The 213746-nt window shown below is 42.5% G+C and overlaps 3 protein-coding genes, 1 long non-coding RNA gene and 1 pseudogene across 4 annotated transcripts; 3 read left to right on the top strand and 2 right to left on the bottom strand.

Annotated features, from left to right (window-relative positions):
* Nucleotides 1-25249: 25249 nt before the first annotated feature.
* Nucleotides 25250-26627, bottom strand: LOC113199907 (uncharacterized). Its single transcript, XR_013344134.1, has 4 exons — nt 26549-26627; nt 26205-26371; nt 25913-26049; nt 25250-25662 (listed from the first exon to the last, which is right to left on the bottom strand). It is a non-coding gene; the product is annotated as an uncharacterized LOC113199907 (long non-coding RNA).
* On the top strand, nt 25640-72271 carry Jade2 (jade family PHD finger 2). Its single transcript, XM_077801647.1, has 13 exons — nt 25640-25721; nt 28879-29002; nt 33908-33965; nt 36182-36276; nt 46573-46730; nt 51510-51670; nt 52258-52469; nt 53938-54105; nt 55498-55614; nt 56738-57202; nt 67494-67611; nt 70205-70336; nt 71310-72271. The coding sequence occupies exons 3-13, from the start codon at nt 33908-33910 to the stop codon at nt 72116-72118; spliced, it is 2493 nt and encodes an 830-aa protein (XP_077657773.1). The 5' UTR covers nt 25640-25721; nt 28879-29002; the 3' UTR covers nt 72119-72271.
* Nucleotides 72272-88800: 16529 nt separating this feature from the next.
* On the bottom strand, nt 88801-119496 carry Sar1b (secretion associated Ras related GTPase 1B). Its single transcript, XM_026413072.2, has 7 exons — nt 118999-119496; nt 107890-107965; nt 104574-104693; nt 97889-97954; nt 96012-96115; nt 94847-94978; nt 88801-94036 (listed from the first exon to the last, which is right to left on the bottom strand). Exons 2-7 carry the CDS (start codon nt 107945-107947, stop codon nt 93920-93922), a joined length of 597 nt encoding a protein of 198 aa, XP_026268857.1. The 5' UTR covers nt 107948-107965; nt 118999-119496; the 3' UTR covers nt 88801-93919.
* An 8127-nt stretch (nt 119497-127623) lies between these two features.
* On the top strand, nt 127624-209348 carry Sec24a (SEC24 homolog A, COPII component). Its single transcript, XM_077801625.1, has 24 exons — nt 127624-127823; nt 128124-128288; nt 139997-140464; nt 149240-149407; nt 154249-154326; nt 154812-154972; nt 155252-155424; nt 156854-156956; nt 158897-159023; nt 160609-160718; nt 162492-162604; nt 163960-164078; nt 167053-167108; nt 168343-168549; nt 170199-170319; nt 171688-171846; nt 175593-175766; nt 178556-178666; nt 183914-184089; nt 187796-187933; nt 190460-190564; nt 190906-190998; nt 193268-193371; nt 206186-209348. Exons 2-24 carry the CDS (start codon nt 128192-128194, stop codon nt 206298-206300), a joined length of 3276 nt encoding a protein of 1091 aa, XP_077657751.1. The 5' UTR covers nt 127624-127823; nt 128124-128191; the 3' UTR covers nt 206301-209348.
* On the top strand, nt 180760-182428 carry LOC144255918 (RNA-splicing ligase RtcB homolog pseudogene; annotated as a pseudogene).
* Nucleotides 209349-213746: the final 4398 nt, after the last annotated feature.

Here is a 213746-nt window from a genome sequence, read left to right as displayed (position 1 = left end):
TCGAAGGTTGCCCCTTCCCTCTGTCTTCTGCTGATGGGTGCTCCCCTCCAAGGATCTGTTCTCATCTTAGTCTACTCTCCTCCCTTCATAATCTCCTCCAGGGACCTGGCTTTAAGCACCATTCTGTTGCGGATGACTTCCAAATTTATATCCCTGGCCTGAACCTTCTTCTGGATTCCATCTCCTATTGTTTCTAGGCAATCTCCTGAAGCTGAATCATGGCCACCCACTTCCAACCAAGCTCAGCTTGCCAATTCTCCCCAGTGCACAACTGGCCTGCTTTCCTGTAGATGCTTGAGTTTTGACTCTCAATCTAGAGGACGAAGTCAAGGAGCAGCAGTATAGACCTGTAATCTCAGCCTCTCAGGAGGCTAAGGCAGGAGGATCTAAAGTTTGAGGCCAGCTTGGGTAACTTGACAATATCCTGTCTCAAAATAAAAAATAAAAAATACTGAGGATGGGGCTGGGGATAGAGCTCAGTTGGTAGAATGCTTGCCTCGCATGCACGAGGCCCTGGGTTCAATTCCCAGCACTACACACACACACACAGGAAAAAAAAGTATTGTGGATGTAACTCAGTGGTCAAGTGCCTCTTGGTTTAATCCCCAGAGTATGAAAATTGAGACCTTTCCTCTGGGTGCCCCCTGGAGCAGAGGCAGTGGTTCAGTGAACGTGGTGGGCTGGTTGATGGCGCTCTCTGCCTTAGGCTGCCTCACGTGCAGCACTCCTGGCCAAGCTCCAGGGCCACTGTGACTGCATCTCCACAACTCACAGGTGTACAAGTGCCTGCCCCTTGACCTTGCATTCTTTGCTTGTTATATTTCCTTCCTGCTTTTCTCCCCAGGTACTGGGGCATAATGACACATTCCAGGAGGACACTGCTGATGTAAAACCCCAAGGACTTTGCCCATCTATGTTGTGGCTTCCATGCCTTGCTGGGATCATCTCCTTTGGACTTTGCAACCCTCTGGAACCCTACAGGAGAAGGGCCAAGTGGGGAGCTTTGTATGGCTGACCTCTCTGGCTCCTCTTCTGGAGGGAATCCATCTTGCTTTTTCAAGGTGGATTGTGTCCCCTACGTCCTGGGCCCCACAGATGTGAGCCCCAGAGTGCTGCTTGCCACACAGAAGGAGGTATCTATCCTCCAAGAAGCCTCCTGAGTGGGCTTCGCAGCAGTGGATGGCAACTGGGCTGTCTTCCTCTCCTGAAACCACTCAAAGCTGCAATTTGACAAACCAAGAATTAAAGCCTGGAATACTGAATGCCCTGCGGTCTCCCAAAGTGGGAGGATCCTAATGTTGGATCTGCTTCCCTCAGAAGTCAGGCACATTGGCAGGAGGTACCTGGGTACATGAGCAATCTTGGGGCAATGCTAATCTGCTTTTTCCTCATCTTCAGATTATCTGGCAGTGTCTAAATTGAATTATTAATCTAGTCCTGTGTGCCCGTGTCACTTTCCCAGACAACTAGTTTATTCATGACTTGCACACTATCAATTTCAACATGCAATTTGCAATGAAAGTTGACTGATCAGCAATACCATAATTAGTTGCAAATGTCTGTGCTTGTATTTGTTTGGTGTAGGGGCTTTTTCATTAAAGTGACGGAGGCCAATAAATGCCATGACTTTGCCCTGGGACAAAGCACTAGTAGCAGTTGAGTCATGGACCAGGGACAAGCCTGTTGGTAAAGAGACTGTGGGGACTAGAGATTGCAGCACCAGGAGCTGTGTTCATCTTAACATACTGTGTTTTCACAAGAGTAAATCCAGGTTGGGTGAAAGATCCATGAAGGGGAAGAAACCTGGAGTTGCTCTGCATGGCCTCCCTGCTGAAGTCCCCCAGATCTGATGACGTGCCGCCAGTAGGAAGGGAGCTTGTTACCTGATGGAGCATCTCTACTTCTGAGATTGTTCTTTCTTTTGGGGCTCCCACCTTCCAGTTGTGGGTCATCCTGAGTTCTGGTCTCAACTCAAAACCTATTACATTGCATAAACAAGGACAGGTCTCTAAGCCTCAATCTATCCAACTGAAAAAAAAAGGGAGGTATTATCCAATTGTCCTGCCTCAAGAATTATCACAGTCAGGGTTCCTAATTGCAAGTAAAAGAAAATGATTCATTCATTCGTTTTCTCTCTCTGTCTCCCCACCTCTCTCTCTCTCTCTCTCTCTCTCTCTCTCTCTCTCTCTCTCTCTCAGTGCTGGAACCCAGGGCCTCATGCATGCTAAGCAAGTTCTCTACCACTGACCTATATCCCCAGCCCTGAAAATGACTCTTAAGTAATAAATTGGCTACATTGGATTAAGCAGGAAAATAATAAGATGATTAGGCAGCTCAGAAGATCTCTGGACAGAGTAGCTTTCCCAGAGGCTAGGCAGCCAGAATCAAGGCCCCAAATCACACACTACAGAACTAACATAGTCAAGGCCTTACTGCCATAATCGTCAAAGCCACCACCATGCGGACTCTGCAGCCAAGGCAGTGGGCATCCCTCCCACATCCTCCAGTGCTGCCATCTCCATCACCCTGAGAGTGCCAGTCTGCTGCACCCATAGTACAGAGAATTCTGTGGTCCTTGCTTTTTGGTGGTCAGACTGGAGCCTCCATGTTTGCTGTCAGAGCCTAGATCAGGTGCCCTTGCCCAGCCACTGGGAGGGTAGGAAAAGCCACAGGCTTCTGTGGTGGGAAGTGGGCTCCGCCTCATAATGAGGGGAACTTCCCATCACAGGAAGAGGGCTCAGGTCCTGGGTAGCCAAGAGGGAAAACAGAATCAAGTAAGATATGAATGTTAGCCAGGAGCTGTGGCACTCGGAATCCCAGGAATTTCAAAAGCTGAGGCAGGAGGATTTCAAGGTCAAGGCCAGCCTAGGCAATTTAATAAATGCCTGTTTCCAAATAAAAACATTTAAAAAATGGCTGGGGAAATAGCTCAGGGGTAGAGTACCCCTGGGTTCAATCCCTAGTACCCTCTCCAAAAAATTCTGTCCAATTGTCAAAACACATGTTCTGATTTGAGTTCTGATATTAGAGGCTCCACTGATGCCTGAAGAGGGATAATAGAAGGCTGAAGGTCCAGTAGTGCATGTGCTCTGTAGGCCCCAAGCACCCCCAACTAGCCTGAGCTCAGCAGAGCTGTTGAGCAGGGTAAGGATGGGATTCCACCAGAGGCTGCAGGGTTTAGCATTTCCAAACCACTTTTGGTAGTTTGCCTAGCAAGTATTTGCAGCATGAGAAATGAGGTTGTGATATTGCCTTTCCCCACCAATATAGGGAATTCTAGAAATATCACCAGAAATTTCAGACCATGTTTTTTAAAAAAAAATATTAACCCCAGGTAAAATCATTTGAAAACTGCTCAGTCATAACCTCTAAAGCTAAACATAGGCATGTCCTATGGCTCCACAATTCCACTTTTAAATATGCATTCCCAGCAGAGAGGCACACATGCATATCCCAAAAGACATGTACAAGTTGTAATAGCCAAAGCTGGAAGCAACCCAAATTTCCATCACCAGTGGAATGAATAAATAAATTGTGGTATAGTCATAAAATGGAATATAGCAATGAGACCGAGCAAAGTATTTTATCCTCAACAACATGAGTGAATTTCATTCAGCAAGAGAAGCCAGGCATAAAAATAGTCCATACTATAAGATTCCATTGACATAAGGTTCAAAAAACAGGCAAAACTAATCTATAGTGTCAGAGGCATGATGTTGGTTACTCCTAAGACAGTGACTTGGAGAGGGTACAGAGGACTTTGGGGGCTGGGGATGCTCTGTTTCTGGTCACACAAGTGTGATCAAAGGAATGTACATTTAGGATTTGTGCACTTTTCTGCATATATATATGATACTTCAGTGAAAAGTTTACTTAAAAAATAGGGACTGGGGGCTCAGAGATAGAGCATTTCCTAGCATGCACAAAGTCCTGAGTTGTATCCCCAGCACCACCAAAATAAATAAATAAGTCTGCACTGGGCATGCAGCACATGCATGTAATCTTAGCTACTCAGGAGGCTGAGGCAAGAGGATCACAAGTTCAAGGCCAGGCTGGGCAATTTAGCAAGATCCTGTCTCAAAATTAAAAATTTTAAAAAATGACTGGTGGTATAGCTCAGTGATAGAGAACTTGCTAGTTATGTGCAAGGTACAGGGTTCAATCTCCAGAAATAAAGATAGATAAATAGATAGACAAAACAACCCCCAGCACAGAGCTAGGGATGTAGCTCACTGGTAGAGCGCTTGCCTAACATGCACAAGGCCCTGGGTTCAATACCCAGTATGGAAAAAAAGAAAAGAAAAACAAGTTATCCCTCTGACCTAACCTACCCCATGCAGGAACTCCAGGGAGAGCCAGGAAATGGGCCACCTCTTTCAGTGGTGAGTTCTGCTGTTCCTTAGTTACTTGGGTTCTCCAAAGTTCTCACATCTAATGCCAGCAACCAGAGCTGTGGAGACACAGGAAAAGAGGGAGGTGGCCTAGTGAGTGACTGTTCCCAGGAGGGAGTTGAGGATGTCAGAGGGCAGAAAGGAGGCCTGCAGAAGGCTGGCCCCGTCCTTGCCTGAGCAGACCGTTCAGACCACTGTCAAGGCCAAGTTGAGGTCAGTTCCCCACAGGCCTTCCAAGAATTGTGCTGCTCAGATAAACCCCTTCCTAAGCCCTCTGGAAGACAAAGGAGAGTGTATTTTATTGTAGGACTAGGGCAGGGGTGGGCAGAGGCGCTGAGCCCACTTCAGAGCTGGCATTGACAGTTCTCCATCGCTTGAAGCCTCCCAGATTGCCAAGTCCCTGCTGGCTCAGCACGACTCAGGGCAAGGCTGAGCATTTGGCCAGCTTCCAGTGATGTTCACCTAAGTGGGGGAGGGGGGGCCGAGTAATGTGCCCTGCCCCCGGCACCTTCTCTCAGGGACAAGCTCCCCACCCCATGTGTCTAGAGGAAAAGGCCTAAGAGTGCCTTGCACATAGTAGGCACTTCTGGGTCATTATTAAAAGTCTGCATGGGATGGAGTTTCCAGTGCTGGGGGAAGGATCTGGGTCTACCTTAATGCCACAGAAGTATCCACTGTGTGGACTGGAGACACCTCAGGTTGGGCCCAGAGAGGGCAGGACCTGCCCTAGGTCACACAGTAGTCTCTGGTGTGCAACCAAGTATTGGAGAAGAGGATGATCTCATCTTAGAAGACAAGGCAGTGGACCAAAGAAAAGAAGTGCCTCCCTACCACCCTTTACCCCATTGACCAGACAGGCAAACTGAGTCTTAGAAGGAAGAGGTTGGAGTTGGTCCCTGCCTCACAGGTAATGTGCTGAACCTTGACTCAGTGCTGTGCTGTCACGCCCACTCCTCTGATCTCTGCCTCCTTCTCCCGTTCTGAGTTTCCTCAGAAGAGCATCACTGCCCACTCACACTCATCCTCTGCCTGCTTCTAGCACAGGAGTTCACAAACTGTTTCTGTAAAAGGCTAGTTAGTAAACCTTGTTGGCTTTCAGTCAAGAGGTGCCTGAGGTCTGTGTCACAGGCACCCGGCTCTGCCCTGGAGCCTGGAAGCAGCCAGAGACAGTATGTAAATGCACGGGCATGGCCGTGTGCCTTTCTGTATGCATGCTGGAATTTGCATTCCATGTAATTTTTACATGTCATGAAGTATTATTCTTCTTTAGGTTTGTTTTCAACCATTAAAAATGTAAAATCTATTCTTAGCTCATGGGCTGTACAAAAACAGGCAACAGGCCAGATCTGGCCTTTGGGCCACAGTTTGCCAATTCCCTCTTCTAGAAATGGGCTGTCCTGGGGCTGGGACTCCCCAGAATCACTGAGGCAGAAAGTCATGTCCTATCACACAGGTGGTAATAGAGTGGCCAACATTTCTGGTTTGCCCGATTAAGGGTTTCCTAGGATTCAGGACTTGGGGTGCTAAAAACGGGACAGTCCCAAGTAAACCAGGGTAGTTGGTCACCTTCCATGGTTATGGTGACCCCAGAAAGAGACAGGATTCAGGAAGCAGCCAGCCAGGGCCTTCGTGTGGCCCCTAGGGTCTGCTTAGTCCTTGCCAGTCGCCTTAGGGCCTTGTGCCACTGTGGCCAGCCCTCCACAGGGAGGTGGCCCATCCTCCAATCCTCTAAGAAAAAAAAAAAAAAAAATCTGTGGTCTGGGCGCTCTCAAAAGGCAGGAAGTTGAATCATCAACGCCAGTAACGACTCAGGCAGCCTGTGGGTCTGCCTGGGGAGCTCAGGGCTCCAGACCCACAGGGCTGGCTGCTCACTTTGTTGCTCCCTCTCTGAACAGGAAAGCTCCAGAGTAAGGCTACTTAAGAAATGAGAGCTGTTGAGTGAGGTGGGAGGATGGCAGGTTGATCTGGACTTCCACCCAGCTTTGGTCTCTACTCACTGTGTGGCTTTCAGTGACTCCCTTGCCTCTCTGTTTCCTGGCTTTGAGAGATGCTGATTCTTGAAATCCCCTAGAATTAAGAGCGTAAGTGGTGACCAAAGTGAGAGTGCTGTGGGTTCTGGAGGACTCAGCTTTAGCAGGCACAGGAGGTGCTCAGATGCACACTCCATCTCCTGCTTGCCTGGGAACAGGATCTGACCAACTACCCAAGTGCAGACTGAGAAGGCTAGATTTAGGGGAATGCAGAAGAGGGACAGAAAAGAAGGACCAGATAAAAGAGGGTTACCCACAGATATCAATAATAATCATGTCTCCTGTGTTTATTAATCACTTCCTAGGTGCCTAGCCCCTGGGTGGTCTTACTTGATCTTTTTTTGAGGGGGTGGTACCAGGGATTGAACTCAGGGGCACTCGCCCACTGAGCCACATCCCCAGCCCTATTTTGTATTTTATTTTGAGACAGGGTCTCACTGAGTGGCTCAGTGGTAGAGTGACCCTGGGTTCAATCCCAAGACCAACAAATAAATAAATAAGCAAGCAGGCAAGCAGACAAATAAATGGATTATCATTATTTCTATATTATAATTAAGAGGAGTCCCAGAGAGGTTAAGTATGTTGTCCAAGGGCGCACAGCTACCCAGTAGTGCAGTTCGAATCAATCCCTATGTTAGGTTGCATCTTTGAGAGGTAGGGACCCAGAAAGCCCACAGGTATCAGGAGGAGGATGAGTTTCCTAGAGAATTCAAGTGTAGGATGTAGTTGCACAAGACAACTAAGAACAGTAAGAAATCTGGGATCTGCTGGACTTGGTGTCTGTGCCCCCAGACAAGCAGGATCATGTTCAGCAGACTCTCGGATGACCTCTCAGGGCCTGATGAGGAATTGGGACACCCATCAGAATTCTGCTGCAAAGAATAACTGAACATTTCCTTTCTGAGCAAAAGTGCTGGCCCTGCTTCTCCAAGGGTGCACCATGGATAGGCGTGGATAAGTCCCTCTCCACTCAGTATGGGTGCCATGCTCAGGCTCAGACCGTGGACCCACAAGCCCCACGCTGCACACTCTGTGGTCTCCCTCTTCCCCTGTGAGTTAGGAGACAATGAGGGCTCATGAGGGTTTGACCAGCCTGAGCAGAGGACCAAGCCCCATTGGACCAGAGCCGATAGGGCCACTGGCAGGGTCTGTTTCAGTGGGCTTCTAGGCATGGGGACAAGCCCCAGCTTGCTGTCTTCAGGAACAGAGCTGGCAGACCATTCCAGGGAAAGAGGCCAATCTAGGTGCCCCAGGCCAGGAACTGGATCCCAGCATGAGATCAGTCCAGACCTAGAGGTGTCTTCTCCCCTGGGAGCAGTAGATTCAAAGGTGGTGCATTCCCTACCCTCTCCGGGGCACCATAAAATCCCCCCAAGAAGCCCTTAATCTAAGAAGCCTTTTGTTTCTGTCTGCTTCATGGGCACTGACTAGTATTGATAAGGATGGGGCTCCAGGGGCTTCATTAGCTTGAGGACCTACTAGGGGCATTCCTGGACAATGCCTTGGGATGGAGAAGGGGGGCCTGGAATTTGGGAGCGGGGACTAAGGCTAGCCTCCTGACTCTCCCCCCCACCCCCCCACCCCCGACTGTCCTGAACTGCTAGGCCTCTGGAGCCAAATCATCTCGCAGACATTTGGCTTCCATTATCTGGCTATTTTGGGCAGCCCTGGGCTAGACTTGATTATTGCAAACCCGAAATAGTTCTTTATTAGACATGGCTGGCTTGCCCTCCTAAATCAGTCTTTTCGAGCCCCTGGGGTCTGGCGGGGAGCACATCTCCCCATGCGCCCTCCAGGCCCTCTGGCAGGAAAGAAGGAGCCAACCAGGGCTTTGGCCCAGAGTACACACTCATGGGCACAGGAGGACAAGTGGAGGAACCGGGCCTGCGGGCAGGTCTGGGCCCTGCCCTCTTCCCTGCCCCCTGGCTTCAGCTGGCCCAGCCCCCAGCTCCTCCCCTAGGAGAGAGGGCAGAACAGGACTGGCTGGTTGAGGACCCTGCAGGACTGTGCCCGCCTGTCTACTGGGGCGTGCCAGCCTGGGTGTGGGGCCTCCACAGTCCAAAGGCCACCAACAGCCCAGCCACTGGGAGTGTGTGAAGGGGTGGTTCTCAGCCAGGGAGGTGCAGGACACTCGGGAGCAGGAGGGAGAGAGGAAGAGGCTGAGCGCAGAGCCTGGGAACCTCTCTGCCTACTGGCTGGACTGCCTCAGCCTCCCCTCCCCTCACAGCCTGCTACCTCTGGATACAGCTCCCCAGAACAGCTGTTCCTGCATCTGGGGGACAAATCTCCTGTAGGATTTGAGTGAGATGTCATCAGGCTACTGCTGGCCTGAAGCAAGTCTCTGCCCTGCTACTTTCCTCCCCCAAGGGCATTCATTTGTCCTTATCAGATGCTGTCAGACTTGCTAATCATGGAGTTTCTGGCACCTGACAGGTGGGTTAAGGAGAGGGTTGGGTCGAATTTATTTGCAGGTCCCCCACGTGGCCTCAGGTGAGTTGCATTTCGTGGCATCCCTGGTTACAGGTGGGGCCACAGGGTTCCCAGTGGCAGAAGAGAGCTCCGGCAGGATTCAGCGTGACTGGGCCGGAGCAGGATTGTGCAACAGTCAGGGCTGTTTATGTCTAATGGCTGTGCCTTTAAGGTGCAGTGGATCCTGTCATGAGGACATCCAGGCACAGGTGAGAAGCCTGGCAGGGCTGGTACATGTGGAATTAGTTGACTACCAGAATCTGGAAGAGGCCAGGAAGGATCCTCTCTCAACCCTTTGCAGGGAGCATTTCCAAATTTATTTTCTTATGTATCCCAATTTCAGACCTTCAATCATCAGAACTGGAGAAGAAAATTCTGAAGTTTTAAATCATCCTGTTGGTGGGACTTTATTAACAGCATTCCTGGGACACTGACACACCTGGGCTGGTTCTGCTGCCTGGAATGACCACACCCCTTGAGCTCATGCTCTAGTCTCTTACTTTCCATCACCTGTTCCATGCACCCACCTCTGTGTGCCCCAACTCTGAGCCCCTCCTTCTGCAGTAGATCTGTAAGGTTTGCTGCCAGCCTGTCTCCAGACTAGATTGCAGGCTCCTTGAAGGTAAGGCCTGAGCTGTAGCGTGACGCCTGACACATAGTAGGTGCTCCTTAAATATGAGATGGATGAAGGCTCTCCCCAGGAGTGATGAGCCCCTGTGAGCCTGACCTAGCTTCGGCTGGGGACTTGGCAGTCCTCAGAGACCACAGCATCATCCATACGGGCCACTGCCAGCTCCTCCACTCTCCAGATCCCTCCTGGCTCCTTGTGATTCTAAAGAACTTGGGGAAATTCCTAACCTTTCCTTTCAATCGGGCCATTGGCCCCTGGAGTCAGCCACAACATAACTGCTCAGGTCCCTCCAACAAGGGGACTGTGTCTGTGGCCCAGATGACTCATGCACACTGCTCCATCCTGCAACCTTGGGCGGGACTTGTGCTGGGGATGGTGCCAGCCAGCTCAGCCAGGAGCCTGGACATCCTGTTGCCCCAACCCAGTCCCTAGGAACAGAGTGTACTCAAGGCTTCAGGACAAAAATCTGGATTATGGGGAGGCCACGCTCGTTTGAAACTGAGATCTGAGTGATAAAAGGGACCAGAGAGGAGAAACAGCAAGTACCAAGTCCCTGAGGTAGGAATGAGCTTGACATGATTGAGAACTAAAAAGAACACAGGGGAGCCTGGAGCAGAGTGAAAGAGAGAGGTCAGTGATAAGACCTGAGATTCGATGGGGCCCACCTGGATCATCCAGGAGACACTCTCTCCATCGAGATCCTTAGCTTAATCATATCTGCAAAAGTAACTTTTGCCATGTAAAGTAACATACTCACAGGTCCCAGGGAACGGAACAGACATCCCAAGGGCAGGCCATATTCTGCCTACCATTGTATCTCTCTCTCATCCTCTTATCTGTCTCTCCTGTTCTCCATTTCTGTTTATCTATCTACCCACCTACCTACCTACCTAACTATTTGGAACTGAATGTGTATCTATTGACCTGTCACCAGACCACAATATATATCTCTCTTCCTGTCCCTTTATCAAATATTAACAGGTTATTTATCAATCATTCCTCCATGCTTTGATCATTCTATCTGAGAACTGCATTATCACCCTTCAGCCATCTACCTAGTAGCGTGTGTGTGTGTGTGTGTGTGTGTGTGTGTGTGTGTGTGTTACTGGGGATGGAACCCAGGCTTCACGCAGGCTAGGCAACAGCTGTACCATTGAGCTACATCCCCAGCCCTCGATAAGCTGAGTTTTAAATCCAACTTATCATTTAGTTGTCTTCTGTCCATGATGAATTACCAATCATCTAAGTCGTATCTGCTCACTTGTCACAGACGTGGACTTTCTTTCCCAACAAATAAAGTCAGTAAATATTCACTGAGGGCTTGCTATGTTCTCTGTGGATGCAATAAGAGGCAGACACCCCAGTAGCCATACAGGGTCCTTTTCCATTATATCTTTGTCACTGTCATGCCACCATCATCAATCCATGCACACTGTCCATTTTTGTCATCCACACAGGGCTCATCTTCTGTGGACTCCCACTAACCTAGGTGGCTGTCCTCTGCCTTGCGCTCGCTAGCCATACTGTGCATGCATAAATAATGCAGACTCATTTTACTTGATGTTGATCTTAGATAAAATGTGGGTAGAAAAGTGTATCTGCTGGGCAAGCATCTTGTACATCAAATAACAAGTCCTAAAGTTAAGTGGGAACTATTTTTAGGTTGTCTGGACAAATAGTGCAGGAGATGGGGACTCCAGAGATGTGGCCTCAGGCATGTGCGGGCACACGCAGGCACACGCAGGCACACAACACGCCCACGCGGCTACACACAAATACACACGAATGTGCCTCCTCTCTTTCTCCAGCCACCACACCAGCAGTTCCTTCCTGGCTTTCTTCTCCCCTCCGCTCACACAAAGGGGCCTGAGCAGACACTTCAGCGCCAGCTCATGTCCTGCTTCATCTGGTTCCCAGTCTAAGAATGTCTCCTCCCCCTTGGGCTGCCAGGTCTTCCAGGGCAAGGTTAGAGCCTGCTTCTTCTTTATTCTTATTTTTATTGTTGTAATACTGGGAATTGAACCAGGGGCACTCTACAACCGAGCTACATCCCCAGGCTTTTTTTTTTTTTTTTAAGTATTTATTTTCTAGTTGTAGTTGTCAATATCTTTATTTTTTTTTAATTTTTTTTTATGTGGTGCTGAAGATCGAACCCAGGGCCTCGCACGCCCTAGGCGAGGGCTCTACCGCTGAGCCACAACCCCAGCCCCTCCCAGCCTTTTTATTATTTCTTAAATTTGGAGACAGGGTCCCACTGAGTTACCTAGGCTGGCCTTGAACTGTCAGTCCTCCAGTCTCAGCCTCCCAAGTAGCTGGAATTACAGGTACGACAAGCCTGCTTCTCTGAACACATGCCCTCCAGGCCTGGCTGGTCTGAGGACTGGACACTCAGGAACATCTGGACTTTTCTTGAACTCAGGAGAAATAGAGGACTACAGATGCTCTCCAGGCCATCTCCCATAACCCAACACAGTCCTCTCTACCTCACCCTGGAACCGGTCTGCCCAGCCCAGATGCCAGGGTTCTTCTTTCTGTGGAACTTGCCTGGAGGAACTGTGTCAGCCAGATAATCTGCCTGGAGCTGGCCTCACAGGGATCTGCTCAACAAGAATTCCCTTGTTTCTAAGCATATTTGTGGCACTGGCATTGAGTGCCAGCTCCTGTCCAGGGATCTCCCCTGGCCCGCCGCTGGAGAGCAATCACATTTGGAGGGACTCACCATCTGCTAGGCTGCAAGTCCTGGACATCCGGTAGTCATAGTGCCCAGGGCCATCCCAGCTTCATAAGTCACTTTCTCCAAGGCCCTTGGGGGGAACAACTTCCTTACTCAAGGCTGAAGGAGGATCCCAAGGCTGCCACCTTGCTCCCTGGAGCACTTCGCACAGTGGAAGGATATCAAGGCCAAGACACCATTAATGAAGGCTTGACTGGGGGAGGCACATCAGGGCCAGCAGGTCCTACAGTCCCTGGCCCCGTGCTGAACCTTGATTCTCAGCCACATGCTTGACCGTGTTCAAACCCAGGGTCTGCCCTTCTGGAATCCTGTGGTTTCCTCCCGCAGGGACCTCATTTAACATATCTCTGAAGCCTGAAGCCAGCCAGGGGTTGGGCCCAGAGCAGCACAGATACGAATCAATGAAATCCTAGAGCCCAAGCCCTGGCTTCATGCAATCTTTCTTTCCCTTACAGCCAGCCCACAAAACCCACTTAGGGGTTCTCATTAACCACTTGGGGTCCACCAGGTAATGAATTATCCCTACCTTTGCAGCCTCAGGAGCAGTCTGGGCCAGGTACTTTCAAGCTAAATGTGTTGGGAAGAAACGGAACTCTACCTGACAAAGAAGGGATCTCCTTCTGGAGGCCATGCTGCTCAAAACCCTCTTTCCTGCTCAGTTCATATTAGCTAAGCTATGGAACCAACCTAGGTGACCTTCAACAGATGAATGGATAAAGAAAATATAGTGTATATACACAGTGGAATATTTCTAGGCCATAAAGAAGAATGGAATTATGGCATTTGCCATAATGGACAGAACTGGAGACTATCATGCCAAATGAAATAAGCCAATCTCAAAAAACCAAAGGCTGAATGTTCTCTCTGATATGCAAATGTTAATACGCAATGTGGGGAGGGGGAATAAAGGTTTATTGGATTAGACAAAGGGGAATGAAGGGACGGGAGATAGAATGGGAATAGGAAAGACAGTAGAATGAATCAGACATAACTTTCCTATGTTCATATATGACTACATGACCACTGTAACTCCACATCATGTACAACCACAAGAATGGGAAGTTACACTCTATGTATGTATAACATCAAAACATTCTACTGTCATATATATATAAACGTTTTCCTCTTTCTACACAGGTTCCCAGCCCCAGCCCAGTCTACCCAAGTCCCATCAGGTCAAAGGGAAGTACGGATTTTCTATGCACTTGCTGGAGCTCAAGTTCATGAGAAGGCTCTGGAATGTAGTTAGAGTCTGAGCCTAGTCCAACTGGAACAACTCAGAGAACCCTAACCCTGGAGCCAACAGGCCCTGGGCTACACAAGGGACAGCACTAGTACTAGCCCCAAGACAGCTTTCCAAGAGCATGGTGCCTCCCAACAATGCTTCTGTCCCTGGAAGATTTTAAGCATCTGTAGGGCAACCAGAAGCACCCAAAAGCAGAGGGCTTCTTGGGTGTCCTGCAACAACCACAGGATCGCCTCCTCTCTCACCCTTTACATTCCAATACAAGCAACAAGCATCATTTTGATGTGTCTTTTTGCAGATTCTTTCCCCGCACCAAGACCAAATTACACATATGTATGTGTTTCTGCAGGTCTTCAGATAAAAATGCACACTTCGGGGCTGGGGCAGGTGTGGCTCAGTAACAGAGGGCCTGCTTAGGAGTTTTATCCACGGAACCAAAAGTGGGGGGGGGGGCTTTCATTTTGTAGGGGTTTTTGTTGAGATTGGTTTTGTTGTTGTTGTTTATTGCAAATGACACCACATGGTACCTAGTACCTTGCAACCTGCTTGTCATTTATGCTTTCCTTGGGGCTCTTTACACATATTGTGTGTGTCCACATATTGCCACTCCCTCCTCTGCATCCTTGTCCTGTTTGCATTGTGCTTTATTTAGTTAGTCCTCTAGTGGTGGACACTCAGCTGCTTCCAGGGTCTCACTGTTCTAAAGAGTGCTATCATACCATTTTTAAACAGGGGTCTCTTTGTGCCCACATTAGAGGGTCTCCTGGGAGGAGGTTGCTGGAAGTTGACTTGCACAGTCTCATCTCTTCCTTGCAACTTGGGGCACCTACAGGCATCCTTCAGGTTACCTTCACCTCAGGCAGCTCCTAGTAGATTTTCCTGGACAGAGGGAAGTTCCCTCCTGCGGAGAAGCTCCAGGGTTGGCATCCTACTCTGTATCCAACTGCACTGAGGTGAACCAGGAAGATACCATCCCTCTCTCTGGAACATCCTTCACCATCCCTGTCTCATCTAAATCACCACCTGCTATCATTCGGATGTGTCTTGTTCCCTATGGATTCATGAGTTGGAGGTATGATTCCTAGTGAATGGAACCTTCCTAGGTGATGGAACCTTCAAGGGCTGAGGCATTGCTGGGCGCTGGTGGCACACGCCTGTAATCCCAGCAGCTTGGGAAGCTGAGGCAGGAGGATTGCAAGTTCAATGCCAGCCTCAGCAATCTAGTGAGGTGCTAAGCAACTCAGTGAGACCCTGTCTCTAAATAAAATACAAAACAGGGCTGGGGATGTGGCCCCTCAGTTATTGGGTATCCATGAGTTCAATCCCCTGTACCAAAAAAAAAAAAAAAAAGAGCTGGGGCATAGGACTGGGGTGTGGAGAGTGTTTGCCTCGTCTATGCAAGGCTCTGGGCTTGATTCCTAGTACTGAGGGAAAAAATAAAGAAAACAAATAGAAAAAGAAATAGAGAGGCAGGGCCTGGTGGAAAGTCCTCAGGCCACTCTGGGTCTTGTCCTCTGAAGAGAATGCTGGTGCCCTGAAGAAAGTTCTGGAAAGGGCATTGTCATTAAAAACTGATCCTGATCTCCCATTCTGGCTTCTTGTCTCATTTAGTTTATTTTTTGCAGTACTGAGAATCAAACCCAGGACCTCACACAGGCTAGGCAAGCACTCTCAGCCTCCTGCGTAGCTAGGATTACAGGTGTGTGCCACCATGCCCACTTGGCTTCCTGTCTTAAGATGTGATCTCTTCCTCTTGTGTGCTCTCCTGTCAACGAGATGCCATCCACCATTTGGTGCTCACCAGAACGGAAATAATTCTGGTGCCATGCCCTTAAAGTTTCAGAACTGTGAGCTAAATAAACATCTTTTCTTTATAAAGTTTCCCAGCATCAGATATTTTGTTATAGTAATGAAAAATGAACTAATAATACTCATCTTCATGCAGGTCCATCTCCACAGCTTGCCTCAAAAAAAATCTTTTACCTATTTCAACCACCAGGCTCCTAAGACAACTTGTTTTATTTTAGTAACCCTGTATATACTTAAGGACCTATCTTCCTAAATGGGCTTACATCTCATAAAGGCAGAATTTGAACCTGAAAATCTGTCCTGGCATATAGATGCTTTGTTTCTGTAGGTTGTTTGTATATGTGCTATTTGAAAAGCCAAGGTACCCCAAGTATGACTGTAAGTTCACCAGTAAATACATGGGAAGAATCTTTTTAAGACTGTCAGATGGGGAGAAGATTTGCTTTGTAGTCTTTTTTTGGCAGTAATGGGAGTTAAACCTAGTGCCTCACACATGCAGGGTGAATGCTCTACCCACTGAGATATATTCCCAGCACTAGATTTACTTTGATTTTTCATAAACCCTGGGAAAGGTGAAAGGGTTTTGTTTACATTGCTCAACTTGACTTAGAGCCAGTGCCTTTGGTTCTTGGTGGCTCTTGGATTGGGCTGGGCCCCTCAGCTCTGAGTGGGGTGTGTCACACTTGACTTGGTTGGGCAGGCCCCTGACTTGGCTGGACTTACTGGCTGCTGCCAGTTTTGGAGGAGGCGTTTGCAGGCCCCAGGGATCTTCATTGCCTTCTGCCATCTGTGGCCAACAGGCTAAGTCTGAGAGTCTAAGAAGGGACAGGTGGCCTGGCTGGCACATTCTGCAGACATCTCCTGGGACTGGTCAGTACCATCTCTGAACTGGAAGGCTAGTGCTCTGAGGGGCACCTCTCCCAGGCATGCAGTATCGTACATCCCAGGTAGAGCCAAGTCTGGATCCTGCCAGGCCAACGTCTTCAGCCACAGACAGCTCTGGGTGGCTTGTCCCTCTCTCCCAAGCCCCAGCTGCATGCAGTTTCTTCCTGGAGCCCAAGAGGCAAGAGCCGCTGGGTTTTGTCCTCTCGTCAATGCCAAATTATGTGTTTTGTACAGGTCTTGGCACAGAGTAAGCACTCGGGAAATATTTACTGAACAACCAATGGAATGAATGTTCACTCTTCTTCAGAGGAGGCCACGTAAAGGCACTGACTACAGGTGGGAGGGGGAAAGAGTGGACTTTAGAAACAGAGGACCCAGAAGGAAGGGTGAACAAAATTTGCCTGCATCTGATCAATCAGCAAGTCTTCCCAGACTCAATTCCTTCAGGTTCCCAGGAATTCTCTAGAAACCATAAGGTTAGGGCAGGTGTTTCCTAACCTGTGAACTCATGCTACTTCATGTGTGACCTGTGGATCAGCGGCATCAGCAGCATCTGGGAGCTTTTGAGAAAGGCAGACTCTCAAGCTCCACCCCAGACTTCATGAATCAGAATCTGCACTTGAACGAGATCCCTGGTGATCTGCATGCATCATGTCATCATTGGACAAGCAATGCCTCCAGCAGCATGTGAATGAACATCGATCTGGAACCCAAATGAGGACTTCTCACCTGGCACAGAGGCAAGCTGTTGGGGAGTGTGGATAACTACATCTGGGACTTCTGCCTACCTCCATGACTCAGACAGATTATTGAGTCAGATATTTTCTCTCTCCAGTTCTTGAACACTGCCTGGAACATAGCAGGCACTCAATAAATATTCAACAAATGAATGTTGAACAAGTCTTAGGCTATTTTGAATTTTTATTTTTTTATTTTAAATTTGTTCTAATTAGTTATCCATGACACTAGAATAAGGTGATGTGATTTTTATTTTTTTATTTTTATTTTTTAAAGAGAGAGAAAATTTTTTTAATATTTATTTTTTTAGTTTTCGGTGGACACAACGTCTTTATTTTTATGTGGTGCTGAGGATCAAACCCAGTGCCGCGCGCATGCCAGGCAAGTGTGCTACCGCTTGAGCCACATCCTCAGCCCCGGTGATGTGATTTTTAAATTTTATTGATTTATTTTAATTAGGTACATATGACAGCAGAATGCATTTTGATTCATTGTACACAACTGCAGCACAACTTTTCATTTCTCTGTACATGATCACACCATATGTGCAGTCACACATGTACCTAGGGTAATAGTGCCCATCTCATTCTGCCATCTTTCCTGCCCCCATCCCCTTTCCCTTCCCTCCCTCCCCTCTGCCCAATCAAAGTTCCTCCATTTTCCCCATCACCCCCCCATTATGGATCAGCATCCACTTATCAAAGAAAATATTCAGCCTTTGGTTTTTTGGGGGTTGGCTTACTTTGCTTAGCATAATAGTCTCCAACTCCATCCATTTACCTGCAAATGCCATAATTTTATTCTCTTTTAATGCTGAGTAGTATTCCATTGTGTGTGTGTGTGTGTGTGTGTGTGTTTGTGTATACCAAAATCTTATGCTTTTTTTCAATTAAAGTTCTTATGCTATTTTTTTCCATTAAAGTTCTTAAGGTATGCTGGACCTTCTGCTTCTGGATATAAATTGCAAGTTATTTTTAAAAGGATGTTTGTTCCCACTAAGGACTCCTGGAAGAACAGCTATTGTCTAATAAGCAATTATTGAGTACCAGGCCAGTACTTGAAATCATGTGGTCATGTTGTGTGTGTTTCACAAACTGTGGTTCCTGGGTAAGGGCATCAAGAATGACCAGCTGCTTGTTAAAAATGCAGATGCCTGGGACAGGTCTCGGAGACCTGCCCACTGGGAACCTTTGGGGATAAGGTCTAGAAGTCTACATTTTTACTGAGTATCACCATTCCCCAGCACACCGAAGTTTGGAAATGACTCATCCCCAGTTAACAGAGAAGGAAAATGAGGCACAGACAGGATAACTGATCTATGCAAAGTCATAAAGCTGTTGAATGGTCAAGGAAGGATGCAAACCCAGGACTGTCTAACTCTGGAATGCATAGTTTTCATCATATTGTCTGTTACACTGGCAAAACTAATAGTCAGGCTGATATGTGTATTTAGCCAGATATATGGTTTTGTGTACATTTTGTTTGTCAACAAAATTTTATAGACTTGGAAGGCAGTCAAGTGTGCTTTATTTCTCTCAGGATTCGTTACATCCCTTACCATGCTTAAGGAACAGAAAGATCCTCACTAAAAGTTGTCTAAGTTGAATTTCTACAGCTAAGTGGTTATACTGTTCTATACATATTCACAAACATACAAAGGGTGTCTTATTTCTTTAATATATATATATATATATATATATATATATATATATATATATATATATATATATATATTAGTTATAGATAGACATAATAAATACCTCTATTTTATTTATTTATTTTTATGCAGTACTGAGGATTGAATCCAGTGCCTCATACATGGTAGGCAAGTGCTCCACCACTGAGCTACAACCCCAGCCCTGGCTATCTTATTTTTAGTAGCATACTGGAACACATGATAGCAACTGTAAATGTTGCCACTCTTTCTTGAACCCAGTCCAATCAAGGTTTTGCTTGAACCACTCCATTGACATGGCTCTTATCAAGGTCACCATTGACCTCCATGTTTCTGAACCTAATGATTGATTCTCTGCAGATTTGGACGTAGGGCTTTCTTTCCTCCTGTAACTCTTGCTTCCCTTGGCTTCCAGGGCATTCTATCTCTTTGGATGCTTTTTATTTATTTATTTTTAGTTGTAGGTGGACACAATACCTTTATTTTGTATATATTCACATGTAGTGCTGAGGATCGAACCCAGCGCCTCACATGTGCTAGGCAGGTGCTCTACTGCTGAGCCACAACCCCAGTCCCTAGATGCTTCTTTTTTGATGACATCTTTGCTGATTCCTCTTTGTCTTCCAGCCATCTTTGAGTCCCTTCTCTTTCTACACTTGGATCATCTCCTGTAGCTTTAAATACCATCCATCTGCTGATAATTCTTAAATAATATCTTCAGCCAAGACCTTGCCCCAAATTAAGGCTGCCATGTTGAGCTGCCTGTGGGATGGCTGCACTTGATGTCAAACAGGCATCTCAAGCTCAATGTCTAACAATGAGCTCCTTATCCTCCTCCAAAACCTATTCCTTCCAGTTTCCCCTGCCTTAGCCAATGGCAATCCATCCTTCCATGGGCTTAAGGTCAAACTCTTGTAGTCATCCTTAGTGTCTTTCTCTCACATTCCATAAGCAAATTCTCCAAAATATACACAGAATTTGGCCACTTCTCACCATTTCCACCGCTGCCACTCTGGTCCAAGGTAACATCTTCCCTCACTTGGTGGGTCAATCAACAACATGTCTTCCCATATATCCTTCGGCTTCAGCCTTCCCCCCTTTGGTCTGCTCTCTGTATGAAAGCTGAGTGACCTGTAAAATCCAGTGTCAGATCATGTCATTCATGATACCAATGACAACCCCCTCATATCACTCCAGTCAAATCCAAGTTCCTTACAGTGTCCTGGGTGACCTCTTCCTTTGACATTGTAAACATGCTTCTGCTTCGAGCCCTTGCACCTGCTGTTTTGTGTAGGGATGGACAGGGGTTCTTGACCTTTTTTGTATGGTGGACTCTTTCTGAGTATAAGATCTTTTTATTTTTTAGATGTTTGTTTTTTTTTTTTAAGAGAGAGTGAGGGGGGAGAGAGAGAGAGAGAGAGAGAGAGAATTTTTTAATATTTATTATTTTTTAGTTCTCGGCGGACACAACATCTTTGTTGGTATGTGGTGCTGAGGATCGAACCCGGGCCGCACGCATGCCAGGCGAGCGCGCTACCGCTTGAGCCACATCCCCAGCCCTATTTTTTAGATGTTGATAGACCTTTAGTTTTTTTTTATTTCCACGTGGTGCTGAAAATCGAACCCAGTGCCCCACACATGCTAGGCAAGTGTGCTACTGCTGAGCCCCAGCCCCAGCTCCTCTAAGATCTTTAAATTCAGTTTTAAAAAAAGTTCCATAAATTATAAAGAAAACCAATTTTATTGAAATACTACTCTCAAAAATATTTTTAAATGTATAATATAGTAATATATGTGCTTTATTAATTCATTAAATTGCAGCATAATGTTGAGGTAGTGATGAATGTAATATTTTAAGGTATTTTCAACAACTGTAATGTGATATGAAAATATCTGTGATTTTTACTAGCAGCAGTGTCACAGGTGCTGCTAATATCACTGATTTGTTATCTGCATTCATAATTGAAGAACTGCTATGTTTTAATTAGTGAAAATAAAGATGCAATTCTTTTTCTCATCAAAGGTGCTGACCCCCTGAGAACTACCCATTGACCTTTGGAAGGGAGGGTTCGTGGGGTCCAGGTTAAGAAGCCTGGGCTTAGAATGCTCTTATGCCCTCAATGTACCCTTATGCACATATACTGTCCCACACAACTCACTCCTCCTTTTGCTTAAGAATCACATTTCTGGTGAGGTCTTCCCTGACCATTCTACTTAAAATTATACCCTTACTCTCTCCATTCCCCTTTTCTGCTTAATTCTTCCCTACATCACTTAATTATTTTCAAACATATAGATTTTTAATTTATTTATTGCTATTTCCACTAGAAACAGACACTAGGCACTTGTCAAATGGTGACACATTCTAGTATGGTGTCTGGCATACAGAAGTCACTCAATAAGTACTTGTTGAAAATAAGTAATGATTAAATCTGTATGACTTGTGTCTTCTCATTTTTTTTCCTGCAAAAAGTTAATGAATGATTGGTGAGACTTTTAATAAAGATTAAGGAGTTATAATTATCTTCATCACTATAATTTTATTAACTTCCAATATTAACCTTAAACAGTGGCACAGAGCTGCAGGTTTCTTAGCATTCTGAATAGGCTTCCAGTCCTGTTTTCCAACAGGATGTTTTGGGGGCCTGGGTTTCACCCCATGTCAGGAACTATCTCTGATGCAAAGTGTCACTCATAAAGCTCTTTCTTGCCAAGGTAGCTAGCAGACTCCCCCAACTCCAGTCAAATAAATAATAGTAAGAATACTTTTTATTTCTGGCAACCCTATAAGTCAGCTACCACTTACTAGCTATGTAATTGTTGGTAAGTTACTAAACCTTTCTGAAGAGGTAAGTTTTTTTTTTTTTTTTTTTTTTTGGTACTGGAGATTGAACTCAAAAACTAAGCCACATCCCCAGCCCTATTTTGTATTTTATTTAGAGACAGGGTCTCATTGAGTTGCTAGTGCTCCGCCATTGCTGAGGCTGGCTTTGAACTCACGATCCTGCCTCAGCCTCCAGAGCTGCTGGAATTACATGCATGTGCCATCGCGCCGGGCAAGATGGGATTTTTGTGGGGATAAAATGGAATGGCCCCCACAGGGTGTAGTATAGAGCAGGTGCTCTTTAAATGATCATCCACAACCTCTTCCACCTCAGCAGGTCACTTTATAACTGCTTGCCAATGCATTTTCCCATTCAAGTTCAGCTCCTGATGGCTAGGAGAAGGGCCGTGTCCTGTCTTCCAAGGCATGTTAACCTCCTACAATTTGATCCAACCAGAGCAGCCCCCTTTAGGACTGCCTCTATAAATTGATGCCTCCACTCTGATCCCGGACCTCCAACATGTGACTGAGACTGTTATCTGGACCTTGACCGTGAAGCCCACCATTTATCACAGTTTCCTTTCCTGACCCTCCTTGTACCCACACTGGGAGTTCCTGTACCCGTCCTCATAGAGGGAAAGACAGAAATCATCATCCTGCTGTTTTCAGGTGTGTAGTGCTTTCAAAGAGGGCTTTCACCCTTCCCCAAAATATGTAGGTGCCGCACTGCGGCATGTAGGCACAAGGTAAGAGAGGAGAGGGTATGTGTGACAGCTCAGTGGTAGAGCATATGCTTAGCATGTGCAAGGCTCTTGGTTTAATTCAAGCACCAAATACCAACAAACAAAAAGGGGGAAGGGTCAAAGTACTCCCATGCACCATGCATTTGAGTCTGATTCTGCTTTACCCACACAGCATGTATACATGCATATTTACATATATGTATATATGCACACATGGCCTCAGGAATCTTCCACCACTTCATTATAGGAAGAGGTAAAACAGACCCAGAGAGATGAATCCACTGACCCAGATCACACAGCTTCTCAACTGCAAAGTCAGGAACTGAACCCTCCTAGCCTCCAACACCTGTTTCCAGGCGTTTACCCTGGCCTGGGAAAATCCTACCAACCGACCACTGTGAGCCAGAGCCAGGTCTAACTTTGAGGTGGCACCCAGTCCCCTCTTCTTGCCAGATAAGCTGCCTCATACTTTGTGAATGAAGGCCACAGAAGAGAAATGTTGCAGTGACTCCCTTTGAGCTCATATTTCTTTCTTGTTGCAAAAAGTGCTTATTTCAGCACTCATCATCTCCCTCTTTGTTGTGTAGACAATCCGCCCTGTTGGATTTGAGCTGTTATTATGAGTTTGTTTATTATTAGATTTATTTCTCCTATAAGCAAATGTGTTCACAACAGTCCATGGGGGAATCTTCTTAATTGTCACATAAATGTCATCTTATGTAAATTGAATATTTATGTTTTCATGGAAGTCGGTGGAGGGAAAAGGAAGAATAAACAACCTTCAGTCTTGGAGAGGGAAAGGGATTCACAACTCACCCACATGCCTTCAAAACCAAAAGGTGAGTTGCAAAAATCATTGGATCATCTTGGAGGGGCAGCCAAGAGAGCGGGGGTGGGGTGGGGTGGAGAAAAAGCTGGCAACTATGCCATGGGAATATTGGGCTAGCCTCCCGGATCTCCCCAAAACCTCCAGCCAGGACCAGACTACTTCGCTGGTTGAGGCATTTCGAGGAGGCTGAAGGTTGCCCCCAACCCTCCCCATCCAAGAGACAAGCCCTTCTCCTTCCTAGAGAGAAGGTGAGCGTGGCGGGCGCAGCGGGTTAGGTGGGTGTGGTCCGCAGCTCTGGGAACCGACCCAAGGCCCCGCCACCGCCGGCTAGCCGCCCGACAGCCCGCCCGCCTGGCGAGCGCAGGCTCTTCTTCCAGAAACTGCGAGGATCCAAGCGCACTGTTTGTGCACCACAAGGTCAAGTCGGGAAGTGGAGCCGGCGGAGGAGGGGCGATGAGGCGAAGGGTGGGGAGGGGGGAGCCCCGCTTCTTAGCCAAGTGCCAGCCCTTGGAAGTTGCCCCTCTGTTGTTAACCCTTTAAGGGGAATGGGCGGGACGAGCAAAAGGGAAGGGGTTGCCCCGAGGCAAACTCCTTCTGGACCCAGGACGTGCAATCACCCAACCACCCATCACCGCGTTCTTCACCCTCCGGAAATAGGGGGCAGCTCCGGGCGCCTGGAGGCACCCGAGAGGGGGGAGGGGGCGACGAGCCCTAGAGGGACCCTCTCTACGGACCGCCCCTCTTTCCGTGAGGTCGCCTACAATTTCAAGTTTCCCCTGCCCGGGATGTTAGTTTCCATTTGGTGTGGGTGGGCGACGAAGGCTGCGCCCCCTCCCCCAGACTAGTACGCGCCCCTCCCCTCCGCTCCTGCCAGCACTTTCTGCTCACTTCTGGCGCTGTAAAACGCCACGCGATTTATTTGATTCACATTTTAAAACCAGCGATTCGGAAACGGGGCCAAGGGTGAGGGTCTCCCAGCCCTGGAGTCCCGGGGGGCGGGGTGCTCAGTGCAAACCTCGTTTCCTCCGCGAGTGTCGCCTCCAGGCTGTTATTTGCAAAGAAACGTCTTTTTGACGCAGGGAGAAATGGCAAATTTTAAGTACGTCATTAATATGGCGCCAAAAGATTTTTTTTAAGTATAAGCTTGCTATTTTTTTTTTTAAGGTTGCGGGGGGCGCCGCCCGGGTCTGGGGCGCGAAGGAGGCGGGGTGTGAGCAGAAAGTGTGAGTGAGAGAGTGGAGGGGCGGGGTATGTGTGTGAGTGTGTGAAGTGTGAGCAGACCTGATGGGACTTGCACGGGCGCAGCCGCCGCTCGGGCCCGGCCCTGGGGACAGGGCGGGCTGGGGGCGCCCCAGAGTGCTTGAGTCGGGGCCCCGCTGCAGGCAGGCGGGGGCCGGGCAGGGCACCCTCCCCCCCCCCCCCGGGGGCCCGCAACACTACCTGGAACCGCCGCGGGAGCCAAACAACTGGGCGAGGGGGGGGCGGTGACGGGGGGTGTCGGGAGCGGAGATCCGAGTGAATAAGAAAAAAGTGGCTACTCCCCCTCCCTCGCTCCTCCTGCCCGCCCCCACCCCACCCCCACCCCAACACATTTTTTTTTTCTAAAGAGATCACAAGGAAGTCTTGGTTTAAAAAGAAACAGAAACATACACAGGGGGTTGGTGAATGGTGCCGACCGCGGCCATCGCAGTTGGAGGCTATTTTTTTGGGGGGTGAGTAGCGTCCATGGAGTTACTTTGCTCCCACTCCTAGCGGCACCAGCTCGAGTCTGGCGGGCTAACCGTCCCCAGCAGGAGCGCGGGGCTGGGGACGCCGCGGGCACGGCCGCCTCCCTCGCCACGACCCCGGATGGATGCGCGCCCCCCGCCCTCCCGCGCCGGCCCCAGGAGCTCCTGGTTTCGGGAGCATCCTTCCCGCGCCGGCCCCCGCCGCGGCGCGTAGCCGAGGGCAGCGCCCCTCGGGAGGGCACCGCGGAGCAAGGTAAGATCCAGCCCCCGGTGGCTGGGCCCTGCGCATCTCCACGGCATTATTTTGTGTTTTTGCAACAGATCTGCTAGCGCTCCTCGCTCTCTCTCTTGCTCGCTCGCTCCCTCTCTCTCTTGCTGGCTGCCTGTTCTAGGAAGCCAGCGCGGGGGGTGGGGGGGATGCACAGCACTGGGGAGAGAGATTGCGCATGTTGGTCAGTCGTTTAAAGAGTACGGTGCGGGGAGGCTGAGAGGGGCGCATGCAACAACTTTTGGAAGGGTGAGCCTGGCGACCTTCTTTATTAATGACTGCGGCAAAGCGCCCCTGGGCCGGCGAGGGGGCGCGGGAGGGCGGGGGCGCGCGGAGGTTGCAACTTGCCCCGCGGGCTCCGGCCGGTTGGAGGGGCTGCGGCGGGAGAGGGGTGCGGGGGGAGGCCGAGCGTCCGGGGTTGGGGATTCGGAGAACCTGGAGCTATCTGCCCTCCTGAGTTTCATTTTGTTGATACGCAGCACGTCCAGCCGCCGAACCGGGCTGAGCTGGTGCACATGACCCGGCGCTGGGCTCACGTGCAGCCGGTCCGGTCCCAGACACCTTCCGGGGGCCACCGCCTCCGCCCGGCGCCCCCTCTCCGGGCTGGGTGCACGCGGGCGCTGCACGCGGGGGCAGCATGCTCGGCTCCTGGGCTCAGAGGCTCTGCACAAATTAGACAGTTTTTTTTTTTTTTTTGGAGGGTCTGGGGACACCCTTTACAGGTGAGTGTGGAGGGTGCGCAGCCTTGGCGCCTGGGGCTCGGGCTGGGGTCGGGGACAGGCCCCCCCACCCCCAGGGCTGCGCGGGAGTCCGGCGGGGGAGAAGCGCTGGGAGAGTGGAAATGTACCGGCGGCGGCCGGAGCGGCGGGTGCGCGCCCGCGGGGCGACGGCAGGGGGCGTGGCCCTTGTTTACCTTCTCCCAACTCTGCCGGTTCGCGTCCCGCTCCAGGGACAGCTCCGCAGTCCCCTGCCCTCCGCCTTCGCCCTTAGGCCCTGGGTGATATGGGGAAGGTGCTGACTGGCAGCCGACCCTGGCTGGGATGCACACACCTGACCCCCAAATGAGCGACATTGCAGCCCCCGCCCCCACCGAGCACTGCTGCAGTCCCTCCGCCGGATCCCCGGCCCCGCCCCGCCCCCGGCAGTGGCATCTTCCCGGCCTCACCTCCTTCCTCCCTCTCCCTCCCTCCTTCCCACCCACTCGCCTGCGCCTGCGGAGCAGCTCCCTCCCGCCTTCTCCCCGCCTGGGTGCAGACTTGTGGCTCCCCGTGGTCCCTTCCCGCCCATCCCTGGGTCTTGAGGCACCCCTTCTCAGGCCAAGGGATGAGAAGGGGTCAGCTTGGCCATTCGGAGCTGTTCCGCCGGAGGATGTCTGTGAGACAGGCAGGAAGCCTTCACTCTAGCTTCCAGAGGCCCAGCCCCCCCAACCCTGTCCCCTACTACACACCGCTGCCCCGCTCTCCCTCCCCAACCCCCACCTCTGGGTCTCCAGTGCCCTTCCCGGAGTCTTCTAGACCCCTCCCCCGCCAGGGGCGACAAGCCCACCCACCTCCCGGCGCCGCCCCGGGTCCGAACCGCCTCTTGCCCTTCCTTCGCCTGGGCTGGAGCACCCCGCAGCTACCTCCGGCTCCTCCTCCAGGCTCCCGCGGTCGGAATCACGCCGGCGCGCCTCCAGCCTGCGGTCCCGCGTACTGCCTCCAGGGGCGGGCTGGAGGCGCGCACAAGCCCCCTTCTAATCCCCTTAGCCACTGCCGCCGGGCCGGGGCACTTTTTTTTAAGGGCTTGGCCGCCAACCTCGTGCTGGGGGCTGGGGAGGGGGAGGGGCGCCAGCTTTCTTTTGCCAAAGGCAGTTTGCAACCCGCATCCTTGGTCTCTGCAGATTTCTAAACCACACCCCTGCATCTAGCACCCCCGGCTGGTCTTTTACGGTTCCAAGGCACAAAGTTTTATCCAGAGGCAGTTTGTAGGGGGTCATCCAGAGGGGTCATGTTTGTATCCAGAGCAGTGCCAAAGGATCTAGAAGGGTCTGAGCCCCTTCATTGAAAGAAAGAGGACCCCTGAGCCCAGATAAACTGGATAATCCCTAAACTTTTATGTTTGCAAATCTAGTCCCTGGCCTTGGGAGGTGGTAGGATCTCCTGGCCCCTCCTTCCAGAGTGGCACTGACTCCCTTTTTCACTGGTAAAATTCCCAGTAGGACATTTGGCAAAAGGGCCAGGCAGAGATCTGCCAACCGGGCCTGGCCCTGTTTCCTGGGTTCCCAGGGTGCTGGGTTCTCCGGTACCCTGACTTCCTTTCTCACCTTAGGGCCCCAAACGAATGCACTATCCCTCCTGTCTTCTTCAGGCGGGTTGGGACTCGCAGGGAGATCTACCAAGCAGAGGAGGAAAATAACAACAGAATAACTGTAAGGGGGGAAGGAATGAGTAATAAAGCTGACCCAGGCAGGGAGGAGGGCTTTCATGTTTAAGCGATGCTATTTGCTTTTTAGGTCACAGGCTGCAAAAACAGGCTTTGATCCGAAGTGGGCGAATAATTTATTGAGAAAGTTAGCATGGTAGGGGGAAAAAAAAAGGAAAGCTTGTTTGATCTGGAGCCTTCTCAGTTGTCCCAAGTGCTGCTGGCTGTTGTTTTGAGTGGAAAAGCATTTAGTTCCCCAGCAAATGCCTCTCAGAGGGAACTCCTCACCTCAAGCAGAGAATGTTGGTTTTGCAACTGTTTGACCAAGGGTCTTCCCAGCACTTTTGGAGATGAAGTGTTTAAGGACTGAGTTGTTTGGGCTCTGGATGAAGCAGATGTTTCCAGAATGTTTTCCTATCCAACATGCTTTTCCTTTCCTTAAATTGCCTGGTTAGATGGCCAGTAACATACATGGAAGAGACTGTGGGAAATCCCATCCACTTAGCTCTCATTGACAGGTGATGGAGGGACTGCTGCTTCTCAGGTCCCACATGCACTTTGGAGTCTTGAAGTTAGGCTTCTGACACTGACTGCTACATCTTTGAGGTTGTGGGCAGGGTGTTCTGGTTATAACCATTGTTTCTGTTAATAGGGAGGGTTGTTTTTATGCTCATGACCCGGTCAGAGACTTCCTTGCAGTAGGTTGCTTGGGAACCTGACAGTTTTTTTAATAGGTTAGAATTGAGGAGAGGATACCCTGCCTTACCATGTCCCCCCTCTTAGCCCCCCACCCATGTGGCTCAAAAGCTTACAACTGCAGGTCCCAACTAAAAACTTAGGACCCCAGGGAGGTTGGTCCTGGGGCTCTAGATCGTCCTCCTCTCAGTACTAGAGAATAACCCTACCCAAACTCTGCAAATTGGAGATCTATATATTCACATTAACCTTTTGGGGATGGATTATCCCCTCTGGAGTTACACAGCCTAGATTTGAACCCTGGCTGTCTGATCATCTGCTTTGATAATGGTTCTGGGCCTCAGTTTCTTCATCTGCCAATGGGATTGAAACACTTGAGGATCCCGAAAAGATTTAAGATGCACAGGCCTATAATCCCATCAACTCAGCTACTCCCAAGGCTGAGCCACAAGGAGACCAGCCTGGACATTTAGTATGACCCTCAGCAATTTAGTGAGACCCTATCTCAAAATTAAAAAGAGTTGGAGATGTAGCTCAGTGACAAAGCACTCCTGGGTTCACTCCCCAGTACTAAAAAGAAAAAAGAGGGTGGGGGAGGACTCAGCCCAGAACTGGTAAAGTGCTTGCCTAGCATGTGCAAGGCCCCAACACTGGGGAAAAAAAGTCTAAAACGCAAAGCTAGGCATGTGGTAAGCACTTGATTAGCATTAGCCATTCTTACTGTTATTACTAATGACCTGGGCAGGGTCTCAATGCAGCTTTGACCTGTTCTCTCACCTTTAGGCTAGGCCAGAGAGCCAGCTCCCTTCTCTAAAGAAGAGGTCTGAAGGATCCTGCAGATGCCACTGGGCAACCAGATCCTGGAGCAAAGGGATGGAGCTTTGTCCTTTCTGAGGTGAAGAATAGGGTGAGGAAGTACTAAAAGCAAAGTCCCTTTCATTCTTTGGAGGGTGGGTGTAGGCAGCACATTTTAGGGAAGCTGGGTCTCTCTAGGACACTTGGAATTGCAGGTGGGCAGCGATGGTGTTAGAAGGTTTGAGCTTCCCTCGCCTTGGAGAAGCAGGGTTGAGGATTGCAGGCAGCAGCTCTCTACCTCGTGTGCACAAAATCATTTTTGTAACTGCAATTTACTGTCCCCTAGAAGGCATTAAAGTTAATGAGAGATAGGAAAGAGTGGGGCTCTGACCCCCATTTTAAGCAGTTTTAAAAGTGTGCAGCTCTTGTTTTCTGAATGTCTGGCCTTCCCGACACAAGGAGGCTCTGAGGACAGGTTTTCCAGCCGAAATATCATTAAATTGTATTAGCATCTTATTACACACACGCCTTAGCGGTCTGCCTCAGACAGGGAGAGTTTTTGTTTCTCTTTGAAAGATTGTGTCTGGAATGGTAAATTGCCTGCTTGAAAGCCCTTTCCCCCTTTTTTAGGGAGGAGGACGAAATCCTGCTGTGTGTGGTGGCGGGCAGGGCAGGCCTGGTGGCCCCTGGAGAGGAGAGGCCGGAGGCCAGATTGGGGTGTTTTAACTGCCCAGGGAGGATTGCAGTAGCAGACCTGAAAGGCCCACTGTTCCCAGGGTCAGCTGGAAGGGCGTTAATGGAGGCCCAGGGTGTTTATTTGAGTTTATTTGCGGAGAAGTCTTTAAAGGGGGCTGGCATTGGGTGGTGGTGTTCCAAGGCCAGACCTGAGGCCCCCACTAAGACCAATAGCTAGGGCTGCCAAGAAAACATCTGCCACCAAATTGCTGCTCTATTACTGAGTTGACATTGATCATTAGCCAGGAGCCCAACCAAATAAAGCCCCGTGGAAAATGTGTGAGGTCAAGACAGGGAAGGCAGGCTGTGAAAATAGGACGGAATCTTGGGCTGGGGTGTTTGTTCCTGCAAGACACAGGCAGGCCAGCTGGGCTGTGTAGTCCCGACACTTCCGAAGGGGACAAGAGCACACTCAGCACTCCCTATTATGAACTGGTTACCTTGTGATGGGGTTGCTGGGGCTCCTGCAGGGATCTAGACAGACATGCTCCTTACACACTCACAAGGAGGACAGCCAACAAGTAGCTCAGCCAACACGACTGTGATGGTTGCCCTGGAGACCTTGAGTGACTACATGGTCAAGTTCTTTAGATAGGGTGACACAGGTGATGTTTAAACCCAAACCTGGAGAGTAAAGAGTCAGACATGCGTAGACCATATGAAACATTCCAGACAGAGGGTACAGCTTGTGCCAGGTCTCGAAGCCTGGAATCTTTGGCTTGTTCGAGGAAATGAAAAGAGGCCCATGTGGCTATAAAGTGGTGAGGAAGGGGATCATGGTCAGTGTGAACTTGTCAAAGTGGGCAGGAGCCAGATTGTGTAGGCTCTTGTGGTCAGGAGCTTGCAAATGGTCCTTTGATCAGGAGGAAGCCTTTGAAAGATTTTCAGTAGGGGCATGCTGTGATCTGATTCGTGCTTTTTAAAGATCACTCTGGCTGCTGTGTGGAGTCCTGGATTATGGGGGGACAGTGGTGAAAGCTAGGGAATGAGCAAGAGGTCCAGGCAAGACTCGAGATGGGTTTAGATGGGAGTGGTAATAATAGAGGTGGGAAAAAGTGTATTCTGGGGGCAAGCCCATGGTTCCTGCCAGGGTTTGACTGTGGGGTGGAAGATGCACAGAGAGACCGGGCCCCTTTGAAGGTGCTCTAGGGCACACACAGTCCTGAAGGAAAGCTTCCAGCCTGGGTCACTTTTGGGGATACTGTAGGAGTTGTGAATGGCAGGGAAAGGAGATGCTTCTTTTCTAGACTGTCCTTTATAGATTAGGTTTCATGTTTTGCCCCTAAAAAGTAAGAGCCTTGTGATATTGAGGTCATCTCCCAGAGCAGACTTTGCTCTTGGGAGAGGCTAGAGGGACCAATAGAAAGAGAAAATCAAAGGCCAAGGTGAAGTTCAGCACTTCCACATCCTACTTGCTTTTGCATCTTCAGGTCTGAGCTTTGAAAATGGAGTCCTCTCGGCCCCTTTTGTTGAGATAAAGGAGAGGGTGATTTGTGGGGCTGGCTCACAGGGGCCAGGACTCATTTGAGGCTTTGGTAGGCACTGTGACCGGGGGCTCACTTGAGGCAGGGAGGCCTTTGGCATGGACTTAGTTCAAAGGAAAGAAGCTTTACTCACAAAACAGGGAACTCTGAAGCCTAGTTATTATTCCAATTAAGCTACCACAAAATCTGTTCCCTAATAACTGCCTCCAGTGGGGCAGCCCCGACCAGGAGAATGATCCCTAGTTGCTCTTCGGATGTCCTTATGAAGGACAGGTTAGATGGGGAGGTGGCTTAGATGAGGTGTGGGTCTACCTGCCTGTTGGTCCTTGGGCAGTAGGACATAGCATTGTGAGACAGGTGTGGGCAATCAGAGAAGTCTGCCGGGGGCCCCTTCATAATATATAGTGTCATTGCTCTTTCTGTTCAAGGGGGTCCCAGGTGGTTACTGGCAGGATTCTCTACCCTAGTCTAAGGCTACCATGGTATTAATATCTAGCATCTGCATGGAGCTCCAGCCCCACTGTACCAAGGGCTGTACTTTGCTCTCATTTTGCCTCGCTAACTGATTCTGGCCCATGAATGTGTTCAGTTTGGCCCTCTCAAAGTGTTTTAAAAATTTAAAATGTTGCCAACATTTTAAATTCAGGAGATCTTTGTGAAAATCTAGATCCAGTTTACCTCCTAGAAATTATGGGTCTTTGCCAAAGTTCCTGGCCTGAGAAGTGATAGGGCTAGGATTTGAATTCAGCACCCCTGAATCCACAGTTCCTGCTCCCCACATCATGGGCCTAGGGATGGAGCCCAGGGTCTTAACACATGCTAAGCATAGGCTGTACCATCGAGCAATACCTTGAACCCCCACAGCTTTGGCTTTTTTTAATGCTGTAGGAGCCCCTGGTTTGGAGGTACTACTCTCTTTGCTAAAAACAAAAGAAATGGAATTCCTGCACAGGATTGCAGGAGGATACAGGTGGATGTATTTATAGCACCTTTCCCTCTTCTACCCCACCAGTGGCAGGGCTGGGCCTGACTGGACAAGATGTGGGCTAGCATCTGGGTTCTATCAAAGTCACCTTTACACTCTTGACACTGACCCTGGAGGACATGGAGGGTCGCAGCTGTGGTTGCTTGGCTGCTTGCTCTCTGCTGCATAGAGGCGAAGAAGTCTGAAGGTCACAATAGCATGGTCTCCTGTGTCAAATACAAGCACTGTCTTCTTGACCAAGTCACCCCATCTCTGTGCTTCAGTTTCCTCATCTGTAAAAGCAAGACAGTCATCTTATTCACCTGCAATTAAGGGCTCTTTGGAGTGCTCAGTGAGGGCCCACCAGAGTATCCTCTCCTGCCCCAAGAAGTGTTTAGCGGCCTTGTCATTGCTACCTCCTACATCCCTGCTGCTTGCACTACCAGCTATCCCTGGGTCCCTCACCTTCTGGAGAACACTTTGCACCTTTGGAGCTGAGCAGCAAGTAGCAATTTGAGCCTTCCTGCCATTCTGTTGAGGGACACCTCTCTCCACAGAGGTGGAGAGAAGCTCCTAGCTAAGGTCATGTATGAGGGAAAAGGGTCATCCTGGTCCAGAGATCTGGGTAGTCACCTACTAAGTAAATGGTCCCTGTCTTTGTAGGACTGCAGTAAGAAGGGGGCACCCCTGGGCTTAGTAGGATCACTAGGGTTAGGGCAGTGGGTCATCCGTCACAGGTAGGTCCCCAGGAAGGGGTAGAGAGGCTAATTGGCTTACAGATAGGCTGGGCCACAGGCCATGCTTCCTGAAGACAAAGACTCCCTCCCTGTCTTTGGCTGTGAGCAATGAGGCCATTTATAACTAACAGGAGTATGGCAGGGTGGAAAGTGAAGCTGGATCCTGCGCTTCATGTGAAGACTTGGGCCGCAGAGCATTAGTGACACCCTGAGCAGGTTATCAAGCCACCCAGGGCTCTGCGGGATTAAGAGGAAGAAGTGGATGAGAAAAGGTTTCCAATTAGCAGAATTGATGGTTTGCACATGGATAGCTCACGTGGCTCCAGGATCAGACCTGCATTCAAATCTCAGTTCAGCCAGTTACCAGCAGGCAAGACGCTGAGCCTCGCCTGCAAACAGAGCACAAGATATTGTAGATAAGGGCAACCCTGAGGCCTGTGTGCAAGAGCTGCCCTTGGTATCTTGAAGTTAGGTATTCCTATTAAGATAAAGTGAGTCTGTATTTTTAATCTGGGGAGGACAGTGAGGGATAGGAGAGTTGGGCAGTCCCACCCAGGGCCAGTCACGGTTGGTCTGTATCTCAGGGTCCTACCCCCATCCTGTTTCCTCATCCTGCTGGCCGCCACTCTCAGGATTGTGCCCTCAGTGCTGGCTTGTGCCTTGCTTAGATAGCTAGTGCTCATGAAAGAATCAGTCTTGCTTTCTCTCCTCTATCTCCTCACCCCCTGTGGGATTGCCCGGGACACTCAGAGGCCTCTGTGGTGTGCGTAGGTTTTCTGATGGGCCTGAGTTTCATTGAGTGGATGCTGGGACTGGACAGGTTATGGTCACTGTTCAGTTTGGAGCTGCTGATCCTATTAGTTCTCCCTCTGTCCTCTTTGGCCAGACTTCTGATCATCCCAGCTGCTGGGCCTCTACAGATGGGTAGGGACAGATTGAGGCTGGCTGAGAAAAACACTAGGAAGGGCTGAGCCTCATTCTCCTTCTTCTGCATGGAAGGGAGTGTGGGGAGGTAGAGAATGGGGTGGTTAACTAAAAGGTTGAGGATTTTCCAAACCTTGCATGAATATAATGGATCTGACTTCCTTTTGTTGCAGATGGAAGAGAAGAGGCGAAAATACTCCATCAGCAGCGACAACTCGGACACTAGTGACAGTAAGGCCTTCCAATTCGCAACTCCTATAGGGGAAGAATTTGAATGATGATCAGGCCCACAGGCCCGGGTGGAAGGAGTCCACCTCGTGGTCTCAGCTCAATCCAGGGCATGTTGATGAAAGCATAAATCAAGTCAGATCCCTTTGCTCCTGAGATAGTCCCTGCACCTTACTGTGGCCTCCAGGGCCCCCTGTCTCCTTCATGCTACCTGCCTCCACCTCAGGTCTTATCTTCATTTGTTTTGCTGTGGTTGGAGCAGATCAACTCCCTTTGAGGCCTTTGCATTTGCTACTTCTGACTGCTAGAAGAAAAAGTTCCTCTCTTTGCCCTTGCTGTGGAATCAGGGCCCTTTTGGGAAGTCCCTACCTCACAGATAGAAAACCTGTCACTCTCCATTATAATTATCAGATAAGTATCATTTTCTAACCAGAGATAAAAGGGCCTGTTTCTTGCTCAGTGCTGTATCCCCAATTCTAACTCCCCAGATTCTAATTCTGGCATATAGTAGGTGCTTAGTAAATATTGGCTAAAGAAATTAATGAAAAATAAAATACATTAAAAAAAAAGAAAGAAATTAATGAAAAAACCCAACTTTCATGGGATCTTGGCAGTAGAATTGCAGGCTTATGCTCAGGATGGGTGTCATTTGGGTGTCTTGGTGGGGCAGTCATGTTGTGAAGGAGATAATGGGGTTTAAGGAGCCTTCTCTGAAGTTTGGAGCAGAGAAGGGAAGGAGGTTCATGCCAGGGGAGAGCCGTTCTCCAGTCTGAGGTTATGGGCTGCTCCTCTCAGATAACCCAGGAAGCCAGGCCCTGCTCCCTGGAGTAAGGAGTTCCATCTACCACGGGTTGGAGGGATACACACACAAGAAGATCCCACCTAGCAGCTGTCACCTTGGTGGAGGCCCAGGCTAAGAAAGAGGCCATACTGGCAGGGCGGCCAGGCCTGATGCTCTTTGCCTCTAGACCTGATTTCTCATGCAAACCTTTGTGGTTAGCAAATAGATTAATGGGATCTCCTAGTTCCCAAAGCTCCACATCCCCCAAGAGCCCAAAGATAGATGCACTAGGATGGTCATTCAGGTTCCAGTCCCTTTCCAGTGTGCAGGGTCTCATTCACTGTCCTTTGGGCTTGACCCTTGTTTCAAGCTGGCCCATCCCCCTATGTAGCAGATTACAGCAGCTGCCCTTCTGTGGCTGCAACACACTACTGTGGCCTGGCTCAGTAGAACCAAGAACCATGTCCTCTGCTTCTACCTTTGGTGTAGGCAGAGGAACCCTTTGAGAGGGCCAGGCACCTGCAAGGGCAGGCATCTGGACAGCTGAGCCCTGTAGCTGCACCAGGGTTGGCCAGACCTGGGCTTAAATGCTTCCCCACCAGCTCCTGTGCCCACTGTGGTTGGCTGTTTCTGTTCAACCAAAGCATTGGGTTTCTCTGTGGCCCCTCTTGTTGCTCTTCTGACTCACAGGGGAGGAGACACAGTGCTATAGTTTAGCAAGGACCTTAGACCCGAATAGTAATTAGAGTCCCATGTTTATCACTGTGTGCCAGGGACTGTGCTAAGACTTCAAAGGCAAATCAGTCAACCCTGAAAGACAGTTCATCTCAGACCCCTGTGTTAGCTTCACCTCACTATTAGAAGTACTTGACATAATTAACTTCTGGAAGGAAAGGTTTATTTCGCTTACAGTTTTGGAGATTTCAGTCCAAGATTGATTGGCCCCAGTGACCTAAGACTCTCCCATGAGGCACCATCTAATAGTCCTAATAGTGCCATCCTGGGGACTAAATCATTTGCCCATGGAGATAAGCTATTAAGAGGCTATATCAGGTATTGAGCCTCATGGTCTCTGGGTCTGACCACTTCTGAGGATCACTGCTTCCTGCTGCCCTGCCCTACTCCGAAGACACCTAGGCATCTTCCCAGAGAAGCATCATGTTCTTAACCAGCCAGAGAGAGCACAAAAGGCTTGTTCCAAAGAGGCAGGGACTTATTTGGGGTCACAGGGTAAGCTAGCACAGAGCCCCTTATGGGAGGTGACTGGTGGAGGGCTTATGTCCCCATTCAACAGTGGAAAGGCTGAGGCCCAGAGCAGGGACAGAGGTCCCCGTCTGATAATTTAACCCAGAGCTTTCCTTGTGGGCTTCCTGTAAGGCAGGTGGTGTTCCTGGCCCTCCAGGGCTGGTCTCCCTCATGGGCTATTCTTTCTCTACAGGTCACGCTACATCTGCATCAGCATCAAGATGCTCCAAACTACCCAGCAGCACCAAGTCCGGCTGGCCCCGGCAAAACGAAAAGAAGCCCTCAGAGGTGGGTTGTGGCAAGCTTCAAGCTTCCCAGAGAACATGAAGCTGGGGTGGGGAGGTGACTGGAGACCTGTGGGGAGTGAGAGAGTGAACCATGCCTATGTGGCAGGGGAGGGGAGGGGGGCATTCCTGGCACAGGGCCCTGAGCATTCTGCAAAGGGAGGCCAGTGTGACTGGGTGGAATGAATGAGGGGGCCAGTTTACCTACGCCTCCTAGGTTGTTGTAAAGCTGTTCCTGTTGATCTGAGAGGGAAGCCTTTCAAGGATCATAAACAGGATTATAACATAGCCTGATGTTTTAATAAAAGGTCCCAGTGGCTGCTGTGAAAGGAAACCATTTGCAGTTGTTCAGGAGAGAAAGGAACACTGATGGCTTAGAGCTGGGTTGTGGCAGTGGAGTAAAAAGCAAGAGGATTTGGGACATTTTGGAGGTCAAGCCAAGGGACATAGGATTTGCTGGTGTGGAGCCGTCTACCTAGGATCATTTCATATGCACCTGCACTTGCCTTCCTGGCTCTGACCTGGGAAGTTTCCCATAGAAAGTTGAGGTATTTGGCTTCTGGAGCAGAGAAGAGCATTGGGGATTAAAAAATAAAAATGGATATCAGCACCTGCTCCTGTGGCTCCAGAAAAGTCACGTGGGCTCTTACTGCTCCTTAGGGGGTAATTGTCATTGCCACTGGGTACAGAAGAGGCCTTTAGCACACCTGGGGCCCCCCAAGAGCATTCAGCAGTGGGCATTTCAAACCTGGCACTGTTCTGCAGTCTGTAGAGGAGACTGGGGGTGTGGACACTACCTTTTTGTGGGGGTTTGTGGGAATTGGGACCAGGACGCTCTACTCACTTGAGCTACATCCTTAGCCCTTTTAGTTTATTTTGAGACAGGGTCCCTCTAAGTTGCCTCGGCTGGATTCCTGAGAATTCTATTTTAGATAAAGGAAAATAAGATTCCCCTGGTCACAGGGAGGAGACTTGAAAACTTCAGGGCTAACAGTACCAAGGGTGGGAAGGCCCAGAGTTCTGTCACTGTGCCCTTTGTTTGGTGTGGGGGAAGGTGTCTTTCCAAGCCATCCTTTCTCCTCTCCTTTCCCCTACTACGGGGCAATTCCGGCGCCACCGCCTTCAGCCAGCCCCTGGGGGGTCTCCCACAGAGGCTTCCCTTTGAAAAAGGACTCCACCTACCGGAACTGCCCTACCCTAGGGTTCTTCCCTTGGGCTGTGGGGTCCGAATACTTTGAAACCTTTTCCCCAGCCACCCCAACCTGGTGGCCTTCCATGGCCCTGTGGGTGTTGGGGTGGAGATGGACAGAGATATCTCTGGGAATGCTGTTTAGGAGGGGGAAAGTTCTGGGGTTTATGCAGGATGGGAGGTTGGAATGTGCCTACGTGCAGCCAGGGGAGCCAAAGGCAGGTGGGGCCTTGGGAGGGTCCTGCCTCCTGGGGTTGTAGGAGATCTTCCCCCACTCTCAAGATCCACTGTGGCTCCCCAGTTGCTAAGGAAGAATTAGCAAAATAGTGGCCATCTCTATGTGCCTTCTTGATTCTGGGAGGCAGGAAACGTCATGCCCGTTTTGGACCGGAGAACTTGCTTTTTCTGATAATCCTCTTAGTTACTGTTCTTAATAGCCCAGGTCGAAGTGGGGTGGGGGACCCCTGGGGCGGGCTCATTCCCTTGATTCCTGGATAAGCTCCAGCCAGTCTCCTCCCTTGCCCCGCCCCCTCCAGGCACTGGTGGGTGGAGGAGCTGCCTCCCTGTGGCAGGCCTGCCACCTACACCAGGATCAGGCATGGCTGGGAGGAAACAGGTGTTACTGAAGGCTGAGAATAAAGAACAATTTGCATGGGGCAGAAAATTCCCCTGCCTCTTGGGTTTTCCAGTCTAGAATCTTTGTATCTAAAAATAGAGTAGAACCATGATAAGGGCCCTGCTAGGGACTGGCTACACATAGGCCCACGTCCCAGACCAGGAGCCTCTGTAGGTGGCCTGGATTTCTGCTGGGATGCACCTCCCCCTTTCAAGCCCTGGGCTCCTGGAGGGCTGAGGAGTCCTCCTGGCCTTGAACTGTGGCCAAGGACAAGCTTTCCCTCTCCACAGAAGGCTGGAGAGCAGCCTTTGAGGTTTTCCTTGTCTCTAAGTGAGAAGGTTGAGTTGTGCCCAGCATAAATTCTGCAAGACAGAGAAGGAACCATCAATGAAAGCTTCCAGATTATTTGGCTCATGAGAAGGCAGAGAGGAAAGCAGGACTTGGCTGCAGAGTATTTGCACTAAATTTGCTCACTGGGCTGCTTCTTTCTCTTAATGGGCTGCAAGGGGAAGGCCTCTATGGTCTGCCCAGCCTGCAGGGTGTTTGGGGAACCCCAACTACCCAATGCCTATGGGGCAGCTGTCAAGCTGGTCACACTGTGTGATCACAGTTAGGCTTAAGTTCCTATTGGGAACACTTGCAAAGCCACAAGTGTGGTATAGAAACTGGTTGCAAAGCTGTGGAAGTCTCCATTCACTTGGTCTCTTAAATCTGGACAGTGATGGGGGGATTTGAGAACTCCAGTCTTAGTATTGCACTAGTTGTAGGTACATAGTAAACTCAGCTGCTGGGAAGTGCTGAGATTGGGTTTAGATGAGACAGGATGCTCTGTGATGATATCAGAGGCTGCTCTTTCCATTGCTCCCACTACCACCACCAGGGGTACAGGTCCTCCTAACACCCAGCAAGGTGCCCCAGGACTGAAGAAAGTGCTGACCAGGAGTCAGGACCCTGGACAGGGCTGAGGCCTTGAGGCCCAGCTTCTCATCTGGCCCTTACCCAATGGGTGGCCTCTCCCTCAGCTGGAAGGAAAGGGGAATGCAGACCTTGGTAAGGATGCCTGAATGAAAGGGCCCTGCGCTACCTGAGAAGTTGGGTTAGGATTATTGGTGGAAGCTCACAAAGTCTGAAGTCTGCCCCAGGACCCCTTGTGCTTTGAAAAAAAAGGGTGTGTGTGTGCTGAACCAGAAGGTTCAGCCTGCAGCTTGCTCTGTTTTGCCTGTCTGTGGAATCCCATCATAACAGAGATCTGGACCTTGGCCCTTGGCCCTTAAATCCTGAAGGAGGGAAAGGGATTGACCTGGCCTAGGGTCTGGTTTTATTGTGTAAATTCTGCTAAAACCTTGGGTTTCTGGCCAGGCCTGTCTCACCAAATAAGGTAGTCATTGTTGGTGCCTAATCCTTTGTGGGATGCAGCATCTCAAGGAATTGCATATTATTCTTTTTTACATTAATTCTCAATATATACAAAAGTCTTTTTTTTTTTTATTAGTTGCTCAAGACAATACAATGATCTTGACATATCATACATAAACACCAAAACCAGACCTCCGTCCAACTTTTTGCCTAGGTAATTCTAATTTAAATAGTCTGGGGTGGGGCCCCTGGTACCCATGCTTTTGTTTAAAAACAAAAAAACCCTGCTGTGAGCCACTGTGAGCACTCCAATCTTAAACTTTCCCCTCATTTGCCTAAGACAGGAGTTCCTGGCTTCTTCCCAAGAAGCTTCTGGGGGCAGGGGCTGAAAGCCCCCCCCCCTTTTTTTCCACAGGTGCTAGGGGGATTGACTGGTTTCTGCCCTGCCTGAGGCGAGCCAGGACTGTGAAGGACAGTTCTTGAAGAGAACTGGAGGCCAGCCCTGTGGTTTATGTCTTCCCCAGGCCTTGGGCGGAGAAGCAGGCAGAAGGGCAAGCCAGACAGTGGGGATTTCCCCTCCTGAGGTAGAAAACTGTGTGTTCAGGAAACCAGTGTCCCCAGAAAGTCATCTGGTGGGCAGAGACATGGAACTGGGAACTGCCGATGCTCAGACCAGCAAGTTCGGGAGTGCCTAAGAGGCCTAGCTCAGTCCGCGGCCCTGTGCCAGAGACACAGAAAGCACAGCTCCTGTCCCTGGGGAGCTTGTCCCCTGGCTGCCGGCAGGATGCAGGTGCTGTACAGGAAAGTGTCCGTTAGAGGTGGTGCAGCTGGCCTTGCCAAAGGCTCCTGCTTGGCCACTGGGGAACACTGTGACCCTTGTCAAGTGACTGTCTCTAGCCTGAGGATTGGTGTTTGTAGATCTAGGAGTCTAACAAACCTGTCCTGCCATGGAATTTCTGTTGTGCTGATATGACTGTCTTTTCTGGGACCCATGGAGCCTGGGAGCAGGGGAGGTCCCAGAGGTGAGTGGGAGCCAGGGGTTGGAGGTGTAAGGTGAAGTAAGGCCTGGGGTCCAACTGTCAGCTCTTTTGTAGGCCCTGGTGACAAATTAGTATGTCCCTGGAGGAGGGAACAAGTGGGATCTTTACCTGTTCCACAGTGGCCCTTCTCTGATGCCCAGCTCCTTGTCCTCAGGGACAGGGACTGGGAGAGAGATGAAACAACTAAAGGGGTGTCCCCGAGACCTATGTCCTCCAAAGCTCCTATATAAGAACATCCCTCCAAAATATGTGGTCTCATGGCTTGACTCATTCTTTTAAAGATAAGACTTACCCCAGGAGAGGGGTGAAGGTGGGGGTGGCTAGATTGTCTTGGGGCTCAGAAGCACAGGAATAAATAAGAAGCATTCTTAGAGGAACAGAGATGTTACCCAGATGTTTGTATTAAAGCACGGATGGCCTGTGTTGTAGTTATATGCAGAATGTCCACAGACTTGAGAGAGAAAACAAGAGAATTCCCCAAAAGCCCCTGTGGCCGTGAGTCACATTTTAGTCCACCAGCTGCTGCTCCTTTGTGACCCTGACCTTGCGGGATAGGCAGCTCTTTCTGCTGGGCCAAGCGCTTGCTTTCTGAGTTTCAGCTCTGGAGTGGGGGAGCAGAATCCACTTCTAGTGTAGTCGGGAACATTGTTTGCTCCCGCCAGCTGGAAAGGCCTCCTGGCCTCTGGGATTTGTCTTGCAAAAGAAATGTGCGTAATAAATTCTCTTTAAGAGCAGGAAGTGCTGTTATCCTCATGAAAATAAGAGAATGAGATGTTGAGTGGGTTTTTTTTTTTTTCTTTTTTTTTTAAATGCATCTGACTGACTTAGCCTAGTGGTAGCTTGAAACATGACTGGACAAAGGGTGACTATTCCCAGAACTTTCCTGTGGTATTTCATACCTAATTTTAAGTGTAGGTTTACTCTTGACTGAGATACCCTTTATCAGGTACCAGCCCCAAATAGATTATTTAAAGATAAACTCTCTGGCTGGCTTATAGGCAGTAAGTACTGCTGTAGTTAAAGGACAGCGGCGACCTCAAACAAGTGGTTTAACCTCTCTTGGGTCTCAGGCTTCATGTCTGTAAAATGGGGGTGATGTGAATTAGGCTAGGTAACAGCACAATACTTGACATGGCTTAACTATTAGCTATAATTTCTGGTAAGTTGGGTGCTCAGGAAACAATGGCTATTTGAGGGAGACCCTTAAACATTTTTTTACGGGATGAAAGGTTGCCCCTCCTGATGTGGACAGGTCAAAGATAGGCAGTCCTGGCCAAAGTCATTTCCATTGGCTTTGGACAGTAACTAGGCCTAGTTTCTGAGTTCTGTCTGGAAGATTCCTTCAGGGCCAATTTCCTACCTCCACCCTCAGAAACAGGAAATTGTAACCTTTAGCCATTGTTCAGGCTACTCCTGGGACTCATTCATTCCTTTACTCATTCCATAAGCATTTCTGTTTTCTTTTTATGCTATATTAGGACTGAACCCAGGGGCACTCTTCCACTGAGCTACGACCCCAACCCTTTTTCTTTTTTATTTTGAAGCAGGGTCTCACTAAGTTGCCAAGGTTGTCCTCAAACTTGCCATCCTTCTGCCTCAGCCTCCTGAGTGGCTGGGATTACAGGCATGTGTCACTGTGCCCAACTCACAAGCAATTTTTTTTTTTTTTTTTTTGTGGTACTAGAGATTGAACCCAGGGCCTTGTGCATGCTAAGCAAGTACTTTATCAACTGAGCTATATCCCCAGCCCTCACAAGCACAGCACCACAAACGGGCACAGTAAAGGCAATAGAGACACTGGACACATGCAGTGTATTTTTCTGCTGTTTGGTTATCAAAGGAGATTGATATTGAACAAATAATTCCAAGATAATTTTATTTCATAGTTGTGGTAAATGCTAGAGCTTTTTCTCAAATAATCCAACTTTTCTGCCAGGGGCAGTGGTGCTGCCCATAATGCCAGCAACTCAAGAGGCTGAGGCAGGAGGATCATGAGTTCAAAGTCAGCCTCAGCAACTTAGTGAAGCCCTAAGTAACTTAGCTAGACCCTGCCTCAAAATAAAAAATAAAAAGGGCTGGGGATGTGGGGATATGGTTAAGTGCCCCTGGGTTCAATCCCTGTTACCAAAAAAATCCAACTTTCTTTGGCACCTCTTAGTCCAAAGGACTCTGACACGGTAATTCAGCCCATGCGGAAAGGAAGCAAAAAACTAAGGTTCCAGGATGAATTCTTCAAATAGCAGCCACAGAACCAACCATCATGTTCTAAAACTTCACCTGTGCCATCCGAGTGTCACTGCACATTGGAAGTTGCCTGTTGTTTGCTTTAGATCACAGACACCACTGAGCTCCACTGGGCTTTCTTTCTTTCTTTCTTTTTTTTTTGTTGTTGTTTGTTTTTGTTTTGTTTTCCTACTGGGACACTTAACCACATCCCCAGCCCTTTTTACTTTCTCTTTGGAGATAGGGTCTTTGTAAGTTGCTTGGGGCCTTGATAAATGGCTGAGGCTGACCTTGAACTTGCAGTCCTCCTATCTCAGCCTCCCAAGCTGCTGGGATTACAGGCGTTCACCACTGTGCCCAGCTGCACTGATCATTTTTATGTGACCTGCTTTCAGTTCTTCCTAGGGAAATAAGTGTAGAAAGGTAGATTTGTGGGGGTTGTAGTCTTCAGTTTCAGGAAAAGTAACCACAGAGCAGGGTCACGTGATGTGTTCCTGGGGCGACATCCCTACATCTGGACAGAGCAGGGTCTTTGGCCTCCTGTATGGCTGCATTGGCACCCCTGGCACCCAGGTTGGTTATTAAATTAGAGTTTGTGCCTTTTAAACATCCTCCATACTGTTCAAAGAAGTTACAATTAGTATTTCCCAAGTAGCTCAGCAGAACTTGGTTGCTAGGCAGCAGACCTTTAAAGACAATTTGTTGATTTCTGCCAAAAGACAGAAGAGTAGTAAACATTCACGTTCTAAGAAAATTGCTTGTTTTCTAGCTTCCAACTTCCGTGCCACAGCATGAATTCCATTCATCAATATGTGCATCAGTGTCCATTTTATTCTTTACTCGGTTTACATAAATTATTCAGAGTTGTTATTCTTTTCCAAGCCTAATCCCTGGCTTATCAAAATAATAAGATGTTTTAGGTTAGAAACCGGCTGCCATATTTGTGGTCAGGTAATGTACAGAGGCTACTACGGAAGGTAACAGAGTACCCAGCTGCCCAGCTATAGCCTGGGGCAGCACCCAAGGAAGAGGTGGCTGATCCATGGAATAATCTCCAGTTTTTCAACATTTGTTTGCACCTAGCATGTGCCAAGCCCCATGTGCACTGTGGTCTAGCCAGACTTCCATACTTTCATTTCTTAGTAGGGAAGTCATGGCGGGAAACCAGAAGCTTCCAATACAGGTGCTGTGAGAATTCCAACAACATCCAGAACCCAGCCTCACATTGGGCAGGGCTTCCCAGAGTGGATATGTGCTGAACTGGAGACCTTCAAGATGAAGCATGCCAGGCCCACTTTAGTGTGGGAGAAGAGTGATTCAGAAGGAGGCTCCCATGTAAAAAGCCCTTGGGAGATTTACAGTGCTGGATGCCTTTGACCACTATAGACTTGCACTTCAGCCTGAGGGCTATGGGCTTGGAACTTACAAAGGACACCATCAGATTTGCATATTCCCCTTGGGGAATCCACCTGATTTGGCTGAAGGTTGATTCTAGAACTTTGGACTATAGCTTGGGGGGTGGTGTGGCTGGAGACCTTGGGGGAGGAAGTACAGTCTGGCTCCGGAGTTGTGTTGGCCTGGCCTTTTGCCACTTTCAAGAGGTAAACCTTGAGTAGGTTAACTCTCCAAGTTTCTCAAGTCCAAAATACCTACCTCTTAAACTTGGTCTAGGAACTACTACTGAGTCAGAATTACAAGCAGCTGTCTGTCACCTGGCACACAGCCATGTCTCTGCTTGATAGCTGACAGTCATAGAGCTGACCTCCTTATGGAAACCCATTTAGTTTTTTCCCATTAGTCCTGTCTGAAAGGGCCAGTAATGTCCAGTCACCTGAGTGCTATATTCCCAGGCTGAGGCAGGAGGATTGCAAGTTCAAATTCAGCCCCAGCAACTTGGTGAGGCCCTAATAAGGAATTTGACAAGACCCTATCTCAAAATAATAAACATAAAAAGGGCTGAGAATGTGGCTCAGGGGTGGTACGGTGCCCCAGGTTTCAATCCCTGGTACCAAAAACAAGAACTTAAAAACTTGGAACTTTGTTAGAACCAGGCTTGTCTCTCTGAATTTGAGTCACCTTGAGGTCAGCTCACTCTAGGTCCTATATGGGGGCTGGAGGTGAGGGGAGTTGGGGAGTTGAATTATTTATTCAGCTCTAGCCCTCTGGGCCTCCAAGGGTCCCCAGAGGCCTCCGTGGAGTAAGCCTTCCATTCCTGAAGAGGTGCTGCTGAAAGGAGCCCCCAAAGCACTCAGCGCCTGAGTGTGTGCTCTTATATTAGCTGTCTTGCTGCTTGCTAATAAGATATGCAAATTATCAGGGCTGTGAGATCTTAGCCACATTCCATCTTCTGTTTAATTAGCATTTAATCGTAATCTGATTTTAATTTTTTCACACTGGCACCCTAATTAAATGTTAGGGTGTTAGTCTTAACAATTAAATTATATTGGCAAATAGAGTCTTCAGGAAACTTGACCTTTTTCAAGCCAGGGCCCTCTCTAGCTAGATGCAGATGTTAATTAGATTCTGCAAGATGCTGCTTCCAGACCCATCCGTGCACCCATTTAGTTTTTTCCTTGTGGTAATGGCTCTGGATTCCAGTGGGGCTCATATAGCTGATGAGTGCACCCCCAGCAGGCAGAGGTTAGCACTGAATTGGTTTGTCAGGAGCCTGGAGCCTGGTGAAAGCCAAGTGAGCTGACTTTGCTCCAGGCATAATGATAGACATGACGGGTTTGGAGGTTGAATTGAGGACTGGAATACTCCTTGAAGTGGTTGCTCTTGTCTCATGGATGTAAGTTCTTCTTTAACTTGTGATTCTCAAGTGATGATTACCAGGGAAGTTGGTACCTGAGCAAGTCATATGGTATCTAGAGGCACCACCATCTTCCACAGCAGTGCTTTGTCGGGGGGACCACAGTGGGATTAGGCAATGGAGTCTGGAGGCATTGCCAGAGCCAGCTGGGAATGTGTTTGGAGATGGTTTTGGGGTGGAGGTGGAGGACAACAAATAGAATAATGGGGACAGCCAGTTTCCCTCTGAGTGAGCTGTAGATAGGTGCTCAAGAAATCCAAAAGCATTTTGAGGTAGCCTCATGGGCTGGCTGGCACTGAGGGAATGAGGACAGATTGAAGAGAAAAGACAACTGTCCTCTTCTACCCCATCACACACTGAGGGTGGTAGTAAAGAACACCACTGAAGCGGGAGACAGTGTCCTTGTTCTTGTGGGACCTTGGAGGTCCTGACTCATAACATGGTTACTCTCCAGGCTGCTCCAAGTTCCATCCTCTCCCTGCACTATGGCCTTTTATTTTCCTGCGGTTGGGCTAGGGATGTGTCTAGAGATAGAGTACTTGACTCACACACATAGATCTCCAGGACAAGGGTAGGGTGGGATGAGGGGTATTTTCCTGGGGTTGCTATTTAGTGCTGTTTCATATCTCTCCTTGTGCCTGTGGGTACAAATCTACAGCATAATTTTAAACTTCTAATGACAATTCTCTTTGTATCACATTCACAGATGCCTTTCTGCCCTCTGAGGTTTTTTTTTCTTTTGTTCGTGTTTATTTTTTGTTTTTGCCCTTTCTCTGCAATTCTTTTTCTCCCCTTTTAGGAAGGAAAAAATCCTATTGGTCATTCAAATTCTGTCCTTTTTTAACAGGTTAGAACCGTGTGAATTCAGTTCCTCGTGTTTATGGAACATGTACTATGGGAAGGGCATATGCTGGTTCAGAGAAGGTGTTGTTCCTACTGCTTTGGTTTATTTCTAAGTGAACAGGCAGAAAGTCCGCTTCGGTTGCATTTATATGCCTCTTGCCATAGCCTATGGTCCAGACCACCCCAAGGTGATCTGAAATCCCCTTCTCTCACCCTGCCAGGTTTTCCGGACAGACTTGATCACAGCCATGAAGATTCCAGATTCATACCAGCTGAGCCCGGATGACTACTATATCCTGGCGGACCCGTGGCGACAGGAATGGGAGAAAGGTGTGCAGGTGCCCGCCGGGGCAGAGGCCATTCCAGAGCCGGTGGTGAGGTGAGACAGGCAGTGCCCAGGAGGAAAGGGAGGCTGCTCTCCCGAAAGGGACCTATCAGTCCTCGAGTTCCTTTCTAGTTTGTCTATTTCGTGTTCAGTTCTCTTATCTGATAAATCATTAAAATATTCTAGAAATACTCTAGAAACACTTTTCAGGCTTTGGACCTTGGTTTGGGCTCAGCTCTGGAGCTAGACTGCTTGGATCCAAATTGTCACTCACATTCATTGTGACCTTGGGTCAGAATCCGGATCTCTCTGGGCCTCCATTTCCTTGTCTTAGAAATGGGATGTCACTCTTAGAATGATGTCACTCCGGACTCGATTAGAAACATCTCTAGACTTTTTTTTTGGTAACAGGGATTAAAGCCAGGGCCTTGTGCATGCAAGGCAAGCACTCTACCAACTGAGATATATCCCCATGCCCCTTTTTATATTTTGAATAGGGTCTTTCTGAGTTGCTTAGAGCCTCAGTAATTTGTTGAGGTTAATTTTGAACTTTTGATTCTCCTGCTTCAGCCTGCTGAGACTCTGGGATTACAGGCATGTGTCACTATACCTGGCTCCTGGCCTTATTTTTTATTTTGAGACAGGGTCTTGCTAAGTTGCCATGCTCGTAACTTCTTTCCCTTCTTTTCTTTTGCAGTACTGGGAATTGAACCCAGGGCCTTACATATGCTAGGCAAGCAAGTGCTTTACCACTGAGGTACATCCCTAGCCCTTTTTGTTGATTTACCTATTTATTTGGAGACAAGGTTTTGCTAAATGGCTCCGGTTGGCCTTGAACTTGTGATCCCTCTGCCTCGGCTTCCCAAATCACTGGGGTTACAGGTGTTATGCCTGGCTCTTATCTTCTTTTAAAAGGCCCTTTAAAGGAGTTCTTAGAGAGGGTCTGAGTCAGAGAGAAGTCTTAACTGGGCTTTGGAGCCTTCCAGTTTCATGGAGTACTGAGACCCCTGGGTGCTCTTGCAGGATGTAGCCACATTGCCATAGGTTGTGCCTCCAACTAGAGCTCAGTCAGGTGCTTCTTTCTGCACCCTGAGGAACCCTCAAGGCAGGAGGGCCTGGTGTTTTGTCCTCGCCACCCACCCGCCTGCCTGAGCAGGTTAGCTCGGGTTATTGGCAGCCCCTTTCTGGCCTTGGCAGCCTTGGCTCTTGCTAGAGCTCATGTAGACCAAGCTTGGGGCAAAGATCACAGCTGTTCCCTCCCTTGACATTGGCACCATCGCTTCCTGGCAACCACACTTTTGACTGGCTCATAGACATTGAGAACCTTAGTGCCAGCCTTGTGCTGGGCACAGGATCATAAGGGAAGCAGATTCAACCCTGTCGGGTGCTCTGTGGGGATTGGCTATTGAGGAGGGCCTTTCCTCGTCCAATAACTTCTGAGGGCTGAGTGCCACCAACTCTTGGCTGGGACTTTCTGAGAATAAGGGAAGGTCTGAACTTCTCTAATGGCCCCCTTGGGAGTATATGCTGCATCAGTGAATGAATTGGACAATAGAGATTGTTCTCCACATCATTTTCTAGGGCCAGCAACATGGCTGAAGCTCCTAGCCAGTTTTGTGCCCTCACCTAGGCAGACTGGAAAACTCTGGCTTGACCTCTTTGAGCCAGTTTCTTCCTCTGTGAAATGGGGATAACACCAGAACCTGCCTGATGGTGTGGTGGTGAGAATACACATGCCAAGTTGTCACCACATGTGCCAGGGCCCAGGGTAAGGAGAAGGGGCAGGCCACTTTACTGGGCAGAAAAAAGCCAGTCCTGATCGGGCCTGCCCCAGCAGTCTGTCCTTTGTACTTGATGTCAATGTCAGGTGGTTCCGGAAACATCCACAGACCTAGGTAATTAATTGCAGATGCTGCCACACCAGTAGCTTAGTTTCAGTGTGCCTGTAGGGTACTTTATCTGTTGACATCAAGAGGAGAGCACATGTTCGGGCTGCCTTGGCTTCATGACGTGCATTCCCAGCATATGCACAGCTGCACCAGGATGACAGGAGCCAGGCGCTCCCTGCCTGTCCATGGTTTGGAAGGGATAAGACGGGTGTTCTCTTGGCGAGCTCTCCATGCCTCCATCTGTGTCTTCCCCAGCCCAGCCCAGCCCATCCATCTCCCTGGATGCCTCCTACTGCACAACCCTTGTCTGATTATCTGCGTGGCGGCCATCATGGCCAGAATTGCCAGAGCTGCTCTGAGCCTGATGATTTGCTGTACTGAGCCTGGGATGTTCATTTTCTCATTTAATGATCTTACTTGCCTTGTAAAGTACAGAGTACTGTCCCCATTTTATAGATGAGGAAGTTGGGAAATTCTGGGGACTTTCCTGCAGGGTTGCTGGGGCCTAGTGGGCTGGGCCAGGAAATCATAGGCCCCACGAGCAAGCCTTGGGTTATCTGTGTGGGGCCCAGAGCAAGAGCCTTATGCCTGCTGGCTCGAACTGTTCTCCCCAGTTACTGTCCCAGCCCCTCTATCCCTCCCTCCCTGGCCTTTTGGGCATATCTGCCCGCCTCACCCTCTAAATCTGAGTGAGGGCCTGTACCACCCCCTTAGTATAGCCAGAAAGCCCAGGGCCCAGCCAGCCTCTGGAGAATGTCTCTTAATGGGATAGAGACTCTTTTCTCTCCTATAGGTCTCTACCCAGTGGTCCTCCAGCTGACCTCCATGCCATGTCCATTGGGCAGGTCAGTCCATGCCTGGGAGGAGATCTTCCTTGATAGCTAGAGCAAGAAGGGGACAAACAGGTGAAGATGGGAGTCCCAGGAAATGCATTTTTCTGGTGTGAGTCCTTCAGCCCTGGCTCCCCAGAGAGAAGACACTGATCTTGTTCCCTAGAGGTCTGGCCAGGTAACAGCTGACAGGGCAAGCAGGGTTAGGTAGTGTTGTGCCAGCAGCTGGGCATTTGGATGAGAGCTGCCCCAAACCCTTGACTAAGCATATGTTTAGGGCACAAACAAAGCCAGATCGTGACCAAATGACAGGCTGCGCTTAAAAGGAAGCATTAGTTCAAATGGCTGTTTCACCGGGAAAGGCAGCATTTTGTTGGACTCGGGTCTTGGTGTAGCTCTGATTGGAACCCCCCAGGGTGATGGTGGGGTGCCACCGACATCATTAAGGTGGTGCCAGCCCTTTCCCTTTCTCTTTGCCCCTCAGCCTTTTCTAGGCCTCCCTTCTGGCCTGGAGGCCTGTCTTCCTGCTTGGGCCTCTGCCTCCCTGTCCCCTGCCACCTTCCTGCCTCTCTTGCTGACACCTGGGGCATTTCCTGGAGCCCAGGCGCCCTCCCCACAGCTCAGCCATGTCTCTGCCATCTCAGGCCCTGCCCTCCTCTCCACAGTGTGCGCTGAGTCACAGCCCCTGGCAGCCCTGCCTCCGACCCTAGGAGGCCTCCCAGGCAAGTGAGGGGCCTCTCAGGCCTGGCAGTGCTGTCCAGATGGAGGCCAGGCTCCCAGGCAATAACCATGGCAACCAGTGGGGGGTGGGAAGAGCTGGTATTTTGGTGTTCTGTTCTTTTTTTTTTTTTTTTTTTTTTTTTTTTTGGTACTGGGGATTGAACCTGGGCCTCCTATGTGCTAGGTGAGTGCTCTGTGACTAATCTACATCCCCAGCCCTTCTTAAAATTTTTATTTTACTTTGAGGCAACATCTTGCCAAGTTGCTCAGTGTAGCCTCGAACTTGTGATCCTCCTGCCTCAGCCTCCTGAGTAGCCACTGCACCTGGCTAAGCGTTGGCATTTTGAACTGGCATTAGGATCTGAGAGACCGCATAGGGCTGAGCTGAGGGGACACTGACCTCCTCACAAGGCAAAATTTCCCCTTAACTATGTATGTGTGCCAGGCACTTTTCTAAGAACTTTATACACATTAATCCTTACAATTCTCTCACTAACTGTATAAGGTAGGTACTAATGTCATTAGCCCATTTTGGGGATGAGAACATTCAATGGGGGAGCTGTGATGTAATCTATACATGTAGCCATGGCCTTTCCAAGCTGCATCAGAGACAGAGCTGTGTCCCCAAGGGAGAGCTGAGCTGGGATGTGATCCTGGGACCATGGTGGGTGCAATTTTGTATGCGGGAGACTTTGCTTCCGTCCTGGGCAGTGTTGGTGGGGAGACAAGTAACCTAAGATATTTGCTGCTTATGTACAGGATCTGGGGAAGGACAGGTGTTGGGCATTGCTGTATCTGGGGCTGTAGCACTGGAACCTGGCTGGGCCCCCTCACACCCCCGAGGAGAACTGGCCACAGTTCTACTTAAGACCAGGGCATTTTCTGGCTGTTGGTGAAGGAGGGACCAGGGCTTGTGAAAGTGGGTAGCTAATCAATCCCTGGCCCCTCCCCACCTGGAGGAGTATGTTAAAGGACTGAAATCCGAACTGGCTCTATCCTACTTGTTCCCAAGTGACTGGCACAGGGCATTGCTTAGGATGTCACTTGGGACACCTCCTACAGGCCCAGGCTAATCAGGAGGCTTCAGTTTAGGCCCAGCCACCCTGGTGGGGGGACTGTGGAGATGGGCTCTGGCTGGTCATGGATGTTTATGAAGTGAGCTGGGGCTTCTCCATAGCCCTTTAGGTCTTATATTTCCTGTGTACCCATAGTCATCCGAGTGTTGGCAGGGTGGGCAGATGGTGGAGGAAGAAATAGGAGGAGGGGATATACAGGGCATCAAAAGTCAGACCTCACACTTGGCCACCAGCTCCTCACTGACCAGCTCATTGGAGCCCCCCGAGCCTGGCGGCTGAGGGTCCTTCCCTTCATGACAACCCCTCTTGATTTCCTAGGATCCTCCCACCGCTGGAAGGCCCCCCTGCACAGGGATCCCCAGACAACTCTGCACTTGGTGAGGGCTCCCAGCCTGATTGGCCAGAGGGCAGCCGCTATGACCTGGACGAGATTGACGCCTACTGGCTGGAGCTTATCAACTCCGAGCTCAAGGAGATGGGTAGGTGACCCTCTGTGCTAGGAATGGAATCAGGACAGGGAGGGAGGGTTTCCTTCCCAGTCGCAGCATCCTCACCTCTAGAAAGACAGTGGCTGAGACTGGGGAATAGTGACTTCTGCGTTATTGATAGGTATAGTTATTTAGTATCCTGTGCATCCTGAAGATTTTGCAGCCGTCAGGTGGCTGCAATAATAGCATGATTCACAGGGTTCTTGGGACTATTGCAGCAGACATGAATGTTGTAGGAGTAAGTAAACATACAAGCAGGGCCCAGGCATTGGGTATTACCATCCTGGCTAAAGCCCACTGATGTGTCAAGGAAGGACCAGGTCTGCCCTGTTCAGCCACGTTTGGAAATGCCTGCTGCACACAGCATTCCATGCTTTCTATACATACATGTGTAGTCTCAGGCCAGCTGTCTACAATGAGAACACCATACAGGTCAGGAGCCTTTGTGATAGGATGGTCCAGCCTGTTCCATCGTTAGAGGGTGGAGCTGAGTCCCAGAGCACATGGTGGCCAAGCAAAAAATCTTCCATACGTCTGCCCAGAATTCCTGATACCACCCACTACTGTTCTCCCCACAGAGAGGCCCAAGCTGGACGAGCTGACGTTAGAACGTGTGCTGGAGGAGCTGGAGACTTTGTGCCACCAGAATATGGCCCGGGCCATTGAGACGCAGGAGGGGCTGGGCATTGAGTATGATGAGGATGTGGTCTGTGACGTGTGCCGCTCCCCTGAGGGTGAGGATGGCAATGAGATGGTCTTCTGTGACAAGTGCAACGTCTGTGTGCACCAGGTGGGCAGCCCTCTCCTCCCTGACCTGGTGATGAATGTACCTGCTGCCTGGGTGGACCCCTGTCGGGGCTGGTCGATCTGGCTGCAGGCGCTCAGGGATACTGTGAGCTACCTCCCTTAGCAGGGAGGGAGGGAGGCAATGCCATGGATGCCCTGAGCTTCTAGGGATACCAGGGCCCTTGACTCAGCCCCACAGCCAGACTTGAGCAAATGCCCATTGGGTTGCCTTTCTGTCTTCTCCCATCTACCTCAGACACCCCCGTGGATCATCCTACCCTACTCTACTCTCCCTTCACTTCTCATGTCCTGAACTTTAAAAGAAGTAGCAGCACAGTGTAGTGATTGAGAGCCAAGCATGGAGCCAGCCTGACTGGTTTCAAAACATGGTTGGGTCCTTCACAAGTTGTGTGACCCTAGATAATGTTTCAGGAGTAAGTGAACACACAAGCAGGGTCTGGGCCTCTTTTTCCCTCAACTATCAATAAAAGTGAGTTATTGGTGCTAGGGATGTAACTCAGTGATATAGACATGCCTAGCATGTCTGAGGCCCTGGGCTCTATCCCAGCCCTGAGAAGAAGAAAAAAAAAAAAAAAAAAAGACTTGTCAAATCTTTAAATTAGCCCTGGTGATGCATGACTGTAATCCCAGCAGCTGGTGGGGAGGGTGGCTGAGGCAGGAGGATCGTAGGTTCGAAGCCAGTCTCAGCAATTTAGCAATTCTGTAAGCAAAATAAAATTATGGGGGATGTGGCTCAGGGATTAAACACTCTTGGGTACCAAAAGTGGGGGACGTTTGAATTGTTTATTATGAGTTATTTGCTTAGTATAGTAGAGTAAGTACTGTGAGTACTTACTACCATTCCTGGTATTATAAACTAGATATAGTCTGGATAGTCCCCTCCCCACCCCCAATTGATCTTGGGCCCTCAGGCTCCAGGTCTTGGGTATCTCTGGGCCTTGTTTCTGAACAACTGACTGGTACCCAGTGGACCCACTCTGACCCTGACTTTGAGGCCATCTGTACCCACTGCTGCTGAACTAGACCCTGGGGAGTTCAGGAGGGACTGCAGGTGGGGTGATCAGTGTGACCCTCATACATCCATGTCCCTTCCACCCAGCAGCTCTTAGGTCCAGTATCTCTGTTAAGCTCTAGACATGACCAGGAGGAACCCTGTTCAGATTCCTAAGAAACAGATGAAAACTGTGGGCCTTGGTTCTAGGAAATAGATAACCAGTTTTTTATTCAACTTGTGAGGGGATCGTGGACCCTCCCAAGTTCGTCCTGATTAGGAACTGCTAGCTAACGTGAGCCTCCTCCAGCAGAGGGCAGGCCTGAGCCCTTTCCTGGAGGACTGAAATACGCAGGCAGAGAGCTTTCTAGGAGCCCTCATCAACCCTGAGGAGCTGACTGCTGTCCAGGCACAGACTGGCTAGTGCCTTTGACTCGTGACCACCCTGCTCTCTCCCCAGGCTTGCTATGGGATCCTGAAGGTGCCTACAGGCAGCTGGCTATGCCGGACGTGTGCCCTGGGAGTCCAGCCAAAGTGCCTGCTCTGCCCCAAGCGAGGAGGAGCCCTGAAGCCCACCCGAAGTGGGACCAAGTGGGTGCACGTCAGCTGCGCCCTGTGGATTCCTGAGGTGAGTGGGTGTGGGGGTGTGGCAGCTCAGGGATCAGCACCTGGGGAAGTAGGTTTGCATGGAACTGAGAACTTGGGGATGAACCCATGGGACAGCACAGGGGTCTTTAAGTGACAGGTTGGGAAGAACTGGGGCAGCGGTCCATCGGGTTGGGCACAGTTCAGGTAGGCAAGTGGGATGGTGGACTGCTGGGCATTTCAGGAGGTAGATCTAAAGTCTGGGCAGAAGTCAGTTAGCTGCGTGTAGGGGACAGGCTGTGGTAGCTATCAAAATGTGGGTAGTGGTTCCAACCTCAGTTAGTCTGCAGGTTTAAACCACAAATAATCCCTCTGACCTGAAAGAAAACCAGCATCAAGCCTAATGAAAAGTTGGACAGCAGGCCTGTCGCTCTGGCTGTGGTTGGGAAGGAGGGGTCTGCCTGTGGCTGAGGCCAGGTGGGAAGGCCACAGGCTACAGGCTGGGTCCACACGTCAGCAGAGGCCCCCAGTCTCCTAGAATACCATTCATTTTCTTTAAAATGTGAAATGCTGAAATTCACTAGAGTTTCAGCCCCAGCCCTACGGTGTGCTGTGCGGATTGAGACCCCATTCCTATGCTGCCTGTGTCCAGAAATGAGCCAGGTAACCCTTCCTGGGTTCATAGACCAGGGAGGCCCACATTGCAGACTTTTCTGTGATGGTGGTCATTTGTGTCAGCAGAAGCCACTGGCTTTCAGAGCAGCATCTTAAAGGCTGGGACTACCTCTCAGTGTTGCCTGGCCTGGACACAGCAGAGACAGAACCAACAAGGACCCCACCTTTAGAGAGGGGCCCTTATTCTATTCTCAGACATGGCCAGATGAATGTGTATTGCCTCCTGGGGCCGATGCCCTATAGAGGTCTTATATGCAGACCTGTCCCCCTAGGCAGGGCTAAGTAAAGGTACATCCCTCTTGGCCGCAAGCGGCCTGAAGACCCCAAAGTGGAGATTTCCATAAGGCCTGTTCTTGGTGTCTAGGAAAAATGATGAAATTAAAATAAGTTATAGATGCTAACGAGATGCAGAAGGAAAAGGGACCTCGCACATTCTCCCCCCTCTCTCTCACATGCACACACACACAGAAGCACTTCTGTGGGAGGCCAGCACAGTCATCCTGTCAACTGTACATGATGCTCATGTGCATTGTCCCTCAGTCACAGTCCAGGATTAGTCACAGATGAGCACACAACTTGCCCAGCAGATAGCTTGGGACGGTGAGGAGGGACTCAGACCTGTTTGGGGTCAGGAATTGGGATTCAGAGGCTCAGCCATTGTTCTTTCTGCCTACCACCTGGTTTCTGTGGGCAGCCCCCATGTGACAGGGTTCCCTGGAGGCAGACTGGGGATTGACACAGTTCCCTATGTCCTGCTCAGGTCAGCATTGGCTGTCCAGAGAAGATGGAGCCCATCACCAAGATCTCACATATTCCAGCCAGCCGCTGGGCTCTGTCCTGCAGCCTCTGCAAGGAGTGCACAGGCACCTGCATCCAGGTACGAAGCCCATTTCACCCCCTGGAGTCTCCTGGAAAACAGACTGCAGTCTCTATCCTCTCCCTGCCCTCACCCCACCCTGCCCCTATGCTACTGCGGTGGGACCACAGATGGGCCCAGGAGGTGTGGGACTGGGTCCAGACTCAAGATTACTCCTGGGAGGAGGTGAGCATTCCTTTTTATCCTCAGGTCCTCCAGAGACAGGGTGGCTCACCACCCCATTGGAGCGCTGAGAACTTGGCTTTCCCTGAGAGTGTTTTTAGGCTTAATAAAGACATTTACCTTGCTTTAGACATCAGGCTTGACTTGGGAGGAATGGGAATCAAATTTCCCCTCCAGCTGAGCTAATGGGCTCTCCTGCCACAGGACTGCACTAGTCTGCCTTGGTTCCCAGAATCTAGTGTGCATCAGATCCGGGAGGGCTTATTGAACACACATTGCTGGGCCTCCTTCCCAGAGGTTCTGATTTAGTAGGTCTAGAACTGAGAATTGGCACGCTGTCAAGGTCCCATGTGATTCTGATATCTCTGGGGGTGGGGGGCATCTTTTTCTGTCTCATCTCTTCAGGAACGGAATTGTTTGCAAACACTACCTGAGCCTTCACCCATTTATAAGACCTTCAGAAGGGTTTCTGAGTGCAGCATTGCTGGTTCCTAATATTTGAGGGTATTGCTGCTGAAACAAGGCTGGAAGGGAGGGTCAGGCCTCAGCTGCCTTGGGCAAGACTTCAGCCCCTCCTCCCAGATTGGCAATGAGGATCCCCGCCTTAGATGATGTCGCAGTAGTAGAGGAGGCGTGGCCCGTCATCAGCCTTTCTTTTGATGCCTTCTGCTCTCAGAGTCATTTTGCCCACACAGAAATGCAGCTTGTCCCCAGAGGTCACAGAATCATTTTCTGATTGCTGACTCCCCAGGGGTGTGTTGTGCCAATCTGTTACCTTTCCAGGTGTCCCAGGGCTCCTCTGTCCTGTGACTCCTTCCATCCCAGGCAGGGCATTGGGAGCCCATGCCATTTTATGTAGGACTCGCAGGCATTCAGCATTGTTAGTGGAGCTCTGTGGCAAGTCCCATATCCTTTTCCTTCCCACCAGGGCTGCTTTCATGCTGCCTTTCTCTCCCTCCAGTGTTCAATGCCTTCCTGTGTCACTGCATTCCATGTCACGTGCGCCTTTGACCATGGCCTAGAAATGCGGACTATATTAGCAGACAACGATGAGGTCAAGTTCAAGTCGTTCTGCCAGGAGCACAGTGATGGGGGCCCACGGTGCGAGCCTACATCCGAGCCCACAGAGCCCAGCCAGGCCATTGAGGACATGGAAAAGGTGACTCTGCGCAAACAGAGGCTGCAGCAGCTGGAAGAAGACTTCTACGAGCTGGTGGAGCCGGCTGAGGTGGCCGAGCGGCTGGACCTGGCTGAGGCGCTGGTTGACTTCATCTACCAGTACTGGAAGCTGAAGAGGAAAGCCAATGCCAACCAGCCGCTGCTGACGCCCAAGACCGATGAGGTGGACAACTTGGCCCAGCAGGAGCAGGACGTCCTCTACCGCCGCCTGAAGCTCTTCACACACCTGAGGCAGGACCTGGAGAGGGTGAGTAGCCCTGGTAGGCCACCTCAGGAGGCCTTTCTGCTCTGGCTCACTGCCCTGGGACAGCCAGCCAGGACTCACCTGGCCGCTGTGGACCCTAGCCAAGTGCCCTGCTCTGAGATCAGCTAAGGGGCTGAGGGCTTCCAAGTCGTGGACAGTACGGGGGGCGGGGGGGACTGATACTTTACAGAACACAGAAGGATCCAGCTCTTGCTTCTTTGAATATCTTTGGTCCTAGAGCTTTCTTGGCCTCTGGTGAAGGTAACCTTACCAAGGAAGGGAGGCTGGGGAGCGTCAGAGTTGAGGCAGAGGTCCAGGTGCCTGGCTCCTAATCACTTCTGCCCCACTTCTGGCCTCCACGGCACTACCTGGTCCTAACATGTGAGCTTTAGAATCAGGCAGGAGAGGGACTGGAGCTTCCCAAGCTGCCCCACTGACCTATGCTGTGCGGGTCTGGGTACACAGGTGTGAATATGGCTCCCAGTGGGTACCTCGCAGACAGAACTGAGGCACAAAGCATGGGTGCAGGCATTGAGGGTCTACAGCCCGCGTGGAGTGGAGGGATAAGCCTGGAGTGGCCAGTAGATCCTGTGAGGCTGGGCTGGTGGACCACAATGTCTGCAAGCTGCACAGGCGAGATTTAAATAGAGATGGTCTCGCCGCATGCCTATAATCCCAGTGGCTTGGGAGGCTGAGACAGGAGGATCATGAGTTCAAAACCAGCCTCAGCAAAAGCAAGGCACTAAGCAACTTGATGAGACCTTATCTCTAAATAAAATATAAAATAAGGCTGGGGTCGAGTGCCCCTGAGCTTAATCCCCAGCACTAAAATAAATAAATAAATAGGGATGGTCTCACTGCACCTGGGATTTCCAATCCTCCCCAGGGAGGAGGAGTCGCAGGACTGCCGTGAATGAGTTGGCATGCTCCAGGAAACAGCCCTGGGTGGAAGCATCAGGGAAGCTTTTGTGTAATCTGAGGCATCTACTTTTATTACCCACAACTTGGTGAGCAATCTGTAAAATGGGTCAAGCATCTCAGCAAGTGTTTTGCTGTGCAGAGGTAGCTGGACCCAATTTCCCCATTCCTCTTCCCCCATTTATCTGCCTTGGGGCCTGGACAAAAGGGGAAGTGACCTTAGTGGCCTGAGAGAGGACTTACTGCTTGGCAGTTCCCAGCCTACAACCAGGTCAAAAGGAAGAGGAGGGGGTGGGAGGGGTCACATGTTTCTTGCTGTAGCCAGGGCAGAGGGCAAGGCCACCTGCCTTGGAGTCACCACCTCCTGGGCAGCCTGGCCTTCTGTCACACAGGGTAAGGGCATGATACTAGCCCTCTGAGACCAAGACATTTCCAGAGTTGTCCTGAGGCCACCCCCAAGTTCCCATTCCCAGGGTCTCTTGTATAAACAGCTGCTTTGCTCCTGCTGTTCCCAAGTGACCCATCAAATCTAACCTCCCTGGTCATGCTGAGCAGCAGCCCTCCAGCCTAGCCCTGACCCTGGCTAGGCTGTATGTGAAGGTTCAGGAATCATCTCACTTCTGTAATCATCATCCTGGAAAAGAAGATTATCCTCCCAGCTGTACTGAGCAAGGAAGAAACTGGGGCTCAGAGAGATGAGGTGACAGGAAGCCTTAGAGGAGCTTGTTTTCTAGAGACTTCAGAGCTGAGCTGCGGGAGGGCTTGAGTCAGGAAATGCAACGTTGGCTCATTCTCTATTCTGTAAATTTCCCAGGCAAAAGCATCCCTATATCAGTGCCCTAACCTCCCAACCCCTGTGTCGGCGGGTACAGGTGGAGCCAGGGTTTGAGGCTAAGTTGCCAGCAAACCTGCTGAGCAGGCTCCCGGGGACCCAGGGCAAGCAGGACTTCGACAGACCCCCTCCAAGGCAGGTGTCCTCTCCAGAAAGAGGAGTCAGGGCAATTTTTGATGTCTGTGCAGCTCTTGTGGCTCATGTGGGTCTTGTCTTGTGGCTTCCACAGCAGCCACAGGGCTAGGATGGTGGGCACCAGCTGGGAGCAGGGCAAGGGGAGGCCAGCCTTGGCAGGCTGAGGAGGAAGACCATCAGAGATAGTAGTGAGCCAGGGCACCCCCTCAGTGCTCCTGCACCAAGGCCTCTCATGGCCACGCATAGAACTCTGCTGCTGCGGAGGCTTTCTGCAAAGTCCCATGGTGGTGGTGGCCTGGCCAGTGGACCCAGCCTCTTACCATGGCCCAGTGCCAAGAGCCAAGAGTATCCAGCCTATGACTGGGCACTGGGCCACCTTGGCCTGGATCCATCGGGGAGGTGTAGGGCAGGGCTTGAGATCGAAGCCCAGGGTGGCCTGTGTCTTGTCCAGTACTTCCCAGCTCTGCACCTTCTTTGTTTCAGTTTCCATGTTATCTGAGTTTTGGTTTCTTTGTCTATAAAATGGGAATAAAAATCAAACTGATCTTGGTTACCGTGAAGACCGGGGACAGAGGTTAAACACAGTGCCCTCCGGTGCTGGCTGCGATTCTTGTCAATGCTCTAACCCCGTACAGTGTTCAGCTCTTAGAAGGGAAGCCAAGCCTAGGGCTGCAAGGGTGAGCTCCACAAACAACTGAAGAGGCAGGCCTGGTGCCGGGGGTGGGAAGCAGCCTTCCTGATTGATTTGTCCCTCTACGGTCAGGCAGGGGGTTGCTGAGAGAAGCAGAATCTGGGACTGCCATAGCATGAAATCCCTTATTTATGGTCATCCCAGAAGATGCACTTTCCTAAACATTTCAGCCGTAGGCCTTGGCCCTGGTGGGCAGCTCAGGAAAATAACACCAGCACCGCCTCCCGGAGTTATTCACGGCTGACAGAAAAATTGCAGCACTGAACATCAGCCTTACAAACACCAGCTAGTGTCCCCTAGCAACCACGCTGGTGGTCAGGCTCTGTGTTGCTCCCTATGGCTGTGGATCTCACTACCAGGAGTTTATTTGAGGACCCGACCTGGGGAAGAGGCCGGGAGGGTAGAGGTACCTATTAGACACACATCTGCCCTGAAGATGGACACCACTGCCCCTCTCACAGCCTCATTACTGCTGCCCCTCCCAGGGAGAGAAGGGCTGAGTATGAAATGGGTCCTGCCCTTTCCTGACATTTGCCACCTTCCTCCTTGTCATTTAATCACTCTGTTTACGGTCTTCACTCCTACATTATAGTCCCCTCGTCTCTACTTCCCACTACCAAAGCCTACCTTATCCAGATCTTTGGGTCCTCAGCCTCCAGGACTTCTTCAACACCTACTGCCCCTGTCCCTCCCCCCAAACCTAGTCACTACCTCCAACTGCTCCCAGGTCAGTGACACAGAACTCCCCAAACTCCTACCCCTGGCTCTGGTATTAGCTGGGTGCCTGTACCCTTGCCCCTGTGCTGGGGCCACACCCCTGGAAGAGCCTCATGCAGCGCAAGATACTCTCTGCCCACAGCAGTGAGCAAAGGATTCCCGAGACACCTGCCAGCAGCCTTGTCCAGCAGTGTGGTGGATTTTCCCAACCCTGCCACCTCCCCTATGGCTCTCCCTGTCCATTACCAGACAGCTCATCTCTTCCTCAGACCAGAGACCTCCACTTCCTGCCAGTGAGCCCCTGGACCCCATCTCTGTCCTTGCTGCCTTCCTTCCTCCCCTCAAAGAACCTCTATCCAGTTTATACCTGCAGGGAACCAACTCTGCCCTTTATTATCCCCTCCTCAGGACCTTTTCCACCAGCACTAGAACCAATCAGTCCTGCCTCCCACCTCCCTGGGGTCGTGGGATACTCCACTGCCCTCCTCATTTCTCCTTTCCTGTCATCCCTCATGGGATTTGCTTCCTGTGGCCAGGCTCTTCACCACTACTGCATCTAAGAGCCTTCTGTGTTGGTCACCAGCAGCCTCCACCTCCCACTGTCCATCCTCATCCCTCGCCCGAAGCATTGGTTGTCAGTGCTTTCAAGCTTGACCTTGGCCTTAATCTTTTCATCATGGATGCTCTGACCAGGTCAGCCTTAAGGTCCTGCTTCCCTGGCTCCTCTGTCTGAAGTATCTATTCCACAGCTTTTCCTGTAACAGAGAACTGGCTTCAACCCATATCTCCCTCCTGAACTCCAGCTCTGTACGTCCCCTTCAAACATCGCACACTAAAGATGCCTGCTCCTCCCTGGCCTCCACTTCTCTGGGAGCACCCCAACACTGGTCCATTCTAACTCAACATCCAGCTTTGAGTCCTCCCTGCTCCTCAGCCCCACACCCAGGCTCTCTCTAAAACTCATTGATTAACGGTACAACTTCATCAAGATATAAAACCTGGGGGCTGGGGTCTAAGTTCAGTGGTAGAGCACTTGCCTAGCATGTGTGAGGCACTGGGTTCAATCCTCAGCACCCCATATATATAAACAAATAAATAAAGGTATTGTGCCATCTACAACTAAAAGTATTTAATTTATATTAAATATAATAATATATAGAAATTAATATATATAAAATAAATAAACCTGGCCAAGTGCAACAGTGTGAGCTTTAATCCAAGCTATTTAATCCAAGGCTGAGGCAGAAGGATGGCAAGTTCAGCTCTCTTTCCAGAGGGCTCTGGAGAGAGCCCCCATGAGATTTATTCCTTGCTTTAGCCCAGCAGTTCCCTTCCTTGAGATTTCTCCCATTCTCTCTTGAATCTGTATCTACTTTCTTAAATAAATCTGTCTGTACCTTTGAAGGAGTGAAAAATTGGGGGCGTCGGGGGTATGCAAGTTCTAGGCCAGCCTGGGCAACTAGGACCCTGTCTCAAAAAAAAAAAAAAAAGTTTTTTTTTTTTTTTTTTTTTTTTTTTTTTTTTTTTTTTTTAATGTAAAACCTGGGGACTGAGCCCAACGCAGTGGAACACACCTGGAATTCCAGCAGCTCAGCAGGCTGAGGCAGGAGGATCACCAATTCAAGGCCAGGCTAGGCAGTTGATCAAGACCTTGTTCCAAAATAAAACAGAGCTGGAGATGTTGCTCAGCAAGTTCAAAGCCAGCCTCAGTAATTTAGCACCCTAAGTAACTCAGAGTTCCTATCTCTAAGTAAACTATAAAAAAGGCTGGGGATGTGGCTCTGGGATTAAGTGCTCCCTGGGTTCAATCCCTGCTACCAAAACAAAACATAAACAACAAAAAAGCCACCTGGGGCTTGTATGTGCTTTGCACTGGGTTCCACACCCAGTACCAAAACCAAAACAAAAAAACAGTAAAACTGTGGGACACAACTTAACAAGGCCCAAAGCGGCTGGGGCTGGGGCTCAGTGGGGAGGGTGGGGGTGTAGCTTAGTATTTAAGCGCTCCTCAATTCAATCCCTAGTAGCAAAAAAAAAAAAAACAATAAAACTTGTGTTTATTACCACTCCCTGCCCTAGTTATGGGAACTTTCCTAGTTTTCTTCTTGATTCATTTTTGCACTGCTATCTTTAAAATGAGAATGTTTTAACTTTATAGTAAGAAAAAAAAATGACAGTGTAAGGAGCCTATGGGTCTATGCGAGCTTCTAAAGTGAGATAATACTTCGTCTCCCAGAAGCCATAGGATAAAGGAATTCAGTATTTACATGCAGTAAAATGTTGTCATGTTACTGAGATTATTGTGTTACTAAGAAATTAGAAAACTAGGGGCTGGGGTTGTGGCTCAGTGGTAGAGCGCTTGCCTAGCATGTGTGAGGCACTGGGTTCAATTCTCAGCACCACATAAAAATAAAGGGCCACCAACAACTGATAAAATGTCTTTTAAAAAAAGAAATTAGAAAACTAATAGGTAATTTCAGGGTGAAGTAGATGTTAAAGGATCCATCTCTGTAAGCCCCCTTCAACTAGTGGATCTGGTGGTCAAAGTGTGACCAAAGTACCAATCAAAGAACATCGGGATTCTACAGAAGGAAGCATTCTTGTCTCTGGAGTTGAATCCCCAGGCAGTTTGGTCTTTATCAGTAAAAGAGTTTGAGCTGATACTGCAGGATGTGTATTTTAAGTATCTCATTCTTCGCTACCACTGCGTATTATAGAATAAACGTAACCAGACTTTTTAATAGGTTCCAAAAATAATAATAAAACACCAGCAGAAGTTCTGCTATCTTTTCTCCCATGCCACAGTGCATTGTTTAACTCGTTTCCTATGCACTTCACTATAGATGGGCCCTGACCTGAGGCAAGTAGTTCTCTGAGTCTGCAGTTCTGTCTAAAATGTGTATTTAAGGCTTCACCCCTAGAGTTAGGTGTCCCCTAAGCCTAAGAATCCACTACCCACTGCAGTGACTTTGATGCCAGGGATTCATTCGGGCTTGTCTTTTTTTCTTTAAGAGAGAGTGAGAGATAATATTTATTTTTTAGTTTTTGGCGGACATAACATCTTTGTTTGTATGTGGTGCTGAGGATCGAACCCGGGCCGCATGCATGCCAGGCGAGTGCGCTACCGCTCGAGCCATATCCCCAGCCCCCTGGGCTTGTCTTGAGAAGCCTTGCTTTTATAGAGTTTCAGAAGGGAATGTGGCTGTGGTTGAGTGGTTGAGCATTTGCTTAGCATGCGTGAGGCCCTGAGTTCAATTCCCTGTACTGCTGATATCAATAATAAATAAATAAATGAATGAATAAATAGATAAATAAATAAAAAGAGTTTCAGATCAGAGACAAACTATATCTACATCTTACAAGGAAATCAAGTATAGCCCTCAGTGATTTGGGGGGGGGGGAATTGCAACATAGGACCTTACTTCATCTGGTTCCTCACCTTTGGATGTTAGGTCTAAGGGTGGATTAAACTCCAGGGTGGCATGTTCTAGAAATGTTTTGAAAGTTAGACCTTGATGAATTTCTCTTTAGATTAGATATGACTGGCTTATATTTTAAGTTCCAAAATAGCCCTGATTGGGCTGGGAACAACAAAATAACCATGATCCATTTCCCTTTCCAAGTCTACCCCCTCACCTCCGAGTCCATATGGCTATTAGAGAGGAATGGGCCAGGCTGTGAGAAGGAGAATAATATTGGGTTGCTTAGATGCTCGAGCCAGGGATGACCTTCTGGAGGTGAATTTGAGCCCAAAGCTAAAGGACAGGGGCCAGCCATGAGCAGGTGGATGATGAGCCTCCCAGGCCAAGGGTGAATGTGTACCAGGGTCCCAGAGTGCAAGTGGGCAGGACAGGGAGAGAAGAGACCTGCTAGGCTGTGGGACATAAGCCATGAGATGAGACATGAGGGAAGTTCTGTTTGTATCCTAGGTTTGTCCATCGAGGTAGCATCAGCTAGATGACTTTAAAGCAACAGAAATTTGTCCTCACGGTTCTGGAGGCTGGAAGTCCAAAGTCAAAGTGTCAGTGGGCTGGTTCCTCCTGCAGGCTCCAGGGAGAGTCTGTTCCACTCTCCCCTCCTAGCTTCTGGAGGTCCTGGGAAGCCTTGGAATTGCTGGACTCCTGGGTGCATCACTGCAGTCTGTGCCTCTACTCTCATGCCATAGTCTCCCTGACTGTCTCTATGTCCCTGTATTGCCACATGGTCTTTTATAAGGGCATCAGTCAGATTAAGGGCCCATCTTAATTCAGTGTGGCCTCATCTTAACCAATGACAACCACAGAGACCCAGTTTCAGAGAAAGCCCATTCTGAGGTTCCCGGCAGACATGAATTTGGGGGGACACCATTCCACCTGGTATAGAAGCCCTGGGAGGTTGTAAGGGAAAGAGGAAGTGGTCTGATTTTGTTTCAAGATTTCTATGGGATAGCAGATGAGTCTGATGGCTTCTTATCCACATGATAGGTGATGAGGGAGGATTAGGAGCTATAGGGACTTAGGGTCACAAGGAAAGACGATGGATATAACTGATGGGGGGTGATGGGTGCAGATGAAGAGAGCAGGTCATCCAGGATGACTCTGAGGTTTCAGCTCACCCCTCTGCAGAATCCCTCCACAGCCTCCCTTGGCCTGGCTCAGTCAGAGCTCAGAGCCTGCCCTTCCCCCTTCTGGTCTTGCCTGTCCTCAATGCTCCCTTGATGCTGGGCCTGGCCATGCCCCTTCACTGATTGGCCTTACTGTGGATCCCTTGTCTCCAGGATGTATGTGATCAACTTCTGCTAGGCCTAGCTGTCCCTTTTTCCAGGAAGCCTGGCTCCTCTCCCCAGCTCTGGGTCAGGGCTCTCTGACACTTGGTCAGCATTTATCTGCCCTCCTGGGTGGCAGGCCCTAGGAAGAAAGGGACTCCCCATGGCATTGCTAACTACAAAGCCCAGGGCCCCACACAAGAAAGAAGAGCTTTAGCTGGTACTTAGGGCTATGGGGAGGATTTTGGCTAGAATGCGGTCCTGAGGAAGCTCAGGATTTGAAGAAGGCAGGCCATGCCAGGACTCCAGAGAGAAGAACTTACAGGCTATTCCTAAGTAGTTGCAGCCCCAGGCTGTCCCTTAAGGAGGTGGTGGCCATGTGAATAGTAGACCTGGGGCTCCACTCCACAAGATCTGGTATTCATGGTGTAGGCTGGGGATGGACACACCACCTTATAATGCCATGGAAAGTCCTTACAGAGCCCGTCCTGCAGAGGCTTGGAACTAGTGCAAGCCTTGTTCTAGGATCTCCTTCATGACTAGGCTCAGGAGGGAAAGAGGGATGCTTAGACCCCACAGAGAAGTCTGATCACAGCTACCCTCAGGCCCCAGAGAAGTGGTGGTCATGCCAAACAAACAGGGGTTCAGAATCAGATTGACCTCTGCCTTGAAGAGGACAAACCCAGCTAGGACCCAGGACTTAGCTGAGCAGCTTTGCCACTGCCATTGCTCCTTGGAGACTCCATTCTGAGCAGAAGGTGATGGCAGACCATGGAAGGGTCTCATGGGGGTGGAACCCAAATCTGTGCCCCAGGAAGTTGTGAGAGAGCAGCTAGTGAGTGACGGTGGCAAGCTGGGTAAGGTGCCAAGAGGGCAAGTGTGATGTGGTCCATCTTTCATGTGCTTCCAGACCACCTGAAGGATGTGTCCATGTCCCATGGGCTAATAAGTAGGATGCCTTCAAAGCCCCTTAGGGACTCTTCCCAGCTGGCCTAAGGAAGTCAGAGAGACCACTGCAACTTTCTGCTACGGAAGTCTGCCACATGGCTGAGTGACTATGGCCATGTGGGTGTGGGAGCCTTGGTCAGAGTAGCACAGACCTGGCTCGGGTCCCAGTGCAGCAGGTAGATGTGGGGCAGCTGCAAGCTGGGCACAGGTGGGTTAGGACTGCCTGTCTGCTTTCAAAGCCATTCTGCCTAATCTCTAGCTCCAAATTTATAGGGCCATGTGTGCCTCAGGACAAGTATTGGTGTCTGCCACAGTCCTTGTGTCTGAGGAGTTTCTTTGCTGGGAAAGGCAGGCCTTGGACCGGAGGTGAAGGATAAACTTGACTTACCTGGAGAGGCCCTGATGAGCCTTGGGTCACTGTGGACTTAAAGGAGAACAACCATGTTGGAAGGGCCTTGGGAGACAGAATGGCTGGCTCAGCCTAGAAGTTAATTTCTTTTTTTTTTTTTTAATCTTTTAAAAAAATTTTTTAATATATTTTTCTTTTAGTTGTAGTTGGACACAATATCTTAATTTTATTTATTTTTATGTAGCACTGAGGATGGAACCCAGGGCCTCACACATGCTAGGCAAGTGCTCTACCACTGAGCCACAACCCCAGCCCAAGAAGTTCATTTCTTTTTTTTTTTTTTTTTAAAGAGAGAGTGAGAGAGGAGAGAGAGAGAGAGAATTTTCAATATTTATTTTTTAGTTCTCGGCAGACACAACATCTTTGTTGGTATGTGGTGCTGAGGATTGAACCCGGGCCGCACGCATGCCAGGCGAGCGCACTACCGTTTGAGCCACATCCCCAGCCCCATGAAGTTCATTTCTTTATGTGTTTTGTTGTTGTTGTTATTGTTGTTGTTGTTGTTGGTGGTGGTTTTTTTGCATTGCTAGGGATAGAACCCAGCCCTTGCACATGCTAGGCAAGTGCTCTAGCACTAAACCACATCCCAAGCCCTAGGCCTGAAGGTTAAGACCAGGGGAGGAAGGTACAGTTGCTGGGCTGAGCTAACCAGGCAGCCCCTGCTGGCTCTGGCTCAGCCAGGGCCCTAGGGCCTAGGCTCCTCTTGACTCCATATTCTGGATCACATGGCCGGGGATGCACTCACTGGATGGGAATTGATTTCCAGATGTCCTGTGCAGGGTAGGCAGCAGCAGTAACCTCTATCCCAGGTGCTTCCTTATTCAGCAGTGACCCCCAGATGTGAGAGATCTGGGGTGGTTGCTATGAGTAAAGTGGGAGATCTCTCTTGTGTTTCCTCAGGTTAGAAATCTGTGCTACATGGTGACAAGGCGCGAGAGAACAAAACACGCCATCTGCAAGCTCCAGGAGCAGATATTCCACCTGCAGATGAAACTTATTGAACAGGATCTGTGTCGAGGTAGGAGCCTCTCTATTGGCCACCCGCCACCTCTGTGTGCACTCGGGTACAGGGCTGGATCCCAAGGAGGGTGTGTTTGGGGGGCATGTGTGTAAAGCCAGGGGTATCAGCCCCTCTCTTTCCAGCATCCAGTTACTAGGCCCAGAGAGGTCCTTGCCAAGGTCCAGCTTGTAGTGGTGGGCAAGGAGCCAGAGTTTAAAATGTGGGCACAAGACCTGCCCCCTGGGGGCTTTACTGTTTCACTGAGTCACCTCAGCTTAGCAGCAGGTACAAACCCAAAGTCCTAGGAGCTCTCTGCTGAAGTGAGGCAGGACAAGCAGGAAACTTGTGAGCTTCTTTGAACCCCCATGTTCCTGGGAGTCAGTACAAGAAAGGCAGCTGAGCTGGGTCAGAGCCCTTGTATTCCTTCTTTCTGACGCCATGAGACCAGATTCAGGCCCTGTGTTAGTTAGCAGCATTTTCCCTGTTGCCTTCTTATTCTGTATTCTGTTGCATGTATCAAACAGCTCTGGAAAGCAGAGAAGCTTTGACCTTGATCTTATGGGTTAATTGTGGATATTGCCAAACGTGGGGCCCTTCTTGGAGTGTGGACGTGTTAAGAAGGGCAGGGCTTAACCTAAAGCAGTTGTGCCCTAACGTTGAACTCGCACACAGCAGAAATAGCTGAGTGGAGAGAGATTTTTGAGCCAGCCACCGGCTGCCACTGCCAGCTCAGCCTTAAGGTCAGGCTGGGCCCAGAGTGAAGAGGAGGGAGGGGAGCTGCTAGGCTACCCTCTGAGCAGGCGACTGAGCACTGGTCCTCCCCACATCCTTGCCAAAAGCTGAGTTGCCTCCGTGTGCTTTGGGATCGCCACCCACTCTGGCTTAAGAAACTGCCATCGACAGCTCCAGGTGCTGGGTCAGGGCGGGTCATGCCATGCTGAGCTCACTGTGAACAAAGGCTGGCTGGTAGCCTCCTTCCAGGCTCCTTGTCTTCTCTTTAATCATTCAGAAGCCCAGGGTTCCTGTCCCCATAGGCCTTACCATCTGGAGAAAAGATAACGGTATCCCAAAGCTATAGTCAGTGGCAGTATAGGGACAGAGGTATCAGTGGTGACACTGATACTCCCTAGCACTTGACTGTGGCCACACATCTGGCTGCAAAGACACCCACACAAGACTCCCACAGCCAAAGAAGCTGAGGTTGGCAAGGCAGGGACAGTGCCCTGGGGCATAGGATCCTAGAAACTGGAGGGTCTGGCCAGGATACAAACCTGTAATCCCAGTTACTCAGGAGACTGAGGCAAGAGGATTATAAGTTTGAGATCAGCCTAATGAGACCCTATCTCAAAAAAAAGTAAAAATTCAAAAAGGGGTGGGGATGTAGTTCACTGGTAAAGTGTCCCGGGTTCAACCCCCACTACCAAAAAGAAAAGAAAAGAAAGAAAACAAGAAACTGGAGAGTTTGCATCCCTCCTTGGGTCCTTGGGTCTGGGGACATTTATAACAGCTCCTTCTCCTGATAATAGGCAGCTTTGTTCAAGGCAGGACATTTGGACAGAAGACTGGTTTGCCCCTGCCTGAAGTTGATACCCATACTAGTGTGACATTTGTGACCCATGACCTCCAGAGTGGGACATAAGTTGCTGAGTCCTATCTGTCCCTGTAGGCTGGGAGGGCCTCCCAGTGGAGGCCTGGATCTGAACTGGGTGAAGGACAAGACAAGTAAGTAGCATATTTGGAGACTGAGGCCAGAACCTGTGTTGGTAGAGAACCTGGAATGACTCTGACGTGACTGCAGATTGGGGAAAGGAGGTACCTCAGACGAGGCTGTGGGCTAGCCAGAGTGAGATAGGCAGGTCTTGTGGTCTAGGGGAAGGAGTCTCAACTGTCCAAGGGCAGTGGAGAGCCTCCTGCAAAGTGTCAGGCATGGGGTCCATGTTACAGGTGAGGAGACTGAGGCCTGAGGTTGCTCTGGGAACCAGCAGAAGAGTTGGGGCCACATCCCTCCACTTTCTCTGAACCTTGGGCAGCAATCCATCCTGCCTGTGGCCAAGAAGCTAGGAGGATTCAGGGCAGTTCCGCCCTTCCTCCATGTTCTTCCCCTAGACTTGCAAGGTGATCATGGACTGAAAAGATAAAGAGAGCCAGGTGTGCAGCCTGAATCTCCCATCTGCTGCCTGACCTCAGATGCAGACCAGGGATCAAGGCAGGAGACTTGCTCAAGGGGGCTGACCGGATTGTTAGGACTGGAATCCAAGCCTCTTGCCCCTCACATGATGTTCTTTCCACCCTTGTGTCCAGCCGTCCTTCCCACTGTCCAGGACTCTCCCAAGGTTTAAGTTGTTCAGATCAGACTGAAGTTAACATTCTGCAAGAGCCTTTCCTCTTGGCTTCGTGCCCTCCTCAAGACCCCAAATGGCAGCAGTGTTCAGTTAGCCCTTGGTCCCACACCAGCTTTCCCCTGACAGTGCTCACAAGCCCCTGGCTTTGACCTGGGTGCAGTGGAGGCTGTGCATGGGCTGATGATTCTTAAGCTACCACTCAGTGATGGTGGTCCAGACCAAGGCTACCTGGTGTAATCATCTCCTTCCTCTCACTTTTCCTGACACAGAGCGGTCTGGGAGGAGAGCAAAGGGCAAGAAGAGCGACTCAAAGAAGAAAGGTCACGAAGGCCCTAAGGGCAGTAGCCCTGAGAAGAAAGAGAAAGTGAAGGCTGGGCCAGACTCCGTGCTGGGGCAGCTGGGTGAGTGAGGGGCCACACTGACCCCACAGACACAAGCTCACACTGTCACCTGCTTGCAGCCATACTCCCACATAAGGCCAGGTGCTTACAACTTCTAGCCACAAAGGAGATGATGGGTCTCAGGGCCCCACCTGACATCCTGAGAAATTCCCCTTCTGTAGATGTGGATGGAGGCTGTGGAACTCAGGTCCAGGGTGCTAGATTGTCACAGAGGGCCATAGGCCAGCACCAGGCTAAGCAGGGAGAATTGCCGGAAATCCTCGCCCCCTTCTCTTCCTGCCTATCCCTTAAATGGTCTCATCCTTCAACTCCAGCAAACCTTAATGGAACCTTAATGGAACCCAGAGAGATCCAGAGGAGTGGCAGTCTGCCTTTATGTCACAGGCCTTCTTCCTGCCCCATTGGGCGGAGCAGCCCTCACGGGCTCTGACTCTGGGATGTCACACACTTAAGAGTTCTTCTCAGACAGCAGGGTAGAGATCCCTTCCAGACCTCACCTCAGCACAGAAGCCCCAGGTCATCTTTTATGTCCCTGCACATCAAGATGGGGACACTTGAGTGATCTCTAAAGGGAGGCCCTGATACCTTCCTACCCTGATTGTGCTGGGTGTTTTGCTGCTAGCGCTCGGAGAGAACCCACATGGTGAGGCAGCGCCCCCTGGTGGCTAGAGGTCGTTTTTCTCCGTTCTTCCTTCCCTGAAAACCTGATTAAACAGGGCCGCTGTCATTGGTTTATTCTTTGCTTTTGCCACCTTGAGATTCTTAGCGATTTGGGCAAGTACCATTTCTACTCCAAAATTTATAAAGCCAACTCTGGGAGTAGGCTGTCTTTCTCGGGAGAAAGTGGTGGCGAGGGATGGGCCCAATGGGATAGCTCACCTGGGTCAGTCGTGAAGGAGGGTGGGCAAGGGCTCCTGAAAGGGCAGGACATGCCCTCGCTTCATCTCACCTTCCCTCTCTCTCCCTTGGTCAGGGCTGTCCACCTCATTCCCCATCGACGGCACCTTCTTCAACAGCTGGCTGGCACAGTCAGTGCAGATCACAGCAGAGGACATGGCCATGAGTGAGTGGTCACTGAACAACGGGCACCGTGAGGACCCCGTTCCGGGGCTGCTGTCAGAAGAGCTGCTGCAGGACGAGGAGACGCTGCTCAGCTTCATGCGAGACCCCTCCCTGCGACCTGGCGACCCTGCCAGGAAAGCCCGGGCCCGCACCCGCCTGCCTGCCAAGAAGAAACCACCACCGCTGCAGGATGGTTCGCGGACAACTCCAGACAAAGCCCCCAAGAAGCCCTGGGGCCAGGAGGCAGGCAGTGGCAAGGGTGGGCAGGGGCCACCTGCCAGGAAACCACCACGGCGGACGTCTTCTCACTTGCCGTCCAGCCCTACAGCTGGGGACTGTCCCATCCCAGCGGCCCCCAAAAGCCCCCCTCCACTGGCTCCTGAGACCCCAGACGAGGCAGTCCCAATGGCTGCTGACTCGAATGTGCAAGTGCCTGGCCCTACGGTGAGCCCCAAGCCCTTGGGTCGGCTCCGGCCACCCCGTGAGAGCAAAGCCACCCGGAGATCACTGGGTGCCAGGCCTGATGCTGGGACAGGACCGCCTTCTGCTGTGGCCGAGAGGCCAAAGGTCAGCCTACACTTTGACACTGAGACTGATGGCTACTTCTCTGATGGGGAGATGAGCGACTCGGATGTAGAGGCCGACGACAGCGGGGTACAGCGGGGTTCCCGAGAGGCAGGGGCTGAGGAGGTGGTCCGCATGGGTGTACTGGCCTCCTAATTCACCCTACCCCTGTCCCAGGTCCTGCCCTGGTCCCTATAAGGCCTCAGCCCAGTCACAACTGCCATTTCCAATCTCTGCTGAGTGTCCCAGACCCTTGAGGCTGCCACTCTGTTGTGGTTTTATTTTTAATATAGAGAGTTTTGAATTCCACACTGTTGTCTTTCCTCTGTGCTGGCCTAGGACATTAGGATTCCTTCCATATCTCTGGCCACAAGGACCATACCAGGTCCTGTGTGCCACCTCTGTCCCGGCCCACGCAGCATTGCTGGGCTTCTGGTTAGATGTAGGCAAGGTGAAGAAGCGCTCAGGACTCAAGCCCGCTGCCACTGGGTGACAGACTGTCGTTTGGGCATTATTTCATGGCAGATGGGCCAGCCCAGGGCCTTCCCCACCTTGCCCCCAGATCACACTGGGGCCCATAAGGGGGGGGGTCCTGCTGCACTCCACTGATCCCCAAGGAAGTATAATAAATGATAACCCAGCCAGAGTCTACTCACTGTCACAAGCACAACGAGTTTATAAGAGAAAGCACTGAGGGGGCGCAGGGGGCCCACTGGTTCCTGACCAACCCACATCATCTGAGGCCTGCCCGCCTACCCCACCACCCTCCCCTCCCTTGCTGCTCTGCCCCTGCCAGTGCCCAGCCCAGCAGCTCTGGGAAGGGGTTCCCAGAATCCTTCCTGAGCTGTTCATTTACTCAGGGGACTCCCAAACAGCCAGCCACCAGTGCCGGTGGAGGGCTCCAAGGGAGGGCCAGTGCCCAGCCAGGGGCGTGGGGCTCAGACCAGCCCACTGCAGAGAATCACTCTGGGGCTCCAACTTCCTTCCTTCGGGGCCAGTCTCGGCTAAAGTCTGGTCACTCCCACGTGGAGCTGGCCAGACCAGACCGTTTGCCTTTTCAAGTTTCTTAGTCCTGCTAAAGATGAGCTTCTTCCTCGGTTTCCTTTTGGAAACACCTCCTTCCAACAAGCAGTGGGATCCCGGGGCCAGAGCAGGCCAGTGTCGGCCTGCTGGGGCTGGTTGAAGTCTTGCTGGATGTTCTCCTGTACCTGTGTCCCTTGGCGCCTTAATCCTGTTCCTTGTACCCCCATCCCACCCCACCCTGCCTCACCCCACCTTTCCTGACCTCTAGGTCCCAGATAGTTGCTCTGAAGAGTTTTCCGTGGAGTGGCCCCAGGGTGATAGCTCAGGGAACAAACATAAAAGGAATTCCGTGAAAACTTTTTTTTTTTTTTTTTCCTCTTAACGAATTACTCCTGGGTCACTTCCACCACTGGTAAAGCCAGAACTTCTCCAACAAGAACCTTGCAAAAGTCCAGTGAATCAGTCGAATCATTCTATGGATGCCAAAGAATATTTTGACCATAATACAGCACAGTCTGAACCTGACAACTTGTCACTGGGACTTTTTTTTAAATGGAGTTCTTTAGCAACAAAGTACAGAAACACGTTCATTGCGCACACCCACGGAGAGCCCAAGGTCCTTGGAGCAGGATGCTTTGCTGCTGCTGCTGCTGCTGCTGCTGCTACTGCTACTGCTGCTGCTCTGTACCTGGGTGTTGGATTTCAGACCCTGGGCTGGGCCACTGTGAGCATTCCTAAACTCTGAGACTCCCAGGGGAAATCCTGACTGTGAAACCAGCGTGGAAACCGTCTTTACCATGTGGACCCTCCCACCACCCCCCCCGCACGAATACACAAAGAGCAAACAAGCAGGATGGGGAACAACTTAACCTTCACCCCTCCCCTGACTCCAAACTTAACAAGGTACGACAGTGGCATTGTCATCAACACTCAATCTCGTGAATTTTAGCAAAACCGGAAACAAAGAATGACTTCAGTTCAGAGGATCGGGCAAATTTGTCCAGTCCGAGTGGACTCTTGAGGGAGTGGGTGGGCTCCAAGGTTCCTGGGCGTTGGGATGGCATGAGCTACCACGTAGACTTAGTCTGCCTGCCCGCCTTGGTAGTAGTGACAGTGCAGTGTTAGCATGGGCATCCCAACCCCAGTCTCTGTTTACTGCCTTTGAACAGACCTTCCTTCCCTGTGCTTCGGGTCACTTCGGGTCGCATCCTTCTCTGTGGCGGACTGCCTGGTCTGGCCCTGGGGCGAACAAAGGGGTGAGCTTAAAGAACAACCAAACTCTGCCAGGGGTGGAGCACCAGTCAGGCTCAGGGTTCAGCAGTCTTGACACTTGCCCCGACCCGTTCACTCCATCTCGGGGCAGGGTCTGGACTCTGAATGGAGAATCAAGGGGTGAGTGAATTTTAGAAACATCTAGCCTCTTGCCCTGGGGCTGGCCTTGCTTCTAAGCCAGGGCCTAGGCTGGGCATGCAGATAGGGTGGCTGGCATTTCTTCAGGAAGCCTCTGCTAGTGATGGCCTCTGGATTCTGGCCCCTCTTCTCTGTTGGCTTTTGCTTTGGACTAGACTGTTCCTGGAGTCTGTGTCCTGGAAAGCCCAGAGTCTCTGGGCCAGTCGCTCCCAGGCCAGGCCCTAGAGCAGTCTTTACCAGGCAGCTGACTCCACCTCCAGGATGTCCACCAGGCTCCAGGGAGGACAAAGATGCCAGTCTCTCCTCCCTCCTACTCCCAGTGGCTCCCAGTTTTCCCCATTAGCCACAGCCCCTTCATTCATTCTTTCTAACCCACTATCCACAATGGACAGGGCTGTGTTGCCCTCTGAGACCAAGAAGGTTCCTTTTCCAGACCAGAGGCAGATCTTTTTCTTGACCACGTCTGCCCACATTCATAGCTCCTCCTCAGGGAGGCAGAAGCTGCTCCGTAAACTCATTCTGGCTATATAGTCCCCCATTCTCACAGTCCCGCTGCCTTCCACCTCCTTCCCTCTCATTATGTGACAAAGGATAATGTGCAAGGAAAGTATTTTTATGTATTATAAATGTATTTTGAAACAAATAAGGAGAAGAAAGGTAGAATGCTCATTTACTTTCTTAAATGAGCTCTGATTTTGTGACGGTATATGAGTATTTGCAATGTAAGGGACTCAGCTTCTTTGGAGAAGTCACCCAGGTTTCCAGACGTGGGCATTGGACCTTAGTGGTGTGCATGTGTGCCAGAGCATGTCTTGTGTCTCCGTACATGCACATCTGGGTGCATTGCAGAGAGTCGCACCATGGGACTTGCTGGGGCAATTCCTAGAGATTCAACTGCCCGATGCTAACAAACCCTGGCAGCAGCTGGATTTGGCATTTCCTTGCTCACTGCCAGATGTGGCCAACCTCTGGCCATACTCAAAATTCTGCAGAATGATCTGGATTCCTGTAGCAAGGCCCTTGGGGAGGCCACTCTCCAATGTCCCTGGCCCTGCTGGCCACATTGGCCAAAGAGCCAGGGCTGGAGTCTGGGACCTTTGGTTGTTCTTTAAGGCACTTCCTTCCGCTTTCTCCCTCAGATGCACACTGTGTGCTCCAAATCGTTTGGGGGGTGGCGGTGGGGGGGGTGATATGAATGTCACAGGAGGAGACACCTTCTGTCTTTGTTTCAAAGAAAGTGATGTGCCATTTGTTAATATACAAGAGAAATATTGAAAATATATTGAAAAGAGCAATTTTAAATTATTTTTGGCTTATGTTGCAATATTTATTTTCTTGTATTAGAAAAGATTCCTTTGTAGAGAAAAAAATGTATTTTTCATTACCGCAAAGACCTATTTCTCCTTTTTGTACATTGTCCATGTTCGCAACCCTTAATGAGCAATAGAATGTATGGTCACCTCGGTGTGGCCAATGCCCGCTGTGCCCTGCATGATTCTGTGTTGCCGCTGCTGCATAGCTCCCAACCCCATCCTGCCCTGCTCACTCATGGGGGTTCCAGACCCCGGCCCCTACCAGGGCCTGTGTCTTACGGAGCCCTCTGCACTCCTCATGTGTTGGCAAACGCAGTTAATAAAGCAATGTTTTCTGTGCTGGCTGGTGTGAGGCTCCATTGCGTTGGGTGGGTAGGGGACCTGAGGCCCTTACACTGCACTCACCCAACAGTGGTCTTAGCAAGAGTTCCCTGGGTCCCAAGAGACCTACTGCAAACTCCTAATGAACCATGTGGCGCCATGTAGTGGTGCACGCCTGTAATCCCAGGAGGCTGAGGCAGGAGGATCGTGAGTTCAAAGCCAGCCTCAGCAAAAGCGAGGTGCTAAGCCAGTGAGACCCTGTCTCTAAATAAAAAATACAAAATGGGGCTCGGGACGTGACTCAGTGGTCAAGTGCCCCCGGGTTCAATCCCCGGTACCAAAAAAACCCAAGAACCATGAGAGTGGTTTAACCAGTGAGTGTATTTAACCAGTGGATGTTAAATACACACCAGGGCCAGAGTCTAAGGGCAACGTTCCGACTGATCTTCACAGTACAGTCCCTGGAAATCAGAGAGGTTACAGAATATGCCCAAAGTCACACCTCTGTTAAGAGACAGTTCTACATCAAAGGCAGGACTGCTGCATGATTTCACCACCTCCAGACACCTGCCTGGTACAGCGGGAGAGTTTGGGAGGCTTCTCTGTCCAGTTTGCCTGGGTTTGTTTTGGAAAGAGTGAGGAATGTAGCTGCCCTCCCTGCTCTGGGTCAGCTCACAGTTCAGAGGAAATGACACTGTTCCTTTGTTCATTCAGCAATTGGTCTATTGACCATACATCCGCCTCACTGCCAGCATGCTGGCTTATGTGATTGTGCCCACAGCCTCCAGGCAATGGAGACCACAGGGATCAATAATTGCTAACCCACGGGATTCTGCAGAGCTGGTGAAGGGGCATTCCCAAAAGAGCTCAGCAGAGGTCTTGGAGTGCGGGCCCAGGGGAAGGCTGTGCAGAAAAGAGATTGAATCGGTGAATCCAGAATTAGACAGGCAGCCAGTATAGGTAGGTAAATCGAGTCAGGTTGGATCAATTTTGAATGAGTCCGGGAAGTTGGAGGCTGCCCCCTGAGGGATTGAAATGTTAATTCCTTCGGAGCCCTTCCTCCACCCTTATCAAGAACCTGCCCCTGATGTGATGGTCATCATTATACAAAATACATTTATGACGATTTAAAAAAAAAATAAGAATCTGCCCTGCTCAACCTGTTACTAAGGTAACCTGTCCCAGGAATTGCCCTCCACTACAGGGAGCTAAAAGGTTGTTAATTAATGCATCCTGAGCTGCTCCATCCTGGTCTTCTTTCCCCTTCAGCCCACCTGTGTCCCACCTTTTGGCCATCCATGAGCATTCCTAGGCCTAGTCATGTATGCAGGAAGGAGAGAGATAAGGGGAAGAGGGCAGAAGAACAAAGGAATCCTAGGACATACAAAAAGGGCAGAACACCTTGCTTCTTGGGATACCAGGATTCCAGCTATGGAATATGCTTGCCTCTGCGTGCTTCTCTAATGCTCAAACTTCATCATGTGAGGAAGCAGAACTCGTCACCGATAACCGGCGGTAACATTGGGACTCCAAGAATCTAGCTTCTAAAGCCACTGACCTAGTCACTTGTCACAGAGAAAGCCCCCTTTCCTCACCACAATGGGCAGCAGGTCCCTAGGGTGCCTCCAGAGCCCAGATCCTGGGTGTCTGCAACACTGAAGGCATTGGAAGTAAGCCTGGGATGGACTATGAATGTGCCCTGAAGGCCTGTGGAGGGCTCATTTCTGCTGGAGAGTTCTCAGGGCACCAAACCCCGGGACCCAGCAGCTTAGCTGGGAGTGGGAAGGGCATAGGGGTCTTAACACTGGTGTTGGGGCTAAGAGGGATCCTGGGTGGACAGCCCACCTAACAGGATAAGGAGCTGTGAGTACCTTGGCCTCTCTGTCCTCTAACAGACTCCCTTAAACGAGGCCCACTGTGGGACCACTTGACCACAGCAGTCCAGAAGAACAACACCTGCGCACCTGCCCCAGCTGATGAATGTGGGGCAGCAGAGCCAAAGGCACCAGAGGGTCAAGGCAACACTGTTCAATAGGAATACAGTCAGCCACACAATGTTATTCTAGTAGTCACATTTTATTAATTTATTCATTTTGGTACTTGGGATTGAACCCAGGGACATTTAACCACTAAGCCACATCCCCAGCCCTCTTTATTTTTTATACAAATAAATAAACAAAGTGAGAGGTAGGATCTCACTAAGTTGCTTAGGGGCCCCAATAAATGGCTGAGGCTGACTTCAAATTAGTGATCCTCCTGCCTCAGCTTCTCAAGCCTCAGGGATTACAAGGATGAGCCACTGTGCCCAGCTTTATTTTTTATTTTAAGACAGGGTCTAAATTGTAAGATTGAGACAGGGTTCCATTAAGTTGCTTAGGGTCTCTCTGATTTGTTGAGACTGGCTTTGAACTTGGATCCTCCTGCCTCAGCCTCCCACATTGCTAGGATTATAGGCATGCACAATGCACCTGGCTTAGAAGCCACATTTTTATTTTATTTATTTGTTTATTTGGGGGTACCAGGAATCGAACTCAGAGGCACTCGACCACTGAGCCACATCCCCAGCCTTATTTTGTAATTTACTTAGAGACAGGGCCTCACTGAGTTGCTGAGCACCTTACTTCTGCTGAGGCTGGCTTTGAACTCCTGATCCTCCTGACTCAACCTTCTGAGCCACTGGGATTACAGGTGTATGCCACTGTGCCCAGCTCACATTTTTATTTTTATTTATTTATTTTGGTACCAGGGATTGAACACAGGAGTGCTTAACCACTGAGCCACATCCCCAGCCCTTTTTTGTATTTTCTTTAGAGACAGGGTCTCGATGAGTTGCTCAGGGCCTCACTAAATTGCTGAGGCTGGCTTTGAACTCACAATCCTCTTGTCTTAGCCTCCAAACTGCTGGGATTACAGATGTGTGCACCACCATACCCAGCAGTAGCCACATTTTTTTTTTAATTTATTTTTTAAGTTCTCGGCGGACACAACATCTTTGTTGGTATGTGGTGCTGAGGATCGAACCCGGGCCGCACGCATGCCAGGCGAGCGTGCTACCGCTTGAGCCACATCCCCAGCCCAGTAGCCACATTTTTAAAAAGTAAAAAGCTAGTAAAAGGAATTTTAATAATTTATTTAACCCATTTTATCTAAAACATGATTATTTAAACATAATAAAAACTTTTTTATGTGTGGTGATAGAAATCAAACCCAGGGCCTTGCACATGCTAACAAGGGCTCTACCGCTTCGCTACATTCCCAGCCCTTTTTATTTTTTATTTTTTTTCATTTTGGGTCAGGGTGTTGGTCTCATTAACTAGCTCAGACTAGTCTCAAACTTGAGACCTTCCTGCCTCAGCCTGCCAAGTAGCAGGGATTATAAGTGTGTGCTACCACACCCGGCTAGAATAACTTGTTTTGTTTAGTACTGGAGATTGAACCCAGGGGTACTTTATCACTGAGCCACATCCCCAGCCCTTTTTATTTTTTATTTTGAGACAGGGTTAAAGTCTCTTAGAACCTTAATAAATTGCTGAAGCTAGCCTTGAACTTGTGATCCTCCTGCCTCAGCCTCCTGAGCCACTAGGATTATAGGAATATACTATCATGCCCTTAGATAACTCTCTTTTATTGGTACAAGGGATTGAACCCAGGGGCACTTAACCACATTCCCAGACCTTTTTATGTTTTTTGTTTGTTTGTTTTGTTTTGTTTTAATTTTGAGGCAGGTTCTTGCCAAGTTGTTCAGGGCCTTGCTAAATTGCTGAAGCTGGCTTTGAACTCACGATCCTCCTGCCTCAGGCTCCCAAGTCACGGGGACTACAGGCAAGTGCCACCATGCCCAGATTTAGAATAACTCTTTTTTTTTAATATTTATTTTTTAGTTATAGGTGGACACAATATCTTTATTTTATTTTTATGTGGGGCTGAGGATCGAACCTAGTGCCTCATGCAGGCTAGGCAAGCACTCTACCTCTGAGCCACAACTCCAGCCCAAGAATAACACATGACTCACTTCCATAAAGACCTCTAGCTCTGCGCCCTTGAGTCCCCAGTCAGGCAGAATCCTTAAGACAAGCATCACATCTGACCTGTGCTCCTAGGCCTCCCCTGTGGTTATCTGTGCTGTCCCTGTTTCCTGAGAAGGGACCCCTAGGACAAAAGAGCACAAGTGTGAGGCTGACCTGGTGGTGGCATCTCTTCATGGTGAGTCATTTCCTTCCAGCCTGTTCTCACAGCTGGAAGACACAGGGGTCTGAGAGGAGGCAGGGTTGGGGGGAAATCTGGATGTCACTCATCCACTCTTCATTCGGTATGCACTGACTGAGCACCTGCTGCAGGGCTCTAGGACATGGTAGTGACCATATGCTCCTTCCTGAGAGACCAGGCCAGTGTGGGAGACATGTCCATGAGACAACGGCAAACCAGTGCAGTTACATACTGAGACTGTGCTGATGGAGAGCATCAACATGACACAGCCCATCCCTGATTCTCTCTTTTTTTTTGGGGGGGGGGGGACTGGGATTGAACTCAGGGGCACTCAACCACTGAGCCACATTCCCAGCTCTACTTTGTATTTTATTTATAGACAGGGTCTCACTGAGTTGCTTAGCGTCTTGCTGTTGCTGAGGCTGGCTTTGAACTCACAATTCTCCTGTCTCCACCTCCCAAGCTGCTGAGATTATAGGCATGTTCCTCTGCACCTGGCCCGAATTTCCCTTATTTCTCTAAATTCCTGGAGTATAATGGGGTGCCACTTGCCAATCACCTGGACCCAGCCCAGATGCTCAGCTGCAGGTCCCAAGGACACAGGGCCAGGACACATTCCCAGTTGCAGAGCTGCAGTCTCCTGCCTCCTTTGTCCTTCCTAAGGGTCCTGCTCACCACAGCCCTTCTCCACTGCCCTTTGCCAGCAGGGCCAGAAAAGGATCTCCTCCATCCATCTATAGGAACAGGCTGTTAAGGAATGAGAGGCCTTGGGAGAAAAAGGGATTGGTTGAGGTCTGCTGGGTGCCCAGCCCTGGGTAGTGTGAGGAGGCCAAAGAGACTCGTCATTGCCAAGGCAGGGGATCAACAGTGAGTTAAACAGGAAGCCTTCAGCCTGGGCGCTGTCCCTTTTGTTGTAGCTCTCGGTGTCTAGAGCAACCAGAGGAGGCAGCAAAGTTCCCTTTTCTTGGAGACCAGGTTTCAGGACTTGCAGAGGTGCTCCTTACCCACGGTGGGAAATGCAAGCTGCTCAAAAGTGGTCTCCTCATTGTCTATCCCTTCACAGAAACCCCCCATATTTTGGCCTCACATGGCCAGGTTTTTGTTGTTGTTATTGGTGTTGTTTTTTTTGCAGTACTAGGGATTGAACCAAAAAGTGTTCTGCCTGTGAGTTTACCTCCAGCACTTACTTATTTATTTTTAAAATTTTGAGACAGTGTCTCACTAAGTTGCCCAAGCAGGTGGCCAGGCTTCTGAGGGCATGTGCCAGGGCCAACTGCTCTGCCCTGTGAAGACCCAGCTGAAAGGAAAGTGAGGCAGACATAGACACGAGAGTTTATTTGTTAGAGCTGACAAAGAAAGGCCATCTCTCCTTGGACAGAGAGAGGCAATACAGGTTTGGGGCAGGCTGAGGGATTAGAGCTGGGTGGTTAAGGGTGGGGTGTGTATGAGGGAGTGGTGAGCCTTTCTCAGAAATGCTCTGGGGTGGGACAAGTGAAATTTTTCTTAAAATGGCAGCTGTCACTTAAGATGGCCATCCAGATGCTAAGCAAGGATCTTACAACCAGCCCCCAGCTACCCCTGTGTGTGTCTGACCCCACAAGAGACTCAGGCAAAGGGACATGAGGTATCATGACCACCATTTAGGGTTTGCCTGATAAAAGAAGAGTCAATCATGAAATATGGATTTTAGAGGTTCAGGAAGACTCCCTGCTACGAGTCAAGGGAAGAAGGAAAGGAAGTTTGCCAACGGCCCCTCTCACCTGACCTTGTCCTGAGCCCACCCTGCTTTGGTTTCTCCACTTCCAAAAAGGAGGAGCCATGCTGTCCTGTTTCTGTTTCCTCTCCAAGTTCATCAGCCCTTTGTTACTGTCCCTGCACAGCACACACTACAGCATCGTGATTTCATGGCTCTGGGCCGACAGGCACTCCTGGGGTCCTCAGTCAGCCACCCCCACACTCCTGCTGGCCACAGTGGCTTCCTCCTGGGACCCCTCTGGGAACCTGTAGAACAAGCTTACTGTAGCAGTGGGGCACTGGACATCAGTGATCCAAGTCAAGCCAGGCTTGAATTCAGAAGCATCCCCGCCACCCTTTCTGCAGGAACCTGAGTAATGACACAGGTCCTGGTTACTAGCTAGAGAGGAAGACCAGGTGGATAGGAAGGAGGGCTTCCAGATTTAACAAATAAAAACACAGGACATACTCTAATTAAAAAAAAAATACAGTACATACAGTTAAATTAGAATTTCAAACAAACAATGAATAGTTCTTTAATGTCAGTATGATCTGAATATTATACCCTGCATCTCACCTGCAATCCTAGTAGGAAGTTTTATGTCTTTTGCTACATGGTGTCCCAGGCAGGGGGCTGATGCAGGTGAATGATGTCTCACAGTTTTATAAACTGGAACAGATCTGCTGACACACTCAGCCTATAGTGTGCGAGGAGCCATGTGAAGGGGCTGCAGCCCAGGACACAGGGAACCCAGTTGTGCCCACTTTGGCTGCAGCATGACTTCCAATGCCTCTCACATCCCAACCCAAGACAGAATCGAAACTCTGAAGTGTCCTGAAGGGAGCCTGTTCCCCAGAACCCAGTGAATTTGCCATCTCAGCTCAACATATAAAGAGTTTGCATTGGCTACAACACTATTTTCTCTCCCTCTCTCTCTCTCTCTCTCTCTCTCTCTCTCTCTCTCTCTCTCTTTGCGCTGGGGATTGAATCCAGGGCCTTGTGCAATTGAGGCAAATACTCTACCAACTGAGCTATATCCCCAGCTATTCTCAAGCAACCAAAATTCCACTGAGAGATGAATGGATGAAGAAGTTGTGGTATAATAGTTCCCCCTTATCTTCAGATAAGTGTGTTCCAAGACCCCCAGTGGATACCTGAAACTGCAAATAATACCACACCCTATGATAAAGTTTATGTTTATTTAGGTACTGGGGATTGAACCCAGATGTGCTTTGCCCACTGAGCTATATCCACAATTTTTTTTTTTTTTTTTTGATACTGGGGATTGAACTCAGGGGCACTCCACTGAGCCACATCCCCAGCCCTATTTTGCATTTTATTTAAAGACAGGGTCTCAGTGAGTTGCTCAGTGCCTTGCTGTTACTGAGGCTGGCTTTGAACTCACAATCCCTCTGCCTCAGCCTCCTGAGTCCCTGGTAAAATTTAATATACAGGACTGGGGCTGTAGCTCAGTGGTAGAGCACTTATCTAGCATGTGTGAGGCACTGGATTCAATCCTTAGCTCTGCATGATAAAATAAAATAAAAGTATTAGGTCCATCTATAACTAAAAAAAAAAAAATTTAAGTGTAATTTACAGATTAGGATGAGTAAGAGATTAATGACAATAACCAAGATGAAAATGAACAGTTCTGTTATGGCTTGGATCTTGGATCTGAAATATCCCCTAAAAGCTCATGTGTTGAAGGCTTGGTTCTCAGTGTACCAGTGTTCGGTCACCAGGTGAGGGGACTATTAGGAGCACAGAATCAGTATGGATGTGGTCATGGAATTAAATGCCAAGTCTGGAAGACTGGGGATGTAGCTCAGTCCCCATGTTTAGCCTGTGTAAGGATTGAAAAAAAAAAAAAAATAGCCCGGTCTGGCTAGGGCAGTGACAGGGTGGAGCACAGAGCAGGACCCAGAGGTGCTAGACGAGAAGGTGAGACATCTGTTTCTAGGTTTAAGCATGTGCCCTGTGCTCTGAGTAACAAAATTCCAGAGGCTTGTATTCAGTGAATGATCCCCTTTGTCCTTCCCTTCTTCTTTGGTTAATTTTAAGCAGTACATGGCCATTCAGGTCTGGAGTATCCATCCATACATGAACGTGCCACAAAGGAATAAGTGACTAGAAATGAAATTTTGTGGGTCTTGGGGTCACAGTGAATTGGGGACCTGCATTCTGGTCCTTTCTGGGCCTCAGTTTCTTCATTTGTGAAATAGGGATGTGAGCCCCTGCTGGGTGATCATGCAGGGGAGCTGAGGGGTCAGCATGGATGCCAGTGTGAAGGTGTTAGAGGAGGGCAGGACACAGTGGTTTAGGTAGAGTCCTAAGAGTCTGGAGGGCTGACCAGAGGCAAGGTAGCCAGAAGGATTTGTTTACTAACTTGTACTTCCTGGAATCTGAGCAGGTCAGCCCTGTTTGTTTCTAAGTTCTCGTGGGCCTGCCTAAGCTCAAGTAGGATAAATGTGGTCTGGGGTCAGGGCAGGGACTAGCCATGGGCAGCTCCCTTATAAAAAACAGTTGTTGGGCTGGGGTTGTGGCTCAGTGGTAGAGCGCTCACCTTGCACGTGCGAGACCCTGGGTTCGATCTTCAGCATCACATAAAAATAAATAAGTGAAATAAAGGTATTATGTCCAACTACAACTAAAAAGTAAATATTAAAAAAAAAAGAATGGTTGTAAACAGCTAGTGGTCATCAGGGAAGCCAGTGATGTGTGTGACAGTCAGTGCCTAGGCCAAGAAACACCCAGCTGCATTTTGAGCTCCTAGGGCCCCTCCTCAGCTGTGGTTACCCCACACCTGAAACCTTGTAACCCAAGAAGTAGTTGAATAGGTCATCTTCCTCCCCCACACCTTCCTTTTGCACTGAAGGAATATTCCATTGCATCAGATTGAATGTTGTGATCAACATGAGACTCAGAGGAGCTGCCAAGGGCTTGCAAGAGGAAGCCAAGAGAGAAAAGAGACTCAGCAAAATAAAGCTTCACCTGTGGATATTTTGAACTGCTATTTTGAGGCTCTGGGAGACTGACTATCTGGTTCTGGTGTCAGGTGCTTCGTCTGCTGGGCGCTGATATTATGGCTCCCTGCATCCAGCTGTAATATTTGTGCCCATTTCTTTCTGCAGCAGAGACCTGCCAGGCCTGGTCTCTACCACATCTATGTAAGAGGCATAAGTGGGCCAATGTTGGAGGAGGGTGACGTGCCCCTGTGGAGGCATCAGGAATCAGAGAGGACCTCAGAAAGAAGTAAATCTTAGGGAGTCCCCCAGTCAAGAAAGGGTATGTGGGGCTGGGGTTATAGCTCAGTTAGTAAAGCACTTGCCTAGCACGAGGGAGGCACTGGGTTCAATCCTCAGCATCACATAAAAATAAAGGTGTTGTGTCCATCTACTATTAAAAAAAAAAAAAAAAAAAAGGAACAAAAAGGGTATGTGCTGCCAGGCACAGTGGAACAGGCCTGTAATCTCAGCAATTCAGAAAGCTGAGGTGGGAGGATCACAAGTTCAAGGCCAGCCTGGGCTACTTAGGACCCCATCTCAAAATTTCAAGAATGAAGTTCTGGGTTTGATTCCCAAAACCACAATAAATAAATAACAATGAAAAAGAGTGGGGATGTGACTCAGTAGTAGAGCACCTGATTCAATCTCAATCTCCAGTACCACACACACAAAAGAGAGAGAGAGAGAGAGAGAGAGAGAGAGAGAGAGAAGAAAGGGTATAGCTAACTAGAGACTAGAGACTATGGAGGCTGAGACAGTAGGCTTGTAAATTCAAGGCCAGCCTCAGCAACTTAGAACCTGTCTCAAAAATCTTAAAAAATTTAAAAAGGGCTTTCAAAGGACAGGTTCTTTGTCACTGGAAATCAAGCAGAGACTCTCATAGAGTAAGGGAGCCATGGAGAATGATGAATGAACAAGCCAGACTCTCAGAGATCCAAGTATAAACTAAGTTGACAATGCAAGTCTGTGCATTCTGCTTACAGCCTCACTAAATTGCTAGGGCTGGCCTTAAATTAGCAACCCTCGTTTCTCAGTCTCTCAAGTCACTTGGATTACAGGCGTGTTGGCCACCAAGCCCAGTACACTGTGCAGTCTTGCCTCCATGTAATACACTCTACCTGGTCCATCTTTAGGCAATGAGCTCTACCAACCTCCAAATCACAGCATGATCTTTCTGCCTCTGTCTTTGCTGGTCCATTTGCCTGGAATGTCCTTTCACCACCTTCCACTTAATCACTTTGTAGTTCTCAAGATTTGGCTGCAGGGCTGGGGATATAGCTCAGTTGGTGCAGTACTTGCCTCACATGCACAAGGCCCTGGGTTCAATACCTGGCACCAGCAAAAAAAAAAAAAAAAAAAAAAAAATCTAGCTGCAGTGACCATTGTAGAAAAAGGCACCATGCTTTTAGAAAACCATCTCCTTTTTCCTTCCAAGGTACCTGGACAGATCTCCGCCCATTTTCCTTCATGCCATGCCAGCCCCCCACAGGCAGGTATTCAGGAAATGCCTGATGATTGACTGAGGGAAGGCAGCAGAAAGAAAGGCCAAGCACCAGAGTCAGAATCCAACACTCAAGAATGCTTGGTTAAGTGCCTGGTGAAAACTAAGGTTTTCCCTTAGGTAAGATTTTTTGTGTGAGAGAAAACGAGTAGGGAACCTGCTCCCTATTTTGCCCAGCTGAGCACATGAAACGTGCACATGAAATGATGCGCAAAAATTATGCCCTGTCCCCTGGTAATCAGAAAGGTTAAGGCAGTGCTTCTTCAAGGAGAAAGGCAGAGTGAGGCCCTGGCAAATCTAAGAGGGGCTCCATGGTCTCCTGTGTGCAAGAGGACTCAAGAGCCTAAGGATTCTGAGCATGGCCCCAAATAGAAGCTGGGGTGGAGAAAAAACTCAGACTGTTCTCTAAATAACTTCCTGCCCCTGCCATCTGCTGCCAGACAGGGAAGAATGCAGCCTGCATGGCTTCCTTTAAGAGCTATCAGAGCTATGTCCTGGTACAAGAGTCCTGAGACACAGAAGGTCCCACCCCTTTGCCTCTCTGGATCCCAGAATAGGGCTAGAGTTCTCCTGTTCAGCCCTTTTCCCACAAAGAGAACCTGATCTCAGTTTTCAAAACTGAAGGCCCTTAAAAAATATATAAATAAAAATAAAAAATAAATCACACATTTAAACTTTTTGAAGGCCCTAGAAGAGGCAAGACAACTTGTTTTTTTGTTCTTTTTGGTACCTTTCTCTTAAGTACCAGGGATTGAACCCAGAGGTGCTCTACCACTGTTACATCTCCTTTTTATCTTGAGACAGGCTCTCACTAAGTTCCTGAGGGTCTCGCTAAATTGCTGAAGCTGGCCTCAAATTTGCCTCCTGCCTCAGCCTCTGGAGTTGCTGGGATTATAGGTGTATTCCACCATGCCCAGCTCACAGGCAAAGTTTTTGGACTGGAGGAAATCTGTTACCTATTAACCTAAGACCCTATAATACAATCAAGCAAGACACCCCCCCCCCAAATAATGGGGATTAAATCCCTGGGTGCTTTATCATTGAGCTACATTTCTAGTCACCCACCTATTTTTAGGGGCGGTACAAGGATTGAAATCAGGGGCACTCGACCACTGAGCCACATCACCAGCTCTATTTTGTATTTTATTTAGAGACAGGGTTTCACTGAGTTGCTTAGTGCCTTGCTTTTGCGGGCTTTGAACTTGTGATTCCCCTACCTCAACTTTCAGAGCCCCTGGGATTACAGGAGTAGGCCACCGCACATGATTCCCTTTTGAGACAGGGTCTTGCTAAATTGCCCAGGCTGGCCTCAAATTCACAATCCTCTTGTATTAGCCTCCTATTAGCTGGGATTACAGGTATACTTACATACTTGACTTGGGATGTTTTTAATCAAGTTTATAGGCTGTTGTTCCCACATTTCAATTAGGAGGATGGTGGCCACTACCCAAAAGGTTCCATTTACATCATTTCCTAGGAACTTTCCCTATTTTCAACAAGGTACTCTTCACACTAGGCTGAATGTTATGACATCTGCATTAGTTGTGTATGCGTGGTACAAATGTCAGATTAGTTGAAGATTATGTAGCTAAATTTAGGAAAAATAGCTAAATAAATAAGACTTTCTTTTCTTAGCACTGGTTATTTTGGTGCACTGGGATTGAATTCAGGGGAAGCTTTACCATTGAGTTACATCTCCAATTCTTTTTTTTTTTTTTTTTTTAGAGAGGATCTTGCTGAGTTGTTTAGACAGGCCTCAAACTTGCAATGCTCCTGCCTCAGGGGGTTTAGTCGCTGGAGTACTGAATTGTTTTATCATGTTTCTCCTAAATAAAATATCCAGAATCCAGCATAAAAATCTTAAGAGATTCAGATTACTTATTCTGCCCTCAAGAAACCTATCTATTGAATCATAGTGTTTGGTGGGAATTTTTTTTTTTTTTAAGCTCCCTAGGAGTTTCTGTGCATACTAAAGTTAGAGAACCTTTAAATAGATAAAACCAACTGGTTGCCTTATTTTTCATATTTCTATTGAGCAGCATTGTGTAAGTTCTACTTCAATTTACCTCTAAGTTGTTTTCAGTCTTACAAAGCAAATAAGAATGTTTGCACAAAGGGAAAATTCTTTGCAATTTTCAAAGTCTTAGAAATTTCTAATGAGCAAAATGAAAATTAGAGTTGGATAATAAAAATGGAACTGGGGGAAGGAGTTCAGTGGTAGAGGCACTTGCCCAGCATTCACAAGGTCCTGGGTTTGATCTCTAGTGCTGCAAAAAACCAAAAAAGTTAAAACCAAAACACAACAGCAAAATGGAACCAAATACTGGAGTTATTTGACAACCAGGTTAGCATTTTATTTCTCTATTCCTGACACACTCAAATTCATAGGAAGTGAAAAGATAACAGAACAAAATCAAAATAACATACAAACACAATTCAAAAACATTTAACCATCTATTATAGTTGTTCTTTGTAAAATACACAAAAGTAAACAGAAACATCTTCATATAAATTATGCTTAACAATCTGTATATACTGTAAAACAATTGTTATAATTCACACTAAGATCCTAGTGCAAGCAGTGTTCTGTGAAAGTGCAAACAAAGTTAGTGATGAACAATTGATCACCGACTTACCACCTCAACATATTTTGCATTCAGTCAAATACTTTTTATGAATTTTAAAGTAACTTGACCACATTCACCTGAGTGCTCTTGCTTTAGTATGGCAACTGATTATGAGTTCAGGTTAGGAGCAGCACCAGGGAATACAGACACTCATGTGAAGTTGGCCATTCTGACATGAATCTTTATACTTGATAATGACAATTCTGGAAAACAAACAAACAAACAAACAAACAAACAAACAAAAAACCCTTTCTGTCAAAACTATAGAATTGTCACCCTCTTTTAACCCCCAAAATTAAATCTAATTCCCCATTTAAAATGCATGCTTAAGAATCCATGCACTCCAGTGCAATTTTTCCAAAAATAATTCAGCATGAAATCACTTTTCCATTTCTGTCCTAAGAACTGTTTGGGATAGGGACACACCTGAAACGAAAGTTTGCTTTGGATGACCTTGCTTACTTTCCTCTGATGACTTTGGATTCTATTTTAAAGTGGACAAAGTCCTGAAAAATCAATCAATCAATGGCATTGAATATATTAGCTATTTAGTGTTCTAAATTATGAGAACAAAAATCCATTGGTTCAGAACTGCATCTAAAATAGACTGTGGATTTCCTTCCTACTTAGGGATCTTTTAAATTCAAGTGTGTGCATGTGGGTGGTGGGGGTTGGCATATGAGAGGGATGGTTACAGGGCTCAGGAGTAGAAAGGTGGTTTTAACAAAAATCCCATTCACTTTATACACAGAGGCACGGTAATATATTCCAAGAGCTTTTTTGTTGTTGTTGCTGTTAAAAAGCACCAACTTGAATTTCAAAAGAACAACAATAATGGAAATGAGTAGAAGTATTATCATGCAGTTTTGATAATTCAGTCCTTAATTAGAGCATACCGGTTTTTCTGAACTCTTAAATTTATAGCAGAACCTGTTTTTTTAATAAGTTTTTATTACTCATTAATTTTGCATTAAGGAATTTATATTTACTGTCTAGTTTTTCATAAACCTTTATGTCAAAATATGTAAGATTTTTTTGAATACTCGAGGTTTGTTTTTTATTTGTGAAATATCACCAAATATGTCTAAAAATGACCCAAATAGTACATTCTAAATAAGATAACTAGGAAATTTTTAAGAAAATATAAGCCATTTTCATGTATTCTAGTCAAATTTTACTTGGCAATAAATCCTTGTGGGGCTTGGGGTATAGCTCAGTGGTAGAGTGCTTGCTAAGCATGCATTAAGCCCTGGGTTAAATCTCCAGTACTGCAAAAAATAAATAATAAAAATAAAAATAAAAAATAGTCCTTGTGAATTTCGGTCATGTAAGTGATTAACAAGATCAAAATACCACAATGAGTCACATACCAAATAAAGAGTTTCAGAAATGTAAACTTTTCCCTGAAATGATAACTAGAAGTATATTGTTTTTAATGATGAAATTTTTGAAAATAATTTTTTCTTTCTTTTTCTTTTTTCTTTGTGGTACTGGGCCTCATGCCTGTTAGGCAAGTGCTTTACCACTGATCCAGTCTAGATCCCCTAGCCCAGTGATGGGTTTTGAATGTGATTAATAAAATCATTTTCCAGAAGACAAGAAACACTATCATCATAGCTAACATCCTATTTTAATGGTTTACAAGTATTTTACATGCTGGAAAGTATCATGAAGAAGTGGAACCAGTGGAAAACAATGTTCTGCCTTTATGTTGTAAATCATAGTAAATCTGTATATGGAGGCAGGAAAACAAAATTAAAATTTAGATCTGTTGCAGGTAATATCTGAATTCAGACATCTTTGGCACTCATTCAAAAAGATATTGGTTCAACTAAGCCAATGGTGAACAGTATTTTTTTCATATACTTTAGGAGGGCTGGGGATATAGCTCAGTTAGTAGAGTACTTGTCTAGCATGTACAAGGTCCTGGGTTCAATCCCCAAAACCATAAAAAAAAATCATATATTTTAGAAAACATCTGTTACCAATTTAAAATGCGTCATTTCCATTCTAAAAATTCACTAAGCCAGGTGTGGTGACATATGCCTGTAATTCCAGCAGAGTTGCTAGGAGGCTGAGGCAGGAGAATTGCAAGCTACAGGCCAGTCTCAGCAACTTAGCAAGATCCTATCTCAAAATAATAAATAAAAAGGTAAATAAAAAGGGCAGGGGATGTAGCTCAGTGGTAGTGTGCCCCTGGTTTCAATTCCTAGTACCAAAAAAAAAAAAAAAAAAAGATTCACCAAGATAAACTAGATATTATCAACTTAACCACTTATGGTCCAAAAATATAATAAATAGCAGTCATTCAAACAGATGTGGACTTAAAACAACTTTAAGAATATAAAAGTGGGCTCAGACCTTACAATTGTAGAGTTTTGGACTTCAGATTTTAGAATGTTGTTTGCATGATGCCTGTTTGTATAAAATCCAGTCTTAACTTGTATACAACAGTGTTAATAACTATACTTTAATAGCTTTTAGTGTGGGGCACAGAATTAACCTCTTTTCCCTACATTTGCCTAGGAAACACTCCACAGGGGCACATTCATGTACAGAGTTGCCTTCTACATATGTTTCTCTCAATCTGCTTCCTGGAAGGGGAGCTGCGACCTGGTGAATGTGCTCTGGAGGGGTTCTCAGCTCTGGCTGGTTAAATCCTCTGACTGCGAGTGGAAAGAAAGCTGGTTGCAGCTGTTTGTGTAGCCAGCTCTACTTCTAGTGCCTTGGGACATAAGACTCTTACATTATTGGGAAAATATCCACCATTTAGTGACCTGTTTCTTTGATTCCAGTGTCAGAGCTAGAATGAAGGTTCTCGAACAAACTATTTTACCAAGAACCCGTTATTTTTTTTCTTTTTACCAATTTATGCCAAAATGATTAGAGTATTATAACAGTTCCTTTAAGAAATACATGCAGAAAAGTATGTCCCTGAAGGCAGTGAAGACAGAAACCCATGAACAAGATGCAGATGTTTTCTAATAGGGCTTAGCTCTGCATAGTCAGGATTTTAGGAGCGAATACTGTAAACCATCTGGCACATAAACCAACAGGCTGCAATGTCATTTTCTAATTTTCCCTTAGTGCTACTGATGTTTCTAGGCAGAGAAGAAATTCTTTCATTTTCACTTAGAAACAAGCTGAAAGTGAAATAGAATAGCCAAATTACTAAAACCAAGTGTTAAGAAATGATCTTGTTGGCTTACTAATTCCTTCCAGTCACATTCCTCAATCTGTATCTGCTTCATAGGTTACGTTATCAATGACAGAAAGAAATATACCAACTTTGCCTGGGGAAATGGCTAGAGAAAACACTAAGGTTGATATTCAAATTATTCTTGATGGAATTGCAACAATCTCTTCTCAGTGGAACTGGTTAAATATACTATAAAAACTTGCTTATAATCAGAAGAGAAATCTTATGATTCATTTTGGGCACTTACCTTTCATCTTATTTCACTCATGATGGGAATCTCAGACATATGAAAAGAACTCAACTTCTTAGGAAATTATAATGCTTTTAAAAACCAACTAAATTTTCATTAGTGAGTCTAACAGTGAGGCTGTGGACACTATCACATAGCAAGTTTTACATCTAAAAACGAGTCTTTGTGATTAAAAAGGAAGAGCTAGCTGATAGCAATTAAGGAAAAAAAAAAAAACAAAAACACATTCATTTTCTTCCTACCAGGAAGCAAAATATCCCAAAGAACGCAGAAGAGCTATAGGATAGAAGTAAAATCCCCACAGAACAAGCTGTTTCTTTGTCCTTAGATATGCAGGTCTACACAACGAAACTGTGCATAGGATCCTACCTGTTGCGTGCCCTGGGAAGTACCTATAAATGAGACTTGTGCCTGTCACTATTTTTGGCGAAGTACAGGTTACCAAACTAGACACCAGTTAGACTTGAGCACTTCAGCATTAGATAACTAGGATGGAACTACAAGGCCTACGAAATTGAGGCTCAACCTTGCATACTGTAGATGTGCTTTTCTTCAGAAGGTTGATCCCACAGGGACTGGAACATACAGTCCACCAGCACTGGCAATGACAGCATTACTGATAAAAATACACATGATTCCAAGAGAAATGTGGTATCAGGTGCAACCAACTACAACTGCTACATTGTAAATGCAAAAGCCTTTAGGGACTTAAACATTATTCTAAATATTCTAAAGGAATTTCCTTTCCCAAAACCCTCTCCTGTATATTAAATATTTTAAAATTTAAGAATATACTTAGTTAAATAAGACACATTCAAATGAAACATTTGCCCAACAAGGATACCAAACATTAGAGTTTGTTTTATTGCATGACGTTTGCATAAGAAAAAGTATTATTGAAAATTGTAAGGCATCATGCAATCATTGATAAGCTAATTATTAACTGTACACTCGAGAGGCAGACAAATGATCTAAAATTTAAAAACTAGTACCAGAAAAGTACATAAAAAATTTAACATGATGAGCTTTTAAATATGGTTTATATTTGTAGATTCACAATGTTAAAAAGTGCTTCAAATGTACTGCTGCAAAGTTGCTCTTTATAAATGGTGCTGGGGTAAACGTCAGATTATAAACTTTAAAAACTATTTGTATGGAATTAGAAAGCAAACATTGGGATATTCAAACTTACTTGAATCAGTTTTCAATTCTCACTCAAATTAAGTTGATATAATATTAATAATCTAAAAAACATCTATTTTAAATCCAACAAAAGTCTATTGAATTCAAGTTATGCATGTTGAGTGATCAAATCTCTGAGTAGGCCTGAATGTGAGACCTGGAGCAGAGGCGGGTTGATGTCGATGTTAATCAATGTACTGTGCCATCCAGCGGAATCCTTCTCCATAACCTTGTCTTTTGAGCACACTGCACATGAAAACTTCTAAAGGTCGGGCATTCAGTTCTTTCAGAGATACATTGCCCTGGAAGAAAAGAGAGACACGTTGGAGCTTTATGAAATAAAAGCTCTACTCCCCAGTAGATAGTAGGTTCTACTTTATGTTTTTAATATTTATCTTTTCATTGTAACTGGACACAATAACTTTATTTTATTTATTTATTTTTATGTGATGCTGAGGATCGAACCCAGGGTCTCACATGTGCTAGGTGAGCACTCTACCGCTGAGCCACAGCCCCAGCCCAAGAATAAAAATATTCTATCATAGAAAAAAATACAAAGTGGCTTCATAGATAATAGAGGCAAACATTCTGAGTAGGTTTATGACCAAACTAGATATTTTTAATGTAAAGCTGACTTATTAAAAAGAAGACAAATGGGTATGGTGGTGTATGACTATAATCCCAGCAATTTAGGTGGCTGAGGCAGGAGGATGGTGATTTCAAAGCCAGCCATAGCAATTTAGTGAGTCCCTAAGCAACTCAGTGAGATCCTGTCTGTAAATAAAATACAAAAAAAGGGTGGCGATGTGGCTCAGTGGTTAAGTGCCCCTGGGTTCAATCCCCAGTACCAAAAAAAGAAAAAAAAAAAAAAAAAGCTTGTATAATTTAAAGACACTTTTAAAATATATATATTTTCAATTGTAGATGGACACAATACCTTTATTTTATTTATTTAGTTTTACGTGGTGCTGGGGATCAAACCCAGGGCATCACACATGCTAGGCAAACACTCTACTTCTGAGCTACAACCCTAGCCCCTAATTTAAAGACACTTTTACTGCAGAATTAAATATTTACATCTGTCAAACTTTTTTTTTTTTTTTTTTTTTTACCTTTCCTGTTGTCTGACCATATAAACCAAACATTTCTCGTAACCTCTCTTCACTGATAGCTTCAGGTCTGTCAATCTTATTCCCAAGAATCAGTATAGGCACATTAGCAATGGTTTCATCTGTCATTAGTGACTAAAAAAAAAAGAGCAAAAAAATACAAAAACAATCAAGGACTCATTCTCTACATTACACAACATGATGATTTTTTTGGCAAACTTTTCCCACATCTTAAGGTAAATACAATGGAATCATAAATTTGATTCTTATGTCTCCCAAAAGCTCTTTCTGCAAATGTTCATTCTGCTCACTATGTAAATCAGTGAGGTAGAGTTGCTACAGCTAACCCCTTGGAGGTGGACAGACAGCGTTTCACTTCTGGTTCTGCTGCTTATGAGTTGCAACCATAGGCAAGTTAGCTTCACAGAAGCTCAGAGAGAATAGAGAATAGTAGCACCTACCTTATGGAATTGACGTGAGAATTAAATGAAGTAATAGTGCACGTCTACAATGCCTGGCACATAGAAGGAATCAGGAACTCCCAGACCATGTCCCATGACCACAGAATCCATTTGGACTATTCCATATAAAGGAGTATTTGTCTGCTCTGGGCAGAGGTATGATTTGCTTCAGTAAAAGCACAGAGCTACTTACCCTTTGGTCCCAGATCTATTTCTGGTCTTACCTGCTATTCCTGAGACCCTTTATAAAGCATCTGGCCTGGGAGGGGAAAGGAGAGGTAGCTAAACATGTACCTGCTCACTTTTGGAAGTGGTGACAAAGATGACATGTTATACTATTTCTAAATTCTAGCCAATTCCTGAAGAAATGGCATTCTAAGAAGGACTAGGGACTCAAGATAAACCCCACTCCAAGAATGCAGTACACATGAAATATACTAGGATGGGCACACTTTGTAGAGGGTGAACCCCTAGAAGAGTCTTTAAGAAGGTTGTCTATGTTCATGTTTCCTCAATAGCTACAATTACTGCAAGTAATTCCTGCATTCCGAGTAATCACTACTTAAAGCAATCACTAAGCTCAAAAAATTTTCAGGAGTTTCATCAGAGAGTACAGAAAGGCTGCATTCTGACACCATATTTCCAATTTATTTCTTCAGGTTTACCAGAGTGATTTTACTATGCTTAGTTTTAATTATTTAACTTACATCAAGTTCTTCTTTTGATTCTAACAGCCTTTCATGGTCTGCACAATCCACAAGAAATACAATGCCATTGATAGCAGGAAGGTAGTTTTTCCATACTCTTCGGGCTAACAAAAACAATCAGGAGTTAGAGAATTTATTTGCTGGTCAAACCTAGCAGATGGTTTGAATGAAGTGTCCAACAAGATAGTAAAGAATAGCCAGGTGTGGTGGTGCACACCTGTAATCCCAGCAGCTCAGGAGGCTGAGACAGGAGGATCGAAGGTTCAAAGCCAGACTTAGCAATGGCAAGGTGCCAGGCAACTTAGTGAGACCTTGTCTCTAAATAAAATACAGAACAGGACTAGGGATGTGGCTCAGTGGTTAAGTGCCTCTGAGGTTCCATCCTCAGTACCAAAAAAAAAAAAAAAAAAGATATTAAGAGTAGTTCTCCAAGGTGGGCACAGTGACACACACTTGTAATCCTAGCAACTTGGGAGGCTGAGGCAGGTGGCTTGCATGTTGGCCGCCAGTCTCTACAACTTAGCAAGACCCTATATCAAAATAAAAAATGAGCTACAGCCCCAGCCCTATTTTGTATTTTATTTAGAAACAGGGTCTCACAGAGTTGCTTAGCGCTCCTCGCCATTGCTGAGGCTGGCTTTGAACTCAAGAACTTCCTGTCTCAGCCTCCCAAGCTGCTGGGATTACAGGCATGGCACACTGCACCCAGCTAGATAATAATTCTTACTAATCTTCACATCCCCAAAATTAATTTATATATATATATATATAAACAATTATTTTATGTATCAAATGTGCTTACACTAGCCACAACCATTTAAAATCCTTTCAAATATACATAAGATCAGCTTTTTAGAATGCCCATTAACTCTGTAATATGCATTAGTTATGACTTACTATGTGCTGGACATTGTCAAGTACTTTTGGGGATAAAAAAACAAATTTAGATTTCTGTAGAATTTTAGTCCTACAATTTAATTTAGGAGATAAGATAGTCTCTCCCAAGCTTGCTGCAGACCTGTGCACAAACACTGTAAAGTCTAAGGAAGCTAAACTGAGAGTACTCTAAGCTGGGAGTGGCTTCCCCTGGAAGGCAGCAGAATGTACACTGGGCCCTGAACTAGTTACTTATATACACATGGGGATGGCATGAGCAAAAGCACAGAGATCATTAAGCTTTGGTTTGGATGGAATAAAGAGAATGGGACTGTGTGCAGTAGCTCACACTTAGGCAGGAACATTACCAATTTAAGGTTAGCCTGGGCAAATAGTGAGATCCTGTCTCATGATAAAAATTTTTAAAAGACTGGTTATGTAGCTCTGTGGTAGAGGGTTTGCTTACATGCTCAAGGCCCTGGTTTATGCTCAATCCCAGAATCACCAAAAGAAAATAATAATAATAGTAATAATAATAGAAATAAAATAAAATAAAGGGTGAGGGAGGGAGTGGAGAGAAGAATATCAGGGAAAAAAAGACAAGTCCATAGTACATACCAGAGATACTGAATGCCAGGTCAATAAATTTGGCCTTATTATTTTAAGTAATTAATTATCTACTGAAGGTGTTTTCAGAGCAGATACATATTCATAACATAATTACAACAACAGATGATAGGTAGAGTGAAGCAGAAAGAATAGAAGCTAAATTTCACTCATATTTTTAATCACCATAAGCAACTTACACTAAAACTGACCAGGAATATTATGAAAATTACCTCTTGCTTTTAAAGCATTTATCTGGGGGTAATAATAATCCCTAAACTTTAAGTCTACTCTGGCTTTGCTTAAATAGAATGAGATTTCATGCACTGGAACATAATGGCCTTTCAACCAAGTTAAAATAAAACAAAGTGACTGTAATAGTAACAGAATCTTACCTTGAACATGTCCACCCAGATCAAAAGTTGTAAAAGTCATACCAGCAATAGTTAATTCTTCTGAAGCTAAAAAAAATACAATATTTTTATGATATAAAAATTAGAAATTCATTCAGAGCATGCATTATAACTTAATATTTGATTTACTGTAATTACAAATAAGGACAATGAAACATTTAGGAACTAGTAAAAGAATATTTTGTTATGATTAGTTATAATCCAATTAACACAGATAATATAACACAAAAAATCATAATAGCCAATTCTGATATTCACTATCCATAATAAATCTAACATTTGTTTTTTCTTTTCTCATTTCTGCCGAAAATATTAACCTAGACAATTATGGTTCTGAATTCAAATGACTATTCCAATCTAAAACATTTTCATGTAATTCTTTATTTTGAAGGGGAGTACTGGGGATTGAACTTAGGGTCCTTCAGCCACTGAATCACATCCCCAACCCTATTTTGTACTTTATTTAGAGATAGAATCTCACTGAGTTGCTTAGCCCCTCATTTTTGCAGAGGCTGGCTTTGAACTCATGATCCTCCCACCTCAGCCTCCCAAGCCTCTGGGATTACAGGCATGCACCACTGTATCCGGCTCTTGTAATTCTTCTTAAATGATGCAGGTGAAATAATCTAATAATATTTTCTTATGGCCATCATAAAACATTCCTCCCCCACGACTGTTGGGGATTAAACCTAGTACCTCCAGGTATTCTACCATTGAGCAATATCCCCAGTCCCAAGACAGTCTAAAAGCAAACAGAATTTATAATAAAAAACTAGAAACATTACTTCTTCAAATTTTTTCTGCTCTCTCCTTTCTCCTTCTGGAATTTCACTTACAAGTCTCTTAGACTACCTGATATTGTCTTATAAGTTACTGAGGCTCTTTTTATTTTCCTTTCAGTCATTTTTCTCTCTGTGCTTCATTCTTTTGTTTTGCTTTTTTTTTTTTTTTTTTTTGTAAGCAGCAAAGAGGTGTTTATTGCGAGCTAGTTCGGTCCTCCACGCATACACAGCAACTGGTGACGCTGAGAGGCCTCTGTGCTTCATTTGCCTATCACTGGTCTTTCCTTCTGCAGTATTGGCACTGTCCAATTTGCTGTTAATCCTATCCAAAGAAATTTTCATTGTTAGAAGTTTCATTTGGGGGCTGGGGATGTGGCTCAAGTGGTAGGGCGCTCGCCTGGCATGTGTGCGGCCCGGGTTCGATCCTCAGCACCACATACAAAGATGTTGTGTCCGCCAAAAACTAAAAAATAAATATTAAAATTCTCTCTCTCTCACACTAAAAAAAAAAAAAAATTTTTTTTTAAAAGTTTCATTTGGGGCTGGGCATGATGGTGCAGGCCTAATCGCAGAGATTTGGGAGGCTGAAGCAGGAGAATCACAAATTTGGGCTGGGGATGTGGCTCAAGCGGTAGCGCGCTCGCCTGGCATGCGTGCGGCCCGGGTTCGATCCTCAGCACCACATACCAACAAAGATGTTGTGTCCGCCGAGAACTAAGAAATAAATATTAAAAATTCTCATTCTCTCTCTCTCTCTCTCTCTCTCTCTCTCTCTCTCTCTCTCTCTCCCCTCTCTCTCACTCTCTCTTAAAAAAAAAAAAAAAGAGAATCACAAATTCAAAAACAGCTTCAGTTACTTAGCAAGACTCTATCTCAAAACAAAAAATAAAAATGGCTGGGGATGTGGCTCAGTAATTAAGTGCCCCTGGGTTCAATCCTTGGTTAAAAAAAAAAAAAAAAGTTCCACTTGGTTCCATCCTCCATTTCTCTCCTCATTAAGTACATGTTTTCCTTTAAATCCTTGGGCATACAACAGCTTTTTTTTTTTTTGAGAGAAAGAGAGAATTTTTTAATATTTATTTTTTATATTTTTAATATTTATCTTTATTTTATTTTTATATGGTGCTGAGGATCAAACCCAGCGCCCTGCACATGCCAGGCGAGCGCCTTACTGCTTGAGCCACATCCCCAGCCCACAACAGCTGTCTTAATGACCTTATCTGTCTATTCCATCGTCTTCTATCACTTTTGGATTTGTTTCTTCTGATTGCATTTTCTCCTCACTTCTCTAGTTCTTTACATGTCTAGTAATTTTAACAATGGATGCTAAATTTTGTTGTATTTCTTTGGATTTTGCCTTGGAGGACTGTAAATTGCTTGTAGATTCATTTTTAAGTTCTGTTAGGAAAAAACAGCTTTTCTTTGGGGCTACTTTAGCCCCACTATTAAAGTATGATCCCTCTGGGTCCTCTATTCAATGCCTGTGTATCTGATCAAATATGCCCATTCTAGCTAGTAGGACTTGAATATTCACAGTCCTTTGTGAGCTTTAGTAATGATTTGGCTGATAGCTCCCTATAATTGTTCTTTCTCCAGAAATGACTCCTTGATTAATCTTGTGGAGTTTTTGTTCTATGCATGTACAGAATGGTGTTCAGCCATGCACATTTCTAGAGTTATTTCTCTCGAGCTCCCCCTTCCCTCCCAACAAACTCTCATTACTTTGGCCTCCCCAAAGTCTGTTTTCTTGTCTCCAACATAGCAAGACTAGAGGGCTATGTTTGGGTTTCCTTTCTTTGCACAATGGTCTGAAAATTACCTCCTATTAGAAAGTTAGAATAAAGAAGTTTTCCTTCTTTCAGGAATTATAATCTTGTACAATTGCCCAATCCTTGAAAACAGTTGTAGTCATATGATTTTCCTGTCTAGTTATCTAATCATTTATAATGAAAGAATAATTTCATACTGTTACTCTTCCTTCTAGACCAGAAACAGAAGTTCCCCCATAATTACAGTGGAAGTGCTAGTGTTAACTACTCTAGCTCAGAGTAGTTTATTTTATTAACAAACTATTGTTAGAGTAGCAAATGAATTAAATATTTATATAATCATTGTTCAAAATCACTAACCATAAGGAAAAGATAATGCTTGGATATGGCTGGCAAATCACTTCTATGGTCATAATCACCAATACACTCTTCATTCTGTTTTTTGTTTTTTTTTTTTTAAGTCCTGGTTTAATTAAGATACAGAACACTGTTAAAACATCCCAGAAAAGTCCCCTATTGTCTCCTCCCAGTTAATTACCAGCTCCACCCCCCAGAAACAAACATTAATCTAAATTCTATCACCATAGGTTAGTTTTGCCTGTTCTCAAATATGAGATAAATATACAGCAGGTAACTTTTGGTGATCAGCTTATTCTGTGTACTATAATATGACTGAATGTAGTTTATCCCCTTTCTTGCTGAGTTGTATCCCACTGCATATTCATTCTTTTTTAAATAGACATCTGAGGTGTTTCTAGTTTTTTGGCAACTACAAAATAAAGCTGGATTAAAGACTCCTGTATAAACTTTTTGGTAAATATGTTTTCATTTTTCCTGGATAAAACACCTAAAGTAGAATTGTTATATCACAGGTTATATGTATGTTACCTTTTTTTTTTTTTTTTTTTTTTTTTTTGTGGTGCTGGGGATTGAACCCAGGGCCTTGTGCATGCAAGGCAAGCACTCTACCAACTGAACTATATCCCCAACCCTCAGATATATTCTTATATATATATATACACACACACACACAATTTTTTAGTTGTAGTTGGATACAATACCTTTATTTTATTCATTTTTATGTGGTGCTGAGGATCAAACCCAGGGCCTTGCAGGTGCTAGGTGAGCACCCTACTGCTGAGCTCCAGCCCCTCACATATTCTTTTAATTAAAAAATGTGAGCTGTGGGCTGGGGATGTGGCTCAAGCGGTAGCGCGCTCGCCTGGCATGCGTGCGGCCCGGGTTCGATCCTCAGCACCACATACCAACAAAGATGTTGTGTCTGCCGAGAACTAAAAAAAATAAATAAATATTTAAAAAAAAAAAAAGAAAAAAAAATGTGAGCTGAAATTAATGTTAGCTGCAGCAAAGTGAAGACAGCATCTGTTTAGTGCCACTGCTGTATCCCTAGCATTTAGAAAAATGTTTGGTTTTGAAGTAAGCACTCAATATTTGGTGAATAAATGAAAGACAGCAACATCAAAAAGTAAGAAAGCAACTTACACCACTCTGTAGGTCTCTTCCAATTCTACTGTTTTTGCAATTTTATATATTAAATTTCACCATGATCATTTTCTCTAACAGTATTGTTCTTGTATCAGAATCTTATTTATCAAGCCCCCCCTCTTCTAATACAAAAAAGATTTATCAATTTTATGAAATGTTCCTTTTCTAACAATAGTTTTATGAAAAAAAATAGTTTTGTTCTGTTCTCCTTCCTTAGTCATTTTTCACCCCCACTACAGGGGATTGAACAAGGGCACTCTACCACTGAGCTACATTTCGAGTCTTTTTTATTTTGAGATAGATTCTCACTAGAGTTTGGCCTTAAACTTACTTCCTCAATCTCCAGAACAGCTGGGATTATAGGTGGGTGTTACCACACCTGCTCTCTGAACATTTACTGAACAACTATTATCTGCTTTTTGGTCTAGTTTTCAATTTCATACTCCTTATTAAAGCTACACTGGCTCTGATATGTGACTTCTAACAAACAATAAGGCAGGGAGAGAAGAGAAGTGCATTAGATTACACAAAAGAGAATGAAAGGAAAGAAGGAGGGATGAGAATAGGAAAGACAGTAGAATGAATTGGACATAACTTTCCTACATTCATATATGAATACATGACCAGTGTAACTCCACATCATGTACAACCATAAGAATGGGAAGTTACACTCTATGTATGTATAACATGACAGAAACAAACTGTCATGTATATCTAAAGAGAACAAATTTAAACACACACAAACACACACACACACACACACACACACACACATATACACAAAACAAAATTTTAAAAAAATAAATAAAGCTACACAAGGCTGGGATTACAGCTCAGTGTTAGAGCACTTGCCTAGTATGTGCAAGGACCTGGGTTCCATTGCTGGCACCACAATAAATAAATACACTCCTTAATCCATCATTAATCTTTTTTTTTTTCCCCAGGGCTGAGGACCAGACTCAGAGCCTTGCGTGTGCTAGGCAAGCGCTCTGCCACTGAGCTAAATCCCCCAACCCCACATCATTAATCTTGTATTATCTTTCTTTAAACATTGTACCTACCTGATTTATAATCTTTCACTAGCAAAAGTAAGGTCACAGGTATGTATAAATTCATTTTAGGCTGGGCATGGTGGCATACACCTATAATCTCAGTGGCTCAAGAGGCTAAGGCAGGAGGATCACAAGTTCAAAACTAGCCTCAGCAACTTAGCAAGGCCCTAAGCAATCCAGAAAGACCCCGTCTCCACATAAAAAAGGGCTGAGGATGTGGGTCAATGGTTAAATGTCCCTGGGTTCAATCCTGAGTATCCCTCTACCCCAAATCATTTTAACATTAACTTTACTTTCTAAAACATACTCATTATATAAACTTATATCAGGATGGTTGCATTAAGTAATTTACAGGATGATTACTAATGTCTTTCTAAAAGAAAATAGGAAAGTACTTTAAAAATTGCTTTACAATTTTCTTTTTTTTAAAAAAAAATATTTTTAGTTGTAGATGGACATAATAACTTTATTATTTATTTATTTATTTATTTTTAAAGAGAGAGTGAGAGAGGGGAGAGAGATAGAGAGAGAGAGAATTTTTTTTTTTTTAAAGAGAGAGTGAGAGAGGAGAGAGAGAGAGAGAGAGAGAATTTTTAATATTTATTTTTTAGTTCTCGGCGGACACAACATCTTTGTTGGTATGTGGTGCTGAGGATCGAACCCGGGCCGCACGCATGCCAGGCGAGCGCGCTACCGCTGAGCCACATCTCCAGCCCGAGAGAGAATTTTTAATATTTATATTTTAGTTCTTGGCGGACACAACATCTTTGTTGGTATGTGGTGCTGAGGATCGAACCTGGGTCGCACGCATGCCAGGCGAGCGCACTACCGCTTGAGCCACATTCCCAGCCCTTTATTATTTATTTTTATGTGGTGGTGAGGATTGAACTCAGTGCCTCATACATGCTAGGCAAGTGCTCTACCACCGAGCACAACCCCAGCCGCTGCTTTACAATTTTCTACATCAGTACATGCCCTGTTTTTTGGCATAATTCTATAGTGTTTATTTTTAAAATATTTATTTATATCGTGGCACCAGGGATTAAACTAGGGGCCTGGTGCATGCTAGCCATTTGCTGTACTTCTGAGCTACATCCTTAAGCATGGGTTTATATTAGATATTGTTGACATTTTCAGGAATAAAAAAATAACTGAGTAACAAGTTGAGCGTTACCAGCAATGTATAAAACCATAAACTATCTACTGAGCAAGTGATTAAAATAGTTTGGTTTTAAAATACATAAGAAATTCAGGTTATGTAAACAAGATAATCACGACTATATACTGATCATGTCATAATCTCTGAGAATTTTTTTAAGTTCTTTAGCTAGAAAAGGAAGTAGTAATAGATAAAATAGTATGAGTATTATTTGAAGACCTAAATATATTCCTTGGAAGCTAGGTAATTTATTATTTATTATACTATTTTAGGAACAGTTCACACAAACTGATCATAATATATCCATCAAAAACAAACAAAACAAATCCCTTTTGGTTAGTGCACATGACTCAGCATCACTTTAATCAAGTATTGTGTCAGATGGGGGAATATACTTACTGGGATGTAAGGTTGGGACATGTTGTCCAAGTCTGTCATCTTTTAGCATGTGTAGCAATGTTGTTTTTCCCGCATTATCCAGTCCAAGAAATACCAATTTACCGGTTTTCTTATATAATCCTGTAGATTAAAAGCTCTGATTAGTCAAAGTGATATTGACATAGATTATCCAAATGACTTTAAATTTTGCCTGAATAAGCATGAATTTCTAAATTTATTTTCAGTCTTAACAGAATTATTTTACATCTATTCATGATTTGGGACTTCAAATAATTAAAAAACTAAACTTGACAACAGTTGGTGAAATATTTGTATTTCCTAAACATATCTGCAATAGTAAAAAGCTGATACATTCACAATTTAGGGGTAAAATCTGTGTTCTCTATTAGAAAAACACTGAAAAAATACTTGATATCATATATTTATAAAGCTAGACTGAGGAAAAAAATGTTTGTTTTTGTTATTGGGGATTAAACCCAAAAGAACCCTAATACTGAGCTATATCCCCAGCCCTATTTATTTATTTATTTATTTATTTATTTATTTATTTATTAAGTTGTAGATGGATATGATCTTTATTTATTTATTTTTATGTGGTGCTGAGGATCAAACCCAGTGCCTCATGTGTGTGAGGCAGGCACTCTACCACGGAGCTACAACACCAGACCAGACCTTTTTATTTTTTATTTTGAGAGAGGGTCTTACTAAGTTGCTTAGGGCCTCACTAAATTGCTGAGGCTGGCCTTGAACTTGCAATTCTCCTGCCTCAGCCTCCCTAGTTGCTGGGATTATAGGTGTGTACCACCCTACCCAGCAAGGATAATTTTTTTTTTTTTTTTGCTGGTGCTGGGAATTGAACCCAGGGCCTTGTGCATGTCAGGCAAGCACTCTACTAACTGAGCTATATCCCCAGCCTGAAGGAAATTTTTTAATAAAGTTTTGTTTTGTTTAAAATTCTGGGATGGAGCATTCTATCTCTGAGCCATATCCCCAGCACTTTTAATATTTATTTATTTAAATTTATTACCAAGAATTAAACCCTGAGCCATGTCCCCAGCCCTTTTTTTAAATAATTTTTTTTGGTAGTTGTGTATGGACAGAATGCCTTTATTTTATTATTTATTTTTATGTGGTGCTAAGGATTGAACCGAGTGTCTCAATCTGCCACTGAGCTACAGCCCCAGCCCCCAACTCTTTTTATATATTTTTTATTTTGAGACAAGATCTGGCTACATTACTTAGGGCCTTGATAAGTTACTGAGGCTAGCTTTGAACTTGTGATCCTCCTCTCAGCCTCCGGGGCCACTGGAATTACAGGTCTGTGCCACCACGCCCAACCCAGTCCTTTAAAAAAAAAAAAAATTAATTTTTTTCATTTTGGGCCAAGGTCTTACTAAATTGCTGAAGTTGGACTTTAACATTTGATCTTGTCTCAGCATTTCAAGTCATTGGAATTACAGTCCTGTGTCACCATGCCTGATTAAAAAAAGATTTTTTTTTATGAATGAAAACAAGTATTTTTGGTGAAAAAATAACAGTGAGCATTCTTTCAGCTAAAAAGTTAAAAGGTTAAACGGTTGATCATAGGATTATATAAAACTAAGCTATAACAACAGAAACAAAAATCCCAAATATATAATCTTAGACATATCAATGAGGCAATGATAAATTTATAAATGCTGAAAATGCAGCATTGACCAATTTATAGTAGACTGGCATTTAAAAGCTAAATATTGAACTTCATTCCTTTTTTGCTAGTACTGGGGATCAAACCCAGAGCCTCACACATGCTAGGCAACCATTCCACCATTGAACAACATCTCCAGCTGTTTTATTTTGGAACAAGGTCTTGATAAACTGCCCAGCCTGGCCTTGAATTGGTGATCCTCCTGCTTGAACCTCTGAGCAGCTGGGATTACAGGTGTGTACCACCATGTCTGGCCTTAACTTTACTTTTTAAAATCAAATTTTGAGGCTAGGACTTAAACCCAGGGCCTCACACAGTCTAAGCATATACTTTACCACTAAGCTATACCCTCAACCTTCAACTTTCTTAGGTGCTTAGTTTTCTAACCCCATAGAAGTGCAAGAGAACACAGGACTTATCTTTACTCATGGCAGAAGCTCAAAAAAATATTTACTCAATTAATAAATGAGGTTTTTAGGATATTAAGCACTTACGGTTTTTCTTTCTTTTTTTTCTTATTCTGCTTTCCCCTTTAATTTTTTATAATATTTTTTATTTGGTCTAATTAGTTACACATGACAATAGAATGCATTTTGACACATCATACTCAAATGGAGGCTTATGATTTTTCTTGTGCATTTGTGTGTGTTATGTGTGTGGTACTGGGGACTGAGCCCAGGGTACACTACCACTGAGCTACATCCCCAGACCTTTTTATTTTTTTATTTTGAGAAAAAGTATCACTAAATTGCCAAGGCTGACCTCAAACTTACGATAGTCCTGCCTCAGCCTCTTGAGTAGCTAGATTACAGATGTGCAATCGACTACAAAATTTATTTCCTTTGTCAAGAAAATGTTCATGGAAGAAGAAATATTTATATAGGAGATATAATTCTGTAAGCACTGTGACCTGTCTGAAACTATGCCATGAAATCCAGTTCAAAAGATTGATGATTACAGAGAGACTAAATGCAGGGTAAAATTTGAAAATCAGGAGACTGGCAATATCTTCAAATGTTTGTTAATTATTCCAATAATAAAGCCATACACACACACACACACACACACACACACACACACACACGTATGTATATATTAACAGAAGTTAATTTGGCCAGGCACAGTGGTGCATACCTGTAATTCCAGCTATTAGGAGGCTAAGGCAGGAGAATTGCAAGTTTGAGACTAGCAGAGGCAACAAAAAATCTAAAGGGCTGGGGATGTAGCTCAGTGGTAAATTGTCTCTGGTTCTTGGTGGGGTGGGGTGGGGGAAGGGGTAAAAGGGATGAATAATTAATGTGATTGTTATGATTTTAAACCTTGCATTTTTGCTGGGCATTATATGCCTATAATCCCAGCTGCCTGGGCAGCTGAGGCAGGAGGATCACAAACTCAAGGCCAGCCTGAACAATTTAGCAATACCCTGTCTCAAAGATAAAAAGGGCTGGGGAGGTAGCTCTGTGGTAAAACATCACTGGATTCACCTACAGTACCACAAAAAATAAATAAGCAAAAAAGCTTGCATTCTTAACTACTGGCTTATATATAGAGGCTCTATGCAAATAAGCATACTTATAAATATAAACAGATTAAATGGGATAACTATAGAGAACAAAGGGCCGCCATTACCTAAAAACTGTAGTACACTGCTGAACCCACTGTAAATCCAATCGAATATGAAAGACATATCCAAATCTTACAGGGTCTGAAAAAGAGTTTTGAATTTAGTAGTCAACATTATATACCAACATTCATTAAACACTAACACCAACTCTGAATAAATAATACTACAACAATCTTACTATAAAGAGTTAAGCACTATTATCCAGGCCCCCATAACTTAATAGATACTGACACATAAAAAAGGAAAATGTCATTATAATACTAAGTAGAGAATGTTCTATGTCCATCTAAGTAGCAAAATGAAAGAGAATTACAACAATCTGAACTAAAAAGAAAGGGGCAAAAAGGCACACAGTTCATGGCAGTATAAAATAGTACCAATTTTTTCTTCTTTTTCTGGAGGAGAGGGGTGGTACTGAGGATTGAACCCAGGGTCAGTCTACAACTGAGTTACATAACCAATCTTCTTTTCTTTTCCTTCCTTCCTTCCTTCTTTTCTTTCTTGATAGGGTCTTGCTATATTGCCATGCTGGGGACTGAACCCAGGGTACTCTACCACTGAACTCTCATCCTCCTGCCTGGCCTTGGGTTGCTAGATTATAGGTGTGTGCCACAGTCCCTGGCTTAGTGTAAATCTTTTTCTTTTATTTTTCTTTCTAAAAAATTTTTTTCTTTTTTCTTTCGGTACTGGGGATTGAACCCAGGGGCGCTTTGACACTGAGCTACATTCCCAGCCCTTTATAATTTTTTATTTTGAAACAGGGTCTCACTAAGTTACTTAGGGCCTACCCAAGTTGCTGAGGCTGGTCTTGAACTTGCAATCCTCCTGTTTCAACCTCCTAAATTACTGGGATTATAAGAGTGTGCCATCGTGCCTGGTAGTACAAATCTTTTTCAAAACCAATTTGGCAATGTATCTGTTGATATAATTTGATCCAAGAATTCTTTATAAATTATCCTAAACGTAGAGAATCATTATGCATAAATATACTCTTCATTAGTGTTACTTAAGAAAAATTTTGGAGCCAGGTATGGTGATACATACCTATAATCTCAGCAACTTGTGAGGGTGAGACAGAAAGATCAAAAGTTCAAGGCCAGCCTCAGCAAATTAGCAAGGCCCTCAGCAACTTTGGTGAGACCCTATTTCAAAATAAAAAACATAAAGGACTGGGGATGTAGCTCAGTGGTAAAGCACCCCTGGGTTAAATCCCCAGTACAAAAAAAAAAAAAAAATTGGAGAAAATCTATGTTCAGTAAGTTAAATAAATTATAGTATATTGGGCTGGGGATGTGGCTCAAGCGGTAGCGCGCTCGCCTGGCATGCGTGCGGCCCGGGTTCAATCCTCAGCACCACATACCAACAAAGATGTTGTGCCGCCGAGAACTAAAAAAAAATAAATATTAAAAATTCTCTCTCTCTCTCTCTCTCTCTCTCTCTCTCTCTCTCTTTCTCTCTCTCCCCTCTCACTCTCTCTAAAAAAAATAAAATAAAATTATAGTATATACAGCCATGGGACATTTACTACATCCTTGTAGTGGGTATTGGAGGGAGAAAGGAGGAAGAGCAGAGAGAAAAGAAAGAGGATATTTTTGTTTGTTTGTTTTGTCCTGAAGCCTTTTTCTTTTCTTTTTTTCAATTGCTTTTATTTTTTTAAATACATGACAGTGGAATGCATCACAAGTCTTATTACACATATAAAACACAATTTTGTATATAAAGAATGTTCACATCAATTCCTGTCTTCATACATGCACTTTGGATAATGATGTCCATCACATTCCACAATCATTGCTTATCCTCTGCCCCCTCCCTTTCCTTCCCACCCCTCTGCCCTATCTAGAGTTCTATTCCTCCATACTCCCTCTCCCTACCCCACTATGAGTCAGTCACCTTATATCAGAGAAAATATTCGCCATTTGTTTTTTTGGGGATTGGCTAACTCCACTTAGCATTATCTTCTCCGATGCCAGCCATTTACCTGCAAATGCCATGACTTTATTTTCTTTTATTGCTAAGTAATATTCCACTGTGTATATACACATTTTTAATCCATTCATTTATTGAAGGGTATCTGGGTTGGTTCCACAGTTTAGCTATTGTGAATTGTGCTGCTATAAACATTGATATGGCTGTGTCCAAGAAAGAGGATATTTTTATAAGAAGGTTGTGGTAATGAAAAAAGAGTTTCCAAGTCTGATTATACCTGTGTGGAATAAAGACCCCCCCCTTTTTTTTTTAAATAGCAAGTGGTGCTAAGTGGTGAATTTCTTGTCTGTTATCTTTCTGTATTTTTCAAATTTTAATCATATTGCTCAATGCTAAAAATTTTTTAAATCATAGAAAATAAAATATAGTTTAGTTCATTATTTACTTAACAGATTTGATAAACTAATAGAGTAATATGGGAAATATGAGAAAAAGCCTCTTGAGAGAAGAAGGATCACACATATAAAAATATAAAAAAGGTCAACAAAGTTCATTTTTCAGATAGGAATAAAAGAACAGGCCTGAAACTTGGGTCAAGTTCAAAATTTTTCAAGGGTGTGCTGTCTTTATCATTCTTTAGACAAGTATGACATACACACACACTATTTAAAATGTTTTTTATATCTGTATATAAAAAAAGAGAGAAACCAATCTTGCTTTTTAAAAATATTTTTAGCTATAGATGGACACAATATCTTTATTTATATTTTTATGTGGTGCTGAGACTCTAACCCAGTGCCTCACATATGCTAGGCAAGTGTTCTACCACTAAGCTACAACCTCAGCCCCCAATCCTGCTTCTTAAAAAAGAGAAATCAATCCTGCTTCTTATGTTTCTACTCAAAGCTCTATGTCCACAATTCTACAGAGGGCAACAAAGTGCAGTTAAGGAAAGCCTTCTGGGATAATAGTTAGCCTGAGTCTTAAAGATTAAGTAGGAATTTGCTAGAAGGTTGTGAACTTACAGTGTACAGAGGTGTAAAACTGAATAGGTAAGGTCAAAGGTCAAGTATGGCTGGGTGACATGATTGTGATAGAATTGAACAGAGAGTAAAAATCAATGGGTACTAACTAGTGAGACAGGAGCCAGAGTAATAGGAACCACTGAGTCAAGAACTTTTTTGTCACCAGGTATGGTGGCATGCACCTGCAGTCTCAGCTTCTCAGAAGGTTTAGGTAGCAATGTCTGAGCCCAGGAGTTTAAGGCCAGCTTGAGAAACAGAGTGAGACTCTATCTCCTTAAAAAAAAAAAAAAAAAAAAAGTGGCAGGGTGGGGGTGATTGTAGTTCAGTGGTAGAGTACTTGACTAATATGCATAAGGTTTGGGGTTCTAGCCTAAGTACATCAAAAATAATCCTTAGGGAAACTTTGATATATACCACAATGGAACATTACTCAGTATTAAAAGAGAAGAAAATCATGGCATTTGCAGGTAAATGGATGGATTTGGAGAATATAATGCTAAGTAAGGCAAGCCAATCCCAAAAAACCAAAGGCCGAATGTTTTCTTTGAGGATGTTGACTCATAATGGCCATGGGGGGAGGATGGGAGGAATGGAGGAACTTTAGATAGGGCAAAGAGGAGGGAGTGGAAGGGAGGGGGCAAGCAGGTAGGAATGATGGTGGAATGAGTTAGACATCATTACCCTAAGTACATGTATGAAGACACGAATGGTGTGAAAATACTTTGTGTACAATCAGTGACTTGAAAAATTGTGTTCTATATGTGTATTATGAAATGAATTGCATTCTGCCATCATGTATAACAAATTGGAATAAATACATAATTTAAAAAAATAATCCTTATATAACATTCCTGACAACCATCTGTTTTTTGGGGAATGGCACCAGGGATTAAACCCAGGAGCACTTAACCACTAAGCAACATCCCCAGTCCTATTTTTTGTATTTTATTTAAAGACACAGTCTCACTGAGTTGCTGAGGCTGGCTTTGAACTCTCAATCTTCCTGCCTCACCTCCCGAGCCAAGCTGCTAGGATTATAGACATGCACACCCCAGCTCCTAGCCCATTTTTTATATTTTATTAGAGACAGGGTCTCGCTGAGTTGCTTAGGGCCTTGCTAAGTTGCTGAGGCTGGTTTTAAACTCACAATCCTTCTGTCTCAGCTTCTCACTTTAGCCTCCCAAGCTGCTCAGATTACAGGTATTCACCAACACAACCAGTTCTAACTACCACCTTCATCTCAAAATGTGTCTCTAGCCATCTTTTTTGAGGGGAAAAGTACTGAGGATTGAACTCAGGTACACTCAGCCACTGAGCCACATCCCTAGCCCTATTTTGTATTTTATTTAGAAACAGGGTCTCACTGAGTTGCTGTTGCTGAGGTTGGCTTTGAACTCGCAATCCTCCTGTCTCAGCCTCCACTATGATTATAGGCGAGTGCCACTGGCTCTATCCATCTGTACACTGCCTCCAGAATGGCTTTACCAAAATTTTATCTTGGACTTGACTTGTTGTCAGGGTGACCATAACTATCAGTCTGCTGAAGAGACTCTCAGCTCATACCTATTGTATCTCTGTAATTTTTAATAGTGCTTCCGTCACTCAGAAAGGCCCCTGTTTAGATGATAAATTATTTGGCCATCTAAATTATGCAGTGGATGAAGAGCCATCAATGGTGTTTTTTTTTTTTTTTTGGTGTGTGTGTGTGTGTGTATTAACCTTTTTTCTTTAAATCTATTTATGTATTTATTTATATGTGGTGCTGAGAATTAAACCTAGTGCCTCATAAATGCTAGGCAAGCACTCTACCACTGAGCTAAAACCACAGCCCCCACCACCAGTATTTTGATTTTTCTCCTGCTGGAGACCGAATTCAGGGGCACTTTATCACTGAGCAACTTCCTCAGCCATTTTTTTAAACAGATTTAAAAAAAAATATTTATTTACCTTTTTTTACTTATAGGTGGACACAATATCTTCATTTTATTTTATGTGGTGCTAAGGATCAAACCCAGTGCTCCACCTATGAGCCACAACCCTAGCCCTTCCTCAGCCATTTTAATTTTTATTTTGAGATAGGGTCTTGCTATATTTATAAAGGGCTTGCCAAATTGCTGAGGCTGGCCTGAACTTATGACCCTCCTGCCTCAGCCTCCCAAACTGGGGAGTACAGGTTTGTGTCACCTTGTTTGGTCCACTAGGGGTTTTTTATTTTTGTTTTTAAAATATTTTTAAAATTGTAGATGGACACAATACCTTTATTTTATTTATTTATTTTTATGTGGTGCTGAGGATCGAACCCAGTGCCTCACACGTGCCAGACAAGTGGCTACTACTAAGCTACAACCCCAACCCCCCATCAGGGGTTTTTAAAAGCTCATAATATTCAATCAAACTGCTAATCTAGTACTCCAGAAATTCTACTATTTGCCTTTTAGCTACTGATCCAAGCTTACCTTATATATGTCCCTTTTTGTGGCTTTCCCTAGATCAAAGTAAACTTCTTACCATTCACTGCAGGGGACTCAAACTTTGCAACATTAAAACCTCTGCCCATACTCCTTCTCAACATCAGAATGTTCTTCCACCATCTCTGCCTGTAATCCTTCTCCTTAAACACCAGACAAAATGCTATGGAAGAAATAAGGTCTCACTACAGATAGACTTTAAGGGACAGATGGGAGTGGAAGAACCAATGTAACCCAGAAAGACTGGAAGAATTAGAAAAGACAATGATGAAAATGGAGGAAGTGACCTTAAGTACAGCTGCAGAGAGGTCATAGCTGGCTTTGGTGAGGAGGAGCCAATTGTTGAGAGCATGAGCAGCCTGCAGTGGAACAGCGGTTTAGGATAACTTGTAGCTAGTACTTAAAGCAAAGCAAGGCTTATTTATGATGCATATACTTTATGTTCTTCAACAAGTTACAAGTTTCTTTCAAAATATCTCTCAAGGTATTGTAAAGATCAGATGAGACAATATGCACAAAATAAGCCTGGCTGCTGTTATTATTGAAAAGTAAATGAGAACTTCTCATTCACCTAACTGAAAAAGTTAATTGGAAGAGGCAGTGGGGGAGAGATTCCCTTTTCAAAAATTTGAATGGGGGGCTGGGGTTGTAGCTCAGTGGTAGAGCACTTGCCTAGCACATGCAAGGCCCCTGGGTTCCATCCTCAGCACCACATAAAAATTAAAAAATAAAGGTATTGTGTCCAACTACAACTAAAAAATAACATTAAAAAAAGTTTGAATGGAATGAATGAGATTTTCTCAAGGATGGGTGAGGCTTCAGAATGATGATAAGGGAAGGGAAGGAATTACTGGGAAAGGAGAGGTTAAGAGGGAAAAAATTAAACTAAAAGGAAGGGACAAAGTCTGAAGAGGAGCTTGAACTGAGAGGAAGAACACAAGGAAGAAATGCCAGGAAATCTGTGAAGGTGGCAGGAATCTGACTCCAAAAGGAAAGGGTGTAGAGAAATTTTGAACAGAGCAAGGATCAGAACACCCACTGTGAGGAATAAACAGATCAAGTTAAATGATTGCTAAAGAGCTTGGGATATAGTTCAGTGGTAGAGTGTGCATGTGTAAGGCACTGGGTTCTATTCCTGGCATGGTGTGGTGGTTGGTGGATATTGCTAAAGAGATCTAAGGGCTGGGGTGGACTTGAAAAGCAAACATTCAAACAGTGCCAATCAACACTAATTTTTGACCCTTGATTCCCCAACCAGCAATGCTTGGCTTTAGACACTGGAGATTAGGGACTTTCAGGATTGGGATGAAAAAGGACAAGATTTGAAAAGTACTGATCAAAGGTACTGAAGTGATCTGATCAGAAGTCCAGGCTGAGTGAATAAAGATGTATAGTCACTAGTATATAAGGGGGATGGTGGTGATGCTTCTCACAAAACAGAACCAGGAAACAGGGAGAAAGTCTGTAAGCCAAAACAAAGGTGTAGTTGAGATTGGATGAGAAGTGAAGGTTGGGCCACAAGTATACCAGTAAAATGAAGAATATGGGATTCAAGAATTCAAGAGAAGTTTAGGTCTGGGTGGTGGCAAGCTCCAAGGTCTGGCTCTGACTTGGACAGATAAAGAGAAGCCAGACTAGAGGGTACAATGTCCACAGTGACAGGCAGTGGAATCATCTAGAAGGGTAGAGGGCACTGCTATAGAAAGACAAAGTCCTCAAAGGAAATAATGGTTGGTAGGTGAAGAATGATTAAAAAAAAAAAAAAAAAAAAGGACTTTTTGCATAAGAATGGTATCAATTTGTTGTTGTAAAACTTGACCCACACAGAAATAACGTAATAACATAGAGAAACTCTACTTCCAAAGAGACGTTTATAATTCTTTTGTGATTTATAACAACCTTAAAACAAACTAAAAGTTATTAGAAATGGAATTAACTATTTTTGTTGTTGTTTAAATAGAAGTAAGAATATCCAACTAAGAATAAAAGTTACTTAGCTCCAGATACCTGAGCCCTGAGAACAGGTTATACAACACCATGAACACACTATTAAGACATGTGAAGAGCAAAGGTCAAGAACAAGGAAACATATACACGTCAGCAGATTTATTTATTCCATGAACACCAAACAGGAAAAGGCCCTAGGCAGATTAAAAAGTGATCTACTTAAGTAACATGAAAATCAGTGCAAAGGCTATAATGGAACAGAACTTCTCAGATTACAAAAAAACTTTGTTCCATTAAATGTTTATGGACAACTGCCTTTACATGGAATTTCTAAAACAGGCCAAACCTTAGACTAAGTAGATTAGTGGTTGTTAGTCTGGGAAATGGGAAAGTGGGGAGCCATTGCTAATGGGTTTCTTGAGGTAATTAAAATGTTTTGGAATTAGTGGTGATGTTTGTACAACACTAGACTATACTAACAACACTGAATACTTTAAAAGGGTAAACTTTATGGTATGACACTGTAGATCAATAAAGCCATTAAGTAAAAAAAAGCAAAAATTTTAAAATTTACATGAACATTTTATATTTATTACTCATTTATATGAATAATTAAGCAAAATCATTTTGATATTTTTTTTTCCTTTGTGGTGCTGTGGATCCAAGCCTCATGCATGCTAGGCAAGAGGTCTACCATTCAGCTATATTCCCAGTCTGGTATGAACTTTAATATGATTACAGAATCAATTCATTAATAATTTTGGGATGAAAATCACAGTAGAGTCAAAGTGAAATAAAGAGAATATCTGTCCTAGAATAAAAACTATTTGGATTTGGCCAGGTGTGGTGCCTACAATTCCAGCAATTTGGGATGCCGAAGTAGCAGGATCACCAGCCTCAGCAACTTAGCAAGGCCCTAAGCAACTTAGAGAGACCATGTCTCAAAAAATAAAAAGGGCTGGGATATGGCTCAGTGGTAAAGTGCCTCTGGGTTCAATCTGCAGTACCAAAAACAAAACAAAAACAAAACTATTTGGATTTAGAATGTCTCTTTCAAGGTCTTGGGGTGGTAAAACATGTGCCCACTATGTGTGACACCTTGGATTTTGTCTCCAGCACCACCAAAGAAGAAAAAGGAAAAAAGAAAAAAAAAAAAGGAGACAAAAAGAGATAAAATGCACCATTTTAATACTATTGTTTCATTCTAGGAAAGCCAATCAGTCTTCCTGAGCCCTTTGCCTTTAGTATATATATAATAGGAATATCACTTGCCTCACAATATTGTTAAGATTGATGAGATGTGATAATACACATGAAAATACTTTGATTATTATAGAGGCACAGATGGATTTAGCTCATTCAGACTTAATTAATTGCCGGGCACAGTGGTGCATGCCTGTAATCCTAGCAGCTTGGGAGGCTAAGGCAGGAAGATCTTGAGTTCAAAGCCAGCCTCAGGGGCTGGGGATATGGCTCAAGTGGTAACGCATGCGCCGGGCGCTGGGTTCAATCCTCAGCACCACATAAAAATAAAATAAAGATGTTGTGTCCACCGAAAACTAAAAAATAAATATTAAAAAATTCTCTCTTCAAAAAAAAAAAAAAAAAAACACCAACCAAACAAAAAAGCCAGCCTCAGCAACTAAGGTGCTAAGTAACTGTGTCTATTTTATTTAGACACAGAGTGAGACCCTATATCTAAATAAAATACAAAAAATAGGGCTGGGGATGTGGCTCAGTGGGTAAATGCCCCTGAGTTAATCCCTAGTACTCCCCACCCCCCCAAAAAAAGATACAATAAAGAGAAATCTTAGCCTGGTGCCATGGCACATGCCTATAATCTCAGAGACTTGGGAGGCTAAGGTAGGAGGATTTCAAGTACCATGCCATTGACAGCAACTTAGTGAGGCCCTGTCTTGGGGAGAAGAAAAAGCACGGGCAAAGCACCCATGGGTTTGATCTCCAGTAGAGAGGGAGAGAGAGGGAGAGAGGGAGAGAGGGAGAGAGGGAGAGAGGAGAGAGAGAGAGAGAGAGAGAGAGAGAGAGAGAGAGAGAGAGAGAACTTTCAACACTGTGATTATTTGCTTGGTAATATTCTGCTGAGAAATTAAATAATTTAAAGAGTTTTAGTCAATTGTGTACTTAAAGAAAGGGGTGGAGAAATGATGAATCATTACTATAGAATTCTAGTTTGTAAGCTTGAAATGATGTGGCTGTGATTTCAATTTGTGATAGACTAATCTTTCCTGTCAAGTTTTGCTTGAATTACTACACTAGCACAATAGTACAAGGCAAAAGAAGGTTAAAATGCACCATATTTAAACTGCTAACCTTCATAATTACACAGCTTCTCTAACATTTATGAAATGAAGACACTTTCCTTTTCTGCAAACTCAGAAACTGCCAATGAACATCTTAAATGTTTTTTCTTGAGATAGGGTTTTGCTATGATGCCAGGCTGGCCTCAAACTCCTAGGCTCAACTGATCCTCCCATCTCAGCTCCCTGAGTACCTAGTCATACAGGCCCAAGCCACTTAGCTTGGCTGCCTTTGAATTTTTAAAGTTCAAAATATCCTGGTGACAAACACAAATCTACTTAAAGATACAACAGTAAATACACATTGTTCTTCTATACTGTCACCACTAATTACTAACAAATTGTAAATCTTCCTTTATTCATTATCTGAAAAAGAGATGATACCACTACTTTCCTTGGCAGACTATTCCAGCCCCTTACACATAGTTGAAAGTAAATAAATGTTCTTTTTCCTTTTTCATCTGCTACAATGCCTCTTATATCCCTCATTTTCCCCCTCCCCACCCAAAGGGGACTGAACCTAGGCATATTTTACCCCTGAGCCATATCCCCAGTCCTTTTTTATTTTTTATTTTGAGACAAGGTCTTGCTAAATTGCTGAGGCTGGCCCATAATCCTCCTGTCTCAGTCTCCCAAGTAGTTGGTATTATAGGTTTCTGACACCACGTATGGTTCATTCAAGATGACTTGAAGGATTCTTAACCGACATTTTATCATTCAACGTAGTTCTTCAGAATAAGACAACATGATAACATAGAGCTTGAGGTAAGAACACGAAAACAAACAATAGTAGGCTTAATTTTTCAAGTTAAGTGGATTCCTCCACCTCATTTTGCCCAATATACCAAATAGCTTAAATTCCTGACAAATGTAGTTCTTTCGACTAACGATACCGGAGTTTTAGCTGTTTCAAAACAAACTTCTATCTCGTAGGAAAAAATGTTGAACACTTTGTAAATCTTTGGCTTTCTAAAGTGAATCTTTTTCCCACTCAGCTGGGACTTGGCTATGGCAAAATGTTAACTACTGCCAGGAAGCAAGCTCGATTTGCCTCCTCGACAAACTGGAAAAGCTAAAAACAACACGCCGTGTCACAGCCTCTCCAGCTGTCAATGATCCCCGCTGCCTTCGCCTTACCAGGGGAGGAAACTGGGGCCCACGAAGGGGCTCGCCTGCTGTCATCTCGCGCTTTCCTGAAATAACAGCGACGGAAAGCAGCCAGGTCCTGCCCAGAGGGACATCAGGGCGGCCCCGAAGAGCACTGTCCGGACTCATCGTCCCTCTAGACGCCTGATTCCGGGCGAAGAACTGGCGACTCTTCATTACAGGGCCACCAGCAGGAGCCCAGGGTGGACCTAAGCTTTAAAGTGCGCCTTCTTTCTGGGTACACAGCTGCTGCCCGCCGGTCCGCAGGGGCTGCCACTCACCTGAGACTGGAACGAACGTAATTCCCTCCTCCGCGTCGACCCTACACTTTCTGAGGCCGAATTGCAAAGCGCTATGGCTGCCGGACCCCAGATCAAGTCAGCTCCTTCCGGGCCAGAGGGTGCCTCACTAGCTAAGGTCCGCAGGGCCGCAGCACCGCACGCAATAAGTTCCGCCCTCTCAGGGTCTGGTAACCACTCCACATCTGCCACCCACTCTGGTAGCTTGAGCGTCCCTCCCCACACCAGCCCCAAGAGGATTTAGCGACCCACTGGCCTAGAAGAGAAAGGAATACTGATGCCTCACTGGAAAAAGTTATCCATCACATCGGTTTCTTAAAAGTACCCTTTTAGCCGGAGGCAGTGGCACATGCCAGTAATTTCAGTGACTTGGGAGGCTGAGACAGAAGGATTGCAAGTTCGAGGCCAGCCTCAGCAATTTAATGAGATTCTAAGCAATTTAGCGAGAGACTGTTCCCAAAAAATAAAGGGTTGGGGATGTAGCTCAGTGGAAAAACATCCCTGGGTTCAATCCAAAAAAAGGGGGGGAGGGAATAGGGATGTAACTCAGTGGTGAAGTGCCCCTGAGTTCAATCCTCGGCACCTAAATAAATATATAATAACATACAAAGGAATAGATATGGAAAAAGCATTAGGCAAATATTATGGTTCAACTGTATAGTATTGGCCTAAAACATTGGGGTCATTGCTTACCAAACTGAAGTCTTAAGGAGGTTTTGACCAGTATAAAACTATGGTGGGAATTTTGTAGTTGAAAATATGTGGGTTGTATTGAAATAACTCAAGATTGAAAGCTGAGATCATTTAAGTAATGAGATTGCTGCAATCGTGCAGATGAGAGGTAACAAGGAACTGGGTTGGGTCAATAGGAATGGAGAAATAATCATGTGTGAGAAACTAGAGGTTGAAATCTGCAAGAGTTCATGATTGATTGCATGTAGCTCAGCAGAGGTAAAAGCAAAGTCCAAAGTAGTTTTTTTTTTTTTCCCTGAGGATTGAATTTAGCACACCCTGCACACTAGGCAAGTGATCTATCACTGAGTTACAACACCAGCCCTTAAAGTGCAAAGTTTTAACTACACTTCTGTCCATCTCTACTACTACAATTTACTTAAGATCATCTTTGGTCACTTGTTATAGCAATAACTCCATTCTTTCCCCTCCAATCAATTGTCCTCACAGCATCTGAACAATTTTTCCTATAGTTCTGGTGATTGAACTCAGGGATGCTTAAGCACTGAGTCACATTCCTAGCCCTTTTTATTTTTTATTTTGAGACAGGGTCTTGCTAAGTTTCTTAGGGCCTTGCTAAGTTGCTGAGGCTGGCTTTACACTTGAGATCCTCCTGCATCAGCCTCCTGAGTCCCTGAGATTACAGGTGTATGCTACCACACCCAGCAGGATGGATTTTTTTTCTTTATGTGATTTATTTCGAAGCATGAATCATATCAAGTTGCTGCCATTTACAATTCTTGAATTGCTCTCTAAAGCCTCTAAACACTCTGCAAAGGCTTATAGGGCTCTCATTGCTCTGGCACCCTCTACTTGTCCAATCCTGTATCATACCACTCTGCTTTGCCTGCCACAGCAAGGTCATTCCTGCCTCTGGGCTTTTGTAAGTGCAGTTCATATGCTTTTTCTCTCCACTTTTTCTCTCCATCTTCTCTCTTTGTCTAGCTAGCTTTCTCATCATTTGGATAACAGCTTAACTGTCATCTCCTATCCTAACATACTATCCAAACCAGGATCTTGCTTGCTAGTCTCTGTCTTAGCACCAGTTCCTCAATAAACTTACTAATTTAGAAATGTTACAATATATATGTATTTATGTTTACATTTCGTTAACCTCCACAGAAGGCAGAGAGCTTGTCTGTCCTTTTCTCTTTTTACCTGGTTCCTGGTACAGTGCCTGGCATATGGACGGCCTTTAGTAAAATTTTTAAATTAATTGAGTGAATTAGTGACTGAAGGAGCTGGTGAGGTCATTCATCAGATAGTGTCATGAAGAAAAAATAAGTTCATAGAGTTGGGCACAGTGGTGCAGGCCTATGATCCCAGTGATTTAGGAGGTTAAAGCAAGAGGATTGCAAATTTGGAATCATCCTAGACAATTTATGGAGAACCTATTTCAAAATAAAAAAAATAAAAGGGTTGGGGATGTAGTTCAGCAGTAAAGTGCCCTTGAGTTCAGTCCCTACTACTGCAAAAAAAATAAGAATAAGTGCTGGGGTTGTGGCTCAGCGGTAGAGCGCTTGCCTAGTACGTGCGAGAGAGACCCTGGGTTCAATTCTCAGCACCACATAAAAATAAATAAGATAGGGCTGGGGATGTGGCTCAAGCGGTAGCGCGCTTGCCTGGCATGCCTGCAGCCCGGTTCGATCCTCAGCACCACATACAAACAAAGATGTTGTGTCTGCCGAAAACTAGAAAATAAATATTAAAAAAATTAAAAAAAGATGGAGCAGCAATGCTCTGTCTTCCCATTAAAAAAAAAAAAAAGATGTTGTGTCCGCCAAAAACTAAAAATAAATAAATAAATATAAAAATTCTCTCTCTCTCTCTCTCTCTCTCTCTCTCTCTATCTCTCTCAAAAAAAAAACATTAAAAAAAAAGAAACAGAGAGAAACAGTTTAGAAACAAGTACTAGTAATGTAGTTTAGGCCATAAGTGCAATAGGAACATATACTAGTGGATTAATGAAAACTGACAGTCAGAAGACTAAAAGAAATAACACTTTTTTTTTTTTTTTAATGCTGGGGATGGAAGCTGGGGCCTCATATATGCTAGGCAAGCTCTCTACCACTGAGCTCTAGTCCCAGCCCAAGAAATGATGCTGTAAATGTATTCATTCAAAATGGTTTTTCTGAGGATGAGGCTCAGTGGTAGAATGTTTGCCTAGTATGCCAGAGACCCTAGGTTCAGTCCCAGCACACCTCTCCAAAATGGTCTACTGAATGCCTGTTAAGTGTGAGCCCTAAGTGCTAAAAATACATAGGTGAATAAGACATAGTCCCCAGTCCTCACTTTCTGACAGTCTATTTCTTAGATATACATAATTACCTTAGAATTGATGTATAGACTTATATTTCATTGAAGAAAGATAAACACAGATATGTAACAAAGATGAGAAGAGCTAGGAAGAAACAGAAAAGGGTAAAAGGGAGAGATTGAACAGGATAAGTAGGTAATTGGACAGAATGTTCAGAGATGGCTTCTTTAATAAGGTGATATTTGTTGGCAAAGTTGTGAGAAAAAAGGTACACTCATACATTGCTGGTGGGACTGCAAATTGGTGCAACCACTATGGAAAGCAGTATGGAGATTCCTCAGAAAACTTGGAAGGGACTGTTTGACCCAGCTATCCCACTCCTCAGTTTATACTCAAAGGACTTAAAATCAGCATACTACAGTGATGCAGCCACATTAATGTTCATACCAGATCAATTCACAATAGCTAAACTATGGAACCAACCCAGATGTTCTTCAACAGATGAATGAATAAAGAAAATGTGATACATATATACAATGGAATATTACTCAGCCTTAAAGAAGAATGAAATTATGGCATTTTCAGGTAAATGGATGGAGCTAGAGAATATTATACTAAGGTAAATAAGCCACTCCCCCGAAAACAAAGGCCAAATATTTTCTCTGCTAAGCGGATGCTGATCCATAGTGGTGGTAGGGTAGGGTAGGGAAGAATGAAGGAATTTTGGATTGTGTGGGGGTGGGGGAGCAGTGCTGTGGGGATGGGAAAAACCATAGAATGAGACAAACATTATTACCCTATACACATGTATGATTACCCTCTGGTGTGACTGTACCATGTACAGCCAGACTGTACTATGTTCAGCCAGAATGTGCTCCATTCATGTACAATGTGTCAAAATGCATTCTACTGTTATGTATAATAAATTAGCACAATTTTTTAAAAGTTTTATTAAAGAAGGTAATATTTGAATAAATCTGGGAAGAGGTAAAATAATGAGCTCTCTGGATGTCTTGAGAAAGAGCTTCCAAGTAAGGAATAAAGGTAAAGATGGATTTATGCTTAGACAGATAAAATAGCATATGTGTCTGGAATGGACTGAGTGAAAGGGAGTATGGGAGAAGATGAAGTCATAGAAGTAGCAAAGCTGGATTCTCTAGGGCTTTGAAGGTTATGAATAGAATTTAGGTTTTACTCAGCATGAGAAAAGTCATGCTGAGTCAAGCATAATGGCTTATGCCTGTAATTTCAGTGGCTGAGAGGCTGAGGCAAGAGGATGGTATGTTCAAAACCAGCCTCAGCAACTTAGTGAGGCCCTACACAACTTAGAAGTCCTGTCTTAAAATAAAAAATAAAAAGGGCTGGGGATGTGACTCAGAGGTTAAGCACCTCTGGATTCAATCCCTGATACCAAAAGGAAAAAAAGAAAAGCCATGCTGAGGGATTGTTTTGGGGGGTACAGGGAGGAGTACTGGGGATTTAACTCAGCACCACTGAACTACACCTTTTTAAAATATTTATTTTTGAGAAAGGTCATCACTAAGTTGCTGAAGCTGGCCTTGAACTTGGAATCCTCCTGCCTCAGCATCCCAGGTCGCTGTGATTACAGGCATATGCCACTATGCCCAACTCATGCTGAGGAATTTTAACTTGATGGAGCAGGCAGGGGTAGGAGTTATAGATTTGAGGGTACAGGAAAATAAAAGTGCGATAAGTATTTTAGGAACTCAATTCAACATGTAGGATGGATTGGAGACAGGAATCCAGAAAAATGATTCCAGTAGTTCAAGTATAAGATGAAAACTAACCAGAATAGACAGTAAGAATAAGAAATACATAAACAGAAAAGTGTCCAAGACAGTAATAGGATTTACTGGTTTGGCATGTAATGAGTGTACTTGTGATGTAGCTTCAGAGCAGCTGACTTGATATACAAACAGATGTCCTGTCAGGCAAATGAGGCCAGAGGAACTGATCCTAAAATGGCACCACAAGAGTTTCAGTGAAGGAAACTGTACAAATTAGTTTGGAACTGAAACTGCTTTTTAGTTTGAAATAAACAGAACAATTTTTAAAAATTTGTTTTTAGTTGTAGACAGACACAATGCCTTTATTTATTTGTATGTGGTGCTGAGGATCGAACCCAGTGCCTCACACATGCTAGGCGAGCTCTCTACCACTGAGCTTCAACTCCAGCCAAACAGAACAATTTTTTAACAATTTATTTATTATTATGTGGTGCTGAGGATTGAACCCAGTGCCTCACATGTGCAAGGCAAGTGCCCCTACCACTGAGCCACAGCCCCAGCCCCCAAACAGAACAATTTTTAAGAAATAATTAAAGAGCCAAAGATAAACCACCTGCCTCTTCCTGAAAAGTGAAACAAACTGGATCCTGTTTATTAGTTGACAACGCAACAGTCATAGCAAGCAGGCAAAGGGGCCCTGTTATGCCTAAGTCCACTTCCTCATACGCAAAATTTTTGTTTGTTTTATTTGCAGTCCTGGGGATTGAACCCAGGGTCTTGTGCATGCTAGGCAAACTATGTACCAATGAGCTACACCCCCCAATCCTCTTTAAAACATTTTTTTGAGACAGGATCTTACTAAGTTGTTCAGGCTGGGCTCAAACTTTCAATCTTCCTGAGTAGTTGGGATTATTGTTGTTGTTGTTTTTTTTTTGTATCAGCAAATTTTATTATGAATGCTTGCATCCCATCCCTCTTTTGAGTATAAACTCAAATGTAATGAATATCCTTTGTAGTGCTTGCCTCCTTACTGAGATAGTTCCTTTGTGTGTGTGTGTGGGGGGGGTACTGGGGATTGAATCCAAGCCCTTTTTAAGACAGGGTCTCACTAAGTTGCACTGCCTATGCTGGCCTCAAATTGTGATTCTCCTACCTCAGCTTCCAGAGTTGTTGGATGTTTATAATCTTTAAACTAGGATTGAAGACTCTGCAAATAATTTATTTGGTACCAGGGATTGAACCCAAGGGCACTTAACCACTGAGCCACATCCCTAGCCCTTAAAAAAAAAAAAAAAAAAATATATATATATATATATATATATATATAGTTGTAGATGGACATAATGCTTTTATTTTATTTATGTGGTGCTGAGGATGGAACCCAGTGCCTCACATGTGCCAGTTGATTGCTCTACCACTGAACCACAACCCTAGCCCATCCGTAGCCCTTTTTATTCTTTATTTTGAGATAGGGTCTTACAAGGTTACTTAGAACTTTGTTAAATTGCTGAGGCTGGCCTGAAACTTGGGAACCTCTTCCCTCAGCTTCTTAAGCCACTGGGATTACAGGTGTGCACCAGCGCTGAAAATAATTTATAACAGACATATGAAGGGTTTCTGTTCTGGAAAGAAGTAGAATTTAAAAAAAATAGACTCTATGAATGACATTAATTAAGGGCAGGTGGAGTAGATATAGTTAATAGAAACAAAGAAATATCAGTAAGTTTAACAATTGGTAATAGCACTAATAATTTTCCGTGATATTTTAAGTGGTCATACTTTAAGAAGTCATATAGATTTGATATTATGTGGGTTCCTAATTCTTAATATGAAAATTATATTTTTGTATGTTGTTCCATGTTAATTCTTAAACTTATTTTACTACTATTCCTCAGTATTTTAAAGCTGACTACAATGAAAATGTTACAAACATTTGAAAGACTTAATCATAGTTTGGGGGAATAATAGCCACAGGGAAACTTAGAACAAATTTTAGAGAAAGTATTGTTTACCTATTAGCAAACTACTTCTAATTATTTAACAGATTTAATCAATGAGGTTATTTTCTTTCAAAAATCTCTGAACACAAAGGTATTGCTTAAACAGAACAAAGTTCAAAGAAAGCCTGATTTAACCAAATCAAATCTCTGCCAAGGTCAACAAACCAAGATAAAAAAAAAAAAAAATATATATATATATATATATATATATATATATATATATATATAGAGAGAGAGAGAGAGAGAGAGAGAGAGAGAGAGAGAGAGAGAATATTAAACTGATGTAAGTTTGAGACCAGGCCTATGTATTTCTCTCTTTGAGGAGTAACCCTGGTTTTCTGTCTGATTTCATGAAAGTCCAATTGTTTTCTGAGGTCTATTTATTCTTTAAAACATTAAGAAGCTTGTGATTTTTTTTTTGGTTCTGGGAATTGAACCTAGGGGTGCTTAACTACTGAGCCACATCCCCAGCCCTTTTTTGTATTTCATTTAAAGACAAGGTCTCACTGAGTTGCTTAGGACCTCAATAAGTTGCTAAGACTGGCTTCGAACTTTGAATACTCCTGCCTCAGTCTCCCAAGCCACTGAGGTTACAGGCATGTGCCACCATGCCCCGCTGTGTATTTTCTTAAGTGTTCTTGGATATGTGATTTGCGATTTTGTTACAGGAGTTCTAAGCTGAAAACAGTTTGGCCAAAAGCATTATCTTCATCCTAAAGAAGCCTTTACAGCTGACTCATGGGTGCATACCTGTAATCCCAGCAACTGGGGAAGCTGATGTAGGGGGATTGCAACTTAGAGGACAGCCTCCCGATTTAGTGAGACTCTGTCTCAAAATTAGAATAAGGTCTGGGATGTGGCTGGGTGGTAAAATGCTTCTGGGTTAAATGCCCAGTACCAAAAATAGAAAGAAAGGAAGAAAAGCTTTATACCTGCACCTTGTAAAAGAGAAGTTTTAATTGTTGAATTCCATTCACAGCAAATACACTAAGGTGCTGAGATAAATGATAATTAAAACAGGGTTATGGTAAAAGTTCATATTTAGTTATTTATTCTTACTGCTTGTTCTTCAGGACTGACACAGTGGTTTAGATCTTGCTCTTTTTCCAAGTAATGTAACATTTCATAGTAGACATTTGATATTAAATGAATTAGGTAAGATGTACTTCACCCTGAGGTTGTGAAACCTGCAGCATGACATTCTAATCAACAGTACAAATCTGTGAAGAAGGATTTTGTCATCGGCTTAGAGCAGGAAAAACCTAAGTAGAGTGAAGGTAGCTAAGATCATTACTGAAGTCATTAATTATGTTGTCCAATCACCCAGTTTCTACTTCCCTTTGGCCTCAAAAGTCAAAGTCTACTCTCAAAAACAAAACAAAAACCCCTACTTTCCCAGTAGGAAAGTTTGAATTCTTCACCTTACAGCCGATCCACAAACTCTTAAAGAGGAAATAAAACTGCCATTTAATGTAATGTTGGAGGATGGGGTGTATGGCTCAATAGAGTGCTCTCCTAGCTTGCGTATGGCCTGGGGTTAGATTCTCAGCACTAATTAAAAAAAAAAAAAAGTGCTGTTAATGAACTTCAGTGTGACTATGCTATGGATAATCGAGTTTAAAAATTAAAAGTACCTCTGAATCTCCAGTAAAAAAGCAAAGGCCTTCTTTACTTGATCACATTTTTAACATACATATTTAACTATCTCTTTAAAATAATTCCCTGGAATATGACAACAGAATGTGAAATAAAATAATGTGATGAACATTAACCGGTTCAGCTACTAGTGGTGGCATAATCCCAACAGAGGATGATGACGTTTGTAGTCTCAAGTAATCCTCAAAGACCGGGGAGAGGAACTGTTTGTCCCACTCCACGAAAGCAGCCACTGAAGTCTGCATTCATTGCCCGCGAGGTGACGTCCAAGACGCGGGGATTTCCGCAGCGGTGACACACGCCACTTCCGGCCGGCAGTCTGAGTCAGTGACGTGGCAGGCTAGTCCGGGCACCGTCCACGGGGCCGGGACGACGGGACAGTCAGGTGGCCTCGGGGCAGCCCCACGGGGAGAGGTGAGCGCTGGAGAAGCCGCGAGCCCGGAGCCGGAAGTGCCACGTGTCCTGATTGCGCCTGCGCGGCCAGCGGCTGACAGGCACTTCCGGTCGGGGCCTCCCTCCTCTCCGGTTTAGGCTGCCGCCTCCCAGCCCGGCATTCGCGGCCCCACTGGCCCTACTTCTAAGCTTCAGTTCCCAGGCCAGGCCGTGGATGCCGGCGGGGCTGGGGAGAGCGAAGCGCCATGCCTCGGGCTTGATGCTCCGCCCTCTCCTCCAGTCTTCAGTCCTAAGTCTTTGGCCCTCTCCCTCTGCTTTCAGCAGTCTCTCCGCTGGGCGCTGTTGTCGACTCAGACCAGTACCTTCCAACAAGGATAACTACGGTCGTCATGTCCCAGCCCGGGATACCGGCCTCCGGCGGCGCCCCAACAGGCCTCCAGGCCCAGAACGGGGCCTCTTCGACCTCGGGGTCTCCCTACACCAACGGTGAGTGCTGCACGGGGGCGAAGAGCAGGGCTCAGCGTGGGCCCGGGCTGGAACTCACCTTTGGATGCTGTTTACTCTTCAGGCGACCGAGGAAGAGAGGGTGACCTCTCGGCTGGGGTCTGGCGCGGGTGGTGGTGGGCGGCTGAGCCCCCGATGCCGCGGCGTTTGTGCACTCTCAGGCGCGGGCTCGTTTTTAGCGTTTCACACACACACACATTCAGTCAGCAAACAGTTAAAGAGCACCCGCTGTATGCAACGCCCTGGCAAACAAGGGTGGAAAAAAAAAAAAAAAAAAAGCAGATTCCGTCAATCCCTCAAAAAACGGTCCTAGTGGCTGTGCCTTCACCCTCCGCGCCACCTAGCTCCAGTCTCCAGGGGAGCAGAGTTTGGAGTCTGATTCGTCTCGAGCAGGTTGGGGTCGTATTTATTCTGAGTTTGCGGACATGAATGAATGAGTGACTTCTTGCGGAGACCCCTTTAGGATCTACTCATCTCTCCCAGGACTTTCCCAGAACTGTGCCTGGGCCACCTGTTCAGTTTTTCAGCCTTGAAAGAACCAAATAGATTTGTTGTCTGATTTCCTAAGGCCTTTACATCACTTGGAAAATGGTTGGACCTCTGAGAGGCATGTACATGTGGCACTGTAATTTGTAATTTGTGTGAGAATGTCTTAGTTTTATAACTCTTCTAGGATTCCTTGAATTGTCGTACGTGGTGATTTGCTAAACTTTTTTTTTAATTGTTGTAATCGAGAAAGATTTTCTGCCAACAGTCTGCCTACTTACCAGTTAACTTACACATCTTTGGTTTATGGAAATAATACCAGTAGAATAATACTAAAGTGCTTAAATTGCACACTGGAATCTAAGATTACTGTGAAGTTGGAGAAAATAGCCAGTGACTAAAATGGCCAATTTACATTGTTTTTAGAGAAGTCTACTGTTTTCTTTACAAAGAAGGCTCTTTTTAGGACTTTTAAAATATCTATGGGTAGGCAGCTATGTGGGCAGAAGCTAGAATAGGGAATAGGCACTGAAAATGCGTTAACTTGAATCACTTGTTCTTTCTCAAGTTTATAGTAACAGATTATGTAAAGTACATTCTATTCTATGGTATTTAGTAACATTTACCCGGAAGATGAAATCATTTTAAGACATTCACTTTAAGGTGAAAAATTAAACAAGATGTTACAGGGCCATGCATTTTTCATATAATTGCTAAATTGCAACCTTTTTTTAATTGTTAAATTTGTTTTAATTAGTTATACATGACAATAGAATGCATTTATGCACTTTGTTATATCATACATAGTTGGGATATAAATTCTCATTTTTCTGAGTGTACATGTTGGAGAATCATTGGTCATGTAGTCACATATATACATACAGTAATAATGTCTGTTTCATTCTCCCATCTTCTAAATTGCAATCTAAATAAACTTTTTAAAAAATATATTTTTAGTTGTAGATGGATACAATACCTTTATTTTGTTTATTTAGTTTTTTATGTTGTGCTAGGGATCAAACCTAGGGCCTCACACACACTAGGCAAGTGTTCCACTGCTGGGCTACAACCCAGCCCTTATATAAACTTTTGAAAGCAAATCTTGCAATGTACTTCTAAGTTTATATGTAAGTGTAGTTACTATAATTTTGAAGTGCTAAAGGAATCTAACTGTGATATGCTGTTTTTGAATTGTTATCACTATGTTGATTTGATTCAGGTCAATGGGCATTTGTTGCACCTTCTAAGGTCTGTCCTTGAAGACATAGAAGAGAATAAGAAAGCACTTCCTGTGCATAGGTTGCCCAGAGCCAGTTGGAAATTCAGCATTTTGACTAGTGATTGCATTTTAGGATGATTGCAGCTGAAAGAATGCAGCCAATTTGAGATGAGGAGTGAAATAACAGGAGTTTGCATATAAGCCTCTTTTAAGATATAATTTCAGTCTTTTTTTTTTTTTTTTTGGAGGGGAGCACTCTACCACTGAGGAACATCCCCAGCCTTTTTTTTTTTTTTATTTTGAGATGAGCTAAGTTGCTAAGTTGCCCGGGCTGTCCTTGAATTTGAATTCTTTCTGCCTAGCCTCCCAAGTAGTTAGTATTACAAGTGTGCACAACTGCCCCCTTGCTTCATATTCTTTTTTTTTTTTTTAACATTTTAGTTGTTGATGGGTAAAATACCTTTATTATATTTATTTATTTTCATGTGGTGCTGAGGATTGAACCCAGGGCCTCATACATGCTAGGCAAGCACTCTACCGTTAGGTCGCAACCCTAGTCTCCTTCATATTCTTATTTATAAGCTCCATTTCTAAAGTTTATTTTCAATAAATGGCCAATATCCTATGTTGGGTTTTGTTGTTGTTATTGATCCCAGTAGTAATACAGAGAGTAGGGATGTGGTGGTGAAATGAGCAGGATAGGGGTGGAGGGGATATTCCTCTAGAAGGTTGAAAAAAAAAAAAAAAGGTTCAGTGGGCATAATGGTGCATATCTGTAATCCCAGCGACTCTCAGCGACTCTGGAGGTTGAGGCAGGAGGATTGCAAGTTCCAGGCCAATCTCAGTAATTTAGTGAGGCCTTAAGCAACTTAGTGAGACCCTGTTTCAAAAGATAAAAAGAGCTGAGGATGTAGCTCAGTGGTAAAGCATCTGTGGGTTCAGTCTTCAGTACAAGAGAAAAATAAATTAAACAAATGAAAAAAAAAAGATTCAATGCTGGAATCTAGTTTTAGTTCATTCTTTCAAGGCAGTAATTGCTGCCTAAGTATTCTATTGAAAACTCAAGCTTTAAATTTAATGTAGCTTGCATAAATTTCATAGTATAGTTAGATGTTCAGACATTTTTAGATTATAATCAAAGGCCTATTAATAATGACCTTTTTCATTTTTTTATAACTTGCTTTTATATTGTGTGGTGTTATTATGTTACAGAATTTGCATTATGACCTAAAAGTTGTTTAGACAAGTTTTTCTAAATCTTTGTGTGGATTGTATATAACATATTTCTTTTGCAAAAAAATTGATAGTGAGACTCTATAGTGCTTAAACTAGCTGATCTTTTTTTTAACTAGCTGATCTTAATCTGATTAGCATGTAATAAGGCTAAAGTCAAATAATTAATCCCATTGAACCTTACCTCCTTTATCAACTATTTGAATCAATGTGCCAAGACAGAAATTGCAGTTTTATTGCTTTCATTTGTTTATAATAATTATGTAATATTCACTTTTTTACTATAGAATTAAGGGTGAGAAGGATATTCTCCACCTTTCTCCTTTATTCCTAATATATCGTAGCTTTATAATATTTGTTTAGCTTCCCTCTAGACTATAAGCCCTATGAAGAGAAGGATATCTCATTTTGCATATTATTCTTTCTCCAGCTCCCCACAGTGTGTAGCACATTTTAGGAGTAGCCAGTTTTGTTGAACAAAAGTGTTAGAATTGGGTATTTTGTAAGTCATTTCACTAAATATGTATTGATTTGTTAATAGTAAAATTGGAGCTCACTTCCAAATTCTTTTTTTCTTCTGGCTCTTTTTTGCACAATATCATCAGTCAAAACAATAGAATTTGTGAGCCCAGCATCATGGTGCACATATGTAATCCTGGCAACTCAGGAGGCTAAGGCTAGAGAATTCATCCTAGACAGCCTGTCTCAAAATGAAAGGGTGTGGGGATGTAGCTCAGTGGTAAAGTGTCCCTGGGTTCAATCCCCAGTACTAAAAAACAAACAAACAAACAAAAAACACCAACCCATCCAGAGTTGTTTTTTTTTTCCCCCCAGAGGGGGCATCAGGGGGCTAGGACTGTAGCTCAGTGGTGGAGCGCTTGCCTTGCATGTGTGAGGCACTGGGTTTGATCCTCAGCACCACATATAAATAAATAAAATAAAGGTTAAAAAGAAAAAAAAAAAACAACACTATTTTTAAAAAATGCTATTCATCTAATTTAGGAGTAACAAAAATGTCAATTTTCAAATTTCCCTCTAATGTAAATCATGCTTATGATTGTGTATTTAATATAAGAAGTCTTTAATTATGAAACAAACATGATCTAAATAAAAGTGGCATGTGGTCTGTAACACTGATTATTGTGTTTTCAGTAGTAGAGGCTGTAACTCTGGATTCCCACAATACCTTTTGCAGATCTCTTTTAGAATTTACCAGTTGGGTGCAGTAGCACACACCTGTAATCCCAGTGGCTCAGGAGCCTCACAAGTTCAAAACCAGCCTCAGCAATTTAGCAAGGCTCTAAGCAACTTAGTGAGACCTTGTCTCAAAATAAAAAATGAAAGAAGGGCTGGGGATGTGGCTTACTGGTTAAGCACCCCTGGTTCAATCCCTGGTACTGAAAAACAAACAAACAAAAAAACCTACCATATATTGCATGTAGTAACCATTGTGCTTCTTGTTTTATCTCCGCTAATAGACTGAGAGCTTCTTAAAGACAGAAACAGTGCTGGTTGCAGGGGTCACAGTGGCCTGTAATCCCAGCTACTCTGGAGGCTGATGTAGTAAGTTCAAAAGTTTAAAGCCAGCCTGGGCAACTTAGTGAGACTCAAAAAGGGCTGAGGATATAGCTCAGTGGTAGAGTGCTCCTGGGTTTTATGCCCAGTACCACAAAAAAATGGGTGGTAGGGGGGAGAGAAATAGTAACAAGAATTAGTATTTATTTTATTGTCACTTACTATGTGCCCAGGCCCTATGCTTTGTGGTTCTGTTATATGCATCATCTCATAGCATCTCATTTAATTCTTGCAATAGCCCTATGAGGTAAGGAGTGTTTTGTTTTTCAGATGTAGATGGACACAATAGCTATTTATTTTTAATGTGGTGTTGAGGATTGAACCTAGTGCCCCACACATGCAAGGCAAGCGCAAGCGCTCTAACACTGAACTACAACCCAGCCCTGCAAATAGATGTCTTTATTTTTTTAATTTTTTTTTTTGTTGATGGACCTTTATTTTATTTATTGTATGTGGTGCTGAGAATCGAAACCAGTGCATCACGCATGCTAGGCAAGTGCTCTACCACTGAGCCACAATCCCAGCCCACAGATAGATATCTTTCTATTAGACACCTCCACTTGGATTTCTTGGCACCTGAAAATTAGTATGTATAAAATCCTCTTTGGTCTTTTTCCCTTTATCATTTCCCACCTTCTCTAATCTTTTTTCATCTTTCTGTTCTAATGAATAGTGCTGTCCATTCACTGAATTGCTCAGGTCAGAAAGCTAGGAGTCATCCTTGATTCCTTCCTTTCTTCATTACCCCTATTATTTCTATATCCCATACTGTCTGTTCTGTTGAACTTGTAATTGTAATTCGGATGTTTTAAAATTAATGTATAGAAACTAAATATTTCTGTGACCCCAAATGTTAAATTCTTTTTGTTAAAAATACAAAATTCGGTATAAACTCCATATGTATATAGCTGTTGTATCATTATAAATTCAAAACATTGAAGTAAAAATATCTATAAAAGCAGTACAGTTCATCAACAGATACTTATAAAAAATAAATATAAATGGCCAACAAATATATGAAAAAAACATCTTTAGCAATCAGGGAAATGCAAATCAAAACTATACTGAGATTTCATCTCATTCCAGTTAGAATGGCTGCCATCAAGAATAGAAACAATACTAAATGCTGGAGAGGATATGATGGAGAGGAATACTTTTACACTGTTGGTGGTATTGTAAATTAGTAACACCACTATGGAAATCATTATGGAGGTTCCTCAAAAGATTGAGCATGGAAAGCTGGTCACAGTGACACATACCTGTAATCCCCATGGCTCAGGAGGCTGAGACAGGCTCAGTAAAAGCGAGGTACAAAACAACTCGGTGAGACCCTGTCTCTAAATGAAGTACAAAGAAGGATTGAGGGGCTGGGGATGTGGCTCAAGCGGTAGCGCGCTCGCCTGGCATGCGTGCGGCCCGGGTTCGATCCTCAGCACCACATACCAACAAAGATGTTGTGTCCGCCGAGAACTAAAAAAAAAAAATAAATATTAAAAAATTCTCTCTCTCTCTCTCTCTCTCTCTCTCTCTCTCTCTCTCTCCTCTCACTCTCTCTCCTCTCTCACTCTCTCTTAAAAAAAAAAAAAAAAAAAAAAAAGAAGGATTGAGGATGTGGCTCAGTAGTTAAGTGCCCCTGAGTTCAATCCCCGTACCCCACTCTCCTCCCCCGAAAAAAGAAAAAAAGAGATGGAGCTTGGAACCATCATATGATCTAGCTATATCACTCCTTGGTATTTATTCTAAACAAAGTCAGTATACTATATTGATACATGCATACCCATGTTTATGGCAGCCCAATTCACAATAGCCAAACTATGGAACCAGTCTAGCTGTTCATCAGTGGATGAATGGATAAAGAAAATGTGGTATATATACACAATGGAGTTTTATTCAGCCATAAAGAAGAATGAAATTATGTCACCAGCAGGAAAATGGATGGAACTTGAGAATGTTGTGTTAAGTGAAATAAGCCAAACTCAAAGTCAAGGGGTGTACGTTTTCTCTCATATGTGAAAGCTGGAGAGGAAAAAGAAAAAGAAAGGTAGGAGGGGGTGTCTCATGAAAATCAAAGGGAGACCAGTAAAGTCAAAGGAAACCAGGGGGAGAGAAAGGGAAATACTGAGGAATGATATTGGCCAAATTATATCGTTATATTGTGTGTATGTATGAATATGTATCAACCAGTCCCACCATTATGTATAATTATAATGCACCAATAAAAATATGGGAAAAATACAGTTGAATTTTAAGACACTCAATAATATGATAGTTTATCTGAAGCCAAAGTTGATTGGATTGTTTTAGTTTTATGATGGAGCTCTGGTTGGGTGCTATACTGGTCACTCACTATTTTTCTTTTTATTTACTTTTTTGGCTTGAACCCAGTCTTTGATATTCATTTTCCTAAGTCTTTTCTTTCTTTTTTTTTCCTTTCTTTCTGTACTGGGGATTGAACTTAGGGGCACTCAACCACTGAGCCACATCCCCAAGTCCTATTTTATATTTTATTTATAGACAGGGTCTCATTGGGTTGCTTAGTGCGTCAATTTTGCTGAGGCTGGCTTTGAACTCATGTTTCTCCTGCCTCAGCCTCTCAAACAGCTGTGTGCCACCATGCCTGACCAGCTCTTTTTCCTTAAGGCTTATTTGTTTGTTTGTTGCTGGGGATCAAACCCAGGGTCTAGCACATGCTAATCACCTACTCTACCACTCTAGCACATGTTCGGTAAGTGCTCTGCTTTTGGGCTATTCCCTCAGCTCTCTTTCACACTCATGGTAACACTGGATACATCCTGATAATCTTCCCATTTCAAGGTCATTTGATTAGAAACCGGAATTCTCCTTTGTCATGTAACCTGATTCCAGGAATTAGGACATGGACTTCCATGTGAATCATTTCTACTTAAAATACACATCAGCCCCATCATTCCCTGGTTATTTGTCTTCCTTTTAAAAAATGAATATTGTTTTCAGTTGCAGAGAGAAAAATTTTTTCCTATAACTTCTTAGGTTCAAGTATGTGCCACCATACTTGAACTTCTTTATCAAATCCATACTTCTTTAGTGTAGTCCTCAATTCCTGCTTCACTTCAGGCAAGTGTCTCAACAATTTGCTCTTGTCATACTGAACTTTTTTCAGAATGCCTTTCCACCATCACAAGCTGTTGTAAATATAAATTCCTTTACAGGAACACTTTTTTTTTTCTTTTCCTTTTTTTGGTACCAGAGATTGAATCCAGAGGCACTTTCCCACTGAGCCACATTCCCAGTCCTTTTTATTTTTATTTTTAAATTTTAAGATAGGGTTTCACTAATTTGCTTAGGGCCTTGCTAAATTGCTGAGGCTAGTTTTGACCTTGCAATCCTTCTGCCTCAGCCTCCCAAACCGCTGGGAATACAGGCATGTGTCACCATGCCTGGTTTACAGGAACACTTTTTTTTTTTTTTTAATAGTTTTTTAGTGCTAGGCAAGTGCTGTACCACTGAGCCACAACCCCAGCCTTATGGAAACACTTTTTTTTTTTTTTGGTAATATACTCTTTTTCCTGAGGCTATTCTTCATTTTTCGTGCTTGTTTGTTTTGTACTGGGGATGAAATACAGGGCCTAGCACATGCTATGCACATTCTGTATCACTGAACTACACCCCAGCCTTCTCAGGTTTTAGCTTAAAATTCCCTTCCTTGGGAAACCATCTTTGCTACCTTTCTGTCTTCAGTCTAGCCCAAGTGTTGCCTACTTTGGGGCTCTCAGTGTCATAGGGTTCCCCTATCATATCACTCTCTATTGGAGTGCCTGGTATTTGCCAATCTAGACTGAGCTATCGGAGGAGTACAGGGATGAAATGGACCTTATTCACCTTTGCGTCCTAAGAATGTTCTTAATTAATAGAGCTGTTCTTTAACAGATGACAGACAAGAAAAAAAGATTAGTTCAAATAATTTGCTTTACTAATATCAGATTTATAATTTTGCTGCAGTGTTCAGGACACAAATATATGGGTTTTTTTTTTTTTTTTTTGATAATGCCAGTAGAGAACATTTCAAGAATGCTAATTAGCCTTACTTAGTGACACATGCCTATAATCCCAGCAATTTGGAAGGCTGAGTAGGAAGACTGAAAATTCAAGGCGAGCCTGGGTAACTTGGTGAGACCCTATCTCAAAGTAAAAAATAAAAATGACTGGGGATGTAGATGTGGGGTAAAGTGCCCCTGGGTTTGATCTCTGATACTGAAAAAAAATTAATAATAAAAAGTGCTAACTATATGAAAAACACTGTTATAAATGTTTCACATAAATCTCATTCTCACATTTTATCAGTTACCTGTTACTGCTTTAACAAATTACCACAAATTTAGTGTCTTCAACCAACACAAAATTAAGTTTTAGAGGTCAGAAGTCTGACTTTGGTCTCACTGAGTTAATATCAAGGTGTTTTTAGGGCTGTAATCCTTTCCGTAGCTTCTGTGAGAGAATCTGTTTTCTTGCCTTTTTCTACCTTCTGGAGGCTGTGCTCCAACAGTCCTTGGCTGGTAGTCTTCTTCCATCTGCAAAGCCAACAGTGGGCTTGGTGAGTCTCACATAGCATCACTCTGACACTGACTGTCTCCCTCTTTCACCCTTGTGATTACATTAGATACATCCTGATATTAATCCCATTTTTTTTTAAGAAATGAACTTTATTTTTATTTTATTTTTTAAAAATATTTATTTATTTTTTTATTTTATCGGCGGACACAACATCTTTGTATGTGGTGCTGAGGATCGAACCCGGGCCGCACGCACGCCGGGCGAGTGCGCTACCACTTGAGCCACATCCCCAGCCCTTAATCCCATTTTTTAAATATTTATTTTTTAGTTGTAGTTGGCATAATGCTTATTTTTATTTATTTATTTTTATGTGGTGCTTAGGATTGAACCCAGGGCCTCACACCTGCTAGGCGAGCGCTCTACCGCTGAGCCACAATCTCAGCCCCAGTCATCCCATTTTATTTATTTATTTTTATGTGGTACTGAGGATCAAACCCAGCGCCTTGCACCTAACCCAGCGACTCGAACGTGCTAGGCAAGCACTCTACCGCTGAGCCACAACCCCAGCCAGCCCCAATTATCCCATTTTAAGGTCAGTTGATTAGCAACCTAAATTGCATTTTCAGCCTTATTCTCCTTTGTCATGTAACCTAATACAATTCCAGGGATTAGGAAATGGACTTCTATGTGAGTTGTTTCCACTTAAAATACACAATAAGTGTGATCCTATTACTATTCCCATTTTATAGATAAGGAAACTGAGGTACAGAGAAGTTAAATATCTAGGTGCTGGACATCAACCCAAAGCTCAAGCTTACAATTCTCTTTTTGTTGTTGTTGGTTTTGGTATGTTGTCCAGGCTGGACTCTAGATATCCTCTTCATAGCCCTCTGAGTACTGGAATTATTAATGTGTGACACTATACTCAGTACAAAAGGTAAAATATTTTGCTCAAGAATGAACACTTAACTAAAAGGATTTGTCTCAGATAGTTGTTATTTCAGACTGTGCTTTTTTTTTTTTAATATTGATGGCATCTATTTATACAGGAAATCTTGGTCATAGCAAGCCAAAGAATACCAAGATTTTAGGGTGGGATTATTTCTTAATCTATTGTAACTACCAGGAATTCAAGTCAGAAAACCAACTAGATGGTTATTCATATAATTCTGGATGAAGATGAAATTTCATCTGAAAGACTGTAGAATAAATCTATCATAATTTTCCTATGTACACATATTAAAATACCTAAGTGAATCCCACCATGGGATTCTGATTAGAATAAGATCTATCCCATGCTTGTATAATTTTATCGAAATGGATTCTACTTTCATATATAAGAAGAACCAATAAAATAAAATTAAAAAAAAAATTACCATTGAACTCAAGGTCACTCAACCATTGAGGCACATCCCCAGCCCTATTTCTTATGTTTTGTTTTTTGGGTTTTTTTGGTACTGGGGATTGAACTCAAAGGTACTCGACCACTGAGCCATATCCCCAGCCTGATTTTGTATTTTATTTAGAGACAGGGTCTCACTGAGTTGCTTAGTGCCTCGCTTTTGCTGAGGCTGCTTTGAACTCGAGATCCTCCTGTCTCAGCTTCCTGAGCCTTTGGGATTATAGGTATGTGCCACCACGCCTGGCTCTATTTTATGTATTTTTTTTTTAAGAGGGGGGGGGAGAGAGAATTTTAATATTTATTTTTTAGTTATCGGCGGACACAACATCTTTGTTTGTATGTGGTGCTGAGGATCGAACCTGGGCCGCACGCATGCCAGGCAAGCGCGATACTGCTTGAGCCATATCCCCAGCCCTGTATTTTTTAATATAAAGACATGGTGTCACTGAGTTTAGGCACTAAGCTTTTGCTGAGGCTGGCTTTGAACTAGTGATCTTCTTGCCTCAGCCTCCCGAGCTGCTGGGATTACAGGCATGTGTTATTGTGCTCCGGCTGTTTTTTTTCCCTTTTTGTTGGTCTGTTTTAAACATTCTAGATGATAGTGAGTGGTACCTTGTTGTCGTTTTGATTTGTGTTTATTTAATGACTGATGTTTGTATTTCTCTAATGATTAATAATGTTCAGTGTTTTTGCATGTGCTTATTAGCCATTTGTATATCTTCTTTGAATTATATGCCTATTTTGAAAATTTTTAATTATGTTTTTGCCATACTAGGGATTGAACCCAGGAGTGCCTCTACCATTCAGCTACATCCCTACCCCTATTTTTTTTTTTTTTTTTTTTTTTAATTTTGAGACAGGTTCTCACTGAATTGCTCAGGCTGGTCTCCAACTTGTGATCTTCCTGCCTCAGCCTTCAGAGCAACTGGGATTACAGCCAGGCACTACCACTCCTGGGACTACTTATTTTTTATTTTAATTTTAAGTTTTTGTACTGGGAATTGAACACATGGTCACTTAACCACTGAGCCACATCCCCAGCCCTTATTATTTTTTGAGACGGGATCTCGCTAAGTTGCTTAGACCTTGTTAAAGTTGCTGTGGCTGACCTTGAATTTGGCAATCCTCCTAGCTTTGCCTCCCAAGTTGCAGGTGTGCGATACTGGGCCTGGGGCTACTGTATTTTTTTAAAGTGTTGTTATATTCACTTGAAAGACTAATTTTTCCTTCTCTTCTTATTGGAAGGTCCTGTTCAAAATGCACTGATATCTTCACAATTGTCAGTGAGTCAAGGATATAATTTCCAGCTTCCAGGATCCTATCCTCATCTAATACCAGCAAAGACTTTGAATCCAGTCTCTGGACAGTCTAACTACGGTGGTTCTCAGGGATCTGGGCAAACTATTAATAGACCACCTGTAGCTTCTAATACAGTGACACCTTCACTCCATAGTGGTCCTGTTCCTCGAATGCCACTACCTGCTTCTCAGAATCCAGCTGCTGCACCGATGCCTTCTGGTAGCTTTCTTCCTGGAGCCAACATACCACCACATTCAAATTGGCAATATAACTATCCGCCCACAGGATCACAAACAAACCATGGTTCTCGTGCATCATCCCAACCGACTGCATTGGGGAGTACAAACTTAACAACAAATCATCAGTATGTTTCTTCTGGAGACCCTTCACTTCAAAACAGCTTCATAAAATCAGGTACTATTATTAGGAATGTTAAAAATGTAGAAATAAACAACTTTTGCTTGTTTAGAGATTTGAATGAATACTTAAAGCCTTAAAACCACATGGAAAATTGTTGGTTTAAAAAATTATTATAAATCTTTAAGTAAATTACTTGTAATATCTTTGAATTAACTCAGTAACTTAAATTAATGAATTATTTCTGCTTTGCTTCTTTCCTTTGAAGGTATTCTTTTTCTTTTTCCTTTCTTCCTTCCTTTCTTTCTTTCTTTCTTGTGATGGGGTCTTACTATGTTGCTCAGGCTGGCCTTGAACTCCTGAGCTCAAGCAATCCTTCCTCAGCCTCTGAATAGCTACAGGCTGTTTTTCTTTGAGTCACTTGTGATATTTCAGGGATTCAGGTATATTTGCAGAACCACTTCCTCAGGGACTGGCCACTACTTTTGGCTTTTTTTTTTTTTTTAATTTTTTTTAGTTATACACAACAGTAAAATGTGCTTTTTTTTTTTTTCTTTTTTGTTCTGATTAGTTATACATGACAGTAGAATGCATTTATGGAGTATAACTTCTTATTCTTCTGGTTGTACATGATATAGTTATACCAGTTATGTAATCATATATGCACATAGGGGAATAATGTTTGATTTATTCTACTATTCTTTCTACTCCCATACCCGCTCCCCTCTTTTCATTCCCCTCTATCTAATCCAAAGTACTTCTGTTCTTCCCTTGTGCCCCCTCCCCTTATTGTAAATTAGCATCCATGTATCAGAAAAAACATTTGGCCTTTGGTGTTTTGGGTTTGGCTTATTTCACTTAGCATAATATTCTCTAGCTCCATCCATTTAATTGCAAATGCCATAATTTTATTATTCTTTAAGGCTGAGTAATATTCTATAGTGTATGTATACCACATTTTCTTTATCCATTCATCTGTTGAAGGGCACTTAGGTTGGTTCCATAGTTTAGCTATTGTGAATTGAGCTGCTTTAAACATTGATGTGGCTGCATACTGTAGTATGCTGATTTTAAGTCCTTGGTTTATACCAAGGAGTGGGATAATTGGGTCAAATGGTGGTTCCATACCAAGTTTTGAGGAATCTCCATATGGCTTTCCATAATGGTTGTACCAATTTGCAGTCCCACCAGGAATGTGTGAGTGTACCTTTTTCCCCATGTTCTTGCCAACATTTATTGTTGCTTGTATTTTTTTTTTTTTTTTGTCCCGGGGATTGAACCAAAGGGCAGTTAACCACTGAGCCACATCCCCAGCCCTTTTAAAGTTTTATTTAGAGACAGGGTCTCACTGAGTTGCTTATGGCCTCCTTTATTGCCGAGGTTGGCTTTAATCTTGCCACTACTTTTTTTTTTTTTAATATTTTTTTAGTTGTAGATGGACACAATACCTTTATTTGTTTATTCACTTTTTTTATGTGGTGCTGAGGATCAAACCCAGGGCCTCACATGTGCTAGGCAAGTGCTCTCCCAACTGAGCCACAACCCCAGCCCCTCACTACTACTTTTATTAACTGGTTTCTACCTTACTGTCTAGGGATGCTGAATTGTTATGGTTTCTCTTTGATCCTAATCTGAGGCTTACATTATTTTTTGGCATGGCTGCAGGCAGTTTTTGACTTCAAATTTGCAGAACTGTGGAGTTGTGAAGGGTCAGGTCTAAAGACATAGTGCTTTTTTTTTGTGGGGGGAGTACTGGGCTTTGAACACAGGTACACTTTATCACTGAACTATATCTCCATCCCTTTATAATTTTTCTTTTGAGACAGGTTCTTACTAAATTGCATATAGCCTCCTGAGTCTCTGGAATTACAGGCATATGCCACCATGTCCAACTGAGACAATGCTTTTGGAGTGAGGAGTGTTACTGAGCACAGGTGTGGTTAGTGCTTAGTGCAATGGGTAGATATTTATATGTATGTTTTCTTCTGAAAGTTTTATAATTTCAGCTCTTATGTTTAGGTCTTTGGTTAATTTTAATTTTTGTGTATGTTGATAGGTAGGGGTTCAGTTTCATTGTTTTGCATGTGGCTATCTGTGCCTTTGTCTCAGCACTATCTAATGGAAATACTATTGTTAGTACCTTTGTTAAAATTCAATTAATCATAAGTTAAGGGTTTATTTCTGGAATCCCAATTTTATTTCATTGATCTGTATGTGTGTTTTTATTATATTACCAAATATATTTTTATTATATTTACCAAATATTTTTCCCCCGCATTTCTTACTTGAGTTACTTTCTTTGGTGTGTGTGTGTGTGCGTGTGTGTGTGTGTGTGTGTGTGTGTGTGTGTGTGTGTGTTAGTAGTACTGGGAATCAAACCCAGGCCCTTTTGTTTGCTAAGTAAATCCTTTATCATGAAGCCCCCCCCCCAATATATCTTTTTAAAAAATTTTTTTAATTGTTGATGGGCTTTTATTTTCACTTATTTGTATGTGGTGCTGAGAATCAAACCCAGTGCCTCATGCATGCTAGGCAAGCGTGCTACCGCTGAGCCACAACCCTAACCCCTCCCCTTTATATATCTTGATTGCTATTGGTTTTGTAGTAACTTTGAATTCATGAAGCTTTACTTCTCTAACTCTTGCTTTCAGGATTATTTTGGCTTTTCTGGTTTCCTTGTATTTTCTTAAGATTTTTAGAATCAGCTTGTTAAGTTTTGTAGAAAAGATACCTAGGGTTTTGTCTTTGATATTGAATTGAATCTGTATATCATTTTGGGAGAGAAAACCATATATTCTTGGGCTGGATGATCATTGTTTTTTTGGGGGGGGAGGGGGTGCTGGTTAATGAACTCAGGGCCTCCTACATGCAAGGCAAGCACTCTACCAACTGAGCCCCATCGTTGTATTTTTTTAAAAATATTTTTTAGTTGTCAATGGACCTTTATTTTATTTATTTATATGCGGTGCTGAGTATTGAACCCAGTGCCTCACACATGCCAGGCAAGTGATCTGCCACTGAGCCACTACTCCAGCCACCACCTCTCCCCATCATTGTATTTTGTAAACTACTTCTGGTTCAGAAGTAGCTTTAAAAACCATTTCACCTTTGCGTTTTTGCTGTTCAGATGATCAGAATCTTAGAAACTTATCAACATTAATAGTGTGACTTTGAAAAGTGTTTAAAATTCCATATTGGGATCTGCAGATTGATTTTGCACTTTTCTTTTTTTTTTAATAATATATTTATTTATTTATTTATTTAAGTTTTTCAGCGGACACAACATCTTTGTTTGTATGTGGTGCTGAGGATCGAACCTGGGCCGCACGCATGCCAGGCAAGCGCGCTACCACTTGAGCCACATCCCCAGCCCGATTTTGCACTTTTCAAGAAATGAACAAGTAACAAGTTCCAAGTGAAATAGTTAATATGAATAGTTAACCTTTTAAAAAAAATTCATGTATTTCTTATTTATGGTGTACACTCCATCAGTTTTGTAGCTTGTTAATGCTTTTTAAGCCTCTGACCAGCCATTGGCCCTAATGAATACATTTTGGCCTTGTAAAGATTTAAGTATAGTTTTTATTTAGAAAAAAAATTTTTTTTTCTAAATAAATGAACACAATACCTTTATTTTATTTATTTATTTTTTATGTGGTGCTGAGGATCAAACCCAGTGCCCCATACATGCTAGCTGGGCAAGTGCTCTACCATTGAGCTGTAACTCCAGCCCAAGATTAAGGAATCTTTTAGAAACTTCGTTTCTTGATATAAATTGGGTGGGCAGAGGATATTGGAGATTGAACCTTAACCTTCCCCTTGCTGAGCATATCCTCTGCCAGTGAACCCTCATCTCTCTGTGGAAATTTTCTGACTCACAACTGGTAGCCCAAAATTCATTAAATTACTTTTACTCTGGTTCAGTTGACACCATGTGTGAGCATCTATCTATTGAAATTAATGCATATTCTTTTGGGGAGGGCAATACCAGGGGTGCTTTATCCCACTGAGCTAAATTCCCAGTCTTTTCTATTTTTTATTTTGAGACAGGGTCTTGCTAAGTTGCTGAGGCTCACTTTGGAACTTGTGATCCTCCTGCTTTAGCCTCTGAATGGTTGGGATTAAAGGTGTGCATCACCGAATCCAGCATATTTGTTTTATTTTTAATAATGATAGGTAACATTTATTGAACATTTATAATATTGTCTAGCACTTTATCAAACTGTTATGCATTATCTTATTTAATCTTTTTGTTTTTTAGAATATATATTTTTTACTTGTTCTAATTAGTTATACATCTTATTTAATCTTCACCGTAGTCTCTTATAGCTAACAAATATGAAGTTTCAAAGTTTGTCCAAAGTCACAAGAAAATAGTTTGGGAAAACATACTATGTAAAAACTATTTTCCCCAGCTTCCTAGCTACTTGGGAGGCTGAGGAAGGAACATTGCTTCAACCCAGTAGTTTTGGGCCAGCCTTGGCAACGTAGTGAAATAGGACTCCATCTGGGGTGGGGTTGGGGGGATATATTTAAGGGTAGGTGTATCTCTTTTTTCTTTTGGTACCAAGGATTGAATCCAGGGGACTTAATCACTGAGCTACGTCCCCTGCCCTTTTTATTTTTTATTTAGAGATAGGGTCTCACTGAGTTTTTGGGGCTGGTTTAGAACTTGCAGTCCTCCTGCCTCAGCCTCCTGAGCATCTAGGATTATAGGCATGCATCATCACACTCAGCTGATGTATCTTTTAAAAAGGCATATGTATGATCAATAATCTGAAATTACTTTGGCTTTAACAGAAGCCCTCAGGTAGAGCATTTAGATTGCAGCATAGATGTAATGAGAGAGACATAAGTGCTGAAACTTATGAACATTTCCACATAAAAGAAGGGAAAAGAAAGATGTATAATCTTAAAATGAACCTAAATGTATGATTCCTCTTGCTTTTTTCCTATGAGATGTCTAAAAAAAAAAAAAAACAACGAAGAAAATCCATGCTTTTCACTTTTTTTTTTCCAACACATACTTGATAATAGGTACCTGATAGTCTGATACCAAAAACTGTTGAGTATCCTTGGGAGGCTGAAGCAGGAGGATTGTGAGTTCAAAGCCAGGCTCAGCAGAAGTGACGTGCTAATCAACTGTGTGAGACCCATACAAAATAGGGCAGGGGATGTGGCTCAGTGGTCAAATGCCCCTGATTTCAATCCCCAGTACAAAAACAAAACTGAGTATATAAGTTATGCTATTTTCTAATCCTCATACTAAAATTTCTGACTTTTCCTAATAGGCTGCCTTTTAGCATCTTTACATTAATTGGCCTGATTCTTAAACTCTACTGTTATAAATAAGAATTATTCAACTAGATGATTGCTTAGCATGTGTGAGGCCTGGGTTGAATCGCCAGCACTGCAGAAAAAGAAAAAAATTTTTCCAACTTCTACAAAAAGTCTATTATATGAAATGTAGCATGTCCCAAGTTCAAAATATTCTTCTAAAAGTTGTAAAAACTCTATAAGCTTACTTGTATTTTGTTAATCATTAGGTTGTTATATCTTTGTGGTCAGATGTATCATGCATTCTTGTTCATGCTGAGTTGGTAATGTACCTTGCCCCTTTGTGCCATAGATATATGTGGGTGCTTCTTAGATAAGGGAGTTACATTTCTGTAATCTTTGTTTTCACTTTTGCCAACAAAAAGCAGATCAGTCTTCTTGGGAGCTATAAGGTTTTTGAATAACAATGATTTTTCAATTTGGTCCTGGAGAATTTAACAGTGATGCTTTTTATTTTTATTTTTTGGTACTGGGGATTGAATTTAAGGGGTACTCTACCACATCCCCAGCCCTTTTAATTTTGAGAAAGGGCCTTGCTAAGTTCCCCAGACCTACCTCAAAATTTTGATCCTCTTACCTCAACCTGATTTGCCGGGATTACTTACAGGTGTGCGCCACTGCACCTGTGCATTTGGGTGCATTTATTCCTTTAATTGTATAAAATATAGAGTTAACTGTATACTATAAGTAAAATTTATTGCCTATTTACTTACAAACAAATTTTTTAAAAAGTCCTGGAATGAAAAATATACCAGTGGTGTTTCATCTACTTTGTAGACTTTGGCAATGAGAAGGGAGGTTGAAGTAATGTGGTTATCTTGAAAGAATAAATAGTTGTGGGTTTGAAACTTTGATGTCACATAGAATATCCTTAAAAAGTAACTCATCTAGTTTTTATAGAGTCAGGATTTATGTCCCAAATAGAAAATGATAAAATTAGGGCAGTGATATCCTGGTTGATACAAGGATAAATATTGTGTCATTCTTGGTTTGAGGGGTACTTTAAAACCTATTGGATATCAGTATTTTATAATGCTTGTGTATAAATTTAAATCATTTCCAAATTTTATTTACTTATTTAAGACAGGGTCTTGCTAATTTGCCCAGGCTCACCTCCAACTCCTGATCCTCCTGCCCTAGCCTCCTGAGTAACTGAGACTACAGGTGTGTATAGCACTGTAGCTGGTTAATTACCGGTTTTTAAGCCTAAGGAATGTTCCTAACAATATTTAAACCGTTACAGAAGGTAAGCTAGCTTTAAAATATTTATTTAATTAAAAAAAAAAAAGAGCCAGGTGCCATCATGGTACATGCTTTCAGTCCTAGCTATTTGACAGGTAAAGGCAGGAGGATAACTTGAGTGAGTCTAGGAGTTCAAGGCTAGCATGGGTAACATTATGAAATCTAGCTCAAAAAAACCCTTAAGCATGCACACACATTTTGGTACAGGGCATTGAACCTGGGGACACTTAACCATTGAGCCACATCCCCAGCGCTTTTTTATATTTTATTTAGAGACAGGGTCTTGCTTAGGGTTTTGCTAAGTTGCTGAAGCTGGCTTTGAACTTGTTATCCTCTTGCCACAGCTTCCTGAGCTGTGCAGGACGTTGTATCACTGTGCCCAGCTATCTTTCATTTTGAGATAGGGTCTCAGTTGCTGGGGGTCTTGTAAAGTTGTTGAGACTGATCTCAAACCTGTGATCCTGCCTCAGGCTCCTGAGTTGCTGGGATTATAGGCGTGTACCACTGTATTAGGCAAAACATCATATATTGAACCTAGGGGGTTGACTTTGAACTTGCAATCCTTCTGCCTCAGGCTCCTGAGTCATTTGATTACAGGCATCAGCCACTATGCCTGGTGAAATCTATATGTTTTTAACACATGATAAAATGCTTATGACCATATACATATGCGTGTGTGTGTGTGTGTGTGTGTGTGTGTTTGTAGTGCTATTGATCAAATTTAGGGCCTCATGCACACGCAAGTGCTATACCACACAACAACACTCCCAGCTATATCTATAAAGTATTTAAACCAATATAGAAAGTAAACTAACTTTATTATTTGGTAAACATTGAACAGTGCACAAATTTATAATCTCATCTTTAGTAGTTATATCCCAGCAAAACAAGGCAAAATTAGGCAGGATATAGTGTTACACACCTGTAATCCCAGCAATTTGGGATGTTGAGGCAGGAGGATTGAAAGTTTGAGGGAAGCCTTACAATTGAGAACCTGCCTTAAAATAAAAAAATAAAGCCAGGTGCAGTGGCAAACGCCTCTAATCCCAGCGGCTCAGGAGGCTGAGGCAGGAAGATTGTGAGTTCAAAGCCAGCATCAGCAACTTGATGAGGCCCTGAGCAACTCAGTGAGACCCTGTCTCTAAACAAAATATTAAAAAAAAGGACTGAGGATCTGGCTCAGTGGTTAAGTGCCTCTGAATTCAATCCCCCAGTACCAAAAATGAATGAATGAATGGATGGATGGATGGATGGATGGATGGATGGATAGATAGATAGATAGATAGATAGATAGATAGATAGATAGATAGATAGATAGATAGATAGAAAGAAAGAACGAACGAACTAGGGATGTAGCTCAGTAGTGGAGCACCCTGGGTTCACATCCCTAATACCACAGAAATTAAAAACCAAGCAAAATTAAATAAAACTTGGGAAATTGTTACAACTTAGTTTACAAATTTTTAATTTGTATTTTTAGAAAGCTGTCAACTTGTTGATATTAGTTGAGCAGATTATATTTGCAAACAAAATTAACAAAATATTTAGAAATTAATAAGAAAATTAATAGAATTTTATTCATGTTAGTTTCTATTAGAATATTTCACAAGGCTGCTTAAACCTCTGTAATCAGTTAATGAAGAATTAATCAATTAGCATGGCATTGAATCTACTCTAGAAGTGGTTTGATACTTCATATATATATATATATATATATATATATATAGGTATTTTTTTAAGTTGTAGTTGGAAACAGTACCCTTATTTTATTTACTTATTTTTATGTGATGCTGAGGATTGAACTCAGGGCCTCACAGGTGTGAGGTCAGTGCTCTACTACTGAGCCACAACCCCAACTCCATTTTTCTTTTTCTTTTTTTTTAATGGTTTTTTTTTAAGTTGTTGATGGACCTTTATTTTATTTATTTGTATGTGGTGCTGAGATTCAAACCCAGGACCTCACACATGCCAGGAAAGTGCTCTACTGCTGAGCCAAAACCCCAACCTCTTGATACTTATTTCTTTATATTGCTTTTAATAACTGATAGATAAGAAACATGGTAGGATAGAGATGGAAATATGTACATATGAAACCATGAAGTCATACAGTTAGGAAGTTTACTGTATTTCTAATAATTTGTTGGGATTTATATTTAAAATGTAAATTTGGAAGTTGTTCAGCTTTGGTAAAGATTGTTTTTGGCCTTTGTCTTAAGTTCTTAAATGATGTGAAAAAAACTAATGTTTCCAAAGGTTCATCACTTCCCTTAAGGAATCCACCTCTGCCTACCACTTTTCAACCAGGAACTCCTCATGGGCCCCCTCCACCTAGAGGTCCACCTCCAGTAAGGGACCCCATGCTCCAGAATTCACATAGACCTGCACCCCAGTCTTCATTTAATTCAGCTGTCAACCAAGAAGGTGAGTAAATCAGAAAACAATTTTAATTCCAAATGTTTTGACTTAGAACAAAAAAAATGAATATTATCTGAATCTTGAGCATTAGAGTCATATTTTTTTTTTTTTTTAAAGAGAGAGTGAGAGAGGAGAGAGAGAGAGAGAATTTTTTTTTTTAATATTTATTTTCTAGTTCTCGGCGGACACAACATCTTTGTTTGTATGTGGTGCTGAGGATCGAACCCGGGCCGCACGCATGCCAGGCGAGCGCGCTACCGCTGAGCCACATCTCCAGCCCTTAGAGTCATATTTTTAAAGAAAATCCAGTTTGGGTTAGAATGGGCTTCAGGAATATGTAGTTTTAAAAATTTCCTCCAGACTTCCATTACTGTGGATTAGCATTTGGGAACCAGAATCATTTCTTTTAGCTCTTCACGCAAGCTCGTGTGTGTGTGTGTGTGTGTGTGTGTGTGTGTGTGTGTGTGTGTGTGTGTGTGTTTGTTTGTTTTGGGGATTAAACCCAGGACCTTGGGTATGCTGAACTCGTTCTTAACCTTTGGGATATATCCTCAGCCCTTCTACCTTTTTTTTTTTTTTATTATTGTGTAGATTTAAAAAAAAAAATTGAAGAAGTCCTGCTTTTCTGGGTATGATGTTAGCACTATCCTTTTAATGTGGTGGTGCATGCCTGTAATCCCAGTTGTTCAGGAGACAGAGGCAGAGGGATTGTGAGTTCAAAGCCAGCCTCAGCAACTCAGCGAGACCCTGTCTGTAAATAAAATGTGGGAAAAAAAAAAAAAAAAGACTGGGGATGTGGCTCAGTAGTTAAGCACCCCTGAGTTCAACCCCCAGTAGGCCCCCCCCCACCAAAAAAAGAACTATCTTTTAAAAATAATTATATTTTTATCAACAATATTATTATAAATATTAATAAATATTTATTAGAATAAAAGTCAGGGCTTGGGCTATAGCTCAGTGGCAGAGTGCTTGCCTAGCATGTGAGAGATGCTGGGTTTAATCCTTAGGAACATATAAAAATAAATAAAATAAAGGCATTCTGTTCATCTACAACTAAAAAGAAATATTAAAAAAAAATGCAGGCAGCTGGGGATAGGAACTCAATGGGTTTCATTCCCCAGTACAGTAAATAAATAATAAAAATTTTAAAAAAAGAATAAAAGTCAAATGTACAAGCGTTTTGAAGTTTTATTTAAGTAAAATGTTTTCAAACATTATCTTGTGAATACATGTAACTTTGAAATTAAGCATTAATTTAAGTAAAATATTTTGTAAAGTAAGAATTTAATTTTAGGGCTGGGATTGTAGCTCAGTGGTAGAGTGCTTATCCAACATGCATGAGGCACTGGGTTCGATTCTCAGCACCACATATAAATGAATAAATAAAGATAAAGGTCCATCAGCAACTAAAAATATATTTAAAAGAAAAAAGAATTTAATTTTAGTAAAAAGATAACCATTGCCCTAAGACATGGAAATAGAAAAAAAACCGAGAAGAGAGGTAAAAACATTTGCTCATATCCTTATATTGAATATGATCAATATTATTATTGTATTTTAAAGCATTATTAGTAGGGATAAGGTTGGTGTTAATCATGAGTAACAATATAGATTGCTACAATCTAACTTTGAAAATCAGGCTATAATAAGTATTTAAATATTTAACAAAAAAAATTTACTTGCCTTATGTTTTTTTATTTTGCTTGTTTTTTTATAATATTTTTTTTTAGTTGTTGATAGACCTTTATTTGGTGCTGAGAATTGAACCCAGTGCCTCACACTTGCCAGGCTTTTACTAAAAGTTTTACTGCAGTTTCTTTCTTTCTTTCTCTTTAAATATTTTTTTTAGTTGTAGATGGACACAATGCCTTTATTTTATTTATTTTTTTATGTGGTGCTAATTATTGGACCCAGTGCCTCACATGGGCCAGGCAAGTGCTCTACCACTGAGCAACAACCACAGCCCACTGCAGTTTTTTTTTTTTTTTTTTTTTTGTGGTGCTGGGGATTGAACCCAGAGCCTTGTGTGTTCAAGGCAGGCATAGTTTAAGATGAAAGAAGAGTCCTTACAGGAATTGGGGATGCAGCTCAGTGGTGGAATATGCACTTACCATGTATGAAGCCCTTGGTTCAATCCCCAGAACAAAGAAGAAAAAAAAAAAAAGGAAAAAATACTACGAAGAGACTCAATTTCCTTTCCCTGAAAATCTATTTAAGAATCTTGAAATGTTTGTATATTTTAAAACTTGCATTATTGAGATTTATTTCAACATTTGACCTTATCAAAAATCAATACATAGCCAGGTGCAATGGTGCATGCCTGTAATCCCAGTGATTTGGGAGGTTGAGGCAGGAGGATCATGAGTTCAAAGCCAGCCTCAGTGACTTAGCGAGGCCCTATTTCTAAAAAAAAATAAAAAATAAAAAAGTTGGGCTGAGGGATGCTAGGGTTGTAACTCAGTGGTAGAATGCTTGCTTAGCACGTGTGAGGCACTGGATTCAATCCTCAGCACCACATAAATAAATATATAAATAAAGGCAAAAAAGAAATGACACAATTTTTTTAAAAAAGGGACTGGGGGTATGTCTCAGTGGCTATGTGCCCCTGGTACCAAAAAAACAAAATCAAAAACATAATAACGGTACGTGTTTATCAGACACAGCATTATATTTCCATACATACATACAATCTGGATCATCAAATCAGGGTAATTAGTATACCTAATGCCTCAAACACTTATCATTTCTTTGTATTTAGAACATTTTAAATCATTATGTGTGAGTGTGTGTGTGTGTGTGTGTGTGTGTGTCTGTCATTGATACACACATACTTTGGGGCAGTACTGGGAATTGAACCCAGGGCTTCTCACATGCTAGGCAGCCACTCTACTACTGGCTACATCCCTAGCCCAAGATATTTTGAAATAGTAAATTATTTTTAACTGTAGTCACTCTACTATTCTATAGAACACTAGAAATTAATCCTTTCTTTCCCCTCTTTCCTCTCTTCCTCCCTCCCTCCCTTCCTTTCTTCCTTCCTTCCTTCCTTGGTTGTTGTACATGCTAGGCAAGCACCTACATCTCTAGCCCTTTTTTTCTTGCTTTGAGACAGGATCTCTCTAAGTTACCCAGGATAGCCTCCAACTTTAAATCCTCAATCTTCAGCCTCCCAAATAACTGGAATTACATGTATTGTATTCTTTAACCAATCTTTCTCTTCCCACCATCCTACACTTCCTAATCTCTGGTAACTACAATTCCTTTGTTTCTATGAGATCAACTTTTTCAATATACATATACATACATACGTGTGTGTGGGGTGTGTGTGTGTGTGTGTGTGCGTGTGTGTGTGTGTGTGTGTATGAGAGAGGGAGAGAGAGAGAACATGTGTTATTTGTTTTTCCATACTGCCAGGCTATTTTACTTAGCATGACATCCTCTAGGCTCATCCATATTGCTACAAATGACAGGAGTGTGTGTGTGTGTGTGTGTGTGTGTGTGTGTGTGTATGGCTGAGCAATATTTCATTGCATACACACACACATATATGCTAACACATTTTCTTTATACATTCATCCATTGATGGACACTTAAATTGATTCTGTATCTTGGCTCTTGTGTTATAGTGCTGCAATAAATGGGGGAGTATAGGCATCTCTTTGTCATGCTGATTTTTTTTAAAATCTATTTTTTAGTTGTAGATGGACACAATATCTTTATTTTATTTATTTATTTATTTATTTATTTATTTATTTATTTTTATGTGGTGTCAAGGATTGAACCCAGTGCCTCACGAATGCAGGGCAAGTGCTCTACCACTGAGCTACAATCCCAGCCCAACTGAGCTACAAACACAGCCCACTGAGCTACAACCCCAACCCTGTCAAAATCATTTAGTATTTCTGTTTTTAGTTTTTTGAGGAACTTCCATACTCTTTCTCATAACTACTGTGCTGGTTAACATTTCCACTAGCTGTTACCCTTTTCCACATCCTTGCCAGGATTATTTATTTATTTTTTTAAAAATATTTATTTTTTAGTTATAGGTGGGCACAATATCTTTATTTTTATGTGGTGCTAAGAATAAAACCTAGTGCCTCACACATGCTAGGCAGCACTCTACCTGTGAACCACAACTCCAGGATTACTTTTGTCTTTGTTTTGTGTATGTGTAATACTGGGGATTGAACACAGGGGCCCTGAACCACTGAGATACATCCCCAGCCCTTTTTTATATATTTTGAGACAGGGTCTGCTGAATTGCCCAGTAGTCTGGTCTTGAACTTTATCTCACCATAGTTTTGATTCACATTTCCTTGATGATTAGTGATGTTAACATTTTTTTCAGGTATCTGTTGGTTGTCTGTAGGTTGTAGTCTGCTTCCTCTTTTTCCCTCTCCTTCCTCCTCTTCTTCCTCTTTAATCTTCTTTCTTCCTCCTCCTCTTCTTCCTCTTCCTCCTTTTTCTTTTCCTCTTCCACTTCTAACACCAGACTTTTTGAAATACATCTGTTTATGTCATTTTCTCATTTTTTCCTTTCTAGTACTAGGCATTAACACAGGGCAAGTACTCTACCTCTGAGCTACATCCCTATCTCTTTTCATTTTTTATTTTGACACATGGTCTCACCAAGTTGACCCAGCTGGCTTTGAACTTGCAATATCCTTCTGTTTCAACCTCCCAGTAGCTAGAATTATGGGTGTGTGCTACCAAGACAATATTTTTGGTAGGCAGTGATTTAAACTATTTTTTTGGAGGTTATCTAAGAGTTTAGATATTAGTTCATATCTTGCAGAAATTATAATACCCATTCTAACTTAAATCTTATTAATGAACTTGCTCCTTAGGTATTACATCAAATGCCAATAATGGATCTATGGCGGTCCATAGTAGTTATGATGAAATTGAAGGAGGTGGCTTCTTGGGTGAGATGCTATGAAAATTTCTTTTTTAAAAATCTTGTTTCTGATTATAGAAGTCATATTTGCTTATTATAGGAAATTAAGTTAAAAAATTTATACTGTGTTATGTAGCCATATCTATTATTTTATTTTTATCAGATAAACTAAATTTGTTTAATCAATCCCATAAATCGAGCATCTAAGATGTTTTCATTAAAGCTCTTTTAAATTGAAATGTAATATGAATTCAAAATTTATTACATGACATGAAAGTGAATTAAATATATCAAACTTATTTGTGTGTGTTTATAGCTATAGTCTACATTAACTAGATTATAATCATTGCTAGATTATAATCATTACTAGTGTTTGTCTTCAATTGATAAATGAGATTATTAAATTAATCCAAAGGAGTTTGGAGTTATAATTCCCATAATTTAATGGATCCATGTGTTGAGTTAAAGTATTCTGGAATATAAAATAGAACTTAAAAGTTACCTTGTTTCTAGCAACACCACAGCTTATTAATAAGAATCCCAAAATGAGCCGAAGTGTTGGATATGCATATCCCTCTTTACCACCTGGTTATCAGAACACAACACCACCTAGTGCAACTGGAATCCCACCTTCTTCATTGAATTATCCAAGTGGCCCCCCGGCCTTTACTCAGGTAAAGTTTTGCCTTTTTTCCCCAATCTATTTTCTACCTTTTGGTTTAAACTGTATATACATGAAGAAAGTTTAAGGAAGTTGTATTAACATTTTTTATAACCAGTTAGAATAATAATGGATACTTTATAAAACCTTTATACTTACAGATTTTTCCAGAACCAAAAAATTGACCAAGAAATGTAGATTGTACTTTCATTATGTAGTGAAATGAACCAAGTTTACTACTTTTAGAAAGAGAAAAACAAAAGTTGCTTATTTTTAAATTATATATCTGTAGACTCCCTTAGGTGCTAATCATTTAACTACAAGCATGAGTGGATTAAGTCTACATCCAGAGGGACTAAGAGTTATCAATCTTCTTCAAGAAAGAAATATGCTTCCCTCAACACCTTTGCAGCCTCCAGTTCCAAATTTGCATGAAGACATCCAGAAACTCAACTGTAACCCAGAGTAAGGGGTTTCAAATTGTGTTGTTTCATATTATATGTGACATCATGAATGTCCTACATTTTCTAGAATTTTTAAAATACATTTTTTTAGTTTCGTGTTTTATGAATAAGCTGTATAAGTAGACTAATTTATGAAAGAGGTCTAATATAGAAGAAAAACCTTTTTCACTTAAACTTGAGATTGAAATGTTTTAAGTTAAGAATTAGGGTTGTAACTCTTGAAGTGATTGCTGCTCCTATTAGCTCTGATAAGATTATGCTTTTCATTATCATTCTGGTAATGCATCCCAAATACAATTATTTGAGTCTATATAGTTCTTTTTTTTGCTGTCATTTTAAATTTATTTCACTATAAACCTAATTATAATTTTTCCCTAAATATTTGTCATAAGTTTAAATGTGTGTAGTGAAGACTCTGAAATTGAATTTTGTTACAAAATTTGTTATTTCTATTTTGAAGTAGTTTTTTACAACCTTCAGCAAAATTGAATGAATTGTTCAGGCATGGCAGCATGCACCTATAGTCCTAGCTTGAGGCAGGAGGATTGCTTGAGCCCAGAAGTTCCAAACCAGCCTGGACAACTGGGCAACATAGCAACACCCTGTCTCAAAAAAAAAAAAAAAAAAAAAAAAGTCAAGCATGGCAACACACACCTGTAATCCCAGTGATTTGGGAGGCTGAGGCACTGAGTCATGAGTATCACTGGAGGTGCATGCCTATAATCTCAGTCTTATAGACATCCAGGAATTTAGTGAAATTCTGAGAAGCTCAGTGAGACCCTGTCTCAAAATAAAATATACAAAGGACTGAAGATGTAGCTCAGTAGTAAAGTGCCCTGGGTTTCAATACCTAGTATCAAAAATAAATAAATATAAAGTGCATTTATAAGTGTGTGTAATCACCTTTTAATTCTAGTGTGATTTAGATTTACATAAAAATAAGTCATTTGATAGTCAAGGCTATATTATACCTAAAACAAGAAAAGAGACAATATTTTAGCTATATAATATAGGTAGCCATCTACTCTATTTCTGAACAGAACTTAAGTCTTAAATATTTTAATGGTATAAAAGTAGAGAGGGTCGCCAGGCACGGTGTCTCACGCCTTTAATCCCAGTGACTTGGGGGACTGAGGCAGGAGAATCACAAGTTCAAAAGCCAGTCAGCAATTTAGTGAGGGCCTAAGCAATTCATTGAGACCCTGTCTCTAAATAAAATGTAAAAAAGGACTGGAGATGTAGCTTAGTGGTTAAGTGCCTCTTGGTTCAATCCCCAGTCAAAAAAAAAAAAAAAAAATTGAGAGGGGCTACTGAGATATTTTATTTGTAATCTGATCTAATATTAAGATATGTACCTGTTAAATACTTTTCTTTTTTCCTTTCAGGATAATCATAGCAGCAACTGACATATGCTTTTTACCTTGATGCAGGTTATTTCGATGCACACTGACCAGCATTCCTCAGACTCAGGCCTTACTGAATAAAGCCAAACTTCCTTTGGGTCTGCTGCTTCATCCTTTCAAAGATCTAGTGGTATGTTTCTCTAGTGAAAGTAAAAGTCTTTTAGAAAATTATCTTAGTGGTAGAAATTTTCTACAGTAATTCAGGAATGATATATAGAATTTGAGCTATCTTTAGGAACTTGATTACTGATGGATTTCTTTCTTTTTTAATTTTTTAAAAATTTTTTAGTTATAGGTGGACACAGTATCTTTATTATATTTTTATGTGGTGCTGAGGATTGAACCCAGTGCTATGAGAGGCGAGCATTCTCCCTCTGAGAAATCCAATCTGCCAGATTGGATTTCTTTATTTGTAATCTAACCAGTAATTTTATTATCAAAACACTTTCAAACAAGGTCAAAGAAGTATATTTTTGAAAAATCCAAGAGGCCAGGAGTGGAGGTGCATGCCTATAATTCCAGTGAGGCAGGAGGATCACAAGTTCAAAGCCAGCCTCAGGAACTTAATGAGGTCCTAAGCAGCTTAGTGAGACCCTATCTCAAAATAAAAAGAGCTGTTGTAGCTCAGTGGCAAAGTGCCTTTGGGTTCAGGCTTCAGTACCAGAAAAAAAATTTCAGCAGATGCTTAATAGAATAGAGGTACTAACATAAATAAGCTGTACTATTTTAATAAATTATAGATTATTTACCAATTAAAGTACTTTACCTTCATCTCCTCATTCTGCCGTTCTTAGAGCAAAACTAGTTATTTTAAGAAGTTGCTCCTTTCTCAAATAAAATTAAAAAATTTTAGAAAGGGCAGGAGTTGATCCACTGATGTCTTGAGACTCTGAGACCTTAACATATGGCCATACTTGAAGATCAGTGTGAGTGAGGTGACTTTCCTTTTGGTAATAGGATTTTATTGCCTTTATTGATTCCCCCCTACCAGTGCTAGCTAGGCAGGCACCCTACCACTGAGCCCCCTTTGTTGATTTTTGGTATAAAGATTTTAGAACTTTTTTTTTTTTTTTTTAATATTTTTTGTAGTTGTAGATGGACAGCATGCCGTTATTTGTTTGCTTTTATGTTGTGCTGAGGATTGAACCCAGTGCCTCACATGTGCAAGGCAAGCACTCTGCCACTGAGCTACAGCAACAGCCCCTAGAGCTTTTTTTTTAGTTATAGGTGGACACAATTCCTTTATTTTATTTACTTATTTTTATGTGTGGCTGAGGAGTGAACCTAGTGCCTATATGCACTAGGTGTGCGCTGTACTGCTGAGCCACAACCCCAGTCCCTAGAACTTTTAATATGTAGAATAAACTTTAAATACAAATTAACTTTATGACAGTTCTTGTGTGAGAATTAAGACTTAACCCTCTTCATGTAACATCAAAAACTGGGAATAATTCATTGATCATTATTTCAGGATGTTGTTCCTGTTTTCTTTGCCATCTATGCCAAAAATATATTGTAAATGTATTTTTATTTTGCAATGTGAATGTTTATGAGAAAATATTTTTAAAAAATTCTTATTTTTTAAGTGTAGTTGGACATAATACCTTTATTTAATTTTATGTGGTACTTAGGATCGAACCCAAGGCCTTGCACGTGATAGGCAAGCACTCTCCTACTGAACTACAACCCCAAACTTGAAAAAATAATTTTTTTAAAAGGCAAATTTTAATGAAAATGATCTTTGAGAAAAATAATAGGATTTAAAATCAGAACATTTAGCTACATAAATTTTTTTTGAATGGCATTTTTTTCTTTTTCTTTTTTATTAGTTCTAATTAGTTATATATGACAGTTATATATGTACAATTTCGATATATTGTACACAAATGGAGCATAACTTCCCATTCCTCTGGCTGTAAATGTGTGGCATTTTGAACACATATTCTCCTTGTTTTCCATCCCCCCCTCCCAATTAAAATGTCCTAATAATTTTTTGGAAGAGATGGGTTTATGCTTGCCCTTTTAACACAATGGATCTTTCCCTTTACAAACTTAGTTTTGTCTTTTCAGCAATTGCCTGTGGTTACCTCCAGTACAATTGTGAGATGTCGTTCATGTAGGACATACATTAACCCTTTTGTCAGCTTTCTTGATCAAAGAAGATGGAAGTGTAACTTATGTTACCGAGTCAATGATGGTATGATTTTTGAAACATTTTATAATTTCTACTTGCATTGAAGGGAAATCAGATAATAAATAAAAATGTGAAATGGAAAAAAAAAAAAAAAGAATCTGTAATCCCAGCTACTAGGGAAGCTGAGGCAGCAGGAAATGACAACATAGTGAGATCCTATTTCAAAAAAATAAAAGCAATTCTTTGAATTTACCTTTATTTACCTATAATCAATCCTTCCACTCAGAGAAAGCCACTGTTAATTTTTTTCTATGAAAATTTACTTACAAATAAATAATTATATACTTTTTAAGCAAAAAATGTAATAATATTATTTTGTGATCACTTTTTTACATTTATTATATTGGGCATATAATAAATGGTATATTTCATGGTATTAAGACAGTGACTTAAGAAATATTTTTATTTAGAAATTGTCCCATGCCTTTTCTCTAGGGTGAAAGAAACTAAGTCCACAGACTAGCAGCCTAATTCATTCACTGCTGTGTGAAGGGAGGTGGGCAGTGCTAGAAGGTCAGTTAAATGTAGTTTTCTCAATAATTGAGGAGGAAGAGATTTCTCTCAGTAACTTCTTTATAATTTATGTTTGAAGAATATCATCTAACCAGTGACATTCAATTAGGATTAGGGAAGAAAATCAATATGCCAGTATTCACATTGAAAATTTCTATAATTCCAGCTACTAAGGAGGCTGAGGCAGCTGGACTGCAAGTTTGAGGCCAGCCTCGGTAACTTAGTGAAAATAAGTTAACTAAAAATTGAGAAATAGAGGAATATAAGAGATTTTGTAAAACCAGTTTTATTGTTTGTTTATTTTTTAAAAGTAGAGGAAAATAAAGATAGCTTAAGAAAACTTAGTTACTGTATAGTAATTCAGAAAATGTATGTATAGTGTGTAGTGTATTGGTATGTGCTTTAATATACAAAATGAAATTGTGATAAAGGTAGAAGCCTCTTTTATATGTATGCAAGCCAATTTCACAAACTATAGCTTATCTTTTAGAGTCCATAGGGATTTTAATTACTAAACAATTATTGGGAAGACAGTTGCAATGATAATTAATTTAAAAAATATTCTCAGCACTAATATAAGTAGTAGGTAATTGATATTCTATATGTCTTAATAATAAATAAAATGTATACACTCTTATGGTTTTAACCTCTGAAGTGGTTTTACCATGGCTTTTCAGGTCCAGCCATTCTATACTTTTCATATGTCAAATGTTAATCCTTGTATAACTGAAATTTAGGAAAATAATTGACGTTTAATGACAGTTTTTCTTATCTTTTCAACTGATTTTCAGAAAGCAGTTTTAGTAAAAATTAAGACAGAGAGGATAACAAGAGATGGGAAAAGAAAAATCATAATGACTGTAGTTGTAAAAATAAGAGATATTTAGTGCCCCTTGGAATGTGAGGATCTTGAATGGAACTTTTTTTTAAAAAGTGAATTTATTAACAAACAAGTGAGTTTAATTCTTAATATTTAGACTATATTGAATTAATTCTAAACCTCTAAGTTAAGAAAATGGACAAATGCAAGGTATATTAAATTAATCCTTTCAGTAACATTGTTAACTTTATACAGTACCTGAAGAATTCATGTACAATCCTTTGACAAGAGTTTATGGAGAACCTCACAGGAGACCTGAAGTTCAAAACGCTACTATTGAGTTTATGGCTCCTTCAGAATACATGGTAAGCTTTCATTTTTTTAAACAGTGTACACATTTTATAATATTGGATTTTAAGTTAAAATATGTAGTATTCTTTAATAAAATTTTATGTTTTTAAATTCAGAAAGTATACTATTCATTAAAAAAGCAATTGGTAGATAAGAATAAGTTTGAAAAGTAAAAGTGTATATAAAGTTCCACTGAAGTTTTTTGTATGTTCATCAAGAAATTTGCAGTATAATATAGGAACCCTATTTATATTTGATCGTGCCCAAATTTTTTCTCTTACAAACAATGCTGTGATGAACATCCTCTTGTAAGTAATTTTATACTCTTCAGAAAGTATCTGAGACCTTGCATTTTAAAGATAATTATGCCAAATGCTTAGCACTTTACATTTTATAGAGCACTTACATTTTTATCATCACAAGTAATACTCTAAGGTAGGGAAATGGTGTTAATCCTATTTTACAGATGTGAAAATAAATTTAGATTAAGTGACTGGGCAGTAGTTGGAAAAAATTCAGGTCTTTTGATTTCTTTTCTCTTTTGCTATGCCATAATTACCCTTAGGGAAAGGGAATATGAATATAAAACTTATCACCAACCTTTAATAATCTAGTATTTTAATATATTTTTGTGGCATAGTCTTTATCTTGGCAATTGGGTTGATTATACTGAGGAATTTATGAGAGGTCAGTGTCTTGCTATGGATAAAAGATTTGGTGGTGGTTGGTAATGCTTTCTGCAGAATGACTGTCTCTTTGGTGAATTAAAGTCAGAAGAGCAGAAGCATTTGTTCTTTTGAATTGAGCTTTATAAGGCCATTTATTGCCCAGGTTTTGCCAAAATGGCTTCCCTTAAATTTGGAAACTGGCCTATTGCAAAAGATTTTTACTCTTTCCTGGCTTACCTCTTACCTCTTTTTTTTTTTTTTTTCTGGCTTACCTCTTGAATGACAGGTTTTATGAATTTGGCAAGTGATATATGCAAAAATATATAAAAAATAGTGTACTGTATGCCCAGTTGTGATTGTGGCTATTTGATGCTTTTGTTTGTTTGTTTTAATTGAAAACAAATCTTTGGCCAGGCGTAGTGGCAAATTTCTATAATTCCAGCTACTGAGGAGGCTGAGGCAGCTGGATTGCAAGTTTGAGGCCAGCCTCGGTAACTTAGTAAGACCCTATCTCAAAATAAAAAAATAAAAAGGGGCTAGGGATGTAGCTCAGTGGTAGAGTGCCCCTGGCTTCAATCCCCAGTCCTCCCCACCTAAAATAAAAAGAGGAAATGAAAACAAGTCTTTGGGGATTTGTAAGTTTATAAAATACATAGTCTTAAATTTTTGTAGGATTTAACCTAAAAATGTTGGTTAAATAATCAGCCAAGGCTAACTCGACTTGTCACTTTCGTAACGATCATTTCACTAAATTGCAAAATATGCTCACATAGAAATGTCAATAAAATGTAAATATACAGGTTAACAAGTAAATACCTTTGTTAGTACTGCATAACACTATATAGGTCAAGCAATTGAATGTGACTGATATTGCCATGAGCCCTTCTGATCACATTTCTTCCCCTTTCTGTCCTAGAGAAAATACTCTTGAAATATGGCAATCCCAGACTCATTTTTCCTTTAAGTATGCATTTATAAACACTATGATGTAACTTTACTGTTATCTCCACTTAGTATGTAAATAATGCATATTTTATGGTTTTGCTGTATGTGAACCCAACAAATAAGTTGAAATTTAATCCTATTAAATGTATTTAATGAGATTCTTCTTTTCTTTAGTTACGACCACCACAACCTCCAGTGTACCTCTTTGTTTTTGATGTGTCTCACAATGCAGTTGAAACTGGATACTTGAATTCAGTTTGCCAGAGTTTGTTAGACAATCTGGATTTGTAAGTGTCTCAATTCAGCTTAAACCTAAAACTAACAGTGTTTGCAAAATGAATGACTAGTTTTCAAAATACAAAAATAAGTCATATAATTTATGTTCTAAAAATTCATTTAAATCACTTAGGTATTACTGGTTTTTTTTTTGGGGGGGGGTTGGTAATACCTGGGATTAAACCCAAGGATTCTTCTATCATTGCTATGGTCTTTGCCCTTTGCATTTTTTATTTTGAGACAGGGTTTTTCCAAGTTTCCGGACTGGCCTCAAACTTGTGATCCTCCTGCCTCAGCCTCCCAAGTCACTGGGATTACTGCACCCAGCAGTACTCACTTTTTCTTAAGAACATTATTTTCAAATCTGAAGTAAGAAGGAATAATAATTGAATGAACTGCCCATCTCTCAACTTTCTCATCTTTAGTATTCTGTTGTTCTTGTATCATCTAATCCTCCTCCTTTTCATGCCTATAATCCCAGCTGCTGGGAGGCTGAGGCAGGAGGATCATGAGTTCAAAGCCAATTTCAGCAAAAGCAAGGTGCTGAGCAACTAGTGAGACCCTGTCTCTAAATAAAATGCAAAATAGGGCTGGTGATGTGGCTCAGTGGTTCAATCCCCAGTACAAAAACAACAACAACAAAACAGTTCCTTTAAAACAGATGCTTTTGCTCCTCTTTGTTTTAAATAAATGCATTTAACAATATAAAATTCATAGGGCAGGGGTTGTAGCTCAGTGGTAGAGTGTTCACCTAGCATGTCTGAGGCACTGGGTTCGATTCTCAGCACTACATAAATAAAATAAAGATATTATGTAAAGATATTATATCCACCTAAAACTAAAAAATAAATATTTTTTAAAAATATATAAAATTCATGCAGAGTTTTTTAGGGGTGCACTGCCTACATTCACATTACATTTTAGAGTTGTTATATGATTTTATTTATTTATATACTTTTTTGTTGTGCTAAGAATTGAACCCAGGGCCTTGTTCGTATGAGACAAGCATTCTACCAACTGAGTTATATCCCCAGTCCAATATGATTATTTTTTGGAGCATTCTTACCCCCCGTCCCCACCCCCAGTACTGGATTAACTCAGGGCTGTACAGGCCAGGCAAGTAAATGCTCTATAACTTCATATTAGAAGTTGGATTGCTGTTATTCCTGTTTTTCACTGATTATTTGGCTTATGTGTGTCATGTTTTCCATTGAGGGGGATGTTTTCATAGTTGTAAACATTGGATGGTTTAAAAATTTGTTTGTGTTGGACCAGTTTCCATAATAGTAAATTAGATATTTTCATGTAATAATACTTAGCAGATATTTTATGTATTTTATAAACACTCTTCTGAATTTGTTTTTAGGCTTCCTGGCAACACTAGAACAAAAATTGGCTTCATAACATTTGACAGTACAATTCATTTCTACAGTCTTCAAGAAGGTCTCTCTCAACCTCAGATGCTAATAGTTTCAGATATTGAAGGTATATGTTATACACAAATTTAATGAACTGTGTAAGGAATTTTCTATTTTGGGAATATTCATGACCTGGCAAATTAGTAGTGTATGGTATGAGTCTGCTATGTGGAGAAAATATTTGAAAATCCTATCTGAAAAAATAATTTATATCTAGATTACCTAAAGAACTCCTATAAGTTAACAATAAAAAGACAAATAGCCCAGTGAATGAGTGGGTAAAGGATTTGAATAGACATTTCTCTACTCATTATACAATATTCAATATTTTAGGGATAGAGGTGTAGTTCTGGTAGTGTGCATGCTTAGCTTGTCCAAAGCCCTGGGTTCACTCCCCAGCACTTCCCACCAAAATTTCTATAGATAGATTTGATACATGCTCTACAGCATTAGTTATCAGGCAAATACAAATTAAAAGTGCAATGAGATGTCACTCACACCAAGTTGGTGGCCAAAATGAAAGGTTTGGACAATAACAAAAATTGGAAAAATCATATACTGTTAGGGAAATGTGAAACGGTGTAGCCACTATGGAAAACAGTCTGGCAGTTCCTCAAAAAGTTAAACAGAAGCCAAACATAGTGGCACACACCTGTATTCCCAGTTACTTGGGACACTGAGGCAAGAAGAATAAAAAATTCAAGGCCAGCCTGGGAAACTTGGCAAGATCCTGTTTCAAATATAAGTAAGGTCTGGGGGCATGCTTGAGACTCCAGGTTCAATACCCAGCATCACAAAAACAACAAAAAAGAAGGTCCAAGGGGATATAACTCAGTGGTGGGGTGCCGCTAGGTTCAATCTCTAGTGACACACAGAATCATACACAAGTTAAAGTTACCATATGACTTAGCAGTTCTATTCAATGGGTGTATACTCAAAAAAACAGAAAGCATATCCATAGAAATTCATATATAAATGTTCAGGGCAATATGACCAAAAGTGGAAACAACTTATGCCCATCATCTGATGAATAGATAAATAGATATAGTCTTTTCTTATGATGAAATGTTATTCAGCAATAAAAAAAGAATGAAGTACTGATGCGTACTAATGTGGATGAATTTTGAAAATATTCTTAGTGAATGAAGCCAATCACAAAAGAGTACCTATAGTAAGACTCTCTCTCTCTCTCTTCTTTTTTTAAGGTTGTAGATGAACACGATACATTTTATTTATTTATTTATTTTTCATGTGGTGCTGACGATTGAATTCAGGGCCTCCATATGCTAGGCAAGCACTTACTACTGAGCTATAATCCCAGTCCAGTATGGCTCTCTTTATGTAAAATGTCCAGGATATGCAACTCTATAGGAAAAGAAAGTACATTAGTTGCCAAGAACCTGGGGAAAGTAGTAATGGGAAGTAACCATGATTTCAGGGTTTCTTTTTGAGATGATGAGAAAGATCTGGAATTAGATGATGATGGTAGTGGAAAAGTCTGTGAATATATGTATATTAAAAAAATCACTGAATACTCTTTTTTTATTTTATTTATTATTTATTTATTTATTTATTTTTTTAATGTGGTGCTGAGGATTGAGCCTAGAGCCTTAGCACATGTTAGGCAAGTGCTCTACCACTGAGCTAATTTCCAATCCCTTTTTATTTTTTATTTGGAGACACCAAATTGCCCAAACTGCCCTCAAACTTGTGATCCTCCTGCCTCAGCTTCCTGAATAGTTAGGATTACAGGTATGAGCCACCATACCCAGTTCAGACCTCTTCTTTTCATGAGGGTGAATTTTTTAAAGAATAAAAGGAAGGGGCTGGGGATGTGGCTCAAGCGGTAGCGCGCTCGCCTGGCATGCATGCGGCCCGGGTTCGATCCTCAGCACCACATACAAACAAAGATGTTGTGTCCGCCGAGAGCTAAAGAATCAATATTAAAAATTCTCTCTCTCTCTCTCCTCTCTCACTATCTTTAAAAAAAAAAAAAAAGAATAAAAGGAAGAAAACTGAACAGTTGGCAATAGAATTTTCATATGACAGCTAAAGTAAATATTTAATATTTTAAGTTACTTATTGTATTTTTTTTTACAAACTTCATAATTAGCTTTATTTTTTTCTTAGCAAAAGCAGTATAGGAAGTGATTTTCCTCATAATTCACCAACACCTATCTTCTCTTCCTAGTTTGCTTTCCTTCATCTAAGGAAGGGAATTCAATTCCTAAGCAGGAATAAATGTGAATTTTGAGAGGCTCACCTAAAGTGGTCACATTAGTACTTTTTTTTTAAAATATTTTTTTAGTTATATATGGGCACAATATCTTTATTTTGTTTATTTATTTTTATGTGGTGCTGAGGATCTAACCCAGGGTCTCACATGTGCTCTACCGCAGAGCCACAACCCCAGCCCTCACATTAGTACGCTTTCTAATTGGTTTTTTTTTTTTTTTTTAGTTGTTCAAAACATTACAAAGCTCTTGACATATCATATTTCATATATTTGATTCAAGTGGATTATGAACTCCCATTTGTAATTGTTTTTGTAGTCTCATTAGTTGGGGCATTTATGTGGGTCTTCTTTATGAAAAAGTATCAGTGTTCGAACTGACGGTTATTCTGTATAAAGGTTAAATTTTTGTGTGTTGCCTCTTTTTTTTTTTTTTTTTTAATGCAAAGAGTATTTTTGGCTGGTTTGCAGGGTCAGCCATAAAAAAAAGTAAAGCAAGATTCTTTAAAAGAGTTGCTGTCTTTAACCTAGGAAACAAAACACTTGCACAAACCCTTATTGAGTGCTTACAGATCACTGTTTACTAATTGGGAAGCTATTTACCTTCATTAGTCATCAAAAAACAAGAAAAGTTGCTGTAAATACCCAAGTCAGTGCTGTTTTGGTAGTTCTTTGGACATGTGTAGTCTATAGTCAAGGAGAAGGCTTTTCTTTAAGTACAAAGTAGTGAATTGCATCAGTGTTGTGTATTTGGAACATTCTTAACAGTTTAATTTTGTTTAAAATAAATATTTACTTATTCTTTCAGATGTTTTTATACCTATGCCAGAGAACTTATTAGTAAACTTAAATGAAAGTAAAGAGGTAAGATACATTTTCCTACACAACGTGTTTGATTGAAATATTGAAGGCATATTTTAAAAAAAATTTTTCTTAGTTGTGCATGGACACAATACCTTTATTTTATTTATTTTTATGTGGTGCTGAAGACCAAACTTAGTGCCTCACACTTGAGGCAAGTGCTTCACCACTGAGCTACAACCCCAGTCCTGAAGGCATATTTTTTAAATGAACTTTAAGTAAAATTTTACTGATTGCTTTGACATTTCTAAGCTATGTAGCATCTTAGCTTGCTCCTAGTTTAAGTTCATTAAATGAACAGTTCTCAAGTTCAGTCTCATGCCAATCATTTTTAAGTCTAATGCAACAAGGTATTTTAGTAGGATAGATGAGAAGCCTGTTCCAGAAAGGAGCAACATCTGAAGGAAATATGTCTTGCCAGCCCTTTGGGAAGTTGGGAGGGTTGCTGAGATAAAGCTTCTCGTCACTACACAGAAGCACATGAGCCAGGCTGCTCTCAGTGCCCTTTGCTTTTCTGATTCACAGAGTGTCATTGGGGTCAGTTCAGAAGAAACTCTTATTACCTGCCTGGAAATTGCCATGACATAATACACTGAGAGGTGAACAGAATGTGTCTGAATGGGGATGTTGTCTACCCTGTACATGCATATATGCCATAGGGGTAACATTTTAACTAGCAAGTCTATGGTCTCTGCTGTTGGCAGTGGTCACTGTGCCATGGTGCAAAGTATTTTTCCCCCATTTATTCTCTTTATTTGTACAACCTAACCTGAATAGGTAGTTGGTTTTGATTTTTGTTTTTCTTTTGTAGTGATATTACAAGGTTGGCAAAGTTACTGGATATGTTAGATTTTGCAACAGGGAAGAATTAACTCATGTTGGAACTTAAAAGAATAAAGTGTAGAGGCGACAGAGAAAGCCATATTTCATGGCATGAAAATAAATCAAATTTCTAAACTTATGGTTCTTTTGGATACATTTTGGACTTATAGTCTTGCTGGGCTATTGCATGTGCAAGAACTGTAAGGCCCCAATTTTGATGTCTTGCTTGCCAATTTATAATGTTGACTTAAAATGGCTTTCTTGTCATTTGACCAACTTCATTGTTTACTGTAGTGTCTGTAGATTCTCTGATCATCATCATGACTCAATGTCTTTGTCTTTTGTATTAGATACTGACTTATTATGAAAATAATTAATTGTAACACTCTTGAGTTTTCTTTATTTACTTCACAAGCTTGTTCAAGAATTACTGAAAACTTTGCCACAAATGTTTACCAAGACTCTGGAGACCCAGAGTGCCTTGGGTCCTGCACTTCAGGCTGCCTTTAAGCTGATGTCCCCAACTGGTGGTCGAATGTCTGTCTTTCAAACACAGCTCCCAACGCTTGGAGTGGGAGCCCTGAAGCCACGAGAGGAACCCAACCAAAAATCATCTGCTAAGGTTAGAAAGTCATCAAGTGTATGATAAGATTAATGCTGGTGCTTTGTCCCTTTGACCATAGGGGTTTTTTTAGCGGGAGGAGGCAGGGAAGATTTCCAGTTGTGAGGAGGAGGAATTATAAGGAAATAGGTAAATGGTTTCACTTTTATATGAAACCCTTACTATATTTTTCTCTACCTGATTCACCCATGCCTTATTTTTAATATCTTTAGTACCCCCACTAGTCATCCAGCCTGGCTTTGAAGAGAAAGTTTGGGAGACTAAAAGAAAGTACTTGCTAAGCTGGGCATGGTGGTGCATGCCTATAGTCTCAGTGAGTTGGGAGGCTGAGGAAGGAGAATTGCAAGTTTGAGGCTAGCCTGGCAATTTAGCTTGACCCTATCTCAAATGTAAAATAAAAAGAATTGGGTAAAATGGTAAAACACCTTTGGATTCAGTCTCCAATTCCACTTATAATCCCAGCAACTGGGAGGCTGTGGTAAGAGAATCTCTAAGTTCAGAGCCAGCCCCAGCAATTTAGCAAGCCCCTAAACAACTTAGTGAGACCCTGTCTCAAAATAAAACATAAAAAAGGGCCAGGAATGAGGCTCAGTGGTTAAGCGCACTGGATTCAATACCTGGTACCTGCCCGCAACCCTCAACCCCCAACTCCCAACCCCCCAAAAAAGTGGAGTTAATGTACTTGCTAGGGGCAAAGGGAAACCTGGATGACCAGCTAGGAATGGTTGTAACTTGGTATATTGACAGCCTCAGATTGCATTTGAGTACCTCATATGTATAAACTTACAATTTCAGGAGTTTTTGTGTTTTTTGGCACCCAGGGATTGAACCCAGCGTCACTTAACCACTGAGCTACATTCCAAGCCCATTTTTATTTTTATTTAGAGACAGGGTCTCATTAAGTTTCTGAGGCTGGCTTTGAACTCTTGATCTTCCTGCCTCAGCCTCCTGAGTTGCTGAGATTTCAGGTGTGTGCCACTGTTCCCAGCTAAACTTAATGGCTTGAGACCTGTGTTTCCCAAAAGATTATGAGAAGTCAGTATAATATATTGATTATGAAGTTACTCCTGGAGTCAGACTACCTATACATTCCACTGCTCTTTAGATGTGTGAACTTAAATAGTTATTTCATTTCTTTGTTGTTTTGTTTCTGTGTATATAAAGTGAAAATATTGATAGTATCTACTTCTTGGGGTAGTTGTAAGGACTAAGTAGATATTGCATATGAATTATTTAGAATGATTCCCAGCATACTGAGCATTTGCTAGATTTTGGTTATAATGACTATCTTTGCCTATTACAAAATTAATATGATAGAGGTATTTTGTAATATATATATATTTTTTTAGTTGTAGGTGGACACACAATACCTTTATTTTATTTACTTATATGTGGTGCTGAGGATCGAACCCAGGGCCTCACACATCCTAGTCAAGTTCTATATCACTGAGCTCCATTTCTAGCCCATAGAAAATTCTTAATCAGTACCTGATTCTTAATGAAAAAAATCAAATAGTAAAAGCACTGTAGATTATGTAGAATCCCTAGAGACAATTGTTATTGACACCTTGCTATATGTAGGTGTGTATTTACATTTTTGATAATTTAATGATTTAAAAAAAAAAAAACTCTTTGTAATTTATTCATAGGAAATACACCTGACACCTTCTACTGACTTCTATAAGAAATTAGCATTGGACTGTTCTGGTCAGCAGATAGCTGTTGACTTGTTCCTTCTCAGTGGTCAATATTCTGATTTGGCTTCTCTGGGTAAGTGTTTCCTGATGATTTTTTTTTTTTCCCTAAAATGAGTATCAAAATGGTGTTTAAATGATTTTATTTCATTGTTTTTTGTTTTTGTTTTTCCCCAGTACTGGGAATTGAACCCAGGGCCTTGCATATGCTAGGCAAGTTCTCTACCACTGCACAAGTTCGAGGCTAGCCTCATCCATTTAGCAAGACCCTTAGCAACTTACCAAAAACCTATCTCAAAAGAAAAACAAAAACAAAGCAAACAAAAAATAACTGGGGATGTAACTCAGTGGTAAGGTGCTCCTGAGCACTTGCAATCCTCCTACTTTAGCTTTCCAAGTAGCATGATGATCTAGGTAGAGGACAAAAGTAAAATTTTTATTCCCAAGTTGGGGATATAGCTCAGTTGGTGGAGTGCTTACCTCGCATGCACAAGGTCCTGGGTTCAATCTCCAGCACCACCAAAAATAAATAAATAAAAAAACAGATACTTAGATAGATATATATATTTATTTATTTATTTTAATTAGTTGAAGATGGACACACAATATCATTTATTTGTATGTGGTGCTGAGGATCGAACCCAGTGCCTTATTCATGCCAGGCAAGTGCGCTACCCCTGAGCCACAACCCCAGCCCGATAAATTTATTTTTATTCCTTCCAGAGAGTTTTGGAAGAGTCAGTTTTGGTTTGGATATTTCTTTTTTTGAAATGGGCTCTTGCCCAAGCTGTTTTTTTTTTTTTTCCTAGTACCAGGGATTGAATCCAGGGGTAACCACTGTGTGTGTGTGTGTGTGTGTGTGTGTGTGTGTGTGAGAGAGAGACACACACACACACACACACACACACACACCGGGGATTGAACCCAGGGCTGCTTAACCACTAAGCAATATCCCCAACCCTTTTTTATATTTTATTTAGAGACAGAGTCTTGCTGAATTGGCTTAGGGCCTCACTAAGTTGCTGAAGCTGGCTTTGAACTTGGTGATCCAGCAGCCTTAGCGTCCTGAGCTGCTAGAATTATAGGTGAGGGCCACTGCACCCAGCTTCAAGCTGGTCTTAAACTTGTGAATTTAAGTGATCCTCATGCTTCAGTCTCACAAATAGCCAGGACTATAGGTGCACAACATTATACCCAGTTTAACAGTCAATTTAATCTACTATAAACTTCAGAGTCGTCTTGTACTCTAATTTAGTAGGGGAGAAATAGAAAAATGTCTACACTACTATTTAGAGGAATAGAATATTCTTTTTGACAGTTACAGAATGGAATATTCTTTTGACTTGAGAAGTTAGAGAAAATTGAATCAAATGTCTGCACTTAATTTTATCATAGTAATAGGAGGTAATGCCACTATTTGAAAAATGTGTATGTTTTCTTCCAGGGTGTATTTCTCGGTACTCAGCAGGTAGTGTCTATTACTATCCTTCTTACCATCACCAGCACAACCCAGTCCAAGTACAGAAATTACAGAAGGAACTACAGAGATACCTCACTCGGAAAATTGGCTTTGAGGCAGTTATGAGGATTCGGTGCACTAAAGGTGAGGATACTTTTTTAAAAAACATAGGAGTAAATATTGTTTTTTTACACCAATAAATACAAATTTTCACTTAGTTTTTTCTTATAGGATTTGCCATTCTAAGATACTTTCCAGGGCTGGAGATGTGGCTCAGCGGTAGCGCGCTCGCCTGGCATGCGTGCGGCCCGGGTTCGATCCTCAGCACCACATACCAACAAAGATGTTGTGTCCGCCGAGAACTAAAAAATAAATATTAAAAAAAAAAAAAAAAATAAGATACTTTCCAGGCTTTAGTATATGCAATTAAGGAGAGAGAAGAAACACTATTAAAATATAGGAACCCTTGTTAATATGTTAAAAATTTTAAAAATGGTGAATGTTATACTATGTGAATTATTTAAGTTTTTTTTTAAAAAGAGACCACGTCCCCAAAGAAAATATTTGAACAATAGTGGTGGGAAATCTTTTATTTATTTGAGACAGGGTCTTGCTATGTTACCTGGGCTGATCCTGAACTTGCCTCAGCCTCCCGAGTAGCTGGGACTACAGGTGCATGTCATCACACATACTTTTTTTAAATTTTTAGTAAACAGTTATTTTTATTTAAAAAATTATGGTAAAATATACATGAAATTTACCACTTTAAACATTTTTTTTAATTTTTGCTTTTATTTGTTTATTTGCAATGCTGGGGATCAAACCCAGGGCCTTGTGCACTCCTGACAAGCACTCTCCCAGTTCAGTGGCATTGAATACATTCTCATTGTGCAACCATTACTATTACCCATCTCCAGAAGTGGAAGATCTTTTAATTTGTGCTCTAATTCTTGATTTCTCATTTCTCTATATTATTAACCTGCTCTACTTTTTTATTCATATAACAATGTTTTGCTGTATAACAGGAATAAGACAATCATGTTTTTAAGTGGAAAAAATATATAAGACAGGTAGGGAAAAAAAGATAAAGATCTACTAACATATCCGATTTATTTTCAAATCTGTCTATATGAACTTATCTGTTACCCATCATTATAATAATTCAGCCTTGCTGAATTGATTTTTATTTAATAGTTTTTCAGCATTTATGTTTTTGAGGGTTTTTCTTCAGTGTTGGGAATTGAACTCAGGGCCTGTTATATAAGTTTTTAGCTATATTACTGAATTACATCCCTAGCCCCACTTGTTTCAAAGGATACAATTGTTGGATCCTATTTATGAAGATTGCCAGACCTCCAAAGTGTCAATTTCTACAGATATTGGTTCCTAATTAGGGGAAATACATGTTAAAATTGCTTATGACTTGTTGTAGTTGGCCAGTTGGATGCTATTTATAGGTACCTTTTTTTTTTTTTTTTTTTTGTACTAGGGATTGAACCCAGAAGTGTTTAACCACTGAACCTCATCCCCAGCTCTTTTTATATTTTATTTTGAGACAGGGTCTCACTACTAAGTTGCTCTGGGCCTTGCGAAGTTGCTAGGCTGGCTTTGAGCTAATGATCCTTCTGCCTCAGCCTCCCAAGTCGCCAGGTGTACAGGTGTGTGCCACTGTGTGCAGTGGTAACTTACTTTTCACAAACAGCCTGGGGACATGTCAATAAACTAGCCTTTGCCCACTTCCTAGAGTGTTTAATCTAACAAAACTTTGTGGTTAACCTATTTAGGTTTCTCTTATTTTATTTTATTTATTGCTAGTAGGGATTTAAGAAAATTTGTGGTCACCTTATTTAGTTTCTTATTTATTTATTTGGTACTGGGGATTGAACCCAGGGCCTCACAAATGCTAGATAAGCATTCTCTACTACTAAGCTACATCCCAAACTCTTTTTTTTTTTTTCACTTATTTTTTAGTTTTAGGTGGACACATTATCTTTATTTTTTATTTTTATGTGGTGTTGAGGATTGAACCCAGCACCCTGTGCATGCCAGGCGAACGCACTACTGCTTGAACCACATCCCAAGCCCCCAAACCCTTTTTAAAATTTTCTTTGAGACAGGGTCTCAATAAGTTGTCCAGGCTGGCTTGAGATCCTTCTGCCTCAGCCTTCTGAATTGCTTGGATTATAGTCAATACACCACTGTACGTGTTTTTTGTTTATTTTTTTGTTGTTAACCAGGTCTTAGATGCCTATGTACATGTAGACCTACACCATTTTTTTCTTTCTGATTGCTGTTTTAAAGTTGATTTTTACTTCATAAGCAAAATATACATTTGTTTTTCTTCCAGAAGCCCTGAGTTTGATCCCCAGCACCACAAAATAAATAATTAAATTAAATTAAATACATTTTTGCTACAGTTAAACTCCTATATTGGCTTGTGTTTGGGGACACACATGCACATGTGCACTCTCTCTCACACACACACAGGTACATTTTCACTCTGTTCTTAGTTACTGTAACCACTTTGGTGTATATTCCACTTTTCTGTACATTTAAATACTTAAGTATCATGTTGTATTTGCATAAATAGATTTTTTCACTCAGTGTTTAATTTTTTAATTATTTCTTTTAAGAATTTGTTACCTAGGAACTTATTCTTTATTTTAAAATTATTTTGAGATATCGATGGACCTTTATTTTAATCATTTATTTATATATGGGCTGAGGCTTGAACCCATGCTTCACACATGCTAGGCAAACGCTGTACCACTGAGCCACAACCCCAGCCAAGAAACTTACTCTTTTTTGTTTTGCAGTACTAGGGTTTGAAACCAATTGCTTTTTACCATTGAGCTACATAATTGGCGCCCCCCACCATATTTTTTTTTTTTTTTTGCTTAGTTGCCAAGGCTGGCCTCAAACTTGCAATCCTCCAGCCTCAGCCTCTCAAGTTGCTGGAGTGGATGCTTACTCAATAAATCTTAAAAATCCATTAATTTTTTCTAGCTCAGTGGAAGAGTGCTTGCCTAGCATATGTGAGGCACTGGGTTTGATCCTTAGCACCACATACTAAAAAAATAAAGCTCCATCAACAACAAAAAGTATTTTTTAAAAATCCATTAATTTTAATTCATATAAAACTTATCTCATTCCAGTATTCAATAAAATGAACAAATCACAATTTATTTATTTTCCTACCCATAACTATTTTAAAATTTTTTTGCTGTTAAACATCGGTCTGTTTTAAATTATTATTATTTTATTATTTATTTTTTTTTTTGTGTGTGTGTGTGTGTGTGGTGCTGGAGATTGAACCCAGGGCCTTGTGCATGCAAGGCAAGCACTCTACCAACTGAGCTATATCCCCTTAAAATTATTTTATACATAGAAATTTGGCACTTGAATGAGTCTGTAGGACAAATAAAAACAAAGAATTGCTAAAGTCGAAATAAGTATTCATTTAAAATTTTCATAAATACTGCCAAATTGTTCTCTAATAGTTTTTGAAAATTTGTATCCTCACTCTAATTTAAGAAGTGTGGTGGCACATATTTGTAAATCTCAGTGACTCAGGAAGCTGAGACAGGAGAATGAGCTCAAGGCCAGCCTTAGCAATTTAGCAAGACCCTCAGCAACTTAATGAGACCCTGTCACAAAATAAAAAATAAAAAGGGCTGAGGGTGTGGCTTAGTAGTTAAGCACCGCTGGATTCAAAGCCCAGTACAAAAAAAAGAAGATGACAGCAACGATGACACTTATTACTCCTCAACCTCATTCAGTACTGTGTATTATTGAACTTTTTTACTGTCTAATAAATGATTAGGATAAAATGTAAATATCCACATATAGATATATAAAAGTCATCTTGATAATTTTTTTTTCTCTTTTAGGTCTTTCCATTCATACTTTCCATGGGAACTTCTTCGTTAGGTCAACAGACTTACTCTCTTTGCCCAATGTCAATCCTGATGCTGGGTATGCAGTACAGATGTCAGTAGAAGAAAGTCTTACTGACACTCAATTGGTTTCTTTTCAGTCAGCACTCTTGTACACATCAAGCAAAGGTATATTTTTTGTTTGCTTTAATTATCGTAAAAACCATGAGCTCTATCCTCTTAAGAGAGAGTATTGTTAACTGTATACATAATATTATATTAAAGTTTTTTGATGTGGTACTCTGTGGCCTATAATAAACTTTTCTTTGGAGGGAGGTTTTTTTCTTAAAAAAATATTTTTTTAGTTTTAGGTGCACACAATATCTTTATTTTATTTTTATGTGGTGCTGAAAATTGAACTCAGTGCCTCATGCATGCGCGCTACCACTTGAGCCACATCCCCAGCCCCGAGGGTGGTTTTTTTTTGTTTTTTTTTTTTTTTAAAGCCAAAAGAGTATTCCCAATCATAAGAGCTATGTTTCTGTTATTGGTAAAGCCAACGTGTTTGGCTTTAGTTTTCTGAATGATTTTGTTTCATTCTATTTTATTTTGGTACTGGAGATTGAACTCAGGAGCACCCAGCCACTGAGCCACACCCCCAACCCTTTTTTGTATTTTATTTAAAGACAGGGTCTCACTGAGTTGCTTGGCACCTCACTTTTGGTGAGGCTGGATTTGAACTTGCTATCCTCCTGCCTCAGCGTCCCGAGTTGCTGGGATTACAGGTGTGTGCCACCACACCAGGCTTTCTAAACGATTTTATTTATCCATTTATTTCACAGATATTTATTGAGAATCTCCTATGTATTAAACACTGGTTTTTCAGTTGAAAAATTCCTTTATATAACCTAATTCTAATAGGCAATCAGATAGTAAACAGGATAAATAACAGTTGTTCTTTCAAGATAGAGTAGACAAGAAAGTTCTCACAGAAGTGATATTTGAGTTAAGTTTTGAAAAAACTGATGATAAAACACTTTTTTTTTTTTTTTGTGGCACTGAAAATTGGATCAAGGGTGCTGCTCTACCACTGAGTTATATCCCCAGCCCTTTTTATTTTATTTTATTTTATTTTTAAGACAAGTGTCACTCAGCTGCTGAGGCTTGCCTCTAATTTGTGATCCTCCTGTCACTGGGATTACAGTTGTGCATCACCACACTTGGCTTTTTTTTCTTTTGAGATGGGCTCTTGCTATATTTCCCAAGTTGGCCTCAAACTTCTGGGCTCAAGTAATCCTCCCACCTCAGCCTCACAACTAGCTGGCATTACAGGTACATACTGACACCTGATCATCAGAAAACACTTTTAAGTTGTGATTTATTTGTTTCTAATTAATTTGTAATTTGTGTTTTAACCTAATCTGATGTGGGGCATGTTAATTTGCTTTTTTATTTTAAAGATTTTTTACTCCTAACCTCTGTTAACATACTCCTTAATTTTGGAGGAGACTTTCTGTGTTATATGTATTCAATCTTTATAGCCCCTCCAAAATTTATGGAAAGTATGAAGTAAGGACACTTTAATAAAAACCTTTAAGAGGAATGTTCTGTATGATTATAATTAATATGACACACTATAAATGTAAAGTAAGATGGATTTCTGTCTCTAGGTACCATTTTTTTATTTGACAAAAAACCCAGCTCAGTCCCTTTTCTGTTCAATGTAAAAATTTATAATTGATATATGGTAAAAGACAATTATTTTTATTTTGTTTTATTTTTTCGGTGGTACTCAGGATCAAACCCATGGCTTTTGTGCATGCTAATTACATACCCTGTTCCTGAGTTACTCCACAACTAAATGCACCTTTTTCTTTTGTTTTTGGTTGGTTTGTGTTGATGTCACTTGTTTGTTTGCAGTGCTGGGGATTGAACCCAGGGCCTCAAGTATGCTAGGCAAGTGTTCTACCTGTGAGCTACATCACTGGCCCTTTTTAATTTTATTTTGAGTCTAGCCTGTGCAACTTAGTGAGATCCTGAAGGAGAAAGGTGGCAAGATTCAAACTGGTATTAAACTCTTTGGGTCTCACTAAGTTACCCAGGCTAGACTCAAACTCATGATTCTGCCTCAGCTTCACAAGTAGCTGGAATTACATGTGTGCACCACTAGTTCAGTTGAATGAACCATTTTGAATGTAAAATTCGAAAGTTTTGACAAATGTGTCATGTAACTATCACCATAATAAAGACATAATTGGTTCCATCATTCCCAGCATCACCCTTTGCTTTTGTAACCATTCTCTCTCTCCCATCTCCAGCCTCTGGTAACCACTGAGAGTTTTGTCTTGCAGGAGTGTCAAAAAATGGAATCATATGCAGGTTGAGCATCTCTTATCCGAAATGCTTAGGACTAGAAGTGGTTTTGATTTAGAATTTTTTTCAAATGTGGATATATTTGCATATACATAATGAAATATCTTGGAAATAGGATCCAAGCCTTAACAAAATTTATATTTCATATACAACTTACATACAAAAATTTCTTTCTGCGATTAAGAAGTATAAAGTTTTTCTAAACTTTAAATGTCAAAAATAGGCTAAAATGTAAAAAAAAAGGCTATAAAACAAGCAAGAGTAGTGATATTTTATATATATTAACTCAGAAATTTTATTGCAAAAGAAGTAACCAGAAAATTTAGAAAGGAGATTTATAAAAACCTAGCATACTTATAACAAATTAAAATTTTTAAAAATTAAAAAAAAACCCTAGCATACTATCATTTAAATACAATCCTTGTTATCTATTTTGTAATAATGTGAACAAAAAAAATTTATAGTTGAAAAAAAGCTTTGATTTTCACCAACTAAAATTTTTATAGGTCTCTGCTTCCTATAATCCTACTTGGTTAAGTTGAAATGAGTTTAACATAATCTTTTTTGCATATAGTTGTGCCTTACTATTGTGTGTTTTCCCAAAGGTGAAAGAAGAATTCGTGTCCATACTTTGTGTTTGCCAGTAGTTTCGACTCTAAATGAAATCTTTCTTGGAGCTGATGTTCAAGCAATTTCGGGGTTATTGGCCAATATGGGTAAGAGTTGTTATCACTTATAAATATTTTGCAAGTAATACCATTCAGCAAATCCACCTAATTTTGTTTTCTTTTACGTAACTAACTTTACAGGTTTCATTGTTTGGGTGATTGTAACTATTTCATTGAAAAGATCTGCTGCTATGATTTCACCCGTTGCAGTTTACAATTCCATTATTTTTAGAAAGTTTACAGTTATAAAGTCATCATCACAATCTAATTTCAGAACATTTTTATCACCCAGAAAGAATCTCATGCCCATTAGCAGTTAGTGCTCACTCCTTCCTCCATCTCTCACTGACCTTAAGCAACCACTAAACTATTTTCTATTTATATTTATGTCCTTTGAACTAAATAACTATATCTAACAGAATAGTTAATATTAATGCTTAACAAATTGTCGTGTGTATATATACACAATGGAGTGTTACTTAGCTATTAAGAAGAATGACTTTATGACATTTGCCAGTAAATGGATAGACCCGGAGACTATCATGCTAAGTGAAATAAGCCAATCCCCAAAACCCAAAGGTCAAATGTTTTTATTGATATGTAGAAGCTAACCCACAATAAGGGGTGGGGGTAGAATAGAACTTCAGTAGATTAGACAAATAGGAATGAAGGGAAGGGAGAAGGGATAGGGAAAAAAAAGATAGTGAGATGAATCTGACATAATTTTTTTATATACATATATGAATACACCATGGTGTTCTCACCACCATGTACATCCACAAAAATGGGGTCCTGATTAGAATAAGATATATTCCATGCTTGTATAATCATATCAAAATGGATTCTACAGTCATATGTTAAAAAAAGCAATAAAATAATGAAAAATTAGTGTTTAATAAGGTGGTTTTTTGGTGGTCGTTTTTATTTTTTTTATTTTTTGGTGGTACTTGGAATTGAACCCAGGCCTTTGCTAGGGAAGTGCTCTGCCACTGAGCCATACCCCTAGTCTCCTTCTTGATATTTTTTTTCTCTTTTCAGACATACAGAATTTAATACCAGTTTGATTCTTGCCACCTTTCTCCTTAAGGAAAGACTTTCACAGGGCCCATTTACTTCAAATTTAAATCTACTTTATAACGGGAATAGTTTCTGTTTTCTGAATTTCCTGTTGGGAAAATTTTCTTTCATCGAGCCTGGTTAGAGGATCCAGTCCTTACTTTAGTCTTATTATGTTATCAAAATTTGAAGATCATGGAGTGGACATGGTGGCAGATGCCTGTAATTCCAAGACTTGTGTAGCTGAGCATAAGGATTGCAAGTTCCAGGCCAGCTTGGGCAATTTAGCAAGACCCTATCTCAAAATTTAAAAATAGCTCATTGTTAGACTATGTTCTCTCATGAAGTTTAATCCCCAGTACTGCAAAATACAAACAGTGGGCGTGGCACTGCATGCCTGAATCCTGGTGGTTTGGGAGGCTGAGGCAGGAAGATCACAAGTTCAAAGCCAGCCTCAGCAATTTAGCAAGACCACCTCAAAATAACAGTATGATCATTATTATTATAACAGTAATAAGTATCAGGCAATATTTATGGATTTAAAAAGAAATCTTCATGATAGTTTTTTTTTTCTTTTCTTTGTGTGTGGTGCTAGGGATTAAAACCCAGGACCTCATACCCATTAAGCCTCACAATACCTTTTGTATATATTAGTTCTGCTACCATATTTGGTTGAGCCAGGTATGCACATTTTTTCATGTTTTGTCATCTTTCAAATCAGAGTTATCTTGAGTTGATGAATGTTAAGAGTTGTTTTTGATAATAATATTTTTGTTTCCAACCTACATGTAAATTTTGGTCATAGCATTTAATAACATCATTAAATGTGTTTTTGATACCACATGGATTGATTTTAGTTGCAGGTTGAGAAGTCTTCAAAACAATTACATTATTTTTAGTATTAAGAAAAAAAAATGTTTTTGGTATACAGAAACATGTATAGGCATAAGTGCTGGGCATGGTAGCGCACGCCTGTGATCCCCACGGCTAGGAGGCTGAGGCAGGAGGATCCTGAGTTCAAAGCCAGCCTCAGCAACTTAATGAGGCACTAAGCAACTCACTGAGACCCTGTTTCTAAATGAAATATGAAAAAGGGGCTCCTCAGAGCCGGAAGCGGAGCGTCTGCCACCGTTGTCGCAGCCGTGAGTCGTACTTACAACGATGAGTTACAGTTCCTGGAAAAGACCAATAAAAACTGCTGGAGAATCAAGAAGGGCTTCGTGCCCAACATGCAGGTTGAAGGAGTTTTCTATGTGAATGATGCTCTGGAGAAATTAATGTTTGAGGAATTAAGGAATGCCTGTCGAGGTGGTGGTGTTGGTGGCTTCTTGCCAGCCATGAAACAGATTGGCAACGTGGCAGCCTTGCCGGGAATTGTTCATCGATCTATTGGGCTTCCTGATGTCCATTCAGGCTATGGGTTTGCTATTGGGAATATGGCTGCCTTTGATATGAATGATCCTGAAGCGGTGGTATCCCCAGGTGGTGTCGGATTTGACATCAACTGTGGTGTGCGCTTGCTGAGAACCAATTTGGATGAGAGTGATGTCCAGCCTGTGAAACAGCAACTTGCCCAAGCTATGTTTGACCACATTCCTATTGGGGTGGGATCAAAAGGTGTGATCCCAATGAATGCCAGACACTTGGAGGAGGCCTTGGAGATGGGCGTGGACTGGTCCCTAAGGGAAGGCTATGCCTGGGCTGAAGACAAGGAGCACTGTGAGGAGTATGGAAGGATGCTGCAAGCTGACCCCAACAAGGTCTCTGCAAGGGTCAAGAAAAGAGGCCTTCCTCAGTTGGGGACCCTAGGAGCAGGCAACCACTATGCAGAAATCCAGGTTGTGGATGAGATTTTCAATGAGTATGTTGCTAAGAAAATGGGCATCGACCATAAGGGACAATGTGTGTAATGATCCACAGTGGAAGCAGAGGCTTGGGCCACCAAGTAGCCACAGATGCACTGGTAGCTATGGAAAAGGCCATGAAGAAAGACAAGATCATAGTCAATGACCGTCAGTTGGCTTGTACTCGAATTGCTTCTGCAGAGGGTCAGGACTACCTAAAGGGAATGGCAGCAGCTGGGAACTATGCCTGGGTCAACCGCTCATCTATGACCTTCTTAACGCGTCAGGCTTTTGCCAAGGTCTTCAACACAACCCCTGACGACTTGGACCTGAATGTGATCTATGATGTTTCTCACAATATTGCCAAAGTAGAGCAGCATGTGGTGGATGGAAAGGAACGGACACTGTTGATGCACAGAAAGGGATCCACCCGTGCTTTCCCTCCTCACCACCCCCTCATTGCTGTTGATTACCAACTCACTGGACAGCCAGTACTTATTGGTGGCACCATGGGAACTTGTAATTACGTTCTTACTGGCACTGAACAGGGCATGACTGAGACCTTTGGAACAACCTGTCATGGAGCGGGCCGTGCATTGTCCCGAGCAAAATCTCGGCGTAATTTAGATTTCCAGGATGTTTTAGACAAATTGGCAGATATGGGAATCGCGATCCGTGTTGCCTCACCCAAACTGATTATGGAAGAGGCTCCTGAGTCCTATAAGAACGTTACAGATGTGGTAAATACCTGCCATGATGCTGGAATCAGCAAGAAGGCCATTAAACTGAGACCAATTGCTGTTATCAAAGGGTAGAACCTTGATGGGAGCCTCTGGACGCCACTGACCCTCAGTGAAGTGGCTGTGAACTGCAACATTCTTCAGACGTCAGACTTGAGACTTGGCAAGTTCAAAGTATGCTGCTGAAACTGTCCGTGCCAAAATGGCTACTGATCCCAGAGCCAGTGTTGTGAAATAACCTTCCAGAGGGGACCATCTGGAAAGGATGAAAGTGCTTCCTCCTCAGTAGTCCCATAGACTTTTAGAAAAATCTTTTAGGGGGAGGTATCAAGAAACTCCCTTTAATCATCAGAATGAACTCCTTCACACCAGATTCTGTTTATACATCCTAATAGGTGTCATGAAGAACATTCTATTAAATATAATTTTGGAATGTTCTCTTTTTTCCCCTCACTTTATTCATTCACTGACTCATCTACCAACCACCCCTGCACTAAACAAAATCTAAATACCCCTCTTACCTGCAGAGCACCTGGGGCTTGTAGTTAGGACACTGGATGATTAAATAATGAAACATGTTGAGGAGGGCATTGTGGAAGTGTAGGAATAGAGCCCAAAAGAGAAAATAATTTTTAAAAGCCTTACAATTGCATACTAAAAACAGAGTTGCCTGCAGCATCGTACGTGTTATCTGTCTTTAATTAGGCCCAACCTGGCAAACTTTTTTTAAGTAATGCAATTGCATAGCAGCAGCAAAAAAATAAATAAATAAAAAAAAATAAAACTGAAAACCTTTACATTTCTTTATAATACTTAATTTTTACATTTCATGGTTGAATTATTATAAAAGCATTAAGTGGCCAGCTGCAACATTCACAGTTGCTCTTTGTTGATGGTCTTATGTCACCTAATTGGATTTTACATTATGTATGGTGATGTCTCAAAGATGTTAAAGGACCATCATTATAGGTTACTAAGACCTCGCTTGAGTCCAAACATAAAATAGAAAAATCTAATAAAGTTGCAATATGTTGTTTAAAAAAAAAAAGAAGAAAAAGGGCTGGGATGTGATTCGGTGAGTGGTTAAGCACCCCTGGGTTCAATCCCTGGTACCAAAAAACAAAACAGTTAAAACAGTGACATAACTGATGATGAAAATTTGTCTAAATAATTTTCTAAAATAAAAACTCCATGTGACAGAAAAGCAGCCTCCCTTTTCTATTTAATTTCAGGGTTTTTCCCTTTCTCAGCGGTATAAACTAAAATGGTGGCTTAATCAATTTAATAGTAAGTAGTTTTTCCATTTTACGAAGAAAGGAATGTAGGCTCAGGGGAGTTGAGTTTCTTGTCAAACTGGCATACAGCTAAGAAAACGGCAGATCAGGGCTCAGCAGTAGAGTGCTTGCCTTGCACATGCAAGACCCTGGGTTCGAAGTGGAATAAAGATACTGTGTCCAACTACAACTAAAAAAGAAATTTCAAAAGAGGTTAGCTTGATTCTCCAGAGCATACTTTTATCTGTAAATTTTGGCTCATTATGTTTATAATAAATCAGAGAGAGGCTCAATATAGTTTTAAAAAGTTACCTTATCTATGCTTACAGTGCAGTTGTTAAATCTTGTCTTGTCTCTTGTCCCTGTCCTTACCTCAATTAGCTGTTGACAGGTCCATGACTGCCAGTCTGAGTGACGCCCGAGATGCTCTAGTGAATGCCGTCATTGACTCTCTTGCAGCTTACCGATCTTCAGTCTTAAGTAACCAGCAGCCTGGACTCATGGTTCCTTTCTCTTTGAGACTTTTTCCACTTTTTGTATTGGCTCTCCTTAAACAGGTAAGAAAAACAAAACCAGAAACTAGCACAGTGAAAATGACAAAAGCCAAAATTTTTATTATGTGAAACACTAAACATTATTTAACTTTATGTCAGTTAAATTTTCTGAGGATAGGGACCTGACCTCTTATTTGAAACTTGAAAAGATTTACAGCCAAAGAAATTTAAGAATAATTGATTTAAAGCAAATGCCTTGAGCATAAGAGATACTAAACATTAAAATGTTATAAAAAATTCAGTTTTCCAAAACATGAATCGTGTATTTTATTTCTAGCACAAGAAGACACATGTACTCCATGTTCTCACTTATACCTGGAACCTAAAAAATCAAACAAAAACAGAAAATAGAATGGTGGTTACCAGAGACTCAGGGGTGAAGAGGATGGGGAAATATTGGTCAAAGTTAGACTGGAGGAATAAGCACATGATAGGTGTTGGATATGAACCAGATGGGGTGATATATGCCTGCAATCCCAGAGACTTGGGAGGCTGAGGCAGGAGAATCGTGCATTTTAGGCCAGCCTGAGCAGTTTAGCAAGAACCTGTCTCAAAACACTGCTAGAGATGTAGCTCAGAGGTAGAACACTCATGGATTCAATTCCAGGTACTGGGGGGAAAAAAGTATTCAAGATCATGGATTATTGTGTATTAGTCAGCTTTTTGTCCTTATGTCCCAAGTATACAACAAAAACAACTTAGAGGAGAAAAAGCTTATTTTGGCTTATGGTTTCAAAGGTTCAGTCTCTGTTGGGCCAACTTTATTGCTCTGGGCCCAAAGTGAGACAGAACATCACCTCAAAAGGGGATGGCAGAGGATTGCCACATGACAGCCAGTCCAAGGGGAAAGGGCTGCTGGGAAAACTCTTCTAGGACACATCCAGTGACATACCTCCTCCAGCCACACCCCATCTACTGCAGTTACCACCCACTTAGTCCATTCAAATAAGGATGAACCTATTAGGTTCTAGCTTTTATGGTCTAATCATTTAATCTCTGAATATTCCTGCATTAACACAGGAGTTAGGTGTTGAGTTTTCTTTTTGGTACTAGTGATTAAATCCAGGATTGCTTAACCACTGAGCCACATGCCCAGTTGCCTTTCCTTTTGTGATCCTATAGCCTTTTTTTTTTTCAAGTTATAGGTGGACACTGTATCTTTATTTTTTATTTACTTATGTTTTTATGTGGTGCTGAGAATCGAACCCAGTGCCTCACGTGTGCTAGGCAAGTGCTTTACCACTGAGCTACAACTCCAGCCTCCTGAGGCACTTTTTATAGCTTTATTTATAGGACTTTTCATTTGACTCATTATTTATGTCTCCCCTGCTTGTTCTTTGTACCTTCTTTACCTCCCCCAAGAGAAAGAACTCTAGGCTGGTGGAATAGGCTTATTTGTCCCGTGTCCAGAATTATACTTTAAGTAAACTTCCCTTATAGATTTTAATTTTTATTTTATTTTATTTATTTATTTAGGTTCTGGAGATTAAACCTAGGGATGTTTTACCACTGAGCTACATACCCAGCTCTTTTTATTTTGAGACAGAGTATCAGTAAGTTGCTAAGGCTGGCCTTAAACTTGTGATCCTCCTGCCTCGGCCCCCCAGGTTTCAGGGATTACAGGCATGTGCTACCAATCCCAGGTCTTATAAATTTTTATTTAAAAGCTCATGTTAAGCCAGGCACAGGATAACAAATTTGAAGACATCCTCGGCAACTTAGCAAGACCCTATTCAATCTCAAAAGAGAAGGACTTGGATGTAACTCAGTGGTAAAGTGCCCCTGAGTTCTATCCCCAATACCAAAATAAGTAAAAACCTAGCTTCGTGTTAATGCTTTTTATTAAAAGCACTGATCAAAGACTGCTCTGGATCTTATTAATTTCTGTACTTTTTCACTTCCCTAGGTCTACCTGTATCCTGGTATGGTGGTATATGCCTGTAATTCTAACAGTTGTAGGAGGTTGAGTTAAGAGGATCATAAGTTTGAGGCCAGCCTCAGCAACTTAGTGAGACCCTGTCTCAAAATAGAAAATTAAAAGGGCCAGGGATGTGGCTCACTTGTTAAGTGCCCCTAGTAGGTTAAATCCTTTGTACCAAAAGAAAAAAAAAAAAAGATCTGCCTGTCTGGTATATATAATTTCTTCCAGGTGAGATAGGGAACCTACTGTTCCTTAATTGGGATGACTTTTGAACCAACAAGACCTAATAGTAACAATTTTAAGGAGGAAAAGTTTATTTGGGGCTCATGGTTTCATAGGTCTCAGTCTGTAGATGGTTGACTTCATTCCTTGGGTCCTGATGTGAGGCAGACTTCATGGTGGAAGTGTGTGGCAGAGCACAGCAGCTGAGAACATAGCAACTGGAAGCAGAGAGTTTTGTTCAACAAGGACAAAATATATTCCCTAAAGGCATGCCCCCAGGGACCCACCTCCTCCAACCATACCCTACCTGCCAATAGTTACCATTTAATCCCTATCAGAAGATTAATTCATGATTAGATTAAGGCTTTCATAACCCAATCATTTCATATCTAAACTTTCTTGCATTTTCTCATATATGAGCTTTTGGGTGCCACCTCACATCTAAACCATAACATCATCTTTTATTTGTAATAAGTGCATTTGTTTCAAAGCATAATTTCATTGTTGTTTCCCTCTGTCTCTTTTTTACTCCTTTTCATCAACTGGAACTTTTTAAAAACCTTACCTCAAAACTTCATTATTCCCCACAAAGCTGCATTACCAGTTAAATCTCACTGTAATGCTATTCTTTTTTTTTTTTTTTTAAGAGAGAGAGAGAGAATTTTTTAATATTTATTTTTCAGTTTTCAGCGGACACAACATCTTTGTTTGTATGTGGTGCTGAGGTTCGAACCCAGTGCCTCGAGCATGCCAGGCAAGCGCGCTACAGCTTGAGCTACATCCCCAGCCCCGTCATTGATTTTTAAGCTTTGGTACATTGCTTATTTCTTTAACAGTGGAAGAAACAATGATAGCCATCGTCAATTATCACTCAGCATTTATAGAGCACTTAATGGGTGTCATTGGTCCTTATTTTATCTATAGTGTAGTGTCATCCTTCTTGTAGTGTTAATCATTATGTCACTTTCTCTATATGGCATATAGAGTGTAGCTACCATTTCTTTCAGTAAATGCTGAGCACATTAATTAGCTTCATAGAGAATAATGAGGTTTTGATGGAAAGGAGTAAAAGAGATGACCCTATTTTATTGATTAGGGAACAGACACCAAGGAGATCAAATAACTTTGCCATGGTTTGTTAATTAATTTCTTAAGACATTTAAATAAACCTATGGTCACCATTTAATACACTATTTAATATATGTATTATATATATATATATATATATTTTTTTTTTTTTTTTTTTTAAAGAAGTGTGTGACTTCTTAAAAAATATTTTTTTAAGATTTTTTAAGGACTGGGATTGTGGCTCAGCGGTAGAGTGCTTGCCTAGCATGAGCGTTAGGACCCGGGTTTGATCCTCAGCACCACATAAAAATAAATCCATTGTGTTGTGTCCATCTACACCAAAAAATAAATTAAAAAAAAAGATTTTTAAAATATTTTAATATTTTTAAAATATTTTTTAAAAATAATTTACACTAAATCTTCCCATTCTGTCAGAAGATAATCTTTTTACAACTAACATTTACAAAGTTCTATATTTTGTTTTGCTTTTTGTTATAGAAATCATTCCAGACTGGGACAAATGCTCGTCTAGATGAACGCATCTTTGCTATGTGTCAAGTGAAAAATCAGCCCTTGGTTTACCTTATGCTTACAACACATCCCAGTTTGTATAGAGTTGACAATCTCTCTGATGAGGTAAGATCAATTTTCTTTTTTAGTGGCTTTTCCTTGAAGGTTTATAAGCTTAATGTCATATTTAGTCTAGTACAGAATTATGGAAGGATCTGTTATTAAAATTCATTATTTATTTATTTATTTATTGCTTGCTAAGTTTATGTAAAGAAATTTTAGAGCCAGCCACTGTCGCACATGCCTGTAATCCCAGTGACTTGGGAAGCTGAGGCAGGAGGAGCTCAAGTTTGAGATCAGCCTCAGCAACTTAGCAAGACCCTGTCTCAAAATTAAAAAAAAAAAAAAAAAAACAAGCTGGGGATGGGCTCAGTGGTTAAATGCCCCTGTGTTCAGTCCGTGGTACCAAAAAATGAATAAATAACAAACTACAAAAATGTTCAGTTTAGGGAAGCTCTGGAAAATAGTGTCTTTCAGTTTCCAAAGACAAATCTCTAGAGCAGATCTAAGAAAGTATGAGATTATCAAATTGACCAGAGAAACCTACTTATTTATTTAAACAAATTGATCTGTATCTTGAGCATGAGATTATACCTGAACACCTAGGTCAATGTTCAGTGTAACAGTGTCCTTGAATTAAAGGAAAAATACTTATCCAAGTTGTAATGTTTTTGGCTTTTGATAGAAAATTTATTGGGGTTAAAGTCATAAGCATGAAGTCATAATCTTTCTAAAATTGTGATCAAGTTTAGATATTGTATGTTGAAAATAGTGTTTTGGTTAAAACCTTTTAAAATGTAAAGAATTTTAGATAACTTAAATTGTGAAACGTGAGGGTTTTGTTTTGTTTTTGCAAATGAAAACTCTTGTGAACATTATTAATTTATATTACAAAAATAAATATATGTATATATAACTGAAGATTAATCCTGTTGGATTAAGTTCAGTTAAGTGTGTTCAATTAAGTAGGCTTTACTTTTTTTCACATTAAAATATAACATCATGACAAATTAACAAAAATATCAAATGTAGGGGCTGGAGATGTGGCTCAAGCGGTAGCGCGCTCGCCTGGCATGCGTGCGGCCCAGGTTCAATCCTCCGCACCACATACCAATAAAGATGTTGTGTCCGCCGAGAACTAAAAAAAAATAAATATTAAAAAAAAAAAATCAAATGTAATTTATTATGTCTATAATATGGATACCACTAGAGAGAATCTATTAGACTTTAAGATTTAAAGACTCTGCATTAGTTTCATAGTTTCTGATCAGCCTTCTCTATATAGACTAGAAAACAGAGCAACTTCCTTTCCTCACCATCTGAAAAAGACAAAGCTCCATTTTCTTAGTTCACATGTGAAAATCTCTGAGGGAAATTTCTCACTGGGTGTATTGGGGTTATAGTCTCTTCTGCTCCCCACTTTTCCCAAGGCCAGAAATTTCAAAGTACTATATTACTAGTATTGAGCTAAAAGCCTCATCACTAAAGTGAAAAGAACAGGTCTCTCAAACAACAGGGAGTGCAAGATGGGAGTGATGCTGAAAGCAAAAGCACAGAGTAATAGTGTCCTCTACAAGTACACTCTCTTCCTGTCCTTATTTTCCACACTTAATTTTGTTTGCTGTACTTAATTTTTGAATTCTGATGTTTTTGTGCTTTTGAACATTAAATGAATTAGTATATGTAAATCACTTAGAACAGTGCCTGGCCATAGGCACCATATAGATCATAACTATTATATCACTACCTCCACCATTATTAGCATTGTTATTATCATGATCTTTATCATAACTAAGCATATTTAGGAGTTGGAGATGTAACTCAATGGTTTTAGTTTTTGGTGGACACAATATCTTTATTTTACTTTATGTGGTGCTGAGGATCAAACCCAGTGCCTCATGCATGCTAGGCAAGCACTCTACCACTGAGACACAACCCCAGCCTATTGTCACATTTGTTTTTAAAGCTAGTTAAGATCAGAGATTAATTTTAGCTGGGTACATTGTCATCCACCTACCATCCCAGCAACTCGGGGAGTTTGAGAAAGGGGAATCACAAGTTTGAGATCAGCCTCAGCAACTTAGTGAGGGTCTAAGCAATAGAGAGAACCTGTCTTAAAAAATAATAAAAAGGGCTGGAGATGTAGCTCCATAGTTAAATACTCCTGCTTTAAATCACCAGTACCAAAAAATTAATAAGTTAATTTGGAGTTGGGCGTGATGGCACACGCCTATAATCCCAGTGGCTTGAGAGGCTAAGACTGGAGAATCGCAAGTTCAAAGCCAACCTCAGCAACTTAAAGGCACTAAGCAACTCAGTGAGATCCTGTCTCTAAATAAAATACAAAATAGGGCTGGGGTTGTGGCTCAGTGGTCGAGTACTCCTGAGTTCAACCCCCACTATCGAAAAAAAAAGTTAATTTGGCTTTCTTGGGATTCACAGTGGCTTTCTGTATCATCTTCATATTTAGTTGTGAATAACTATAATTTGCCTAGTAAGGCCCATACTCTTAGAGGTAACGTTCCTTTTTGTTGTTAATTGTGACTGTATTTTCTGTACCTGAAAGCCTTAATCTTTTGTTTAATTCCCCAGGGAGCACTCAACATCAATGACAGAACCATACCTCAGCCTCCTATCCTTCAACTCTCTGTGGAGAAGCTGAGTAGAGATGGGGTTTTCCTCATGGATGCAGGCTCTGTGAGTAGTTTGACAACTCTTGACCCTTCTTCCTCTAACTAGTTTATCTTTTTTAGCATTTGGCTTCATTCCTCTTAATATTTCTCTTCTTGAACAGATGACGTACTCTTTAACCTACATATTCCTGTTGGCCATTTGCTGCCTTCACAGCCTCTGTTTTATGTCATGCATGAAATGTCTCATCCCAGTAAATACTGAATTGTTATTAGTTCAGTTACAGGCTGTACACTCACTAAATATACTCAACCTTTAGATCTTTCAAAGCATACTAAGTGGTAGTGGTAAAGGTGAGTGAATAAACTATTAGGCTACCTCTCAAAATAATTTTATTCCTTTCACAGGTACTGATGCTTTGGGTTGGAAAAAATTGTGCACAAAATTTTCTCACCCAAGTTTTAGGAGTTCAAAACTATGCATCAATTCCACAGACTATGGTAAGATGCTTTTATTTTAGTGATTATAGATGACTTAAAGGATGCTTCACATGTGACAAAAATATGACTATTCTATTTTGAAATCAGAAATTCATATTGTGTATTTCTCCAAATGAGAAAATAAACCCACATTATGTTTCTTTCAAACTGAAAATACTCTCATTTTACATTTTTGTCTTGTTTGTTTGTATTTTGAGACTAGGTCTTGCTCTGTTTCCAAGTCTGGCCTTGAAATCGTGAGTTTAAGACATCCTCCTGCCTTGGTCTCCCAAGTAGCTGGGATTACAGGCGTGCATCACCATGCTATGTTTTAATGGCATTCTTTGTCGATTTGCATTATTGATTTGTCTATTCTTATGTGTTTAACACAGTATTCTATTTTGAGGAGAAAGCATTGAATATAGTTAATGATCAAAAAAGGATTTGCTGCAAATGGCATTAATGCATTGTGACATTTTTGGTTTTGACAAGTGATTTCTTATTTTTGGCAAGATCTTTTAAGCTGCTGCTTTGGAGAGAGAATTAAACTAATTTGCTGTACTGGTTTACATAACAAATAATAGGTGGTCATTGTTGGTTGAATTAATGTTAATTATTGAAAAAAGTAATAATGGGACTCTTGTCTGTCACTAATTGTGTGTTTTTGGACAAGTCACTCAGTAATCAGATTTGTAAAATAAGAATGCTCTTAGTCAGGCATGGTGGTGCATGTCTGTAATCCCAGCAACTCAGGAGGTTGAGGCAAGAGGATCACAAGTTTGAGGCCAGCCTCAGCAATTCAACAGAAACACTGTCTCAAAATTTAAAAATTAAAAAGAGTTGAGGATATAGTTTGTAGCTCATCAGTAGAGTGCCACTGGGTTAAATCCCCAGTACCGTGGGGAAAAAATTAGAATGTTTTTGCTTATGGAGGAATGATTGAAATAACCCATGATAAATCACTTGTAAAATGGATAGTTTTGAATAATAAAGTTAGAATTAATAATAGATCATTTCGGGGGGGCTGGGGTTCTGGCTCAGCAGTGGAGCTCTCGACTTGCACGTGCAAGACCCTGGGTTCAATTCTCTGCACCACATAAAAATGAATAAGTGAAATGAGGGTATTGTGTCCAACTGCAACTAAAAAATAAATATTAAAAAAAAAAAACACTACTGGAGTTGTGGTGCAGTGGTAGAGTGCTCGCCTAGCATGCATGAGGCACTGGGTTCGATCCTCAGAACCACATAAACGTAAAATAAAGATACTGTGTCTACCTAAAACTAAGAAATAAAATAAATATTATTTTTAAAAAACTATTAAAAAAATAATAGATCATCTCATATAGTGTCATTTTTCAGTCCCTACTGCCAGTTTGTATCCAACTTTTATATATCAGGATTCTATGACTGTTCATAGATGTCATTAAGGGTTTCATACATTTAAAAAAAGATTTATGTCAAGATTATAGCTAGGGCCGGGTGTGGTGTTACAAACCTGTAAATCCTAGTGACTTGGGAAGCTGAGGCAGGAGGATCTCAATTTGAAGCAACTTATAGAGACTCTGTCTCAAAATAAAAAACAAAGGGCTGGGAATATAGCTCAATGGTAAAGTACCCCTGATTCAATACTTAGTACTCCCTTCCCCCAAAAAAAGATTATAGCCAGGATTAGCAGTAGCTTTCAGGCCCGGAACAAAACTACTGGATTAGATGACCAGGTACTTTAAGTAATGAAGCAATAAAGAATCGTGATCTTTGTAATAACCATCTGAATGAATCAATTAATTCTAAATATCATAATAAAATGAAGAGAAGAGTTAAGCAAAATATACCTAAGGAGGTCTGCACCTGTTTTTGTAATTAAGGTTTTATTGGAACACAGCCATGCCCATCCACCTATATGTTGCCTCTTATCTGCGTTAGTATAACAGCAACAGAAACAAAATGAACTCCAAGCCCAAAGTATTTAGTGTCTGGTGCAACAAAATCACCAGGTACTTAATATATGTGGTTGTTATTTGTTTTGTTTCCTGATACTGAGAATTGAACACATGTTGGGCAGGTGCTCTACCATTGAGCTATATCCCTAGCCCCCACCTCTTTTTTAATTAGACTAGACTTCATTAAATGGCTCAGGCTGGTCTTAAACTTGAGATCCTCTCCCACTTCAGACTCCCTAAATAGCTAGTATTACAGATGTGTGCCACCAACCCAGCAACATTAAAATTTGAGGAGTACTATAGACCATACATTAAATATATAATTAGAGTACATTGGTTTTATTTAACAGACGGACCTTCCAGAACTTGATACACCAGAATCTGCCAGAACAGTAGCTTTTATCTCCTGGCTTAGAGAGCAAAGACCATTTTTCCCAGTACTTTACATAATAAGGTAAGTCAAATTTTTCATTTTTAAAACAATTTGGCCTTGCAAGAACCTGTTTTTTTGAATCATAGATATATGTGGCCTAATCCTAATGCTTAAGCAAACCTCTTAAAAGAATATGGAATTAAAATGAAAACATTCCTTCTAAAAACTGGAAAAAGACAGGGATGCCCTTTTTCATCACTTCTGTTTAACATAGGTCTTGAAACACTGGCCAGAGCAATTAGACAGATGAAAGAAATTAAAGGGATACACATAGGAAAAGAAGAACTCAAATTAGCACGATTTACCAACGATGAGATTCTATACCTAGAAGACCCAAAAAATTCCACCAGAAAAATTCTAGAACTAGTAAATGAATTCAGCAAAGTAGCAGGATACAAAATCAACACCCATAAATCAAAGGCATTTCTGTATATCAGTGACAAATCCTCTGAAAGGGGAAACTACCCCATTTACAATGGCCTCAAAAAAAGAAAAAAAAAAACTTGGGAATCAACCTAACAAAAGAAGTGAAATACCTCTACAATGAAAACTACAAAACACTAAAGAAAGAAATTAAAGAAGACCTTAGAAGATAGAAAGATCTCCCTTGTTCTTGGATGGGCAGAATTAATATTATCAAATGACCATACTACCAAAAGCATTATACAGATTTAATACAGTTCCAATCAAAATCCCAATGACATTCTGTTGCTGTGGGTCCCTCAGCTACACTCAATCGAGGCGGGTGTGGGGGATTCGGAGTTAAAACACAAGACACCTGGAGCTGCTGAGAACAGACAGGTGACAGACCTCCAGTTGACCTCCTGCAAGCTCATTTAGTGCGGAAGTGATTACAATTGATGGACGCATCCTCCAGTCATACATAAGCAAACAAGGTATATAACATTTAGAAACCAAGCATCTTAGGATTAATACCGCACTATGAGGAAGCTCTAAATATTGCTACAAGGTGGAAAGCAGACTGATAGGATTATTGTCCCTATTAGTTGGGGGAATCATGCCCTGAGGCCCTTGTCTCTCTGTTCCTGGCAACGCTGACCTCAATCACTGAGGATGTGGTTTCTCAGAGGCTCGCTAGAGCAGAGCACCCCATCCTGCAGGTGTTCCTGTCAGGCCTGTAGGAGCATAGGTTTTCCTAGCACTTGGAGCTGCTCATCGTTGTGAGTTGCAAACCTAAAGTTACTCCCACATTTCCTCCTTTTTTATTAAATTTGTAGCCAAAGGAGAACCGTGATAAGAGAAGGAAAGGAAAGAGAAAAGCAAAGTAAAAAGGGAAAAAACTACAGGCAAAGAGGCATGCAGAAGAGAAGGGGGAAAACAAGAAAAACATTCTAACAGCCCTTTCCTTCAGCTGCCCTTTCCCTGTGGTCCAACGTAAAATTAGAAAGCAAATCCTGCTGTGGCGGGTGGGCAACTGCTATTGGCCAGGTCTCTGCTACCTGGGTCCCGATATGAGCTGGGCGTGGGAAGCAAAGCAGCCACGGGGACAGGAGGACTCCCTCAGAAGGGGTGACGGTTCAGGCCCCTGCAAAGTTGGGGGGGTGAGGGTCTGTGCCCCACCTCTGTTGTCCCCCAAGTTCTGTCCTGATGGCCCCTCTGCGACTATGCCTGTCTTAGGTTGTTCCTTCCCTGAGGAATCTTACCCGTCTCCGACTAACGAGCCATTCTCCAGGGCCAAACAGGGTGATGTGAGGTGTTTGAGTGGGGGAGAGGCATTGCCCCTGAGAGGGTCAGTTCTCTATCTCCTTGGTAGCCAATGTCCCCATGGCCTCCATGCCCAGCATCTGCCTTAGGATCCCCTCGCCTGCTGGTGGGGCCCTGGCTCTGGTCACAGAGCCTTCTCCAGGGAGGGCCCAGCTCACAGCACTGGGTAAGAGAGACATATGGCATGGTACCAGCCTCCAGGAAGTTTCAACATCAGCATGGGCAGGAAAGTCCAGGCTGCAGCCTTGGACAAATGGCTTGTGAGAATAGTGTCCCTCTTGGTATAATGCAAGAGGGGTCATCAAAGGACAAAGAGGAGAAAGGCCCATCTCAGCAGGAAGTCCAGTTAGGGAGGACTTTCTTAGCCCAAGGTAACCCCATGGATGGGGAATATACAAGATCCCTCCCAGTCAAATTAGAAATGAGGAGGTGTCCTTCCTGGAACAATAGGGTAGGGAGATTTTAGAAAAGGCTGTGTTCAGGAAGGAAGGAGAACTATAGAACCACAGAACCAGCAAACAGTAATCAGGTGAGAAAAAAGAAGGGATATTGGGACAAAGCTGAGAGACACAGACAAAAAAACGGAGAACCGTGGCAAGATTTTGGACCTAATCCCCCATAGAAAATTGGCCCTTAGTTGGTATCTACTTAGATCCAATCATAGCTGCCATCCACACAGCTGAAGGAGACTCCTTATTCTCCTTTTGACTTTCCTTACATGCATAAGCTATCATAGCTTGTTTAGTTTCTATTTTGTTGAGCCTTTCTTGGAAGCACCTTAAAAAAACATACATTAAAACAAGAAGAGCAATGCCAATGCCAGCAAGGATCCAATTAGCAGAGTGAATTAAAGCTGACAGTTTATCCCATAGCTGCTGTAGAAATGAGGGGTTAAGAATTAGATTTGCTCTGGTTTCGTTTAGGCTGAGAATCTGGGAATGCAGCGTCATAGTGAAATTTCTGAAAGCCATATCCCAAGGTCCCTTAAGTCTATTTGCTAGCTCAAGCTGATCTTCTGTTACATTTTTTACTAGAACAGGGGTTTGGCAAACATACAGAAATTGAGGACTGCAAGGTACTCTGACATTTAATTGAAGCATATAAATTTTTTCATCAGTAAGGTCAAACTGTTGTTGTAACATAAAGATACCTCCTTGCAAGTGCAGGTTTAGTTGCTCCTGGGTGGTCAGGGCCCTGGTGGAGAGCTGCACTACTTGATTAATGGTTGTAGCATCTATTGTGGATTGGGTCAAAGCTATACCAGTGGCGGTAGCAGCTGTAACCACAACAAGGGAGGCAGCAATAATAGCAGTGGTAATGCCAAAATCTCGCCTAACTCTGGAAAGGGAAATATCTTTTGTTTTTTTTGTTTTTTTGTTTTTTTTTTAGTTCTCGGCAGACACAACATCTTTATTGGTATGTGGTGCTGAGGATCGAACCCGGGCCGCACGCATGCCAGGCGAGCGTGCTACCGCTTGAGCCACATCCCCAGCCCCGGGAAATATCTTTTGTAAAATGAACCTCTTGAATGGAGGACTCATCCTCCGTTGGGAACCACAGCATGCGGGGTATTCTCATTAGCACTGCTGTCTTAATGGAGGAGTTCCAACAATTGGTCAACTCACAGTGGGAATTATTACAATTAACACAACCATTTTTGTGACTTTGAGTGGAGGTTACAAAGAAGAAAGATGGCTTAACACACACATGACCTCGAGTAGCATAGGTAGCTGAGGGATTTTTCAGATGGCATCCATGGTGACAATAGGGCTGACATCTTTACATTTGTAAGTACCAAATAATAATTGTTTGCCTAATTGTAAAAAAATCTCCTGACAGTTTTTCTTTTGTATTTTGAGCATTTGTTATCCATTCTGTATGTCTTTTGAGAAGTACTGTATTTAATGAGAATTTTATTTTTTATCCTCCTCTTAAGTAGGGCCTGGACCAACTGATAAGCTCATCAGAGAGGAAATAGGGTCGGGAGAGGGGGAGGTAATCTCTCCAGGAAATCCCCCTTAAGGGTATGTTCTCACTGATATTTTTAAATCTTTTCCATGGGCACCGCTGTAAGAAGGGTTGAGGCCATGAATGGCAAATCCCTAGCGTTCGTGGGCATGGTAACACCAGCTGGCAAATCCTTGGTAGAGACCACTCTTGCTTCCCCTTCCAGGGAACGGGGCCAAAAGCCCATGAAACCTCCTCTTCCCGACTCCCAAAGGATGTCATTATGAAAACAAATTGTATGTTTACATACTTTGTTTGCATCTGAGACATTATTCAGGATGGTAAAGGTCCATGTTGACTAACTGAAAGTGATAAATTCCAAGGATGTTGTGCTATTGGGTCAGAGGTCACAAGGCTTGGGATGAGACAGTAGTGGCAAACAAAAAGGCAAGACAGTATCATCTAGACCAACAGGTAAAAGGATCCCAGGAGACGGAGCCCCCATCCACCATGTATGTACTTGTGGGCTGGTGACAGAATAATGCACAATAGCATATAAATGCAAAATAGCATATAGAGAGCCTTTGTCTGCATTGATGCATGAGAAAGGAAAAGTCCAGTTAAAGTCTCAGCAACAGCATGAGTGGTTTTCACCCGGTTGGGTGTGATCCTTCCAGTTAGGTGCAGAAGAGCGTTGAGTGCTGCAGTTGCAATTGTGCCTGTGAGGACAGTAAGCTTTATGACAATGTCGGTCCGGGGGACTCCTGCTGCCCTGAGTTTTGTCCTTGGGATGTATTCTGCAAGATTTAAGAGAGAAGTATGTGCAACATTCTGATCATGATTGAATGGGTGTGGATTGCTCTCATGTTTTTTTATTTGCAGTGGCATGAGTATTTTGTTCATTGAAGGGTTTTCGCCGCTAGGTGGCGCCAAAGACCATCTGCTTTGTAGATAGCTGTCTGTGAGCGACAATTGGGGGCCATGCTTTGAAGTATGCCCACTTTGATCAGGCAGGCCAGCATAGGGCCTTGAGTTATTAGGCTGTTAAGCAGAGGCCCTTCTTTCCACATACTTTCCTGTTAAGCACTTACCTGTGAGTTGCAGGCTATAATGGCCCACATGAGCATGAAAAGAGTACCAGGACTCTGGTCTCCAGTGGGTGACATGTTTATAGCTTGATCCGTCAGGATTTTAAGATCAACTCATGTTATTTTGGGTGTCCTCCAGTGGGGGGGGTGTCTCGATGATTTCCTCCTCTCCTTTAGGCTCATTTTTCGGAACTTGGATATCAATGGCTGGTCTGACATTTCTTGCTGGTACCCAGATGGTAAAATACAGGTGAAGCCTCTACCCTGGGTAATTAAAGGGTGTGGCCCCTTGCATGCATTGGTAAGTGGATCTCTCCACCGTACCTGGGGGACTGGGGCCAGGGAAGGAAAGGAGCCCCAGTGCTTTTATGCAGGGCTTATCCCATTTGAGTCAAAGGTAAGAAAATTGGGGGCAAAGAGAGCATGTGTCAATGCAAGGTGAGGATCTGAGAATGTATGAGTACTCTTTTGTTTTTGTAATGTGTCCTCAAGTGTCCGGTTAGTCCTTTCAATTATTCCTTGCCCTTGTGGGTTATAAGGAATGCCTGTTATGTGGGTAATCTTCCAGGACACTAGGAAATTCTGAAATTCCTGAGAGGTATAGGCTGGTCCGTTGTCTGTTTTTAGGGACCAAGGAACCCCAAGCATTAACATTGCTGCTTTTATTGCCTTTATGGCATTTGAGGCTTTCTCTCCTGGTTGTGCCATAGCATGTGTACATTTGGAGTAAGTGTCCACAATAACATGGGCATACTTGAGCTTACCAAAGGAGGGGATGTGAGTGACACCCATTTGCCAAATTTTATTAGGGGAGAGGCCTCGGAGGTTTACTCCCTGTGGTTGCAGTGGTCCAAGTGGCACCAGAGGGACGCAATTTTTGCAAGTTTGATGTAGATGCTTGCATTGTGTCATAGAAGGTCAGGAAACAAGGCCTTCAAATATTCGCAGACATGTGAAACTTAGTGTGGAGTATTCATGCTTTCTCCAGGAAGTCTAACGATAGTGTGTTGCAGAAAATAAATTTATCCACTGGAGAGTTGCCTGTGGCAATTAATTCAGGAAGCCCAGTATGGGATCTTCTTACATGTGGGATGAACCATGGATACTTCCTGTTTTCTGTGAGGTTCGAGCTTGGTCAATAGGGCTTACCTGTGGATCTAAAAACTGCACAGAGAATTGCTTTTGCCACATGGACAGAGTATTTACTGTCTGAGAAAATACTAATGGCAGTATCTGAGTTCATAATGAGTGCCTGTATTATTGCCCTAAGTTCTCCCAGCTGTACTGACCGTGAGTGGCGATCCACATGGGAAATGTCCTGTTCATTGGGAATTTTCAGAATAACACCGAAGGTGTGTGTGTTTGTATCGGTGAACGCACATGGTGCCGATGGTATGTGGGGAATGGGGATATGAGGAATGCATCTTAGGAGTTGTAATCTCCAATGTTTGGAGATTACAAGGTTTGAAGCAACTTATCCGGGGGGAGATGGTTGTCAATTTGTCCAGGGAAGTCAGACAGTAAAGTTTGAAACCGAGTATTATTCTGTAAGAGTGTTGAGACCTCTGTGTATGTTAATGACAACACCAAGGTGTCTGACTCTATGTGAAAAATCTTGTTATAATAATATTTTACGATTAACCCTACCAGAAGTATGCTCTGTAGCTTACCAGTGATCTTGTGACATTCACTCCAGGCCAGATGCACTCAATATAGGGGTCCATGGGCCTGCCAAATAACACTGAGTGGTGCTCCAGACGTTATTAATATTATCTCCAGTAGGGGTTTTGACTGGTCATATCTATGGGTCTGTAACCTTGAGAGGCTGTCATTGATCATTTGAACAGTTGTCTCTGCTTGAGGGGTTAGCTTTATTTTTGAGGAAGGATCATCTCCTTTTTTCAGCGAATCAAACAGAGAGGTGAGTGCATCAGGAAGTAAACAAAGGAAAGGCTTGAGCCAATTATTCTGGCCACATAACTGTTGTAGCTCATTAAGTGAGTATTGAGACCTAATAATCAGGGTAGGCCTAAGAGGTTGTATTTTTGCAGCAATCTTGTAGCTCAAAAACTCATATGGGGCAGAATGTTGTACTTTGTCAGTGGCTATGCAAAGGCCTAGTATTTGGAGATTGTCCATCAGCCTCTTAAGGCAAATCTGCAATTTGTTAGAATCTGCGCGAGTAAGCAAAATGTCATCCATGTCCAGGCAATGCTGTGTAAGGGGCCTGGTCACATGAGAGACAAAGACCTGACATATGGGAGGGATATTTTTCATTCTTTGCGGGAGGACTGTCCATTGATGTCTCTGGGAGGGTATCATGGTGTTAGGTTCCCACACTGTAAAAGTGAAAAAGGGTCTATCCTGGTGTGCTATAGGGAAGGAAAAGGAGCAATCCTTGAGGTCAATAGCAACAATAAGATAGTTGCTCAGGATGCTGGGTAGAGGGATACCTGATTGAAATGAACCTGTCTTTTTCATATGTTTGTTAATTGGCCTCAAATCTTGAAGTAATCTGTTTCCCATTTTTCTTGGGGATTACAAAGATAGGCGTATTGTGTGGGCTTGGTGGAGGGTTCAATATGCCCAAGATCTAATTGTTCCTGAACTACTTGCTTAAGAATTGTTAATTTGGATTCTAGTATAAGCCACTATTCCATCAAGATATGATCTGTGGTGTCCCATTCCAGGGGGATGGGATCAGGTTTAGAGGTCAAGGGAACAGTGGCCTTTAGAATTGGGGGGCACTGGTCTTCCCGATAGCCCTATCTTGTCATGTATCATTATTTCATCATATAAGGCTTTCTCATCAGTGTTTTTGACAGCATCCGTGTCCTCCAGGATGTCCCTACTCCATAAGGTGTTAGGGACTTCTGCAATCAAGGGATGAAAGGCACCCTTCTCTCCTTCCATGTCCTGCCACATGACAGAAGAGATAACTTTCCTAGTGACCTGGCGCCCACCAATGCCTTGTATATTGGGACCGGGCTCTGTCTTCCACTTCTCATCTTGGATGCTGTATTAGATGTAATGGAAACATCAGCCCTTGTGTCTACTATGCTTTTAACAGGAGTACTGTCAAGCATAATAGTCATTCTGGGTTTGGTTCCAAATGGGTAACATCTAGCGAATTTGCGGGGAGTCTGTTCCCTCTTACTGGTGGGGCTGAGAGTTGCCCCAAGGGGAGTTTAAAGGCCAGAGTTTGCAGTCCTTTGCGCAGTGATAACCCTTTGGGTGTCTTGGGGCCAGGGTGGCTGCCATTCTTGGGACAGTACCATTTAATGCGGCCTGGCTGATTACAGCCCCAGCAAATGGGATCAGATCTTGGTTGGGAAGGTCCATTGTTCTTTTTTATTAGTAGCTTGTTGATAGCAGCTGTTAAAGCCTGAATAGGCCCCTAGAAAGGGGATACTTCTTTAGTAGCAGAAATCCACTTAGAGAGGGATTCACTGCGGACGGGGGCAATTGCAGCCCTAGTTTCGGCTGTAGCCCCTTCTCATACCAACTGTTTGACTAGCGAATCTTGAATAGGGCCAGGTCGGGACGAAAAGTCGGGAAACCACTCAATGGGGACTCTGGATCGAGTTTCTGAAGAGTTCATATTTTGGAAGTGTAATGTTTTTAAGACTTTTCAGGTTAAAGTAAATGACATTTCCAATTCTGGATTATTCTTGAGGACTCATATAGGCACGCGACCAGTCAACATGTCTAGGGTGATGGCGATGTCATAGGAGAGGTTGCTTCTTGCTATTTGTTCTGCCTCCTCTTCGAAGGGATTTTTCCACTGTATATATTGTGGACAAGTTAAACATTCCTTGAGGAGGTTCATCCAATCAAAGGATGTTTGCAATTGAGCTGACCATTGCTATTACACCTCCTCAAAGTAAGGAGAGCCAGGCTCAGACTCCTGAGAAGCCTTTCTCAGTAATGTTAGATCTAGTAAAAGAGTAAGTACCAGGGTCTATTTTCTGCATTGCAACCGAGATTCACTGGGTACCGGAAAAGGGGTTACGAGAGGAATAGTGAGGTTGATAAGGGGCTGAGGGCCTTAAATGGTGTCTCTCCTCGGAGCAGGAGTGTAATTCTTTCAATGAATATTTTGGATACAGGGAGGCAGACAAGGGAACAGAGATTGCCGCAGGACGTTGTGAAAAGTCAGGGTCATCCTCTCTTGAGTCATTGTCCTCATCTGAATCAATGACACTCGAGGCAGAGGCCTGGAGAGTCATTGTTTTGTCCTCCAAAGAGTCATTATGCTTTTGAATGATATCTTCTGCTAAAGAACCTTGAAGGCTGGCAATGATGGCTAGAAGAATCGGTATGAAAGAGGCAGGGGGAATGTGTCCCTCATGGGCCTCCTTTTTTCTTGCAGAGTATAAGACTTTCATTCAAATTTGTGGATCCCTATGGTTTCGGGGCCAATCCAGGGTGCTAAATAGACAGCTTCCTGCCAGAAGTGATTGATGTCTTTTGGAGGTGCTGAGAAAAGCAGTGCTTTCAGAACTGCTAGTTGTGGGGGGTACGGTGGGAATGTTGCCCATGACTGGTTAGTGGACTTAGTAGAGGCCTCCTGGAGTCTCTCAAATATGAATGAAGCCACACTAATAACCCCCTATAAGGATCAAGATACCAAAAACAGGAACCCAAGGGGATGGTTCAGACATGGAAGTCCCTAGAAAGGACAAACAAGAGTGTGTTTAGGATCCAATGTCTTGTGATTAGTGGGGGACTTCCTTGACTTGTTAGGTCAAGGCCATATGCCCATATGGTGTCTCCTGAGGGAAGTTCTCTTTAACAGAGAAAATCAAGGTTCCAAATTCTGGGAGGATCAGTCCCTTATGTGAATTCCTGGGTGAACCAAGGGGAAGGAAGAGCTATAAGGTGATGCCAACCTTTATGGTGGTGTGTGCCTCAACTCGGGAGCCAATGCTCGACAAGGACAAGGAAAGGGGTTAAGAGGGTAAGAGCAAGGAAAAGGTGTTCCTTGTTCACCTTCAAGGAACCGTCAGCACATAGAACAGGGAACAGGTCCCTACCCGAGGTCAACTGGGGGCCAGCCCTGAGGTACACCGGTGTGAGCAGACATTGGGTGCCAGATGTTGCTGTGGGTCACTCGGCTACCTCAGTTGCGGTGGGTGTGGGGGACACGGAGTCAAAACACAGACATAGGAGCTGGTGAGAGCAGGTAGGTGGCAGACCTCAGCCGACCTCCAGCAAGCTTGTTTAATGCGGAAGTGATTACAATTGATGGGCGCATCCTCCAGTCATACATAGGCAAACAGGTTATATAACATTTAGAAACCAATCATCTTATGATTAATGTAACTGCACTATGAGGAAGCTCTAAATATTGCTACACGGTGGAAAGCAGACTGGTAGGATCATTGTCCCTATGAAAAGGGGGTGTTATGAGTTGGGGGAAGAATCATGCCCTGAGGCCCTTGTCTCTTCTCTCTGTTCCCTGGCAACTCTGACCTCAATCTCTGAGGATGTGGTTTCTCAGAGGCTCGCTAGAGCAGAGCGCCTCATCCTGCAGGTGTTCCTGTCAGGCTTGTAGGAGCATCAGTTTTCCTAGCACTTGGAGCTGCTTGTAGTTGTGAGTTGCAAACTGAAAGTTACTCCCACAACATTTCTCACAGAAATAGAAAAAGCAGTCATGAAAATCGTGGAAAAATAAGAGACCCAGAATAGCTAAAGCAATCCTTAGCAAGAAGAGTGAAGCAGGTAGCATCACTATACCAGACCGTAAACTATACTACAGAGCAATAGTAACAAAAACAGCATGGTATTGGCACCAAAATAGACTAGTAGACCAGTGGTACAGAATAGAGGACACAGAGACTAACCCACATAATTACAGTTATCTTATATTAGACAAAGGTGCCAAAAACATGCATTAGAGAAAAGATAGCCTCTTTAACAAATGGTGCTGGGAAAACTGGAAATTCATATGCAACAAAATGAAATTAAACCCCTATCTCTCACCATGCATTAAAGTGGATTGAGGACTTAGGAATTAAACCAGAGACCCTGTGTCTAACAGAAGAAAAAGTAGGCCCCAATTTCCATCATATCAGATTAGGCCCCTACTTCCTTAATAAGACTCCCATAGTGCAAAAATTAAAATCAAGAATTAATAAATGGGAGGGCTGGGGATGTGGCTCAAGCGGTAGCGCACTCGCCTGGCATGCGTGCGGCCCGGGTTCGATCCTCAGCACCACATACAAACGAAGATGTTGTGTCCGCTGAGAACTAAAAAATAAATATTAAAATTTTAAAAAAAAGAATTAATAAATGGGATGGATTCAAACTAAAAACTTCTTCTCAGCAAAAGAAACAATCAGGGAGGTAAATAGAGAGCCTGGGAGCAAATATGTACCACTTGCCCATCAGATAGGGCGCTAATCTCCAGGGTATATAAAGAACTCAAAAAGCTAAACACCAAAATAACAAATAACCCAGTCAATAAATGGGCCAAGGAGCTGAACAGACACTTCTCAGAAGGTGATATATAATCAATCAACAAGTATATGAAAAAAGGTTTAACATGTCTAGCTATTAGAGAAATGCAAATCAAAACTACTCTAAGATTTCATCTCACTCCAGTCAGAATGGCCGCTATTAAGAATACAAACAACAGTAAGTATTGGTGAGAATGTGGGGAAAAAGGCATGCTCATACATTGCTGGTGGGACTGAAAATGGTGCAGCCAATATGGAAAGCAGTATGGAGATTTCTTGGAAAACTTGGAATGGAACCACCATTTGACCCAAATATCCCAATCCTTGGTCTATACCCAGACGACTTAAAAACAGCATACTACAGGGATACAGCCACATCAATGTTTATAGGAGCACAGTTCACAGTAGCTAAACTGTGGATCCAGCCTAGATGCCCTTCAGTAGATGAATGAATAAAGAAAATGTGGTATATGTACACAATGGAATATTACTCCGCAGTAAAAGAGAATAAAATTATGGCATTTGCAAGTAAATGGATGGAGTTGGAGAATATAATGCTAAGTGAAGTTAACCAGTCCCAAAAAAACAAGTGTCGAGTAGTAGTATGCCGGTAGTGCACTTGCCTAGCACGTGTGAGTGTTTTCTCTGATATAAGGAGGCAGACTCATAGTGGGGTTAGGAGGGGAAGCATGGGAAGATTAGATGAACTCTAGAGAGGGCAAAGGGGTGGGAGGGGAAGGGAGAGGGCAAAAGATATAAAAAAGATGGTGGCATGAGATGGACATCATTACATGTATGAAGACATGAATGGTATGATTATACTTTGTATACAACCAGAGATATGAAAAATTGTGCTCTATATGTGTAATATGAATTGTAATGCATTCTCCTGCCATATATAACAAATTATAATTAAAAAATAAAATTAAAAGGAAAAGAATATGGATTTAAAATATCTTTTCAATAAATGGTACCAAATTGTATTTTATGACCAGATTATAATTACTAGACTTATAATGAGCTTGTTATTAAAAAGCTAGACTGTTTCACCTAATTCCACTATAAACTTTCCCCCCTAAATAACATAAAGTTTGGGCTAGGGTTGTGGCTCAGTGGTAGTGCGCTTGCCTAGCATGAGTGAGGCACTGGGTTCGATTCTTAACACCACGTATAAACAAATAAATGAATAAAGGTCCATCAATAACTAATAAGAATTTTTTAAAAATAAAGTTTACATAATCAACCAAATATTCTTAAGAACAAGTCTGTAGCTGGGCATGGTGGTGCACACCTGTAATCCCAGCAGCTCAGGAGGCTGAAACAGAAGGATTGGGAATTCAAACCCAGCCTCAGCAATTTAGGAAGGCCCTAAGCAATTTAGGGAGACCCCATCTCTAAAATATAAAAAAAGGGCTAGAGATGTGGCTTTGTTTGTTTGTGGTGCTGGGGATTAGAACCCAGACCTTGTGCATGTGAGGCAAGCAGAGTCACTGTTTCTGTGCCAAATATTATAATAGCTATCATAGTTAGTCAAAAACTATGAGAAATCCACTGTTTGTTTTACTATTATATTTTATCTACTATATAAAAATATTTTTGCCTTTTATTTCTAAGGGATGAAAGTCCAATGAAAGCAAACTTCCTTCAAAACATGGTAGAAGACAGAACAGAATCTGCGTTATCATATTATGAATTCCTCTTGCATATTCAGCAACAAGTAAATAAATGAACAAATGAAGAAATTTGACTTAGTTATTGCTAAGGAAATCACAAAGCAGAATTCCTGGGAATGTGTAATACCTTCCTTTTCTATTTAAATTTGTGAACTAATGTGATGATTAAGATGTTTTCACTGTGATTTCAACAAACTATAGCAAATAAAGGACTACAGCAAAGACTCAAACATAAAACTCTGAAAATACTGTATTTTTCAAATCAAAATATATCTACATATGATTGGATACCTTTTTTCCTTTGCTGCCAATTATGTTCAAGTTGTTACAGATTGAAATAAGGAAAAGATATTATAGAGGTAAAGTACATTTTGTAAAATAAAGACTTCTGTGTTCCACATGTATATTTTTTATTTTTCTGAGTTTTTGGCTGCTACATTTAAAACCTCATGAGACTAAGTGTTGGAGGGAAGTTATGAATCCATTAATAATGATCTTTTTACAATTGGGAAATCCAAAAGTAAATAAAATGTAGAAGAGCTAGAATTCTATACCCCATACTGTTTTGTTTTATTTTTAAAGAAAGGAAAAGTATCATCATGTTAAATTAAACAGGCAAACTAACTGTAGTGTAGCTTGAGAAGAATATGAAGTAACACTTTCAAGCTTTAAAATCTGTCAGTATTCTCTATACTTGAAGAACAAAATCACTTTGATTTGAAGTGAAAGATGTAATTAGGTGGTTCTCTGATTTGGCTGCAGATGACTTGGACATACTGTTTTCTTTGCAATGAAAAGAATTTGAGCTGTCTTCATAAATATTGGGACTGGCAATGATAATAGGGAAATGAGAAATTTAGTTATCTTGATCCTTTAGGTGTGCTTTTATTTGGTACATTTCTGCTCCGTGATATATAATAAAAGTGCTTTTTTGGTGAAATGAGGATGAATGAAAGAAGTTAAAGGTTTCTAAAATGTTATGTCAAATGCATCAGTAACATTTTTCTAAGAAGTTTGATAATTAAATTGGGATATTATTATTCTGAGATATTAAAACCTATTAAAGCATGAATGCTGCTGTTTGGTGAATATTAAGGTTACACAAATCCAATATATTGAAGTTATAAAAGAAACTTGGTTGCTGAACATGCTCAAAAGACTGCTTTTTTGATTCAGCTAGAGAATATAATCAAAAATTACTGAGCAGATTTTGTTTACAAACAGGTAAATTACATCTGTGTATTTACAGTGCTGTGATATAATTAATATCTTTAAAAGTTTGGTTCAGTTTTCACCGATTCATCTTGTCTCGTATGAACTTCTTAAAAAGATAATGTACATGTATAATACTTGATGAAAAGATTTTTGGTTTTTTGTTTTAATAGGTTACAAAATGTGTTTACAATCTTGGTCTTACATGATCACCAATGAATAGTAACTTTCAGGTTTACATCCATGTGGGCTGACTTAACTGAATTGTTTGGTGTGGGGAAGAAGCAAATCCCTCTAGAGTACACAACTACTACTTGCCAGCTGGATTAGAATAATTGTGTTTATGAAAATACCATCTCTTTAAGCAGTGTTAAGATTCGTTTTCAAGCTGGGTGCGGTGGTGCATGCCTGTAATCCCAGCAGTTTAGGAGGCTGAGGCAGGAGGATCTTGAATTCAAAGCCAGCCTAAGCAAAAGCTAGCCCAGTGGCTGAGTGTCCCTGAGTTCAATCCCTGGTCCTGCCCCTCCACACCCCGCCTCCCTCAAAAAAAAAAAAAAAAAGATTCATTTTCAGTGTGCAAGTGGTACATTGAATTGGAAGGTTTCTTGAAAGCTCTTTCTTTTGTTAGGAAGCAACTTTTAAATTACAGCAAATTAAATTTATATTTTCCCATCTTTTTAAGAAACCTCTTTTAAGTCATTACACACTGATGTTTCTTAAAAGAACTAATTTTTTTACATTTTAAGTAAGAAATTAAATGAATTATTCATTTAATGTAATTTTAAACTTTGACATTTATAAGTTCTTTCTGAATAGTAATGAAAAATCTTCCAGAAGGAAACATTTGTGCTTTTAGGGATAATCTTCCTTGTGCCTCACTACATCCCTAAGTGGATATGACTCGTGTTATTACCACATACTTTGTTAGTGTATTTCAAGAATTTACTTTGAAAAATTATTTTAAATATTGTGTAACATGCAATTCAGAATAATTTTATAACAGGTCATAAAAAAACACATAACTTTAGTTAGGATTCACAATATTTGTCCTCCAGGTAATAAGAGAATGAATGAAACTTTTGGGAATATTGATATATAAAACAATTATTTTTTTGCAATATGAATGTGTTTTTTAGTTAGTTTTTTTTTTCTTTGCAGTAAGGCACTATCTGCCATTATCATCTTGTATTACTTTTTGATGTAAAGCAACTAATATTTACACTATACCATATTTTTTTTATTGTAGTTGTAAATTATGAAAGATCCTTGAATTTTCTACAGATCTACAACTACTAAAGTAACAGACAAGGGCAATCTTGGTATATAAATCTGAGCATGACAGTTCTACCATAAAAAGTACTCTATTTTTCTAATTTCTAGAATTTTTAAAATAACATTTCTGTAAGTCCGACATACTAATATTCACTCAAGCAGTACCATTTATTTTAGTTTGCATATGTCTTCATTGTTTTTAATTTAATGTATTGAGTCTAATAGACTGTTTTGCAATAATTAGAATAAAAGATTTATTTCTTCTAATCAAAGATGCATAACAGCTATTATCTAGGGGACCACCAAATGTGATTTTGAGATTTTGTTAGCTATTACAAATCTAATCCTTATATAGAAATTTTAATTTTGTAAAGTAGTGTATAATATTGTAACATTCAATTCTTGTTCTCAATTCAAATATGTATTGATCTTCAATGTGCTGTGTTACATCTTGCTTCTCTAAAATGTTAGAGACAAGATTTGTCTTCCTTTTTACAGTTTGTAATTTTCACTGTTTTATTCCTGTAAAAAAAAAGAAAAAAGAAAAAGTCATTTGTAACCCATGCAAGCAATCGTTTGATCTGTGCTAACTTATCAATTTGACTATTCAATAAAGTTAATTGAAAGAGCTTACAAACAGTGACTGGTTATTTTAAATGATAGGAAACAACTTGCCAATCACTGAGCAGGGCTATGTTGTGTATCCACATTAAATCACTGGAAAATTATTGCTAGAGAGTTTTAAATCTCCTAAGTTGGTGTCTGTGAAATTATACACTGAATTTTTGGTGCTCACTATACAAGGATAGCTAGGTTTCAAATTCCAGATTGAAAGTTGTTTTTTCTTGGATATTGTCAACATATTGCTTCATTGTCTTGTGGGCCCTTCTATTCCTGAAAAGAAGATAACTGATAATCTTATCTGTTAGCTATTAGGAGTTTTATCCTTAACGTTCTATAGGTTTATTATTCTGGGCTTATTATTTATCCTGTTTGTTATTCAGAACAAACTTGAATCTGAAGTTCCTTGTCTGTTTTTAATTTGAGAAAATTCCCAGCCATTTGCTTTTAAATATTTGCTTCTATTTTTTTACCCCCAGAATTCTTATTTGACATTTGTTTTCACTAATTCTTTTTTTGCACTGGGGATTGATCCTAGAGAGCACTTCAGAATAAAATACATCCCTAGCCCTTTTTATTTTTTTATTTTGATATAGGGTCTGATGAAGTTGCCTTGAAATTTAGACCCTCCTGCCTCAGCCTTCTGAGTCACTGGGATTATATGCATGTGCCACCATGCCCAGCTCACTTAATTTTTTATGCGAAATCTGTTTAAGATTTGTATCTGCAGTTTATATGAAATTATTATTAGCCCCTCTAGAAAGTGCTAGGTTTAGCCAAGTATGGTGGCACATGTCTGTAATCCCAGCGATTGTGGAGGCTGAGACAGGAGGATCACAAGTTCAAAGCCAGTCTCAGCAATTTAGGGGAGGTCCTAAGCAACTTAGCAAGACCCTGTCTCAAAAAAAGGGGGGAGGCTGATGATGTCACTCAATGGTTAAGAACTCCTGAATTAAATCTCCAGTACCAAAAAAAAAAAAAAAGTGCTAGGTTTAAATGAAAATATGTAATATATTGGAAATGCCAAGTTTTAACACTTAACTGTAAAAGAAAGTTTTCTTTAAATGTATAGCAAGTTTGGATACCTCAGCGCTAGACTTAAAGCAAAGTGGTACATTTAAAAACAATAATTTTAAAAGGCTGGGTTTGCCCATGGAAAGCCTATGGTGGTAAAAGTATGCACATTTATTAATGAATTACACATTAGTGCCAGGAAGACCAATCACATGACATTCTTTATCAAAGAATCACTGGGAAGTACCAGGATAATCAGTGAACTACAGAAAAATAGTCCTTCAAAATAAATAAGCATGGAATATGAAATCTGGATACTTTAAACTCTTACCTGACTAAATAAGTGATCATACATCAACACATCTATTTAAGGAACCAAAACACATCTGGTTTTTGTAGGCTCCCAAACCCACAAATCTCGTTTACCCTGGAATCGAATCTGTTTTTAAAGGAAAAGAGCAACCATGGGTGTGTAGCTCAGTGGTAGAGCACTTCCCTAGCACATGGGAGCTTCTAGGTTCAACGCCCAGCCCCCAAAATAAGGGGATTTTGTCTTTTGTTTACTTTTGGTACAGGAGCTTTAACCCAACGTTGCTTTACCACTGTGCTACATCCCCAGCCCTTTTTGTTTTTTATTTTGAGAGGCTCTCACTAAGTTGCTTAGGGGCTTCACTAATTGCTGAGGCTGTCCTTGAACTTGGGATCCTTTTGTCTCAGCCTCTAGAGCCCCTGGGATTACAGGTGTGCACCTCTACGCATGTCAAAAATAAGGGGATTTTGGGCTGGGATATAGTTCAGTGGCAAAGTCCTGGGTTTGATCCCCAGTTCCAAAAAGGGTGGGGGAGAGGTTAAAAAGGAGATGTAGCTGGATGTGGTGGTGCACATCTATAAATAAATCCCAGCAACTCAAGAGGCTGAAACGGGAAGATCACAAGTTCCAGACCAGGCTTAGCAATTTAGCAAGACTCAAAAAATAAAAAGGACTGGAGATGTGGCTTAGTGTGTAAAGCACCCCTGGGTTCAATCCCCAGAGCCAAAATAAAGGGGGAATGCATATTGTAACTTGCATATTTATGAGCTTATATTTTCATCCAGGTTGTGATTTTTTTCCTTCAGACACTGATTACCAACAAGAGGAGACTGGACCTCTCTGAATACAAATTTCTTTTGTTTCTTTTTTTCTTTTTTTTTTTTTTTAAAGAGAGAGTGAGAGAGGAGAGAGAGAGAATTTTTTAATATTTATTTTTTTTAGTTCTCGGCGGACACAACATCTTTGTTGGTATGTGGTGCTGAGGATCGAACCCGGGCCGCACACATGCCAGGCGAGCTCGCTACTGCTTGAGCCACATCCCCAGCCCATGTTTCTTCTTCTTTTTTTTTTTAATGTCTGGAATTATTTTTTTAATTTGTTTTTTGTGGTTGTAGATGGACAGCGTATATTTATTTTATTTATTCATTTTTATGTATTGCCGAGGATCGAGCCCAGTGTCTCACACATGCTAGGAAAGTGCTCTGCCACTGAGCTACAGCCCCAGCCCCAGCCCCGAATATGAATTTCTTATAATAAACCTTTCTCACCGGGTGGGGGGGGTGGGGGGGTGTTGTGGCTCAGTGATAGAGCACTTGCGTAGCATGTGCAAGACACTGGGCTCGATCCTCGGCAATACATAAAAATGAATAAATAAAGGTATAAAAAAAAAGTTGTATCTGTTTTTTAAAAAGTACTTAAAAATAAACCTTTCTCATTTCAGATATTCACTTAAACAGTACAAAGAAACTTTTAAAATAATTAATGCTAGTTTGAAGGTTTGCAACCTAGGGATTGAAGAAAAACACTACTCCCTAAATTTTTAAATTTAAAATAGAGATAACTGGTATGATTCTGAATTAGTTGAGAATTATTTTTCTGAAGGGATCTTACTGTGTTGCACAAGCTACTCAAGCCACAGAACCTGTCTTGAAACTTTTAACACTGTTTTTTTGGGGGAAAGGAGGCATGGAACCAGGGCCTCACACATGCTAAGCATGTGCCTTACCACTGAGCTACATCCCCAGCCCCCTGAGTTTAACATTTACAACTAGCTAAGTAGCTGGTGAAAATGACTGATGAAGAAATGAACAACCAATATATTGGTAAAACTAGAAAGTCCATCCATAATCACGAGAACTTGCTTTTCAAGTGTTCCTCCTTTCCTTGTTCGTGTGCATATGAACTATGTACACACATAAATCATAGTGAAGGTTTGATTTTGCTTTATATATTATACATGTTGCTTTATCATTGTTAATGTTTGACTAATAGCCCATAATTAGCTATTTAATAAGTACTCAACTCCCAGTATTGGAAATTCTAAGGTTTCACAGTTTTTCATAAAACATTTTGTGCCAATAGTTTCTTTTTCCTTTTTTTTTTTTTTTTTTTTTTTTTTGGTACCAAGGATTGAACCCAGGGGATCTTTACCACTGAGTCATTTCCTCATCCATTTTTAGTTTTTATTTTAGGACAGGGTTTCACTGAGTTGTTGAGACTTGAATTTGCAATCCTCTGTGCCTCAGCCTCCAGAGTTGCTGGGATTACAGGCATGTGCCACCACATCGGGCAGTTTTTTCCTTCTTGGTAATAATTATGTTAAATTTTAAGTGGTCACTAAAAAAATAAATAAAATTATTTGGTTCCAAGTACATAATTGTGACAATGCTAATTTACACCAGCACACCATCTGTGTTAGCTTTTCATCATGATATGGTACATGATTTCATTCTCATAAATGGAGACTCTTTCTTAAATTTTGGTTAGAATTAATTGGATGGGGCTGGGGATGTGGCTCAAGCGGTAGGGCGCTTGCCTGGCATGCGTGCGGCCCGAGTTCGATCCTCAGCACCGCATACAAACAAAGATGTTGTGTCGGCCGAGAACTAAAATAAATAAATAAATTCTTCTCTCTCTCTCTCTCTCTCTCTCTCTCTCTCTCTCTCTCTCTCTCTCTCTCCCCCCTCCTCTCTCTTTAAAATAAATAAATAAATAAAATAGAATTAATTGGTATCATAACTAGCACTTCTTCCAATTTTGTTTCTCCATGGTGATACCAAACTAAATCATTTAGAAGGATGAGATTTGTTGTAATTCAGACTGTTATATGTAAGGGAACATGCAAAATAATATTGCCTGAAACAGTGCATCAATACATCTAATCTGTGAAAAAATGTGGTGCAATATGTGTAAATTATTCTTTTTTTCTTAAAGAGAGAGAGAGAGAATTTTTTAATATTTATTTTTTCTAGTTCTCGGCAGACACAACATCTTTGTTTGTATGTGGTGCTGAGGATCGAACCCGGGCCGCACGCATGCCAGGGGAGCGCGCTACCGCTTGAGCCACATCCCC

The sequence above is a fragment of the Urocitellus parryii genome, chromosome 1 (genome assembly GCF_045843805.1).
Source record: "Urocitellus parryii isolate mUroPar1 chromosome 1, mUroPar1.hap1, whole genome shotgun sequence".
NCBI lineage: Eukaryota > Metazoa > Chordata > Mammalia > Rodentia > Sciuridae > Urocitellus > Urocitellus parryii.
This window is presented reverse-complemented; position numbering and strand designations above follow the sequence as displayed.

What these genes read in the sequence shown, in the direction of transcription:
- Jade2 (XM_077801647.1), top strand. Translation starts at nt 33,908, where the DNA reads ATGGAAGAGAAGAGGCGAAAATACTCCATCAGCAGCGACAACTCGGAC. An exon ending in GCGCCCTGTGGATTCCTGAG is followed by an intron (nt 54,106 to 55,497) that starts GTGAGTGGGTGT and finishes TGTCCTGCTCAG; the next exon opens with GTCAGCATTGGCTGTCCAGA. An exon ending in GCACAGGCACCTGCATCCAG is followed by an intron (nt 55,615 to 56,737) that starts GTACGAAGCCCA and finishes CTCTCCCTCCAG; the next exon opens with TGTTCAATGCCTTCCTGTGT.
- Sar1b (XM_026413072.2), bottom strand. Translation starts at nt 107,947, where the DNA reads ATGTCTTTCATATTCGATTGGATTTACAGTGGGTTCAGCAGTGTACTA. An exon ending in TGTCCCAACCTTACATCCCA is followed by an intron (nt 97,955 to 104,573) that starts GTAAGTATATTC and finishes TATTTTTTTTAG; the next exon opens with CTTCAGAAGAATTAACTATT. An exon ending in TCTGGGTGGACATGTTCAAG is followed by an intron (nt 96,116 to 97,888) that starts GTAAGATTCTGT and finishes TGTTTTTGTTAG; the next exon opens with CCCGAAGAGTATGGAAAAAC.
- Sec24a (XM_077801625.1), top strand. Translation starts at nt 128,192, where the DNA reads ATGTCCCAGCCCGGGATACCGGCCTCCGGCGGCGCCCCAACAGGCCTC. An exon ending in TTGTTAGACAATCTGGATTT is followed by an intron (nt 162,605 to 163,959) that starts GTAAGTGTCTCA and finishes ATTTGTTTTTAG; the next exon opens with GCTTCCTGGCAACACTAGAA. An exon ending in CTTGTACACATCAAGCAAAG is followed by an intron (nt 175,767 to 178,555) that starts GTATATTTTTTG and finishes GTTTTCCCAAAG; the next exon opens with GTGAAAGAAGAATTCGTGTC.